The sequence below is a fragment of the Gavia stellata genome, chromosome 1 (genome assembly GCF_030936135.1).
Source record: "Gavia stellata isolate bGavSte3 chromosome 1, bGavSte3.hap2, whole genome shotgun sequence".
Lineage (NCBI taxonomy): Eukaryota > Metazoa > Chordata > Aves > Gaviiformes > Gaviidae > Gavia > Gavia stellata.
This window is the reverse complement of record NC_082594.1, coordinates 21203095-21486979: the sequence shown is the minus strand read 5'-3', so window position 1 is coordinate 21486979 and position 283885 is coordinate 21203095. Positions and strand designations below refer to the sequence as shown.

Sequence of the window (283885 nt, the reverse complement as noted above, 5' to 3'; positions counted from 1 at the left end):
GCTCATAGAGAGACAGCAGTCACGTGACCACACTTCTAGCTTCAAATATTTGCTCAGTTTTGCCCTTTATTTTCACTTTGTAGTTCAGAATTTTCCCCATTTAAATCAAACACCCTCAGTCTACCTCATAGATCTTACACCATTTCTCCTTCCTCTTCCCTTTTTTCTGTCAGTCTTAACCAGAATTGGCCGTCTTTCCCAATCTTTTTTTTCCCTGCTTGTAATCAAGAACAAACAGTACAAGTTTACTTACTTTTTTTAATCAGTGCGTCTTTTAAAATTGTTTTCTAAAATACTATTTTTATGCCAGAGCTTTGATTCAGTGGCTTATTAATTAAGGTATAAATTTGTATAAATGTAGTAGTCAAGATCCTCAGCTAATACTTGTAGTTTCCTGTGAGTTATATCAGTACAGACCTGCTAACAATACAAATCTACTTTCCCTGATTTGTCATGACTTTGGCATCTGGGAGCTCAGTTCAATAGTTCAAATGTAATATCCCATACTGCCTATATCAAATCCTATACTCCAAAGTACTCATACTGCAAACACAAATCCAAGTTTCTGTGCTGAGCAATTTCAGTTCCTTATGGAATGACTGCAAACTGTGAGTACTTATTCCCTCTTCAGTTAAGATCCTAAGAGCCTGAACTAAGTCACTCAAAATTTGATAGTAATCTTGAAAAGTGCAAAAGGGGTGGAGAGTTGAGGTTTCTTTAATTCCATCCCTATAGGAAAGTGTTTGTATGTCCATCTCTTTAAGCAGGAGACACTCAATAGGACTTAAGTATAAGCATATTTCTGAACTAGGGCCTAGCCCACATGTTATTTTTGGAGATTCAGGCATAAAGAGCCTTTCCTCAGACAATGATATAGTAACTGACTGGTAGAGCAGCATTAGTGTAATTTTTGGATGAGTTTCGCCTCCTAGAGAAAAGTAGATTTATTAAAAAAAATTAAAGACAAGAAGATGTACAGATTGTGACCACTCTTAAATAGGCAGCTTTGATAAATAGCGCTATCATTAAGAAGACATCTGAACAGTATCAGTGTCTCAGAAGAAATAGTAACTAGATCTAATCCCTAAGCAATTGTCTGCAGCCCAAGTTGCAATACATCATTTTTTCACATATTCTACTTTGAAAGAGTTGACAGACTAAATTATTTTTCTTTTTTTTTTCTTTTTCTGGTTATAGATGATAAACTATACTTTCCCTGTATGATGTGATAGCAGCTGCATCCTACTGTCTATAAGAAATCTTCCGTATTAGCTACAGCCATAAAAATGCCAAAAGAATAAGGAAAAAGATAAACAAAAGTGCATAAGTTATAAAAAGGATCCGGCTCAGTTGATACTTGCTGCCAGCTTTTTTAAAGCAGATGTTCTTCTTATGACATTCATCTGTTTTTAGTCTGGAGTTCTGTATCTAGTTTGACACACATTTCCTAGCTCATGATTTGTAAAGCTTTCATATATTTTCCCTGGATACTTGTTGCACTTTTCCTCACCTTCAATCACTTTATGCTCTTCTAAAAAACAAAAAGCTATGAAAAAAATAGTTTAAAACAACCTAAAAACAAGAGACTATAAAGACTAAATGAAGATGACTCACGAGAAGCAACCATGGGTTCTAATAATAACTTTAAAGTAATAATATAAGTGATGAGGGGACAGCTTTAAGATTTGGTTGGAAAGTGTTATGAAGGTATAACATCTTTTTAATCAGGAAAATACTGTGACAGCAGTTTATCTTAGGAAAGGTAACAAAAAAATTGTAGTCAAGATTGGTGACTATCACCTAATGCACATTAATTCCTTACTGAAATTCCACAGAAAAATCACTTCTTAGAAGCCTGTTTATTCTGTGGAATATGACCTTGCATGATGAAGTGTTTTATTTCTTGATTTAGTTTTGTGTGATGTGCTTGCTCTCTCTTAAAATGTTGAGCTATAGAAATGTGGCTCCGTTCTTTACATGATATAGTCCAGCTTCTGACCTATTCTATGTACTTTGGTGTTAAACACATACTTTTATGAAGGAATGAACTGAACTTTATAGAATGGCCAAAACCATCAGAAACATGATAAAGTCCCTATTGTTCTGCAACTTAACATCATGCTCTATGAAGCAATTCCTCCTTTTGTTTATTCTGGAACTGATGACTTGTTTCATTTGATACCTACAAGTTCTTTTATTAAAATAAATCGGAAATATTTGTTCCATACCTACATTTGGGATTTTATTTTAAGTTTTCAATAGTCTTTGCTTTTGCACCCTAGAAAATACTGTTATGAAACTACTGTCTCATTTGGCACTTAGTATTAATACCTAGCAATTGAAGGGCTCCATGGTCTATGAGGCACTGGATCCCTGGTATGTTCCACAAGATCAGAGCAAATGCCTGGACTAAGCCTTATGCCCCGTTGGACTCCTGCCCAATTGCATGTTCATGCAGCAATGCTGATCTGAAAGAAAATAATCTGGAAGCAACAGATATAGTTAGGTGTAAAAAAGTGGAGGTATCAAAGGGATGAGATTCAGAGGGGTCAGAGGCCTGTGAGGGAAGTGTCAGTGGGTCAAAGCTAGCAGCCTGGCAGCCTGCTGCAAAGGGGAAATCAGTTTTTTTGGGGGGCTGGAGATTTTGTAAGCAGGAACTGTGTGGAGATGCGGTCTACAAGAGGCTACAGAATGGGAAAGGATCTATGGGGTGATGAGATCTATGGGGTGATATACTGAGATCACCATAATATCTCAGTAGCAAGTGTTTTCAGGAATTTTAGGTGCCACTGCTATGACAGTGTAACTGTTTGCAGCAATCACAGTCATAGAATCATAGAATCATAGAATGGTTTGGGTTGGAAGGGACCTTAAAGATCACCTAGTTCCAACTCCCCTGCCGCGGGCAGGGACACCTTCCACTAGACCAGGTTGCTCAAAGCCCTGTCCAACCTGGTCTTGAATACTTCCAGCGTTGGGGCATCCACAACTTCTCTGGGCAACCTGTTCCAGTGCCTCACCACCCTCATGGTGAAGAATTTCTTCCTTATATCTAATCTCAGATTTTGTGTTCAGCTTCTCCTGACCCTGCAGCATCTGGCCCTGCACTGCCCCTGCCTTTCTCCTGCAACCCAGAACAGATGTTACTTGCACAGCCTCTGCTCCTTCTTCTGCTGGGGAAGGGAGGCATAGAATCATAGAAGCTCTCTGTGTTCTCACATCCTTTTCTCTGTCCTTTGAAACACCTGCTTCTTCTCAGAGCAGACTGGAGTATTCAGTAGGGAATCTGTATGTCCTAGAAGGGGAGAGGATGACAAAATGAGGTGCTGTGGGACAGGAGAGCCAAAGGAGGTGAACGTAGAGGAGACCTCAGTGCTCTGAGAACCACCTTGCTTTGCAGCATCCACTGTCAGAAGTTATTTTGAAGGAGCGGTCCTGGTTCCTTTATGAGAGCAAAGTGACTGCTCTGGAATGGCACTGACCATTTGTCCAAAAGATTTAGTAAGACTGAAACACTTAAGACTTCATTGTACTTACTTGGTACTGGTATCACTGACAGATTCAAAAAGTATCACTCATTACTACTACAGGAAAAACGTGTATGACGGTGTCTCTGAGAATGGTTTGCTCTTACTTCCTATTGATCTTTGCCATATTTATTTACTTAAAGTGAAGAAAGCCTGTTATTTCATCAGTTTCTATATGTCTGTCCCCAATACAGTGTTTGTTCAGATAAGGAGAACGAAATCAGTCAAACCAACTATAAGTACCTGCTCTGCACAGCTACGTCCTACTCACGTTCTGGTAGACTGCAGCTACACTGACTTCTGCAACCCCGGTTAGGCACTGGACTTCCTACAGCCATATCTTTTGGTCTGAAGTGTCAAACAAATTTGTGCCACTATTCAAATTTCTTCACAGAGCCTTATGGAAGAACCTGTTTGACCTTCCCTTTCACATGCTGGAAAGTGTTTGTAACATGCCACCATCATAAGTTAAATAAAGGATGTAAGGCTATGCCCAGTCTTACTTCACTCCATGACCCGAGTTACAGCCAGTGCCGAAGGGCAGCACTTTCTTGCAGCGTCTCTTTCAGCAGGAGGCAGAAGGGCCAGAAATGATGGTGAGAGCTTTGGCTTCCTCTCCGGAGGATGCAGTGAGTGGCTGATGGGAGAACATGCAGATTGTGTATGAACTTGGCATTATATCGACACCAGGTGCTGATTTTAATAGCTATGTTATCTCCTCTGCTAAACAGTAATCAGAAGCAGGTTTGCTGATACCGAGTTGTCAGACTGCATGCAGGCGGCTGTCAGTTCTGTCATGCAGAACAGGGCTGTCAAGCACTACCTGGAGATACTCTGGTTGGAGGAGGAAAATCTGTATTGCTGGGCATTTGTGAGGCAATTATTCCTGTGATTTATCCAACCTGTATGAGCAGTGCTGATGAATAAGCACCTGACTGGGACAAGGGAACAGCTAGAACAATCAATAATATATATGTGCTCTTTGTTTCCCTTCCTAGCTCTACTTCGTAAATATATATAAATAATTAAAAAAGAAAGAATGGTTATTCTTTCATTTTATACCTCTTCATCAGCCACAGAAAAGAATGAATGAACACTGGTAAGGATGCAATGATAGGACATCTGATATCTCTGAGATTCATATATCTGAGGGACAAGGAGGGATCTTACTACCTCCAGATGAATGTACAGGACAACTGTTCATTGTTAATTCAGAGAGCCCAACCTATTTTCTAGTGCCCTGCCTTACAAAGTGGTATGCTGTACCTGGCGGAAGATCTAATTACTCAAAGACTAGTTGCTTGATGGTGTTAGAATTTTGGCTGACTGAAAACAAAAAGGTTTTGTTCTGTAAACCCATCTGAATGGTGATGTGTCCAGTACTGTTCATGCTATTCATACTGTCGGGAAAAAGCTTTAACCACGAGTGAGTTCAAGATAGTACCTGATGACAGGTGTGGCTTCAGGAACCCTCAGGACACTACTACTACCTGGAGGAGTGGAAGGTGCTTTCTGTGAAGAAATAGAGGGGGACATGGGATGGAGGTATCAACTAGTAACTGAGACATTTTTACATGATTACAAATAAACTCTTGTTTCCTAGACCCTCTGTGTTGACGGGAGCGTGCAGACACAGGCCAAAAGCCATTACATAGAGAGTTTAGTTTCAAGAAAGCTATCTTTTCCAAATGATAGTCCTCATATTATTTTAAGAACGAATGCCAGTGGAAGATGTTAAATCGCTGGAGAAGACCTCTAGGACAGAGGAAGTCAGTGGGCAGAATGGCAGGTGAACACAAATGAAGATGTGTTGAAATGTGCATGAAGACGATGATAATCTGTAGTTAAGAGGTATAGGGTGGTATTTATGAAAATGCACAGAGGTTTACAAAGTAGTGCTACATTTTCATGCAAAATTTGCAGCAGAGCAACCTTGAAAAGTATCTATAAGACCTTGTACAGTGTTATTCAAAGAGACAATTACAAATAAGTGCTATAATAAATACTTTATCTTTGGAACATAAAATGAAATCTTCTGATGTTTCAAGAATCCCTCAAGATAGTGCTGTAAATAGCAGTGTATGTTATTGGTACTGTGATTTACTGCAACTTTTTCACACTGTGTTAAAAGCTTATATTTTAGGCAACTGTGGAAAAGTGACTTAATTTTCAGCAGTTCTGGGCTGTACTAACATGGCATGTAGATTAACTCTGCACATCTGCTGTTCCTTCAGCCTTGCTAGTTCAGCCCCAGTCAAAGCTCACTGTTGCCCGGCCAAGACCACACCAGAGGTTTTGTGGGGGTGCTGGCTCCTTTGCCAGGGAACAGCTTGCCTGCATGTTGTGCTCAGCAGGAGGGTCTTCATCCTTCCACACCAAGTCACAACCTGTGCAGGCTCCCTGAGGTCCTGCCCAGGTGTGCTGGTGTTGCCCCTCAGTTGTTGGGTCAGTGAGCATTGGCTGTCTTTGGTTTGGGCTGTCTGGTGGGCCAGTGGTCCCCACTGAGTCAAGGAGCAGATTCTGCCTTTCATCCTGTAAAAAGGCAATATGCAGAATATTACGTGCTGCTTGGTTCTTTCTGTCTAACACCCAGGGAGCAGTGTGTTACACCTCTTTGAACTGGACTGAATCAGTATAAATAATTGTACAATTTACTGACTCTTTAATTCTTTGAAAATCATGTAACACTGTACATATCTTGCTATTTTGATATTTACAGCTTTGACGTGCCTCTTCCTCAGCATACATGCTTTGAAAATGGAAATGAGTGTTGGAATAAGACTTTATAGTAGAAGGACAGTATAAGCTTAACATTTTGGGAACTGGTAACCTCTCTGGTTTAAAAGGCTTTGATAGCTACCTTTTAATTAAGGATCTGCAAACAGCTATTTTCATCTCTATTTCACAAGAAATACAGTTCTGTTCAAAGCTGTCCTTTTATGGCATGATCTGATTACCCCAGGTACTCTCTACAGCTAGACTCTTTCTCTTCTTGCTGAAATGATGCAGATACTCATTTTGAAAGACAAGGCATTGTGGATATGATTCACATTTGCCTGTCATTATGTCTATTTCATCTTCCTCTTTTATGAATAGCATTTTGTACTTCCAATAAGTGATTTAACTTAACCACTGCCTTCTGCAGAAGTTTAAAATTAAACTCTAAATGTTATTTACTTCCCTTTAGTTATAAAAATACATCAGGTTAGTTTGTAATTAAAGATCATGATAATGTTTGATACCTTGTGGGAAGAAATTTAAATATTCCATGACCAAGGAGGTGTAGAAAGGAGGGTAGCAAAGGTAGCAGAAGTTTCTTTTTTTCTCTTTCTCCTGGAATGGAAAACAAAGATAATAAACCCCCAGCAAATTCAGTATGTAAACCAAATGCAGAATGATGGTAGCAGTTGTAGATCCACTTCATGTAAGAGAAGAGAGGGAGCACTGAAAAGCACAGAGATGAGCTCATGGAGATTTTGAGGCCCACCTTCAGGAGGTCACCACCCCTACCTAACTGCTTGCGTCCTCCCGATGGAGACAGCAGAAAAGGGGCATCAGGGGCTTCAGGCCAGATCCACCAATTTAAGCTGCATGTAAAAATGGGTTATATGAAGATGCCGTAGTTGGCACAAAAGTGGCCAAGGCTTTGTTGCAGGTCTCCTTGAAGGACTCTTCTGTGCAGGAACTTCTTTCAAAGAGGTGGAAGAGACAGTTGGAGCTCCTAATTCTGTTAAGCCACCACAGCAATATACAGAAGTGCCTTGCTTAAGTAGAAGGGACCACTGCTGAATGACATCTTTGCATCCTCATGAGTGAAGTCAATATTATTATAGACAAATGTGTATATGTGAGGAGGATTGTTAATAAATTGGAGGTTTGTCAAGCTTGAATATCTCTTGAAGAGATTGTTTTATGTCTGATACTCAAGTATAATGAAACTTTTCTGTATCTTTGCTAATTATGTCTTCACAGAAGGGGAAGGAATGAAGCGAATGAGGGCCACTATAGTACAGGCTGGATCGATGGGCTGAGGCCAACCGGATGAAGTTCAATAAGGCCAAGTGCCGGGTTCTACACTTCGGCCACAACAACCCCAGGCAACGCTACAGGCTTGGGGATGAGTGGCTGGAAAGTTCCCCTGCAGAAAAGGACCTGGGGGTGTTGATCGACACCCGGCTGAATATGAGCCAGCAGTGTGCCCAGGTGGCCAAGAAGGCCAACGGCATCCTGGCTTGCATCAGAAATGGTGTGGCCAGCAGGAGCAGGGAGGTGATCATGCCTCTGTACTCGGCTCTGGTGAGGCCGCACCTCGAATACTGTGTTCAGTTTTGGGCCCCTCACTACAAGAAGGACATTGAGGTGCTGGAGCGTGTCCAGAGAAGGGCGACGAAGCTGGTGAGGGGTCTGGAACACAAGTCTTATGAGGAGCGGCTGAGAGAGCTGGGTTTGTTTAGCCTGGAGAAGAGGAGGCTGAGGGGAGACCTCATCGCTCTCTACAACTACCTGAAAGGGGGTTGCAGAGAGGTGGGTGTTGGTCTCTTCTCCCAAGTGAATAGTGACAGGACTAGAGGAAATGGCCTCAAGTTGCGACAGGGGAGGTTCAGGCTAGACATTAGGAAAAAGTTCTTCACTGAGAGAGTGGTGAAACACTGGAATAGGCTGCCCAGGGAGGTGGTAGAGTCACCCTCCCTGGAGGTATTCAAGGAGCGTGTGGATGTGGCATTGTGGGATGTAGCTTGATGGACATGGTGCTGTGTGGTGTTGGGTGGGTTGTGGCTTGTTATTGTTGTTGTGTGGCGTGGGTTTTGTGGTTGTGTTGTGGTTTTTTTTTTTTTTTTTTTTTGTTGGTTTTTTGATGTTGTGTGTTGTGGGGTTTTTGTTTTTTTTTTTTTTTTTTTTTTTTTTTTTTCTCCCCCCCCCCCTGCCCCCAGGTTGGACTCGATGATCTTACAGGTCTTTTCCAACCGTACTGATTCTGTGATTCTGTGATTCTGTGATTCAGTACTACTCATTCACAGCTAATTATCACTGTATTGAAAAGTCAGTATATCCCCCTACCATATAAGCGAAAAATGTACCTCAGACATTCCTGATTTTTCAAACCATGAATGCTCAGCAATGTAGCTAGCTTGTATATCCCTCAGGAGGTTTTAAATTCCAGTCCATAAAACACTGTGCATATGGATGACTTTCCTTCCCTAGCTAGTTAGAGGAGGATAAACCTGAACCGGCATTTTGAAGTTTGCTGCTATTTCATCTCCTTCCTGCTTCGTATGTGTATGTATTAGTAATAATCTTATGCAGGAGTTAATCCATCTTGATGGAGTTCTTTTTAAATTTGAAGTATGCTGACATATGTGGGAGGCAACACAAGAATGAGAGAAAAGAAGGTCTTTTACACAGCTGTAAAGAACGAATGAAAATCAGTCTGTTCTGGCTATGTGGGTTAAGTATGTCATTTGCTGAACTTGTGGGATATACTGAAGACTGGATAACTTTTGTTCAGTTTGAAAGACTCTATTATTTATTTTGTAAAAATACTGCTTTATGAGACATTGCAAATCTGTAAAAAATCTGTTACAGCATTTTTTTATCTACATATGTTAGCTATTTTAGAAGGCAATAAAGTTTACAGCTGAGATCACATTTAAACTCATATTTGTAATATTCTCTGCCTTGCTTTTTAAATATTTTTGACAGATGTGGCTGGTCCTTTGTGAATGCTTTCAGGTAGGGGAAGTGGGGCCATTAGCCATAATTACCTACATTCTTTAAGTTCCCTGAATACAAAGAACAAGAAAAGTACAATTGCATGCTGACTCTAGAGAGATTGGAGAGGGCAAAGGAACTCAAATAACACCTTATCTAAAAAGGTCAGATCCTGTCCTTTGATGTGGGTTTGCCCCAGCAGAATCAGCTAGAAATGCTTTTGGGGATTCCCATGAGGCTACGCTCTGCCATCTTCAGTACGGGAAAACTGCACAGTAAGTAATAAGAGCCCATGGACAGTCCCTTTACAAAATAAAAGGGTCTTTAATAATATAAGAAGTGAAGTTATGCATATGTTGCCATTGGGAGGTGTGACTGCAGTGACTGTGGCACTGGCTTTACACCAGGCTATGTGAAGATACATGAGTACTTGGTTTTCTAAATTTTTCTGAAGTCAGTGCTGCCACACCTTTATTGATGTTGCTCCCCAAACTGGAGAAATTAAAGCTATCCAGGCTCTGCTTATGTAGGCTATAATTGCACCTTGCTGCCTTGGAAGCGTACTTAACACCGCAAAAAGTAGTGAAGTTTTAAAAAGGGCGGAAATAAATAATCTTCATTCTGTGCGTAGCATAGCCACGAAAACACTTTTTAATATCTGTGTTGGCCTTAGATGATGCTATTATCCAGTGTTATCTGGCAGAAGACTTAAGCACAGACCCACCTCTTCTCTTTCTGGCAGCTGCAAAGAACCTTATGTGTATCTCAGTGAATTGTTGTAATGGACAGAAATGCCCTGAGAAATTTAGAGGACACAGCCCACAAAGGCTTTCCATGTATTTCCAGCTGAACCATTTCCACCCATAGAGTGGAGACTGCTGCAGGCGTTGCAGAGACCCATTTCCCCTTTATGCCATGTCAAGGGTAGGACCAGCTTTAATTGCCACAAAGTCTCCTGCGTAAAGTGCCAGTATTTGTATTTAATGCTTGTGGTGTGTCCTCCAAGTAATTACAAATCCCTTTGTAACTGTTAATCACATTTAATGTGTCAAATTGCTGCTGCTGCTGCAGTTTTATTTAACAGGGACAGCTAGAGTAACTGTAATGGGTTAAGTCTGTTTGAAGCGGGTGGCTTGGACATTTCTACTTATTACATTAACAGTTGAAACAGAATAATTTTCACTGTGCATGCTCCAAGATTACAGCATTATGACATACTTTGACTTGCATTATTTTGTTTTGTTGAAGTTTACATTTACAACGGGCATGAGCAGCTACCACAGCTCAGTGGAGACACAGCAACTTCTCTCACCTCTCAGCTCCTAGTGTAATGAGATCCTTCTTTTAAGATAAGCATAAAAGAAAAATAAACTTGTTTGGGTCAGCTACCTGAAAGAATAGGAAGCATCTTACAGACGTTCCTCAGTATGGAGAACACTGGGGATGTACAGGAGAGTGTATGTTTTGATGACAGGTACAATAGAATCACAGAATCACAGAATATCTCAAGTTGGAAGGGACCCATAAGGATCATCGAGTCCAACTCCCTGCTCCTTATAGGACTACCTAAAACTAAACCATATGACCAAGAGCATCGTCCAGATGCTCCTTGAACTCTGACAAACTTGGTGCCGTGACCATTTCCCTGGGGAGCCTGTTCCAGGGACTGACCACCCTCTCAGTGAAGAACGAAAAAAGAAAGACCAAAAAAGAAAGACTGAAGCAACTCTAAATAAGTAGCAGAAAGCCAGAACAGAAGAAAGCACACTGCAGTACAACACTGCAGACAAAGATGTGGTAAAAAGCTTTTGGGCTAAGGGCTAACTGGTGCAGGATTTGCAACTATACTTCCCATTGCTTGAATGATGTGTCAGGGAACCGAGACCTTGCCCATTTTTGGTATCAAAACACCCAGATCTGCTTAATAAATTCTTTACCAGAAAAAACTGGCCAACTGTCAAAACTAGCTGGTAAGTATAGCAATATAAAAATATTGTATGTTGATAATAATATGAAGTATATTCCTTTTTTCATATCTGGGAATCATTTTCAGCACAACAGGGAGAAAGGGAACAAAGGAGTCTCCTTGTATGATGACGATTTTGTTATTTTTATGAATAGCATAGAAGAAGTCATAGTGACTTATCTAAAGGATAATTAATTTAAAAAACTACTTCTTAAAGTTGCCTTACTGTCCTTTTTGTCCTTTTTACTTGAAAAAAAAATAAAGATTCTGACATGTGAAAACTCCATCTACTTGCAAAAATAAATACAAGTTCTGCAAAGTCTGGACTTGTTTGATTTTGCTGGAGGACTTGTTTTTTCCATATTTCTTAGCAAATTATGCTGTAAACTCTCCCACTGTACTCACAGGGATAGGACTACTGAGTTTTCTTCAAAGAGTTCCTTTCTCTGACTTCTAACTGTTCAGTGAGTGTAAACAGGTGATAACTAAAACAACCCCTCACCCCAAATTCTTTGTACTCTGACGCTTCCTTTCTCATGGAATTGGCCTTCATATACCCTGACGTATACAAGGTCCTACTGAGGTGGCACAGCCCGCTGCCTCCTGCCTGACATTAGCTGGGGTCAGATGCTTCAAAAGACAACATGAAACCCTGTAACAGCTCATGGTGGAAAAAACCCCGGCACATACAAATCCTCACAACAGTTCCTGAAAGCCACAAGTTCACTTGTGCTTGACATCCTAACAGTTTTGTAATTCATAGATAAAACAGTGAATTCTGTCTAATGCAGAATCTCTAGATATTTTCATTAAGTGCAGGGATTATGTCTGGGGGCTTCTTTTGTAAAAATATACTTGCTCAGACAGAAGATAACAGTATGTTGTAAATTCTAACTTAATTTTGATCCCTCAGTTTAACTTTTCTTTTTTTTCCCCAGAAATGTAATGAACGTAGAAATTCTTACTTGGATTAAATGCTCCTCTTCATAAATGAGAGCCAGTGAAGGACATCATCGACTGAAAACAAAACAAAATGAAGATGCTTATGTTTATTACTCAGGTGACAAAATGTTAACACTGAACAAGCAACACAGATGTTGGAAAATAAAATACATATTGTAAGTGTTTTAAATTTAATGACTTAAGACTCTTTCAAGTATTTAAGTTACAAAAGGTAGAAAACATAGGGAATTTTTAATTCTCATTTTTTTTGTTGCCACATACGCTGGTTGAAGTAAATAGAAGTATTCACTTTACTGGAAAGAAACTTTTTATTTACCTGCTTTAAATTGTAGATTTCCTAAAGTAAATTTTAACTTCAAAGTATTATGCGTGCAGTGTACTGAAGCACGTTTTCACTTGTTTCACAGTAAGTAACTACTCCTCTCAGTAGGAGGGCGAGATAGAAGATACCGTGAGCAGAATTAGAGGGCTCTTCAATAGTATGAACAATCAGGCCCGTTCCCATATTTTAAGTCTTGTACTTCCTGATGGATTTCAAAGTCTATTTTGTTCTGCCCACCCGTAGTGTAACTTGAGCTCTTACTAGTTAGAATTTCTGAATATTACAATTGATTTGTGTGATTTATGTTCTCTAAGTGCTGCTGTCTGTTAGCTGTCATTTGTCTGGCAGGAATTTGTAGCCACCTGTCATGGCGTAAATACATTTTTCTACAGTATCATAAGCTATGCAGCCTTATCTAAACTGAAGATGTGTCATGGTGCCATGTTTTATCTTTATATTTTAATTTACTATTCCAAGTCTCGTGCCAAAATCATTTCCTGAAACTTCGTCTATCTTGATGCAGACAATTGCAGTTCTCTCTTTTACATGTAGCCTCCCTCTTTTGCATGCATATATAATTTCATAGAAGGTGGAAGTGTGTATAATCTGATGTAGTTGTTCCACACATACACCTACCTTTTAAGAATATTTTATATGCACACGCAGATACCCTAAGCTCAGAAGTCTTAAGCAGGTTTTTCTGGGTTATCAAAATGCCCCAGGTTTCTCCTTCCCATGGTAGAACTTATGTGAGATATTCTTGGTTAGAAAATGTGTGTGAAAATCTAAAAAAGTCTGTGAAGGTGAAGAATACTTTGTTTGCCCTTCTGTTAGCTCGGAGACTCCCTCTCAAGCCAGGCAGATGTCCCATATCCTCCCTAGTTCATTGGGAATCACTTCAGCCCCTTCCATTTGTATTTATTCCGGGGTCCAACCGAGTGCTGACCCTGCAGTAAGTGCAGAAACGTGCCAGCTAACTCAGGTACTAGAAACAGTCTGAACATGCAGCCCGGTGCAGGGAGCAGGACAAATTAGCCTGGACTGAGCACCGTGCTGTCATCCTATGTTGCTATTGGGGTCCAAAGAAATTATCTGCAAGCAAGATGGGTTATCTTTATTTTACATGGCAGTCTGCAGTGCCGGTGCACCACTATCTGCTGAGACATAAGGGCATCCCGGCTCTGTGCAAAGGAGAACGACCTGCAGCTCTACTGCATCTTTTTGGGGGATGCTTCTTGGCCTGTGGAGGAAGCCCAGAGTGGTCCCTTAGGTGCTGACTCTTCTGTGTCAGCCCTGCCTTCTGCCACCTGCAACACGCTCCTAGGGGTCCCGGAGAGAGGGGTTAGTAGCAGAGATGCCCTCAAATGTTGCTTTTCCAGAGGAGGCAGCGAGTGCTTTGGGTGTGGAGTGACGAGGGCCACATGTGAGGAGTTCCCTGAAGGCACTGAGGTGGGCCAATAGTTTAAGCATTGTAGGAGATCATATTCATTTAATGAGATCTTGGCTAGTTTGATATTCATAGTGGTTTCATTTCTCTTGCCCTTTCCCACCCTACCAAGGGATAGTGATTAAGAACTATTTTTTGGTTGATTGCTTTTTAATTTTACTGCTTTAGGTGGTGAAACTGGATAAGATATATGAAATGCGTTATACCGCTTGCACTTTATGGCTACTCAGCTCTCTATAGAGTTGCATTAAAGCCAAAAGGATCAGGACCAAAAACGACATCTGCCCTTTGAAACCAGATTTGTTTAAACACCTCCATATATCTCGTAGCCTGGGGTGAGAAAGCTTGTAGCCTTTCAGCTGTGACTTGCAAGCAATTCAGATGCAGTTCTCATGCCAAGACTATAGCACACAGCTGTCAGCAGTGCTGTCCTGGCATGGGACAGCTGGATAATGTGGCCTCTGGCTGCAGAAGGAGGTGAACAAGCAGGAGATGGGTAGACCCAACATCAGCAGGAAATCTAACACCAACGTCTGTGCTCGGTGCTCCCCCAAATTATGGCGGGATAAATGAATTCTCATTGTGCTGTTACCACCTTCATTCTCTGAACTGTCCCTGGGGCTTCCCCTGCTCTACAGATCTCAGGGTATGTAGTATGTGTCATATGGCCTTTGATCCTGTGAAGATTTTAGATGCTTACAGGAAAAGGATAGCCACCCTGATGGCAAGTCCTTAAAATACATTTACATAAAGGAATAAAAGGCTATCTTGTCATGTCTTTTTTTAAATGCACCACCAACACTTTTTCCTTTTGACCATATTTTAATAACACCACATTTCACTTGTTTCACTGCTCCAAGTCATCCCCTGTGTAAATGATTTTCATTTGGTCCAGTGGTTGACTGAAATATCAAGTCTGTTCAAAGAAAAGTATTCTTGAGACAGTCTGTGCCTGCACAGCTTCTTTGAAACTAGCATTTGTCACTCTGGGATGAAAAAATGTCAAAATTGCCAGTGTATACACTGGCAAATGCACACGTGCACATACAGACATGTGCATGCTTGCAGACAAAAATACCATATGGCAGAATATTAGTATCATTTATTTCACTGCATACTTGTCACATTGTTCTGTTTATATACGTTTATGCCAATTTCAGAAAGAAAAAAGTTGTGTCTGATTTTTTTTTTTCATTAATCTGCTGAAAAGGCTTAGAAAAACATTAAGAATGAGAGCAGAAATTAATGTTATGATAGGTGAGCACACTGGGTGTGGGATGCAACCAGTTAACAGAAGACAGCTATACTATTTCCAAAGTAACAGAAGTGCTGAAAGGTAAAATAATTATCGTAGAACAAGAGCACACATCCCTATTGATATAAAAGTAGCAAAGAGAGCCAATTTGTTCTTACTGGCATGCAAACAGCAAATAGAACTTCCCAATTAAATACAAGAGTAATTATGATAATAATGCTTCGAATTGGTGAACCTTTTTAGGTAAGGATTCTCGGATAGTTTTACAAAGGAATAGGTCAGAATTATTATCGTAAGAACAACAAAGGAGGACAAAACGCCCTCATATCAAAAATATCCATTCAAAATCTGTTGGCAGATACTAAAAACAAGACCAGATGTGTAGATGTAGAGGAATTGCTGTATCCTTGCTGGGGTGGTAATTTATGGAGAGGATTTGTTGTGGAATTCACCCCTTGCTGCAGAATTGTTGTCTCCATTCCGAGGGTGTGTCCACACTTGTGAAGCTACTGGAATTTATTGAAATAATTATTCCAGAATAATTTGGTAAATTTCCAGAGAAGCTCCCAGCCCTGGTTTTAAAATGTTTCTGGCCCTGATGTTTGAGAAAAAATGTGGCTTTATTTGTATGGTTTTATGGAAATAGGGTTGTCTTCCTGAGGTCACAGAGAAAGCCAGAAATAATAATGTTGAGAGATGGGATCGGCCCTGTACCAGGCTTGTTTAAACTTAAAAAGGCAAGTCCACAGCGTAGCAAAGATGAAAAGTAGACTGAAAGATGAAATAAAACCAATTCATTATCAGATAGCACAGAAGCAGCATTATTGAATATAGACTTCATATTAAAACAGTAACCTGAATTTTAAGGCTCCATGAAGTTGTAGATTTCTGGCAATTTACACTCATGTACTGTAAAATTTGGGGTCCTTCCTGAAAAAAATAATACCCAGCTTTCTGCAGAGCATGTGAAGGCCCCAACAGAATCAACACATCAGGAGTTGCACTTCTTGAGGTCTCAGTAGGAAGATTATCTTAGTGGATAAAACTACACATGGTTTCAAACCCAAACTGCTGTAGATCTGTATAGAACCTTATACCCTACAAACAGTCACGTGTCAATAACTCTTGATAAAGGTGACATACTGATGCAGGGTCAGTTAGCTATGAGGATAAACATTGGTCAATTCAACAGAGCGCCTCAGGATGTAGAATTTATATTATATTGGCATCATGTAGTCTCCAGAAATATTAATAATTCCTCTTTCACTTCAGTGAATTGTTTGATTTTAAACATGCACATATGGGAGAAGTTATAAGAAAAAGTTGATGTATTGAGGTGGGCAATAGTGATTTACTAGCAGAATCGATTCTGATCTGTGGGATGGGGAATCTGCAGTCTCTAAGAGTATCCATCTCTTCTTTCTCACACCATGTTCTCTTTTATAAACTCTCTCATGTTCACTTTACTTGCTTCTATTTTAAAAATAATAGTCTTAATTTTTATAACATGCTTGATTTAGAATTTTTAATTCTGTCTCTAGGTTCATTCTTTTCTCCTCAACTTATATTTTTTTAGGTAGATAAGTAAAATATAATCCATCCCTCAAATACTATGTGTACCGTTGTTTTACCTAGGGGTATTCTACTTTATTCATTAAAAATCAGTGCTAGAATCTCTTAGTGTGTTTGATTTCTTCTATATATTGTGTATATATGGATCTCAAATGTGTCCAACACTGTCATGAAAACCTTTTTGTGTCATGAAAACCATTAAATTCACATCAAAATATATGAATATTCAAAAAGTGCTTTTTTTCCAAAGGACATTAGCTTGTACATACTGCAGGAATGCCATTTGTCCTCCTATTGCCAATTGTCTACCTTCAAATAGCTCCTTTCGAATGTTGGGGTATTCAGTTCTTGTTGGCAGGATTCATCTCACCTAACTTCAGCTATCCAAAGTTGGAGGCTAAAACAGTCATTTACACTTTCTTAGTAGCCCAAGGAGACAAAGAAGGGCTTTCAGGGAGGCTTCCTGCCTTCAACAAGATGCTCAAGACAGGTGGGATGACTCAGCCTCCAGTGGTACTGATCTTTGTTCACTGCCTGCATGTAGGGTGTAGGGATGACCAGTGTAGACACCTAAGACACCAAACTCCCAGATAGCTTTGATGAGGTGAAATCAGTATGTCCTGAGAGTCTAAAGCAGTCTAACAAGCTGTGTGCCTGCAACACCCTCAACAGCACATAGGTCTTAGTGCAGAACAGTGGGACTCTGCCTCCTGAAAATTATCTTTTCACTTTTTTTTTTTTTTTTTGCCATTTGCTTTCTGCAAATGCATATTGTATGGTTCATATGTGGTTGGTTTTTTTTTTTCTATTTTAATGACAACAATACCTACGTCAGACACCTTTCATGCCTTTGAAAGTACTGATACTTGAAAATAAGTCCTAGATAACCCAAACCCAATCCACTATAAATCAGAAACAGGGAGAAGGCAATCACATGTCTGAAGGGTATCACCAGGAAAAATACTCGCTCTGGAGTAAATTTTTCAAATACTGCTACTCTGCTTACAGAGAACCTAGCCATAAGCATACAGTACATATTTAACTATGTAGCCCTTTTTAATAACCTCTTATGAAAAATTTTAATGCTTCTGTTCTACTTGTTCTGTTCTGAAGAGTTCAATGAGATCATGGGCCACTATTTGTTTATTTACTTATTAATTTTCAGAGGAGCAGTTCTGATTTGGTTCTCCCAGTTTCACGAGAATTTTAAAATTCTCATGAAAGAAGTACTATTTTTATAATGACAGCTGCTAAGTGAACTTTTTGGCCTCTATTTGCTAAGCTCAGCTGTTCTGTTTTGGGCTTTTTTTTTTTTTTAAACTAACAACTTTTGATTATCAGGCAAAACAGCTAATTTGTACCACAGTGAATTATTTTCTTCACTCATTTTAAATTCTTTAAAAACCTGTGAATGAAACAATCCAGTCGTAGTTTTAAGGGACTGACTCAAAGACATTGAATTCAGAGGTAATCCTTTTGCTGATTTCAGCAGACTTCGTTTAAGAATATGTGATTAGCTTTTCTTCACTTGTTCCTGTCTAAAGTGTTTAAAAATCATGGAAGTAGCAGAAAGTTACTGCTGGGGATATTTATGTTCTTGTTTCTACATTTAAAATTGCTTTGATGTACAGATATAAAAGAATATAATCTAAAATATTCTACAGAGTACGTTATGAACCAGTGATATTTTTCAGTTTAAAACCCCATGATACAGTATTTTAAGACAGTTTTGATATATTTCAAATGTCAAAATTTTTAGAAGTTCCAAGGAGTTGTAGACAAATGTGATTTTTTTTACACCCATGATTATCTTAATAGATGAAGATAAAAGATTAAACACCTGTAACAGAGTCAGAAATATGTAAAACTCACTTCAGCTTTTTTTGAGGGAAAGAAAAACATTTAAAATAAAAAATTATCTTTAAATACTGAAACAATATTATACTTTTCTATGCTGTTGTCAGGCATATTTGAATATTTAGCATCAAGATAGTCTGTGTGAAAGATAATATAAAAATGATTCTCAGCACTCTTATATGAAACTTTGTTCTGATATTGACATGCCTGGGGAAGAAGTAAATTATGATAAGGACAGACTGTGAATGCAGGATCATCTGAATAATTTGGGAAATGTAATATAAGGAAATGTTTGGGCACGCTGAAATGTCCATGTGCTCAGAGGAGTATTCAGGCCATAATTATAGGTGAGGGGCCTGGGAAGGGGAGACTCTGGAGAAGACTTGATCATCATGACAGGATGTCATGAACATCTCTCCTGGGTGAGTTTGTGTGGGGTCTCTGCATGTGGATGCAGAAATAGTGACCCAAAACCAGCAGGCTGAAGAAAGAAAAATTATGTGCTGAGAAGTAGTGTGTGCAAGTCTGTCAGGAGCTGACAAGCTCTGGAGACTCCTGATCCTGGCAAATACGTAAGAACAGATAAACTCAGGCCACCAAGAGCCTGTGCAAGGCTATCAGCGCATCCTGACACCTGCAAGGTTGTACAACTCAGACCGTATTGAGGAAGGTGGTGGTTGCAACATGCAGTCTAATGAAGCTCGGGACCACGAGGGACTTGCTGAGCAGCCATCTGAAGCCCCCAGAGCTTCAGCATGACCCTCTGCTTCTGAGCAAACCACGGGGACTGGCCTCCCAACGGCTGCTCCGGCCAGGCAGCGAGGAGTGATCGCGAACATGGGTCTGAACACTTGAATGTACCATTATCTGCTATTAGTAATAACAGCTTGTTGCTACTAGTAGCAACAGTTAAATTCATAAATGGTGTCCTGATAGATGTTGGTTGTGATGTGTGTCTCCTTGTCTTGGTCCCCTATGCCGGAAGTTTTCGAGAGGATTATCATCTGAAAATGATGCTTTGGTGAAAAAGACAATTTCCATCTTCAGATGTGTGAATAGGGGAATATAGACTAAAAGTTTAGACTGAAATATTGGCTGTAGCTCCAGATGGTTGTGGAACCCAGAGAACAAAAAAGTGCCAGGGCCTCATATCTACATGTCAAGAAGGTGAAGGGCTGTGGGAATGACCAGAGTCCTTGAAAACTTGCCTCAGGGAGAGAGAGTCAACGAACGTGTAAGTACCTATATCAAAACCAGAAACTCGCTATGAAAAGGCTTTTTGAACTCTAAAATAAACTAGGCTTTAATAACATCCAGTTGGTGCAAGATGAAGCAGATAAATGTAAACTACAAATAAAGCACACATTTTTAATAGAGATGTTAATTAAACTCTGGAACAGTTTATCACGGGTTGTGGTAGATTTACCATCACTGGAATAACTTAAATCAAGTTCGCATGTGTTTCTAGAGGTCTCCTCAAATTGAAAGGGGAGTTAATTCAAGGCAGTCCTGTGGCCATTATTATCCAGAGAGTTAGGTTAGATGATCTCAGTAGTTTCTGGCCTGGTTAAATACGAATCTAACAAAAAACACTTTGTCTATGTAGAATGAGAAGAATTAGCTATAATCAGAAACAAATAATACATCACAAACTATTTCAAACAAAAGGTAGCCTCAGAGAGGGAGCAGGGGCTGGTCAGGTGGCTGGGGATCTTGCAAGACAAACAGTTAAAGATGTAAAAGGAACCAGGGATGTAAAATAGCCAATTAAATAGCATGAAAATGGAAAGCAGTAAAAACATTTATCTTCTGGAAAAACCCCATCATTTTTGACATGCTTATAAGGAATGATTGGAGGGAAGAGGATAAATGTACATACAAGGTACACGAACATAGCATGTTCAGAGATTATTTATGATATGTGGCAATGGGGAAAAAAATCAGCATATTAATCTCCAAAATCACACTCCCTCTGTCTGAGTAAAGTGAAAATTAGTTGCACTAGTGTTGAAACACATAGAGGACTAAATGATATATATTCGAGCGACAATGATCTTTTGCTCAGCGCAAGTCACTGATGTCTATAAACTACTGCAAATGGCATTTACAGAGGACTAAGAGATAACAATAACATTTTTTAAAAGCCGATAAAATTCCTGAATAGTTCCTTAACTGATCAACATATATAAGACTTTTTAGTGCATATGTACTTGGTTAGACTATAAGGTTATGCAACTCTTGAATTATCTTGTGTGCCATCCTTTTATTTTTAATGATGCGTTTTCCTAGGAATATATTTTAATACCTTTTTTTGCATCCCTCTATATTTATTAAGTGTAAATTGTAATGGCCTTGTTCTAATTTGGCAGGTTGCTTCCCAGTGATTGCCATTAACATAATAGTTATCAGTCACAAGGATACACAGAGCTGGCATAGCAATGAAATAAGGCAGCCTAATTTGGTTTTAAAGTGTCTGTAACCAAAGGGTCTGCAAAAATACTCCAAAATAATGCTCCAAAGTAGCGCAAAGGATCAAGTTTTCTATACAATTGGTTAATTGCACTGTTCTGTGAAAGAGCTGCTTAGGACCCTGGGCTATATTTGACACTCACGGAGGGGTGGGAGTAGCCCATCTCCCTGATTGTAGCCTGGTCGTGGCTTGGTGTTGTCCATCTGACGCCGCTTCTTCTGGGGGGAGGGGGGCATTCACTTGGGGAAATAATTTTCAGTCTGTATCCTGGGACATACTGAGGTGTCCCAAGGTAAAACGCTGATGAGGATATCCTATATTTGGAGGTTGCAAAGGGATCCTCCTCCAACCCCTGTGAAAGGAGGTCACAGCAACACAGCTGCAGAGCTTGGACATTGTATTTCTAAGAAAGATAGTTGTTGGGTCTTTAAATTAATTTATAGCAAAGTTTTAAATGTAGCACCACTTAGCAAATCTTCAAAGTTGGCTTTTAATCCAGGCTCTGGATCAAAGGCACTTCTACTTTGCAAAGGAGAGAGAATTATGTCTCTGCGTGACAGGCAGGCCGGTAAGTTGCACCCCGCTGTGACAGGAAACACAGCCCCAGGAGATGACCAGCCTGCCTGTTAAATGAGGAAGGGTAGCTTTTTTTGCCATGAGACTTGCATGCAGTTGCAGGGACTTGAGGTCTGAGAGTGGTCTGCGGTCCTGCAGCTGCGTCACCTCTGCGGGGAGGTGGCAGCCGGGGAGGGTTGTGGCTGTTTGTCACTGCCACTTCCCTCTTCACGCCCCAGCCGTGCTTTGCCTCGAGGCACGTGCAGTTTCTTTCTCCTAAAGAAATCAGATGGGAGCATAAGCGATGTAAGCCCAAATCACGTTTAATTCCTTCAGTCTTTACTTTAGCCTTTGTGCATTAGCAGGTAGCATGTGGTGCTCAAAAAAGAGCTACCTGGGGACCTCTGTAGCATGAAGAAGTGTGTGCCCCTCAGGGTGGGGGTCCCAAGGACACGGGACAGCCTGAGGGACACATGTCCTTGTGGTTTTGTTCTAACTCTGTAGAGTTAGACTTGCTCACATGTGAATCTGAGGGTTAATTTGGCCACCAAGAAGCCTGGGATAAAGGGACTGGAAAGTGGCTGATACCCATTTTCTACACCCATGTCTCCTCTGTACCAAATGTGAACATTGTACAGCCTAGTTTTATACACTTATTCACACACACACACTTGTCATCTCAAGATTGTACTTCAGTGAATGTTATGGGCCGAACCCATGAAACCGTCGTTTTTTTATAGTGCCCAGTTTTGCCTGCAGGTAATATCCCAATAATTTATTTTCTCCCAGAGATTGCATTTTTGGACACAGGCGTGCCAGTAACTCGGTGGTCATAACTTCTCTCAGTTATTCTTCTGGGACAGCAGCATAACTAGAAGCAAAACATGTGCAAAATGAGAGCACAGAGCTTTCACTTGCTGGCCAGCTGAGGAGAGGAGAATGTACTTGTCCCAAATGCATAACTTGGGAGGCAAGTAGGGCAAGTGCACAAAAAAAGTTGATTCCTTTAAAAATGTAGATTAAAGTTGACATCCAAAGGGTTAAGTATCTTACAGCCGATTAACTATTTCACTATTGCAGCTGCTTGTGTAAAAGCTTGTCAGAGAAAAAAAGATGTAATAAATGTTCATTTTAATACCTGTTTTCTTTATCCTTTGCCTCTGTGCTAGTTTTCAGGGCATAATGAAGATACCCTTTAAAGTCTGAGGTTTTAAAATTAAGTCATTTTAAAAATTATAAACACAAAAAGTCAGGCACTTTAAAACATGTGAAACCAGATGACATTTTTATTTGCATCTCACTCATTTTGATGGTTTTTCATCAGGTGGGGCTGGGAAAGAATCCTTGAAGACCTTTTCTGCATTCTGGCAACAAACAAGGAAAAAACAGACTGCATGGTGGTGGGTGCAGGGGAAGGGAGGGCTGAAAGAAAAAAAAAGAAGACTGAAAAGCTGAAAGAGGGAAACCTCCTTTCAGTGTGAACTTTGATTCTGCAAGTGTTGATGCAGATGCCAAGCTTCTTCTAATTCAAGGCTTCAGGATTGAGTCTTTTATAGATGCATTGCTAAGCTCTTAAGGAGGATTATTTTTTCCTACCTGGACTGCAGAGATGAAGTTAACATTCATTGTATTTTTCATTACACCTTATGTTTTTCTCATTACACTTCACAGATTCTTTATTAATCCCATCTTTCCTTTTGTTATGAGTGTTTATACATGGTGACAGGACTTGTATCTGTGGTAGTTGACTAAGATGTACCAAATCTACCTTCTTCAGTCCCTGACATTATATAAATCCGATCACTGAATAGCATAATTTGGATCAGTTTTCCAAAAGGAAGATGAAATAGTAGGAGAGCTTGATCTAAGAAGAGACAACATTAAGTTATGTAGAAAAATATAAACAAAAATTATGAAGGAATCTGGGAAATCCAAACTTCAAGTCTTTGTCCCACCATGGTCCAGATGTGGGACTCCTCTGGTGCATGGAGGAGCCACTTCAGTGGTGTTGTCCCTATGGCTGGAGCTGGTTTAGTCTGCTCCCTGCAGAAAGCTCCCTGTGTACCAAGAGGGAAGAGGGAATCATGTGGAAATGGTCTGTGAAGCCTGGAGAACAGGCTTTGTCAAGAAAAGGTGAAAACTGAGTGCTTTATGCACCACAGTCTGCTGCAGGTGACCTGCTTTCTGCAAAAGAAATCTGTGAGGGTTATAAAAAACATAATTGGATTTCTTTTCAGAAACTAGGCAACGCACGTTCCCTAGGAGAAATCTGTGTCAACACTGCAGTAGTTTATTCTTCCCTGGCCTGGGTTTTCTCTAGTTCTCACTGAGTTTGTCCTATAATATTATATCTATTATAATAATAATAGCTATGAAATTATCAAGAAATCTGGGGCATATTTCTTGGTTCTGTCAACTGTCAGCCTAATTTTGGTTAAAATAATTTATGCATTAATTTTGCACCACTTTCTGGCAAATGAACTTGTTTCCAGATGTCAAAGGCGGCTATTCTGCCCCACTATTTAATGCGCCCTTAAAATGATCAAGTTATTCATCTTTATTAAAACATATAACTGCCATTCTGGGAAAATATTCAGCTCCCTGTCACCACCTTGTTAACAAGTTATAAATGGTTTTGAGTGATAGCAGTACATGACAGGTTGGAGAGTGTCATATAACATAGAGAAACAGCCATGTATTCAAGATGGAGATTGAATTCAGCTCTCAGGAATTTTTGCTGCAGTTTCTATTCCAGTTCAAAACAGTGAAATAAGAGGCTAAGGGCTAAAGTTAGTCTTCCTAGTGTTTGTGCTTAGTACTGTTTATATTCTGTGTCCTAAAGCCTGCGAGATGCTTTGTAGTCAGAACTACAGCGTCTCATGTTAGAGTGGTACCTGAGTTCTCAAATGCATAAACTGCGGATTTATTTTTGTATCCTTTCATCCCACTCTTGACTGGCACCTGGTGGTGCAACCATAAAATGAGTAATATAGGAAAAAAGAAAAATGTGGAGAAAACAAACAAACAGAAAGATATTTCAGCATATTTTCTAGGTTTGGCTCCCATTGCTCCTTATGAGGCATGCATTGTCTCCATTTTCAATCCGTTTTAAGGCACGGTTTTAAGGTCTGCAGCATGGAAATCATGTGAAGATATCTGAGCTAGCTTTTTGTAGACATTACACTCAGTCTATAATTTATGTTTTTTCCTGCCCTAAAAGCAGAAGAGACATCCTTCCCCCACTTCACCTCTGCTCACCCATGAGACCAAAATTACACCTACTTGTGCCAGCATGGGCCAAGTGAGCCCTGGAGGGATTCACCTGAGTGCTTCTACTGCCTTCCCACCTTCGAAATTTCTGGATGAGTGGAGCAGCAGTTTCTGATGAAAACTCCTTAATATCCCTCCACTGAATAAAGAGTGGGGAAAGGGCTAAGGCTCTTGCTTTCCAGCCACCCCACTTATGCCCTCGTCATAGCCAGCCTTGCCATTGTAGAGGATCTCACGAGAGATGGTTGTTCTCTGGCAAGGGCGAGCCAGTCTCCAGGCCTCCCTAAGCAGGCTAAATTTAGGTAGAGAATCACAGAGCTGTAACTAGTTCCCCAAAGCCTCCTGCCCTGCTTCACTGGTAGTAGGCAAAGCAGCGAGTCTAGCCCAGTATGCCATTCCAGCTTTTAATCCTTTTGCTCGGAAGGTGGGATAATCTAATCCAATATTCTCATGAATTTCAAACTACTGATTTTTTTTGTGAAGGAGCATCCATATACATTTTTTGGTACTGATCATGGGAACACCTCACTCACCAGATGCGCAGTCTGGGGGTGAGGCTTTTCCTGCGAGATGAGTGTGTTCAAATGCCCTCGTATGGCGGAGACTGGGAAGATGGGTCTCACACCTGAGTGCAGCAGTAATTTTATTACATGATATAATACTGTACGAAATGGACATAATACCAGTATTTACATAGACCATAAACACATAAATACATAACAGCTTTATTTTGCACAAGCTGTGTATCATAACCTGTGAGGTTTTTTTGCTAAAGTCATTATTCTGCGTGAGACTCAAGTATGGTCTTCAGCAGGGGTGAACGCTTTCCTTCAAAGTCCTGCACTGTTGTAAGATAGTGCAATGGGGTGAGGGACATACTTAAATAATACCAGACAGAAAAAAGGAACTGAAAAGCTCTCGTACTTCCTGGAGGAGTGCTCTGGTATCCTGTTATTCTGCAGAAGGCTTCATTAGGGGGATTTTTTGGAGGTTTGACAGTGTTTTTGAGCCAGCACATCAAGGAGAGATTCAAGGCAGTGCTGGCTGGGTCTGAGTTGGAGCTGACTGCGAGCAGATCCCGCAGCGGGATGCTGTGCCCTCAGGCCCCCAGGGACGACACTGGGACGTTCTCTTCTCTCTTCTCTGCATTTCCTGCTGGTTCGTGTATTTGGCTATGCAGTGAGTGCACTGCCAAGTAAAGATCCCATTTGTAAATGCTTCATACTCCACCAGGTAGTGTGGACACTTCATCATCTCATTTTGAGTTATGAATTTTGATTTGTGCCCCAGCACCTAAATGTTTGTCTGGCATTGCTCCCTAGCAGTGCTCCAACATTTCATTCTTCTTCGGAGTTTGACATTGATGGGTATTAAAATGACATAGTCATGAAAGAAGAGCTGAAGATCCTAATCAAGTGTATTATAAACAGTCCTGCATAGCTGAGTTAATGTCCTTGACAATATGATTTTTCAGTTAAGTCAATTATTAATATTGCTTCGTGTTACATTGGACAAGTGTTCTTCTCACAATTGCGGGCTCCTTTTACCTCAAGTGCAGAGGCTGTGTATTAATCCCAGTAATAAAACCATAAACTGAGAAGCCTAATGCTGTCATTAGAGATATCATATTTGATTGTAGATTTTATTTTTCAAAGGAACTGTATTTACAATTTTTAAAGCCTGGGGGCTGAATCACAATATAGAGTATCTAGTTTCATACACCAGATAAGTGCTTAGAAAAGATTAAAATCAATTATGCTATTGTAAAGTTTTAAAGTTCAAAGGGTTTGAGATCTGTAAAAAATGTTTAGATATAATCTTAAGGCAAAGAATTAGGCACTTATGGCTTCATTTGGAAATGTGCTCCACAATCACAAGTTATTTCATTCTCTCTATCAGTCTTAACTTGGGACCCAGTACTGTAGTGTATTAACAATGAGAGATTGCCTGACATTAGTGTGTGGGGTTGTCTAAAAGGGATTTGATAAACCTCCTTAGTGCTGAATTGCAGGAACCTCATGGCTGAAGTGGCATTGCAGCAAACACCCTTTTTACTTCCATTTAGGAAGCTCAATCCATGTAGAGATTGACATATTCTATCATAAAAGCCCCTGATAACTGGTTTTTTGTCTTGCAGGCTTCCACTCCTGTGAGTGGTGTTACTGAAGTCCAAGGAACAATGTGTCAGGGAGCACATAGATTGCAAATATTCCTGCAGTAAGATTAGAGGTACAGCACAGAGAGTTTAGGAGAGAGCAGCCTGTGGTTTATCATTTGCAGACTTAGACCTTCACGTCTGCTGCTTCAGTCTGCCAGGGAAGCTGCGTAGCTGTGGGGATCCCTGGCTTCACAGAAACACGCACCCCAAAGGCCACTGCTTTGGGCTGTAGCGCTGTGCAGCAAGCTAAGCAGTGGAGCTGAGACCTTTCTAGTAAGTCTGTGAGCTGTTTTGAACACAAGATCCTGCAGCCCCTCTTCCTGCAATCTTTTCATCTAGTACAGGATGATATATACAGCCGTCTGTGCCAGAAATGAACTTCATCCATAAAGACTAGAGAAAGAAATAATGTTTTGCAGGTTTATATCCATATTCATCATGAGAGAATTTGTTTTAATGAAAAAGGCTAAGGCTTTATCTTAGAGCTAGCTATGTTAAATTCATTGAAAAAGTAGTTCTGAGAGACTGAGAAGGAATGTATCTACATATATATGGAGAATGGAAAAATACAGACCTTTATGCTGTGTCTATATGGGTAAGCGTGGGCACTTGAGTCTCTGAACTTGCAAGACAAGGGCCAGCTCAGGACTAACATTCATGCAAACATGCTAGCGTAGTACGAGCTACTTGATACTGCTTCCCAGAAAGATCTATTACCTTAAACTCAGAGCTCTGTTAATACAGCTTTATAGTTTGCCAGGCTTGGGCAATGGGTACAGCAGATGTGCAACCGGTGGTACCAAAGTACATAGACATGCTCACAAGCCTCTGCACAGCTGTAAGGAATAGTGGTGGACTCAGCTTCCTTTTGACTTTTTCATGGCTAAATTCTTTTATTATTATTATTTCATCCCTTTTATTATTATATCTCTATTCCTAGACCAGTGTGCATCTCAGAGGATGCTCCCAGCCCTGTGAGTGCCGGGAAGCACGGTGTCGAGAGGCAGAGAGAGCCTCAAGCAGCCAGCCAGCCAGGTTGCATGCATGGTTTGAGAGAGCTCAGAGGAGAGGTCCCTATGGCTGAGCACAGCGTGTGCTGCGAAGCCCAGCACCCTTTTATCTTTCCTTCCCCAGAACCAGCTGCAGGGAAGTCATAAGGAATAGAGTTTATCCTGGGAATGAAGGCAAAACTTCAAAAAGTTACAAATGAAACAGTAAACTTTGTTTTTTTCTTTTATAACCATTCTTAAAACCTGTTTGTTATAGCAGCCTTCCTCCCAATATTTTTAATCTCCACTCTTCTTTCCCACAGCAATTGCCTGGTTTCTTGTCTTGCTTGTGTTCTCTGATTTGGAGCGTAAGAAGAGCTCTTGCTGTTCTCTTCCTGAGGCTCCCAGTATTAGATGGTAAACTTGTTGGGGCATACTCAAAGTTGCTCATTTCATGTGAGTACGCTTTGCTTCTGTGTTTGCATAGTAGCACTTAAGAGAGTTTATTATTATTAACAGTAAATTATTCTACATTTTCTTATCAGATAATATGAGATCAAGTAGCTGTCAAGACATGTTGGGCAGATATCTACAAAAACAATAATATCTAAAGATCCACAACAAAAAGGAAAAATTTGGAAGGTCTTCAGTCAGCTCCTAGCAGCTGCAAATTTTGCTTTGGATGAAATAATGAACCCATCTAAGGGTCTCTGAAAACAGTCTCGCCGAGTTATACTTGTCAGAAGTTGTATTTGGCTTCTCACTTTGATATATTCCCAAAAAAGGAATTGGAACAAGCACCTAGAACTGGGTAAGTGAGCAAGACATCTAGGTAAGATGAGGGTGTATAAATAAAAAAAAAAAAAAAAAAAAGTGGCCTTATATCCATCTGATTTGCAAAAATAAGGCACTTGAGATGCTGCTGAAGTTGCTTTGGTATTACTTACCTAAATCTCTTGCTCATTATTTATATTCAAATTTTACACTATATAATATGATGTGCAAGATAAACCTCCAACCTAAAATCAGCCAATGCCCTTAAGGCCATGATACAAGTGCTTCTATTTGTATAGTATTTGATTAACTATTATATTCCTCTTGTTTCATAGTTTAGAGTTCTGTAATGAAAATGAGTGGCTGTACTGGCAATTAACAATACAGAAACTAGTTAGGAAAAAAAGGATTAGTGTAGTTGCAAACACAGTGAAACAGAAGCAAATTATTAGTACAGAATGTTTTATATTTGCCATTTGGATTCCTGTTCCTTTTTGTTTATTTGAGGATATTTTTGTGTATAAACAGAATTAATATTTTCTGCACAAATGCAACTATTTAAGAAAATATGTATTTAATTGCATAAAGATGGGATTGCCCTAATTATTATTTTCATTTTTATTTTTTGAGACAATAGTGTCATATTGTATGATGATGATTTTTTACTTGAAAATTGTAACAATTTGCTGAAAAAATCATTACACAGTGATGTAGCAATCATGATATTCTACTTCTCCACTGTTTTAAGAATGTAATTAATTATACTTTTGGGCAAAACTGATATTAATTTGGAAGTATGTATTTGTATACGTATTTACTTATTTTTGCCAAACTTACTTACTGGTTGAAGGTACATTCATCAGCCATAGATTAGGGACTTTAGCATAATATAGATGCCGTATGTTAGCTGAAGGAAATAACTATGGGCTGTTCATGTAGTAAAAGATGAAAAATTGCCCCACATCTTTGTGCATGTACCTGTGTGTGTGCATGCACATATGTGTGTGGTAAGCTGGTACCACACTTTGCATCTTTTATACGTGCCTCATTGCTTCAGTTGTAATAAAGCCTTTCTGAATGCAGAGCCAAATGGGCTTTATTAGGGCAGCAGATAAGGTGTTTCCCAAAGTTAAAGACTCTAATGCTGTATTTTGTGTATATTCCAAATCTTCTTTTATCATGAAAGGAGCTCATGCCCTGTATGCCCCTTACATATGGCAAGTGATCAAGGACATCTCATCTGGCCCTGGCCAGCACACAGTTCAGTTCTTGTTTGTTTGCTGAGAAAACAAATGACATATTGAGTATATGCTACAAGAGCCACCAAGTCAGAGAATTCACAGATGGAAATGACTTTATACTTTAGATGGCCACAGAGTCCTCCTATTTACAGCATTAAAACCCACAGCGTTTTGTTCTTTTTCTTTCTGGCCCAGTAAGTATTAAGCTTTGAAAATAATATTCACATATTAACTGGGAGGCTACTACCAGTTCAGTCAGGGCTCCTGTATTCAGAAGGGTGCTGAGATATGTTGTCTAAATGAATAAACATTAGTTCGCATTGTGGAATGGATGGCAGGCCAAGTTAATCAATAATTTGATTACCAGTGACCCGTTTTGCATACTTCCAGTTGAAAGGGAATCTTTGCATTCTTGCATAAGATATCATTTATTCAACTTCTCACAGATGGATTCAGATGATGCTTTTCCTGCCTGGAGGATGAGATGAATGATCCAATATTATAAATGCAAAACAGGTGTCCAGATACACATTCTTTGCCTCATAGCTTGCATTGTATTTATTTACCTAAATTAATTCCTGACTCAAAAATTGCTGCCAAAAGTTTAACTTACCTTCACTTAAGGTGAGCGTGGCTGTGCATGCGATCGCTGCAGCAACAGAAAATGAGTGTTAGCAATGTTTTTTTTATAGTTGCAAGCACTTGTGAGAAGGCCAATGTTCACATGTTGTAGTTATTATTCATTTTTATTGGGAAGGCAGCTGGCTGGAGCTCCAGAAATAGAACAGGTTTAAAGTGAAGCAGAAATTCTCATTTGTCTCTAAAAATAGGTCATCTTCCAGTATGGAATTTGAAACTGCTGGTTTTTATGCTTTTGAATTCCCAAAGTTATTCCTGTTGGATTTCTCTTCATACAATTTTAATATGAACCCTTTGAAATTGGACGCTGGCTTGAAAGTCTGCATTTCACTTGCAGTTGTTTTAGTTAAAAAAAGAAAAGAAGCTGGATGAGAGCAAGTGGTGCAACATAGGTTTTTTTATAAGCATTCTGGATTTATGTGGTGTGTGGCATCGTAGTCATCACCACAGTCAGGTGTGTAGCAGAGAAGCATGCATTACGTATCCTTGAGAGATTAAACTTTTATTTTATCTGCTCTTTTGATTTCTGAGAGTATGATATGCTCTATATAGATGCCCTAACACTTTGCAACAAATTATTGTGCATGTATTAATTATAATACTGGCTAGAGATCTAAACAGAAATCAGGATATTAATGTCTTAACTCTCAACAGGGAAGTCAGGAGACTGTTCTTATTCCAAACTGATAGCAAGTAACATGGACAGCACAATGGTAGCGTTAATATTTCCACTATGCAGATGAGAAACCTATGTGCAGGAAAACGTAAATTGTTGTCCCAGAAGCACTAAACCTATGTCTAGACACCGTAACCTGGGAAACATCTGAGTTTCCGTCTCAGGATGTGCACAAAGGCCATGTCTGGATCACATTTTGGGCTGAAACCCATGTGCATGCCAGCCATCTCTCCCCAGATCCCTGGTTTCCATAGGAAGGACACCTGAGGATGTGAGCCAGGCTGGAGTCACAGTGAACCCCAAGAGATGCCCAGCCTGGCTGCTCAGGGAGCTGGATGCAGATGATGGAGCACCTTGGCAGTTAGGTGTGCTTCAGGCAGAGCCACAAAAAATAAAAAAAACCCAAATTCCAACCTTTACAACGCTAACTCCAGTGTTCAAATGGTTCTCAGTGTGCGGGAATAGTTTTTAAATAGGGTGATGGGGAAACGGTTGGAATAGCTCCACTATTGTCTAGAGCCATTTGCTGGATCATGGGAAGAGCACTTCTGTGCAGCCCCCCCCCTTTCAATACGCAGAGGCACAGAGTAGATTCATTAGGCATTTTGTAATGTGCGATGTTTATTTTAAAAAATAAAATGTCTACTACGTCATGGGTAGGTTACTGATGAACTGCTAGATGTTTTAAAACTTCTTGAGTGTATTAAAGTAGAAAATGAAGGGACACTTCAAACTGAGAATCCTGCCTGTGGGCAGTGTCTTCTTTAGTGCTACAGTAGCAGCGACCATTTAAGGACATAAGCAAGATGATCTTACAGGTCTTTTCCAACCGTACTGATTCTGTGATTCTGTGAAGATAAAGTTTATGAACAGAGGTAATATGGTCTAAATTATCTAAATACGGTCTTTATTACCTCTTCCTACATATGTATTTATGAATTTATTTATTATCTGTACTACTTTTAGCATAATGGTCTGTAGCTTTTCCTAAAAGTTTTAATGATAAAACTACTACCCAATGTAGAATATTTTATGAAAAGTCTCATGAGCATTCGAAGCCAAAGCTTTACTGTTATTTGCACCTCAGACTTCAATATAGCTGTAGGATTTATGCCTACTCAACTAATCACATCTTCAGAGAGCACATTACTTTTTAATTTAAAAATGCGCCTTGAAATGTGTAAATTCACAGATGTTAATGATTACGCACATGTTTTCCCTTATTGCTTCAAAGCCAGTGAAGGCCAAATTCTGCTGTAATTTGTACTGCAGTGATGAGATTTGCATTAATATCAATGAAATGAAAAACCATATTCAGCGACTTGTTGCTTTTTGAGATAATGGGACATTTCTGGACATGTCTGTTTTGGAGAAGGAAGTCCTACACTTTAGGTGACAAGGCAACAGGAGGGTCACTCCCGAACATAAAGTCAAAGGTGTGCAGAAGGTGAAGAGAGAAGACAGAAGGCACCTTCTGTACCCCACGGCAGCACTCGGGTGTTGGAACCACTGTCTACATGTTATGGAAGAGAAGGGAAAAGAAGAGCAAATAAAATGGTGAGTGAAAAACACATTGATACCCAAATGCAACAGCAGTGGTGATGTTTGCATACTACACACATCCTGCTAGTGAGACTTCAGTCATGCCCTCTGTGTCTATTTACATAATTTCATGTGTTTCCATGCATGAATTTTTGCTGTTATGTACCTTTTAAACAATATAGTTTCCCCATGTCTATAGCAATTCTGGTACCAACCATCGTAAGGTAAGACACAGAAATATGAAAAAAATATGAAAAAAGCCCTCTACACAAATATGTGTGATCATAAATAGTTTAATAACAAGTAGAAATGTGTGCCCTATGAAGAAAGTTTTCATATGTTTTTCTTTCTTCAAAGCTGATGTAAACATACGCGTTTATTCAAGTTCTTTCTACATGATTGCTAAGATTTTTAGAAAAGGCTAGGCTTCAAAACCCCAATTTGTGGTTGTATACAAGCCTTCTGTTGCACTTTCCATTCATATTAGAAAGACCCACTAGACATTAGCAATTTTCAAAACTTTAAATTAAGTGTTTAAGTGCAAAGCAGCCAGACTCAAGGCATCTGCTTCTGAAATTTTTGCTCTAATCTCTGCAATAGCCCTTTTTAAGGGTCAGTTTCTATTTTCTGTAAGTGGAATTTAATGCGTGTAGGAATATGCATGCACACAAATATTTTTCCTGTCTCTTTGATATCAAAACAAAAAGCCGGTGCCATCGTTAAAGGCATTACTGCAAGGCATCAAACTGGCACTTCATACAGCTTATAACTTACTGCGTGACTGAGCTCCAACACGAGTCAGTGCAACCGGCATGCTAGTGCCTTTTGGGAAGGGCGCTCCTCACCCACTCCTCTGTGGTGACAGTTACATGACGAACATGACACCTGGCTCACCGCACGGTAGTTTTGCAGTGATGGCTACTGTCCAAATGCCTGATATACTTAGCATCAGAAAGTAATTCAAATTCTTTTAGTTCATGTCTTTGGTCTGGAAATTTATTCCCCTCTTCAGTCACTCTTTAATGAGAGGTTAACATTTTTCCCTTCTAATCAGCTACTTACAAGGTTATTTCATTTCCCCCCCTAGGTCATCTAGTGCTAAAGCATAAGCATTTATGACTAGCTGCATGCAAATACATGCACTCTGCTTTGTGTATTGCAGTGCATTGCTGAGGTATGTTACTGAGGCATCGTACATTATTCAGGCTAATTCAGCAGTTTCACTTGGTAACAATTCTATATACTTATAGAACATTTTCTATCTGGGAATTAAGCAAGATTTTTAGGAAGCTTAGGAGAACAAACATTTAAGTCTACTGGACTGAATTCTTACAGTGTCCTAATCAGAAGTCACTTAGAGAATTTTGGAGGCTGTAAGTAAACAGTGCATTTTGTCACTACAAGGCACTGCATAAGTTTGATGCAAGCTAAAGCTGTTCGCCTGATGCAGGAATGATCTTGAATCACCAGGCTGAGGTTGTTTTGCCATAGTTTGAGACTCGGTTTGATGGGGGAAGAATGCAACAGGCACCTGGATTCATCACTACCGCTGGTGCAAACAGGCTTTAAGAGGCTTGGGCTACAGAGACTCTTCATGGCTTTGACGTATGCTTAAGTGGAGCTCAGAGTAGGACTGGGCCCAAAATGACCTGCTTCTCATATTATGCAGTATCACTGCAGGCAAAGGAAGCTGAGGAACCAGATTTTCAGACACTACAAAGGGCACTATTGTGTGAACACTCTGAGAGTATTGAAGAGAGCCGTCCAATCCTGTACGGCATTTTTACAGGTGCTTAATTTCACACATGAGAATAACCATACTGATGTCAATGAATCACTTATGAACTTAAAATTAAACGCATGCTTTGTTGGATTAAGGCTAGGGCACAGTCTTAGCAAATTTAGCCCCTGGTTCTTTCTAACTGTATAACTAGGCCAACCTGTTCCTTGCCATTCCCTTCTGCAATGGTGATTAATTTGCAACGAGTTCATCTCTCATGACTTTTAACATTTAAAAAAAAAAAAAGTGTGACAACTGTTGAGATGCAGCATTGACCAAAACTAACAGGGTGGCTAATATGCTGCTACCTGCACCGGCCTTTTGTGTTGATGAATATTGCGCAGATATGTGTTGCTTTCAATACCACGAATCATTATTTGTATTAACAATCTGGCTGGAGCACACCCATGCCTGAAGTCATCTGGATGCCTACCAAAATGCAGCTCAGAATATGCTTCAGTGAAAGCATGTGGCAAGCACTGTGTGAAAAGAAGGTTTAATGTATGTCCGTTTGCTTGGGGCCCCCGCTGGCATCAGGACATTTGCACTGCCATTATAAGTTTAAAAGTAACTTTGGAGGGAAGTGACAATAATTGGGTTTATTTGCGGTCTCATCAGAGACAGAACATTTTTCTGAATTATTCTAAATATTTGGTGAATGCCATTTTTTCTAGTTCTACTTCTGTTAGTTTTTTCAACTTACTCTCTATTAAAAGAACAACATCTATAACTTCAGTCTTTGAAACACAGGGACATATAACTGCAAAGATGAGACTACGAGGAGGAATTTGCAAATACCATTATTTTAACTACCTTCTCATGTAAAAGAACTCCAAACACAATTACACACTTTGGTTGACAAGCTATGAGCAGACTCTGCTGTCTGCTGGATGTTATCCCACAGCCTGTTTTATTCCCAATGGGAATGCATTCGGGGCGGGGGGGGGCTGAAATCAAGTCTCATAGTTAGGTGCTTGATTTTGGACACCCAAGTTTGACTAAGCGGCTTGCTCAAGATCGCACAGGCCGCTGTGACTGATGTCTTGCCAGACCCAGGATGCAGCCCTGCCTTGGCTTGTGCGGGTGCGCCGGGAGAAGCCGTGCCCCGGGCGGGCAGCCCCGGTACAGCGCGACAGTCCCCGCTTGCGGGGCTGGGGGGACCTCTCGTGGTGGAGATCGAGGGAGCAACCCTTGGTCCTGCTCTCCCTGACGCGTACAGCAAAGCTCTGCCCACTGGTGAAGCCGAGGGGAAATAAAAAAGTGAATGCAAGTGCGAATTATCAGGAAGAAATTAAACAACGCCGTGACTATTACACTGTGCCAGTGCTGGTATAATCGTGGGTACCTGGCTATATTTTAAACATATATTGCATGAAAATTCATACCTTTCTGAGTAATTGGTGCCATTTTTCATTGTGTATATGTAATTTTCAGTCCTTTCAGTGACACACAGTCCCAACAGAAGAGATTTTCCATCCCAGTTTGAGGGACGTGCTCTTTCATCCTTCCTCAGGCAGTAATGCTGCAATTTCTTTATCTCTTCCTGTAATACCAGTTTTGTGGAGTTAAAAAAATAATGTGGTTTTATGCTTATGTAATGTAATATTTCTTGGTTTTGTCACTGCATTCTGGATTTTTTTTCCTCAAAAATACCTAAACTATGAGTTTGAAGAACAACACTTGAAGTACTTAGAATAGAATAGTTCAGTTGGAAGGGACATGCAACGATCATCTATTCCAACTGCCAACTACTTGATGCTAGTTTTTTTAAAAATTATGAACAATGCATTTGGTCTGGGAATAAAACTCCTTAGCCACGACCAGCACTATCGAGGCAATCTGAGAACAATATCACATACAAATGCACACTCACATATTACTCATCATAGAGTTTTTTTATTATCTTCTGAATACCTTATGGAAATGCACCGACATGTGAGTCTCGAAGGCAGACAGCCCAGATTCCCATTTAAGCTTCCTAATGGAGAGATAAAGGGGCTCTCATCAATCTTTTTTGACTTGTTTGCTTATGTGAAAGTAAGATAAAGGTGCAGTGGTTTTTTTGTTTTGTTTGTTTTTTTAATCAAGAACTACTCATAAGGAGGGATGAAGAAGCTTCGCCTACTCAGCTTCCAAAGGAAGATGTTTCAGCCATCTTGCCGAAGCACAGCTGCAGTGCTGATGTTGGACCGCAGGCAGGTATGAGGTACAGCAAGAGGTGGCTCTGCATGCATGGCGGGAGGGAAGTGGAGCCGTTGCTGTGATGTCTGTCCAGAATTTTAATGGACTGGAGGGACACATTTTCAAGAGGATAGAAAAGAGGATCATGGGATCACAAGCCTGCAGGATAATTTAAGCAGGGGGGACCACAGGAGGCCTCTGGTCTGACTTTCTCTCACAGCAGGGTCAGCTCTGAGGTCAGACTGGGCTGATCAGGGATCCATCCAGTCAGGGCTTGAAAACCTCCAAAGACCAAAGTGCATCACCTCTCTGGGCAACCTGTGCCTCTGCTTGGGTGTCCTCATGGGGAAAAAAACTTCTATCCAGTTGTCGTGGTTTAACCCCGGCTGGCAACTAAGCACCACACAGGCACTCACTCATTCCTCCCCAGTGGCATGGGGGGAAGAATCTGAAGGGTAAAAGTGAGAAAGAAACTTGTGGGTTGAGATAAAAACAGTTTAGAAATTAAAAAGATTTTAAAAAAAAATTGTAAGGAAAAAAACCCCACCAAAACAACAAAGAGAGAGGAAAATGAAACCCAAGAAATAACCCAAGCGATGCAAATGAAAACAATCACTCCCCACCAACCGACTGATGCCCAGCCAGTCCCCGAGTGGTGGCCTCCCTGCCAACCTCCATCTCCAGTTTTATTGCTGAGCAGGATGCCATATGGTTTAGGACATCCCTTCAATCAGTTGGGGTCAGCTGTCCCAGCTGTCCCCCCTCCCAGCTTCTTCTGCACCCCCAACCTACTTGCTGGCAGGGCAGCCTGAGGAGCAGAAAAGGCCTTGATGCTGTGTAAGCACTGCTCAGCAGTAACTAAAACATCCCTGTGTAATCAACACTATTTTCAGCACAAATCCAAAACTCAGCCCCATACAAGCTACTATGAAGAAATTTAGCTGTGTCCCAGCCAAAACCAGTACACCAGTTTTAACCTCTCTTCTTTCAACATATACCTACCCGGTGTTTCTCATCTTCTTTTCCTGCACCGCTGTGAAGAGCCCAGCTCCTTCTCCTCAGTGACCTCCCTGTCAGCACTGGGAGCTGCTGTTAGGTTCCCTGAAGCTATCTCTGCCCAGGCTGAACAAGCCCACTCCTCCAGCTCTCCTCATAGGGCCAGTGCTCCAGCCCTTACCCCCTTGGTGGCCTTTGCTGAACTCGATCCAGTTAGTCAATGTTTCTCCTGTATTCGGGGCCCCAAATTTGGATGCAGTAATCTAGACGTGGTCTAATGAGCGCTGAGTAGAAGGGGATAATCACTTCCCTCAGTCTCTGGCTCTGCCCCTGTTCACACAGCCCAACCTACTGTTGGCCTTCGTTGCTGCCAGGGTCACTGTTGGCTCATGCTCAGCTTGCTGCCCACCAACCCCCAGGGCCTTCTCCATAAATCTGCCCCCAGCCAGGCAGAATCAGCCTGTGCTGCTGCCAGACGCTCTTCCTTTCCACTAACAGGACTTTACATTTGTCCTTGAATTTCATAAGGTTGGACCCTTCCTCCAGCCTGTCTAGGTCCCTCTGAATGGCCTGCTCTCAAGCATATTCACCAATCCCCCCAAATCGGTGTCATCTGCAAAATCTAATTAGAAATAGATTCATGCATGTAGGCAATGAACATGGCTACATGATGTTTTGCAGACCAACAGGAGCTCACTTTTTCCCTGCTCCAAGTGTTTATGGGGCATCCAGCCTAAGCTAGTATACTTTGCCTCTCAGCAGAGCTTAATAGCTTGGGATCAGGATTGTGCTAATCACAGCTAAATAGCTTTTGGTTCAGAGCACAGGAAAATTGAACTGTGTCTGCTCCAACATCCTGTGTGAGTGTAATACCTAAGTCCACCAAAATGCATGTTCCATTAACTGTGGTGGAGCTGAATGAGGAACTGGCAAGACTGAAAGAGGCGGTGCTGTGATAAAGTGGATCCGAACCCAGTGGTGGCGATAAAACTGAAAGTGAGAGTATGAATTAACCTGAACTCACTTACAAGAACACTGAAAAGAAATTATCTATCATCAAAACTCATGACACGTTATCCTAGTTGTCTGATAGCACAGCATCACTGTGATTTCCAGCATGATTTCTGGCATATTGAATAATATGCCTTCCAGCCACCCAGCAATGACTCCCCTAGCTTTTGGCAGGCTTTGGGTTGCGTGAGTGCTTATGGGCATCCACAGAGCTGTGAACGAAAGAGCTTCCAAGTGCGCTGGCGTTGCAGCTGATGGCAGCCTTGCTTCAGGAAGGAATATGCCAAGGAAAGGCATGTCAGGCTCCTGATACCAGCCTGCGATAACCTAAACAGATGTTGGAAGTGCAGTGTTGGGAGTCAGACGTTACTCAGGGTGGAGAGAAGCTGAGGGTTGGGTGAATTCATACTCTTTAGAGAGATGCCTGTTGACTCCAGCTAGACCCAGAAAATTAGGGTGGCTAACAAAATGCGCAGACATGAAGGGAATCCGTAGACTTGTAGGTTGACGCTGTAACTTCTGCTCACCCTTACCTTGCAACCACAGCAGTTTATAATCAAGAGTGGGCATTACCAAAAAGTCAGTAGCTGATGTTGTAAACAGTCAAAAATCTAAACAAATAAAGCAAGCACCAGCCTTAAAGTTTCATATTCTTATGGAGTAGCTAGAAACGCACTGCAGTGCTGCTAAAGGAGACCTAGAAACAGCGCTGGTACAGACCTGTCAGGAAATCACGGCCTGAGAGACACAGGCGTGAGAAGTACCTTTGAAGGAAAGAAAATATCGGAGCACCTATTAGAGATGGCACCCCATGAAATCAGTATTTTCTCATACACCTGTCTTGACTAACAGAAAGGAAGCTTTTGGATCTGACATTTTTGGTGGGATGGGTCTGCTAGGCTCGCTTTGGGTCAAAACACAGGCTGTTAAGAAACATCATGAAGCAGCTGTAGAGTGCACCTGAGTACAGTGCTACCATTGAGCCTGAGGGCTGTGACAGCGTCAGAGGTAGGGGTGCTGCTACGGTCATTATTTCATTTATTGTTTTATTTATTGTTTTATTTATTAATTTATTAATTGTTGTATTATTTATTTATTTTATTTGATAACTCCATCTAAAATCTAATCCCTTAAGAGAGTCTACACTTCCTGGTAAATAAAAATATTCCTTGACAATGAGAAGGAGACAGATAGCATCACTGTAAGATTATAATGGAAAATGCTTCACTAATCAGAATCCTCCCATTTTGTCTGTGCGTGTTTTGACATGCGTTGTAGCCAGTTCCTGCCCGTTTGTGGATGCGTGCCTGGGTGCAGGCTGAAAGTGGTGTAGGTGCAGAGGCACCTGGGGCAGCTCCGTTTTGGGAGCAGCAGTACCATTGCCAGGCTGTGCTGGGCTCTGTATACTCCTGGCAGAGGTCAGCATGACTTCAGGGCTCTCTGTGGCCCATGGCCGTTGTGGCTATTGACCGTTCCTTTCTGTTTTGCCTCCTACGTGTTTGTGTAGCCAGGTGATACATAGAAGAAGAGAAAAAGCAAGGCCGGTTAGCAGCAAAATCCTAAGAGAAATCCTTCCTAGGGCTGAGACATTTCTGCAGATCATGGAGAAATCTGGTCTTCACCCCCTTGGGAATGACATCCTGAAATGATTGCTTTGGACCCTCTAACTGATTTCAGGGGAAGGAAGAAGGGGAGATGGAGGAGGAAAGGTGGGAGAAGAGCTCCATTTATACTCAACTAGTATGAAATAGTAGAGGTCAGAAATAAAAGGCCACTGACTTGTAGGTAGAGCCTAAACACAGTAAAACATGAGAGAAAGTAAAAAGTGACAGGGAGTAGCTCCTGAGCCAGACAAAAAGCAGATAAGGGAAGATGAACAAGATTTTCCCTGAGTGAGTTGTCTGATAGCAAGACCAATATACTGGTGCACGACAGAGATGAAATGGGAGGTAAAAGGCAAACCTGGTTATCAAGAATGTTGTGAAAACTGATTTAAGAAGGTTGTTTGAGAAGGAAATACTTCTTAACTTTATGCTCAAGGATCAATTTCTGCTAAAAAACATGAAAATGAAAAGTGGAATCGCCACACAAAAAAGGAAAAAATGCATGAAAAAATGAGTAGAGCATTTCTGAATAAGAAATTAATACTGTCCAGTAGGTTAAAAATATCTTCTGATTCCTGGCTATCCATGGGTATTGCTGATGATCAGTCATATTTTTTCTTCACCTTCCTTTGATAAATTAATCTCCCCTTTCAAGGTGAATGTTGTTTTCTAACTGTATTTCTAGGGCTTCTCTTAATCTGTTCTCTGTGTTTTCCCAGCATCCTGCTTCACCAGGATTAAATCAGAATCACGCAGAATCTTGCAAATAGCTCTCACTCAGTAATAACTTCCCATTTTCTGTCTCCTGTAGATCACACTTTCCTTCTTCATGGCTGTACCACACCAGCGGATAATGGTTATCAACAACCTTTATGATAAAGATTCTGATTATCAAATTATTTTATAGATTTTTGAAAGAAACATATTTATAAATAAAATGCATAAATCACATTTTATATATCAAATATATACATAATATATAATATATGCATGTTTTATATATTATTTATTATTTATTATTATAATAATTAATAATCTTTTCTCTGACTGCAGGGTGCAGGCTTGTTGACACTGGAGTCTAACTTATGCTACCAGTCTGTCTTCAGAACCCAGTTTAACACCCCTCATTTCACACAGCTGGCTCTTCTGTTCTGTCATGATCCCCGGTGAGCAGGTACAAGAGAAAGATGAGAGATCCCTGAAAGGTTTTCCATAGCTTTACTTACATCTGTTGAGGTGTCTGGAAATTGTTACATATGGGTCTTTTCATCTTTCTCTTCTGAGCGTATTTCTTTGGCATTTAAATCATGGCAAATAATGTGTTAAACATGACTCTGCTCTGACTGTTGAACATAATGATTAACACTAGCTCATACCTATCTTACACTCCGTGTGATATCATGTTTAAGAAGGTATTAGCTACCATTGCTTAGGTGAAACATCTTCTCATGTAGGAAAATATCCTTTCATAAGTAAACCAAGACTGGAAGCGACACAGCTCTGAGCTGATTACTGAGGAACAACCTGAAAAAGTACAAAGCTAATTCTACATAGTTTTTCAAACACTTCCCATAAAGCTCTTCCATGGTAAACAAATAAAATAAGCCCATAGCAGGAAAACCTGAATCAGTTATTTGCATCTATGTTCACCACAACAGAGTGCAGGGAAATCTCCATGCTGGCATCCTTCCAGATGGAAACTACACAGAGCAGCTGCCTTGAAGTGAAGTATGTGTAGAACAGTGGATAAAACGAAGAGTAACAAATTACGAGGGCCAGATGTTTCACCTAGACATCTTCAAAAAGAACTTCATTTAAGAACTCAGGAATTAAATACCTGAATGACTGTCCATGCTTGTAATTTTTGCTTCAAACCCCTTTGGTTCCCACAGGGCTGGAAAGCGACTGATGAGACGGTTTTTCAGAAAGGGTTCCACGAGGGAGATGAGGAACTACAGACTGGTATGTTCAGTATCTGTACAGGACACTTTCACAAGATTTCTAAGAATAAAATTAGAGGAAACATGAATAACTATGACATTGGGCAAAAGTCAGCATGAATTTTGTAAGTGCAAATCATACCTCACACACCTACTTGAATTGAGAAGATTAGCATATAGGGATATTGGAAATCCTGTTTACCAAGATTTCCAAAGGCATTTGAGTTCACTGCCAAAGGTTTTTAAGGAATTTTAAGTGTTCACAGGATAAGACCGCATGGATATCTGGATAGTTGGCTAAAAGGAAATAAAAAGTAGCAGTAAACAGTCAATATGCATATATGTATGTACACAATACATAGTGTATATATATATATATGTATATATATGAACTCTATACTGTTCCTAAGAAGCAGCGTAGATGCAATTCTGAGTTTTACAGTGACGGTCTGAGCGCCACAGCCCAACTACCTGCTGTGACATGGCTTCAGCCTCCTGTAAGTATCTGCTTCTACAAAGCTAGTTCTTCATGGTCCCACCTCGCTGGGGAGCCTGAGCTGAGGTCTCTGCTGGTGCATCTTCCACAGCTTTTTCGTCCTTAATGTAGAGTTTTGCCCCTCCATCAGTGTTGCCAGTATTAAGAACAGAAAAAACCCGTCTCCTGAATTTGAACCCTTGGTGTCAAAGCCAGCTCTTCACATCAGCTGTTCCTCACCTGCCTCAAAGAAGCAGAGAGGTCTGCAGTGCACTGCAGTAGTTAAAACATCTACTGCCCTGGGCAAATGGGGTCAGTCAGGCTGCACAGCTCTGGCTGGGCTGCGTGCCATGAACTGACAGAGCTGGCATTTACATTCTAGTTAGAGGGTGAATGCATCTCATCATTGTTTTAATTTCCCTGCTTGGAATTCTTACTTGATAATCCAGACTTCACAACTCCTCCTACCCAGACGATACGTTAAATTTTCCATTACCGTGGTGGTACAAATGCACCAAAACATATTTTTCTTATGATTCCATGAATATTTGGAATATGAATATATATATTGAAATAATGAAAAGTATAGTTAATGAAAAAGCAGCATGTCAAGCTAATCTGAGCCTAAATTAAATTCTCAAAGGACTATAAAGTTCCACACCATTGGTGGTGTTAACACTAATAGCCTGGACTGGCAACATACGAATCACTGGCTCTAGAAAACCAGGCTGGTCTTTTAATCACCCAAACACTAATAGCCTGGCCTTGCTGCCATTATAATTGTTATGGCACTAATAGCCTGGGCAAGACGGTATTTTAATTATCCTAGATCACAGCCTAGAAAAGTTAGTTTTTAACATTTCTGTCTTATTATCAAGGTTAACAAGAGGTCTACTGCAGATATGATCAATTACAAAATGCAGAAATCGCTATTTTAACTTAAAAAAGAATCATACTCAGGAGTCTTGGCATTCACAATACTGGACACTTTTCAGTTACATCACCTGTTTCCCATCTTTCTTCTTTTTTTTTAAACTTCTTTTCCCTGCAGCGCCTTTAAACCACATGTGAGTCACCTGGGACAGCTGGAGTGGGCTGTGCTGAAGTGTTTGCTGTTCTAAGTATTACAATGATCTTACTACAATATCCACCTAATGCAGTCCCAGATATTTAACCTCATACAATAAAACCCCTCTCACTATTGTTGATATTTTACGAAGTTAATTCAGATTGTCAACAATTTGACTTATGTCACTAATTAGTTTTCTGTTGAACATTCATTGACTTCAGAGAGCCCACTTAATCTTTGCTGTTACATAGTGCAGGTCACTAACAGATGGATTTTGCAGGAAGGTTTTATGGCCAAGCTTCATTTTTATCCCCTTTAATTTGAGGTTGGGAATGCTGGGGGCTGGGGAGATGGATTAAACAGGAAACTGGCAGTTTTCCTCCAACAGATGAGTAGTGTGATCCTGCAATGCCTGGAAAAATTAATCAAATTGTTGAGGAATTAGAGCTTTCTCTACGAAAATTAATTGTGGTTAAGATTTTGAATTTTATTTCATATTTCTCATAACATGGCTGATAGATAGAGCTCAGAGGATTGTGATTAGTGGCACAGAGTCTAGCTGGAGGTCTGTAACAAATGGTGTTCCCCAGGGGTCAGTACTGGGTCCAGTCCTGTTGAATATATTCATCAATGACCTGGATGAAGGGATAGAGTGTGCCCTCAGCAAGTTTGCTGATGACACAAAACTGGGAGGAGTGGCTGACACACCGGAAGGCTGCGCTGCCATTCAGTGTGACCTGGACAGGCTGGAGAGTTGGGCAGAGAGGAACCTTATGAAATTCCACAAAAGCAAGTGTAGGGTACTGCACCTGGGGAGGAATAACCCCATGCATCAGTACAGGTCAGGGGCTGACCTGCTGGAGAGCAGCTCTGTGGAAAGGGACCTGGGGGTCCTGGTGGACAACAGGGTGACCATGAGCCACCAGTGTGCCCTTGGGGCCAAGAAGGCCAATGGCATCCTGGGGTGCATCCAGAAGAGTGTGGCAAGCAGGTCGAGGGAGGTTATCCTCCCCCTCTACTCTGCCCTGGGGAGGCCGCATCTGGAGTGCTGTGACCAGGTCTGGGCTCCCCGCTTCAAGAAGGACAGGGAGCTGCTGGAGAGGGTACAGCAAAGGGCTACAAGGATGATTAGGGGACCGGGACATCTTTCTTATGAGGAAAGGCTGAGGCACTTGGGTCTTTTTAGTCGGGAGAAGAGAAGACTGAGGGGGGGATCTTATCAATGCTTCTAAATACTTAAGGGGTGGGTGCCAGGAGGATGGGGCCAGTCTTTTTTCAGTGGTGCCCAGTGACAGGATGGGAGATAGCGGGCACAAACTTGTTCATAGGAAGTTCCATCTAAACATGAGGCGGAACTTCTTGACTTTGAGGGTGGCAGAGCACTGGAACAAGCTGCCCAGAGAGGTTGTGGAGTCTCCTTCTCTGGAGATATTCAAAACTCACCTGGACGCATTCCTGTGCAATCTGCTCTGGGTGAACCTGCTCTGGCACAGGGGTTGGACTAGATGATCTCCAGACGTCCCTTTCAACCCCTATCATTCTGTGATTCTGTGATAACGGCTGGGTCACCTTTTCTGAGATTTTCCACAAAGTTAAAGCAGTCAAAGCTCCCTTAAAACTTCTGAACTGGGTCCATTACCCAAATGCAATACCTTGTCATTTGAAGAAGGTTTCAGCTCCCTTCATTATGGTGATGGCTGTGGGCTGCATGTGGATGATGAAACCGTTTGCTTGGCCTGGAGCACTGCTGTGGCACAGCTCATTGCGGGGTGAGTGACGGCACGTGTTTTTGGCTGCCCCCAGCCCAGCGCTGCCCAGTGGGAGCCCGGCTGTCCCCACCCTGCCACAGCCACTGTGCTGCACGGCAGTGAGTGCCCAAGGGGCGGCAGGGGATGTGGTTTTGTGCCTCTTCCTCCATGGGCATTGTGCAGAGGCTGCCGACACTGTGAGAGGAGGTGTCCCATTTGGGGAGGAGGAAGGTGAAATAAAAAAGGCAGAGAAGTAGGAATAATGGTTCTGGCCGAAGGAGGAGGCGGGTGAACTTAATAAGGCATCAGCCTCGTGGGTGACCCATTTGAGTAGCTGGCTGCACTTCACCCATGTCAGCACCAATAAAAGTCATACCAAACTCAGCAGCAGCAATGAGCCTTCTAATTTTACTTGATTTTCACAACTGGGATGGTGAATTCATCAATCAAATACTTATTTTTGCCTTTGTTTTAAAATGTCCCTGGAGGGGAAATTTGCCCTTCACCTGCTTCCGAAGTGGGAAGCCCAGCTGCTCTTTCAGGCTCAGTTTCCAGGCACAGGGCTGCCCTCAGCTGACATTATTCCGTAAGAAGATCGCTAATAATGCTAGCAGTTCCCAGTCTATTTTTTTCACTCTAGGAAGGGGATTTCAAAGGAGGACTCTTCATGCCTGCTGCTTAAAAAGGATTTGAACACTTTGTGAGGGAATACTTCTAAAGCATTCTCTTTTCAATGTCCTGTCCCCCATTGCCTCCTATCCTTGCGATGCTTCCCATGTCATTCGTGGCTTCATTTCCACACCCCTAAGTGGATTTTTTTCTGCTTTCAGGGTATGACATCGATAAGCAGGGCTGATGCCACCCTACTGACCTATGTGGCCAGCATGGCCCAGGGCAGTTGTGGCCGACACATGTGCCCTGTTCGGGAAGCGAGGCGTCATTCTCAGCGTGCCACCACGTTGGAGCCAATGCTTTTGGCAGCTAAACTTAGGAGCAACACGACAGCTGTGTGAGATCATTGTGCTGCAAGAGCTTATCCAGCGGGGCAATGTTTTGGAGACTGGCACTGCATGTTTTCCTGGCTAAACAGTCTGCTCTGCCTGGTTACAATGTCCTGTTGTTTACTTGAACTCAGAGAGGATTTCTTACTGTGTCCGTGGTGAACTTTCCTAAAGCTGAGATGTGATGACCAGAAAAATGTGTTTTCCCTGATCTCTGTGCTACAAAAAGCAATATTGTAGGGCCAGTTTTGTTGCTTACTTATGCTCAGTACCTCTTGACCTTTCATGATTAGGACTCTAAATACAAGGATGTTGGCCTCCTCTGGTAAATTCCTTGTGAAAACACAAGTAATTTCACTTACTATCAGATGTACTTTAACATGAAACAGGCTTCTTTTCTTTGGGAGATTAATATATCCTTTTATATAATGCTGCAGATGCCTCTCATTGTTTGCAGTGTGACTTTAACCTTCAACATGAGAGAAGTCAGCCTCAGCTCCTTGGCAGGAAAACAGGGTTTTTTTAACCAAAAGCAGCGGAGTCATAGTAAAGTCCAGGAGTTCTCTAAGGAGGAGTCCTCTGTCTGTATGAAGCTGCAATAGCACTGTGTTTTCTTCCTGTCAGTATTCGTTTTCTCTGCCTCTGCAGGCGATAACCTGTGGATAAGCTATTTCTAGTGCATCTTCTGTGCAGCCAAAGACTGCAGAGGGAAAAGACAGCTCCAGCCTCTGTTGAAATCCCTAATCTCATACTTTCAGCCAGTTCTGAAACTCTTGTGAAGTGCTGTTAGTATAGCATTTTAATTGAAGACTGACAAGGGTTGGAAGGACATGTTTCTGGCTGTGGGTTGCTGGACCATGGGGAGGAACAGCGCTCTGCACTGACACATGGAATTCAAAACAGTAGGACTGGCAAGATTAGAAGACCTCTCAAATGAAAGGTTTCCTGGTTTTCTTTGGAGGACAACCTGACAGGTTAACGTGGGTGACTAAGGTGAGAGAATGAAAAATCTTAGTAATGCCTTAAATGGTCCAATCTTTGTTTCTGTTAAAGGTTGTATCTGAGATCCCTGATTCTTTAGAGGTCTGCTTTATGCAGACTTGATCACATGAATAGGAATATGAATGTGAAGTACATAAGGAGCTAAATTTTAAAATGTATAAGTGCTAACAACTACCTGTGCCAACTTGAAAAAGAGAAACCAAACTCAGGATGCTACGGGTAGCACACGGACTTCTGAGTCTTGATGTAATCAGCACTGATGAAATTAATCTAAGGCAGTCCTAAAAAGTGCAAGCATAGCACACTGTTGGTAAAAGAGAGAGGCAGAAGCAGAACAGTAAGGGCATTTACTAAAGCTGCTATACAGACATAAATTTTCAGAGGGGACTTCTTCGAATTGTGAACTTTTTAAACGTAAACATTCTTTGACACAGCCCGATAGTTCAAGCATGAAACAAATAGGTAGAAAATATGTTATTTGTATTGTATAAGCTGAAGGAAATGCAAAAAGTGAAGAAATAATGCAGCAAAATGTCAGGAAGCAAATTTGAATTAAACAGAACAAACCACAAAGTTGGATGTGTTACAGGAAGTACTTACTTCAAATACATGGTATGCCTTGAGTAGCATCTCTTCAAAATGTGTTATTTTGGCCTTCTGTCTCAGTATCCTGCTCCATCTGACGACTACTCTGTGCCTGCAGTTTGTGTTATGCTCCTGAAACCTGAGGTTAGTCAGGACCGTATCTCTTTAAAAAAAAACCACACATAAAGAAAGAAAAAACCCATGCTGGGAAGGGGGAGCTAAAGCCTCTGCTGCATTGGGCTGTTTGGATACATTGTGCTGCAGCAGTGGTCACGCATCCCTCTGCAGCCTGCTGATTTTGCAAAAGAGGGGGAAAAGGATCGTTTTGCGGTCCAGATGCTGTCAAACACAAGCAACCAATGGAAGACATGGCACAATAAGCAGACAAGCATGTGGAAGCAGTTTATGAAGAAATAGTTAAATACCGAGCTTTGTCCCAGCCGATGCTGTAAGTACGAGCTCAATAGCAGATCCGGTGGTCACTGCAGTTGTTTGTGGGAGACATTTTATGGGTATCCCAATGCTTTTAGCACTCACAAGTGGAGAAAGCATTGACTGTGACACGTTTAAGAATGTATTTGGGCAAATAGCTGTATTGTCTGTGTCTCTACAGGATTTTTGGGTGACTCACGAGCTGCAGCGAGCTGGCAGCGTAGGTGAAGTATAGGACTTTGCACATGAGCTTATTCTCCTTTCCTGATGGCTTGTCTGGGCTCCGGTCTATAGATGTGCTAGCAGATTGCTGCAGTACCACCCTCCCTGTGCAAGGGCCTCTCTCTGAATTTCAGTCCTGCCTTCAAGCACTGGGATACACAATACATTTTTTCACGCTACAGTGGCTGACTTAATTTAAAAAAACCCTGGAATTACTTGTTACACAAACTTACTTCATGCCAAGTGCTCTATTCTCAATTTTTCTTATGCATGCAGTTCTAAAAAGCTTATGAAATTCCAATAGCTTTGTGTGTTACCATTGGGAGACTGGTTCTTAACATAGCTCTCCCAAAGAGAGTGCCAAGTGTGATTTATTACTCAAAGGAATGAACATTTTCCTATCATTGGTCTGTTTCTAGCTGAAGCAGATGTATGTATTTTTAAATGTAAACATTTGTTCTTGTGGAAATCCAGTGTCTTGTTCTTTGGCAAATGATTTGATGCTTTTTATTCTGCATATGCCCTAATGATCCAGTACAGCTTTAAAAACAAGTAAAAAAGCAGAATGAGAGCGAGTTTACTTCACTGTGTTTCTCGGCAATTTTTTTTTGGCAATCAGGCAAAATTTTTTATTGTATCTAAAACTATGTATGTCAGCAGAGTAAAAAACTAAGTAATGAGTATTTTCCTTATTATTTTATGAGAATATTAATTTTGCTTTCATCTGTCTAAGTACTGCATAAGGCCATGGTGATTTGCTTTAAACCAAATAATATAATCTATTTGATGGCCTCTGCAGTTGTACCTTGGTACTTACCCAGCTGCTGCAGAAACCACTGGGAGATCTCACTCCAGTAGCACGGGAGGTAACAGCAGGGTAGTTGTGATGAGCAGCCTGTGCTGGTGTGTTAAGGAGGATGAGTAGTTGATGCAAGGAGGAGTCTTCTTTTGTGTGTCTCTTTTAGGACCTGGCAGAACTGCAGCTCCTGATGCTGATGGCTGCAAGTAACTACACACTTCTGTCCCCATCATGCTGACCACCTCAGTGGGGACATAAGGCAGAGCCTCCCCCAGGCTGAGGAACCCACAGGGAAGTTTTTCCATCATTGCTTTTGGAGTTGCCCTCACTTTGTATTCTTAGAGGTGTTACAGCTCCATCAGCTATTTATCTGCAAAACAACTTTTATTGCTTGCTACCAGAAACTGAATTATAAGAGGCCCAATTTAGGCCTTAATGAGCTTATAACAAAATACTGTTCTCTAGGGAGTGCTCTAGCAGTGAATATGAATGCTGAGGTTGTTTTGCTGTGGTGTTGCCACATTCATTCTTGTCCCTTCCACTCCTGTGTCAGGATTGTCCCAACACCAAGCAGCATCTCTGGTTGGAAACAGGATTTCCAAAGATTGAGAGAGTAATAATTTGCATTGTCATGTGAGCGTTATAAGAATACAAAAAGAATACAAAAACGCAATCCCACATAGAGAATTTCTGTTCCCATACTGAAAATGTGCAGGACCATTACATAATTTAATTAGATAAAATCGTTTTATAGGCTGCTTACTGTCGTGTGAAGACAGTGGGAAAAGTTCAGCTCCTGTGTACTTCCATTGTTTTCAGCAGAATTACACTGGGATGAATTTGGCATTTTCAGGGCCAACTCAAAAACCTTTTCTTTCTCTGTCCCTCTTTCTTAATTGTTTTCCAATTTCTCAGACATGATTTTTTATGGCCTCCAGGGCAACAGGCCCAGATTCATAAAAAAATAATATGGAGGCTCTAAGATGCCCAAGTTAGGACCATGCTTGCCTGAGAGTCCCTGTAAAGTCGATGGAAACACAGGGACACTTCCAGGAAAACTGATATACCACATACCTAAAATTAGCCAGTAGCCATTGCGCTTCACAGTGTTGGGGGCTGCTTGGACCCTACTCTCAAAAGCACAGTTTCCAAAATACTGGATGAGTTTTTATGTTAAAATATACGAAGGTGTAGGTTTTTATAATCCAAAAGAGCATTTTCTTGTAGAGTTTAAATGGTGTCTACCTGCCCAGTTTGTATGAACCCTTGGAATAACACACAGAATTGAAAAAAATGCATGTCAGATTTTGAAGTATTTGATCTTTTGGATGATTTAATCTTTTTAGAAATAAGTGTTAATTAGTTAAGCAACATTTTTTGTTTTACACATAATTATTCAGCAATTATTTCTGCCTCAGCTAAGAAATATAACAAGTTGCACATTAATTTGTTACAGTAGGTTTTCTCTGTAGATCATATTCAGATTTTTCTTATAAGTCTGTATTTAATGGATGTATTTGCATTTTAACAGTCTTGAACTAAATCTTTAAATGGGGTGGTCTAGTTTATTAGCATTTTTCATCTTCTTTTTGATCAGCTCAATAGAAGACAGTCATTGTTTGGAATTTTTAGGAAGTATGTTGTTAGTTGTGATGAACGTACACCAGAGCTGTGTGAGGAAGGAAGGTTTCACACTGCCTGTGAAGACCTATATGTGTTTACGCACAAAGAAATGTGCAGCCATGAAGGTCAGACTAGAAATAAATGAGACTTAGTTGTCTTCCCTAAACGTACCTGTAGAAATTTTCTCCACTCAGGTGAAACCAAAATAAGACAGCATTTTTGATAGGCAATGATTACACTCAGGACACGATGGGGCAGATGTTTTGGGCTTCGCTGGTCACCTCTCAGGAGGGCATGAATGTGCCTCTTGGTGGTAAGGTTTGGCTGCTTTTTCTTACAGGAGAATGATACAGTTGGTTGCATATCCCAATCACCACCTATATGAGATAAGACAGCTGGTGGAAAGTAGTAAAGGTCAGAGCTTTAATGCTCTGATCTCCCATGAAGAATAAAATAACATTGTTAGTATTTAAATTACCAGTTTTAGTTAAAGCTTCAGTGAAGCAAAAGGAACAGCTTGTTTGTTGTTTTAGGACAGTCTAATTTACGTGGCTGTCTCTTCGTTAGTTATATATGGTACATTGTGGAGCTCTGCAGCATTAACAGCAAAATTATTGTCGGGTTTTGACTAATGTAAGCTGAGATCCTGAAGAACATGATAGTAGCTTCAGAGTGGTCTGATGTGCTTTACAAGCAGGCACCAGCTGTCGCCGAGCCCTGTTCCATAAAATCATTCAGACTATGAAAGAAATTGCTAATGTCAGGAGATGTCTGGAGACGCGTTGGGAGAGAAGGGCAATTGCAGCACCGTGCTCTCAATCCTTGCTTATGCTACCTGTGCTTTCCCCATAAACTGCCCCCTGTAAACCTTCCCCTTCCTTCTCAAATTTCTCCTTCTATATTGCTTTTTCTCCATCCCAGTCCAATTTCTATGTGAATTACCACTTCTGATCAGCTCTCGCGAGGTTTTGTGTAACAGCAGCGTCTCCGGCCTGCCCCAGACCTCCAGCAGCATCTCACATTTCTCCTACTCCCCAAGGGTGAATTTGGAGGCCCTGGCCGTATCTGCGCTGCTAAATGAGAGAGCTAGGGAAGAAAAATCTGCTCAGGTCCTGATCTGTCTCCTTTGTGCTCAGAGGTGCAGCCAAGCTCTTGCCTGCGTGGGACCAGCACAAGCATGTGCTCTCTGTCTAGAGCAGTCCACGGACGAGAGATGGAGCCAGCTGTGCACTGGAGGGTGATTTTTGCACTGTAGAGTCATGTGGAGTCTCTTTCCAGGTGCTAACAAGTAATTTTCACCTCATTACCTTCATGTTCATATTGGACTGGCGTTGGAAACACTTCCCTGGCTCCTGGTATAGGCCCGTGTTACCCTGGCATTCCTGTGCCATGCGGTATTTCAGCCTAACGGTGTTGATCCACCACAGCAAATTAGATTTAAGAGTTGAAGAACTTAAAGTACTTCTGGTTTGCTTTGGTTACTTCTGTCAATGCTAAACACATGTCTTTAAATCATATTTGTTGTTTGATGTTTACACAGTGTATGTATATGGACACGGCGACTTCCCCCAAACAGCAGTAGTGGTGTGGAAAGCTCATCGCTTTGGGACATACACAATAAATTATTTGGTTGCATATGCTAGAGAGCACTCCCCTACTGCAGAAAAATGGATCGTTAGACCTGAAAGCTTTTTCATCTCTTCTGTGATGCCACAAAAACTGATTCATTTCAGTTTCTCATTCGCTGTGACAAGGATGATGTCAGACAAGTTGTGCATGCCCAGTCTTATAAATAATAAATGGGAAGGACCGTGTCTCTTCTTTCTCTAATGGATCAACGATATAGCTGGAGGGAGGAGGCACCATCTTGCTTTATGGAACATAATGGAGTAACAAAATTGCTCAGACTCAGTTGAGTGCATTGATCCCAGGGGCTCCTGCTTGCCACTTTATCTTGATCTCTGGCATCTCTCTCATCATGTTGTAAAATACAACTTTGATTAAGAGGAATAACAATAACCTCTTAAAGTTTTATAAAAAACTAGAAATAATAGAACAAAGTGCATGTTCTTTTTGGTCAACCTAAACTCTATAATATAAAACTCTTCCACATACCCTTTCAGTGGAGCTTAATTTATTGATTATTAATTTGGCAACTCCAACCTGAAATGTGCTTCTCATTTCTTTCTTTCTTTCTATTGCAGTGCTTGCAGAGAGAGCTTGTTGTTATAAGCTTCTCATTAATCATAATTTTCACTAATAAGGTGCTGTTTAATCAAGCAGTTCAAAACACTCTGCAAACACTCATGAATGCAGCTTTATGATACCCCTGGTGCTTAATATAGCTGTTTGTCAATAGTGTTATTTCCATATTCAGTCCCTTGCTCATTTTCTTTCACAGTTAGGCCACCTTTTTAGCATTTTTAATTAGGAAAAAAAGAGCATTGAAATACCTGTTTAGAAAGTAATACCTAGAATTGGGTATGTTGTGAAGCAATAGAAGATAGAAGATGGCCTCTTCTCCCAAGTGGCGAGTGACAGGACAAGAGGAAATGGCCTCAAGTTGCGCCAGGGGAGGTTCAGGCTGGATATTAGGAAAAATTTCTTCACTGAGAGCGTGGTGAGACACTGGAATAAGCTGCCCAGGGAAGTGGTGGAGTCACCATCCCTGGAGGTGTTCAAGGAACGTGTGGACGAGGCATTGTGGGACATGGTTTAATGGGCATGGTGGTGTTGGTTGATGGTTGGACTTGATGATCTTACAGGTCTTTTCCAACCTTAATGATTCTGTGATTCTGTGAAGAAAAGGAAGACATGTCAAATCATTGGCACACCAAATCTTGGCAGAGTTCTTCTGAGAATATTTTTCAACAACAGTTGCTGTCATGAATGGCACCTGCTAAATAAACAGGTTACATTTCAGTGCTTTCACACTGGTTTGCAGCATCAGCAAAGGAATTAAGTATTCTCAACTTTTAAAAGATTTTCTCCCCACTGTCTTGGCATGCTGTATCGAGCCAAATCTCTGTGTTAATGTCCTTGCTTCTGCAACATTTGGCACTCCTAGATGAAAATTTTCAGCATAGTGTGTCCCAATTTAGAGACAAGCCCTCCTACTTATGAAGAAGAAATTCATGTAGACAAGTTGCCTGCTTAAAAGCATACTAGTCATAGACAGAAAAAGCCATACCATTTGTCATCAATTTTGGCTGACAAATGGCATAGAGATGAAAATACTTCTGGTCATGTCTGTCAAACTCTATCCATACTTGTATAAGTATGTAGTGGTCATAAGAGTCTCTTCCTACTGCTTTTATAAAAAAACTAGGCTTGGAGAAACAGAAGAGAAAAATAAAATGTATTTATTTTTTTATTAATATCAGTATCTCAAAATAAAATTTGGCCTTGCAACAAATACTTCAGAATATTTATCTGTTGGTCAGAACAAACCCCTTTGCCAGGTAGACAAACAGCACTCATCAGAGCTCGTCTCACTTTCGAGTCTGTTTCTGAAACAGCTCTCTATATTTTGCAGGAAAATTTGACTGACTGCTATGTGGAATTGTTCTGGAGAAAGAAGACAGTCTGCAAGATATTCCCCACTTCTTGCTTATGGACCTTCCTCTCTCCTTGATGTGAGTTATGGAGGCATGCAGGATTAAGTCTGTGATAGTGACTTTATGCTGTAAAAGTACCATTTTTACAGAACCTAACCATCATTATTTCAGGCCTTTTGACCTGAAATTAACCTTACTGTTTCCTCAAAACTCCCACAAATTGCCAAGACCACAGGGATGTCACATGGGACACAGAAACCTAGGAGCATGGGTACGCACTGTGTGTGTGGCACAGATCTAGCCTGATTCTGACCTTGAGCACATGTGAGTCGGTATGTATCCAAAATACCGGATTCTGCACCTAGGATGGAGTAATGCTGGGCACAAGTATAAACTGGGAGAGGAGTGGCTGGAGAGCAGCCCTGCAGAAAGGGATCTGGAGGTGCTGGCTGGCAGGAGGCTCAATGGTAGTCAGCAGTGTGCCCAGGCAGCCAAAAGGGAAACCGCACCCTGGAATGCATCAACCACAGCATAATCAGCTGGTCAAAAGAGGTGATTATCCCGCTGTATTCAGCGTTGGTGCGGCCTCACCTTAAGTACTGTGTGCAGTTCTGGGCTCCACAATTTAAGAAGGGTGTGAAGGTCCTTGAATGCATCCAGAGGTGGGCAACAAAGCTGGTGAAAGGGCTGGAAGAAGTGTCCTATGAGGAGCGGCTAAGGACTTCGGGCTTGTCTAGTTTGGAGAAAAGGAGACTGAAGGGCAACCTCATTGCTCTCCACAGCTTCCTGAGGAGGGGAAGTGGAGAGGGAGGTGCTGATCTCTTCTCCCTGATATCCAGTGATAGGACGCATGGGAATGGTTCAAACTGCAGCAGGGGAGGTTTAGACTTGACATTAGGAAGCATTTCTTTACCAAGAGGGTGGTCAAACCCTAGAACAGGCTTCCTAGAGATGTGGTTCATGCCCCAAGCCTGTCAGTGTTTAAAAGGCATTTGGACAATGCCCTTAACAACGTGCTGTAACTTTTGGTCAGCCCTGATGGGGTCAGGCAGTTGGACTAGATGATCGTTGTAGGTCCCTTACAACAAAAATAGTCTACTCGATTCTATTCTATTTAGACTGGGGATCAAATCCTGCTTTTGGGGCAGAGGGCTGTAGTAGTGTAGACACAGTCTAAGTGCTGTATATGTTTCCAAGATGGAAAGACAGACAGTGTCCAGCTGGCCTAAAGGCTATATACATTTCTGTAAATGTAAATGGTCTTTCATGGGGAGGATGGGAACTCTTCTTAACCCTTCTGCTCTGCCATATGGCTGCCTCTGACTTTATCTTGTTGCATAAACTGAATTTTCTGTCTGTCCTGCATCTTAAATACTACAGCCTCCTCTTCTGTGCTTTTGTAGTTACAGTCTTGCCCTGCTGATACTGACCCCAGATGCTGTTGTGCAAATAATTTTCCTGACTTGCCACTAGAGTAAGACTGCCCTGCTGTATGCTTTTCTCGATTCCTCTCTTTCCCTAAGCATCAAGCATGAGCTGCCTTCCTTACTTTCAAAGCCTTTGTAGCCCTCATGCATTCTCTTCTCCAGTACTATGAAGCTGACCTCCCTTTTTCATTGACTAATAATGACAATCTCTAATGTTCCCATGTTATTTTTTCAACGCAACTTCTCAGTATTTTCTCCCACAGAAGTTCAGAGGTTGCTACATGCTGATCTGAATCAAGCGAGGATGATGAGGAGGCATTGTGCAGCTTGTGTTTGAAACCACATGGCCTTATGTCCCTACCAGCTCGTGCTAATGGGAAGGAAGGAAATTGTAGTTGCCTTTATGTCCTCCCTGCCTTTCATTACTGTCCTCTTCCAAAAATATCTTAAAGAACTCTAGTTTGGTAATGAAATATTAAAAATGGAGAATCTTTCAGCTACTTCGGTGTTACAGCAACACCATGTCCCACTAACAGATACTGCAGGCTCTGTTTCTAGGACTGTGATTCTGGGGTTGGTACTGGGGTGTTGTGACTGTCATTATTAGTGGGTTGGGAACTGCTGTGAAGAGTTTTCTGAAACACCAGGAAGTCTCCACACTTCTAGCAAGCCATTTTTTACTCAAGTACTGTAACAACTAAACATCAAGTATTAATCACACATGCCAGTCAAGCCCTAGGTATGATACTGTAAATCTGATGCTGCCTGGTTGACCTTGATGGCCATAGTCTTTGATGGTTTAGTCTCTGAGGCTGAGATGGCCGGACTGGAGAGCTGTTCAAAGAGGGAAGCCGGAACTGGAGAGGGCTTCTGTCCTTCCCGAGTGCCACTAGGTATTGCAGGAGCTTATATACACTTTTCCACAGGTCAGGACCCGTCCGGTCCAAAGTCATACTTCCTCTTCTCTATTCTCACAGGTCTGGTCTCTTTATTCAGGTGGCTGTTATGTATCTGCAGGTTGGTTCCTGATCACATGATTCCTTCTAATAGGTGCAGATTGAGTACCTTTATTCTAGATTTAATACTATTATGCAACTATACCAAACAAACAGCTATTACAAAATATTTTGCTCCCTGCCCTAAATCAGACAGTCCTGTGGTATGTCTGGGTGCAAGGCAAAATGGATGTGTTTTGCTTTTCTACCTTAAAGTGGGCAGTCTTGTGGTATGCCTGGGTGCAAGCAAATAGAACAAAATCATCAAGATCAACATTGAAATTCCCTGCTGGCTGACTGAACAACAGAGTGAGCTTCTGTTTTAGGGAACTACACTAAAACAATTTTTGACTTAATGTATCTATTAATTTTTGGTTTAGAACCATACATGTAGCAAATCTCAGATGCATGAGTGAGCTTTCTTTAAAACACAAAAGTATTTCCAAACAATAAATACAAGATCATTTCATTCTATCCAGTACTGTTGGAGAAATTAGCAGTGAATACAGTGACCTGGTAACATGCCCCACAGGCCAGTGAACTCAGTTGCTCTCAGGTAAGAGGGTAGATGTGAATTTCAGAGTTGAGCGCTTCTCCCCACCCCTCCCCAGCTGCCATTTTCCAGACAGACAAATTTAGACACTGTCAGCTTAGATGTCCCAAGTGATTCCCAGGGCATGGCTGTGCACAGAGGAGTTCTGTGGGGTTGGAAGGGATCTCCTGGAAGAGAGCAGTGCTCTAACATCATAGGCTGTGAGAGCCTTTTTTGGAAGAAAGCTGATCAGTTTCCAAAACTTGACACTTTTCTCTGCTTGCATCTCATTTTGGAGGGCTGCCTGAGAACCTCATTGCTTTTATGATTCATTTTTCCCCACTCTAGGCTCAATTTATTCTGGGATAATTTAAACCTATATATTTTTGTGCCCACAGGATCTAATAGGTTAAATAGGATGACTTCTTTTCCTGTGCTCATTCATCTAATAGATTTACAAAGAATAATCTCACCTTCTCTTTGCTCTCTTTTCTTTCATTCTCCTTGGCTAAAAAGGCCAGTTTTTCTTAATCTCTGCTTAGAGGACAGGCTGTTGATTCCCTTGGCTGTCCCTGTTTCAAGTCATGTCTTTGGGGAACTCTCATTAGCTTCTTATTATCATCTGCCATAGAGCTTGTTCTGTCTACCGTTATTGTAACAATTTCCATCTTTTCCTGCTTAACTGAGAGTTTTCAATGTGGTCAGTGTTTCTAAACTTCATGAGATGAGATTTATGCCATTTCCTTTCCTTGGAAGGTATTTTTTCAACGGAACATATTAGGTTGACTACTTATTTTTTTGTATTTTAACTCATTTTGCATTTGTGTTCATGTCTTTAATTAGTCTTTCCTTTCTAAAGCTTTGCACACTGTTGATGTTGCACAAAGGATCTGTAGTTGCCCAGAAGACTTTTCCCAGTCACATAGTACTAACCTCTGTTTGATTTATTAAAAATATTTCCTATTAAAACTGCAATTTTGTGTTCCAGAGTTCTTGGACAGACATAATATAGTTTCTTCCAACTGGAGTGAGTTAACTTTTAACTCCTACCACAGTTATGGAATGTCAGTTTCTGCATGTTTTTTTCTACTAGCCATGTCATTTTGGTCCCCATATTGAACACTAAAAATAAATGGGAATGCTACTTGCCTCTGTTATATTGCCTCTGTTATAGGTTGCGCATGAGGCTTTCTAAGTAAGAAGACCGCATCTCAGATTGTGCCCAGAGATCATTTGGAAGCTGTTGCAGAGTAGGAGATGCATCATTTGGTGAAGTGGTACACTGCACACAATCTGCAGTCCAAAACTGCTTTGAAGGTCCCTGACATGATGAATCAGAGCTCAGTTTCGTCAGACATAGTTATGTCAGCAATACAGACTTGTCTCACCTGGAGATCCCTCAAACCAGGGCTGTCTGCATATGTCATACCTCCTGAATGAGAGAATGACTTGGCAGGCTCATGTTGTTATCAAGATTATCTCATCATAACCTTTTCAGTAATTCAGCATGGAAAAAGTTTCTTTGCAATAGTAATGGAGGACAGGATAAGTATTAGGAGAAGGCTTGGCTTCTTGAATGCTCCTTTGAGAGCTGCTGATATCTTCCCCTCCATGAAAATTTTGGGAATATTCTGTAACTGTAGACTTGAAATTTCCTTGTCAGGCTTTTGTCAGTCAAATGCAGATTTCTGAGTTGTAGATCTGAGAATTTCAATCTACCTCAAACCTTAAAGAAGGCAATACTGCAAAACACATTCATACGATAAATAAATACATCGTATTTATGTATATCTGATAAGGTTAGTGTTTTGTGGCTATCAATCTTGCCTGAATCCAAATACCTGTAAACAAAAGGGGGAACCTCCATATAATAATGAATCATTTAATGAAAGGGAAAAAAATGAATTCAGCACTTGAAAGAGCTTTGCTTCTCAGGACTTCCAAATTATTGTGATAAGCAATTGTTTCCAATCTTCATTGCAATCATAAGAATAATAATGACAAATCACAGAATCACAGAATCATAGAATCACTAAGGTTGGAAAAGACCTGTAAGATCATCAAGTCCAACAAAACCAAACCAAACCAAACCAAAACAAAACAAAACAACAACAACAACAAAAAAAAAACACCCCAAAAAACCCCCACAGAACACACCACAACCCACACCAAAACAACCCACCCACACCACACAGCACCATGCCCATCAAGCCACATCCCACAATGCCGTATCCACACGCTCCTTGAATACCTCCAGGGAGGGTGACTCTACCACCTCCCTGGGCAGCCTGTTCCAGTGTTTCACCACTCTCTCAGTAAAGAACTTTTTCCTAATATCCAGTCTGAATCTCCCCTGGTGCAACTTGAGGCCATTTCCTCTTGTCCTGTCACTAGTCATTTGGGAAAAGAGACCAACACCCACCTCTCTGCAACCCCCTTTCAGGTAGTTGTAGAGAGGGATAAGGTCTCCCCTCCGCCTCCTCTTCTCCAAACTGAACAACCCCAGTTCCCTCAGCCGCTCCTCATCAGACTTGTGCTCCAGACCCCTCACCAGCTTCGTCGCCCTTCTCTGGACACGCTCCAGCACCTCAATGTCTTTCTTGTAGTGAGGGGCCCAAAACTGAACACAGGATTCGAGGTGTGGCCTCACCAGTGCCGAGTACAGGGGCACGATCACCTCCCTGCTCCTGCTGGCCACACTGTTTCTGATACAGGCCAGGATGCTGTTGGCCTTCTTGGCCACCTGGGCACACTGCTGGCTCATATTCAGCCGGCTGTCAATCAACACCCCCAAGACCCTGAACTGTCCTTAGTTGACAGAAAGTCCAACTAGGAACACAACTGCTCCTAACAGCAGGCTAACATCCTTCCTTCCTGGCCATCTGTGCTGCAAGGTGATCAAAGAGGAAGATGCTAGGCCAGAGAAGGTAGCAAGGCCAGCTATTATATTGATAGCTGAGGTTACACAGTGTTCAGGGAATGATAATGCCTAAACCAAACATCAATTCATTTTACTGATTTAAGACTTTTTTTTTAAAGATCTGAACACATCTGCTCTTAATTTAAATGTTGAAGATCAGTAAGAAGATTTGAATATAGATAAACCCCTCACTTGAAGGTAAAATAACAATTGTGTGAAAGGATAACTTTCCATATATATGTATTACTTATGGTAATTATTTGGAGTTTGATTTACTTAATAGGTAAGAAATTTTCCGAAGTATATTTTTTTTCTGCTTTAGACCTTTGAACATAGACAAAGACAATTATTTGTGATCATCTGAAACAAATAACACAAGTTGTATTCTGATTCAGTATACTTAAGCCTGAACTGCCTGTTAGTAGTTTACAAGGTAGGAGGCAAAACAGATAAAAGAATTTAGATATCAAGATTAGGTATTCAGTATTTAGGGTATAACTGACTTTATGGTAAATAAATATTCTTCCTAAGTTCACCTTTAAAAGAAGTTAATTTCCTGTTTCATCTTAAGTGCATTTCTGCAAAGTGCACCTCAAGTGCACCCTTAGACTTCATGTGTCTGTTATAATGGTTAAGTGCCTTTATGTAACCATGAAGGGTATTTGGTTTTCCTTGTATTTCAGCTACTAGTAATGTTGCAAAACCATAATCAAAGTGAGAGTTTTCCAGGTTACTCTTGAAGAAAAGTGCTTGAGGGACATATTTTTGTAAATATTATGTATTAAATGTTTTGTAAATAATATGTATTAAATGTTTTGTAAAAATATTCTTGCTAAAAGAATTATTTTAGCAATCCCAACAAAATCTAATTAAAACAAAAACAAAGAGAAAGAAATCTGTAAAAGTACTCCCTCCCTCCTGGGGAATCATATTTTCAGAACACTTGACCAACTACTTTTCCTTCCAGGCCTGTATCACTTACACTGGCTTCAACAAAAACTACTGGTAGCATAATTGTTCTGAAATGTTAATATTTTCTGGACAAGCGCCCAGTTCCTATCCTGTCCTTCCCCTGGTTTCTCACTGGGGACTCGTGAGACTGACATCCCACTGTTAGAGAATTCATGAACTCTTGTATTGGCCAGTGTGTTGCTACTGTGGATGGTCCAGACTAGCTCAGATACTAGAAATTATATAGCTGCATTAGTGTTCAGCTCGGACTTAGTGTACCCTGCCTTAGAGGAAGCAGAGCTTATCAATTAAGCTGGGTATCTCTAAATGGCATTGTATTGTGCAGTCAACTCCTGCTATTTTTTTCTCTGCTTCATAGCCCCACTGTTCATATGTTTGTGACTGCAGAGCTCTTTAGGTTTCTGTATTATAGTTCATAGACAGCCTCAGTTTCCCGTTTCATTGGAAAACCCATGAAATGTTTCAGAACTAACTCTAAGCATTAATGGTTCTCCTTCTGCTGTCCTTTTGTGTGGCACCCACTGCTTTCAGTTTCAGAGGATGGGTGTTAAAATCTCCAAGTTTCTGGAGAACAGCAGTGAGGTTTTAACCACATGGCTCTTTCCCTCAGGGGTTTTTTTTTATTTATTTATTTTTTAAGCTTTTTTCTCCTGTTGCTATGTATTTTTAAGAAATCACTTTGAGACATTCTCATCTAAGTTTACTTCATCAGAATTTTATGAAAGGATTCTTTATGCATAATTCAACAGTGCAGTCCCAAATGATTAATGTAAGATCATTTGAATACCACAGAATCAAACTGTTAATTAGTCATATTATTACAAATAATTTTTAGAGCTTTCATATTGTTGCATGTAGTCATACTTCCTGAGTCACCTTTTCCGTAAGTGAAGCATTGAAAATCTTGTGTTAAGCACATTTACTTATTGAGAATTGGGTTTCCTTTGTTCCTTCGAGAAAGAAACAGATTAAGTTGGCACAGGATCTATTTTTTGGTTTCAAGTAATTTGGTCTTATTCTTGAGAATAAGTATTGTACTTTTTTTTGGCCCCTGAGACAAATTTCCTCTAATCCATGACTTAGGGTAGCGGTCATCTTAGCTGATGTATCCATGCAGCATTGAGCTGCAAGGAGATACTGGCTTCATCTTGAGAACCATAGGGCTGTCAGCTCTGCTTACTGCGGCGCTGGATTGTTACTGCTCTGCTGCTTCTGGTTTTGGAGCTAGCACTCCACCACCTCCCTGGGCAGCCTGTTCCAGTGCTTCACCATATTCGGTATCCATACCGAACCTACTACTTACCGTTATGGCCTAATTTCACTGTCTGCTGCTGAAGGCTGTCATCTCTCTTTTAATAATAAAGAAATTTTCACAATTAGTAAATTTCAGTGACTGTCAGATGACCACCACACTGTGAGGCAAAGAGCAGGAGAGGGGGTTCACTCAGCTTGAGGGAACTACGTAACCTTGCTGCAGATAACAGACCTTAACGTTGCTTTGAACTTGCCTTGGACTCTGGTGTGTGTTTTGATGAGTAATGTATCTGTGCTCTCACCCACACTCTTGCTGATGCAGCTTTTTTCTCTTCTAAGTTTTGTGGTTTGAGTAGGAGTTAAAACTGCCTAAATGTAAACCAGTTGCAATTAATTCCTAGAACACCTTCATAAATCAGACTTTTCTCAAATACCTGGTTGGGCACCTGATTCATGCAGTTAAGGTTAAATACAATCCCAGATTTGTGATTAGAGTAGAGTCTTAGATTAGGTAGAGTCTTCTGTGGTTTTTGGCCCCCTCAATCTCCATGTGGCACATAGTCATCAACTCAGGTTTAGCTGGGAATTTTCTTTATCAAACTTCCTGCTATTCTAGGAACCTATGGCAATTATGGAGTTGCTGGTCAGCGATTATACTATTCTACGGGATCTAAGAGGGATAATTGCTGCTCTTTCCATTGCTGGTGTGGCCTTGGAAGGGTTAGGCACAAACAACAATATTTGGTCCAAAAAAACCAGTGACTACAAAATTTGCCCCATTTTTCATCTGCTAAATGTTTTTATCCTTGCACAGACATTTGTCATGTTTCATCAAAAAGGAACAATGCCTCCCGTGCCAAATGCATCAAAATCATCACACTCTAGAAAAAGAATCACTTTTGTACAGCTACTATCAATCTGTCCTCTATATAAAAATCAACAAGAGTGCAGCATTTTTATTCATGATATTTATTGCATTAATAATATAGTATTCATAGTATTAATACTATCAATAGTACAAATAGTATTACAGTGTTGGCATTTTTGAAAGCTTTTAGTTGACTTTTAATCTTAAAATTGTATGTGATATTGTATGTGATAAAGCATGAAATCTCATGTCGTGCATAACAGTATAAATGCAGAGCCATATACTTCACTGACGACACTGATTTATATCTGCTGATGACCTGGACTACTCATTTCAGTTGAATTTGCTACACTAAAACTGTCTAGACAGTTTTAAACATAATAAACATATTAAGGACATATCTACTTTACTTCCAGCATTTCTAGCTTGCTGGCACATTATTATATTACACTGTATCAGGTCCATCTCAAATTTCTGCAGAAGAACAGCTGCCTCTGAGAAGCAACTCTGTACATTTGTGTGGTACCTGCAGTTGTGTGATAGCATTGAATTTAATTTAACCTTTGATAGAAATGCATTTTGAACCCAGCTAGTATACTTGTGCATTGACAGGAACAATTTGTACATAAGAGGTGTCTGTCTTCTCAAAATTTTGGTACCTGGACAGTCTTTTTTTCAAGGTTTAGCTGCTTCCTCTGGACTGTGCACCAGTCCTTGTTATATTTGTAGTGAGTGTGGTCTAGGCTTATTCAGACCTACTGCTGCTATTGCATGGAATGGAATTTTAATTATGAGAATTAAACCTGTGATATGCTCCTGCCTAATAAATACAGGAGAAAGCAGAATTTCATGAAACAGTGGAGCCATTCTGTGTTTATAATGGTATACAGGAGATTACAAATTAGCCCTGAGATGACCCCCATATTACTTGAGATCAGAGATTAGACCTCAGGCATATTTGGTTTCCAGCTTGTTCTGCCTCTCTTGGCACTCATTTGTTAGCCTTCAGTTTTGCCAGGTATTCTTGCCTTTTCCCTTTTAAAGGGATGTTTCACTCACGCTAAAAGGTTTAGAAGAATGCAAATTTTTAGTTTGTGTCACAAGGCGCATCTCCCTGTATTTGCCGGTAAAAACATTATTGGTAAAACCAAAATGATGTCATATGCATGAGATACGAGTGGTACATTTTCATTCAATTTACAGCTTACTAAGAAAGCATTTTGGGGGGAGAGTGAAATGTGCTAAAACAAAAAAGTGCTTTTCCCCCATCCATTTACACATGGACTGTTTGTGTCTGTGATATTGAAAGGAGCAATAATTACCATGAGGTGATTGTGTCATGGTGCATACTTGAACCTTGAAGACAAATGCTAGGTACAGCCAAGGTTACCCATGAATGCAGCAGATGGACAGGGTACCTTTGGCTGTGCACACCCCACTAGTGACCCAGCCATACTGCAGCTCTGGTCAGCTCAGCTTGCTCTTGTGCTATGCTGCTCACAGTTGCCCTCCTGCTTGAGGATATATACCTCCTATTGTTGTGGTCTTGTTTGTTCCAACCGAAGTCAGCATAAGCAATAATGGTTTTGTGATCAAACTGTGCTTTTAAACTGTATAAAACATAAATCAAGGATTACCTACTGCTGTGCTTTGTTCACAGATTTTCTCCTCTAAACTTTGGATTGTGTTCAGTAATTCTGATGGTTCTTGCGTGCTTCCCATGCTGCTTGATGGAGTATTAACAGTTTTGATTTGGTTGTTATTGTTGAGGAAAGAAACTCAGTCTATGTGTAGTTTAGACTGTACGTAGTAGAATGTGAAGTTTAGACTGATCCCAATATTAAAAGGATGGATGAGAGGTGAACAGATGGATAGTCAGATAACCACTCATGGTTTTCACACCAGAAATTTCTGGAACAGTGTTAATATATATGTATCTACCTGATTTGCAGGCAAAATTAGGTATTTGCATAACTATGCCTGTGGCTTCATATCCACAACTAATCACAAGCACCCACAAAACTAAAGATTGTTTTTACAGATTGACTACTAAACCTCCTCCACCAGAATTCAATTAAAGACAGACATAAAATCCTCCAGCAAAGGTGTTTCCTTTTAAAAACTAATAAATCCCACAGTAGAAATTTGGCATAGGCAATGGTTGTAACTGTTTTTTTCCCCAGAGACATTTGGTTATGTCTATACTAATAAATTGACAAGAATGTTCTCAGACGCTGCAGCTCAATATCATGTAAAGCTATAAGGTAACCTGTATGATCACCTCAGGCACTGAAGAAGTGTAAGGTCAGGAAGTTCGTGTGCCAGGGTCAGTCTGTATCTGGTATCTGGCAGCCAAGCTGTCTCTCTTTCTTACCATGGGAGATAACATAGAGATCACCATGTCAAAATCTTTCTAGGATTGTAATGTGATCTGGTATCAAACTGACAACACCATTTGGTCACAACCATGCCGGCAAGACCAAGATTCTTCGAGGACTATCAGAATGATTTGCCAGTGTAGAGATGTCACTTCATGCTGTGATATAATGTACTCTTCTGCTAAACAAACTATTTATTGAATTAATAGTTTTAGGCTGCTTTCAGGTACTTTGGACCTATCCATTTTCTGGACAAGGTGTCATTGTCAAAAATCCTAGAAGATATTTTTATTTTCCTAGAGTGTGTCAGTGCCAAGGGCAAGTAACATATCAATTCTTTTGAAATAAGGGGCTTTTCAGAAATACAGCAATTACTGACTTACTAAGATAATGGATTTAGCTAGAGTCTCATCAGCATGCAAGTCATGCACAGTCCTATGTGCGGAATCATGCACAAAATTGCAATGAGTCAAAAAGCTTCCCTACAGCAACACAATAAAGGCCAATCCTAGAAATAGAATGCAGTCTGAGAAAGTGTGTCACACTAATTATGGAAAGGCTGTCTCTTAAAGTCATAATTAGCTTTCTATTATAAACCTATTTTTTCTTTTTCCTTCCCCAAGACAATTGAAGCTGCTCAAATAACTTTAAACATTTTTCATGTGTGATTTTACTAATGATGTTTTAGGGGAAACAGTGTAAGCTGGCCTGGTCTTCCAACTATGGCTGCACTGCAGAGTGCCAGGACCCCCTTGAGCCTGGCTTTCCACTGCAGCCAAAATGCCTTTCCTCGGTGCTCCCCTCCCAGCTGCAACCCATTATACAGCAGGGCCACAACGGTTTTACTCTCTATGGAATCATTCATACCTGGGCAAATGAGGCTGGATTTGCGTGGCTGTTTGCTTAAGTCTGTATTACTGAATTATGACTTAAGTGTGGAACTTTTCTTTGGATTACATGCTAGATACACATCTCAGCATCTGTACAAAGAAAAATTTATATTGAATCCATTTAGTAACACATTATGCTAAGTTAAATTCTCTGTGATGCTTTTCACGGTAAACGTGCATTCAGAATTCATCTTCAGTCTATATACCTTGATATTTCATTTGCTAACAGAGTAGGTAAATTTCTGAGTATTAAAAAAAAATAATATTCGAGCCACAAATTCTACCCACCTTTCTTTCATACCATTTGTATTTCAGTATCATACTTACATGGTAAACTAATTCACCTTTTGCAATTTAGCCACAGTTGTTTCCCTTTCTGGGTCAGGAAAGAATGTCTCTGCATTACTGTTTGAAGAGGGACATACACAACTGCACATTATGAAAAGACTTGCCAACACTGTCAGAGGCCAGAGAAGGATTTACATTTGAACAGATGCAGAACAATAATGGAATACCACTGTCGTCCTCCCACCTCTCTCAAACTGTTCCTTGGGTAATAACTTCACATGTATATTGAAGGAAATGTTTTCTGCTGCTTGACAGCACATGCCTTGCCTCACTTATACATTATTCTGGTGCTACAAAAATTCTGTGTGTCAGCTTGAAGGAATAGTTCCCAAGGTATGTGCAGCATAGGGTAGATGTTGACCTATGTAGCTGGGAGTGGGAATTAGCTAGGAAGACTTTGAATCCTCCCTATGGAAAGTCATTGCAAGCTAGTTAATCTCTTCCCCTAGCTGCAAGCCATTTGAATAGAAGGGCAAAATCCTTCTCCATAAACCTTCTGCCCAGCCTGTTATTTTCTTTGATGGCATAATTTTATGTCAAGGCTGTAATATACATCCTAGAGCCTTTTTTTTTTTAAGCAGATACTGATGCAAAGGAAGAAACTGAAAACTTGCCCATTTATTCAGCATACTTAGAGCTACATGTGTTCATTATTGTACTGATTGTATGATATTGTACTGGAGGAGAAGCAGGAAACCTCACTGCTCTTTTTCAGTTCTCCATGTGCTTACAAGTACTGTAATACACAAGGCAGTTTATAATTAGTATCATGACTCACTTAATACTAGTAACTGCAACTATGCCCTCAGAGGAAATGACTTTTCCATACCCTTCAGTTCAATTCTGTTTTGTATTAACGGCCCACTCCTTTTCTCTTGTGTCTCTTCTTCCAGAACTCCTGAGTGGATGTTGAGAAGAGTCTTCTAGCAGGTGTGAGGGAGAAGACAAGTCAGACTTTGGCCCTCACAAATACTCTTCCAACTGTGCTGGCTACCAGAATAAAGAAAGACAAAGCAGAAACAGCAGATTCCAGAATTCCACTCCTTCTCCAGAAGATAAATATAAATCAATTGCACAAGAACATAGCCTGAATTCAGTTAAAGAAACTAAACAAGACCTCCTTGCTTTCTGAGACCTCTCCTATTAAGTCTGTTCCTGATTATAAGAGAATGAACTTCTGTGAACAATTAAGCAAGTGGCTTTAAGAGAAAACTGGAGAAGTAGCAGATGGTGAGACACACAGACATCTTTGGGAGTTCAGGGATAGTGTGAACACTGAGTTGAGTTTCACATGCTTGGGCTTTCTAGTGTCCACTGAAGAGATAATGAGCCACCAAGCAAAGAAGATTAAAAAATAATTTGCTAATTTATAAATCCAATATCTGCTTCATGTTCCTATCGGGAAGATATCAAAGAAAAAGAGACAATGGAGATCGAGGATAAGAACAGGTAAAAAAAAAAAAAAATTAACTCCTGAAAGAATTTTCTGTTAGGCTGACATGTTCTTGCTCAAATCCCCATCGTCAGTGAGTTAAAGAATGAGTTTGAAACTTGCCTAGTGTTTGTACAAAATTGCTACTTTTAAATGTGAAATCAATTTCTTACGTTAAAAAATCATCCATAGGTGCCAGGTTCTGCTGCATTTACTTATAAATTGTCTATGCGAAATTAATGAGAACTGCTTTAAAAAATTAATCACTCCTGTCAGTAGTGGATTCATAGTCTAACTTCCGTTTTACATGTACAGTCTACATTCACTATAGCATTTTTTGAAAACAAGTGAAAGAGAAAGTTTTCTTCCTGCACTTGCCTAACTTTGAATTCAACATATTGTTTTACTGGGAAGAATGTATAATCTCGCTAACAGCTAAAAAGCAAAGCAAGTTCCTTGTGTGAACAGTGTCTAAACAAATCTTATGAGATAAATGCTTATTTGGATGTTAAGTTGTAATTAGAAGTGTTCTTACTTGCTGTCAATGGGCCTGCAGGAAGACGGCAGCCTCCACCCTCAGCCTTGCAATCTGCAGAATCCCCACTGATGTGCAACTCTGTAACATACAGCCTCTTTTGTGTGCGTGTGTGTTAAGAAGATGGGCTTTGCATTGTGTTAGAAAGTTGCTGTTAGCAACAGCTATTGTTTCAGGGTCCACTGGCTTCCTGGGTAATTTTGTGAAAATTCATGGAAGTTTTGTATTTCTATTGCAAGGTGACTGTGGGCTAGAAAATTTGGGGGGTTGAATTTCTCTTTTTCGTCTAGACTAGTTAACTAGGCCCTTCTAATGCAAATTTTATACATCTGGAAATCTCTGAGTTTTAGACATTGCACAAATTATCCGTGCAGCAAGCTCTTCTATAACCCAGTAAGACATGAAGGCCTCTTGTAAAGACCTAGTCTGATGGTCAACTTGGTTGGCACGAAGGACTGAAGTGGGACCAGAGATGAAACTACAGAACTGCCAGGGACAAAAGCTGAAAAGTATGGTTTGTCCTAGATTGAGCTGTAGGGCCAATATTCAAGCTGGAGACTGCACTGGACAGAGGTGAGACTGAATAAATCAGGCTTCAAAGCTGTAGCCAGGGAGAGGCAAGCAGACTTAACTTGACACATTCTTGACTTGTGAATGGCTCAATCTGTTCTGCTAAAAGCAGATTACTTGCAGTGAGCATTATTCATGCTGCCAATAATTTAAAATTCTATATTTCAATATTGACATTCTTGGATGATGGGCTTTGTTCCACTAAGATCATAAATGACAAATATCCTGTCATGTCAGTTATGTAGTGATTTTTGCTCATTTGGTTCCATGCAGTTTATGTTTTTTATGCAAGTCTCAGTTAAATTGAGTTTCCATTAGACTATGTAGTGATATTTCAAAATCCCCATTGGCTTTTTTAATTTCAGTATCAGTCAATAATAAAAAATTACAGAGCTCAAAGATTTTGGTATAGTGTTGTACCTGAGCTTCAACTTTAATATTGATATCATACTTAGCTATTTTTAATGGTAGTCAAGTATCAATTTTCAAATTGGTGTGCAAAATTAGGGCTTCAGAAGCCTAACTTGAAGCTTAGCTTTAGCAGACCTTTGTGCCCTTGTGATGTTGCACCAAATTAGTTTGCTTCTGAAATTCTGGTGTATGCCCTTCCTCCAGCATGTCTTTAGTCCACTGCAAATAGATGGTTTTTGGGGCAGTGCCAAGGTTTTATGCTTTTGCTTTTTTTGTACAGTGTCTATAATAACAAGACTGTACTCCCAGTTGAAGCTTCATGGAGTTTGTGCAATATATATAAAGACAGTTGCTGAAGTACAGACTTGCAGTCCAGGTTTTGACTTTGAAGTTTTAGAACATTTATCTTCATTATATATATTTGGTACTATTATGTTAATTAAAGGTAATAGGGGTGCAATTCCCTTAACTTCCCATCCTCATTCCTCTTTCTATCAACACACAGATACAATAAAAATATTAAAAAAAAAGCTTTTCTAGCTAATTAAAAAGAAATTCTTTTCCAGAAAGGCTTCATTGATTATGTTGTAGATGGGGTTTGCTGCAATGTTAGTTTGTGTTAAGCACATGCTGCTGTTAATCTGGTTACCATGCAACCACAAAGATCTTTGGGTACTGAAGTGCTTTAAACTGGTCAATGACTGGAGGGAAGGAGTGAGTACACTGCAGCTCTTGCAGTGCTGATGCTCAGATGGGATACAGTCACACTACAGCTTTTGTTACCACAACCCATCAGCTGCTAATCCAGTCTTCACTGACTGTGAAACCCTTTACTGCTGCAATTTTTTTTTTTTCAGTGTGGCTACTTCTGTTCAAGATAGGCACAACCAGGCTAATTGGAGAGAAGTTAACACAGGCTTAGTTAACTTTGCACTTAAGTCATACCCATATTTCAACAGAGATTTTACATAGATTATAATAATAGACATATTGTATCTAATCAACTCTTTCCATAAGTGTGTATGTGTAAATATGAGTACATATGCATAATAAATAAGCATACACTCTGTTGTACATTTAAAAATCTGCTTTGTAGCCTCCATAGGTGTCCTGTTCCCCACCTCACTTCCCTTAACCTTTGGAGAAAACTCCCTTGACTTCTACATTTCCTGCTTCTCTTGTGCCTAAGTGTACAGAGGTATGCCAAGGGGCATACCGTATCTGTTCTGTCACACTGACAGAGATGTAAACAACAATGATGGCATTTTCAAAAGCACCCTGCCCCCAACTAGTGAAAGTTTTACCAAACACTGCACTGGAAGCAGTTAGGATGTCTTTATGTCTTATCCTTGCTGAAGCTACAAGCTAGCACACCCTCCATGCTGAAGATACCACAGCTGCCTTGTGCTTTGTGTCTCAGCTCCATCAAAATGAGCCAAATTAGCTCAAACAATTCTAATAGTAAGAATTTGTTAAATTGGGTAATACCATCTGAACCAGGGTAAGGGGCAATTATGTAAGAAGTTCCACCAGTAAATTGGAAAGAAGAGTGAAATGCAGTGGGGTTGTAGGAGGCTAGAAGTACTTAATGTCTTACCCCATGCTACTTTATGTAGAACAGGACATGGAAACACAGCCTCTGATTCCCAGTGAATGATTCTGCAACTCTTGTGTATGAGCTAGTGTTTGGAGCAGTATTTACTTGCAGCTATTACAGTTGTGTGACTGGACTTGTCACGTAACCCAGGAATCCCTTTCACTTCTTCTCTGTGTTTTCCCAGAAGAGGATGCCCTGTGTTGTTTCTTCCCCTTCTCCTCCCTTCCTCTCACTAGGCCTTACATATGGCTCATGTTTCTTCCTCTGTGCCACCCATCCTGTTGTGTGAAGGATAAATTGTTGCTTGTGTTTCTGTATGAAACCCTGTTATGAAGGAGACAGAACTGATACAAAGCTGGTAAAAAGCTAGCATTATCTGAAAGGATATTACTGGGTATCATCCACTACCTGATGTACAGATACTTGCAGAGGTGCTTGCAGTTGTGGCTTTTCATAATTTAAGAAAATTACATGACCTGTATTTCCTTCTATTTGATATTCTGATTTTTTCCATATATATAGGGCTCTGTTCACTGATGCCTAGAAAATATTATGAAGCTTTGGAGCATGATTAGATGCAGTATTCAGAAGCAATAAGGATGGAGAAATACTTCTTAAAATGTTTAATGCATGTGTAATCTGCGGCTACTGATCTCAGTGGATTTTCCTCACTTATATAGAAAGATAATAGCTTCATTAAGTACTCTGGAATGAAAATAAGAAAGATTCTTAAGGTAGTATGGCAAAAAAATACCTTTGATAAGCTGATTACCGTGTGTCCTAAATAGAGGCAAAAAACCTAGGCCTGGATTCATTACAGTATTTAGGAACCTACCTTAGGCACTGAAATCCATTTGCAAATTTAGGCTCTGCTTTTTTGATGTTTCAAGGTTAAAGTGGTTGTTCTAAATCTGGCCCTTTGATTGGCGCCAAAGGCTGTAAGAAAACACCACCAATAATTTAACATATTGCTTATTAAAAAATGTATGCCAACAGCAGTTATTGCAACACTGTAGTCCCTCCTAATGCAATTCTCTAAAGAGCAATTGAGGAGTTTATTTTTATCACTATTTTGGTTTAATCTTTTGCATAATTTGAAATGCCAGGCATTTTGTACTGGTATTTTGTTATTTGCACCATCTGGAACAGAAAACCCTGTGATACTAAGCAATTCAAATTTGTGGAGTAATGGTTACTGTACTATAGTTAAGAGTAAGGTTAGGTCCTCTCTTCAAGGACTTAATTAAAAGTAGTCTTTTCCTAGAGGTAGATCTAAGAGGAAATTTTACTTTGGCATTTGAGAAGATTTTGAAATTTTATCATTTATTTGTGCTTTCTTGCTCTGCTCTTTATTTGCAAAGAATAAACTGAAACAAGTTTTATAGGTCTTTTAAGTACTTTCCATTAGCATTTGCTAAGTGCCATCAAGGAACTGACTTGAACATTAAAGCAAATAACTGAGAGATCAAAATCATTAGATGGAAATAAATGGCTGTTCCTGGCCTCTTTGCCCTTGAATATTTTGTTTCTTTTTAGTAGTATTTCAAAAGTATCCTGTGCTTTTGATATTTGACATTTAGAAACACATCATCTTGCAAAAGGAATAAGATAATACTTTCCTCCAGTTCTTTAATATTTGACTAAGCCATGATCATACAAATATTTTGCTTAGAAGCTGCCTATAATGGTTTCACACAAAGAGGGCAGAGTAGCAGAATTGATTTAAGCTCACTACACCAATCTATAAAAAAATAGTTTCAGCAAATTACTTAAATTGTGTAACAAATTTTAGGGCAAAACTAGTTATTTTGTTTGAATGAAATGCTTCACAGGCCAGAGGGTTTTTTTAGTCATTTGTACTAGATAGGACTATAGCCATTTCAGTGATTTCTTTTAAGAAAAAAATTACTTGTTTTCTGTTAATGGAGCTATTCAAATAAAATAGAAAGTTTCCAGTAAGCGGTGGCTTTCCAATGAGTAGCACATGTGTCATCAGCAAATGGTAGGTTTATTCTCAAACTTCTTGAAAAGGCGTTAGTAAGCAAGGATAAAGCAAGCTCCTAGCAGTGACTACAGACCAATGCAAACTGTAATGTCCAGCTAACGTGAAATATATGCAATGTAATGTTTAAAACATCTGTTAGAAACACTTAAGGAGTTGATGTAAGAAGGAAGGTAAGTGCTTACTGTGTCGTAGAAAGTTTTGATTTTATGTTTGGCGTGCACTGTCTCAAACCTAGATGTAGATGTTGAGTCACTGCTACTTGCCTGCCAGCACTGCAGAATGTTATTTGCTGCACTGGAAGATACTGTACTGCAGCGGGTTTCCTCTTGCATTAGTGACCTAATCATGTTTGTTTCTTATCACACCACACACTCCTTTTGCAGACTCCATTCCATCTTTCTAAGCACAGTGATAAGGAAGGAAGTGGCTTGCATCCATCTCTTTCTGCTCCTGCACACTTATTTTAAATTATTGGAAATGTGAGATCATTCCGCAACATGGAATTTTCTGTTTTCAAGGAAATGTCACTCTGAAAATAGCTTTCATTTAATTTTTTAAAAATACTTCAATGTTGCAGAGACTTTCCATTTTTTTAATTGCATGCCCCTTCTTGTAGGCTTTATATGATCTCATTCTGAACCAAACAGAACTCTTGTTTATAGCCACAGGAGAATTTTCCATATGTATTTTTAAATCTAAATGCTGATCTGCTTGGAAAAGTGGTTATAAAAATGTTATCATAGGAATTTCTAGATGTAGTATTTAAAAATTCTCAAATCTGTGATTTTGTCAGTTTTTAAAAACGTTTTAAGTAGACTTCCCCACCAAATAGGTTGCAAAATAATTACAGTCCTCATAAGTACACCTTCCCTTTCATTAGGTCAAGAGTATCAAGATAAAGCTAATCATTTACATAATTTACATAATTTTCATAAGTGAAAATTCATCTATTAACCATTGCTGCTTACTAAGGACCAACATACTTTGAATCTTTTCCTTCCAGTAATAGAAAAGCACACCTTTAGTTGGTACACCACATTTACAAAAGCAAAACACACACAAAAAAATCCCAGACACTCAAATCAGTCCCAATCATTTTAGATTTAAAAGATATTTTTTCTAACTGCCATGGCTACAAAATTCCCACCTGGTCAGGTCAAATGGGTTTTTTTACTTTGTCATGTACAAACATTAATAGTAGTTCTGCATAACAAATATGTATGTGATACCTTTAACTTCACTAGGATTACACAGCTTCCATAGCTCTGTTTTCCAAAGGGATAAGCAAAATTAAAAATAAAAAAAGGTTGGGGTTTTTTTTGTTGTGAAAATCGGCAAAGTGGAACATGTACTCCTTTTCAGTCAGGCAATGTAATTTCTATATAGTCACTTTTCTAGGACATTTTTATTTAGATACCAGGAAAAAAAATAAAGTTTACAAACATCAGTGTCATAAGCTGTAAAAAAGACAGAGTTTGATAATGGATAACAGGATAGGTATAAATCACTTTGTAATAAAAGGGAGATTTATATTCTACATTCCTTGTCAGATGAATGGCCAGGATGTTGCTGATAGAAATCAGCATTATAATTAATGCTGTAGAAGTGGCTTTAAATTCCAGTTAAGTTTCTGCGAATAGGTTTCTACTGAAACTGTACTTGGAATAATTCTACTCTTTTCTTTGTTTTGTAGAGTTTGAGAAGAGCTCATTTCCCCCCATTCTTTGTATCTGGTATCAGAATCGGTATTAATTTTTCCTTGTCTTTGTTACTTAAATCAGTGCCTTCTCTTGTTAGGAGCCTATGCCATAAAATCAGTAATTTGATATTTTGGCATCACTGAATCTGGTGGGAGTCTTGCTTATTATCATCAATAGCAACATCTATCTAATAAACAAAAAGGGACAGTGCCCTCGAGAATGGGCCAGAACTCTTAAGGATAAGCGGCACAGCACAGCTCATGTCTAAAATACTCAACAGTCTTTGGCCCTAAAACCAACTGCCCTTGTCCATTCTGCCTGTGGGAAGTTGTCCTTGGTTTATGAACCGTGCCTGATCATCATCCTGAAGGCTGGTGATGGCTATGGGTCAAAATTGTGCCAAGAAGCATGCCAACAGTTAAACAGTGCGGATGATCAAAGGGCTGTACTGGAACACGTGCCCTAGCTATCTATTAATACAGATGTACTAAGAGGATGAACATCTTGCTTTTATCTGGATGGACAGAAAAAAAGAACCCAAAGGCAGAAACCATGAAAAGGGAAAAACATAGTAGAAAATACATGATAAAGGAGAGGCAAATGAAAGGTGTCCCACAGTAAATAGAAATGAGGGGAAAAGTGTCCTGCCAGTATGAAAAACAGTCTCCCCTGTAACAAGACAATCAGATTTATGAGGGGAACAGGTATGGCTAATTTCAAGGAGCTCAGGACTCCCCCCTCTTTGTCCAGGACTTTGCACCATTCCAGTTCTGTATCACTGGTTCTTCACAACTCCTCCCCCATTACTGCAGAGGTCGCATACTAGAGAGAATCTGTGGTACCTAGAAATTTTTCCTCCAGTACTAACGCTGAATCATCACAGGACATAATCTGGGAGTGTTGTCTTGTCATGTGATATGACATGGTTTGGGGAAGTTCAGCCATTTACTGACAGCAGGATTGTCTGTGCCCCTGAATGAGCCCCACCATTTGAGATGTTCATCACAGAGAGGTGGCTGTTAGTTGAGATAGCTGTGTTTCTCTCCAGAGTCCATGTCTCATAAAATGCTAAATCACTCCTGTGATCACAGCTGGAGAAGAGTTAGATTTTGCCAATGTGGCTTGGTGATTTAACTGGTCTGGAGACTGTTTAGTAGCCGATATGGATGGGACTGCACCAGATTTCACTCCTTCCATCTTGTCCAGTCATCCACATTTGTGGCCCCTCACACCACACCCTTCTGCAGGTAGTGTATTCCCTTGGTATCAAGACATAAAAAGGTAAACGTAAGAGATTGGAAGGCGGTCTTCTCATTCCTTTGGACATACTATGAAAAATTCCATGAGAGAAACTGTGAAGGGGGTGAAACAAAATGGAAAATTAAAAAGATGAAAGGAAAGAAAAATGAACAAAGACCTAAATTAAAAGCGAAGGGTTAGATTAATCTTGTTTAAGTTGAAATAGTTTTTTCTAAATAGTTTTTTATAGTTATTTATAGTCTGAAATCAGGATCAGACCCACAAAGTTTCTAACATTTTTTGATATAATCCTGTAGCATTCAATATACAAATATTGCTGATGAATGAAATAAGATGTTGCAGCACTAGCAAAGCTCTGTCTACCTAGATACTGTGTTGGATCCTGATCCACCTGACCTTTGTGGTTTTTAAGCTTTCTTCCATTTTATTGGGCTTACCTTTTCTTAGCTTGATCCATTTTCTGGAAATAGGTTCATTGTGTCTTTTCCCCCTTTCACAGAAACTCTGCTCTCTGTTGCTGCCAAATAGCAGTTTTAATTCTTTGTCACTGAGCAAAGTCATTAATGTTTTAGTTTTTATTCAAGGACTGGAATGGAGGACCTGTTGGGAGTGAAATGGAATTGTTGGCTGGAGATCTCTAGTCTATCTTCCTGCTCAGAGCAGGAGGATCACCAATACTGGATCAGGTCATTCATGGCTAAGCCTTAGTTAGATCAGTTTGGCTAAGCCTTGAAAATACCCCAATATGAAGACTGCCTCTTGACAACCCATGCCAGTACTGCACTACTCTCCTAGTGACCGTTTTTTCCTACTGTCCGGTGTGAACCTCCCAAGCTGCAGTTTGTTGCCACTGCCCCTAGTTACAGTCTTGCATACTTAGAAGAGTTTAGTTCCATTGCCTTTGTAACTGTCCTTCAGGTAGTTGCAGGATGTTACTATATTGCACCTTAGTCTCTTCTTCATCAGATTAAACAAGCCTAGCTCCCCCATCTTTTCCTTGTAGGTCACGTGCTTTGGGCCCCTGACTGTGCTAGTAGTTCTCTACTAGGATGTGGAAGTGAGGAAGCCCAAAACATCACGTTCTGGACACAATATCCAAAATCCAGCCTCATCAGCACTGAGCAGAGACTCACTTCCCCTGATCTGCTGGTCAACCTCCTTCTAGACAGAGCATGCTGTTGCCTTGTATTCAGCTTGGTATCCCCCAACTCCTTTGAAGTAGGGCTGCTACTCAGCCTGCCACTTTCCAGGCTATGCTGATGCACAGCCTATGGTCCCAGGTGCAGAACTTTGCACACAATGAACCTTGGGGGGTTTCCGTTGGCCCCCTCCAGAAGTTTCTTAAGGTCCCCTTAGCTCATTGGGATCACAGATAGGCTAAAGCCCTGGAGCTTGAAGATTGATTTGCTCAGAGAGCCTGCCAGTTTAATTGATGAGAACCACAGGGATCATTGAGCTGCACTATCCTTTACTGCATAAAAAACTATTCCAACTAATTATTGGTAATTTTATTGCTAATGTTATGGTTATATGCAAACAATATCTAACCTAATAATTACACCAATATACACATTCATATGAACACACACCAAGTTGGCTCGCTCATACACTAATTGAGCCACTGCTGCAGTACTGCCACCTTACTAGCCACCAGCAGCTGAACATGGCTATATGTGCCATGCTCCTATGTGCCACCCAACTGGTGACTGAGGGAGGGTACCCACACTTATGATGGGGGGCAACTATCACTGATGTATGGGTGCTACCACCAATCTGGACCAGCATTCACATGTGAGGCTTCTCTGTCTCAGATATGCAGCAAAGGCAGGGGCCTCCTCTTCTTTCTGATCAGCAGCTAGGTCCCCAAATGGGATAATTTCTGAGGTTTCAGAAGAGCTTTCCCAAGCTTGATTTGTCACAGCTTTTGCTTATATTGGTGAGCTCTCAGATATGCATCATATGGGTCACCCAATCAGATACTTCCTGATTCATCTTGCCATGATATTATCCAATCGTCATAAATCTTTAGCAGACCGTACCTTTCTACTGTTAGTTTTGACAAATCACCTTCAGGGACAATTAATTTACTTTTTTATTTTACTAATTGCCTTACAGCACAACAATTACTTCATTTCTGTACCAATCATATTAAAGCCTGTCTCTGATAGACTTCAGGCATCAAGAGAAAGCTCTTAGCACTTGTACACAAGTGCCTTCTGCAAATTTGCTTTGAGTGCTTTGTCATCATCTAGGTCACTGATGAAGATGTTGAATAGTATCAGGCCTACCCAACATGTGTGTTTAGAGTACTCTGTTTTTTGCCAGCTCAGTGTTGAACTACTTAATGCAACTTCTTGATTTCAGTGGTCCAATAAACTTTCAACCCACCTAACTTCCAGCCCATACTTTCTCACCTTCTGAATGTAATGCTGTAGGAGAAAGTGCCAAAAGCCATACTAAAAGTCAAGGTCTATTTCATCCAGTATGTTTCATTCATCTACATACTTGTAGATACTATATACTTCAGGTAGTTGTAGAGCGCGATAAGGTCTCCCCTCAGCCTCCTCTTCCACAGGCTAAACAACCCCAGCTCTCTCATAAGGCTTGTGCTCCAGACCCTTCACCAGCTTCGTTGCCCTTCTCTGGACACGCTCCAGCACCTCAGTGTCCTTCTTGTAGTGAGGGGCCCAAAACTGAACACAGGATTAGAGGTGAGGCCTCACCAGTGTCAAGTATGGGGGGACAATCACTTCCCTGCTCCTGCTGGCCACACTGTTTCTGATACAGGCCAGGATACCATTTGCCTTCTTGGCCACCTGGGCACACTGCTGGCTCATATTCAGCCGGCTGTCGACCAACACCCCCCGGGTCCTTTTCTGCTGGGCAGCTTTCCAGCCATTCATCCCCAAGCCTGTAGTGTTGCATGGGATTGTTGTGACCCAAGTGCAGGACCCGGCACTTGGCCTTGTTGAACCTCATACAATTGGCCTCAGCCCATCGATCCAGCCTGTCCAGATCCCTCTGCAGAGCCTTTCTACCCTTGAGCAGATCAACACACCCGCCCAACTTGGTGTCGTCTGCAAACGTACTGAGGGTGCACTCGATCCCCTCATCCAGATCACTGACAAAGATATTAAACTGAACTGCCCCCAGTACCGAGCCCTGGGGAACACCACTTGTGACCGGCCGCCAACTGGATTTAATTGCATTCACCACAACCCTTTAGGCCTGGCCATCCAGACAGTTGTTTTACGCAGCGAATAGTGCACCTGTCCAAGCCATGAACAGCCAGTTTCTCCAGGAGAGTGCCAGAGCTGTGTTGAATATGTACAGCTTCTCTGTCTAGCTCCTAATTGTTGCTCAGTTCTCATCCTTGGCTGCTCCTCTGCTTTTCAAAATGTGCCAGACAGTGGGAGCAGGCCTTGCCTTTGAAGACTAATGCATTGAGTACTTTAGTATTTTCCATACTGATGGTCATTAGGTTGTTTCCTCCATCCATCAGCATCCATTTCATAATTTTACAGAGCTTCCTTTTGCAACTAGCCTATTGGAAATCACTAAGCTTTTCTAGAGGCTGGGTTAGAACAATTGCAACCACTATGTCCTTTGCCTCTGACTAAACCTTGGGAGTTGGGAATAAGTTTTTCCTGCCTATTTTCAGGAGACAGAGCACCTTCCGTAAGTCTTGAATGGCATGAGGACTTACCATATGCCCTGTGAGATAAAGTAGAAGATCAATACCAATAAATATTCATGATCAATCAAGTGACTGACAATGAGCAGAAAAATGAGGTTTCCTTCTGCGTTCTGAGTCCTTGAGAAACACGAGGTTTTTCAGCTGTAACTTCGTGTGCTCCATGTGGTGGTGCCTGAATGCTGGGAATTAGGTGAAATGCCAGTGTGCTTCCCTGCCGGCCTGCCCTGCTGAAGGAGGAATTCGCATGCGGTAACGTCTCTGGATCTCAGCGTAAGGCTCTGGCAGCCTCTTGTCATACACGGACCGCTGGCCAGGCGAGGCTACGTCCTACGCCCGAGGCGACGGCCTCGCTCACCCGAGGGCCCTGGCAGGCTGCGGGAGCGATGAGCCCCACAAAGCGGGCGCAGGGCCGCGGGAAGCCTCCCCCAGCTCCGCGGAGCCGGGAAACGCCTTCTGCGGGGCCTCCGCGCCCGCAGGGAGAGCTGGGGACGGCGGCCGTCACCCGCCGCGGGGGAACCCGCTTGAGGGGCCGGGCCGGGCGCGCCTCACCCCCACCACCGCCGCTGCTGCTTTTAGGGCGGCTTCTTCGCCCGCTCCCCCCTCCCTTTTCCTCTCCTTCCTCTTCCTCCGCAGACCTCAGGGCGAGCCCCTCCCGTTCGCCGCTGTGCGCAGCCCCACCCCTTCCCCGTGTGGGGAGCGGCGGCGGCGGCCGCGGCAGCAGTTAACGGTCCTTTGTGTGCGGCGGCGGGCATGTGAGTGGCGGCGGGATGGGATGGGACAGGACGGGACGGACTGGGAGGGGAGGCCGCGGGCGTGCGGCGCTGCAGGAGCGGCTCCGCTCGCAGGCCCGGTGGCTCCTTCCCCCCCGGCGAGGGGGGCAGGCAACCGCCTGCCCATCCCTGTACTCTCGCGGGCTCCGGCGCCCGTCCCGGGCCTCCGGGGTGCCCGAGGGGGAGGGCGGGCAGGTGGCGGGTGGGCGCCGGGGCAGGGCGCTGCGTGTCTCTGCTCAGCTGGTGTCTGTCGTGTTGTCGCAGGCAGGCCCGGGTGACCGTCCTCCATGACTGCCTGGGCTGCAGGACCTTCGAGCTGCCGCCTTCCGCGGCTGTGGGGGACGTGAAGGCGCGGATTGACGCGGAAGCCGGCTTCCCCCCCGCCGAGCAGCGGCTGTGGCACCGTGGGAGAGAGGTGAGGGGGCACGGCGGGGCGGGCGGAGGTGGTGGCGGGGGCATCTCTGTTCTCTGGTGGCCTCTCATACCGCCGTGGTGCTGGAAGTCCCCACCCCGCTGCTTTTTGCATCTTGCCAGGTCTTCTGCTGCATGGGCAGCACAGTGTGTGCGTGCCCTTAGCAGTGGGTCTCCCATGGGAAGCAAGGAGGTCGTTTGGACAAGCAGCTAACCCTCGTACTTCTCTTGATGGTGCCAGCTTTTATCATTCGAGTTCTTGTGTCTATTTCTGCTGTAATCCATGTGCTTTATCCTTATTTCTTTAGGGGGGAGCAGAGGATTTGCCTGAGAGTGCCGATGTGCTTGTTCTGGCTTCCTTTGGATCTTTAATTGATTTTTCTACCTGCTTGCTAGCTTCAATGGCAGAGTTGACATCACTGTGACAGGAAGCTCTTACAAGTTAAAAACTGAGGTCTGGCTACAGGAGAGAGTGTCAAATGAATGAATGACCTTGTTTGGTTGAAGGCAACAGCCTGGGGTCACCGTTCCAGTACTGCTTGGCATGCTTCTAGCCACGGTCTTGGGAAACAGGAACCTGGAGATATTGGTGGGATGGGATGAGTAGAGGCAAGAAGGGGAGAGAGAGGAATTGGAAATTAGGGTTAAACAGGGCAAGGGGACTTGCAAATGCATAAAGGAGAAGAGAAGGCTCCAGGGAGACCTTATTGCGGCCTTTCAATGTATAAAGGGGGCTTATGAGAAAGATGGAGAGAGACTTTATACCAAGGCCTGTAGTGACAAGGGACAATGGTTTTAAACTGAAGAGGATAGGTTTAGATTGGACATAGGGAAGAAATATTTTATGATGAAGGTGGTGAGACACTGGAACAGGTTGCCCAGAGGAGTGGTAAATACCCTATCCCTGGAAACATTCAAGGTCAGTTTGGATGAAGCTTTGAGCGATCTGCTGTAGTGAAAGATGTCCCTGCCTGTGCAGGAGGGTTGGACTAGATGATCTTTAAAGGTCCCTTCTAACCCAAACCATTCTATGATGCTAGGAAAGAACTAGATGATAGTGGTTGTATTGCCTAAGAAGCTTTTAAGAACCTACATGGGGAACACAAGTAATCTTTGAACGCTCAGGTTTGAAACAAACTGCCCATGTAGTTTATCTTTTATTTTCTTTCCTGGTTTTGTGTGTCCTTGATTTTGTTCTCTCCAGGCCTTCCTGTTTTGGGAGGAAGGAGATCTGTATATCACTTACTAAAATTTGTTTGGAAGTGAAGATCTGAGCAGCACTGTGTCTGGCACAGAAAACTATCTTTTGGCAGGGAACAGTCAGTGCAGACTGTAATAGCTATTCTGATTTTTTTTTTATATATATTAAATACATAGGGGAATATTTGTACTGTAGCAATTCTGAAAACCCTTTATAAACTTTTGAACTCCTGTTTACTGGGATCAAATTATTTTTTAATTTACTGAGGTAGTAGAATATTCATCAGTAAATATTTTTTTTCCATTAAAGCTGCTATGTGCAATTTACAGATGATAAGTAAAATCCAGTATCTCTCTCATAGTTCCTTACAGTGTTAAACTATTAATTTGAATCTCTTAATTCTCCAAGTTTCTGCTGGTGTTTTGCTACAAAAATCCTACCTGAGAAAATTCAGTTATTCTATCCCTTTAATACTTGGTGATGGGTTACAGCATTCTGGGGATTCTTTTTTATTTTAGTGAGTCCCGAGTGGGTGGTACCCCAGTTTAAGCTATTTTACATCTTGAGACAAGATCATCTCAAGTATAACATTTCTGTAGGAAATTACAATAAATGCACTGTTGTTGTAAGTACTATTTAAAATTGGTTTAAGAAACAGAAGTCACTTTTTCCTAATATCAGTAAAGGGTTGTTTTTACCCATAGAAGTGAGGAAGTAGTCCTGAACTTTGCTATAAACTGAGACTAATATAATAATATAGTTTCACATAGTAAAATTTTAATATAGTTTACTATAAATGGAAACTAATTTGAATTGGTTAAGTTTCTAATTAGCACAGTGCAACTTCTAATTCTACATTTGTTATCGTGGTATGCTGGATAACATCATGTGATATGTGACTGTTTTAGCATCACATTGTATATGACTGCGACACACATATAATATGGAACTAGAATTGCAACAAAACCATTATGTGCTATGATTACTAAATAGCTTTCCCAATGGCTGCTAAGGAATTTGTTGCTTAGTTTGCCCCAGTTTCTCTGTGATGTGCCTGGTGAGTCCATAGGTCTGTATGTAGAGGTAGTGGGGAGATGAGGCTGTCAAATTCTTCTGGGGTGTTTCTGTGACACGCTTTTGTCTCTACACATTCTATATTACTAGCTGCTTTGAGCCGATATTGCTTAGTTTAAAACTCCTATGAAATTGGAGTACATAGACCATGTACTTCCTGTATATGTTTATTTTCTTTAAGGGCATGCACCTTAGAACAATAACTGCTTTAGTTGTATGCTTCCAGAAGTTTCCAGAACATAGAACTTTTCAAAAGTAAAAATGAGAGGCCATGGCTTGCTCTTAGTATGCTTCTGTAGGCATTTTTTCCACCTGATTTGTCTGCGGCCATTTTCTTGGTCCTGTTACTAACAAACTGATATTTCATCTGAGGAGCATCATTAGGCAAAGGAGGCCATCCTGGACCTCAGGGACTGAAAGTGCTGCTCAAACTGAATACTGGATGTTTCAGAGTATTTGTATACTTTTAGATAAAACCACGCTTCATAGAATAAATATGTAGGTAATCAAGCTACAGTAAATTACTTATACTGCAGAATGTTCTGATCAAGATCTGTCTTATTTTTTATTTCAGTTATCTGATGGTATCAAGATTGTGGATCTTCAGAAGTCTGAAAATCAAGTTTTTCTGAAGCTTCAGTCAAAAGGGTTGAAAGGAGGGGGTATGAAAAATACTTGTCTCTGTTTATAAACTGGAAGGTCAAAGCATTTTCTAATGCAATCTGGAATTAATTGAAATGATTCCCTTCTTTAAATGGGAAGCAATTATTTTTCTTGTAAGTGCTAGGTGTCCCTTCACTTGTTCTTTTCATTCTGCTTCAGGAAGATTAAACTTCTCTTTTTAAGTGCCTTGGTGTTTAATTTTTTCTTTGTAATTTCATGTGTAGAAATTTAGAATATTGCTGTCCTTTGGAATCAATAAAACTTGTCTTGCAGTAGCATTAATAGCTGCCTTGGCTCATATAAAATAAGCTGAATACTTGTAAGCAATTCAGATGCTGAAAGGGTATCTTTCTAGTAACCACTGTGTAGAAAACTATACCATTGGTAAAAAGTTTTGGATCTCTTCTTTTTTTGTTTGTTTTTTCTTTTGATTTCATATTGTAGTTACATTTATATTACAAAAATTGCAGGTATATTTGTTTGTATGGTATCTTGAATTAGATCATGATACCTGAATACCTTCAGATATTCTCTAATTAAAATCTGTAATGATTATGTTACTTGGTTGCTAGCATTAATATTCTTTTAAGAATAACTTTATTATAAGCGAATTAAATAAATGCTAATGGGATGGTAGGATGAAGAAGGAAACCCTGTTTTTCATGCAGATATTTTACTTGGTGTCACAAAATGTATTTCTTAGCCTACGTAACCCATGAGTGTACTGGATTATGGTTTTCTAGTGATAGAGGGAAGTGAAGCATTTGTATATTAGCCAGAAGTTCATGTTCACATTCTCTAGAACCTGCAATGGTTAGAAAACACCTATGAAAATGATCCCCATGGTTCTATGGCATCAAACGTTTTTATTTCTCTCATTCTTGACTGTTTGCTCTGATAATTTTTTGCTGTATGTAGGCTGTGATAGACTAAATAAAAAGAGGTTTTTTTCTTCTCTGAGCTGTTTTTTTGACATGCAAGTCTGTGGAGAAGATAGTGTAGTAGAAATCTTTCATGGGAAATAAAAACTGTTGCTGGTTTTTGTGCCTGGGAATGGAATATTTGGCTGTGAGATTCCCTTAGAGATATCACTCTAAGCAGTACATGTCTAGATAAGGCACTTAACTTTTTCTGGCCCAGAACTCTGATATAAGTCAATCTAAAAGATCTGCAGGCTTTAGTACCAGCCTTTTGTTTTCATTCAGGAGTCTTTCACTTCTGAGATTTTTCCTTACAGCAGATGAATCAAGGAAGGCCCTGAATTTCTAACTTCAGGAAGTACATGGTCAGTAGAGCCAAGCACATTGGTTGCTGAAGTACTCTGAAGATCACCCATGTCACCTCTGTGTTCATTCGTCACTGGTGTCTATTAAATAATGCATTATCTTTTCATATGACAACAGAATAATTCATGTTGGAAGGAACATCAGGGAGGTCTCTACTCCAGCCTTCTGCTCAAAGCAGGGTCAGCTCTGAGGTCAGGCCAGGTTGCTCAAGGGTTGATCTGGTCAAGTTTGGAAAGCCTCCAAGGATGGAGACTTGCACAGGCTCTCTGGGCTCCTGTTCCAATGCTTGACTGTCCTTATTGTGAAAAAAGTTTCTACTTCAGATTTGTGGAACCAGTTTTGTGTTAAATATGACCAGCTCTAATAGTCAAAAAAATCAGTTCAGCCTTTGACAGGATGCAGTAAGTCATGATGTCAAGATAGAGAGAGACATATATAAAGCAGCTCTGCTCTTAGATGTAAAGAGTTAGAATAATGTCTATCTTAAGTCCTGTCATTTAAAAGTTACTTGTCTGTTCTTGTGGTTCCCATTGTGAAATGTGTTGTTTAAACACTTCTGCCTGCCTGCCCAAGTTAGGCTTAGAGAAGATCAGTTTCTTGATTTTAGATAATTTCTCCCAAGAAAAGGAAACACCCAAACTTTCCTACTGTTGATCAGTTCACCATATTTGGGAAGTTTGCGTGTTGCATGTTCACTTTCGTATGCTTATATATACTGTAAAAATAATAACAAAAATTACAAAATACTTTCCACACTTTCAGCTGCGAATTGCAATTTCTTGGGGTTTTTTTCATTGATGCTTTTAAGTTACCTTAAATAAAGAGCGATACAAAAATTTCCTAAAGACAAGATGATGTTTGATGGTTTTACTTGATGTTTTCTTAGCAAATAGATCTCTCTTATCTATCCCCTTTTTTCCACATTGCTGAGGATTCTGTGGTTTGGGGTTTTTTTGTCTAATGTTTTGTTCCGTAGTACATATAATGTGTGCGTGTGTTTGAATTTGTGTGCTTCATAAATACACATATATGCAGATGGGGGAGAGAGAGAATAATTGCTTTATTAATAACTTTAAAGGGAAGTGATAAATGGGGCACCAGTAGAGTCTGTTTTCCTTGTGGAGATTGCATCGTTAATATTGTTTGAAGCACGTTTTAGATGTTTGGATTTAGGGAGCTGCTCTTTAGTCTCAGACTGGAGTTTGAAATGAAGAGTATTGATCCTTTCATTCTGTGATGGACTCTTTCTCTTAGAGCAGGGGCTAACCTTGGGGTTAGTGGAGTCTATGTCCACCAGAACTTCATAATGCTTGGTAGTACCTTTCTGAAACTCTCTTCCCTCCTGTGCTAAGCCCAGGTGACACCAAAGCTAGCACCAGGCTCAGCACCTGGTGCTCACAATGTGCCAGAACAGGAAGTGTACACTAGAGCCAAAAGATACTGTGCCTGTGTGTAGCTGTCAGTAGGGATCATCACTGGCTATAAAAAAGGTTAGAACCACTGCTGCCCTAGAATACTGTCCTGATACTTAAAAAGTAGTAGTCCTTTAGAAGTTGCTATATTTGAGCATCCAGTAGTTGGAGTTGGGTTATAACTGATGCAAAGACTTAGCCCCCAAATTTGTTTTATCCAGATATGAAACAGCATGTTGTCATTAACATCAAGACTGCTGTTTTAATTTTTTTAATAAAAAGATTTATAATGTAGTATTTTTACAGTTGATTTTGGAAATACAAGATTTTATGGTATCAGGCCTTGAGTTAATTTAATTTTTTTTTCTAAATTCCCAGTAATTGTTTAGTGAGTATTGTTTTTATTTTTTATTGGAAATTAAGTGCATAGTAGCATAATACACAGACTATTTTTTGTTTGTTTGTTTTTTAGGTCGTTTTGGACAAACAACTCCACCACTTGTTGATTTTCTTAAGGATATTTTAAGAAGATACCCAGAAGGAGGACAGATTCTTAAGGTATATAGCAAATGGTATTTTTAGCAGTCATTTAATATGCATGACATAATACCATTAGTTTATCACTTCCCAGCAAATCTTGCAGTTGTCATACCTCATGAGATATTAATTCTGCTACAGGAGATATATGTTTCCATTTCTGTGGACAAGGCAAAGTGAGTTGTGTGGCTTTTTTTGTTGATGTTTAATGTCTCTGAGTTTGCTTGTCAAAGATGCCGTTGTACTTTATAAAAAAATAGAGATAAAATGCAGATGTTACAATTAAATCAGATACTTCATGATGTACATTATGTGAGCAAGCTAAAATGTTTATTTTGCTTGTTACTTTATTGTTCATCCCTGCTATAAGCTGTGGTAATACCACATAATAGTATATACAATTTTTTGGGAGGGATTATCTTAGTATAAGATTGGGATAAGCTGGAGACTTTATAAGATTTTGCTATGGAATTTCTTGGTATCTAAATATATTTTCCTCAGTGATCTTTGACAGTGTCACAGAGTTTCATCATCAGATTAAGAGCACTTTTAAGATGGGAATCTTTGTGTGGCTTTTGGGAGACTTGCTCTAGAGTTGTAAGAGTAACAAACCCATCAGTTTTGTATGTGCTGAAAAACATTTTTTGTCTAGACATTGGTTCTCGTAACAAAAGAATGTCATAGGGTTTTCTGAACTGAGGTTAGTGTTTGTTATGGTGTTTTATCATTGGTCCAGGAGACTTCAAAGTATGTGATAGTAGGGCATGTTATGTTGTGATGCTCCACATTTGAATGTTGAATGTTACACGTACAGGCCTAACAATGGCAATGACAACACTGATTTAAGCACTAAATTTTTTTTCAGTAAATAGGATGCTGAACTGGTAGAGTGGAATTCACCTTATCTTACTTTAGACATGGCTGGAACACCTCTCCTGTGAAGAAGAGCTGAGAAAGTTGGGGTTGTACAGCCTGGAGAAGAGAAGGCTCTAGGGAAGCCTTACTGCAGCCTTTCAATACTTACAGGGGGCTTATGAGAAAGATGGAGAGAGACTTTATGCCAAGGCCTGTAGTGACAGGACAAGGGGCAGTGGTTTTAAACTAAAGAGGATAGGTTTAGATTGGACGTAATGAAATATTTTACTGTGAGGGTGGTGAGACACTGGAACATGTTCCCCAGGGAAGTTGTGGATGCCCCATCATTGGAAGTGTTCAAGGTCAAGTTGGACAGGGCTTTGAGCAACCTGAGCTAGTGAAAGATGTCCCTGTCCATCTTAAGGGTGTTGGACTAGACGATCTTTAAAGGTCCGTTCCAGCCCAAACTATTCTATGATTCTGTGATCTGAAAAAATACAGATCATTCTGAATTCACGTCCCACAAGAGGAAAGACAGGCACTTGTAGATGATTTGTCTGATTTATTGTAGCTTCCTATGCTAATGTCTGGAAGTGCCAGTGTGATTTTTCTGAAGAGCGTCTGGGGTGATTAGTTCATATTTGGATGTCAAACTTCTCACCCAGAATGCTTCATCACATGGATGTTAAGAGATTAATTTCCTTAGTGTATGGGAATACTAGGTTCTCACTAATGGGATTTTGTACAGAGACATATATATCTATCTGTATATATAAAACACACAAATACAAATGGTGACAGATGATGACAGTTCCTGCTGTCTTTTGGAGGGTTTTCTTTGCAACTGTGGAACTTGAAGTTGATTATTTTTAGTGTGAAAGCTTAAGATAAGTATATCTTAAATTGTTTTGGCAAACTGCATCCTGGATATGTTCTGAGCAGTGTCCGTTCATAGGATGGGTGCTTACATTTTTACCATCTCCCAGTACTGGTTGAATCTGTAAGATCTAAGATCCATTTGAACCATGAGGCATTCAGACCTTCTTAACAACTTAAACCCAATTTCTTATTCCAACAGGAAGAAATAAGATAATGTCCTTAGAAATCAGATAGGTAAATCTAAAAGTAGAAATGTTCCTGTTTTCATGGTTTACAATTTAAAGTTAACAGACTGTTAGGGAGGGATTATTACCAGGAATTTTGCTGATCTGTTTAAAATTTATTTCACTGCTTGGATTCTTCAAATACAATGCTGTTACAGCTGAATGTAGCAGATGCTCCGTGTGCCACAGCATGAATGCAAGTCTCTGACTACATGGTGGTTTCCATACTTATTATTTAATATTTCTAGAGGCTTTGGCTATCTTTCTATATCTTCTTGAATGATTGCCATAATTATTCTTTTAGAAGAAGAATTGCATGTTTTTTGTAATAAAATACCTCATGGAGATTCTTTAAAATGTATTATTTATGCTGAACTGTGGGTATATTTCTTGCTATCTCATCTTGCTTCAAAATTTCATAGAAGTAACACTGTAAACGATATATTTTGGTTACTTGTGTGATAAGCCTTATAGACTGAACATACTGTCACAAAGTGAAAAATCGAGGGGTTATAGTTTTGAAACCAGGTATTAGATAACAATGAGCTTATTTTACTGTCAACAGTGTATTAGAATGCAACCTAATTTGAAATATCTGCTGCTAGTTGATGCATTTTTTTACATAAAGATTGATCTTGCTAGCAATTCTTCTATTTTTATGCATAATTGAATGAAATTTATGTTGTATGAATACATTGGATGTGATGTACCTACATAGCTTTTCAATTCAGCTGAGACACTTCCTTATGCCAAACTTACATATACCCCCACAAACATACACACTTGTGTACGTGTGTGTATATGTATGTATGAGTGTGTGTCTCTGAAGCCCTGATACACTTTGATGATTCAGTGTAAATAGAGCATTGTGTGAAGCTCTAATCCTCTAGGTATTTATAATCATGCTTAGGTGTCTGCAGTGTGTAATGCTAATTAATTTATTTTGCCATCTTGCATTGTTTTGAGACTTGTACAACTCTGAATTGGGATAATGTCGTTATAGTAATAACAGTTTAGCAGCTTTAGGGTCTAGAGCACAAGTCTTATGAGGAGCAGCTGAGGGAACTAGGGTTGTTTTGCCCAGAGAAAAGGATGCTCAGGGGAGACCTTACTGCTCTCTACAACTATCTGAAAGGAGGTTGTAGAGAGGTGGGTGTTGGTCTCTTCTCCCAAGTGACAAGTGATAGGACAAGAGGAAATGGCCTCAAGTTGTGCCAGGGGAGCTTTAGATTGGATATTAGGAAAAACATCTTCTCTGAAAGAGTTGTCAGACACTGGAACAGGCTGCCTAGGAAGGTGGTGGAGTCACCATCTGTGGAGGTAATTAAAAGACGTGTGGATGTGGCATTTAGTGACATGGTTTAGCGATGGACTTGGCATTGTTAGGTTAATGGTTGGACTCAATGATCTTGCAGGTCTTTTCCAACCTAAATGATTCTATGATTCTATTCTATGATTTATTTCTAAATGGTATAAATACTGCTTGTGTGTGGTATTTGAGCTCTAAATTCTAATCACTTCTATAGTATTTGTCTGAATATTCCTTTTATAATGATTTCTATTTTCATTCAGGTAAACTGGTTAAAATTATTTTGGTTGAAAAGTATGAAAACAATTACACTTGAGGCAATTGCTTATTATTTTCTACTGTTTTAAGTTGGAAAGCCATTGCCAGAATATGTGCAACATTACTGCATTGTACTTTGGTTTTGTTTGGTTTTTTGCTGTCTCAGGAACTGATACAGAATGCAGAAGATGCTGGTGCTACAGAGGTTAGGTTTTTATATGATGAAACTCAGTATGGAACAGAAACTCTATGGTCAAAGGACATGGCACAATATCAGGGTAAATACAATTTTTATTAATTTTGGCCATTATTCTTCAATATGCATGTGGTTCTGTGTTTTCTCCTTGCTGTATGGAGATGAACATGTAGGGATGTAGGATGACTCCATTGCTACTTCCACCTTACTAGGTGCATATTTTGTCTATGTTCTAATGTTGATAGTTCTTTTCCAAAGCCAGTGTTTGGTATTGAAGGCCTTACCCTGTCATCTTGCAGGTTGTCAGTGACAGCTTTCCAACTGCTTCCAGTTAATGTTGTTTGAGAAAGAAAAGAATAAAGCAGAACATGAAGACTAAGTCACTTCTCCCAGGATGACTGTGTATCCTGTGGTTTATTTCCCTGGGTTCACTCGGTATCTCAAAATACAAGAAAGGATTTTTAGTAGAGCAAGTAAACAAGATTTAATAAGTAAGATGCAGGATAAAAGAATGCTTGGGGTATTAGACAATACTTTTCAGATTTTTTACATATTAACCTATACCTTTTAAAAGCTATCTCCAGTTCTTAATGTAAAGATGACCCTAGCCCCTTACATTTTAGCATTCTTCAGGCAGTTCTGTTTTCATCCCCAACTCTTATTCTCTCACCCTTATAGCAAACATTGCTCCATGCTGCCTGCATACTGCAAATGTAGTTTCTTGTAACTTTAAGGTTTTTACATCATCTAATACAGCTTTGTGTGATAGAGATCACTTTTATTTATTTATCAAACAAATTAGTTTGCATAATCATCCCAAAAAGCATTCAGTCGTGATGAATGATCCACTGCTTCTTGTTTCTAGCTTTTTTCAGTTGTTAATCAGCCTCGTTATGTCTTCTAATTTGAATTTGTCTGTCTTTCTTTCTAGATGCAGGCTATTGTTATATCTTGCCATGTATTCCCTTGTAGTGGAGGTATTAATAGACTGTGATTAGTACATCTTTCAAACATCTTTTTGATAGACTGAGCAGATTGAGTTTAAGCCTTGTGCCACAGGACACTACTTCTTTCAGAATTTTTTTTGTTTTCTGCTTTCTGTTCAGTTTTTCAGAATCATTCTTTTAAAATGTGGACACCAGAACTAGATACCACATCAGAATATAAATCTCTTAAGTACCATATATGGAGGTAAATCCATCTTCTTGCTTCTGTTTTTGCTGCTACTCTATACCTCCCTTTCATCACCAATCATACTTTGATGTCAGCTTGAGTCATAGCTTCCCCATTAAATTTGCACATGCATACTTTAAAGAAATACTTTCTCAGTTCTGTAAGTTCATTTCCTAGAAATTTTTAACCGTAAATAGTTTTCTTCTGTCATCTTTTTAACACTTGCCTATTTATTATAGGGCCAGCATTTTATGCATACAATGATGCAGTTTTCACCCCTGAGGACTGGCATGGTATACAGGAGATAGCAAGAAGCAGGAAGAAAGATGATCCCCTGAAAGTTGGAAGATTTGGAATTGGCTTTAATTCAGTTTATCATATAACAGGTACTCTCGGTAGATATTTTAAAATTAAAATGTTGAAGTTTTAAATTGTTTAAATATTTTAGATATTCATCAAACATTTAATATTTTCTTTGTAGTGCATTTTTAAATTAGATCCCTGGCTAAGTTTCCTTGAGAAGTGTTCATATTTTTATAAAACTATAAGGTATCCTTTGGATTTTGAAAGTTTTGGGAGGAGATTTGTTTTTCCTAGTAACATTGTTATGTACTTAGTCCTTTATATTGAAATGAACATTCCTTTGCACTGTTATTTCAGTTATGCACTACTGTTCATATTATAGAGGCCCATAATATTGGGTAGATGTGCAAGTAGAAGTGTAAAAGTTTAGACTAGACTGAAACTTTTATGCAGGTTCTTTGCACAATAATCAGTGATTTTTACTTCATGCTAGAAAGGATATTCTGTAATAGAGGTATGTGCACATTTACATTTGAGAGAGGTAGTACATAGTCTCTCACAAGCTGGTAGTATTCCATCTTGAAACCTATTATTCTGACAAAATGTTCTACTGATATACAGATAGGGTTGAGTGTTTATGGGTAAGAAGCAGAGGGAAGGCCAACAGGGCAGATATCATGGTGGGAGTCTGTTATAGACCACCCAACCAGGATGAAGAGGCAGGCGTAATATTCTATAAGCAGCTGGGAGAAGTCTCACAGTCGCTAGCCCTTGTTCTTGTGGAGAACTTCAACTTACCAGATGTCTGCTGGAAATACAATACAGTGGAAACAGTCTAGGAGGTTCCTGGGGTGTGTGGAAGATAACTTTCTGACACAGCTGGTGACTGAGCCAACTAGGGAAGGCACCCTGCTAGACCTGTTGTTTGTGAATGCAGAAGGACTTGTGGGGGGTGCGACAGTGGGAGGCTGTCTTGGGCATGGTGATCACAAAATGATAGAGTTCTTGATTCTTGGAGAAATAAGGAAGGGGGTCAGCAGAACTGCTACGTTGGACTTCCAAAGGGCAGACTGCCGCCTGTTTAGGAGCCTGGAGAACAGAGTCCCTTGGGAGGCAGTCCTAAAGGGCAAAGGAGTCCAGGAATGCTAGACAGTCTTCAAGAAGGAAGTCTTAAAAGGCACAGGAACAGGCTGTCCCCATGTGCTGAAAGACAAGCCAGCGGAGAAGAAGACCGGCTTGACTGAACAGAGAGCTTTAGCTGGAACTCTGAAAAAAAAGAGGGTTTATGACCTTTGGAAAAAGGGGCAGGCAACTCAGGAGGACTACAAGGATGTCGTGAGGTTTTGCAGGGAGCAAATTAGAAGGGCCAAAGCCCAACTAGAACTTAACCTGGCCTCTGCCGTAAAATACAATAAAAATGTTTCTATAAATATATCAGCAACAAAAGGAGGGTTAAGGAGGATCTTCATCCTTTCCTGGATGCAGGGGGAAAACATAGTGACAAAGGATGAGGAAGAGGCTGAGGTACTTAATGCCTTCTTTTGCCTCAGTCTTCAATAGTAAGACCAGTTGTTCTTCAGGTACCCAGGCCCCTGAGCTGGAAGACGGGGATGGGGAACAGAATGAAGCCCCCACAATCCGAGGGGAAATGGTTAGCAACCTGCTACATCACTTAGACACCCACAAGTCTATGGGATCCACCCAAGGGTACTGAGGGAGCTGGCAGAAGTGCTCACCAAGCCACTTCCCATCACATACCAGCAGTCCTGGCTGACCAGGGAGGTCCCAGTGGACTGGAGGTTAGCAAATGTGACACCCATCTACAAGACGGGTCGGAAGGAGGATCCGGGGAACTACAGACCTGTCAGCCTGACCTCGGTGCCGGGGAAGGTTATGGAGCAGATCATCCTGAGTGCCATCACACAGCACGTACAGACCAACCAGGTGATCAGACCCAATCAGCATGGGTTTATGAAAGGCAAGTCCTGCTTGACTAACCTGATCTCCTTCTATGACAAGGTGAGCCGCTTGGTGGACGAGGGAAAGGCTGTGGATATAGTCTACCTAGACTTTAGTAAAGCCTTTGACACCATTTCCTACAGCATTCTCCTGGAGAAACTGGCTGCTCATGGCTTGGATGGGTGTACTGAGGAAAAAAAAATGGCTTCATGGCCAGGCCCAAAGGGTCATGGTGAGTGGAATTAAATCCAGTTGGCGGCTGGTCACAAGTGGTGTTCCCCAGGGCTCAGCATTGGGGCCAGTTCTGTTTAATATCTTTGTCAATGATCTGGATGAGGGGATTGAGTGCACCCTCAGCAAGTTTGCAGATGACACCAAGTTGGGCAGGAGTGTTGATCTGCTTGAGGGTAGGAAGGGTCTGCAGAGGGATCTGGACAGGCTGGATCGATGGGCTGAGGCCAATTGTATGAGGTTCAACAAGGCCAAGTGCCGGGTCCTGCACTTGGGTCACAACAACCCCATGCAACACTACACGCTTGGGGACGAATGGCTGGAAAGCTGCCCAGCAGAGAAGGACCTGGGGGCTTTGGTCAACAGTCAGCTGAGTATTAAACAGCAGTGTGCTCAGGTGGCCAGGAAGGCCAATACCATCCTGGCCTGTATCAGAAACAGTGTGGCCAGCAGGACTAGGGAAGAGATTGTGCCCCTGTACTCGACACTGGTGAGGCCGCACCTCGAACCCTGTGTTCAGTTTTGGGCCCCTCACTACAAGAAGGACGCTGAGGTGCTGGAGTGTGTCCAGAGAAGGGCGATGAAGCTGGTGAGGGGTCTGGAGCACAAGTCTGATGAGGAGCGGCTGAGGGAACTGGGGTTGTTTAGCCTGTGGAAGAGGAGGCTGAGGGGAGACCTTATCGCTCTCTACAACTACCTGAAAGGAGGTTGCAGAGAGGAGGGTGTTGGTCTCTTCTCCCAAGTAACAAGCAATAGGACAAGAGGAAATGGCCTCAAGTTGTGCCCAGGGGAGGTTTAGATTGGATATTAGGAAAAATTTCTTCACTGAAAGGGATGTCAAGCATTGGAACAGGCTGCCCAGGGAGGTGGTTGAGTCACCATCTGTGGAGGTAATTAAAAGACCTGTGGATGTGGCATTTAGTGACATGGTTTAGTGATAGACTTGGCAGTGTTACATTAATGGTTGGAGTTGATCTTAAAGGTCCTTTCCAACCTAAATGATTCTATGATTCTAAGCATATAGCGTAAATAGTCCTTACAGTCTCCATAGTAATTATAATAGCACAGGATAAGAGGCAAATTTTTGCTGAAATAAGATTTTTAACTTGTGAAGTGAGTTTATAAGACGCAGGATTTTTTTTCACAATATTTTACCTAGTAGAGCATGAATAAAAGCTTAGTTAATACATTTAGTGTTTTGATAATTCTGGGAATTTATGCTTTTAAATGTACAAGATTACTGCTTGCAAGCGTTCAAGATCTGCAAAGTATGAATGTAATAGAATACAACTTCAGTAAATTAAATTGTTTTGTTTCTGAAATTATTGGAAAGATAAAAGTATAGAGTTGAAAAAAATTATACTTTTTGTTGCTTACTCTTCACTAAAATTCTAATAGTTAATAACTATTTATATATTTAATTGCAGAATAGGGGCGTGCTTGTTTCTTCCTGTCAATAAGCACTGAATAGTACGTCATCAGAATTATACTAGGTTCAGCGCAGTTTTATAACATCTGTTTTTCTTGCCCTTTTTAAATTTGTTTCTTAATACTGTATTTGAAAAGTATGTTGGTTTAGGATTATTAATAGTTTTTGTTTTTTATGTATACAGATGTCCCTAGCATTTTCAGTGGTGACCAGATTGGAATGCTTGATCCCCATCAAACCCTTTTTGGACCTCATGAATCAGGCCAGTGTTGGAATCTAAAAGAAGACAGCAAGGAAATCAATGAACTTACAGACCAGTTTGCACCATTCATTGGTGTATTTGGCAGCACGAAGGAAACCTTTAAGAATGGAAACTTTCCTGGTACCTTTTTTCGTTTCCCACTTCGTCTGCAGCCTTCCCAACTGAGCAGCAATGTTTATGACAAACAGAAGGTTTTGGAGCTGTTTGAATCCTTCAGAGCAGATGCAGACACAGTATTGCTCTTCTTGAAGAGTGTTCAGGATGTTTCATTGCATGTTAGGGAAGCTGATGGAACTGAGAAGCTAATTTTTAGAGTAACTGCTAGTGAGAACAAGGCCTTGAAATATGAAAGACCCAATTCCATCAAAATCTTAGGAACTGCAATAAATCAGTATTGTAAGGGAGTTCCAAGCAATAGCATAACATGTGTGACATACCATGTAAATATAGTTGTAGAAGATGAGAGTGTTAAGGATGCACAGAAAACATCTTGGTTAGTGTGTAATTGTGTAGGTGGTCGAGGAATGTGTACTGAACTGGATTGTTTAGCTGATGACTTGAAATTTGTTCCTACTATTGGAATAGCCATGTCTTTATCAACTAATGGGGAGGAAAAAGGAGCTGTAGCAGATTTTTCAGGAAGAGCATTTTGTTTTCTGCCTTTGCCTCCAGGTGAAGAAAGCAAAACTGGACTCCCAGTTCATGTTAGTGGTTTCTTTGGTCTCACAGACAATAGGAGGAGTATCAAATGGCGAGAGCTGGATCAATGGAGAGATCCAGCAGCTTTGTGGAATGATCTTGTTGTGGTAAACATAGTGCCAAAGGCATATACCACCCTTATTTTGGAAGCTGTCAAACGAATGGAGACTGAGAAGAATTCGGATTTTCCATTGTCAGCTGAAAGAATTTATAGGTTATGGCCTGATGAGAACAAAATCAGGGTACCCTGGAAACCAATTGTAGTACCTCTCTTTAAAGAGCTGCTCCAGCATACAGTTATTTACTCAGTGAGTAATCAGTGGATAAAGGTGGAACAGGTGCACTTTTCTGAAATGGATGAGAGTTTGGAGTACACACAGTCTGTTCTCAACTACCTCCAGAATTCAGGGAAGCAGATTGCCAAGGTACCAGCAAATATTGCTAGTGCAGTGCATCTTACTATTTCTACTGCTAAAGCTGTGAAAAAAGTTACTCCTGCTGTAGTACGGCAAGTACTAAGGAAATCTGGACACGATGGACCTGCTGAAGAAAAGCTTAATCTTTTAGAATTTGTGCTTTCTGATGGAGTCTACAGTGAACTGATTGGATTGGAGCTTTTGCCATTACAGAATGGAAATTTTATTCCTTTTTCCTCATCTGTGTCAGAACAGGATGTAGTTTACATAACCTCAGAAGAATATCCCAGGTATATTTAAAATATTAAATACTGGGTTTTTTTAATTTAAATGTTAAAACAGAGCTTATCAGCAAAGAAGATGATGTGCAGCAACCCGTAATGTAATGAAATAATGCATAGATAGAACTCAGTTTTCTGTATATATGTACATGTTTGTGTGATTATGTGTCATTTGAAAAGTATGACAGCTACTTGCCATTAAAACTTTATAAAGAATCATGTGATCTAGGCTTTAGGGGAATACCTCAGGATATATTTCAAATTAGCTTTCTTCTGAGAATTATAAATAGGAGGAGGTTAGAAACATGCTTACTAGGAAGTACATTAAATTAGGTAATGATAAAAGCTTTTTTTAAACTTAAAGCTTGAGATTACTTCTGGCTTTTTTTTTTTTTAGCACAACACTTACTTTCAGTGAAGGGCTTAATAGTAAACACTTACTGGTTTGAGGAAGTAAGCAGTTGCTACCATGGAAAGAAGTGAATTTGTCTTCTACATCTGCTCTGCCTTTGTTCTTTCCAGTCCTCTCCAATTAATTTGTTTTTCCATGCTTATTTCCCAGCTCCATGAATGTTCCAATTTGGCTCACATTCCATCTGCCAAAAAAGCTTGCACTGGCACTGGGGAGGGGATAGGAAAGAGCAGACTAGCTGGAGTAATTGCCCTTGGGGTCACTGGGGGGAAAGTATGACTGCTGCTTTTTATGTCTGTTACTGGATTATGCATGTTTAAAAGATTTGTTAAATCTGGACCCTTCTCCAAGTAATCTCCTAAGAGGTACTGCTTGAGGTCACTCAGACACACCAGATGTCTTACCTGTAGCTGCTGTTCTTACAAAGTGTTACCCATAGGTATGTTCACAACCACCCCTCCTTCTCCTTTCCCTCAGATTTCCACTAATTTTCAGATCCTCAGCTTGAGAGAATGTGACATTTGACATGTGCTTTGCTGCTTTTACTGCCCTATGAACTGTTTATATGGGAAGTAGAGGTGGGTTGGAAAGTGCCAATATAGATATTATTAAGGTTCTTATGTAAACTGTGGTTTGAATATATGTATAGACAGCACATCTTCAAGAAAAGCAGTTGAATGCAGGTAACTGGTCATATCATGTTGCTTGAGGGGAGTTTGCTTTTTTCAAGTCTGCTGCTGTTCTTTGTCTATTACATTCTCAAACCATGATCTTTCTTGTTCTAGACAATTATTGGTCAGGGAATTAATACTACTCAGAGGCTGTGATTCTAGTGTCTTCTTTTAAAAAATAATAATAATAAAAAAAAATCACTAGCATCTGTTGTAGATGATTTATCTTTTGCTATTCTTCCACTTTGTTTCTCCTTCCAGAAGTTAAGCCAGTATACTAGTACAGAGAACATTCCCATGATGAGACTAACAAATTTTACTTACAGTCCTGCTTCAGACTAGTTATAAGACACTTTTTCAGAAACTTAATGATACCACTATATCTTATTCAGTTTGTGTTCCGTTATTAATGGACTTAGTTTGGTTAGTCCATAAAAGCATGTTATACCAGGCATAAATCTACTTATTAGCTATGATAATACAAACATTTGAAATAGTAATGCTTTGTTTGCCCCTATTCTTGCCTACAGTAATGATTTTTAATTCTGATGTTATAAATATGGTAAATGACTTATGCTAGATGTTTTAAAACACTTTCAACTTAAGAGTTTGGCTCTTTGCGTATTCAAATTTGGAGCCTGCTTAAAAAGCTGAAATAAGCTCTTATGAATTTCTTTCTCTTAACACCTGTGGAAGAACAAGAAAGATTCTGTGTTAGTTTATGTACAATTGACGTATCTCTTGTCAGAATTAAACTGGATGGTTATTTTTTATTTCAGGAAGACCAAAGCCCTAAAAAGTACTTAGTTTTAAGTGCTAACATAAAGGAAGGGGAGAGAAGGGCAGGATGAGACTGACTCTTGGCTACAATAGTCTTAACCACTGTCTGCGGATCTTTTGGAATCCAGAGATCTGTGTGAAGTCCTAGAGTTACATGTTGTATTTTTTGTATGCTTTCAAATAGAATCTTTAAGAGACATAGAATAGTAGGTGCTATTTTACCTTTTTTGTCTTTTGTTAGAATACAAGTAGATGAAAATAATTTTCTAATCCCAGTTTTTCTATCAAGAGAAAAGTTTCTTAGACCTGCTTTGAAAAGAAGAGTAGTTGGAAAAATTAGTTTCTTCCTACTCTCTGCTTTTAAATGAATTATTTTCTTATTTGTAAGAAAATGCCCACTGAAAGGCCAATTCTGCATATGTAAGCGATTGCTTTGCATGCGACTGTCTTACCATGATGATTACCATGCTGGTAATTTCTGTGCAGCAACATAAATAAATCAGATGCTTTGCTGAAGTATGTTTTGGGTTTTTTTTTTTTTTTTTTTTTTTTTTTTTAATGGTGTGCTTAGATCACTCTTTCCTGGCCTGGAAGGAAGGTTACTTTCTGATGACCTGAAGCCTGAGGTTCTAGCTGCTTTGAAAGAAGCTGCCACAAGCCGAGGTAGTATGTCTTTTGTATTCTCATATAGTGAAACAGATTGCTAATGGTTGAACAGACTAATTCTAAACCCAAGTTTAAAGCAGTATCTTTTTTGAACTGGAGTTCACATAAATAAGTTGGTCATCTAAAAAAAATATTTAAGATACGATAGACTGTGTTGTTTGAATTGGAAATGACACAAATGAAAATTATAAATGAAAAGGTAAGGGAAGAAGGATGAAAATTTACAATAAAAGAATAGATATTCACTTAGTAAAGCATGTATTCAAGGTTCAATAATTCTGTGCAAATAGTATTCCTTCACTTAAGACAGTCTGGATTCTATTTCACATCAGTATCTGCATATGCAGTAGCTATGTCATAGTTTTGGTATTGTGGATCATCTCTTATCTCACAATTGCAAGTGATCACATCAGTGCATTTTTTTTTAAAACCAGATGAAACTAGCTTAAGCATCTAGCTTCAAGCATACTGTAGACCATATAATTTCATCAAGTCTTCCCTGAGTCTTAATTCACAGCTTATGGTTGTGTCAGTGTGGACCTACTGAAGTACTTCCAGTCATGATCAAAAGACTTGGTGAAGAAGTTTGCTTCATCCGTAGATAAGATCCTTCTATGATTATTTGCCTTCACAATTAAATTTTTTTGCCTCTTTTTCTACTCAGACTTTGTCTATATTTACCTTTCCACCCTTGCATTTCATTATGCATTTGATTGGTAGATTTGAAGTCTGAGTCTCAACTCATTTAATGTAAACACAATTTGCAAACAAGTCACTCTTCAGCTTATTTTTAAATAGTGTGAGTATATAGTGAGCTATTTTACTCTTCAATGTCTCAAAAAATGTGCTTTTCAGGAAAAGATCCTTGTCTCTCCCTTTTTTTTTTAAATTGCTAAATTTATTAGAATTCTTTTTTAGACTGAAGACATTAGAACCAGACATATAATACTATAAATCACTGTCTTGATTTGCTTTTTTTGATACCCTTTATGATGGTCTTCAGTCATTCAGTCACAGTCTATATTTCTTCAGTTTGTGTTCTGACCTTTTTTCCCCTTCAGTCCTTTATATCTTCTCTGTTTATTATTCTTCCTGTTCAGTTGGAAACCTACTCCTTTCTCCATGGTTTGATCATTGCTGAGGCTAAGATGATAAATTTTTAAAGTATGGCAAAGCATCTATGAAAAGATTGAAAGAATTGGGAGTGACTTATTGCACAGAGTAAACAGTGTAAATATTTAAAATAATATAAATTGTATAGAAGATAGGAAATCAGTGCTGGGTCTTTCATTGAATATGAAGAGTCTGAAACTAGTATAAAGCAAGACTGTTCTGAAAAGCAGAATTGTCAAAGCCTTATGGGCAAGTTAGGTGATGAGTCTTCAGTCTATTGTTGCAGTAGAATATGCTTGTTTTAATTTTTTTTACTATTAATTTCCCTCAGTACTGTTTGTAATTTTTTTTGTTTTGTTTTAATACAGGCTACAAACTGTTGAAAGTAGCAACTACTTTAATTTGTGTATCCAAACAGTGAATATTCCTCATCTGGGATAGAACCATAAAGAACTACTGTTTGCTGTAGTAGTGATTGCTGTGACTTTAAAAGAACAGAAATATATAGGGATCAAGACAGCCACAGTGAGACTAGATAGATGAAAAATTGTATGGAAGACAGGAATGTTACATTTGAAAAATGTCAGTTCTTTGTGATGATACCTTAAATTGACTTTTGAGATGTATTGTCCTAGACAAATTCCTCCAAGTGAATGTCACAAAGCAGTCCAAAACCATGCTTAAATGGAAAAACAGAGCAAAACAACCAAAGCAAAATACAGGTTTGATAGACTATATGCTTGAATACATCTTAAACAGAAAAAGCAGAGGTGACTAAAATGAAAAAACCCTATATATTCATAAAGCAATCCCTTGCTGAGTTCTAGGACGTTCCTTCACTTCCAGGCTTGGTCTCTGAGTTGCAACAAAGTCTATCTAGTCTTTTTAGTTCCTGGGAAGATTTTTGGTCACATTTAAGGTGTTGCTTCTGTCTCTCTCTTCTTCCTCTGGCAGTTTCTTTGAACGACATTTTTCTAGGGACTTGTTCTTGGTTGGTAGTATGCCTCTCATTGATTAGAAGAACATATTTTTGTAAATGAATGTGACAAGTATAATTCTTCTAAATCTTCTAGAAATGACTAAGGACTTTTAGATAATCCTTTGCAAGATTGTAGTGCCTACTTTTCTCTTCATTCTACCCCCTCCTAAATTATTCTTCATTCTAAGATTTTGCATAATTGTGAATTACAACTGCAGTACCATAAAAGTTGTATGCTATTATAAATAATAAGTATTAGAGGGGTTTGGGGCAGGTTTTGAAACCTTACCTGTCAAGAATTTTACGTATATTGCTGTAGAAATTATATCAGAGAGATTCCTGATACAGTTGCAGAAATAGAAACTTTCTTGTATTACGTCTTTGAGAAAATGGGATGCAATTTTTTTTGTGTTGTACAAAGACAACCAGATCTTATTTTTTCTCTCCTAAAATGTGTACTGTATTTTTCTAGTTAATTGTAACTGTATTTTTCTAGTTAATGTGTAACTCAAAAGCTGTTTTCTAAAAATGGATTTGATTATATTCTAGCCCAACAGCTTCTCTGGGGATTTTCAGGTATGGTTATTAACTGAAGATGTATTGGTTTGGATTGAAGCTTGATATTTGTGTGAATTTGGTGATTAGCTATTCTCATTACCCCAGCTTTCTTGTAAACAAAACTTGCCAAATAGAGCTGCCAAAAGATAGCTACCAAAGATAATTATGAAATGACTTCTAAATACAGTTGAGGGGAAATGCATATTGATGAAGAAAACCTTGTAGTTACGTTACGTAGAAATGATCAATATTTTCATCAGTGTATTTATATATTTTTTTTAATGAATTCCCATGCAGGAAGATTTCCAATATTTTATGATCACATGTATAGATTTTAAAACTATTTCTAAAGATCTGTGCTCAAATAATGCGATTTAGGCTTAGCCTTTAAGTAGATTCTTATTTTGCTGGCCCACTGCTGCAAGTATTTCTCACTTTCACAAGGCTGCTGTGTTTACCTGTGTTTTCTGTTCAGTAGAACTAACAGAATGCATAGCTCTGTAGACATGAAATGAAAGGAAAAAGACATTTTTCTGAAGGATGTCTTACTACTGGTTTCCAGCAGAGCAGGGACAGTAGATATCTTCATTTGGACTGTTGCTTTTGAGGAAATGGCAGTGCTATCTAGATGGAAGAAAGATCTGAAATTCAAATAGATGCCTTGCTTCCATTTCTGTCATTGTTTTTGATGTTGTTGGGAAGTAGTGGTATTTTTATATTCTGTACTATTTTCTTACCCTCAGACATTCTGTAATTTATAAGTATAAGCTGCCTTAATGATAATTAAGACATGGGTGTTAACATATATTTCTTTTAGTGAGGGCTTTGATAATAAGAATGAAAGCATATACATCTAAACTTAGTTTCAGCACTCCTTCCACAACTGAGTTTTGTTGCTTGTCAGTTTTAGTGTAAGATCATCTGCACCTGAGCTGCTCTTTGCTTTATCTAATAAATAACCTTTCAAATCTATTTGAATCTTTGCAATTATAGACAAACAAATAATGGATTAGATTCTTACTTACCGCTAGCCAAATAAATAGTGTAAAGAATCAACCAAATAAAAAAATACGGTTGAAGCTTCTACTTTGGTTGTAAATCCGTTGTTGCTATGTATGCCTGAGAACTCTTGTGTCAGACTAACAAATGTGATAACATATTGATCGTTTTCAATTGGTTTTACTTTTATACTAATATGGAATGTATTCGCTTTTAATTAACTCCTAAAAGCAAGGGGAGCTGATAGCTGCAGTTCTATTTAACAAACAGTTCCACAAAATGTGAAGGCAGGGCACAAGTTAGATTCTGTTTGTTTGTTTATTTATTTTTATTTTTTGTTTGCCCCCTAACAACCAAAAGCACTTTGCTATGTAATGCTGCTCTGTGATTTTCATGGCTTTGCCCTTTTACTATAATTTCAGGAAGGCCATGCACTCAGCTGCAGCTTCTGAACGCAGAAAGATTTGCCCGGCTCATTAAAGAAGTTATGAATAGCGTGTGGCCTGGCAGAGACATGGTGGTACAGTGGCATCCAGGTTTGGAAGACAAAAATCACCCATCAGTTTCCTGGCTTAAGATGGTTTGGAAAAACCTATATATACATTTTTCTGATGACTTGAGTGTGTTTGATGACATGCCGCTTATTCCCAAGACACTGCTGGAGGAAAACCAAACATCAGTGGAACTGGTCAGATTTAGGAATCCATCACCTATCATTCTGGAAGATGAATCTGAGACTCAGCTTCCAGAATACGTAGCTGATATTATTCAGAAAGTTGGTGGAGTTGTACTTAAGAAGCTGGATATTTCTATCCAACATCCACTTATAAAAAAATACGTGCATCCACCATTACCAAGTGCTGTTTTACAAATAATGGAAAAAATGTCCCTACAGAAACTATGCAGTCAGGTTGCATCATTCCCGTCAACACATAAAGATGCTCTTAGGGCATTCTTAGCTAGTTTAACTGATGCAAGTGAAAAAGAGAGAAGAATTATTCAGGAATTGCTAATATTTAAAAAGATCGAAAAGTCTGATGACAGTGTCCCTGTTTTTACTGGGCTAAAAGGTAGTAAGGTATTACACCACACTGCCAAAATTCCTCCTGGTCTAAGATTTTCTATTCCAATAATTGACAGCAGTGATGAAGCTACTATTCGCTTAGCTAACCTGCTGAAAATAGAACAGCTAAGGAGTACAGATTGCTTGAAGTTTGTTATACAAGACATTAGAAGTGATTTTTATTCATATGATGAAACAACACAGATAATGCAATGGATTCTTGAAAATCTGACTTTTCTGAAAAATGAGAATACAGATGTAATAGATTGGCTGACATCACTAAAGTTTATTAAGATTTCACAGGAAAAGATAATGTCAGCAAATGAACTCTTTGATCCTGAAGTAGAACTTCTGCAAAATTTGTTTTATGCTGAGGAGGAAATTTGCTTCCCCCCTGTTATTTTTACATCTTCAGATATTCTTCATTCTCTGAGACAAATAGGCTTAAAAAATGAGGCCAATCTTGAGGAAAGTGATATTGTGAGAGTGGCAAATAAAATTGAAATTTTGCATGCTAACTCTAACACCAATCATGATTTACTGTTACGAAAAGCTAGAACTCTCTTGACGATTTTGAACAAAAACCATGCACTGCTTCACTCATCTGAAACAAAAGCTATGCTGAAAAAAATAAAGTGGATTCCCGCATGCAAAGAAAGACCTCCAAATTATCCAGGATCCTTAGTTTGGAAAGGAGATCATTGTAATCTGTGTTCTCCACCAGAAATGTGTGATATATCTCATGCAATTTTAGTTGGTTCCTCAGTTCCTCTTGTGGAAAATATGCTGTTGGATATAGAAAAAGCACTTGGCTTGCCCACGAAGCCCAGCATAAAAGCAGTCTTAAAGCATTTCAAGGTGGTGGTTGATTGGCACAGTTCTAAAACCTTCAGTGATGAGGACTATTACCAATTTCAGCACATCTTGCTTGAGATTTATGGATTTATGCATGATCATTTAGAAGAAGGCAAAGAAGCTTTTAAAGCCCTGAAATTTCCCTGGGTTTGGACAGGTAAAACATTTTGTTCCCTCACACAAGCAGTAATAAAGTCAGTACCTGATCTTGATCTCCAGCCTTATCTACATTATGTACCAAAAACTATGGCAAAGTTTCACCAGTTGTTTAAATGTTGTGGCTCAATTGAGCAGTTAACACCAGACCATGTTTCTATGGTAATTCAGAAAATCTATCTAAAAAGTGAGCAGTCTCTCTCAGAACAAGAAAGTAAACAAAATCTTCACATTATGTTGAGCATCATAAGATGGCTGTACAGCAATCAGATTCCTGCAAGTCTGCATACACCCATGCCACTATACAGTGGCAAACTTCCTTATAAACTTGCAATGAGACCAATTCATGAGTGCTGTTATTGTGATATCAAAGTTGATGACTTAAACGATTTGCTTGAAGATTCTGTTGAGCCAATAATTTTGGTGCATGAAGACATACCAATGAAAACTGCTGAGTGGTTGAATGTCCCATGCCTTAGCACAAGATTGATTAATCCAGAAAATATGGGATTTGAGCAATCTGGGCAAAGAGAGCCTCTGACTGTAAGAATTAAAAACATTTTGGAAGAATACCCTTCTATTTCAGATATCTTTAAAGAGCTTCTTCAAAATGCTGATGATGCTAATGCAACGGAATGCAATTTCCTGATTGACATGAGAAGAAATATGGATATAAGAGAGAATCTTCTGGATCCAGGAATGGCAGCATGTCATGGTCCAGCTTTGTGGTCATTCAATAATTCTGAATTTTCCGACTCTGATTTCCTAAATATAACTCGATTAGGAGAGTCTTTAAAAAGGAGTGAAGTTGACAAAGTAGGAAAATTTGGACTGGGATTCAATTCTGTTTATCATATCACTGATGTTCCTATTATTTTGAGCCGGGAGTTCATGATTATGTTTGATCCAAATGTTAACCATATCAGTAAGCATATTAGAGATAAGTCTAACCCTGGGATCAAAATCAACTGGAGTAAACAACAGAAGAGGCTGCGAAAATTTCCCAATCAGTTTAAGCCATTTATAGGAGTTTTTGGTTGCCAGCTACCACTGACTGTAGAATCTCCTTACAGCTACAAAGGAACGCTTTTCAGGCTGTCCTTTAGAACTCAGCAGGAAGCTAAAGTGAGTGAAGTCAGCAGTGCATGTTACAATACAGCAGACATTTACTCTCTTGTGGATGAGTTTAGCATTTGTGGTCATAGACTGATAATATTTGCTCAGAGTGTAAATTCAATGGTTTTGAAATACTTGAAAATTGAGGCAGATGATCCTGGGATGGCACAAGATGTTGTCACTATCAAAAAAAATCTGTGTTCTTCCAAAGCCTTGACTGCACCAAATGTAAGCGTGTTAAAGGAAGCGGCTAAACTCATGAAGGTCTGCAGCAGCAGTAATAAAAAGCTTCCCACTGAAACACCAAAGTCCTCATGTATCTTGCAGATAGTAGTAGAAGAATTTCACCATGTGTTTAGGCGGATCGCTGATTTACAGTCTCCACTTTTCAGAGGTACGGAAGATGATCCAGCTTCTTTCTTTGAAATGGCTAAATCAGGACAGATAAAAAGATCAGCTGATGAATTGCCACAGAAAACAGTAGACTCAACAACATGGCTTATATGTTCTTGCATGGACACTGGAGATGCTTTAAAATTTTCATTACATGAAAGTGGACGAAGACTAGGTCTTGTTCCCTGTGGTGGAGTAGGAGTGTTGCTGTCTGAAACCCAGGATCAAAAATGGATTGTGAAACCTAATTGTAACAACATAGGTGAAGTATTCTGCTATTTACCTCTACGAATAAAAACAGGCTTACCTCTTCATATAAATGGCTGCTTTGCAGTTACTTCAAATCGGAAAGAGATCTGGAAAACAGACACGAAAGGAAGATGGAATACAGTATTCATGAGGCACGTTATTGTAAAAGCCTACATAGAAGCACTTTGTATTCTACGTGACATGGCAATCAATGGTGAGCTAGTTGACTACAGTTACTGTGCAGTGTGGCCAGATCCTGATTCAGTTCACGATGATTTTTCTGTTATTTGTCAAGGGTTTTATGAAGACATAGCTCATATGAAAAGCAAAGAAGGGATCAAAGTGTTTTCTGATGGTTTCTCTTGGGTTTCCATGAAGAATGTAAGGTTTTTAGATGACTCTATACTGAAACGACCAGATGTTGGACCGTCAGCCTTTAAGATCTTTCTGAAGTACCTTAAAAAAACTGGTTCAAAAAATCTGTGTGCTGTAGATCTCCCCTCCTGGGTAAAGACAGGATTTGAAGAAGCAGGATGCAAATACATATTATTGGAGAACACTTTCTCTGAGAAACAGTTCTTTTCTGAGGTGTTTTTCCCTAACGTTCAGGAGATTGATGCAGAGCTGCGTGATCCTTTGATGCGTTATGTTCTCAGTGAAAAAGTTGAGGAGTTCTCAGCAATTCTTCGTGTTACTCCATGTATTCCCTGTTCATTTGATGGACATCCATTAGTTACGCCATCAAGACTGATCCATCCTGAAGGAAGAGTTGCGAAGTTATATGACGCTGAAGATGGAAGATTTCCTTACGGCACCACTCAGGATTATCTTAACCCAGTTATTTTGGTTAAACTTGTTCAGTTGGGAATGGCTAAAGACGATGTTTTATGGGAAGATCTGATAGAACGTGCAGAGTCAGTAGCTGAAATTAACAAGATTGATCATGCTGCAGCTTGTCTCAGAAGCAGTATTATATTGAGTCTTATTGATGAAAAACTAAAATCTAGGGACCCTAGAGCTAAAGAATTTGCTTCAAAATGTCAAACCATCTCTTTCCTTCCTTTTCTTGGCAAACCAGCAGGCTTCTCACTGCACTGGAAAGGCAGTGATTTTCTGCCTGAAGCAATGTTTTCAGCAACTGATCTTTTCACTGCTGATCATCAAGATATAGTTTGCCTAATACAACCAATTCTTAATGAAAATTCCCACTCCTTTAAAGGTTGCGGTACTTTGTCATTAGCTGTCAAAGAATTTTTGGGTTTACTGAAGAAACCAGCTGTTAATTTGGTCATAAATCAGTTAGAAGAAGTTGCGAAGTCATTTGATGGAATCACGTTATATCAAGAAAATATCACTAATGCTTGTTACAAATACCTACATGAAGAGATGTTACAGAATGAATCAACAAAAGCTATGATAACTGAACAACTGACAAACTGTAGTTTTATTCTGGTTGAGAATGTGTATGTTGATGCAACAAAAGTGTCTTTTCATTTGAATTTTGAAGCAGCACCCTATCTCTATCAGTTGCCTAATAAATATAAAAATAGTTTCCGTGAGCTATTTGAAAGTGTGGGTGTAAGACAGGCTTTTACAGTTGAAGATTTTGCTGTAGTTCTGGAATTAATAAATCAGGAAAGAGGGACCAAACAGCTAACAGAAGACAACTTCCAGCTTTGCAGGAGGATAATTAGCGAAGGAATATGGGGCCTCATTAGAGAGAAGAAGCAGGAATTTTGTGAGAAAAAGTATGGCGAGATTTTGTTACCTGATACTCGTCTTGCACTTCTGCCTGCAAAATCTTTGTGTTACAATGACTGTCCATGGATTAAAGTTAAAGACACAACTGTTAAATATTGTCATGGTGATATTCCAAGAGAAGTCGCAGTAAAGCTTGGAGCAATACCAAAACGCCATAAAGCTTTAGAAAGATATGCATCCAATATCTGTTTTACTACCCTTGGAACAGAATTTGGCCAGAAAGAAAAATTGACAAGTAGAATTAAAAGCATTCTTAATGCCTACCCTTCAGAAAAAGAAATGCTGAAAGAGCTCCTTCAGAATGCAGATGATGCAAAAGCTACAGAGATCTGTTTTGTGTTTGATCCTAGACAGCATCCAGCCGATAGAATATTTGATGAGAAATGGGCACCACTTCAAGGACCAGCACTGTGTGTTTACAACAATCAGCCTTTTACAGAAGATGATATTCGAGGAATACAGAACCTTGGAAAAGGTACAAAAGTAGGAAATCCCTGTAAAACTGGACAATATGGTATAGGTTTTAATTCTGTTTATCACATTACTGATTGCCCTTCTTTCATATCTGGCAATGATATACTTTGCATTTTTGATCCTCATGCTAGATATGCACCAGGTTCAACATCAACAAGTCCTGGCCGCATGTTTAGAGATTTAGATGCAGATTTCAGAACACAGTTCTCAGATGTACTGGACCTCTACTTAGGAAATCACTTTAAACTGGATAATTGCACAATGTTTAGATTTCCTCTTAGAAATGGAGAAATGGCGAAAGTGTCAGAAATTTCCTCAGTTCCGTGCTCAGATAGAATGGTCCAAAATCTTTTAGATAAGTTGCGTACAGATGGAGCAGAACTCTTAATGTTTTTGAACCATATGGAAAAAATTTCTATTTGTGAGATAGAAAAAACAACAGGAGCACTGAATGTGTTGTATTCTGTACAAGGCAAAATCACTGATGGAGACAGACTGAAACGAAAGCAATTCCATGCATCTGTAATTGACAGTGTAAGTAAAAAAAAGCAGCTAAGTGAAATACCTGTGCAACAGATTACTTACACAATGGATACTGAAGACTCGGAAGGAAATCTTACAACTTGGTTAATTTGTAACAGGTCAGGCTTTTCTGCCATGGACAAGGTATCCAAAAGTGTGGTTTCAGCCCACAAGAATGAGGACATTACTCTTTTTCCACGTGGTGGGGTAGCAGCTTGCATTACTCATAATTACAAAAAACCCCACAGAGCGTTCTGTTTCTTACCATTATCTTTAGAAACTGGGTTACCTTTTCATGTGAATGGACACTTTGCTCTGGATTCTGCAAGAAGAAATCTATGGCGTGATGATAATGGTGTTGGAGTAAGAAGTGACTGGAATAGTAGCCTAATGACAGCGCTGATAGCACCAGCCTATGTTGAACTGCTGATTCAGCTGAAGAAACGGTATTTTCCAGGCACTGATCCTACAGTATCAGTGCTGCAAAACACACCCATTCATGTTGTGAAAGACACTTTAAAAAAATTTTTATCCTTTTTTCCAGTTAATAGACTTGATATTCAGCCAGATTGGTATTGTTTAGTGAAAGCAGTTTACAGTTGCATTTATGAAGATTTGAAGCGTCTTTTACCTGTTATGCGAGCTCCAAATATTGATGGTTCTGATTTGCATTCTGCTGTTATCATCACATGGGTTAACATGTCTACTGTGAACAAAGGCAGGCCATTCTTTGACAATTTACTACAAGATGAATTGCAACATCTCAAGAATACAGAATACAACATCACAACACGGAAGACAGTGGCTGAAAATGTTTACAGACTCAAGCATTTACTCTTAGAAATTGGATTTAATTTGGTATATAACTGTGATGAAACTGCAAATCTTTACCACTGTTTGGTAGATGCAGATATTCCTGTCACCTACGTGACACCTGCTGATGTCCGATTATTTTTGATGACTTTTTGTTTTCCAGACTCTAATTGCCACATTGGAAAGTTACCCTGTCGCCTTCAGCAGACAAATTTGAAACTCTTTCATAGTCTCAAACTTCTGGTTGACTATTGTTTTAAAGATGCAGAAGAAAATGAAATCCAAATTGAGGGCTTGCCACTCCTTATTACTCTTGACAATGTTTTGCAAATTTTTGATTCAAAGCGACCAAAGTTCTTAACAACATACCATGAACTGATTCCATCTCGCAAGGATCTTTTCATGAACACGTTGTATTTGAGATACAACAATATTTTACTTAGCAGTGAAGTAGCGAAAGTCTTTGATATCAAAAGTTTTGCTGAATTGTTATCATCTGTGTTGCCTAGAGAATATAAAACTAGAAATTGTATGAAATGGAAGGAAAACTTTGCAAGTGAATCTTGGCTTAAAAATGCTTGGCATTTTATTAGTGAGTCTATAAATATTAAGGAAGAGCAAGAAGATATGCAAGCAAAATTTGATGATGTTCTTGAAACTTTGAAGGACTGGACTTTGCTACCAGGTGTAAGGTTTACTGTCTCAGCTAATCATCTTGTTGTGCCAGAGTGTGATGTTTTGCTGCCCCTCAGCATTATGCATATAGCTGTTTTTCCAAATGCTCAGAGTGATAAAGTCTTTCATGCTTTAATGAAAACAGGCTGTATTCAGCTGGCATTGAACAAAATTTGCTCCAAAGACAGTGCTTTAGTGCCTTTGTTGTCAGGATGTACAGCAAATATAGATAATCCTTCAAGCATTCTGAAAGCCATACAGTATATGGTACAGACATCAACTTTTAGGACGGAAAAGTTAGCAGAAAGTGACTTTGAGGCTCTCTTAATGTACTTCAATTGCAATTTATGTCACTTGACGTCTCAGGATGACATTAAAATTTTAAAATCTCTTCCATGTTATAAATCGATTAGCGGCCGATACATCAGCATTTCAAAATATGGGACGTGTTATGTCCTCACGAAAAGCATCCCATCAGTAGAAGTAGACAGATGGACACAGTCGACTTCATCAGCTTTTCTTGAAGAGAAGGTTCATTTGAAAGATTTGTATACTGTGCTTGGCTGTGTCTCTGTGGATGATCTTGAAGTGTACTTGAAACATCTTTTGCCAAAAATTGAAACTCTGTCTTACGATGCAAAATTAGAACACTTGATCTACTTAAAGAATAGGCTAACTAGCATTGAAGAAACTTCAGAAATGAAAGAACAGCTGTTTGAAAAGCTTGAAAGCATTTTGATCATTCATGATGCAAGCAATAGATTAAAACCTGCAAAATATTTCTATGACAGGACTGTCAAAGTCTTTGAAGTTATGCTTCCTGAAAAATTCTTTATACCTCAAGATTTCTTTAAGAAACTAGAGCAACTTACAAAACCAAAAAATCAAGCTGCATTCCTTCCATCATGGGTAACTTTTCTACGATATATTGGATTGAAATTCATCATTTCACAGCAACAGTTACTACAGTTTGCTAAGGAGATCAGCATGCGAGCGAATACAGAAAACTGGTCTAAAGAAACACTACAGAATACTGTCGATGTCCTCCTTCATCACATATTTCAAGAAAGAACTGACCTTTTGTCAGGAAATTTTCTGAAAGAATTGTCATTAATTCCTTTTCTGTGCCCTGAACGAGCTCCAGCAGAATTTGTTAGATTTCATCCTCAGTATCAAGAAGTTAATGGGACGCTTCCTCTTATACGATTCAATGGGGCACAGGTGAATCCTAAATTCAAACAGACAGATGTGTTGCAGTTGCTGTGGACTTCATGTCCCATTCTTCCTGAGAAGGCAACACCTTTAAGCATCAAAGAGCAAGAGGGAAGTAGTCTTGGTGCACAAGAACAACTTGAGCAAGTTTTAATGATGCTGAATGTTAATTTGGACCCTCCCCTGGACAAAGTCATCAATAACTGCAGGAACATATGCAATATAACAACTTTGGATGAGGACATGGTGAAAACTAGGGCCAAGGTCCTAAGAAGCGTTTATGAATTTCTTAGTACAGAAAAAAGGGAATTCCGCTTTCAGCTTCGAGGAGTTTCTTTTGTAATGGTGGAAGAAGGTTGGAAGCTCCTTAAGCCTGAAGAGGTAGTAATAAATCTTGAGTATGAATCTGATTTTAAACCTTATCTTTACAAACTTCCTTTAGAACTTGGTACTTTCCATCAGTTATTTAAACATTTGGGTACTGAAGATATTATTTCAACAAAGCAGTATGTTGAAGTTCTAGGTCGCATATTCAAGAACTCGGAAGGAAAGCAATTGGATCCTAATGAAATGCGCACAGTTAAAAGAGTAGTTTCTGGCCTGTTCAAAAGTCTTCAGAATGATTCTGTCAAGGTTAGGAATGAACTTGAGAATATGAGGGATTTTGCCCTTTACCTTCCCAGTCAAGATGGTAGGCTGGTAAAGTCTAGTATCTTAGTTTTTGATGATGCACCCCACTACAAAAGCAGAATCCAAGGTAACATTGGTGTGCAAATGCTTGTTGATCTTAGCCAGTGTTACTTAGGCAAAGACCATGGTTTTCATACTAAATTGATAATGTTATTCCCTCAGAAATTGAGGCCTCGCTTACTTAGCAGTATTCTTGAAGAACAGTTGGATGAAGAGTCTCCCAAAATTTGTCAGTTTGGAGCATTATGTTCTTTGCAGGGAAGATTACAGTTACTGTTGTCTTCAGAACAATTCATCACAGGACTCATTAGGATTATGAAGCACGAAAATGACAATGCTTTTTTAGCTAATGAAGAAAAAGCAGTAAGACTTTGTAAAGCTTTGCGAGAAGGTTTGAAAGTTTCCTGTTTTGAGAAGTTGCAAACAACATTGAGAGTTAAAGGTTTTGCTCCTATTCCCCACAGCAAAAGTGAAACATTTGCTTTCCTGAAGAGATATGGAAATGCAGTAATACTGCTTTACATACAGCATTCTGACAGCAAAGACATAAATTTTCTGTTAGCATTAGCAATGACCTTAAAATCTGCAACTGACAACCTGATTTCTGATACCTCGTATTTAATTGCCATGCTGGGTTGTAATGATATTTACCGGATCAGTGAGAAGCTTGACAGTTTAGGAGTGAAGTATGACTCTTCTGAGCCATCAAAACTTGAACTGCCAACACCTGGCACTCCTATACCAGCTGAAATTCACTATACACTTCTTATGGATCCAATGAATGTATTTTATCCTGGTGAATATGTTGGTTACCTTGTTGACGCTGAAGGTGGTGATATATATGGATCATATCAACCAACTTATACCTATGCAATCATTGTACAAGAAGTAGAAAGAGAAGATGATGAAAGTCCCAGTTTTCTAGGGAAGATTTACCAGATTGATATTGGATATAGTGAATATAAAATAGTGAGCTCTCTTGACTTGTACAAATTTTCAAGACCGGAGGAAAGTTCTCAAAGCAGGGATAGCACACCTTCTACCCCAACCAGTCCTACAGAATTTCCAGCACATGGACCGAGGACAATTCCACCTCTCTTCACTGGTAGAGAGAGCCACAAAACAATGCCCACAAAACATCACTCCCCAAAAAAGATAAAGTCAAACTTGTTGCCAGAAATATTAAGGGAAGTGACATCTGTGATTGAACAGGCTTGGAAGCTTCCAGAATCTGAAAGAAAAAAGATTATTAGGAGGCTTTATCTTAAATGGCATCCAGATAAAAATGCAGAGAATCTTGATATAGCTAATGAAGTTTTCAAACATTTACAGAATGAGATTAACAGGCTAGAAAAACAGGCCTTTATGGATCAAAATATGGACAGAGCCTCAAGAAGACCATTTTCATCCTCTGCTTCTAGGTTTCAGTCAGATAAATTTTCATTTCAGAGATTTTATACTTCATGGAATCAAGAAGCAACAAGCCACAAATCTGAAAGGCAGCAGTATAAAGAAAAGTGTCCATCTTCCACGGGGCCATCTTACTCACAACGCTTTTTCGTCCCACCTACATTCAGGTCTGTTGGCAATCCTGTAGAGGCACGTCGATGGCTTAGGCAGGCCCGAGCTAACTTTTCAGCTGCAAGAAATGACCTTCATAAAAATGCCAATGAATGGGTATGCTTTAAATGCTACCTTTCTACTAAACTAGCTTTGATTGCAGCTGACTATGCTGTGAAGGGCAAATCAGACAAAGACGTAAAACCAGCAGCCCTTGCACAAAAAATAGAGGAATATAGTCAGCAACTTGAAGGGCTTACAAATGATGTTCAGACATTGGAAGCTTATGGAGTAGATAGCTTAAAAACTAGGTATCCTGACTTACTTCCTTTTCCACAGATTCCCAATGATAGGTTTACTTCAGAAGTTGCTATGAGAGTGATGGAATGTACTGCTTGTATCATAATAAAACTTGAAAACTTTATACAACAAAAAGTATAAGAGATTAGGGAACTGTTTTGTCAAGAGCTTAGGTATTTCCTGTGATGGGATACAAATGTGATTGTGCAGATTACCGAACATCCAAGAGGTTACACATTACCAAGCAGTTCAGAAGCGTAGTGCGCGAAAGTGGATGGTACTGAAGTACTTAGAATTGAAATTTATTTAAACAGGACTTTTTTTTTAACTGAGCCTGCTGTATAAGCAAACTGTAAAACATGAATATTTTTTAAAATTTGCAAGGAAACTGAGCTGCAAAAATTAGCTGTATGTACAATATTGTGATTAGTTGGCATATTATTGAACTGCACTTTATGTAACCAAAGCTTAGCTTTCTGTTATATGAAGCCTGTAATTATAACTCCATATTAGATTTTATTTCATTTAATATAATGTTTCCAAAACAGTAATGTCAGTTTTCAATGTACTGATCTTAAGACTGGACATACTATGAAATGGGAGGTGGGATGGAAATGAATTTTGGAGGTATCGCTCCAAAGCATTTCTGTATTCTTTTGTGTTCTGTGGACATTCGTGTCACTCATAGTAATACTCTTATCAGCTGGATCTGATTATAAATTTGCTGCAGCATCACATTGTGAACATTTAAAGGATAGTTTAGTACCTGTGAACTGGTACAGTTATTTTAATGCTGAATAATGATACTTGAGTTAACATGCAACTTCATGTCATGCATTGATTGCATTTACCTTACTATAAAATAACTAAGTATTTAATTTACTTTTTTTTCTAGAGCCTGTCATCTTTTGTTTAATGAAAAATGCATGTGGATGATATAAAATTGGTGAACATTATTATACAGTGTTTTATAATTATTTTTTTTGAACACCAAAACTCAGTTTTCAGATGTCTAAATGCTTGAGTTTCTTTTTTTTTTCTGCGTGTGTGCCTTTGTGTGTGTACACATATATATATATATATTTTTCCACAAACAAACATTGATAATAGTACAATTCAGTAACCCATTTTTGGTGTACACTGAGCACTGGTTTTTGTTACATGTTTAAAGGTGCTGCAATGTAATGCTTTTCTTATTTTGTTGTTCACTACATCCCTAGAGAAGTCTGATTTTTAGTTCACACTCTTTCTTTTATAGTTTGTATTACTTTTGGTAATGTCATGCAATATGTTCAATGTTAGCTATTTGTAAAAAAAAAATAAAAAAAATAAAAAATATGGAATGCTAAATGGAAGGATTTTTCTTTGCTGGATCAGCCACATTTAACATAAACGTTAAAATATTTTCCAGTGACATGCTATTACAATTGTTTACTTGACAGCACAGTGAAACTGTAATTTAACTTACAGAATAGAAATGAAAATAAACATCAGTGAGCTGGTAGGGCTGACACAGCTGCAATAGTGTTGTAATCCAAAAATAAATCATCATGAAGGCTTCTTCAGTTTTGTGCAAATTATAGAGGGCTTGTTCTCTTCTGAAAAATCTTGCAAATTGTAGCGGGAAGAAATGTGATGTTTGGAAAATGATACTGCTTCTGATTGTGAAGCCCTATTATTATTTCTGCTATTAAATATTAAGTGCCATAATTTTAATAAAGAAAAATGCAAACATATGTTTCAGTCTGATGTGTTTTGGTTTTATAAAGTAGACTAAATGTACCTATTATTTCAAGCTTTCTTTTATATAGTTAAATGCATAGTCTCTTTTCGATTCATTCAATATAATTGTACAAATATTAAAATACTATTAAAATGGAAAAATGCTTTTTTCTTGCAATGACAAATGTTTGCAGTTTTCTCAAAAAATTGTACATTTTGCTAATTTTTTGCAATAAATAGCATGTAAGTAAAACACAAACCCTGGTGTGCCATGAAATAAATCAGTTTAGTTAATTCCCTGTTTTTTAAACAGATTCTGTTGTGGCTCTTACTTACTTTGTGCATTAAGTCAGATGAATAGTATTCAGGGTAAGCAAAATACTAACAAAAGGAAACAGTTCTCATATTTTTCAGTTTAAATGCAGCTAAAACACAAGGTAGCACGGTAGCATGAAAACGAGTAACAGAGAAGCAACATGAACACTTTCCCATTTTTAGATGAGACCTTGAAGGAATTTTTTTAAGCACATAACTGTGTTTTGTAAGCAACTTGCATTGCCTTCCCAGTATTATTATGAACAATTAAAATGCCTGTGCAGAACTCTGAAACTATTTTGTTATGTTTTTATTTTGGTTATTTTGTATATATAGTTGAGTGCTGACACTGTGACAAAGAAAATGGTCCCAGTTCTTAGGAAGCTAATGGTCTGAAATAATTTTAAATATTGAACCAAAGTGAGCAAGAAAACCTGAATGACACAGAAAAATTCATTTATTCTATTATTCCTTGGTTGATACCATCAATCAATTGCAACAAAATGTACATGTGGATGCAGAGAGATAGGTAAGAGTTGGTGTCTCAATTGGAAGTTTCTTTCTTTTTTTTATTTGCTTAACTCACTGTAACAGGTAGCTTAAATAAAGAGGCCTTATGAGGTCAGGAAACCATATTGTGATAGAAACTGATTTCATAAGTGCCATTTAATCCCTGTTTAAAAATAAAAATTAAAATGCTTAATTCATGCTTCCTTTTGGCTCAGCTGGGAGCCTTGGGAAATGCAGAATAACATATTTGTTCTTAATTTTGGCATGGAAGCTCAGAACAGTTAGTATGTGATGATTCCTTAGTGAGTGTTGGTAGAAGTAAATGTTAGCATGTAAGTGCCACAAAAATACATTTTGCGAGTAATTCTGCATATTACACATGTTCATATGAGAGAAGAGGTCTTTTCAGCCAGGTATATGTCCTAGTTATCTTCCACGGGTAGCAGTAATGTGTCTAAGAAAAGGATCTTCAGTAGTCTTGTCTCCCAGGACTATAATGGTGAGGTCTAGCAAAGATCAGTAGTACAGGAAACTGATTTAACTGTACATTTACTAGCCTAAATCTAAGGATCTGCAGTTGTAACAAGCCTTGGCAGGTTTGTTACTATTTATCTTCTTGTGGGAGCTTTAAAAGTTTTTCTCTCAAACAATGGCATTAGCACCTATTCTAAAAAGCACAGGTCACTTGCTGCAGCAATTAGTGATCAGTAAAACTTTTTTTTTTTAAGTAAATAGATTTTTGTGTATCCAACTGCCAAAAGAAAAATAAAAGATCTGTTGTCTAAAGAAATGCAGTTTTGCAATATTTGTACTCAAATCATCATCAAAATAAAGTTACTATTGTGATTTGAAAACTAGGAATTAAGAACTATTAGTACAAGGATTGCATTCACTTGGTACTTCAATTGCTTTAGGCGACGCTTTAATAAAATCTATTGTAATTGCTCCAATTAAAGTAAAGGAGGGTAGTACCAACTTTGAGATTTCCTGTTGCTGGATCTGAACACTTTTAAGGATGGCTGGATTGGCATTGTGGAACACAGGCAGAAGAAGTAATAGTTCAAGAATATTTAAACTTGACAGCCAAAGTAGACGCTTTAATTTGAAGAAGACACACATTTTTGTCACATGGAGGTGTTTGTCAATAAGTTTTTCATCAAAATTGTTTATCTTTTCTTGCTTTGCTTTCTGGATGATTAATTCAGTAGCAGTGGCATAATTTTTTCCTTACTGTCATTTACTACAGATGAAGACAAAGGAATTCTAGACGTCCAATGAAACCTAATTGTAAAGCATTTTTTAAATTCTGGAAAGTAAATTTTTAGTTGGGGCCAAGATTTTTGTTCATATTTTTACATAATGTACATTTCACATTCTTAGAGTCTTGGGAAGATAATCTTTTAAAAACAAAAACATTCATTTAAGCTGTGTTTCATTTGAACACAAAAGGAGAAGCAGACTTTTAAAAATGTATAAAGTTTATTTAAGAACTCAGTTTTCAGTTAATTCTTCCGATTTCCTTTTGCATAAAGCTATGTAAAGATAGACAAATGTCAGTACTAAAGGACTGTGAAATGGAAACAAAGAGGGTTGTGTATGGGCAATCACCAATAAAATTCTACTACCATTTTGATATTTTTACTTTTCCACTGTGTAACAATCCCAACCAGTTACAAGAAACTGCTGTAAATAATTCTTTTTGAGGGGAAAAAATGCAAACAATACAGTTCACTATGCTGGGTAGTGTTGTTTTGGTTTTTTCTCCACTTGGATAACATTTTTGAAAATAAACTGGAGAAGTGCATACTCTCACTTTCCTGTGCCATAATTTTCTGTTAATCTGTAACTATTTACTGAAGTTTGATTCAATTAGAAACAATGATCTTGAAGTATTAAGAGAGATGGAAAGACATCCACATGGAGGTATCATAAATTATAATTTAGTGATGTATGAACCATACTGAGATTAACAATTCATGTTATTGCATCAGTTGATTACACTGTGGTAATTTTTAGCATAAACTTTGTTTCTCCACTAACCACAACTAAAAGAAAAAATCCCCCAAAAGTTCTTCAGCGACAAGAAGTTGCCATCCATGCTTTAAAAAAACCTGCAGAACTTACATAATGCAACTATATGTTCAATGTTAATTTTGTAGCATAATGAAAAAAAGCATGAAGTTTAAACAATGAAGAGGGGCAAGTTGGTTATTTGGATGATAGCAGAGCTGGGAATACAGCAGACGTGTTTAGTTTTCTGTACTACTCAGAATTCACCTGTGAACTGGGGCAAGTCCAAAAGGATTGTCTCCACAAGAAAGGCAGTAGTTATTGCAATGTATAACTGAGGTGCCATAATGCTTAGCAGCATTACTGGCCAGGGAACTGCACCCTGATTTTGCTAGCTGTATACCACAGCTTTGTAAAAATGTTAACTAAAACAGAGCAACTTCAATGCAAGAAGTTGCAACAGAAGTGGCTTCCAAATACCCGGTAGTTTAGGGGTTAGGTTACTCTTGTGATACATGGAAAGCCTGGATTCAACCCCTTGCTCTGTATTAACTGGCAAATATTAACTGGCACATTTGAAAATGTGCCTCCAAAAGAAAATCTTAAAATGCGTAACTTAAAATGCTACGTTTCCATTGCCAGCAGAAGAGGCAGACTGTAACTAATGTACTTATTTACAGTATCTGGCTGTAATCTAATCTAGGGATTAGATTAGGTGAATGAGTAGTTTGGTACCACATGGAGGTGGGCTTATGTTCCCTGATGTCAGAAACATAGGTATGGTAACAATTCAAATGCCTTTGAAGCTAGATAGTGGCTGAATTCTCTAAGGACTGCATGTCCCAGTTTTGCTGTTGTACTACATCTATAAAAGACTGTAGACATTATAGCCCTCCAGGTTACTTGTAGCAGCAGTTTTTAGGTAACTATCTGGCACATGCAATCGAATTTGCTGTCCTTTATTTTAACACTCATACTTTCTATCCAATGAATAAGCTAAGTCTGCTCATAATTTGGTTTCCAAACCTTGCACATGGAGCTGGAGTCACCTAAACTGACTTTAAAGGAATGCTGAAGACAGCTTTTTGTTAAAGCTTGCCTCAGCTGAGGGCTTAGTTGTAGAGATATAGTTGAGAGATACAGAGAGATATAGTTGAGCGATATAGTTGTAGAATAGAGATATTTATTCTTCTCTTTAGGGCCAACAGGCCTGGACTCACTCCTGAAGGTAGATGTCTAAGCCCAGGAAAAGGGAATTTCAGAAATGGAAGCTGTGTGGCTTCCTACTTCTCCCTTAGGCAATATGTTAGCAATCTGAGCACTCTCCAAATAATATGGGAGACCTTGATTCACTTGCCTCCTTTGCCTGAAGCTCAGCTTAAGCACGTCTCCTACTTTTCCTATTGAAGCTTTTCTGGTTTGCATTAATTGCTGAGGGCTCCACCCTGCTAATGAAGGGCAATTTCAGTATTGTACATTAGACTCCTTGGATAAATTACAAAGGCAGCCCTTGAGGCAGGGACTACCCAGGGCTTTACCACAATAATAGTGGACTCTGTTAACTGGGTGCTCTTTCTCAACTCAGTCTTTTGTGGGTATCTGGGATCATAACTGTGTGGGGTTTCTTCACTTGTGTACCAGAGCTGAAGTAGCAAGTTTAAAAAAAGGCACAGTCTTAGTCATTCCTTTGTTCTGATTCTGCTGCTTTAAGGATGATGATTCTTTAAAGGATGGACATTCTGTGGTTTAATAACAATTATGGGTTAAAATCTTTCTGTAAATAGACACCAAGGCACTATGTGATAGCAGCTCCTACCTGGGTAATAATATCAAGTATATACGAAAGAGCATCAAAGGAGTTAAAAACCCATGAGGTGTAAACAACAGACTATTAAATACAAATCCTGCTACCCAGAGGTGTGCAAACAATTTATTTGTGTTCAGTGCAACACTGTACAGTGGAACAGGTCTGCAGTTGTGTTTCTCTACAACATCAATAAATGGTTTGTCAACTCTGGTGAGCATTTACTTTGTATACAAAGTCCTAATGTAAAAAAAAAAAAAAAAAGAGTAGTTTTACTCTCTGTGTTTGTGATGGAGTCCCACTCTGACAGGATCAGAAATATCAGTCAACAGCTGCAGACAGAAATTAAATAGTCCTCTTAATTGAATCCTGTGGGCTGCAAAAAAAGGATTTTTTTTTTCCCCACTGCCCAAACAATTCCTTGTGTCAGACAATCTGGAGCCACATTAAGGATTTTTTCCTTTTTACTAGTCCAGCTGGCAGAGCAAATTGCCTTGTTGAATTAGCAAGTCCTAAAATATAAAAGGGTTTAAATGAATACAATGGTACAGGCAGTACAACAAACTATTGCTATTATAAAATATACTAACAAACTTCTCTGTTGTATAGTGAACAGATTTGAGACATAGGGAGGAGGTGTAAATGACTCCTGGAGCTTTTTCTATTAGTTATTTTTATATGAAACTCAGTAATAAGCAAATCAGCATATATGTTGCCAAATTAAAGAAGAAAGCTATTAGCAAATTAACACCTTTTACATAGAACTTACTTATACAAATACCACATTTTTCATATCTTGTGTTATTGCAAGAACAAAATTGCATAGAGCATTTGCTGGCACTTTCTGAATTCCCCAAATAATGCTTTGTCTTAGCAAATAGTTCAAGTAGTTCCCTCAATTTAATTTCACCCACTAATGCAGTGTTTACACGTAGTGAGAGAAAAAAACCACGGAGCTCAAAAATATTAACAATGACATAATCATCTGACTGAATAATAGTTCAGCAAGGAAACACATTCCTTTTATTTTTTTTATGCTCTCTGTAAGGCAGTTTTCAAAGTGTTACTGACAGAACATATAATTTGATTCAAGTCATTCTTCTGAAGTTGAAATGTCATTTGTGCTCTTCTTCCCCTTTCACCCTGTAGTCCAGAATTGTAGATACAGATTTGTTTCCTAAACTGAAGTAGTTTGTTTTTAAAATTCTGAAAATTCTGCTTTCAGTAATGCTCTTTAGCAACAATATAAAATTGAGATTAGCAAGGGGGGGTGTGGCCTTTTCTGGTGCCTCACTGGCAGACACGACTGTATTCTTGGCAAGTGGAGCCCATGCCGGCCACTGACAAGTAGAGCTTTCCATCCGGACACACGCAGATTTCGTAAAGCCCCTGAGAAATACCGGATCCACCCCTTGTACCCTCAGGCAATTTGGGGAGTCGTACAGTTTCAGCATCAAGCAAAAGCTGCATGGAAGAAAGGACAAATGGGCTTGTTAGAGATAATACTGCAATAGCGTGGCATAAAGCAACTTGACTTTATCTCGGTAGTGGTTTAAGAACAGCCTTCTACCCAGCCTTGTTATATACAAAGCTGCTCTGAGGCCTAGGCTCATGGCAGACACCGAAACATGGGACAGGCATAAGCTGGTGCCCATCCTTTTCCTTAGCAGAGAACACATGAAGTTCAACAAGGCCAAGTGCAAGGTCCTGCACCTGCGTCTGGGCAATCCCAAACATGGATATAGGCTGGGCAATGAGTTGATTGAGAGCAGCCTTGCAGAGAAGGACTTGGGGGGGTACGGGTGAATGAAAAACTGAGTATGTGCCGGCAATGTGCATTAGCAGCCCAGAAAGCCAATCGCATCCTGGGCTGCATCAAAAGAAGCATGACCAGCAGGTTGAGGGAGGTGATTCTCCCCCTTTACTCCGCTCCTGTGAGACAGAATCACAGAATCACAGAATCAGTACGGTTGGAAAAGACCTGTAAGATCATCGAGTCCAACCTGTCCACCTGCAGTATTGTGTTCAGCTCTGGGGGCCCCAGCATAAGAGAGACATGGACTTGCTTGAGTGAGTCCAGGCTGAGAGAGTTGGGGTTACTCAGCCTGGAGAGGAGAAGGCTCTGGGGAGACCTTATAGCAGCGTTTCAGTACTTAAATGGGGCCTACAGGAAAGATGGGGAGGGACTCTATCAGGGAGTACAGTAATAGGACGAGGGTTAATGGTTTTAAACTAAAAGGGGTAAGATTTAGATCAGATATTAGGGAGAAATTCTTCACCATGAGGGTGGTGAGACACTGGAACAGGTTGCCCAGAGAAGCTGTGGATGCCCCATGCCTGGAAGTATTCAAGACCAGGTTGGACGGGGCTTTGAGCAACCTGGTCTAGTGGAAGGTGTCCCTGCCCATGGCAGGGGGGTTGGAACTAGGTGATCTTTAAGGTCCCTTCCAACCCAAACCATTCTATGATTCTACGATTGTATGATTCTATGATTGGAGGCAGGGCCCCTGCCCATACACTGAATAGCGGGGCACGGGCACTGCTGCTGGCACTGGACCCAGGTCTGTCCTGGCCTGAGTGCTGAAGCCTCACAGCCATGCCAGCTGGTTAAGGATAGACATACAGGTTGGTCTGGAGCTCCTCTGTGGAAGAACTGGCACTGTACAGCCTCACAGAGGCGATAAATAGGCTGCTGCATGTCACATGCTGTTGCTGATGGGGCAGCTGTTAATGATGTCTGCAGAGCTTCACCCCTTAATTTAGCAATTCTGGGTCTGAGTGTCTACCTCTGGGCCAAGGACCCTGCTGGGGTGCCTGGGGATCACTGTCCTAGTGGGGAGCTGAGTGCTATCCGAGTTTTATTAGAAAGCATTTCGCTAAGCTAATACAACATTATGTCAATTGGTAGTATTATTTAATCTGACCCATAAATAAAAGTCTTATTATTAGCAACATTAATTTTAATATCCTGTTTCCTAAAATCTGAGGAATTAAATTAACAGAGCTTCAAAAAAACCTTGAAGTTATTAGTTATAGCCAGACAGCAAGATGACCATAGTTATGGAAACAGAAGGGCTTGTACTCACCACACCATCACTGCTATGTAGTTTGATATCCATCTGGGAAAGAGCTTCAATATTCCCAGCTTGCGCTTTGATATTAATTCCTCGTGGTGCATCCATGCTCAAAGATCGAGTCGGTGATTCCAGCCTGAAAGCAGGAGCAGGAAGTCTGACAGTAGCACATTCTCATATGTTCTTTTATTTTTGAAAAATAAGAAAACTTTGAACAAGCACTTGAAGTATCTTGCCTGAAGTCATATAAAAGATGCAGCTTCTTTTTAATTTAGGCAGATTTGAAAAAGGAGTTAGCAATTTAGAAACACTAGAGTATCCCAAATGAAAAATATAAATGAATTCATAATAAAAATGCAAGGTATTATTTCAGAGGCAACATCAGATTATTTCAGTATAACGGTAATTTATTCTTTAAAACTGAAATCCATTTTTCCATTCTTTAGTTTGAATTTATTTTCATTTTTGACATAATAAGATACTGAAATTAATACAATTAGTGCAGTCCGGAAGTTTTTTAACCAACAAGAGTTTTGACATTGCTATTGATCGGACCAAGATTTCACTCAGTGTGCATGCGTGTTGTTTAACTAGATGGCATTTGAAACTTAAAAACCCGTAACTTTGAAATAAAAATTATGCAATATAACAGAAAGTTGCAAACCCTACAGTGCCACAAGATGGCAGGAAGGTACTGTATTAGCTGAGTGATCACCTCATCGGGTCAGCTGTGCAGGATTAATGATTTTTATTTTCCAAAGAGATAAGGCTTTGTTTCTTCAGAATTTTGGTATCATTTCCACAGTAAGTAGCAGGGATAGAAGTACTAATTAAAAATCATGAGAAGGAAAGAAAAAGCCCAAGCTCAGCAACAAGCTAGTGATCTTTTGACCATTACCTAGAACTGCTTCGTCAGGAGGCACTGGGAACACCACAGGATAAGAGTTGATACCTACTGAGTTTTGTTCCGGAATATTGGCTCACCCTTCCTAATGACACCAGCCTGAATTTTACACTATCAGCCAACATTAAACAGGTGGATATTAAGGCTAGATAAAATGAATCAACCAGTGGTCCCAGTTTACTTTACATCCATGTTAACCTTCTCTGTTCTGCATGTTCCTTGGACACATATAAAATAATATGGCCTTCCTCCATAATGCAGAACTCAGACATGCGTCCCTGTTCCCAGGTCTGCATGTGCTCACCCACTGTGTCTTCTGGAAATGTAGAAGGGTGTGTGGGGGGGGTGTGTGTGTGTGTGTGCATGCTGTGTTGGCTCCATGCGTGCTCCACAGCCACCAATCTGGATGAGTGGAAGACTGTGCCCCAGCAGGTCCTCCACTAGGTATGTGTCAGATAGTGAGTCTAGATGCTGACTGCCAATCATATGCTAAAGGAATGAAACGACTTCATATATAATCCTGATGTAGCTGTCTGATGGGTTTCATTTACTCAGGCTGCTTCAATTCTTCCTTTTTTTGCAGTTACTTCATTAAAACTAGAATTTAAAAGCAGTCAGCTTGTGTTTGTGAGAAACTTCAGTTGTATCTTAGAGTTCTGAAGAAGCTAAATCCAGCTGATATCTTAAAACCTAAACCCATGATGCATGAGCACAGTCGAGTACAGTCAAGCACAGTCACTGAAACTTCTTTTTTTATCCCCAAATCTGAAAATAACTCAGGCAATATTGAGTTATCACTGCTGGCCAGAGGTAACAGGAAATTCTACCTTCTTTGATCTTCAAAGGTCCCTTCCAACTCAAACCATGCTATGACTCTTTGTTTCTATGATCTGCCTCTCCCTGACATCTCCTGGGTTAGTCACCTTCAATTAGTTTAAACTCCAGATTGATAATTTAAATTCCTAACAACATAACTGCATCATGGTTGCATATTAGGACCATATCCATAAAATAGTTTGATGCCTTATCCCATGACTTTGAGATGGCACAAACTTCTGTCATGATCATGCTGAGTGCAAGGGCATGAGTACAAGTCTGTTCTGCATCAGCCATCTAACATAGTATTAGTATTCTATTAAGAAGTGTTTGTGATTTAACAACTTTTCTATGCCTTTTTGGTTTAGATCCTTAGATTTACACTTTTATGAAATTGGAAATCAGTTTTTCCCTGAGTGATATACATGGGAGGTCTGCTTCATGGGACTATTTTCCAATGCATATTTGTATGCATTATATAATGAAAAATTAATCAAAGTTTGTATTTTTAATATTTAAAGTTTAATATATTTTATATTTAATATATTAAGTCAGTGTCAAGGTAGTTGAATACAACTGTTGCCTTAGTTTGTTTTAGCAAAAAGCTATAAACATTGAAATAGCTCATGTTATTCTGTAAAGTATTTCACCTATGTAAGTAATCTATACGTAGGCATAAATTTTTATTTTTAACCTCTACTGAATATTACAAGAAGGCAGACTGGGACAGATTTTTGGAAAGCATATCAGACCTGGAGTTTGAAAAGCAAACACTGGAGAAATATTTATTTTCTACGAAAAGCTGGCAAGAAGCCTACAGACTTCGGAAGCATTTAGAGATTTATGATATGACTTACATATAATTTAAATTACATGGCAGAATTACATTTGCTACATTAATCACAATCCTAAATTTCTGCTGTTCATACAGGTCCTATTTCTAGATTAACTAAGGGTAGATTTACCTAATTAAAAGTCATTGGAGCTTCCTGGCAATGGAAGCTTCAGTGAAGCTTAAGCAGTGATTTTAAAACCTTCTGGAACTATTATGTGTGAGATTTTAGCAAAGACAACATTCAGCAACACTAATGATATATTTCTTCATACAGCATTCAAAGGTTGAGTGTCTCAAATCCAGATGTAATAAAAGGGAAACAGGTACCTACTATAGAAATGACACGACTGAGTTGAACCTTGACTTTGAATGTCCCTTCTCAATCCCCACTTGGTCCTGAAGACACGTGACTTCCTCAGCCCCTTAGACATTGACCTTAAAGTCACCTAAAATTCTTCAGTGGTCCTGGCCCTGAGACACTTCCAGTTTGTCACTGTTGGGCAGGTTTGAATTTCTGCTGTATGCTTAAGGATCTGGGGACCACAGAACTGCCCTAGCAGAAGAGCTGACTGATGGAGATACTTGCATGAACTCAGGGTGTCTCAGAAAGATATAAATAGAGCACTGCAATTATTAATGCTGGTGGTGTTTTAAATACACATTAATAAAGCAAAATGTGCTCTTTTTTTTTTGTATCAGTGAACAGATGATGGGAGGAAGTTGCACTGCACTGTGAATAATTTGGTCAGGCACGAAGAAGATGATACACGACTGCGTGCAGATAATGGCTGATAAGAAAGTTTCAAGATCTATTCCATAGGCAATAAAAGGAGGAAGAGAGTAGGCTGGGCTGAGCAAAATGTTGGTGTGCAACCCTCAAAAGCCTTGGCAAACAAGAATTCCATTTGCTTGCAAATGCTGGAGGGTGCATGGACACTCAGAGGACAGAAGTTGATTGTCTTAGAGTTTTTGGTCCTTTTTTAGTGTTTGTTTGAATTCAGGCAGTAGAATGATGAGGGAATATATTGTTACCAGTCACTTTATCTTGTTTTAAAATTACAGGCATATAAATTACATTTAACAGAATGGAGTGAGGATTTTTATTATCTAGAGGATTAATCTATGTAATATGCTGTCCTAAATGAGACATCTGTCGCAGCCTGTATCTCATTTGGGAAGATGGATTCTGTACTTATGAGTAGCTTCTAGGTACTGTGGTAGCTATGTCAGGGGTCTATTAGCAAGTGGTATGGTGCAAGAGGAATTGATCAGGATGGCACAACATTTGATGCCAAGGACCTGACACCTGCATTATAAGTGTTCGAGGAGCACTCTAGACTAGCTATTGCCTGACCCCAAAGACTGGATGTCCAGAAAGGTTGGAACATGTTAGGCATTCTCCAGGAGAGCATAGCTTTCAGGTTAATTTAATCCAAATGTAATCCTGTTCACATGCCCCAAACAGTGCCATAATGAGAACCAAGATTTAGGGAGCTCAGGCAGCTGGGAGATTTCCCTCAAAAGCACATTCCTAATTTTAAATTAAAACACTCATGTAGACATATCCACAGAACGTGAAGCAATGGAAACCATACCTAGGCCCACTTGTAGAGTAGGTATTTTGCCTTTCTCTGCTTCACCCTGATCCCTGGAGGTTTGTCGGCAAAGTGCAGGGCAACTGTACTGTCTCGGCTAATGAAGGGCAGGGAAAGGTGGGGGAGTAAGTGGTCCCTGCTAATATTTCATAGCTCTGTCATCTGCTGGATATTGGTCCTCCAGCAGTCCATTGCAACTAAAGCAACTGATTAGAAGAAAGATAATATTTTTATCGCTGTCTTCTTCCTTGTTGGCAAGATCCAGAAATCGACTATCCTGTCTTGTCTGGCTGCCAAGGAAATTTGGTGCTGAGGTGTGCAGAATAATTTATGAAGGACTGTGTGAAAGTCTTCTGAGGGAATCTGGACAGTATCCAGGCTCTGGATCTGAAACCGTCCCAACAACCTATAGGCTTGGAGATTCCCACCCTTTCCTATAAGCATGTTGCTAACTCGTGGAGATAGCAGATCACCAGAAATTGCTCAGTTGGCTGTGTTTAGGGAGAAGATATGAGAGGAGTGACAACCTGCTGTGGTTGTGATAAAGAAGCAGCTGAGTGGAACCCTGACTTTGAATGTCCCTTCTCAGCCAGTGCATGCTGCAGGAATATCGATCTCTTCTTTCATCCTGTTTTGGCAGGAGATGGAAGGACACCTTGCTGATCTTACAATTACCACAATGCATTAGAAAGCTGGTTTTAGTACTGCAGAAAGAGTACCACAGTCTTCTGGAGCCCAAGTTTCCTACTGCAACGTGGGATTGCTTGACTCTTGATATATTGAGCAGGACAGAGGAACCAGCTTGCTCTTGTGAATTTGGGGAACAGTTTATTCCTTCCTTCTGGCCACTTTTTGTCCTTTCCATTTTATGAGTCAGCATCTCCCCTGGATTCAATGGGGACAGAATTCCTGGTTATGACTTTAGATAGAAGTTCCCCAAATGTATGCATTCCTCCCAGCACCTACCTGAGGAAGACCAGGGTTACTGTAAGTGGACTGGACAGGTAGATGGACACTGCCTCTAAAATTGTGGTGCACCCAGTAACTGCTGTGCCAGGTAGATGGACACTGCCTCTAAAATTGTGGTGCACCCAATAACTGCTGTGCCCATATATACATACAGCTAACTCCTTTTTTTTTTCCCCTTGCTTTTTGGTTAAAATAGCCTGATCAGTTTTACCATACAGAGATTTTATGAAATGTAAACCTGGCACTAAAGTGTTAAAGGTATGGTAAAGAATTTAGCAGTGTATAGTGTATTCAATATTTGAGCTAAATATGTTCTTGTATCAGTAAAAGAGAAACACCTATGTATTTTAGCCCTGACTCAGCTTTAATGAAAAAAAAAAAAAAAGGGCCCAGGAGAAAACAGAATGTCAAATATACTGGACTTGATTTATTTTACTTTATATCAGATTATTTCACAGCAGTATGTTTGTTTAGATGATTAATAAGATACCGGTCTGATGTTTGCCTATATGGTTGGTTTTATTTTTGTGAAGCCCTTTTAAACACTCAAAGAACACGAGGTGGGTCCAGGCAGAACCTAAATGCTAGCTAGTTCATAATGCCTTTTCATTACAATTTTTTCCCAAAGCTTTCTGGTATTTTTATGAGAGTTGATAAAACATACTAATCCACCACTTCCACTTCTCAAATACGCTCAGTCTTCCTCCCATAGTGCTTTAGTATAATTAAAATAAAAGGATCCATGCAAAAGGTCCAAATAAATATCTATATCAAGGTTTAATTTAAGAAGAAAGTCATATAAGGGAGCAGAAGACAGTGAAAGATCCCATGCCCCTTTCTTCGTGCCATTTAGTCTTTGTAGGACTGAAGATGCTGCTTCACACTTGTTCCTAGACATTGATATAGGAGCATGCATTGGAAAGACAGTATTAGAGAAAAGATTGAAGAATACGAAGAAAAAAGAGGAGATATAGGAAATGTAACTCAGAAGAACTGGAGCTGGAATAATGGTACTTTCTCCACTGGTGTGTATTTGCATATTGTTCTTGTTTCCTTTGAACTTTCATGAAGATGCTAAAATCAAACCTGATAAGGATGTCTCCCACTCTTGTGGGCCAAATAGAACCATTACAGTGAGTTCAATAAGGTTGCCAGTTACGGCACTGAAGATCTAATCCTGCAAGCCTGCATTCCTGTGAATTAAGCACTGTGCAACTCTGCCTGTGCATGTGTACTTCCAAGACTAGGCTCATCTTTTTCTGAGATTTTGAATATATATAACTTTTCATTCCTTCTTTATTTCTTTGAGTTAGGAGAGCAATGGTTGCAGGTCTTATTACGGTCTATAAAGATGCAGAAGCACTGAGGTTGCGTAGGGGACAGGCTGCGAAAATGGGACATAGAGCATCAGAAGCTGTTGGCAAAAAAAAAAAGCCAAAACAGCTTTTTCACATTGTTAAGTAAGGAAGAAAACCTCATATGCCTCTGGTGTGCAGAAAGGAGTCTTGCGATGAATGTCTGCCCTTGAGTTCAGGTCTGACTTTGGAAAGGTGAAAGGGGAACAGAAATTAAATTAGGCAGTGATTGAAGGTCGTGGAGGAGAGGAAGAATAGAAAAGGTAAGAAATGAAGAAAAAAAAACCATCAAGAAAAAAAGGGGAAAAGGACCATCTTTAACCTGTCAAGGAACTAATGTCTTGAAAGTCAAAAAAACAACCTAGAGGATTCTGTGGGCTTAATTGGCCTTGGTGTCTGCTTTCAGCTCTGCTCTTTGAATGCATGTTAACCTTTAAAAGGCAATAGGAGTACATTGGCTTTTTGATTAGTCTGAAAGCAGTCTAATTCACTGGCAATGCAGGTAGACATTTTAAGAGAGTAAACCATAGCCAGAGCATGCACTAGTTGCACAGGAAAAAGATACTATCAGCATTTATTTATGGTCCAATATACGGATTTTCAAATCATATTCTCCTTTTATGAGGAAGCTGGATTCCTGTTGACACGAGCTGAGCGAAACTAAGCTGGAGTTGTAGAGGTGGATAGCGAGCAGCAGGCACACACTAATGCTGGCTGCCGATTCCCACCCACATTCACTTATCTCCCAGCAGGTTGCTGTTTTGAGGTCAGGCAAGTGGGGAGGGTGATCAGGATGTAGCAAGGAGAATATGATTACCCAAAGCTATGGATCTTGGTGTTCTGCTTTGTGGCTTTTGGTTGTTTGCCAGCAGGTCCAAAGGCAAGAAAGGACAAAACAACAGGACTGAGATCTCAGTCTCAGTATATGCCTCATTTCTGTTTTGTTTTGTAAAATAATTTTCTTTGGAATGGCTCCTAAAATTACATCTTCTTGCAAACAGGAAAGATGACTTTTACAGCATGTTCCAACAACCGTGTATATCTTAAGGACATGGAACTATTAGTATTCAGCAGTAAACTCTAATAGCTCTTACTGAATGTCAAAAAATACAAAATACTAACGACTCATTAAATCTTCTTCCCTGATCAGTTTCTGCACAGTAATGGCAACACAGCCGTTACTTAGTCAAGCCTTGGCACAAAATTCTGATTTGACATAACTACTGTAAATTTTCCAAATGCTTACTGATCTTTCTTTCTAAAATGTCCCATTTTGCATCACACATACTGAGTTTCTTCATTTAAAGGTGGAATAAGTGCTTCCTACCTGGATGATGCTGTATTCCATATTTCTTCCATTCACTTTGATACTCTAAGTCTGAGCTTCACTGAGTTAAACTAAATGTACTATAATGAAAAAAATTTGACTGAAAAACAGCATCCATTTTTCCCCTGTCAAGTCCATTAGTTGGCCAACAGTTATATAACATTATCCCAATTTTTGTAGCTTAGTTCAGAGAAACCATTTTCCAAGGGTCATTGCTCCTGGCAGTTGCCTGCATTAGGACACATATTCTGTTTCAGTGAGACTAATATCAGTATCTACAGCTCCCTTACACTGAATCCCAAGTTAGTTTATTATTTATGCCACAATAAAATGTAATATGCAAATGAGTACATTTTTAATGAATCAAAATTAAATAACAATTATTTAAAATGAAAAAAGAACTTTTCTGCAGTTTCTTCCAAATGCATCTGGCTATTTCATTGCAGACAAATTTACATGAAAATTTATAGTAGCACAAGATACAGCTTAATATTAGAACTGTACTTTCCATTTAAGTATGCCAAGGCTAATATCTTTCCAAAATAAATTTACTGTGCCAATAATAAAAAAGATCACCAGCATCTTGTGAAAATACAGAAAAGTTGTCCGACAATATCAGAAGAAAATAAATAGGGTACAGCTGAATTCAGAGAAACATACTATGAGTGTGTCTGTTTAGAGGCAAGTGTACATACATAGGAACTGCATTAAAGAAAAATTATTTGGCTGGAATGAAGCAGCTGTACATAAAGCACCTCATTTTTCTAGTAATTCTGAAGCTTTTTTTAAAAACTTCAGTGGCACTGTGTTGCAATTTAAAGACTATAAAACAATGGAGCAATTTGTTGAAATTTGATTTTAAAAGTCGCTTTTTTCTTGACTCACTTCTGCTTATTGCTTAAACGAATTAATGAAAATGTCATTTTGGAAGGTCTATCATCTTGTCTCCAATCACTTGGGAAAGTCTCAAAATGTGCTGGGCTTTGCTGGCAGTCTGTAACATCTCTGACCTCTAAAAAATAGACACAAATGCACATTGTAATGCACTGAAACATCCCAAATACTTCAATAACAGCGAAGCTACTCAGAAATGATTACACAAGGATGCTTTTTCTGGTAGCCTTCTTTTTTGGGACAATAACATTCCTGACATTTACATACCTACATATACTGACAGTCTTAATGTGTGAAGCACTAGCAGTTGTTACAAGAGGGCTTCAATAGCAGTACAGGACTTTTGTATGGCATGTATAATATTGCTGCAGGATTTTCTTTTAAACAAAAAATTGCTTTTGGAAAACAAAATTACGATTAAGTCAATTATTTTTGTTTGATATCAACAAGGTGTAAAAGTGTTCATAATGTATGGCTACTGAGCTTAAAAAATAAACTCTCAAATCTGTAATGGATTCTGTATGATCAAGGAAATATCTTTTAAAAAGCTGCTGTTACCTTTATAAGCTAGATTTTCTGGAGGGCACAAAGTTTATTAGATTCCCCTCCGAGACTTCTGTGTTGGTAAGGGCTAGGAGCACTTCATTACTCGACAGGGTTGAGTTCTCAACTCTGGAGGGGGAAAAAAAAGACCATTGAACCAATTCCATATTTCCCTTTCTGCCAACTCTCAGGAAGGAGCTGTCGTCATACATGACACAGCTGGGCTTATTGTGCTTGACTGGAATGAAGGGGAGCCACAGTGAAATGACAAAAACCCATCAATACCAATGGAGTCAATATTTCATGAAAAGCCACTTGGTGGTGGAATGGAGAAACCAAGAAGTCAGATCACAAATACTCACTAGGGTCAACTAAGCATAGCTCACCTATAGGGAATGCATTTTCTAAAGCTAAAGCAATCTTATAATGACCTTATAGAATCTTGAGCCACTGCAGTAATGGATTCTTAGACTCTGTGTGTTTTATATTAGACAATCATTGGATAGAACTAAAATCATAATTAGTCAGATTCTATGGATAAATTGATTTGTCCATAGATAAATTTATCCATTTATCCATGTATCTATATATAAATGATTTTGTCCATGGACTTACTACAGTCTTACAACTCAAACAGCTTGGATATGGAGTAAAGTCTGTTACTTGCTCTACTGCTGAATCAGGGTGCCTACATTTTAAGTATTACAACATCAGAGATGAAGGACTCAAGAAACCAAAGTGGACTGTGTTCCTCTAATGACATCTTTGTTAAGAACTCCATGAAAGTAAAGTGCAAACAATATAAGGTTTTAATTCTCTCTTGTGCTTCAGGCTATGGACAATCTGATGATCCAAGACATTGTAAGAAGAAAAGAGAGACTGTGCTGTTTTCCTGATACAAATTTGCAGATCTGTCAGCTTTAAGAAAGAAGTAAATTACAGGAAGACATTGGAGATGAGCGGTGCAGAGCAGTACAGAAAATCAGGACAACCCTCAGAACAAGAATTGCTGGAGTCAATGGAACAGCTGTGTAAGATAATAAATATACACGTAAATACAAGCATGGGAGGCTGACACACAATTATTAAGATTAGTATAAAAAAGAAGTCTGAATTTGATGCGGAAGATATGCAGAAGGTTTTGAAGAAAGAAATTCAGAAAATTGATAGCACTGACAACATTAAGAGTGTATTTTGAAATTCTCAAAGTCTTTAGTGAGTATAAGACAACTATGGACTTTTACCAACTTAGAAAGAAAAGACACTTCTTTTAGGTAAATATGATTGTGTCATGACTTTCCTGAAAAGATAAAGTTCTAGCATGGCCAGGGCCTCCAAGCTAATTATTAGCTTGGAAGGACTCATTACCTCGTGCCTGATATCAAACAAGAGCCAGTAATTGGCAGCATTTGCTAATCCTAGTTACAAGGTTATATAAACGATGATTAACAATTTAGATTAATTTATGGAATATAGGGTTACAAGTGGAAGAGCTTTGCTCTGGGATTTGAACATTTCCCAGCACAGTGCATGGCCTTGTTTCTCATGATGAATTTTCATTTCTTCAGAGCTTAACCAAACATGGCATAGTCAATAAGTGCGCAATTCCTCTAAACAAATGTAGTTGCCTGCAGTAAGGAGTATAGGTGATCCCCTGTGCACCCTTCGAAATGAATATAGAGAAACAGGCACTGCTAGGGCACAATTAATCTTACCTATTTTAGGTGTCTCTGTTAGGATGAAATGTAACATGCCTTAACAGTACCTGTTGCCTTCCACCAAGAGGTGATGAGTTCTGATGTAGATAGCTACACTCTAAATGAGTTGAGAGCAATTCCACCTGAACTATCTGGCCGAGGAGCTGTAAACCCCTGGGGCCATGCTTCAGGTATATTACTGTCGTGGTTTAACCCCAGCTGGCAACCAAGCACCACACAGCCGCTTGCTCGCTCTCCCCAGGTGGGATGGGGGAGAGAATTGGAAGAGTAAAAGTGAGAAAACTCGTGGGTTGAGATAAAGACAGTTTAATAGGTAAAGCAAAAGCCGCACACGCAAGCAAAGCAAAACAAGGAATTCATTCACCACTTCCCATCGGCAGGCAGGTGTTCAGCCATGTCCAGGAAAGCAGGGCTCCATCACGCGTAACGGTTACTTGGGAAGACAAACGCCATTACTCCAAATGTCCCCCCCTTCCTTCTTCTTCCCCAGCTTTATATGCTGAGCATGATGTCATATGGTATGGGATATCCCTTTGGTCAGTTGGGGTCAGCTGTCCCGGCTGTGTCCCCTCCCAACTTCTTGTGCACCCCCAGCCTACGCGCTGGTGGTGAGAAGCAGAAAAGGCCTTGACTCTGTGTAAGCACTGCTCAGCAGCAACAAAAACATCCCTGCTTTATCAACACTGTTTCCAGCACAAATCCAAAACACAGCCCCATACTAGCTGCTATGAAGAAAGTTAACTCTACCCCAGCCAAAACCAGCACAATTAGTCTCTCTGAAAATGCATCTGTGTGGGCGGTTTGTGGGAGGATCCCTTCCCACTTCATGAATGAATGAATGAATGATCTGCTTGCAGAGAGAGGGCAGTTCTAAATCTGGATGAGCATCTGAGATGCATCTGCTTATTCTGGGTGCACAGAGGTCCTAGGTTTGGACTCTGTTGTATGAACGCAGCCTGAATACCTAAGAGCTGAATGGTAACCAGACGTGTCTGCTGAATTATCAGCTGAATCACACACATGAACAATGAATAAATAATTTAGGCTCAGCCAAAGTGTTAGGCAGATACAGAAGAGGGTTTTTTTGTTTTTTTTTTTTTTTTTTTTGACCCTACTCCATATGAATAAGAAGTGTGGTTGATTTTTAAATAAATAAGTCTATTGGGTTTTTTTTTAGCTTGACTTGTCTTATGCTAAAAATGATCAAGGATAAAGGGCAGATCCCTGAGGCACTCCAGTCCTTTTGGGTGGCATTCTTAAATGATGGGAGTATTTGGTGTTCCTGAAGATGTCAGCTGGTATGCTCTTCAGCATATTTTCCCTTCCTTTAATTTAAATTAAAAAAAAAATCATATTTTTATTTCTTGAATCACAGAATCACAGAATGACTAAGGTTGGAAAAGACCTATAAGATCATCAAGTCCAACCATCAACCCAACACCACCATGCCCATTAAACCATGTCCCACAATGCCTCGTCCACACGTTCCTTGAACACCTCCAGTGATGGTGACTCCACCACTTCCCTGGGCAGCTTATTCCAGTGTCTCACCACTCTCTCAGTAAAGAACTTTTTCCTAATATCCAGCCTGAACCTCCCCTGGCGCAACTTGAGGCCATTTCCTCTCATTCTATCACTTGTCCCCTGGGAGAAGAGACCAACACCCACCTCTCTCCAACCCCCTTTGAGGTAGTTGTAGAGAGTGATAAGGTCTCCCCTCAGCCTCCTCTTCTCCAGACTGAACAACCCCAGTTCCCTCAGCCGCTCCTCATCAGACTTGTGCTCCAGACCCCTCACCAGCTTTGTCCCCCTTCTCTGGACACGCTCCAGCACCTCAGTGTCCTTCTTGTAGTGAGGGGCCCAAAACTGAACACAGGATTCGAGGTGCGGCCTCACCAGCGCTGAGTACAGGGGCACGATCACCTCCCTACTCCTGCTGGCCACACTGTTTCTGATACAGGCCAGGATGCCGTTGGCCTTCTTGGCCACCTGGGCACACTGCTGGCTCATATTCAGCTGGCTGTCAAACAAAGCCCCCAGGTCCTTTTCCACCAGGCAGCTTTCCAGGCACTCATCCCCAAGCCTGTAGCATTGCATGGGGTTGTTGTGACCCAAGTGCAGGACCCGGCACTTGGCCTTATTGAACCTCATACAATTGGCCTCAGCCCATCGATCCAGCCTGTCCAGATCCCTCTGTAGAGCCTTCCTACCACCAAGTAGATCAACACTCCCGCCCAACTTGGTGTCATCTGCAAACTTGCTGAGGGAGCACTCAATCCCCTCATCCAGGTCATCGATAAATATATTAAACAAGACCAGCCCCAAAACTGAGCCCTGGGGGACTCCGCTTGTGACCGGCTGCCAACTGGATTTCACTCCATTCACCACGACTCTCTGGGCTCAGCCATCCAGCCAGTTTTTCACCCAGCAAAGAGTGCACCTGTCTGAGCCATGAGCCGCCAGCTTCTCCAGGAGAATACTGTGGGAGACAGTGTCGAAGGCTTTACTAAAGTCCAGGTAGACAACATCCACAGCCTTTCCCTCATCCACTAGGTGGGTCAGTCTGTGTTCCAAATTTATTCCATATTTAGGTTCTAAATCTGAAATGAGTGGCAACAGATGATTCCAGTAGAGCTCAGTTACGAGATTCTGGATTCAAGGGAATTGTTCAGCATAAGCACAGCAGGCACCAACACTGCCTATGGCTTAGGGGTGATCTCTGTACACAAGTACAATTACAAAGCCAGATTTGAATAACAGATGTTTCCAGTTCCCAAGGTTTTGGTTAACAAAAAGTATTTTATGTAAGCAATATAACAGAAATGTTCGAAGTTCCAGGACAAATGCATTTACGTGTTCTCTTAAAAAGAGGATAAAACAGTGCCCAGTTTTAATGGTACTTTGAAAAGACTGTTAAAGCAATTTAAACCAACAATTATAAACTATTAAAAAACATAGCAGATATGATTATTACAGTGTAGTTATTTGTTTACTAGTTCTCCATCCATCTTAAATATTGAGGCATTTTTGCCTCTTTGTCCACTGTCACTCAATGTAAAGTTGTTGAAGGAATGAAGACTAAAGATCAGAACTGAGATATGATTAAAATAGAAGCTTCTCTCAAGACTGCAGTTGTGATAAAGAGTGGTAAGCAGAGCTAATTCAAAAGAGGTCTCTGTGATGACCTCAATTTTATGATGTGCTGACTCTCCAGGTAATTAAAAATGGTTAAGGCCCCAGTGAATGTGATTGAATCTGGCACATCACAGATGTTTCCAGCTTTTTCCAGTTTTTTCACATGACTTTAATGATATTATAAAACAACTTAGTGTATTATAAAATTTTGCTCTTATATAATAACACTTTTTGCATCACTGTTGTAAAAAACTGTTTAGTGTTTTCATTATGAGTCTTTATTTTCATAAAATTATCTTCCAGGTTGAAATTTGCCATGCCTTTCTTTTATATACCTCAAGCAAATTTTTCTTTAATATGCAGAATCATAGAAAGATTCCAAGTAACTGGACTTCTTCAATACATGCTGTTCATATTGTCCACTTGTTCTGCATGAGAATAAACACTCAGGTGAAGAGGTCTTTGCTGACAAGCAGGTCATACCCTTCCTCTCTGTGATTCATTAGTACAGTGGCTGAATATGCCACATTCTCATAATTTTCCACACAACTGAAGTATCACAACTGCACGGACAGGCTGAGGGAGAGGGGAAAGGGTGCGAGTAGTGACTGTGCACATGTACAACATATCTTGGAAGAATTACTGTTATTAGGAAATGCTTCCCTTTCTTCTTCCAGTGTTTGCCACTTGCATGTCCTTATGGTGGGTGACTCCTGTTCCACGCCTCCCCGCCAGCTCCCTTGCTATATGTGCAGACAGGTATGTAAGTGAAAGATAATGTAAAGGATGCTCTACCCAGCTCAACATTATGTCTTAGACGAGTGACAGCACAATCATAGACTTACAAATAGAGCTCCAGGTGGTCATCTGCAAGGTGTCTATAACTGTGACAATCATTAATGAAATTTTCACGGTAGCGTGCGCTCTGGTGGAGTATGCTGCAATCACTGATGACAAGTTCACTTTAGCAATCTCACCGAGCAGTCTGACATTGTCAGGTACCCAGTTCAACAGTGTAGGTGTAGAAATCATTACACCTTTGTACTACTGACATAAGCAGCTATGGAAAACAGGTAAATGGCTTTGTCCCATACAAGTGGCAGAAACAACTCTTACTGATTTTAATGTGTTAAGTGACATCTCTGAAAAACTGAGGCTTTAGGAAGAACATGAGCCACCTGACTGGCTTAAAGGAAAGTCACTTATGACAGTGAGCAGAAACCTGGCATGTGTTCTCAGGGAGACCTTACCTGGCAAAAAAGCCACTAACTGGTGCATGGATTTCCTCTCCTGATGTTACTGAGATATCTTGTCTATCACTCACTGGTTTCAGAGGCTGGCAGTCCTTTGAAACAGGAAACATGTTGTAGGTGCTCAGGAGCGCAGTTCTGAATGCCAGCACATCTGACTGCCAACACAGGCTCACTAGGAGACCTGAGGCTCCGTTCCCACGGGTCACCAAACGTCCCTCCTACCTCAGGAGGGAAACATCTTCTGTGAGAGCAGGACAGAATCCCTCTGCAGACTCAGAATTAGAGAAGGGAGGATCATCTAATCAGCGGAGGTAAGTCTGTCTCCTAAGGTCATATGGTCCATACATACAATGATATTTAAGCCCTGCAGGTGAAGCACTGTAGTTTGTAAACTAAGTTGCAATGAACAAGATTTTGCAAGAACATGAGTGCACACCAATAGCTAGTAACAGAAGACAGAGAAAACATATTGTACTTCGAAAATTCTTTCACTTTAAAATTAATGTTTTCAAGAAAAATCCCTGCTTAAAAGAAGACTAGAGGTGAAATAGTGCCCAAGCCTTTGCTAATAAGGTATTTTTAAATATATGAGTCAGAAATGTTTCTGGAAAGTTGATAAACGTGATGTCCTGTACCATCTGATCCTTTTAAACTATGCCTTTTCACAGATTTGAGTCCATCAGATGAATGGAAAGAAATTCTTTAAGCTTCCAAAAGAAGTATTTGATGGTGTTCTTAGTTAACCTGAATGCAATAAAGTATATGAATGCAAATTTATATCTAGCAAATTAATGCCAAGGCTCATAAAATTACATTACAGTAGAAATATCTCACTAGTCAGGGAACAGAGATGCTTTACAAATACTGGCTCATAACTGTAGACTTACTTTTCTGTTACGTAATTCATTCTCCTCTGACTGACTGGGCTTTTGATTCGCGTAATGAATGCAAATGAAAGTCACTGTACTTCAATTAGTCAGATGGTATTTTAAAGGAATTAGCATGTAAGCATTAGTATTACAAACATGATCAAGCAATGATTTAGCAAATGTTTTCACCCTGGTTGGCTTCTATACATTTCTTTCTGGATTTCCTTCATAAGTCTCATTTGTATGCCCATAAAACCCCACAACTTCAGTTTCCAGCCTTTCTCTCTGTCTTATTATATAGTTTACCCTAGCAAATCTATACTTTGAGTGTAAAAGGAAATCATATTATGAATGGGGAATGGAAAGGATAAAAGTAAGTCTTCATAAAGAGTCAGAGAGAAGTAGAAGCCATAAGAAAAGTGGAGCGATTGGATGCCACAAAACAAAAGTAAAATTAAAGGGGACCTATTTATTCTGAATATATAGATAGGGAGGTCTACCAGCAACCCATCAGTACAGTATTTTACTTTAAGCAAATACCTAGACAGTGTATAATTAGGCCCTCAAACTATCAATATTGCATAACAGGTAAGTCACAAGCTAGTAAATATATATTTCGATGCTTTTCAGTGTTGGACATAGGTATTTAATTAAAATATGAAGCAATGCTTCTTAAATGATATATTTAAAGTTTTGGTCAATGCCAATATTATGCATGTGTTTAAAATATATCTGTGTCCCTGGGAAATACTGAAATATTTTCAGAATATACCCATAAGCTGTTAAATAATATGTTAAATGATAACATTATAATATATTTATAATCATAGTCTGACAAAATTTGACTGTTTGGAACAGTGACATCATTCCTGCTATAGTGCTGTTCAAATGCAAGAACGGTGGAATGATGTGGGTCACTTTTGAACCTGGATGTAAACCCTCAGTTGAAGAACTGGCAAAATACCACAAACTGACTGTACTGAAAGTGATTTCCCATGGGATTTGTGCTCAGAAGGCACAGTTGCTGGCTGTCGAACATCCGTTTATGGCAAATACAAGAACAAAGCTAGTACTCACCTATGAGCATTATATTCATTATGCGTAGTATACGGTTAGTTAATAAATGGAAAGATGCCACTTTTGTAAGCACATTGCCACTAGTTTGGGAAATACAAGTGCTCAGTTCAGAAACACTGTTTTGAGATTTACACAGCTTTGCTGATCCATTGTTTTCCCTTAGAAAACTGCAAGACGTGTAGATCACAAGAAGTGAACAGTATCAAAATGACAAAACCATGTATGAGCTATGTGTTATTCAAGGATAAGAAATATAGGAGGAATAGAATAATATGCTAAATAATATTCTAAAGTGCTATAAATGATCAGAAAAATATGTTAGCATCAGACTGGAAAAATGTCTAAACTGAGACACTAGTTTTTCACAAAGAGATTGTTATTTGCTAACTGGGGGTAAAAGGGTATGTGTGCTGGCATGACACTCTGGATAATATTAGAAGAGGCTACTTCCAGTACCTAACATGGAACCTGGGGAGAAGCTGGCTTTTAGGGAATTGCTAAAAATGTGTCTATCATCTACAGCAGCTAGTTCCATTAGTTGTTGTTATACATTTCCCACCTACATTCTGGGTCACAAGTTACATGTCTGAACATGGGCTTCTATAATTCTGTTTAAATTCCTTCTTTTGGAAAGCAAGGTACCTGGTTTGCATTAGAACTTTGCTGTGATCCAGTTAGAGGTGGCAGCTAAAGTCCATCGAAGCCCCCAGGAGACCTGACTGAGGTAAGTTCTCAACGTGCCAAATACACACCAAAGCATAAGGGTTGCTTTCCATGAAAGGGCCACTTCCATGGAAAACCATGGAAGAGGTAACACTTTCCATCTTTTTATAATATTCTAAATAATATATAAAATATATATTATTATATATATAATGTTATATTACATGTAATACAGTCTTATTGATTTTGCTACTCAGCAAGGAATTATGAAACATCAGTTCAATTCCCTCATCTTGAGGGGAAGGAAACCTGTATCTGTTACCTCTATTTACCAGCCCACAGAACAGATTGGTGGGAGTAAAGAATTGGATTATAGCCATCCTTGGTTTGAATGTCAGTTTTTGCACAACCAAGTAATCCAGCAAGAAACAGAGCAAATAAAGAGGAGATAACCTAGTGGTCAGGACATTCATCTGGTTCTTCTTCCAGGATTACTTTTTAAATCCTAACTGCAAACCCCTGGTCTCCTCCTGTTCTTGGCTGAATGTCCTAAACACAAGACTAACTTGTTCTTCCACTTGCTTGCTCTCCTGTGGTCCCATGAGCATACAGTAGAACATGTTCAGCCATAGGAAAGGAGATATGTCCCATTAGATAGGTGCTTGCTGTCAAAGAAGCACTCCTGCACCTGGAAGCTGTGTAGGCACTTGACTATACCAGGCAATTGAATTGCAGAGAGAAGTAGGAGTCCAGACATATTCACTAATTACAATTGGCTAATTTTAACCAGGTACCTCCTCAGTGGTGTTTGTCTGGGAAGGGTATTTCCTGGATATATCCAAATCTTCTCATTGACTGTAACCGTGCCATTGAGATGTTTGCTGGACACTTCTTGCACATGAGACCCTGTTTTTAGGTCTCCACTACGTCCTAAAGCGTTAACAAATTTTGTAAATGGAAACTGGGTATCTTATGTAGAGATAAGAACTCCAGGAAAGGAATTCAAAAGTAGGCAATGCTATTTTAAACCTAGGAATGCTTCAATTTTGAAATGTAGATTCTGTTACTATAATTCTTCCTACCAGTTGGAAGTAAGAGCAAGCACATCTCTTTTCCTTTATGGGTGAGTCATGAATTCAATCTATTAGACTGAAAAGGAATCTGTATGTTTCCTTCAAATTACGGGATGAAAAGACAGTTACTGACCACAGTATAATTGCATTGCTCTGTCTCTGTTACTTAGCTGTATAAAGGTATGCTCTAACACACTTATCTCTTTGTTTCCAGAAAAGCAGTCTATCTTGAAATTCAGCATTTGGACAGGAAAGCCAGCAGAATGTGTAATTCAGAAGGCCATTTGTGTCAGCTTTGTTTGTGACACTGCCCTAAATCTGAATGACAGAGAAAGAATGTGGCCTCCGTTCATATGACACAAGCTGAAAAGTGATAAGCATTAACAGCTTTCCAGTCAGCTCCTTGGAACATGCAACTACATTTGAAGAGTATGGGTTTTCTTGAAGTGGTATTCCCTATATTTAATGCTGCATAACGTGGCACTTTATATCACATTCACACAGCATATCACATTCACATGGCACAGCACATCCACTGAAAGAAAAATAGAGGAAAAATAGCAGAAGATTAAGAGATGGTGAAAGTGTGGAGATAAGGCTTGAGGTGAACAAATAGGTTATATTACCTATAACTTGATACTCACTACCTTAATCTGGAAAGGTAGCATATTTAAATTCAAAATAGAAAAGTATTACTTAAAATTGCATTTTAAATTCTCATATTGAAGTGCTTTTCAGTAGGTAGCTTCCTATATTTAACAGTGTGGAATGAAACAGAATATTTACAAAGCATTACAAAATTGCCATTCATTGGTAAATTTGTCTCAGCTCCTTCACAACAGAATGCATGAATTTTGTTTACACTGATGTTTAAGGTTACCCTTGAAAATAACCTTTTTCCAGCACGAGCCTTGTAAATTGCTCTCCTCTGTCTACATCTTAACTTAGCATCCGCACTGCAGACAAACACATTTGCTTCTTGATCCTCCCCAGAAGCCCTCCATGGAATCATTGCCATCTCTGCTCTCAGACTTGACACTGATTACAGCTGGTAAAGACAGCAAGAAAAATAATTAGAGGAATGAGGCATTTTGAACAGCTCTGGGTGAGCTTCAGGTCTTCAGGGCCAGCCAGGACATGAGTGAGTGCTGTATTCATTGCACGTCTTCATGCCCTGATATTCAGCATTTTTCTTAGGGTTAAGCTGACACGGTTTATAGCACAGCTCTTTAGCAGCTCTGGATTTATGTCAGATATTAATGTCAGTCGCAACTGTCAGTGTTGATGTGGCCACATAGGTACTTCCCTGACATTATAATAATTATTAGCATAACTTTTGTAAATTCTGGAAGAATCTGTACTTCCCACTATTTTAAGTTAATTGAAGACAGAACTGAATGGGATTTTAACTATTACACTTGAGCTCTGCTAACACATAGCAACATTCTAGATTAAAACATGTGCTTATAGTTGACATGGTAAAAATCGCTAAAGAGATAAGCCATGAAGTAAACTCATCCATGCAGGAGAACTTTGCAAACACTTTGAATTAATCTCAATGTCTTCCTTCAAATGATATCCTATTTCAAAAACAGATAAAAAACTTGTAATAACAATAGTTGTATGTAGTCTGAAACAGTGTAATTTTTTTTAAACGAAGTGTAGATAAGAACTTAAAATGTAACATAGCATAATGGCTGTAGGATAAAACTATTAGCTTTAAGCCTATTAAAATATTATTAATTGATGGTGCATTTGAAGCAAAGTAACAACCACAGAAAATAATTGATATATATCCAATTAAAATTTGCAGAGACCTTCTTGGCTTTGTAATTACAAAATTCGATGTCCTACTTTATCAAAATCGAGATAATGACAGGAAATGACAAATGTACAACGTAATGTATCCACTCCCTCCAAAACCATACAATGTTCACTACAATGCAGAATCCTACATCCAAATTCTACCATAGTAAAAGAAGCACATTTTTCAAAGTGGAGATCAACATGTAAAAACTAATGTCTTTAGCTCATTCTGTCTTCAAATGCAAGCACAAGGTATCTTACTGTAAGCAAATCTTAAATACAAAGGAGAAAATGAAAAGAAGTATCTTAATAGTCTCCCTCTCATTTGCCATTCTCAATTTGAAAATTCAGTCACCAAGATACAGACAGTGTTCTTGAAAGCTTTAATCATCTTCTGCTACTCTCTAATAGTTTTCCCTATTGGAAAAGAAATACTAAGAAGAGAAATTATGACAGAAAGTAGCAGACTGCCAAGGTATGAAAGGACAGAAGTATAATTGTTAAAGAGATCCTCTTTCATTTCAAATCTTTCTTTGAACTGTCTTATAAAATGAAACATAACATGTTCATGAACAGAATGTAAATTGAGTTTATTACCTCATCATAACCAACATATTATAAACTAATTTGGGATACTCAGAATTACATAGAACAATGCACAAAGAAATGCTAACCCAGAGCTAAGGAGCTCTAAAACAAACAAGGTACTGTATAATGATTTTCTCATCCCAAACTGCTCTTTAGTTATACAGAGCTTTGCACATTTCCAATTTTTTCTTATTAGTCTGTTTCCTCAGATTGATACTAGTTTCTAAAAATCTTGACTAATTATAGGTTGATGACCTACTGCAGACAAGCAACTTCTATTGTAGAAAAAGTCATACTTAATTGTTTCGAAATTGAAAAACAGAAGTTTACAGAAGAACTTTCCACAGTATTTTATGTGGCTTTAAATATTCACCATCAGCAATAAATCATTCATAATATATTTCAAAATTGCAGAGCAATGTATAATTTTCCTTCAAAACAATAATTTGCCACTTAAAAAAGAAAAAAAAATAGTAGTATTGTAAATGCTGTTGAAAAGCCCTTGTTCAGAAAAAAGTGAGTATCTATAGCAAACAACGTTTACTTATTAGATTTATGTTTTTATGTATAAATTCTTACCTAAGCTGTTTAAAAGCTTCTGCCTTCACAAGTGGTGTTTCTACAGAGTGTTCAAAAAGTGCTCCTTCAGGCCCTGAAAAAAAAAAAGAAAAACAATATATTGTAAAAGTTCAAATGTAAAAAAAATAGCAGCAGTGATTTATATGGCCATTTTTATATTAGAAAATAAGATATGAAAACATATATTAACAATTTATGAGACAACTAAAATATAGATACAGTCCTATTATTACAGTATCGATTGGAACAACACTATACACAAGTAATGTGAAAATACAGGTGTAAATTCTATTTTCTATGAAATCTAAAAAATCTGAAGATGGAGCAATTTTAAACTACTTGGGACAACAAAATAAGTAAATAAGATTTTTACAATGTAACTTCCATTTGAGTTAATAGAGATAATTAAAAGCCCGCAAAAACTGCAAATGTTACAGACTTAAATAATCATATTTATTTTAGACTATTCTATACATAGCACAAATTCTGGCATGTAGCTTCATCAAAGATTTCCCCCTATTTTTAGGCAGACTTGCTGAATATAAAATGGTATTTATGCACGTAAAATTGTAATGACCGTGGGATCAGATAGTTCCCCTCCTGAAATATGAGTAGTTTCATCCCAACAGGGAAGAAACAGTGATTACCGCTATGTGGTTGTACATGCGTAGGTAGCGGTGGTACAGGTGTAGGTGGTGTAGGTGGGGCAAAGCAAGTCATCGGTATGAAAGGATTATTTGCGTTGTGCGGCTGCAGGCAAATGCATCTTAAAGCCCAGGCATCCAGAACCCAGATGAAGTTCGTGGCTGCAGATTCTTGAACTGTTCATCAGATCCTTCCTGTAAAGGGGCTACTATGTAGCCTCATCACCTTAATATCAATACCCTCCTGAAAATCAGAGTCCATGGTTTTGTTGTCACAAATAATTATTTTAATATTTTTTGTAGCCCACCTAGTTTTAACCTTTCTCTTTCTTCTTTGCATCTAATGCAATGTACTCTTGCAATGTACTTTGTGGTTCTAAGTTAATTTGTGCTAGAAATGCTATGATTACTGCTAAAGACAGTAAATTTCAAGACTGGAATTCATAGCACAAAGTGCAGCATGCAATGGATGCTGGTCCTCCTCTGAGAATTTATAGTGTGAAATAGAAGTAAGATTGAATGCTTAGAGGATAAACCCAAATAAGGACTTACATGAATTTTAGGTCCTGGACATTTAACTTATTTAGGAATTCTGGTTGCCTGTAACAGCACAACAGTCAATTTTCAACCTAGGTCCAAGGTGCTGAGGTTCAAGAGAGCAATTCAGATTGTAAAAAAATCGTGGTCAGGCAGTTAATGAAGTGCCTAAATATTGCATGTTCACATTGCCAGTTTCCACACAGTAACACCCTCCAGTTCCCCTCCACACATAGCTGCTGGCAGAAGAGAAGGAGGTAGCAGTATCTAAGTCTTGCAAAATAATGTGATGATGATTAAGTATCTGGCTAGAAGGCAGAAAACGTGGTTTGCAAGCCCTCTTCATCAGTGTGAATATTGACTTGATAAATGCATCTACTGCACTGAACCAGGCAACAGACCAGGTAAATTGTTGGTGTAACATTTCTCCCTCCTTCAGATCCTCCTTGTTCAGTGTGTGTGGAGCAGCTTTACAGAGGGGCCTCATGCCTCTGCAGGCAGGCCTCATGTAAGTGCATGCCCTACTCTGTATCTTTCTATTTTCAGCACTAGAGATATGTCCTACCAAAAGAACTTGCCCAAAACTGCAAGGTCCAAACTGTCCCCACAATAGGCAGGCACCCAACCTCAGTGGGAGCCTCCCTGTTGGACCTGGCAATTCTCCAAACACCTCCATTTAGGTTGTTCTGAGGACTAGCATCATTGCAGTATCACCAGCTCAGTGATCATCTCCTGCCTAAGCTTCACTGTGATCAGGGGACTAGCTGAAGCAGTACAAAAGCCCCTCAGTTTGAACCATCTTCTTGAGATGGCCCGAAAAAGCAGCTAAACACCACCAGCTGCAGCAAGGGTAGAGTCTCTCACCTTCCGTTCATTGGCTTTGTGAAGGCACTCATCCAAAATTTGGGAGGCCTTAGGGTGAGTGATCTTCTCCAGCTTAGAGGATTCACATATCTAAGCGCTTTTTGTGTAAATATGTAGCAAGGCAATATATTTTAATAGCTCGGATATTACTTAACATGGCTTTTCTGGCTGCTCTTTGAATTACACCAGAATACAGTTACCTCAGGAAAGAATTCGGGGCTGTAGAAAGCCCTAAGTCAGGGCTTTGGACTCCATCTAGAGAAACAAACTCTTAAGACCCCTCTTGAACTGCAGGATGGTCAGTATGCATGCATGCATGTGCATGCTTATTTAAACATTAATATTATCATAGTTAACATATTAAATGCAAATATATGTGCAAACAAAAGAAAACTGTTTTTTTATGTTTTCTGTCTGGAAGACCTGATGAGATTGGGATGAAAAAGTGAAAGTACATGTAGAATCAGGCAGAGGGAAGGAAAGACAAGGGGAAATGCATGATTAGAAAGTATGGTGTAGATGGTATAGATGTAGTATTAGATGGTATTAGATGTGGTATAAAGGGAAAAGGATAATAAAAATTAGTGGGGGCAACGACAGAGAACATGGTAAAAGGAAAAAAAGTGAAATCAAGGGATACCATTAAAAATTAGCACATTGCTGAGCCAACTGATAGGGAGACTGTCACTTCATGAGGGCTGGGGGAAAGTTCTCAGGATGTCCTAAGAATGCATGAAACGTGCTGCTTTTTGAGAAGAGCTCTAGCTGAAATCATGATTCTTTAGCATGGAATCTCCTTAGCTTAGATGGAAGAGAAGTGCACAAAATAAAAGAATTACCATACTGAATCACTTCACCACTTCAAGGAAGCATGGATTTCTAAGCTTCTATTTAAATTTTATTTGGTTGTTGATATCCTCCTCATCAATTTAAATAGATGAGTCTTTCTGGAGTCTGCTAACTGGCATGAATACAACACTGGAAAATATAAAATCCATTAATCCAGACAGGACTTCAACCCTTCTTCATTAGCATTAATATTATTTTGCAAGATGAAACCTAAAGGCTGGCCAGACATAGTTAATTATTCTCCTGTTCTTGTATTTGTGCTGGTGGGGTGTTACAAGGTGGCAACCTTACCCATTGGGGATGATGAAAAAAAAACCCTAAGGAATTAAATAAGTTTGTCAGAAAAAGCTGATTTGGTACAACTAAGATATTTTGCAAGGATGCGCTGATCTGTCAAAACTTCTGACTTAGTTTACTTGCCAGCTAGAGGTGGCAATGAATTCAAGTTTTTCTTTGAGCAGAGACTGCCTCAAATGTGATTCTTCTGACACTGTGGTCCTTTGAGAATATGTCATGATACTTCACTGTCCTTCATTCCACTACGTCCTACCCAACAATTCTTAGCAAAGCAAGCATTTCACTGTTTTCCTCGCTCAGATTTTCATCTTGGATTACAGTGAATGGGTTGTCATTTTAGTGAAATATATACTGCCACAATAGTATCTGTGCTAATAAAAGACTTATCTTGTCAGTAACTTTGAATGGTCTCCAAACACATGATTTATCAGGGGAGATAGCTTGATCTTAATGTCTTCCAATTGTAGTTCTGGGAAGTCTTCAGGTATATCTACGTTAGGAGGTAATGTGACAGGAAAATGGTGGATTTATAGAGAGATACACTTCATGGTAAAGGCCTGCTGCTCATACTATACAGATTTAGGGGATTTTACTTTGGACCAACTCTAGTCTCATCCTGTGGATTTAAAACATATTTGCAATTTTGATGAAGTAAATGCATTCTTGGAGCCCATTTCTCAGTTCTGTTTCATCCAAAAGGAATCCACTGTATTCAGTCCCTGATTCCTCCATGGTATAAATCAGAAGGATGGGAGAACTGCAGAACATCAGATCTGCAGTAAAAGTGCAGTCCTGACTGAACAAAATGCTGTTGCGGATGCATATTTTGCCTTGATGACCTTGGAAGGCATTTTAAAATTTCCTTTATTTTCCCCATCCTTTTTCTTACACATGCATGCATCGACTGTACCAACATACGTTCTACGGTGTGCTCTTCCACTTGGGTATGGTTTTCCTTTTCCATTAGACAGTTCCTTTTCCATTAGACAGTTGTTAAAATTTTTCAGCAATTTTCAGTACCAGGTTAGCTATACTGTGTCATAGGATGAGGTATATCCGTCCTGAGGCTGAGCACCATGCCTTCCTGCTACTCTCGCACATACAGGGCGACTCTCCTTTCACCCTTCCAGCCTGTCCTTCTTGAGGAGCTTCTATTCCAGTGAAGTATTTTGAGTGGCACATTTATAAAGCACCTTAATTGTTTGCATGTTATAGTATGTCATTACTGTAGATACAATCCTCCGATTGAAAGCACTGAAATGGCCAGTGCATACTGGAGCAGCTCCATGGAATGGACACCAGTCTGACACCGGTTTACTGCTATTAAAAATCTAGTCTTATATTTGCATTTTCATAAATTTTCCTGCTATGTCTGTGTGTAAAAAACCAATTTTTTATTTAGCCCACTTGCTATAAACCATATAGTTTCAATTATTAGAAAGATTAGGGAAGGAAATCATTGCTTCCATTAATATTTTGCAAAAGTAATGTTAATGTAATGTTAACAGCTATTCACAGAATCATGACATGGCATATCTAGCCATCAGAGTAATAATCAGAATAAAAGGTAAGCGGAGCCTAGTAGTTTAACTACATGAACACAGTCTATTATCTTCTACCTCTGACAAAATAATAAATAATGACTTCAAAAGGTAAAGATGTGTGTCTCAAACTCAGCTGGTGAGTCTTGTCTCCACATTAGACATCACCAGCATGGGCAGACTCTGAAAAGCTCTACTCTGTGCTCTGCCTGATTTTCATGTAATTCCTCTGTCATCTTTAGAAATCCATACAATCACTTATAATTATCAATTTGTAGTTCCAAAATGGATTAAAAGTGGAATTAAAGGTCGTAAGTATTTGTACCAGTGGCTTCACGGAAAACCACAAGAAATTCAGTTGCACTTTTTCTCACAGACACCCCGGTGAAAGTCAAGAAACTGAGGTACCGGAGTATAAAAGGCAAGCACAAAATACTAAGGTCCTTTAGCAGATTAATTAAACACCATCTTCTGTACTTCTCGCACCTTTTTGTATGCAGTATAACACTGGGTATGAAATTATTAAATACATTTATATCTTTGAATTGTGAACGAGATGACAAGCTTGGCTGATAAAGGTAATAGTATGGGTGTAATAAACTTCCATAGGCATTTACTTTGATGACACATCACATCTTGATTAAGAGATTAGAGCAACACAAATCAGCCTGGAATGCATTATGTGGATTAAAATTGACTGATAGGTCATAAAACATAATTGCAAACAGAGAACGATGAGTGAGGGGATGTTACTAGTGGGGCCAAATGTGATGTAACAGTTTATCATGGACTTGGAAGAAAAAGAGTAATTACTGATGATAGGAATACTGATGATAGGAAATGGCCTCAAGTTGTGCCAGGGGAGATTCAGACTGGATATTAGGAAAAATTTCTTTACTGAGAGAGTGGCAACACAATGGAATAGACTGCCCAGGGAGGTGGTGGAGTCACCCTCCCTGGAGGTATTCAAGGAGCATGTTGACGTGGCATCGTGGGACGTGGCTTGATGGGCATGGTGTGGTTTGTTTTTGTTTGTGTGGTGTTGTGTGGTGTGGTGTGTTTGTTTTTTTGGGGTTTTTTTTGGTTTTTTTTTAATGGTTGGACTTGATGATCTTACAGGTCTTTTCCAACCTTAGTGATTCTGTGATTCTGTGATTTCAGATGACACAGACACTGGGAAAGAGGTGATAGGAATGTAAAGGACAAGTCACTAATAAAAGGATCTCTCAATTATTTTGCAAATATGACTTTATCAGGTCATTTAGGTTTAGGCTTACCTCTCTATACATGAGCTCGCTTCTCAATTATTTAAACTCAGACTAACTTGTCTAGTAATATTTTCTGATCCTGAATGCTTTGCTTTGACAACATTCCTAAACTTTATTACTCACAAATCTACTGCTCTTTGTAATTAAAATTCAGAATGCCCCGCTGAGTCTTGAGGTCACTTTTAAAGCCATCCTCAAAACTAGATCTGCAGCCTGCTCATGAGTGGGCTGACAGGCTGCTGGGGACACCTTGCAGCAGGCATGGGATGCCACATGCCAAAGGTGCCCTCACGATGTCTTGCTATGGGACGTGCAGAGCTGCAAGGCACAAGGAAGGAAGAGCTCATGGCAGTGGAGGGACCTCTTCTGTCTCGCAGGCTTTCCTAATTTCACTCTGGGACCTGTTTATATACAGCTTTTTGTATTTCTCCTACAGCACCTTTTAGAAATAAGTTCACATTTGGTGATATAAAAATGAATAGTGTTTGTTTGCATTTGAGATATAGCTTGGTAAGATTATAAAAGAAATTATATGACCTGCTTGTCTGTCTATGAAAGGGATGTGAGCTGACAAATCAGATGCCTCTTCTGGTCTAACTTCTACATTCCTATCAAGGTTTGGACTTTTTGCATTAAAGATGACCAGATGCACACAGAGAGACATCAGCAAGAGGAGCCTGGCAAAATGGATTGGAGGAGAGGAACGAACAACTATACAAAGAGAGATTTGTGAGGCCTCAGTACAACAATCATGGCTCCTGAAGCCGTGTTTGAAATAAGCCAGATCCTTGTTTTAGGGATCTGCTCCTGTCTCTTGATCCGGGATGGCAGGTCTCTTGGTCTAAGCACTACTGTGGCTCAGAAACAAAGCAGAGAGAGCAGAGAGAGAACAGAGAGACCAAACTCCCCAGAGGAGACCAGCTGTATTGCTGGTTCTCAGACTGTGCAAACCAAGAGCATTGGAGTCAACACAAAAACCCAGCAATTACAGCATTTTAATTAAACATAATGTTTCCGAATGCCTTTATAAAACAGCACTGTCATTGGAGCATTCCCTCCTCACTGGCAGAGATTGAAGCCCATACTTAGCAGTGAACAACTCTGGGGATCTCACCCTCTGCTTTGCTTTTCGAAGGTGAACCATGAAAGAGGAAGAAACGAGGGAGCATGTAGCCAGAGGCAGAGCTTCACTTTGCTGGCAGACATCAAGAGTGCTCGCTCCCAGCTGTCCTCTCATGCTGGGCACCTAACACTTTGTATGTCAGTACTGAGCACTGTTCTGGGAGGTGGGACTGCAGGATTGGAGACTCCTGGGCCAAGGAGGGAATTCAGCCTCAGTCTTCCACTTCCTAAAATGGGACACCCTGCTCTGAAAGACAGGTACGTGCTATCACTTGCATGGAAATACAGGAAACATCAGTGTTAATGCTCCAGAGAGAGGGGGGGTGGTGGTGTAAGACGAAATGAAAAGGCTTATTTACATATTCTAGAGCTGTCACCCCTAAGCAAGAGTAAAACCTTGCCTTCATGTGAGAAAAATTTCTTCATCAAACAGCATTAAGTTTGAACAGCATGACATTAAAAAAAAAACACACCTCAGGACAAATTTTTTTGGAAAATGGACCTAAATTGATTTCTTTTCTTCCTGACCTACTTTATCTTTTAAACTGTAAAGAAATAACATTAATTATGATATGAATATTACTATATTTACTATTTTATATACTACTGTTTATGAATATAATATAATTTAATCCTAAAATACACACGATCAAGATACTAATTTTCTTAACGAGAGGACTGAAGTCAGCAAGTTTCATTAACACCCCTCACACACTATCAAGCAAGGACTATCTGGTTCTTCAAAGTCTAACAGAATGTTTATTCATACTCTCAGATTGTCTCCTACTTAACTTACCTTCTGAGCGTAAGCGTTTAAATTAAACACACATCTCATTGCAGTTCAGCATTAGCTACTCAAACTGAAAACCTTTCCATAGAACAGAGCACTAGAAAATCACCAGTAATACTCAGCAAATACTTTTAAGAGATTATGAAAGACAAGCAAGCAGAAGGACAAATAGTAAACTGGAGAAAGGGTGATATAATACACTTCTCTACAAAGATACTGATCACCTCTGCCTTGCCAGCTTTTCTTCAAGAACAGTGGAGGGTAAGCAACTACCTTCTATGAATTTCTTATGTACTCATCACCAAAATATTACCCTATACAACCATCAGTATATATATGAATTATTATTTGTACATTTTGCGCAGTAGTTGAGACCATTTTAGAACTGCTGAACGTTAATTATTTTTCTATTGTATATAATTTTATTTACTTGGGCCTATTTTCTCCCTCCTATGGACAGTCTTCTACTTGGCAAGTTTGCAGAGCAGGCAAGGGAGTGGAAAAACAGGACTCCTATAGTCACAGACTCCAGCCATTTGTGCAGAAGAACTTTGTTTCCAGCCAGTGCTGTGACTTCACTCCTTCTACCACGTCAGTATTGCTAGTTACAAAGCAGTCGGCTCTTCACCAGCCAATACACTGTTACAAGGTGAGTTTTGCTCTTACCAATGCCAACTGACTGTATAAAACCCTACCAGAACAAAACGATAATGTTCGATACCTCTGTAGCTGCATAATAAATGTCTGCAAGAGATGCATCACTTGTTTTTCTTGTGGTTTATTTATCTTTCTTTTTGTTATTTTCCTTTTCATTACAATATTATTATTATTATTATTATTATTATTTTATTTCAGTTATTAAACCATTCTTATCTCAACCCATGAGTTTTCTCACTTTTACTCTTCTGATTCTCTCTCCCATCCCACCGGGGTGGGGGGAAGTGAGCGAGCAGCTGTGTGGTGCTTAGTTGCTGGCTAGGGTTAAACCATGACCTGTCATCTAAAATACGCTTGTACATCCTGCCTGGCCTCCAGCTGCCACGATCAAAGAAGTGTCTCCTGTAGGTGCAGCGATACCATGTGGTGTCTCACATACCCTAAGGTGTTTCAAACACTGCCAGATGCTTATGTTTAAGAGTCTGAACTCAGCCGCTACATTCAAGGGAGCAGAGCGAGCCATTGAGCTCATCCTAAAGTAGACAACCGCATTTGATTGGCAGAAGAGCTCTCCACATGCCAGGACTAGGTGTCTCCTTCAAGGTGAGATGAATCATGCTCAATCTGCATTAACTGGGAGTTCAATTCAGTTGTCTAAACATGGGCATCTAGACTCGTCTGTGACCCTGTGGGGTATGTGAGACACTTTGCTGATCATGGTTTTCCGCTGGCATTTGCTCTTCTAAGGAGAACAGAGAGAGTCTGACGCTATTTTGTTCTACCACATGGGCCAGAAAATGTCTGAACTGCAACAGTATGAGGTCAAACATAATAAATTGTTGGAAAATGACAATTCCTGAGGTGTTGGGTTGGATTAGCTTATTCTTAGGCTTTTTCATTTTTCCTGAAATACCATAAATCTCAGACATTTGCATTCTGCTGTATTATATTTTAGTTAGAAACTGTCGGGTTTTCTTACAAATTGTTACTGAGCTTTTCATAATTCACACAAATAAGGAGAAGTAAAATCAAATAGTTCACTATATTGTACATAAAAAACTGCAAAATGTTCTTTGTGTATTTTAAGCCTGAGATAGTCTGTTTCTTATGGTGTGAACTTTTCAAAATTTATTTCACATTGATCTTGTTCTCTGTCTAAAATGTTTAAAAAATTATCTCAGTATGCAAAGTATTACTAATTTATCCTTCATGCTAATAGTATAATTTAAATCACAATTTTAATAAATTAATTTGATGCAAAGTAGGAATGAAACTCCTCTTACTTACATTAATTTTACACTGAAACAACCTCAATGACTTTAATGGATTTGCTTTTGAATTGTACTACAGCGTAAAAAAGAAACAGGCAATGTGTCTTTCCACAATATCTGCTAAAGTAAACAATTACCCTTGCAGTGTAAAGATTAATATTGGGCAAGTCAAAATACATGTTTTAGCATAACACTTTCAACTCATGTATGAATGATTTTTACTTACTTTGAGCAGAGATAGACCTTTTCCAAATCAGTTAACAATTATGCAGTTTTTCATATCTTTGTTAAACATGCTTTTCTATTAAAGTTTAGCTTCCCTTGGGCAAACAATAATTATTTGATATGGTTTCCTGGATAAACAAAGTTGTAATTTCAATTAGGTTAAAAAGTAAAAAACTTAAGATAAGACCCTCAGGCATAAACAAAATTTATTAACACAGTTGTTATAACTTTGGCTTTGAAACACTAATTGTATAGTTACTACTACATTTATAATTTTGCACAGTAAAATAATACGAATATATTCATTCAAATTAAGACCTCAAGATTTCAGAGGACCAATAATTAGCAAAAGTTAAACATGATAGTTGCAATCAGGTTAAAAATATTAAAAATGTAATTGAAAAGTTACAGGATAATTTCAGTATTTCCTTTGATGGACTCTTCCGCTTAAAGAGAAATCACACCTTGATGTATCTGTTTTAATGCAACCTTACTCCTGGAAAATGAAGGTTGACTTTATCAGGTCATATGAAAGGAAATAGCTTTTCATGTGATAACTGCGACATCTTACTTTTCGTAAATGAGTACTTTGGTGATTTGCAGAAATAGCCTAAGACAAACGTCTTTTCACAGATGACATTTTAAATATACTACAAATACCATCCTGTGACATATGTGCTGTACACAGAGCAGAAATACAGTGGCTTTCACTTTGAAAGATAAAACCACATAAAAATGTGTGAGAGAGCCTAAAAAGTTTTCAGAAATAAAGCTCAGTACAACTCAAACTGGAATATCTAGATTTTTTTCAGCCTCAGTTAACAGTGTGCACTGGAAATGTTAAATAATTCAGAAAAAAAACGCACTAGTACACTTTCAATCACTAATGGCTTTAAAATAAAATACACACATACAGAGATAGATACATATTTATATATACGTATTATTATTTTGCTGTTAAAACTTTTTACTGATTATTTATTGAAAAAGGTAAGAATATCTTCAGATTTCTATTTCCTAATGAGGTAAAACCAGAACTTGTCTTCACACACAATGATGTATTTAAAAATGCCATTTTTATTGTGCTTTTCTTGTGGCTATTATTTGGGCATTTCTTAAACTGTTACAAACCTGTGACTCGAAGTTTATCTGTGCCAATTACAACCTCATTTTCATCCACTGTAAAAAGTGGCTTGCCGTCCTTTGAGTTGATCTGAAATTGCTGACCGTGGAATTCTACCATTTTAGGACCTGCAAAGCACAGTAGAATAATGGAATAATTAGATCAGATTTTTCAATTTTCTATGTAAGTTGCTAATAATTTGAATTGTGGTCTTAATAATTTAGTGACTTATTCAAGTACATTAAGGATCATGAAACACCCAGATATTCAAAGGATAGTGGCCCTGTAAGAACTGAAATTAGAGAAGTCTATTTACATGATCTAATTTGTTGTTCAAACTGTGTTCAACTGTACCTGAAGTCATGCTTTCAAGTTGGGTTTCCAGATAACTTAGGAAATCCCTCACGAATTGATCAAGACAAACAATCATGTTCTTGGTGTTGAAACTGCTAAGATTCTTTGATCAATCTATCATCTTTTTTTTTTTAAAAAACATAGAAACTATTTATCAAAGTCTTTGCAGCATCATCCCTTTTGAATAGGGAGACTCAAATGGTTTAAAATGACAAACATCCCACGTCAGGGCAGGACCCTCAGCTCTTCATAACAAATGCCAGTTTAGCTCCACATATCTAAGAAATATTATGGATCATGTTCTTAGAAGAGTTTCAAAAGGCTGCGACAGTATTTGAAATTGGATCTGGAACTCCAAAAATTAAAATTATTGTGTGCAAGAGAGTCTTTACATATTACCAGATCCTAAACTCAGTAAAACATTCTGTTCTACAGTGTTGGCTTGGTAAGTGGATATAAATCAAACCCTTAATATTCCCCTTTCTAACAACCCAATCAATTGAAAATTCACATCACATATGTTTGAATGTCTATTTCACAGAATCATAGAATTGTTTGGGTTGGAAAAGACGTTTACGATCATTGAGTCCAACCATTAACCTAGCACTGCCAAGTCCACCACTAAACCATGTCCCTAAGGGCCACATCCACATGTCTTCTAAATAACCTCCAGGGATGGTGACTCAACCACCTCCCTGGGCAGCCTGTTCCAATGCTTGATAACCCTTTTGGTGAAGAATTTTTTCCTACTATCCAATCTAAACCTCCCCTGGGCACAACTTGAGGCCATTTCCTCTTGTCCTATTGCTTGTCACTTGGGAGAAGAAGAGACCGATGCCCACCTTGCTACAACCCCCTTTCAGGTAACTGTAGAGAGCGATAAGGTCTCCCCTCAGCCTCCTCTTCCACAGGCTAAACAACCCCAGTTCCCTCAGCCGCTCCTCATCAGACTTGTGTTCCAGACCCCTCACCAGCTTCGTCGCCCTTCTCTGGACACGCTCCAGCACCTCAATGTCCTTCTTGTAGTGAGAGGCCCAAAACTGAACACAGGATTCGAGGTGTGGCCTCATCAGTGCCGAGTACAGGGGCATGATCACCTCCCTGCTCCTGCTGGCCACAGTTTCTGATACAGGCCAGGATGCTGTTGGCCTTCTTGGCCACCTGGGCACACTGCTGGCTCATATTCAGCCGGCTGTCCATCAACACCCTGAGGTCCTTTTCTGTGGGGGAGCTTTCCAGCCACTTGTCCCCAAGCCTGTAGCGTTGCATGGGGTTGTTGTGACCCAAGTGCAGGACCCGGCACTTGGCCTCGTTGAACCACATACAACTGGCCTCAGCCCATCAATCCCGCCTGTCCAGATCCCTCTGCAGAGCCTTCCTACCCTCAAGCACATCAACACTCCTGCCCAACTTGGTGTCGTCTGCAAACTTACTGAGGGAGCACTCGATTCCCTCATCCAGATCATTGACAAAGATATTAAACTGAACTGGCCCCAATGCTGATCCCTGGGGAACACCACTTGTGACCGGCCGCCAACTGGATTTAACTCCATTCACCACAACCCTTTGGGCCTGGCTGGCCAGACAGTTTTTTAGCCAGCAAAGAGTATACCCGTCTAAGCCATGAGCAGTCAGTTTCTCCAGGAGAATGCTGTGGGAAATGGTGTCAAAGGCTTTACTAAAGTCTAGGTAGACAACAGCCTTTCTCTCATCCACTAAGTGGTCACCTGGTCATAGAAGGAGATCAGGTTGGTCAAGCAGGACCTGCCTTTCATAAACCCGTGCTGACTGGGCCTGATTGCCTGGTTGTCCTGTGTGTGCCATGTGATGGCACATGGCATTTGATACAGTCATCACCTAAATCTATGTTCATAATTAGAATTACAGAGAATGATCAAAGCAGTTAAGACCCCTTTTCAGCAATTTTTAATAAAAGTAATTCACAGACCATCCACGGGGCCGAGAGGCATTGAGCTGTTTTTTTCCCACTAAGAACCTGTCTTACCATGCCTACTCCCATAAACGTTAAATATCTTCCAGGCAGTAATTGTCAAAGGAAATAGGACTTTTTGTTAGATCTTACATTAAAATGGCATTAGGTGACGGATGATTGATACTGCCAAGAAATACATTCAAGTATTTCCTAAAATCTGCAAGGTAGCTGACACAAGAGATGCATACCATAAGGTCCTATACAAATGCTTATTGCTTCACTCAGCAGATGCGAACTGTTGCTTTTAGTTGCCCACCAAGCATGGAAAGGGCTACAGAAGCCATAATGTCCTAAACTAGGGCAACAACTTTAAGGCATAAAACCCAGTACTGATTGTACTTGAAAATGGTCAGGATAGAGGGCTGAACTCTGCAGTACATTGCTGGACATGTGCACCCAGGCACAGTCTTACTGATCTCAGTTTGGCTCTTCTCTAAAGCCCCTCTGAAGCACATGGCTTTATTTCTGAGAAGTGTATTGCAAAAAGGGAGCTCAGAAAATATCTTCATTCAGTGAAAAGGCGTTAAACGGTCTTTTTTTTTTTACGGCAAAAGAAGCAGTTCTGGGTAAGTGAAGCAAGGATGGATCCCTGTCAATGCTTTCCTAGAAAATCTTGGTTAAGGTGTTTTATTGTTCCTGTTTCTGTCCAGCAGCAGTAATGAAACTGCCCATTTATGTAGCGTAGGTAGATCCTTGTTTATTCAAACAAACCAAAGGCCTAAGTAAACTGGCTGTTATCAACTTTTTACTGGTGCTGCAGGGGCCAGTTCCTCATCCTTCCCATTTATCCAACATCATGATTACAGTGCTCAGCACGAGTGTGGCAAACACAAACTAAAGCCTCTGCTGTCTGACATGGTACACGTCGACTGATTCAGGCACACTGAGGGTACCACGTTTTTGCTGGAAGGAATTTAGGAGTGATTCTCGGTCTCTTCTGTCGAACATGTTTTACACTGTATAGAAAAGGAAGGTACTATTTGGAGCCTTTATTTCCGCCACAGGAAGGGAACTCAAGTATCCAGCTTCCACGGTCAATACACTGCCTGTAGGACTCCTGAAGAAAAGTTGCACTACCATCTTTTCTTCTCCTGATGCTTCCCATTGTCAGACCTTATTCTAAAAAGCATGCAATTAAAATACCTGCTGGATTAGACCCAGTAGATGAGATAGAAATGAGAATGCTTACTCTGTAGGCTCTGACAGGGTTAGGTATTTTTCTTTTCAGTGCTGTCAATATTTTAGTAGGTCTAGCATGCCAGATGTAAATATTTTTATATAGCCCTAGAATATTTATTGATTAAAAGAATTAATAACTGAGTGAGGATCCTGAGGGCTTACATTTTAGGTATATGCACTTCAAAGTAAAGTAGGTGCCCAAGAACTTCCACAGACTCAGTTCTAAGCTGTGAGTTTTTATAGTATGGGTAATCTTTAAAATACTAAATAGAAACTGCTGTAAGTGCATTTGTGCAAGCCTGCAAACAATATGCAGCAATATCTCTGAAAGACAACTCAGAAATATATACTGTTAGTTTATATATAATTGCTAATTATTTACACATGATCACAGAAAAATACTTTAATATGCTGAAGATACTGTATGTTTAGAGGGAATGCCGTCTACTCATTTCCTTGGCACAAAGGCAGTCAGCTTTGAAAGTAAATTGCTGGGCCTGAATAGTAGCACATCTGTTCTTTCCTTCTCAGCACCTTGGTAGACACAGAAGTTTTCATTGAGTATAAAGCATTGGAAAAAACAATGGATTTGAAAGAACTGGAGAAGCGTGACATGATTTGCACAAGGCCTAACTTGGTTTTGTCTAGGAGTACATTTATGTTCTTGATTTGCCAATTTGCTGAATCTATTTTACAAGCAATCTTGTCAAAGAAAGATTTTTCATGTTACTCATAGTAAGAACAGAAAAGAACTACCTCAAACAGCATGAATCGATTAATTTAATTTGTACATCTGCATATTGCCAGAAAATTGACAAGGTTTTGTTAATTGGATTGTTATGGAATGTAGATTAATTCACAGAGAGATGTCACAAAAGAAAATAGTTGTAAGATATAGGAGCTGCTTTGAATGTTTGAATTTAGGATCAATATATACACACACAATAGCATTTACATACCTTGGACCAAATTATTTTTCTCTCACCTAACCAAAGTAAACAAACGGATGTTGTGCAGAGTGACTTTCTCAGATGTCCTCTCTCATGCAAATTTCAGGCATGGTGTCCATACAGAACATCATACTGATACAACTGGAGATGCAATATATACTAGTTTAATTAAACTGGTCCATATATGGACTGACCGTATTCTCACAGTGATTGGAACAAGGCTGGGATTCAGCCTTTCCACTCCCAGCTAATTGTTTTTAACATTAGACCACATAAGCCCATTCTTGGTCTCTCCTCTTTTCTTCCACTTAATTAGTATCTCATTATTCCAGGCAAGGCAGAACGCCTTTAACAGGAGAAATTGAGGGAGTCCTACCCTAAAATAATGAGATAGGGGAAAAACAGAGAAAAATCTCCTTAGATAGAAGAAGAACAAGAGGTATAACAGGATTTGTAGAAAAGTGTTCATCCTGGCTGAGCAGTAAGTTTTAGCAAGCTAATGAATACATCTATACTAATAAATTAGAGAAAGTCAAGTCAGAGGAGACACAAGCACTGCCAATTTCTGCTAATCTGGTAGCATGCTCCTTGGCACCGTCTTGACCTGTGCCATACAGTGACCTCCCAGACAATGCCCCCGACCAGGGACTATTCCTCGCAGACATGATGGATAAAGCTCTCCAGCTCTGGAGGGAAGTGGGCTTAGCTGTGTAATGAGAGTTGTGCCATGCCATCTGCCCCTGGGGCAGACTGTGGGTCCTGGCCTGGGTTGGTTGCTAATGTAGACATAGTCTATTCCTACCTGCTGAACACTTTCCTACTTCAGATGTTTCTGGTCATGCACTGAGGTATTTAGAGATTTTTATTGCTTAAGAAAAGTTTGGTTCCTATTACTCTTAACTTTTTTCTGCGCAAGAGTTAGGAGAACCTAAACATTGAATTTGAGCATGTAGAGGGGCAGTTAGGCAGGATCTAAGACAGATGCATTGTGAACTATGCTTATTATAATTTAAAGCTAGACTTAAATAAGAAAAAACACTACAAGCACTGAGACCATTCACTGCACATTATATACTTTCCAAAGGAGTCTTAACTGGTGACTCTTTGAAACTACATCTCATGGCCTTGCCCATGCTGGATTTGCATCCAGATTTCTCTCCTGTTTGATCCTGGTCCTTACAGGCTTAAATAAATCTTTAACAAGAATCTTTAGGTCCATAGTTTTCTCAACACAAATGCCCCAGTAAAGTGGGACAAGGATAGTCCTATAGATAATCCTCATTATCAAAGAATGGTATGGATGATAAATGATGCATTTTAAATCTTTAGAGGGAATGCTAGGGTAAACCAAATTCAAGCATATGTTTTATTCATGCTAGAAATGAGACATCAGTATATGTGGAACAACTTCCAAAAAGCAAAAATAGGCTTCTAAAGAAATGCAGATAAATTTATGTAACCAAAAGTAGCCATTAATTTCTCTTAGTTGTATTTCACAATACACATGCCCTAGCTGTATTGCAATAAAATTAATTGTATTGTGATCCCAGTAAGATTAATTTTCAGCTCATAAACAGCAGCCAGATTCAATATCTGAAACTTTAATCTCCTAATTCCTAAATGCATTTTGTTTCCAACCCTAGTATATTAACTACATGTAAGTCAACTAATATTATATAATCATACTTGTTGATAAAATCCTACAATTAAAAATGTAACATAACTGAATGCAGGTTATAGAAAGCATTTGAACTGTTTCCCCATTGCTGCCAGAGGCATCACAGGAATTCCCAGGTCAATCAGTTACCCTTGCTAATCAGGCTGACCAATAATTGTGCATTGTTTCTTTACACTTCCTGCTTTAACACATGCAGTTCTAATATAGACCTCGTATGTGATCATCACATCACATCACATCACATCACATCACATCACATCACATCACATCACATCACATCACATCACATCACATACCATTTGACACTGTGGATGCCACTTTAAATGATGAAAAATTGTTCCAAAACCAATTGATCTATTGCCTGCAAAAGAGCACACTGCTAAACAGCATTCCTTTTTGTTTCTCCTCCTCACTCTTGATGCCCCTAGGTGGTTTTCCAGGGAAGGAAAGTCTTTTGTTTAGTGAGTCCATTCCAGTGCGAAAGTATTTAAATATATTCCCTTCTACTGCTACCCAACCTTTGAATTCCAGGCCAATACAAACGTAGAAGGATAAGACAGCAAAGAATCTTCTATCAAAAATAGGGCCTCCCATAAAATACATATCCACAAAGACTTAACATCAATGAAATTGGTAACATGTAGGCAGACTCTTCAAATCAAGTTAGTTCTGTCAAGTCCTAAGCACTTTTAGTATGTCTCTAGATCTTTCAGAAGAAAAGGCTTTCCAACACTGAATTTATTTATTTAATTTCAGATCTTTTCCTTTCTTACTCTCTTCTGCTATCCATTATTTTTGGTAACCTATGGCTGTCACCTACTCTGTATTCTTCACTCTTCTCCTACCACCTAGAATCATTGAAGTGTTGCATATAAACCAAAATCCTGAGTTTGGGGTATTGCCATGCAATTTCATTTTTTAGTTAATTTTTATTATATTAAAGCACCTTACTTAAAATAAGATCTCATTAAAATTGTATTAAAAATGTAATACTCCTACAGATTCAGTTCCAATTCCATTAGAAATACCATACCAATAAATGTAAAGTCATTACTTTCAGAAGCATAAAATTAGTCAGATTTTCATATGGAATAGCATGGAAGTACTTGCTGGTCTTTTAGTAGAATAAGCACGTTATTACAGAGAATATGCAGCACATTGCATATATACATTTAATGGCATATCACATGTCTCACATCACCTTTAAAAACATCTCTAATATATTAATAGAACACTTGCTGCTCCTGTTTCCTCTTTTTCTCTCAATTCTCCTTTTACATAATGGATGCAACAATTATGCCCTCTCAGATCAAAGTAAGGATGCCTTACTGTCAGCACTTCTTATACTTTGTTGTTCTCTACGGTTGAAGACAAGTCTAGAGATCTTTAAAAAATTGCTTCTGAATGATCAATGCAGACACTGATTGTGCAGACACTGATCATGCAAACAGTGGCAATCCAACCTAGTGTTAGGTATTTAGGTGGTAGTACTTTGCCCTCTCAGAGTGATTTAGGTAACTAAACGTCTTTATTCATCTAGGCATCATCCTTATAAAATACTCTATTTAAATATAAAAAAATAAACCCACGAAATATTGCATTGTAGAATGGATTATTGTGTGTAGAAACCATGGCAGGAGTAGGAGATCATGTTTCTCACACAGTAAGACACACAGTCCTCAGACAGGTAAGGTAAAAAGGAAAGTACTAAAGGAGACAAGGCATGATAATTTGAAACCCTGTATGCAGAGAGGACAGCTGATCTGAGTCTCTCATCCCGGAGCGAATACTTTAATCACTCTATCTTCTGTATAATGGATAATTCTTCTTCCTCCAATTATTTTTTTTTTTAAAAAGAAAGCCATGAGTATATTTTCATAAGGTCAACTCCAGCACTGTGTTTCAGGGGTATTCTATGCATGCCTACTGGATCTGGACAGAGGACAATGTGAGACGACCAATTAAACAGATGGGGCATGACTTAGTTGCCAACATAGCTATCTAGTGCCATTATATGTACTTTGGTGTTCCCTGCCTGGCCTTCAGCTTATTGTAGATGCCCTAGAGTATTTAAGACTTCTACATTGGGCTAGAAGGTCTGACCTGGGGTCTGCAAGGGACCCGAGCCCTTCCAAAGTGTCAGCTTAAGACTGGGCAAGATGAAATCACAAAAGAATGCAAGTCAGAGGTCACCTCTGGAGGTGACCTAGTTCTACCACCTACTCACAGCAGGGTCAGCTTGGTTGGAAGTTAGATGAAGGTGCTCAGGGTCTTGTCCAGGTGGAATTTTAATACCTCTGAGGCAGGGGAGTCAACAGCCTCCCTGGGCAACCTGTTCCCATGCTTAACCATTCTAACAGTTGTATTTTCCCCCCTGCTTCTATTCAGTTACATTTTGTCTCACCACAACCTATGACCGTTGGCTCCTGCCCTTTTGCTGTGCACCTCTGAGAAGAGCCCAGCTTCACCTTGTCTCTAAGGTCCCCTAGAAGCAGGCAGAAATCAGAAGCCCCCTTTAAGCCCTCTTTTCTGCAGGTTAAACAAACACAACTTCTTCAGCCTCTTATACTTCATGTGCTCCCACTCCCTGACCATCTTAATGGCTCCCTGTGGGAGTCTACCCACTTTGCTCATTGCTCTGTCATACTGGAGGGGGCTTAACACAGTATTGTGTGATGCAGTCTTCCAGGGGTGGAATAATGCAGCCCAGTATGCTATTAGCCCTCATTGACACAAGGGTACGCTACAGGTACATGTTCAAGTAGTTCACCAGGGTGAGGGGTGCGTCTTCTTCTGCAGACCTGCTGCAAAGATATGGATCTAGCTCCTTTTTTGGCCACTAACTGCCATCGGGAGTCTTGTTAGCTTTAAGAGGAAAGTACTGTTACACTTGAAATGACTAGGATTTTAGACATACTTAGTTATCTAAATTCTGTAATAGATTATAGTCACAATAAATTTCAGCTATTTTAAGCTAACCTTTACAAATTCATCTGGCATTAACCAATGCCAATAATTCAATTTTCATAATACTTTAAAGGAAGGAAGTATAGAAACTGTCCTCACCTTTAGCAAGAACTATTAGCTTCAAATGATCATCCAATGACTTACGTTAATGCTTACTATAACATATAAACCAAAATATGTTGTTTGGGATTGTAAATTTACTGAAAACTGTGAAAGTCAAGAAGGTTATAAAGTATTTAATAATTCCCCCTTTTTTTTACTCATTTTGAATTCCTTACTCCCATTGAAATAAAGAGAGAATGGGGCTACTCAGATGAGTAATTGCTCTCTGATGAGAGATAGGTATCCACTCCTCCTTTTTCCAAATAAAAAATGATTTCCCAAACATCAGCCTTTTTTTCAGAGCTAAGCTCTGTAGACTTATATGTATATTGCTTTTCTCTTTTTCTAGACACAATTAGAAGAGAAGTGACAGCATAGGATTCAAATCCCCTTGGCCATGTTAAATTTCCCCTTAACTGTGATGCTGGTGTATTTAAGCAAGTTAGCAATGCACGTAACTACCTGATTAACTTCCAGAGGATGTTTAAAGTCTGGCTTAAGTCAGCATTGCTGATCCTGAACATTATCACATATTTCTTCATAAAGATTATCATATTTGGGGACAGGGTGTGTAAATCTTGCTATGGGAAGCACCTTACTATACATGGTACATAGACATCAATGGTATTTTTTTTTGCAGAAGAGGATACTGTTTATTTGAGTCTAAATATTAAACTGTAGCTGTAATGACTAAATTACTTTTATCATAAATAAGTTTTCATGGCGATATGCTTAGCTAGCTTTAACTTAAAAGTATATTAGAATTGTAGAATCATAGAATCATTTAGGTTGGAAAAGACCTTTAAGATCATCAAGTCCAACCATTAACCTAACCCTGCTGAGTCCACCACTAAACCATGTTCATTACTACTTACTTTTTTCTGCTATTTGTTTTAATTCTTTTCAACATTATATCCATTTAAATACACAATGATCTCACAAAAGACTAACAGCATATGCATTTAATATAGAACAGAAACACATCTGCCATGGATTAAAACAGGAAATTAGAAAAGAGGATCAGTTAAAAAGTCCGTAGGATGTTTTAGCAGCCACCTGTCATTCTCTAAATTTTGCCTGATCTGAGTCAACCAAATTTTACTTTGAAATAAAACTAGCATGTATGTCTTGATATGATCAGATTCATTGGTAGCTAAAATTTTTATACTTCTGGAAGTAAAAAACCCTACTTTAATCCCCTTGGAACAAATATTGTAAGTTCTTGATCACAGGAAGACTTAATCACCTCAAAAATACTTCAATGAAGTTTGCAATTTATCGTTCTATTAATTACTCCTATGTTGTATCTTTCCTTCTTATAACCCAGCTGGACAGCAATTAAAGTTGTGCAAATAATAATCTTCCTGCAGCACAAAGATCTCCAAGAAATATGTTCTGGCTTTTATCTTAAAGATAAGAAAGAACTTATTTGTACAAAAATGGAGTTTTTAATGAAAGCCTTCTGGGAAAAATGAAGGAAAAGCTAAATGATTTTACAATGTCATTAATTAAGTCAAGTTTATGAAACTGGCTTCAGGGTTTTCGCTGTAAAAACACCATCAAACTCTTCTTACATACATCATGCTTCATTAACATTGTTTTCTTCCTATTATGTCCCTGATGAAAAAATACCGTCACTTGAAAATGAAATATCAAAATGCTGATAAGAAAACCAGAAATTATTTGACATTAGAAAGTAGCAGTTTATAGGTGGCAATTAATGCTAATGAAGCAATATATTAGGTACTGACACTTATCTGTTTCCTTAGAATGTTGTTGCTGTTTGAAAAAAGAGGGATGGGATAGCACAAATGCTCTCACTGGAACAGCTGTTCAGATTAATGTGACGGACATGAAAATAGTCTCTAGGCAGAATTTTGACTGTGATTCTGTTTTCAGACTGCATAAACCATTTTGGTTTTTACCATATTCCCATGCTTTCTGAGTGGTGCTGACTTCACGTTTCAAAGTGCAGAACAGCTTCATAATACAGTTATCTAAATAATTTCCCTCTAACTTTAAATACTTTAAACTGAACTCCTGACCTGAAGCTACCGATGTTACTGTTCCTTGGTGTAAATGCTTGAACTAGGAGGAGGACGAGCAGTCCGCTGTACTGGAACCTGTTCTCACAGACCTTGCATGACTTTGGAAGCACCTTTCCTTTCTGTTTTTTTTCTCCTGAAAAAGACATATTACAAGCAGAACTTAGGGTCTTCTGTAGGTTGAAGCCTCCTTATATGATCCTTGAAAAATAGATCTTTTCAAAAACTGGCCCTACTTTTCAGTAAAGATAGTTGGAAACATGCTGCTTTTCATCCACTTTCTTAATATTTGGCACCAGAACACCACTGCAAAATCTGACTCTATTATATTCATCTGCTGGTATGCTGTATATGTAAGCATACGTTTACTTAGGTGAAGCATCATTTACTGTTTGGTACCAATATTGCTCTTCAATATTTGATAATTGACTATATAGTCTATATGTTTCTTTTATATGTATTATTTATTTATTATCATTCATTATTGAAAAAGTTTGATAATTTTTTATACTAAATTGCATTGTTATGGCTCAGGGTATAAATCAAAGGTGCTACATTTCTTTTTCATTCTAGGGTTGAATAAGGCTTTGAAGTGGTAAGAACAGGAGTCTTTGAGATGATGGTTAGCAGCTTTCTTCAACTGCTTTCTTGGATTATCAAAGGAAGTTCTAGATATTTCAGTTTTGAAGGTTGATGAGCAAGCTGTGATAATGACATCTGAATGTTATTAATGATTTTAAAGTCAGGAGCTATTCTAATGAAAATAGTTACCATATGTTGTGTAGACGCCCTTGACTTGCCTATAGGCATCTGTCTCCACAGCTTTCTTAATTCCCTCTGACTCTCAATCCTGCACCTTCCCACATCTGTGCCTGGCTTAGATTCCTTCCTGTCTGGTGGCCAGCATTCTTTCTTTAAGTCCCATTTCTCCCAGAAATATTCCCAAAGCAATCACATCCCCATAATCCCTTAGCTAAATGTCCCATTTCCTTTTTTGCTTTAAATTATTATTTTTTAAATTATTTACTTGGTTTTAATATGAGTTTCTTTTGTCATTTATGAGTTTTAAATAATTTTAAGGAGTAACTAACTAATTCAAACAAAATGGGTATCTTTGTCATCCAGAGGGATACTGAAGTCAAAAAAGAGTAAAGCACAGAATTGGTTTGGTTTTTTAGTTATGATCCCTATTATTTTGAAAGTATTTTCTTCCTGGCAAGCAGTTAAATGTATTTGCATTCAGTGAGGCTTCTGAAAGCAGCGTAATTATGGAACACAGTCCAAAACACAAGTTCTACAGCATTTTTAAAGAGCTACAATGTCCAGATAACTCCTGCAAGAGGTATGTCATGCAGGTAAACTGAGGAGCATATAGAAACTTTAAAACAAGAGTGCTCATGGTGGAAGTTGCTTGCATTTGATGTCATTTTAGTATATCTGTGATTCATGAGGGAAACCTTTGTCATTCTTGCATAATCTGTGCCTGTTATCCTCATGTGAGGAATTTCACAGAAACTCCTCAAGTAAAGATTTGTTTCACATCTCTCTTGTCTCCATTGAAGACTGGGTATTTAAATCACTCTTAGTAACTTATTAAAATATTTTAACGGATCATTTGAATCACAGTTTTCTATGAGTTAAAAGGTATTTTTTGATGATCTTATGAGTGATACTATACTATATTGCCATCTTTAGAATGATCCCAAACTTATGTATACAGCTCCTTCTCAATTGCAACTACTCATATTTATAAGATGAATAGAGTATTAAGACATAATTCCAGCATGCTGGCAACTGTGGAGGCATTAATACTTTAGCAAAGGCTTCTGCATATGAAGTAAATCAGCCACACACCTATTTTTCATACTTCTTATAAGGAAACATCATCTTACATGCATGCATTTTATGACTGGCTAAGGACAATGGCTAAAAATATCAAGCTAGGTATAGATGGTCATTTACTTTAACGGACTGTCACTTACCTCAGTCAGTGTTGTTTGACCATATCTTTAGTTATTAACACAGTTCTTTATAATATTAAGTTTTTACTGCTCTTTCAACACTTTTCTATCAGTCTAAAATTAGTATGATTTAATATAAGTAATACTTCTTGTTAGTATTCACAACAGCACCAACTACACCAGACAGGCCGTAACACCAATGAATTAATGAATTTAATAAATGGAATTGCCAGTCAAAAAGAGATTACTTAAACATCAAATATTTCAAATAATATGCAAATGGACTTTAGCACTTCCTTTTGACGTAGTTTTGATTTTCCCAGGCTCAATTCGTTATTTCACTCTCTTACCTAAGTATTTCTTGTAGTAGATCTGAAAAGAGCAAGCCAAAGTGCTGTCAGAACTTCCCTGCTTTAGTGTTGAATTTAAATTGCTTTTATACTCTGACCACTTTTAAAATATTTGAGATGCAGGTCTTCTAGTCTAAACTTTGCTCCTTCCTACTGGTTTCCTCATACATTGCCTAAGCCAGATAGAGCCTCTCTGCACAGCCAGACAACTTTTCGTTTGGACAACACCAAGTGTTGGGCTTTCCCTTAGGAAAAGGTTAAAGAGCTGTGAGATCACAAGGTACAATAACACTGAACTGCACATTACCAGGAATAGGGCCACAAGAGCCAGGTGACGAAAAGCAGAGAATCACAGAATCGCACAGAATCACTAAGGTTGGATGGTAAGGTAAGGTCATCAAGTCCAACCATCAACCAACACCACCATGCCCGTTAAACCATGTCCCACAATGCCACATTCACACGTTCCTTGAACACCTCCAGTGATGGTGACTCCACCACTTCCCTGGGCAGCTTATTCCAGTGTCTCACCACGCTCTCAGTAAAGAAATTTTTCCTAATATCCAGCCTGAACCTCCCCTGGAGCAACTTGAGGCCATTTCCTCTTGTCCTGTCGCTAGTGACCTGGGAGAAGAGACCAACACCCACCTCTCTGCCACCCCCTTTCAGGTAGTTGTAGAGAGCAATGGGGTCTCCCGTCAGCCTCCTCTTCTCCAGGCTAAACAACCCCAGTTCCCTCAGCCGCTCCTCATAAGACTTGTGCTCCAGACCCCTCACCAGGAAAATGGATGGTACTTGCTGTAAATGAGTCACTACTGACAAGACAGTTCCCATCCAGCAGAACTCTCCCCCCTAAACACCACAGTCCATATCCCACAACATGGGTTTGTATTGACCCTTCTCTGTATATCAGGTCTTCAGTTTACAAGTTTTTTTCAATCTAGATGTCTCTAGCCCTACAGAGCAGACTTTTTTAACTTTCTCTTTATTTAAGGCAGCACATTCCATCTCACTTTCTGTACTGCTCATTGTTAACGCTCTCAGAAGAAGAGGAAGAGGTAACTGGGAAAGGGAAAAAGAAAAGAAAAGATGGTCTGAGATTTGTTATTATTTTTGCCATGCTTCATTTTTCTATGGTAAGATCTATACCCTTTGTCTGGCACAACAACTAAAATATCTTTCATTTCAGCAAAATATATCCTTTACACTGCTTTCAGCACTGAAGCTCTCATTGTTAACAAGGAAGATACACTATGGGTGAGTATCTCAGACTGCTCATTTACGGACCTCAGTTACAGTACAGGTGCCAAAGTCCAAACAAGCAATTCATCTGTATCACATTTCAGTGCTGACATTTCTTCCCCAGCAAAGCTTCTTAATTGTTCATGCAGAAACATTGTCTGAGAAGCAATGCACCTTCCACCTGCCAAAGGTATGCCATGTTTCCAGCTTGAAATATGGAGGTGCCTTATTTCCATAGGGACACAGTCTCCTAACTGCATCATGATTATATTAAAATATGATGACAGAACTGAGTTCAGCAGAAATCAGAGCAGCTTTTTTCACTTTCATGCAAAAGCACCTATTAATGATGGGGTCACTCATCTGACAAACTCAACCTAAACTCAATACAGGACCAATATTCATGAACATCTTTATAGCACACCTTTCCTATTAGCAGCTCTAGTTCATGCAGCCTGGACATAGCCTGTCAAACAATTCATCAGGCCTTTGGGCTACTGTCTGACATGATTTTACCTGTGAGTTTCTCAGACTTTGGCAGGGATCAGGTTGGACAAATTAGTGTCGTGGTCAGTGATCTGCTCTGCACTCTACCCTTCCCAAAGGACCTCGTGACAACTTCTTCTCATCAGACAGGATGAGGACATGACCACAGTGCAGGTACAAATCTGGTCCCATGACAGGTATCCACAAACAGTACAGAGCAGACAGAATCAACAGTATATGTGCCATGTCACAGAAATTTTGACCATGTTTTGCCTTCATTTTTGGTCATGTGGTCACTGTATAGTTAATTACTGCAAACTAGTTTAATAACTGTACTAATAATATGAAACTAGAAGTACTGTAGATTTCATACCCTTAATTATTATCAAAATGAGATATTAATGCTACTATCATGTTTTGATAAATATTTAGGGGCATTTTTGTAAGAGGAATAATTCAGGTCTTTATAAATAGCTTGAATTAAAAAAAAGAGATTTGAAAACATTTAAAGGCTAAATTGTGATTAATTGTATAATTATACATTTTAAGGGGAATAGCAGGCTCCTTTATAAGTTATAAATTCTATTTTTTATTTGAAGTTTGTTTGAAAACAGTGAAGCTTGCAAAATGTTCAATGAATTGATATGATAATTCTTCAAACAGGAATTGTCACGGAAGTTACAGTCTCATCAGCATGGAAGAGTTGCTCATCAATGCTCATCTGGGTCCCAATCTAGTAAACTACTTAAGCATATCAGGTTAGTCTTACAGTTAAATAAGTAGGAATTTATGCTTTGCTGCATGAGGGTCTTAGAAGAAACAAATTAATAAATTGTTACATTTTTCTCCAAAGTCAAACAAATGTTGAAAAATATTAACAAAACTAAGAAAAAATCTGTTGTATCTGATACATATTGTTGCCATTCTTGCCTTAAAAATAAGATTTAAAGAGTAAGGTCTGCTTATTCTTGCTGCCAAGATCTATCACCTACATCTGTCTAGATCTATTGATTTCACTCAGTAAACCAATGTATCTTACTGCTACCAAATACAGTAAACCATACAGACTTCCGAGTTGTGAACTGGCATTTTTTTCAGGACATCTGCTTAAATGTTTTAGTCACTGGAATACTAGGAAATGAAGAGAGACATACAGACCTCTCTAGCCATGTTCTCCTGTTGCATTTTCTTAGAAAATGATTTGCAACTGTCAATAGATACTTACACAAGAAAAAGAGTAACTTCTTCAGTGACCTTTCTTGCATAACTCTGCAATAAAGAAGTGCTTCAAATATTTACAGAATTAATGCTTAACTGAGAAATTGAAAATATACTGTTGGTACTTATTGAGTGGCAGCTGGACTATTCAAATATGGCCATACCAGTAAAAAAAAAAATCACGTGTTTAGTGCTTTATATCCTCTAAGCTCCTTGCAAATATTCATTACAATGTTTCCAAAACAGTGAACAAGGAAAAATCACTTAAGACTTACCCACATTTAATCTGCCTGTGACTTCGCCATTTGAATTGCGAGCATTCACAGTCACATTGTGAGTAGACTGGAGAAGCAGTGATGAGTCCTGAAGTACGGAGGAAAAAAAAAGGTAGATACAGCAAAATAATTAGAATTGTTAACAATTTTCAAAATTTAGTCTAGTGTTTATATTAACTCAGTCACTGAAAGAGCTTTGCAGCTACAAAACCATCCACAGATGTCATCAAATAATTTGGGCAGATACTTTTGACTACTTCAACTAGATCAGATTTAAAATAAGGAAAAAATTACAGAGAATAGTTCAGGTGAACAAAATCTGTGTTACTGGCCCAATGAACATGGTTGCTAACATTTTATCTTTTGGAAAAAATGCTTAAGTACTAGATTTACTACATTTCAATACATAATTGAGACTCCTAGATGATAGCCATTTAATTGAAGTGTGAGTATGCCACTTTGTGAATTTATACTGTCATATTAACTTGGTGAGAAACATGCAGGTGCATTCTGCTTCCTCAATGGTCCATGCAGCCTGTATGCTTTGGCTTGATTTTGGCACCTGGCACTGACTCTCCTGGCAAGGGAAGTCAGACAGTGGGTAATGGAGAAAGCAGCAGGTTGACTAGCTCAAAGCTGACTTTAATAGATGACAGTACAAATAAGACTGTCAGTCTAAATGATTTGCACCATGATTTGACCCTAATACACCCTGTGCTGTTCCACATCTGGTGTCCCAGTATACAAAATCACATCTGAAGGTCACAAAGCAATGGCTCTCATATTCAACTTAACACTCCTCACAGGCTGCATCACAGCTGGGACATTTACAGAGCAATCAGACCATCATGCCTACCTATCATTCTGTGCTACTTATGGAAGCCAGGGCACGCCGAGCAGGTGTAATTGGTATCTTCATCTGTCGCTACCAACCTCACCACAATCCAGACTAGCTATGGCAGACAATTCAAAATTTCATGTAATTCTTAGACTGCAGCCAGATGGAATTACTTCACCAAAATCAAAACATCCCCTTGTGTTAACTCATGGCTTGGTGTTGTGCTTGTTGAACTCCTCCCAGGTGATGTAATTTCCATTACTTATTCCCAGACCTTCCACTCAAACTCTCTGTACTTCAGGCTCATTGCAGCCTCCCCAAGCTTCTCCTTGTCTTGAAGAGCAGATGAGTAACTGTTTTGAAAGACCTAGCTGCCCACTCTGCTCCATCAGACTAGATATACGGACAGTAATGAAACAGGTTCATGGCAAGAGACCTGCAGGGGTCATTTGGAAGTGTCCTAAAACTTTGTGAGAAAGGCATTGAGTGGGTTCTTATGTTTTTCTTCAAAAACATAAAGACACCTGAATTGTCTTTAAATGCAGCTGATTTTCAGGAAGATCATACTGGCCACTGTCTTTACTTGATGTTAAGTATCAGAAAATTATCTGGGGACAAAAAGTCTGACCATGCTCATTTGGATCAGCAAATTGTAGCCACACCGGTAGACTTAAGAGGGGAGGAAGTACAGTGCAGTACAGGTGCTTTCATACTAAAGCATACTTTGTATCTGAAGGACAGGAACCTAGTAACTGATAAGAGTGCCTAAGCATATATCAGTTGCCAAAGCATCAGGGAATACGTGATATGAAGAGGTTATAGGTAGCTGACTGCTTGTGACCTCAGAGGTGATACTCATTCCTAGATAAATAAGTGAGTTTCTAACTACTGGAATATTGTTAAAGATCAGTCTCTTTCACATATACAACTTCTGGTACTTTTTCTGAACTCAAGAGAGACTATGCAGCACCTTGAAGAGCTAACCCCTGAAAATTACTCCCAAGTCATGTTCCCATCGTAATTTAATGCTTAAGAGTATGAGGTAACCTGAGAATTTTGAACACATTTTACGTGAAGAATTTGACACTTACCTAATAACAGTAGTAAGAGCAATACACAGTTTGGAGTCCAACTTACACTTAAGTAGGAAGATAGGCTATCTCAAAAGAAGTCACTAAGTGAGCAAAATAAATGAATCTGATATTGTAAATTATATCAGGGAAAAGTGAAAGCTAACAAAATTAATACAAATAATGAAAAGTCTTAGAAAAAAGTAAGCAGTGTGTTAGAATGAACATTAATGGTAACAAGTTAGTATGAAGTGGAAAAGGAAGGTCAACAAAGATCAGGTAAATGTATTACATTTAAGTACATGTGCTAAATGACTCACAAATCTGGGCATCTTTATTACACTTATTCGACTCCCACTGGTTGATTTTAAAAATAAGTTAGTAATTTGTAATATCAAATGTAAAAGCGAATAAACTGAATTCTAGACCTGCAGCTTCCACACCTGTTGTTGACTAATTAAAATCTAGTAACATATTTATAAATGCTCATCTCTTATCTTGCCATGAATATGTATTAGCTAAGATGCAATGGTGTTGCCCACAACTCTGTGCTGGACTTATAATGAAGGCATAAACTTGTAATAGGCTCCAGAGATGATGCACAGCAAGTAGATCTTCTGCTACATATTTTCTTAGCACTTTGGAGACCTCACTAGGTGAGAAAAGCTGTTAGGAGACTGCAAGGAGAAAACTATTAAGACAAGGGAGAAAGCTGCTATGATAGCTGTGAGTGGCCCAACTCTAACAGACAAACTTAGAAAAAGAAATCACAACAAATAAGCAACTTTATGAGAATAAATATATAGATAGCACTCAGGAGATCAAGCTACAGGCAATTAAGCCTCTAGAGACTTCAAATATTTTAAAAAGCAAGCAAACAAACAAAGAAAAAACCTCTGATGAATTATCACTTCATAGGGGGCAGAGACATGCAGTAGCCTGAAGGCTCTAGTTAATGCATGCTACTAATGATCACGATGGGTCATTAGACAGCTAAGCTTATACTAGATGCCGCCACACCTCTTTCTTCCTCTATTGTACTAAATGCATTAAGAGCTGGAAGGAATACTAAAAGAGCACAAATGGTAGCTTAACATTGCATAACGATTTTTTGGGGCAGAGGGAGTTCTTAAGTATTAGCTATGCTGGTCTTAAAAAGTTACATGTCTTATTGGATAAACAACCTCAAGGGAAATTCATTTAAGGATGTAAATAGTTTTCCCACTGCCTATGAGGCAGAAAAGAATACAGCATAAGAATCGAAATGGAAATACAGATTTAGCAATGGAATTTCACCATCTAAGTAAGAGCTGTTCCTGCTACTGGAAATACTTGTTGCAGAAAGAGAGAAAAAGAAAGGCTTAACAGACATAAAATATGTTGGCATTGCTTAAATTTTAGTAATTGAGAATTTTAACTACCTCATCCTAAATCCTACATTAACCAAGTTTTCTGATAAATGTATTTACATTTCCTCTTGCTATAGCAATACAAGCACTAACTTTTCCCTAGTTTCAGAAAAGTCTCATAGCTGGCTATTTCTTCTAATGACTTGGTGAGCATGATTACATGTTTGAAGTAATGAAAGAGCCATATTCATCTTTTACTCTCACTGAATAGTACTTTATTCAATGAAATGTCCCATGGGTTGATGACACTGTTCATAAAACATAGCTTTATTATGTGAGAGTTTAGATTACAGACAATAGTTCTGAAAAATATTCATTTTGTTGGCCAGAAACAGATACCGCTCTACAAAAAATTCACCTGAATAAGTTTCAGAGTTCACGTGGATAATTAAAAACCAATTCAGATTCTCCCTTTCTTCCTTTAAACTCAGTATTTCAATAAAAGTCTTTCATACCATACCTATTCTCAGTGCCATTTTAAAGTTAATCTGCTTAATAAATATTTTCTTTGACCAAGTACATTATTCCTTTTTTACCTCAATAATAATAAAATTTTCTGTCTATGTAAACAAGATTAAATCCTAAATCTTCCCATTTAGTCTTGTAGATTTTATATACATAAATATATAAAGATATCATACATTTAATATTGTTGTCCTAGAAGTGACAAAAACTGAACTTATTAGATAAATTGTAACTTATCCAATAAGATCCATTAATTTTATAGATATTTAAACTATTCGGTAATGGATGAATAAACAAAAGAAGCAGTTTCACAGGGAAGCCTGCATTAAAAAATAAACTCAGTAAAAATAATGAACGACTTTCTACACACTCTTAAAATTTTAGCATTACTTATATACAATGACTTTTACAATTCCTTTTTGAGCTATTTCTTATCACATGCCTAGGAGAAAAATGTTAATTCTACCATAGTATCAGAACATTGACCTAATGATCATGCTTGTAAAGTATGCAAAAATATGTGCGTATACACATACACACACATATATTTCCATGACAGGTGCCTGGACGTTGCCTAAATTCAACTGTTCATAAATGCATTAATTTTATTTTAGCGTTACTGAAGGATTATCTGCTTACCACTCGAGAATGGATTTCTTTGGCATAAAGAGGGAATAAGAATTCTGATTCTCCTTCCAGACGAAGACCTTCTTTTGTAACACGCAGGTGTCCCATTCCAGTCTGACGAGAAGATACAAGAATTATGCACATTTTATTATTGTTGCTGTATTTATTTTTTGTTCTTTTCATAAGCTGGAAATTTCCAGAGCTGCCTGCCTCCAGCCTATTGATAAAGCTACCCATACTAATGCACCTAAAATTTTGAGAATCCTTCATTTCTTCCAGGAGTATTTTTCTATAAGAAATTGTCACTTTCAAGAAAAAGATATTAGAAGTTGGGACTTTTTTTTTTGAGGAAAAAATCCAGTATTACAGTCATTAACTTAAAAGGAAGTGCATTTGTATTGTCTGTGCTGAAATACTCTTTGCATTTGCTTATTGTCATGAACAATAAACTTTTACACATGAGTACTCACATAAAACAAACCTTATGTTAACATCTCCAGGTTTATTCTATCAATAATGTATTTTATGAGGAATGCAATACTTCTAAGCCTATTAAAGAGACAAATAGGGTTTTTTATTTGCTTCCATTGTCAGTAATTTTTTCTTTCTTTTTAATTAATTTTTCATTCCTTGGTTTATTTTTTTTCTCCTCTAATTTTAGGTCAAGGCTCTCTCTCTCACACTATCACCTTCATTTCTCTCTGTCACCTGCTTGTCAGTTTTTGTACCTTCCTTATTCTCTCTTAGTCACTTCCTCCCAATTTTAGCCCAGTTGTGCTTTCCAGCCCATGTCTTATTTCATTCTTTTTACTTTCTTTCATCATTATCATAGAATTGATAATGTCAAAAATGAGTGAGGAATTACTTCAGTAACTACATCTGAAGACTTGCAGGCTTCAGCTGCAAGGTATTTCACAGGTATTTAGATAATTTATAAAGGATTCACCCCTCCCCCTGCCATAAAAAGTGAGAGAAAACTTGGCAAAAAATTTGCAGCCTTACAGCTCAGCCACGCACACAAATATTTCAAGTCAACTGCTGCAAAGTACAAGGAGTAGGTGGGAGGGCTAAATAATAAACAATAAATCCAAAAAGTATTTCCACTCCAAATATTTTTCAGGTTGTTTTGCATGTAAGCAGAGAAGAAGAGAGACATGACAGGCCACTGATGATACATCAATAACCTGTTCATCTAATGAATGATGACTACTGCTGGAAAAAGTTGTAACTTTAAGAGACTAATTATTTTCAAATATGGTATATTCTTGACAATAAGATTATATATATTTATATATATATACACAAATAATGCTGAATAACATGTTTAACCAGCCTTCAATGAAAAACAGTAGCTATTTTGTTTTAACAGACTTGAAAAGAGATAAAGAGAGAAACAAGCTTTGCTTAAATTGATAAGAAATATTCATGTCAGCAGTTCACTCCACTGGAGAGTACAACCGTGATTCTTCCTCAGCAAGGATTTATTTCAGGGAAGAGGCTTTTGCAATAGACATTTATGGAATCTGTTATTCAGTGTCAAATATTTTACTGCTTTGAAATACCTAATGTACTGACTTTTCTCATTGGAAGAAGATACAATTTCTAAATTCTAGACCATTGCAAAGCTTTTAAAAAGTACCTAGTATATACTGATACATCTCATGAGGCAAAACTAAAATAATACCTATGATGAGCCTCCTATGGCTTTCATAATCACAATTCCTAGGCAACACTGAGTGATTTAGAAATATGTTTTTCTAGTGAAGACTATGGACAGTTTTTTCTAACTTGTAACACAAAACAGAGATGACTTAAACACCATAAAACCACGAAGGATTTAAGACAAACACTTTTGAAAAATATGACATGAAATATCAAGATATTCTAAGGAAATACCACTAACAAATGGCTCTCATTTAATTAACTAAATTTAGTATCTCATTATTGCTCTGATCTCATGCCTTTTCTCATCCAGTGAAAGTAGATTATATTAACCATCAGGTTTAAACACAGCTTGCATATTTTTCCTGGAATATAAGGAACTAAATAAACAGTATATTATAGAGTAGGTATAAAAATGACATTGAAATTTAAGAAGGCAGAGAAAGAAGTAGCAATTAATTCTTGCTCTGAAGCAGATCAGGGAAAATTAACAAACTCCTGGGTGGCAATCTCTATCTTGCCTTTGGCTTTGCCAGGAGAAAATTTTTAGTAGAGACAAAAAACCTATAAATTATGTTGAAAAATAAGATTATGCAATTTACTCAGCACACTTTTTCTAATGGATTCATATTTTTCAGCAACGATTATTCTAAAAATGCTATATAGACAAAGGAATGTCTTTGACATCAAGAATAATATGCCATGTGACAAAAACTTAGTGCTTTAACTTACATATAAGTTCTTATTTTTCAGTAAAACCAGTCATATCACTCAGGATTACTTTGTTTAAGTCTGTCCTCAAGTATGTACTATTTTTGTCATCAGATATTTCATTTAAGCATTGCCACAAAGCTCTCATTCTCACATATTTGAATAAGAGCCTCATTATTCATTCTCACTGACAACTCGGGAAGTGCAAAACCATAGAAATTTAGATTTGGATTACCTGCACAAATGACCATCTGTGGTGACGAACAGATAAACTCTGTAACACGCATAAGAACAACAAAAATGTGGATTTCATATAATGATCCTCACTTCTATTACCATTGTGACTGTAAACAATTATTAATTCCCTAGTACCATGATATTTGAGCATCTCAAGATGTAAAAGTACTGAGTTATGCAGTACTGCGAGACAGAGAAATTCTATTATCCCCCTTTTATAATTGGCGAATTGAAGTTACATGGAATGTAAAAGAGAGGGATTTAGGATAAACAACCACCCTAATGCACTGAGATCCAATGATAAGTTCCATAAAAAGGAGGAGTATAATAGTTACACATAATGTTCTCTCAACAACCACTCTGCTTCTTACATTACCATTTAGGAGAAGCCAATTATTATTTACTGAATATTGTGACTTCCTCAGTGATGAACAACCTTGATGCTTTCAGTTTAATTATGTTCCTATTCAAATAATTGAATAAAAAATATTTTTATTGACTTGAGAAAAGGGTCCAAATTTCAGTTAGATGCAGACTTTGATGCAGTTATACAATAAGCTGTTGATTAGTTGGTTTCCAGGTTGGACTCGATGATCTTACAGGTCTTTTCCAACCGTACTGATTCTGTGATTCTGTGATTCTGTGTGATTCTGTGATTAGGGGAAAAAAGTGCTTCATTAAACATAGTGGATGTATGGCAAGTCTGCACTCCTGCTATCCTGATGTTGGTGACTTGTCACTGTGTGAGTGTGCTGGCCCTGAGTTGTAACACATTGCTGTGCATATAATCCTGAGGCTCATGTTTTCTAATTCATCAAAGCCCCCAGCGAGACAGGGACTGAGCTGTACAGAAGAGGAGGATGAAATGGTGTCTCTGTAGACACTGAGTAGATTTTGCTATGCTGCAAGGAGTTGACTGGTGTGGGAACTCCTGGCAGCTGCCAAACCCTTATGCACCAAAGATGCGATTTAGCATTAGTGTTCACAAATGTGTAACCAGTTTTACTTTCAAAACTGCAAGGCAGTTTCTAATTGGAGTAACAGAATGTCTTCAACAGCAGTTGAAGAATTTTTTATCAGTTGAAAATGCTCTCAAGGAGGTAAAGTGTTTGCAGAAACAGAGCCAAGGCCTTCTACAAGAAATTCAAGCTCTGAGTGTGTTCAAGCCTCATAAAAGTTCAACAAAAGGCTCTTTGATTCAGAAATCATGGTCTAAAGGCTATTTGACAGATATTCAGCAGATTGTCTACATTAAGATACTCTAAACTACCTGAAATGAGTAGCCACCACTACTAGAATCCTAGGTAAGATTCATTGTTCTATGGAGCATCTGGACGGGAGGACCATCATAGATGGGTTATCGCTCTCTTAGACTCCAGACACAACAAATGTAAAATATTTTTCCTCCAACATAATGGGAAGCAGTTCCATTCCCCACAAAGCCAGTAGAGAAGTGCACTATGTCCACAAGCTGTGGAAAGGCCTTTAAGTTTCTTTCAGAGGACCACAGAAGGACTGAGTCCTTCATCAGGATCAAAAAGTTCCAAAAGTCATACTGATGGTCTGATGGTATGACCGCTGCCTTCTGGCTGTAAGTATCTGTGTTGAGGAAAATATAGACATGACTGGATAAAGCAAGTTTGACAGTGTTGGTATGGCTAGTGCTAAAGGCCTGTCTTGTTAAAACAGGATGCAAGAACTTTCCCTGTTTCATCTGTTGTCATAGTGGAACCTGCTAATCTGGCTCATGACCAAGAAAGTCACATGGAAAGAGTTGCACATGGCACATTGCTGTAGGACTACTAGGAGTGGAAGCAAGCAGCTGTAGCTCTAGGGCTCTTGCACTCAGTGACTTGCTCTCAGGCAGCTGAGCCTCATGCTGACTGTGTCTTACGTAGTCAAAAGAGCATCAGATGAAATATTTGGGATTTATCTCCCAAGCCAATATAATAATGTAGAGCTCTGCTGCTGTAGGCATGTGGACCTTAAAAATGAGAATGAGGCATGAGGAACATTCATTCAGTTTATGGTGAGTATTTCTAGTCACCTAAATTCAATCAATTAATTGTAACTTGCATTTTCCTTTTAACATAGAAATTGATACACATGGGGCTCACGGTATCAGGTCAACCACTCTTCTTATATCATCACTGTTTCTGCACCTTCTCAGTATTAGACTAAATTGCAGTCCTCAGGCTCCTCTAAACAATGGAAATTAAACTTTGGTCTTTGTATCAGCTAATAGCTGCACAGGTAGATGTTTATTTTCCTCTTTTGGGGAGAGATCAAATACTGGAAAGACAGGCGTATCCATATGTTACAGTGGTTACAACAATAAAATCTCTAAGTTGATCCAAACATTAGCTTTAACATGCACTCAATTCAAATTAAAGTAGCTCCTGTCTCAGAAGTTAATACCATGTTTGATTTGTAATACCTGCTCCCTGAATATTCAAATCTTCCAAATATTAGAAGTCCACACATGCTGTAGCTGCTGATTGGAACTGATAATGATATTAACTTCAGAGCAGGGAGGATGCAGCACTTCCATTCAGATAACACCTTTTCTTACTTATAGGATACTTACATCCTACTTTTAGGGGAGCCCAGGGAAAGACCTTGGCAAGTTCAGACCAAGCCATCATTTGTTGTGCCCCAAAGCTAGTTCAATTAATGGCTTTATAGATCCAGCTTTCACTGCAGTACTTCTTGCAGCAATTACTATTTAGAGAAGTTGCTTTGCAAACAAGAGCGTACTGTTTCATTGAGATAATAGGGCTGTGGGTAGAGATTGTTAAAGAGCAATCAGCAAAACAGGATTGCTAATGAATCTGATGAAACTCTCTGTTTGACTTACAATATCTATTTTGGAGCTAAGTACGTGCTTGGTATAATAACATTACTGATGCCTCATCTCATTTTCTGTTGCAAAGACTCTTATTTCCTGTGCTCAGACAGAGAAGGTTATCTGACTCCTCTTCTTAGATGACAGTGGAGTCTTTTCTGTCAAAGACATTGGTCAAATCAGAGCCCTTAGCAACAGCAAGCACTCATGGTATAGAAGTTAGTCTCACCTGGCTTAGGGCTGGATACAGACTAAAACACCCTTGCAGATATGGCTAGAAAATGGGTAGGTCATATTCCATGACCTAGAAAAGTAGATGGCCACTATGAACTCAACAGTTTTGTAAGGAAATGGCTACGGAAGATGCAAATTCATCATACCATTGACATTTGCTTAGTTTTGATAAGATTCTTTCATAAAACAGAATTAATATTTAAGATGCATACTTTCAAGATATTTTCAGATACTCTTTGTCCTGATACATAGAATAACAGACTTTCTTACATAAAGAAAGGTATTAATTACAACAGGTATTACTCAAGAGGAAAAAACAGCTTCTCAAAACAGATTCATTTCCAGCTTCATTTCCTTGTTTGGCAAGGACCAAATTCTGCCTCTGGTTCTGTACTGCACACACATTTCAAAGCTGGGTAATACTCAACTAATAAAAATGCCATTACATCTGGCATTACATCTCCTGTGGCCGATTTACTCAACATTAGAAAAACAGACTGCTACTCCCACTGCTACATATATTTATTTAGGAATTGAGTTTTTGTAAGTTGGGTAATTTATTTTATTATATTAACATTTGTATTTATGCAACTTAGCTAAAGAAATGGAATTAAATCTTTTCCTTTGATTCGTAAATGTTGTCAAAAGGATTTTCCTCACAACAACAGTGCATGATGTTTATTTCTTTAATTCCTCTGAGGAATCAGGGATATTTGCATGGTGTGTATGATTACACAGCCTATGTATTGATTCAATATTGTAAATCCTATAATTTGTACTAGGGGACATTTCATCTTATGGTCTCAGTGCTCTACGCCTTGTGTAAGCACACAGTGACAAGCATCTCCACCCTGACAAAATTTGCTGTCTAAATAGTCAAGATGACAAAAATGTGAGATGAAAAAAGGACAAAGAGATGTTGCTTTCCTCACAATGTTGAGGAAGTCTACAGCTCTGTGTGAAAGAACAGAATGAAATATTTTATCTTATGTATTGTCTTGCAGCTATCATGCAAATTTATTTTTAAATGATATTATCATATTAAATAGCAACCACTGCAGTATATCGCAATTAAACCCAGATCATCTCCAATAAGAACACAACCTCATTTTGAATTACCCAGCCTTCCCCTCATCTCAGTATTACTGATTAAATAAAGTTTAAGAGCAGAGTTTTGGTTACCTTTGCTAAATGCCATTATGACGATTTTTTTATTAATGGTACAAAAATTTAGTGACCACAGAGATTTTACACATAAAAATATAATCACCTACTATGATGCTTCTCTAATGACATTACTGATAGGTGCATTTTTGTAACTTTTATCGAGCAAAATGGAAAACAAATCTTTTCCATTTTCCCTACAGTGCATCACAGCAAGCTCTACTCTAGCAATGACAATAATAACATCTTTAAAACAATGGCATAAATATATGCTATACATCAATAAAATGGTAGCTTAACATGTATTTGCATTAATTAATCATAAAATATACCTAAAAAATAACAGTTACAACAAAGAAATTAAATATAAATTTGGAAAGGGTGAGTGCTTTTTGCAGTTCCTGTTGGATTACATTTAGAATTTTTGGCAATTTCCAAACCATGCCCTACTCCATAGCTAGGACCTCATCATACACTTTCACATTTTTTGTTTGGTTAAAGATGAAACAAGAAAATTTTGAAAAACAAAACAAAACTGTTTTGCTCTCAGGAAACAAATTTTTCAACATAAGAAGTCAGGAGAAAGTTTTAGGGCAATTGATGTATTTCCCAGCACAGGTAATGAGGAGTTTTTAATTCAATTAAATTTTCATTTTGTATTATTTAATTATTATTACACTTCATTCAACTACATTTTCCCCACAACTTTATGTATACAGAAATGTATATTTGGAAAAGTTTAGTAAGGAGTCGTACAGCTATGTATTAGGCAATTTAAGTATGGAGAAACATGAATTCTCATAATTTTTTTATCTGAGCAGACATGAAGGCACAGACAAGGCTGTTAACTGTAAGTTATTTTAAAAGCCAAAAAAAGAAATACTTTAAAATATATCAGACTGTTGCAAGATGTACACAGAATATATATGGAGATGTCACTTGGACACTCACTGAAAAGAAAGTAGGACAACTATTAGAGCAAAAAATGAATGGACAAAACAGGTGATGGAGGTTATGGGACATTAAGAAAGTAAAGGTGTGAAGATCTGGTACAGACCTGGGGAAGGCCTTTGAGGAACCAAGAATATAAGGACTTTACATTTAGTTCTGTAGACAGGGCAGGTAGGTTTCTTAAATTGAAGGACTGAAAATGGGAAAACATATGCTAGATAAAAAGTAATGGAAGAAATTGTAGGAGTGGTCACGTGCTTCTAGAACTTACAGGCTCAGTGATTTGTAAAAACAGTAGTAAGGCTACTAGTAAGATGTTTATTACATATCTGAAAGTCTTCAAAGACCTGCAAAGAATCACAGAAACCATTGGATGTCTTGTTAATTCACACTAAGGGAAACAAAATTGGCATACAGCTTAGCCACAGGCTATTGTATGATTCTTCTGAAGAATGATATATCCAGTTCTGACTCTGTCTTCTACATAAACCTGTATGGAAACAGTTTCTGTGGGGGGTAAGAGGGAGAATCAATAAAACAGCAGAACACCAAAGGTATAATTCAATATTTATACTCCCGAAATTGTCTGGCAGCCAGATCTCTACATTTTAGGAGAACGGACTTTTAAGTTTGGATTAATCTTATCAAAACTCGTATCTGTTTAATGGGAAACTGCTTGTTACATAATACTTATTGTCCTTTCCTATTGTCATGCTCACAGGTCCCAATCTGGATGGAGCCCCTGTTGTGCTAGACATTGCAGAAACACACAGAAGGTATTTATTATCTGCAAGACAGACAACACATGAACTGGAACATGACATATAAACTATTTAATTAAATAGTCTTAGGGAGCCTTTATCTGAGAACAGCAGTTACTTTTCTGTCTCACTGATTTCTTCCGGAGCTCGGCAGGCTCAGGTCATTTTAGTGTCAGTCTCAAAACTGACACATCCTAAGAGTCCCACACGGAAAAACAGCAGTTGAGGAACTCTGCACAGTGAATGTGTCTGATCAGATGGCTGGATTTCATACATGAATGTATAAGCAATTATTTGTATATGGAGTACAGAAATAGGAATCAAACCCAAGTTGTTATTTTCTCCACATCATGGTTATTTCAGTGGGCTGGGCGTGACTTTGTGTACTAAACTGCAGAGTAGATGCACGCTGCAGTGTGTCCCCCATCACCTGGGTGAGTACCCCTTTGGGAAAGTGGATTTTGAGCAGGAGATGGCCTGCAGGCATCAATCCTGTAAGCACCTGGACACCTGAAATCAGGGGTGGAGCTCACATGCAGGCAAGGCGCAATCAGGGTGTGCACTTGGATCCAGGCACTGGGAAGTCCCTGGGTCCCACATTTTGGAAATGCTATTTGTTTTCATCAGTGTCCTCAACCTCAACCATTCTGTGTCAACTTACGTTATTCTAAGAAATGTTACAGTAAATTTTCACTGAGTATGTGAATCTAATAGTATGATTGAGTAAATGATGATCTAAAAATATATAAAAAGTCTTTAGGAAGATTTAAACTCTTCTATGAAGTCAGCTGATAGCACTAGAAAAACCAGACTAATTTTCATGGACAGAGAGACCTTTTTCAGGTCACACTTGAGCTACACAAACTGTAAATTTCACCAGCTCTATCATTCATCGTTCCTATTTCCTACATTAGAACAGCTCTGCTTGCTCCTGGGAGCAAAAATACGTGCCAAAAACCCAGGAAAATGTGCAGTTGAACACTACTGATTGTGTCTGGTCTCAGAAAAGATGGTGATACACCAGACCATGAGATCAGAACGTCTGGTTTTCCTTTGGGTTTATGGGTTTGCCAAGAGCAGCTTCATTTAAGTTCCCCATACAACTTACAACTAGCAAAGCAGAACCAGAAGCTGCAGTCAAGCTCTTATGAGCTCATCTGTACACAGTTCTTAAACTTGCATTTTAAACTGTCATCTCACTGCACTCAGATTTTTTAAAACTCTTTATCAATATTAAAAATTATTCCAACAGTGAACTTACATTTTTTTATTTAAACAAGTGTTCTTTTTCACTCTTTTACATACACATGATTTGATTCATAATATAATTCAGATCAATCAAATGCTTTAAGAAAATACATTTTATATATGTAAGTATATATCACACTACTGAGAAGTCTTACTTTCTTTGACAACAGCTTTTCTGCAGTAAGTATCTCAGTATCTTTCTTTTCAGCTGTTACTCTTTGCATAAAGTATTTAAATATTCACCATCTGACAGAGACAATGGGAATCACTGTGGCCTGGCTGGAAGCAAATTATATTTAACTTAACGGAAAAATAGCAAAATACAGCTGTTCAGGATTATTCAGAGTAGAAGCTATGGAATATTGGTGTTCTGACATGAAAATATTTTAGTGAAAATTAGGATGAGAATTTGTGAATAATTAAATAAATATTTTATTTCATTTGAGTATTAAAAAATGAAACATTCTCAAAATGGCAACTAATTCCACGGAGCATACACTGTTAATCATAAAACACATGGAAAGGCTGTACAAGTTCATTAGTGTATGTCTTTGCAGTGAAGGAGAACTCTTGCTGTGAATGAGTTTACCATACCTTTTATTGCTGTCTAGTCTGGTTTTAAATGTTCCACGAGTGGGCATCTCCAATTTAATAAGGCATGCTATTACACTGTCAGAAAGTGTTACTTGATTTTCAGCTAAAATTTTGCTTTCTTTATTCATCACATTCCTAGCTTTGTATTTTTCATATTTCCTTAAGTAATTCCTGCCATCTTTGGTGCCTGAATTTGTCAAGTGCTTAAATAGTTGTTTACACAAGTGTTTGATTATATAATCAGTTAATTTCTTTCAAAATACATACAATGTTTATAGATCTAGACCAGTATCATTATCAGCCAACTAATGTGTATATATAGTAAGATTACATATAGTTAGCTTTTCAACATTTTCTTATACAATTAAATATAAATAAATTGATATCGCCTTACAGAAAACTTCGAAAAACAATTTAAAAATCTTTTTAATTCTTTGTCTATATTCATTATTAATTGCCCATGAGAACCCAAGATGATTAGCAGAGTGGTATGTCTGTGATAAAAGTTTCTGGGAACACGTATATGGGTAGAGCACTCACTAATTACAAGTAAGCCAAAAGAAGACAATACCTGTGAGTAATATTTGGAAAACCCTGTATTTGTTTGTCTAACTGTAGCAATTGTCCTATTTATTACAGTGCCAGAAATACATGTACATAAAAGAGAAACTGGAAGTAAAGACCACACTGTAGTCTAAATGTGCAGAGACCTTCCCAGTTGTCATTGCCTATGTGTCTATGTCTGGCTGAAGTGCAGGCATGAGAGCAGGCTAAACCTTTGTCCTGTTCTTAGGAAGAACCATGCTTAGAATACACATTGATGGACTGGACACTGTGTGCTTCCCCCTCCCTATACCAAGTTCATTCCTGTCATGATAGGATGATCCATAGGTTGTTCTAAGGCTTACTATTAGGGTTTGACTTTCCTTTTGTTAGTGACTCTTACGATTGAGTGCAGATTCGAATCACATTTGACTGACAGTGCATCTAAAACTATAAAGTTTTAGTTGCTTTCTAGCAAGAGTTGCCTCTCTTACTCACACTGTGCTTAAAATTTTTGTCAGAGAAAAACCTGTGCCACATGCCAAACTCCACAGTGGAGAAAGGCAACTAGTTATCCTGGGAAACACTCCTGTTTCATGACTGTCTGTCCTTATCAACATGAAATACAGCACAATTGCCTTGACCTTTCTTATTCCAGGAGACTGTGGTAGCTGTGGCATCCACTAAACCCCATGGAAACATGGGTTTCTCCACCAGAGGCTAAAAAAAGTTAGGAATAATCTTTGGCACATGACTGTTCCTGGCGTTATGATAATGTAGCATAACCTAGATGATATCATAACTGAATTAATGTGGGGTTACTGAACAAGATTTGCTAGTGCATCAGAAATGGTAATGATCTAATCAGGTGCATTTTTCACACCTGAGTTTTAGAGTACTAGCATGACGATCTATGTGACCTAAATGACAATGTGTGACCTAGCATGACAACAGTGACCTAAAAATTTTCGTCCAAGTCTTCACTGATTACAGTGTTGACACAATGGATCAGTAGAAATTCTCTATTGATAGCAGGGTAGGACAGCTAAAGATTGTTATATTCAGGACAAAATGTGAAATCAGTCTCATGAAGTTAGTTTTCTCTAAGGAATATAAAAATAATGGAAAAGTAAAAATGCAAAAAAGAAAAAAACCACCCCTCAGAAATCACTGAGGCAGCAATGCAAGCAAACGATTATAGTTGTGAAATTGTATCAGTTATGTAACAAACTGAGAAGCCAAATACCTCTTGTTAATGCTGCCTACTGAGCAGCTGATCTCCATAAAGCTTTCAGATGCTCAGTGTTGTATAAAACATTGTTATACAGATTAGCTCAACACTGTCCAAGTTGTCCAAATTGTTTGCCAGTCATGCAGCCTTCTAGTCATGTCAATATGGAATTTATAAGTTGGACAATTAGTATGGAAGATACTTAAACAATTTAAGGATCAAATTCCAAAAAATAGATCCTCAAAAGTCCTGCTCACTTGTCCCAGAGATCTAGGCATACTAATATTCTTGCAGTTAAATTATCTGATCACCACTGGACATGAACACAATCAAAATCTCGTAAGTGCCTGCCTTATGACTAAAGTCTACAAGGATAACGAGGGACCCCATGAAGAGGTATTGATGTCCTTTTAGTTAAGAACAAGTGGTTGCAGGACTCAACTGGGTTGTTGCACTCCCAGATTAAAATTCCTCCTTTCCATGGGAAAATCTGATCTTGTATCTTCTTCATTCTCTAACCAACAGATTATAGTACATTTGATGTTGGGAATCTTTTACTCTCTTTTTTTCTAGTTGGTTCTACATCATATACATTCATTAAATATTAATTGGAGCAGAAGCTACAACAGAAGCTTCTGTCTGCAAGGTAAGCGCCATGATCATCTGACAGCTAAAGCATGTGTTACCTCCAGCCCATATAAATCAAAACAGTTTCAATTAGAAAGACTGAGAAATGTCCAATTCTGTAGTCTATGCCACAATAAGGATTTGGAAAAAAACCAACGAGAGTAAGGAGCATTCTTGCATTCCATATATTCAGTATTTCTCTAGTTAAATATTTTAGGATCTGATAGTGTCTAGAAGGATGAATTTTCATCTCATATGATAGTGTCTAGTCTAGTACAACTGATGGCTTTGAAATTTAAATGTTATAAGCCACGAGTCAGTGGACCATTTTAAAATTACGCAGTCATTTTGATCAATTAAGACAACAAGGTAAAAGAGGAATACATTTTTCCTGTGAAGCATTTATCTTCTCTTTGTCAGAAGCATAAGAAAGATTAATAATGAGTTTTTCAGAGGAAATCATCAGTGTAACATTATTCACAGAAAAAAAAGGTATTCTGTCTTGGGAACATCAGACGGCCAACCACAAGGCAAAACTTACAAACAGAAATGATGCTAAAGTTTGTCAATACCTCTCTTCTGTTGGGAGGCTCAAAACTGGAGGCTGTATTATATGCATGCTCTAATGAATGCTGTGTAAAGGGAGAGAATCACTTCCCGTGGTCTCTGCCTCTGCCCTTGTTCACACAGCCCAGGAAGCTCTTGGCCTTGGTTGCTGCCAGGATCACTGTTGGCTCATGCTCAGCTTGCTGCCCACCAACCCCCAGGGCCTTCTCCACAGAGCTGCACCCAGACAGGCAAAATCAGCCTGTGCTGGTGCCAGGGGCTCTTCCTTTCCAGGAGCAGGACTTTGCATTTGTGCTTCTTGAATTTCATAAGGTTGGACCATTCCTCCAGCCTACCTAGGCTCCTCTGAATGTCAGCCTAAGCCTTTAAAGTACAGAATGGTACCTCCAAATTGGTATCATCTGCAAACTCAGTGAGCAAGCATTCTGCCACCTCTTCTAAGTCATTGATGAAGTTGTTAAAAAGGACCGGTCCCAGAACAGACCCCCTGCACTAGTAAGTGTGGCCTCCACGTAGGGTACAACACATTAGTAACTACCTTTGGAGCCTGACCATCCAGCCAATTTTTTTTTTTTACTTATCTGGTTGTCCACCCTTCATGGCTGTAATGTCCTAACTAGGGTACAAGAATATTATGGGAGAGTGTCAAAAGCCTTGCTAAAGTGGGGTAAATGACATCTTGTGCCCTCCCATTGTCTATAATTCCAGACATTTTATCATAGAAGGTAATCACATTGATCAGGCATTATTCACCCTTGGTAAATCCATGCTGACTGTTGCCCATTACCTTATTCTCCTTCACGGGCCTTGAAATGTCTTCCAAGCTGACTTGCTCCATCATTTTCCCAGGGACTGAAGTGAGGCTGAGCAGCCCATAATTCACCAGACTGTCCCTTTGGCCTCTTTTTTTGAAGACAAGTGCAACACTTGCATTCCCCCAGTCACTGAGGATCTCCCCAGTCTCCATAACCTTTCAAACATGGCAGAGGGTGACACTGCAAGAGAATCAGACAGTTCTCTCTGCTCCTATGGATACAGTCCATCTTGTTGTCCTTTGTCCCTTGTAAGTCTTAACTAAAGCTGAGCTTTGGCTTTCCTGACACAGGAAGCCTTACACACTTCCTGGCTTAGACAATGTTTCTAAATTTCTTCTTTGTAGCCTGTCCTTGCTTCCAATTCTTCTATACTGCTTTTTGCATTGGAGCTCCGTCACAAGTAACCTGTCTAGCAAGCCAGGCTACCTATCTTCCTGAGTATCAGGATAGATCACTCCTGCATTTGGAGGATACTGTCCTTAAACACCAGCAAGCTTTCCTGAGTTACTTTACCCTTCAGATCTAGCTCCCATGGGTTCCCATGAGTAGCAGATGGAGCTGTGTCCCACCCTTAGTTGTCCTATCCACAAGTTATCCCTGACACTCTCTAGAAATTCTCACTGCTTCCATCCTGCCATGTTTGTCCTTTCAGCAGATGTCAGGGACATTAAAGTTCCCCTCTTTCAGACCTATGGGACCCTTCAGAATTGTTCACAGGACTTCTGACATCCTCACCGTCGCAGCCCTAAATCGCTTAAGTTCTTAGTTTCTAAACTCTTAGGACTAGCAGTCCTCTTTAGTTCTCAGAAAGCCTCAGTATGTTAAAAACAAAATCTGGAATTTCCATTTCATGCAAAATTTTGATATGTCCAGGGGAAAAAACCCAACCTCCAGTTTTTTCAAACTTTCTAATTTTAATGCAAAACTAATTCTAGTTTTTAAATTACTCTATTTCACCTTATTCACTAAGCTCAAGGCATAATTATTTGATTCTGTCTTCTCTAAAACAGCTGAATATAATGAATCCACAGCTTTCTTCTCTCACCCCCACAAAAAATTTGAGACCCTGTCCCCCCAAACTCCAGGAGAGAAAAAGAAAAAAAAGAATGAGCCATATCTGATACCTGTGAATCAATCAGCACAACTTGGGGATGCTCATATGTTATGTATGACAAAAAGAATACATTCTCTTTTCAGGTTGTTCCCTTTTAGTCTAGATTTTTATGAAATGAAGTGAAATGAAATTCTGTTCAATTTAGTCATGTTCATTTAATGCTGAAGGCCTCTCAAGCAACGGAGTTTAGAAAAGTCTCCGTCTTTCATCATCCTTCCAAATTTCTACAAGATTAAAATCTATTCATCTTGCAGCATATCTATGTGTCGTTCACATTCTCCTTTATCAGCTTAGCTTGTTTGCTAGTATTTATCACACTGTCTGGTTTTTTGGGTTGAGACAGGAGATGTGTGCTGTGCCAGAACTTGTCAAAGCTCTGTTCATAATTATTTTAATCTGGATCTATGAACAGACATAGCGTGTGATTTTTGTATACTGCAGGTTATTATTTAATGAAAGATTTAAGGATGCTTTACAGAAAAAGAAAACAATTTTTATCCTATAAAAGAAACTTTGATGTCTAAATAACAATTTTGTCAACTTTGAGTGGGCTCATGAAAAGGCTGCGCTATAGAACTATGCCAATCAATCACTAAAGCACCAACATCCCTATGCACTATACTGCAAAACTGGTTTCCTAATAAAACTACATACTACAACCATGTTATGTTTAAAGTGTTCTTTGAGCATAACCTCTCTTCAGAACTGTACTATAAAAATACGTTTTAAAATGTTTATCATGTTTTTTCAAAATATGTTTATCAACCTGTCCTGGTTTCAGCTGGGATAGAGTTAATTTTCTTCCTAGTACCTGGTATAGTACTGTGTTTTGGATTTAGGATGAGAATAAAGTTGATGTTTTAGTTGTTGCTGAGCGGTGCTTGCACTAAGTCAAGGACTTTTCAGCTTCTCACACTGCCCTGCCAGTGAGGAGGCTGAAGGTGCACAAGAAGCTGGGAGGGGACACAGCCAGGACAGCTGACCCAAACTGGCCAAGGGATATTCCATACCATATGACATCATGCTGAACAAAAAAAACCCAACCTGGTGAGAGCTGGCCTGGGGGGGAGCGGCCACTGCTTGGGAACTGGCTGGGCATCGGTCAGCGGGTCGTGAGCAATTACATTGTGCATCACTTGTTCTATGTATTCTTTCATAATTATTATTATTATTTTCTTCTTTTTCTGTCCTATTAAATTGTTTTTATCTCTATCCACAAGTTTTACCTTTTCTCTGATTCTCTCCCCTGTCCCACTGCGGGGGAGTGAGCAAGCGGCTGTGTGGTGCTTAGCTGCTGGCTGAGGTTAAGCCATGACACAACATTAGTAAGAACACAACTTGTTTCTTGTATTATTTTACAGAGAGACGGTTGTTAATATTTTATTAGCTATTAATATTCTAATATTGTTAACAGGGATAACATTTTAATGTATTTTTTAAAACTAGGACTGAATACTTTTAAAGTATTAGCTAAAAATACAAAACCTATTATTAATATTAAACATAGTAAGTGGTGTTTTCTCTACATAATATACCTAGGACACACAAAGTGTCATCACAGCTGACAGACTAATATTTGCCAAATAACTGATGACTGCCTAGGATAATATTTCACAATTACTTTTAAACTCTTCCCAATAATGGGAATGTTTAACTGGATAAATAGTATATATATGAATCAACTGATTTCCTAAACAGCAAATACTTGTTGAGCTTGGAACTCAAGAACCATAGAAATCTATTTCTGAGAATGTATTGTTACCACTCTTTTTCAAACAATAATCAAAAACTTGGGAGGCATAAATGCTTAATTCCATTAGGAAAAGGGTTTGATGACAGTGTTGGTAATTTCTATGACTGTTACACTCATTCTTTATAAATGATATTTCCTTGGATACAGGAAAGGACTGTGATGCTTCAATTATACTTCCAGACTTTGAACATGCAGTTAATGCCTATACTCTTCCTTAGACTTTTCTTAGAGGCTAGCAGCGCTTCTCTGGATATTTCTGGTATCTTCAGAGTTGCTTCTTGTCTTGACAGATATACTCTATTAAAACAATACTGAGCAAAAAAAGTTCTCCATTCTTAATGACCTCACACATACTTTTGCTGAGGATTGTAACATACATGTGTATTTTGCACAACTGTACTTACAACTGATGTTTAGTAGAAATACAGGTATTTCCCTAAAATTATCCCAAATGAATGAAGGCATTACAGTTAAAGTCACTATTTAACCAGTTATGCCAGGAATACAGATTCTTTAACAGAGAATTAAGAAAACCCTTATAACTGTGGCGTTCATCATCCAGCCTGTGAAAGAATGTAAGCCTGCTCTACTTGAGCTGTTATTCCACTGCTCTTGTTGCCAAGGCAGAAAGGCACTGTCCCTCAGCAGATCAAAGCATTTGGTGCCTTCCTCACAGATAAATAGTAGGAGATAGGAGCTCCCAGAAGTGGAGTTTCTGATGCTATTTTTTTAATCCTAACTGATATTAGAGAAGAAATACCCAGTTTCATACAAAGAAACCAAACGAAGTGAAAATAATTTTTAAAACTCCTTAAAAATATAAACGTGAGCCATGCAGAAAACAATTTTAAGTTATTCATGTTCTCTGTGATTCATGAAATGCAGTCACTAAGTGCACATCTTCCATGGGAACTGCATAACAGAAAAATTATATGTTATCTGAGATGTTTTGCATTGTAATCTGTATGACAGTAAAAGTGTTGAAAAGGATTCATGTGGGGGAAAAAACATGGCGGGAATTCAAGCACTAGTAACTATATTAGTAAGTAGGACTTAAAATTAACCTATTTTCTTTATAGTAAGAGAAAGTGTATAGAAATGCTTCTATGAAGATAAAATGGCCTTCATTTAGTGACAGAGGCATAGTAACAATAGATAATGGGAACTTTAATATAACACTTTCTTCAGTAGCAGGAGCAGAGCTGTAGGAATTTACTACTATTGTTTTTCTTGTAACAAGTCTATTCAAATCATCTGTGTATCCTGACTGCATGTTAGGAACAAATTAGCTTAGCTTCAATATTCACTGATGCGTTTTATTGCATTCTGACTAAAGCTACATCTTGCAGACTTCTGAAAGCTACCCTTTAATCTACTATGTGCAAAATTACATTATAAATATTAAAATATATATGACAGTGGAAAGTTATTAAATTTATTCCTGAGTAATATAGCTGCGTAGCCTCAAGCATGAAGTAGTAATAATTACCTCTGAGCTGTAATTAATTGGGCAAATAAATTGTTAAATTTTAGATGCTGATAAACAGGAGAAGGAAGCTAAGAAAAACCAGCAACTGTCAGCAATATTTTAACACTAATGAATTCTGTATGAGATAAAATTACAGCAAACACCTTTATAAAACATAAACTAATCAGAGACCGTGAGATAACAGTAAAATACATTCTCTTAGAATGGTTAGAATTCACCTCAATATAAGGTATCAACAACCTCAGTTTTTTAGAGATTATTACCAATACAGAAATCGTAGATCAGGAAGTATATTCAAAGATAGATATTTCTAATATACTTTCAACCAAAGTACAAATTACAGTTGAGAAGGAAGAAAAAAGAACTATCTGTTACATACAAAGAAGCTGATGTACATACAAAATAAGTGAAGTGGTGAGGCAAGGAAGAGAAGAGAATATGTAAAGAATGGAAACTTCAAGAGGATACTTACTGGGGAAAACCACATCACTTTAAGAATCCAAATTGTCAAAGAAAAATTCACAACTAGGATGATAAGCAGGAGGAGAACAAACAAGTAGAGGCATCGCTTTCTCCAGCCATAAATTCCAATTTTGTAGACATATTCATTCTTCGGCCTCTCTAGGCTAGTGCCTGGTGTTGTTGTAGTGTATTGTTCACGTACCATCTGCTATGTAAAGAAAAAATAGGAACTGCTTAGTTGTTTGAGCTAAATTAAAAATATTTATATAAAACCCCAAGGAAAATATGAAGATATGATTGTAACAGCAAGTTACTACATACTAGAAACTCTTACAAAGTTTTACCAGGAAAGCACTTTCAACATGTCCCATTCAAATTACACTTACATCTTACTTTTTGGTACACACGATGTGATGTTTTAATATATGAACTACATCAACTGCCATTTTCAGGAGGTTTTAATTTATTTTATGCTATAGAGAATGGCAACACTTTCTTCCCATTTTTCATAATATTCTAATTCTCCCATCAGGAAATATTTCATAGGATCATATCATAATCTGTGGCTCACGGAACATTATTATTTTGCTGTAAAAATAGTTACAAGTGGTAACGGTACCTTGTAAGCACAGGTTTAAACACACTTCTACATATTCTTTCCTCAATTCAGTAATAAAATGCATTCTTTGTGTTGCAAAACTTAACTGTGTATCACTGGAATGCCAAAATATGCTACGCTTCAGAATCAGTATAGGAAGAAATGAAACAGTTCTTAATAATGTAAAGAAAATAATGATTTCTCAATTTGTCAGATATTTATATTTAAAGATATATTAGCAATAAAAACATTACTTACTGGGTTTAAACAACTTCCTTTGCTTTAGATTATAGTTCTTAAAGAAGCGTTCTTTGAATTTAAAGAAATTTATCAGATTGCACTTCCTTAAAACATGAGGCTATTCACTAACTTCCACCTTCACAGCACAGAGATCACTAACAATTCAAACCATTCATTAAAGCTTACAATTTCAGCCAAAAGAATAAAATCTCAGCAGCTGAAGCTGCTTATGTAGAACAACAGTGGGCAACATCTGTCTCATTTCCACTGATATAAAATTAAAAAAAAACCCCAGCCATGGACGTCAAAAAGAAAATAGGTATTGTAAGTTCAAGCACTTCCCATGAGCCAGGTATATCCACAGGCATCTTACATCCAAAAACTGGTCAACTTTCCTACAATATAATGTTCCCAAATGAGAGTGCCTTCAGACAGGTTTCACACAAGGTCTCCTCTCAATTCTGAATTTACTCCTGGGAATGAGATTGCTGTGCTCTGCTCACACAACTTTCAAAATGTAATTAAATTACATCTTTGCCCAGCTGCTGAATTACTCTAAGTCATTGAAGAAACTCTTTTCAAGTCTCCTGCAGATCCACCCTGTGTCTGTAACAAGCTTGTGGCTCTCAGTTCTAACCCTCATCTTTAGAAAGATGTCATCTGTTGTTCCTGTAGCTTCCTCTTGAGCTACAAGACAGAGAACACAATATAAGTTTACAACTGAACAGAAGTTCATGTGTTATCTCTTCGCATATATGCAGTGTTCATCTTATTTCTGCAATTCCATTCAGAAATCTTTTAATTTGTTGTTTATTTATATTAAAAAATGAGATTTGATCATCAGCAGTTCATAATTTAACTGTGCTACAGCTGTTATGAGACAATATTCTAATTAATTTTTTGCTGCTATCAGTCTCAGTTGCTCATGATACTGTGTATATAAATCTTTTCATCTGCTGAAAATACTCAAAATAGTATAATGGTTCATACAGATTTCTCCTGAACACTGTAACTTACAGGATAGGACGCAGTAACTGTTATCTGGTGACACCAACAGATATACTTTGAGAAATAACCTGTGCAGTTCTTGCTCAGGTATAGTACAACTATCTAATACCCTAACATAGGGTATCGTCTGAGTTTCTTACTGTTTCCTTCATTACGCATACTTATTAAGTGTCAGTAGAACAAGAAAGAAGATAGATGTCAGCTACAGAAATTTTCATGGTAATAGAAGCCCCTTTCACAAGACAGACTGGGTTTTTTTGAGGAGATAGATAAATAAAATCCACTTCTAAGAACACTTAAAAGGTTATTTCAATAGGGCTGTGAGAAAATGGACCATTATTCAGAAACTGCACAATCTCATGAAGTTAGCTGAGCCTTTGACAACAAATCTCTAAGCTTTGCCTGTTACTTGTGTTGCTATTCACTACATCTTCATGGTAAATTTTGCAGTAGAAACACCATTTGATAAAGAGTAAATTAATTCTCAGATCTTTACGTTTTTATGTCAGCCTCATCGCAGTGGTCACTGAGGTTGGGATTCATCTCACAATGTTAGATACCAACAATTTAGCCTTCGATATCTGAGTCAGTCAACCTGGACTCCCTTTATGGTCAATGGAGATAAACCTATCCCTGCTGGGAATTACTGATCTGACTTATTTTAGAAGTATATTTTAGACATCCAATGGACTGCACCTTAGATGTGTTTAACTTCTCTCCATAAAAAGAGAAATAAAGAGAGCCTGGGATTACTTTTTCATATGTACATACATGTTTTAGACATAAGCATTTGGTCAAATTAATTCCAACTAGAAAGATTTCCAGAAGCACGTAATTTAACAGGAAGATAGGATTCTTTTCTTTTGATTCCTGCCCTCCTCTGTTCCATTTTTACCCTGTTATAAATGTTTATTGGGTGAGTTGAGGGTTTTATATATAATGTATTATGTATTGCTGTTTAATGAGGCGAGGTCAAAATCCATTATGCATTTCACGAAAAAGACTATGAGTTTTGTGATTGTTTTCAGCCCTTCAGAAATTCCACAAGGGACATCTCCCAGCACAGCATTGTTCACTGCACAAATTACTTTTTCCTGACAGAAAACAGTTCTGTTGTTCCTGAGCATTATTAATAGTGCCAAAAATTGCTTTCATCCTAGCAAATGGGTAATGCTGGTCTAGACAACAGACTGCTTTGAAAAGGATTACATTTTTCTACTTTACATAATATTTAATGATTTTTAAGATAATTAGTGACCCAGTACCAAGTAATTACAGGGGAAATCCTTTAAGAATTTATACTGTTGGACTGTTTCTTCTGCAAGAATCAACTTTCCATATTCCTGACTTATATGTTCACAAGCTGAAATCACATAGGAAAATAATCTCGGACCTGTCTGGAGAATCACAGAATCACAGAATCATTAAGGTTGGAAAAGACCTGTAAGATCACCAAGTCCAACCATCAACCCAACACCATCATGCCCACTAAACCATGTCCCACATTGCCACGCCTACACGTTTTTTGAACACCTCCAGTGATGGTGACTTCACCACCTCCCTGGGCAGCCTGTTCCAATGCTTGACCACTCTCTCAGTAAAGAAATTTTTCCTAATACCCAGCCTAAACCTCCCCTGGTGCAACTTGAGGCCATTTCCTCTTGTCCTATCGCTTGTCACTTGGGAAAAGAGGCCAATGCCCACCTCTCTGTAACCTCCTTTCAGGTAATTGTAGACAGTGATAAGGTCTCCCCTCAGCCTCCTCTTCTGCAGACTGAAAAAACCCAGTTACCTCAGCTGCTCCTCAAAAGACTTGTTCTCCGGACCCCTCACCAGCTTCGTTGTCCTTCTCTGGACACGCTCCAGCACCTCAGTGTCCTTCTTGTAGTTAGAGGCCCAGAGAAATTCTTTTATAGGTTTGGGCTGTTTTAGGAAGCTGGGCAGAAAGGAAAGCCTTTGACAGGCAGATCTCATAGTTGGCTGGTGAAGTCTGCCAGGATTCAAGAGAGACTCTTAGAAGGATATTTAGTACTATGATGAAAAATGTGATTTGTAAATGGAATAACGATGAAACTGTAAGTTGGCTGTGTAGGAGCGTACTAAACAGACACCAAGAAGGAAGTGGTTACTTAGACACCTGAGTGTACACAAGTTAGTTGGAGAAGCAAGAAGTCCGCACAATGAACAATGACTTCGGTAACTGTTATCTTTATATTCTTTTACAAGGAGGCAGCACACAGTGACGAACTACAGAATAACTACAAAACTGTAAGAACAGTCCTGACAACATATAGTGCAGATAAAATGGTAATTTAGATGCAGAATGAAAATTCTGACATCATTCAAATGGGCCATGAAAACATGTATTATTTGGATCATGTCAGCAGTACCATAATAAAAATCTTCTACTTAATTGGAAGCGGAATTTCTTGGTGTTCCTACTCAAGGCCCCACACAATCAGAAGTCAAATAGGATTAAGGTCAACTACTTGTGTATTCCTTATGGATTTTTGTATATGTGGCCATAATTCATGGGATTGAGCTCTATTATGGTAGATTGCTATTTGAAAGTATTTTCCAATTGTCACGATCTGTTTTACTGGGATCCATTTTTATTTAATTACTTCTTACCCATTTGCTTATTTAAAACAGATACTAAATGCTAATTAGCTGTCAAAAGATTTGCCACAGATTTTAAATGACAGATATAACTTCTGAATTACTTGTACACTGCGGACATTTTGACCATGTGAGATTTTTCTCATGTGTTCACGCATTACTTGTAAGTGTTGCACATAATGCATGAAGTCCATGCATATAGCAATACACACATGAGCTGTAGATGAAAGAGCTGTATGTTCTTTACATTGTGTTACTAAAGCTGCCCTCTAAAAATACGTAGTCATGACAGAACATTTCCTTGGTTCTATTCCACCTTTTTCCATGCAAGACTTGGAGACTGGCCTCTGTGATTTGCATGATTCAGAGGTCCAGGAGATTTTTATATTAATACCTAGATATTGAAAAATTGTCCATCAATAATGTTACTGTTGGATTTAGGTTAGTTTGGGCATCAAGTTCAAAAAGCTATTCTGATAGCTCTGGAATATTCAGTTAAGACAGCTGTGTTTTGAAGAAGGAATTTGCAGAATTATCAGTAAGCCTGCTTGGGAAAGCAAGCCTGAGTAGAAGCTTGTTAATTGTATTATTTTCAGGAATTATTTATCTGTAGGAATTACTGAAGACAGAATACTATTTCAATTAAAATAAGCAATCTCAGTTTATTTCAATTGTAAAAATATGTTTTCACTGTTTTTGTTAATAAACGGTTATGTTATTTTCTTGAACGTAAATAAAATTCTCCTTAATGCACAGTTCAGAACTGTATTACTCAAGTACTGTGTCATGTTGTCATAAAGCAACTAATAATAATAAACTGTTAGAAAGCGTAACTTAAATATAAAACTACTTAGTTGGTTAATACTAATAACCAATATAATTCCATTAATAATTATATAATTATTAGGATTTTATATTCTTGGACTGTTTCCAACTGTGTTGGGATTTTCAGCAAAGAGACAAAAAGCTTAGCACTCAAGAGAACCTTTTCAAATCAGAGTTAAGAAGAACTGGTGAGGTTTCATGAAGAAATTTGCACCACTCATACCATGCTCATACTATACACGTTCTTTTGAAAGGGAACTTCAGTCATCAGTGCTTCTACTCTTCTCTCTTTACATGAAGTATATTCATTCACATGCAAGAAAATTCACAGTATGTGTGGGGATGAAAGAGGTGATAGTGCTAAACTAAAGCAGTTCAGTAGAAAGACCATCTTAATCATTTAAACTAAATTCTTGTGCATTATAAACAAGCTGTAAACTGAAATGAAACAACCTGTCAACTCCAACAAGTGAGAACTACTTTTACTATCTGCATACAGTACCTTCACGGAACATTATGTTCATTAATGTTGTTTTTATATAATGCATTGGGCTAGACGGGTATTATTATATAGTATGAACACCAGAAGTACATTAAGACTTCACACTTTGGTGGCATTCAGGTATGCACACTTTAGTCTTTGTGGAGGACAGAAGCAGTCCACTGATTAACCAACAGGAAATAGGTGCAGCTGGAGTATTTTCTTGACAGAGGAAAAACAGTTGAGGCAAATCTCAAAGAAAAAAAATAGAAAAGAAGGGAAACTTTTGGAATCCCTATGGAAAAGCTTTCATGACAAAATCAGAAAGGCAAGGAAAATTCAAACTCTCATGACGAGACGAAAATTTTCTAATTTCTTTCAACCCTCCCTTGTTCCAACATATTGTACTTAATCTTGCCCAACCTTGCTTTGCTGACATTTATGTATTATATAGATTATTACAGTTTGAATTGTAAACTAGTGTCATCAGCTAAAACGATCTGGATCCCTGCAGCGTAATTTGTGGAAACTGTGGCCATTCATATGGCCATTCATATGGCCTAGTTAACTGTTTGCATACCCCGCAGTGCAAATTTACATAATAACTATGAGATGGTCACAATTAACAGCTTTGCACATTTTAAGTACCACTGCAATAGCTGAAAAGTAGTCACTGACAGCATAGGATGAAGATTATTTGTCTAATATCTGTGTACTTTTGAATCTCATTTACAGTAGAAATGTTTTCAAAACTTTGTTTTCAATCTTTCAACTTGATTTATTTTTCCTCCTTTAACAAGCTCCCAAAACATTAATCGGATCAGAAGAAAGTAATCTCCATGACACTTCCTTCAGAATGAAAAGGCCAAGCAAAAATACTATACAGATTTTTTTAAAATTAGTTTTAATTTTTGTGTGCCTTACTAACATTTTAAGATGTAGCTAGTTTCTGATATGAAAAAATCACATCTTTCACGTAAAATGCCTTAAAATGCTTTAATTAAAAAAACAAAAGTGAACCTTCTCTCTCTGAATTTCAGACGCTGTTACAGCTAAGTTTCCTTGAGCGACCTTGAGTACTGTAATGTGGAAAAAGAATTTTAAATCTCACAATTACTTACTTTTCTGAGATTTCCAACATATATGTTACTCTGTCTTAGTAGACAACAAAAATCTTTTCAAGAACACAAAGAACTTAGAATAACTGATATAGAAATGCTTGGATGATGATGTGGGTGAGACACCCACATCTAGATAAGTGTCTATTCCACAAGTCTACTGGCTAGACCTCATGGAGCTCTCATTACTAGTACAGATTTTAGAAGTGTTTCAGAAGAGAAAAAAGAGCAGTCTGTACAGCCATTGTTTTCACCTGACAATAAAAGACTGAGATCCAATAATGGTGTCAACATCATTTAAGTGTTTACACACAGGACTGAAAGTCCACCAGGAGAACGGAAGATACATAATGCATTGCAGTCAATATCAGAACAGAAATTATTGCAGGCTCTTCTGGCTGTGAGGTTTCTCTCTCTCTCTCTTCACTGGACTTAAAAATACTTTACATGTGAAGCAGAAGCCAGAATAGATTCATTCCACTAGATTCCTCTTTTTCTTTAATCGTGCATGTAACAAGATGTTTATAATTAAGCTAGGTACAAATTAAATGACTCAAATTATGAGTCATTAAAATTCTTAGTTAACGCTTTCAACTAATACAAACAGACAAAGTAGAAGGAGACTGCTTAATCTGCTTTTTTGTCCTCTACAGTATGACAGAAGACAAGAGTTTGTTATGGAACGATGGTATACCTGTGTTACTGTGTTCAATTCTTCATGAAGTGATGAGAGGTAGTCTTTATTATGTAACAGTTTTCCCAGAACAGGATCATAGAATCACAAAATGTGAAAGTTGGAAGAGACCTCTGGAGATCATCTAGTCCTATTCCTGCTCAAAGCAGGGTTAACTTTGACATCAGAATTGGTTACTTGTTGGGAAAAAAGATACAACCATACATTATCAGGAATCTATTTTCTTCAATAGCCTTAACATCTGAATAGTCCTGCTAAACTTTGATTGTCTAGAGTCTCTGCGGCAGCCTCACATGCAATTTGAAAAAATATTTATGTTTTTTTTCCAAGTTCTTAAATACTACTTGGACTCCTCTACTGTGTTGTTACACTTAGCCTGTTGGAGTTTTGATCCTTTTTACCCCATTTGATACAACTAACATGTTTTTATGAATACCTTCCTGCTTCTAACAACTTCTCTTGTCCTGCTTTTTAACTATACTGGTTTAGCCATGTTTTTTAAATATGTATTTACCCTGAGCATCTGATATGATATTTTGAAATAGTCACATGCAAAAATTTGTTTCCTTTTCACAGGCTGCTTCCTTTTTACATAGTGCCCTTTTTTAAGTTAAGAACAATGACTAAGGTTCTTCGGCTCTTGTTAGTCCATCAAAGATACTGATTCTAACATCAACATGGCCGATGTTACAATACACTCTGTGACAACAGCATAAAAGAGACTTTGTGCGCCGCTCAGAATGAAGTCAGGAAGTTACTCTGCTTCCTGAGAAACTGCTCCCAAAACCAGTCATTTATGGGATATAAAAAAGTGGTCTGAATGTTGGACCTAATTATGACATTTATACTACAAAGGTAAAAGAAAAAATACAGTTTCCTCTCATAGTGTTTCTGATCCACTACAGCAAGTTCCAGTCATTGTAATCACCCTGGTCAGGTCATTGGCAATATAGTCTTTAATATTATCAATCATTATTTATATTGTTAATATTATTATTATTATTACACTTAGAGTGCACATTTCAGTCCATGAGCATGTTGATATAACTGCTGAGTTGTTGATACAACTGCTTTATCAACCTGTCTTTACAGTAAACTTCTGTTAACACATGGCGCCACTTGCATGTCCTATTCTGTCTCCCGTATGCTTTTAACTTGGTGTTACCCACTGACTGTTTTCCTTCTGTTACATTTTCAACATGACTATTCAGGTTCATTTAGTTTCTTAGCTTCCTTCAAGCTAAGTATTTTAATTTTCCTATCTTATTTTGAGGCTATAGAAACATGTGTAATTTTGCTTTATTTCCCAGTCTTCTATCTCCAATTTAAGTGAGACTTTGTTTGTTCATCATATCCTACCACCAGGTTTCTTTTTTTGTATGGTTTTTATGACTTCTCTCTTCATATTCCAAATGTGCTCCGTAGCACCATTCAGCTTTCCCTCAACCTGAAGTTTTAAAAGCTCTAATCTTTTTACAGTGTCAGGTCCCTGGTTCCATTTCTGTTAAAATGAAGATGTCATTCCTATTATCGGTTCCCTCTAGTTCAAAAATATTCCCAGCTCCTAATGGATTTGAACCCCTTTTCTTATTCATGTTCTTTCCACGTAGTCTTGCATGCGGTAGTAAAAATATTTCAAAGATTGTTACCATGGAGGTCCTGGTCTTCGGTTACCCATATCTCAGTCTAAGCTTTGCCTTCAGAACCTCTTTGCTAGTTTTCTAGACTCTCAGTAGCTTTAGTGGTTCCTCAATTTGTAGGTTGCAGACTTGCATCCTCTCCTGGGTCTAGTTGACTGAATCAGCAATTTTCCACAAAAAAAAATGCTGCTGCCTTTCTTTACCTATCAGCCAAATAGATACTAAATATAAATTATCACTAATGTTAGTCAACTTAAATCCAAGTTACTTGCTGAACAGCAGGTGCAACTACTTCTGATACAGGTTCCCCTGCCTTGCATACAGTGCTGGAATTACTGGTGCTTTAACTGCATTCAGACTCAAGAAATGTGCTGCTTTCTTCCATCTTTGTTAAAATACTAGATACATGGCTTCTGCAGCTCTGAAATCCAGCTGAAGGAGCCAGATTTGGTAAGAAAGGAAGGAAAAAAGATAAATTAGCCAGCTATGTATGGAGCAGAGTTTAAAATGTGGTTCTGTTGCAGACATAGAGGGATATTTTATTCCCATTCACTTGACTAAGACTCTATGCTTAATGAGAAGTTCTGCTTCCAGCATAAAAATATACATTTCTTGGACCTGCAGAAAATTTCATTCTACTTAAATGTTACTAACATATTTACAGATGAGAAAATGGTGATCTTCAGTTTAGTATACCAACTTAAATTTTCTTCAACATAACCTTCACTCTCCTAAAATTTTCCTTCCTTCCCCCTTTTCCTCCCCACTCCTGCCCAACTTCAGGACTGTACTAATGAAGTTTGTTCTTTATCCCAAGATGCTGCTTAGTTTAACTACCGTATTTAATGATATTCTTGCCAAAGTTGCCTTTTTGCAAGGTTGCGACTCATTTCTTTGAACACTGACCCTAGTAGCTGCCTGTCTAGGAAATTAAGAGTTTAGAAAAATGAATGAATCAGCCAAGACAACAGATGCAGAACTTCCCTGACATCTTCCTCTTTCTTCCTCCCCTCCTAATAAGGGACTATTTTAATTTAAGGTGCTTCTATTGTCTTGCAAATTGAGCTGGGATGAGATTAAATCATTCCAGCTCTCAATAACATTTAAGCATGCATACCGTGGGGACTGTGGTATAAGTAATATGTGTTAAGCCTTGCCGGACTCCTTAGTATAACTTTCACTTCCTCTTAAATGTAGGAGGAGGAAAACAGGGATCTACACTTGTTCACTTCCCAACTACAGCACATGCTATACATGGGCACTACCTCCCAGTCAGGAATTCTCTACCTGTGCAGCTTCCAGGGATTTATGCTCTTTTGCAAGCTGTCTGCTACTCTATGATTCCTTTTAATAACATTTTAGGGAAATATTGCTTCTAGTTCACCACCTGAAAGAAGGTCAAGCTAGATGTCATCAGTGGAGCAAATTGTAGAAAACTGAAATTAAGAATTCTTGTCTTAAAGTTTTTTATTGGGATGGGAGAAACCCAAGGGACCCTAGTGTACTCCATTGAGACAACGCGAGACAAATTCAGGATAACAGTCAAGCTCCTTAGCTCAGGATCCAGCAACAGCTCAACTGAAAGTGTGAATTCCAGTGAATTCCCAAGCTTGAAATTGCTTTCAGATTTTCTAGTTTAGGGTAGTTACATATAATGGGTTCAGAAGTCATGCAAATAATTATAGTGGTGAGCACACAAAGACTCAATTCCACTGCTGTAACTTTCATCCTTCACTCCCTGGCTTGGTGCATTTTCTCCTCTCCCTTACCCATAATGATGAACAAGTCAAAAAGGAAAGAATTAAGATTTCTGCTGAAGAAGAAGAAAGGACATTGCGAGGATGGTGAGACACAGCTTGCAGGATAAGAGGGAAAAGGCAAAAAGAAAGAGGGAAAAGGCAAAAAGAAAGAGGGAAAAGGCAAAAAGAAAGAGGGAAAAGGCAAAAAGAAAGAGGGAAAAGGCAACTCCCGTTGCTCATGCTGGGAAGGGATGCCTGAAGCACAGTGAAGACATTCCCTTTGTCACTACCTCAGGAATACCTGCTCCACAAACTGAGGCCTCGAAGTTAAACATAGCAATTCACATACATTTATTATTTTAGCTGATAAGAATTGTACAGTTCTGCACCTTAGCAGTGCCTTCTAAATACTGGAATGAATCACAGAGGGATGATTATCCATTCCTTTTTCATTCTTTTTTCTCATGTATGAGCGGAAATAAGAATGAGGGGAAATAAGAATGAAATATGAATGCAGAAAATGCTACTGTTTAAAAAATATTTCTTGGTATTGCTAATAAAACTTCTTTCTGTAATTAAGACCTCAAAAATATACCTGAATGACAAATAATACATCATAGACTCTTAAAAAATCCCACACTAATAAATACCCTTCTTAACCAATAAACAAAGTATTTTGACATAGAAGTTACAAAATAAAAACAATGAAAGAAAACTAAACGCACTGTAAGAATAAGGGAGTAACACCATAGTGAAATCCAACCCTAATGTTAAGAGGAACTGTTTAACTGCCTGTGTTTATATGGACAAGTCTTTAAATTTTTAGCTTGAGCTCTGCAGCACCTGTCTTGAGACAGGTGGAAGAAAGGAACAATTTTAGGCAAGGAAGGCTGAGAGCTATCTTGTCCTTATGGAAAGGCTAGCAGAATTGCCCTTCTTCCTTTCCTTAAGATTTAATAAAAATCCTGTCTTTAGGGAAAATAAAAACAGTGCACATTTTAGTCTATCGTGTAAAGGGGTTTCTCACTAAAAAGGACAAAACAAAATTAAACACACAGGGATGACTTGAGGATCTAATATGTTTTCCATCTATAAATTATAAGGTTATAGTCTTTACAGGATTATAAATTACAATGAGAGCTGAATACTGCATCCGCTCTTATTCTGATCATTCAATCCTTCCAGTTATCAAAGGGCTTTTCTTCAGGTGAAAGTGGAAGGTTTCCTTTTGGGTTGTCATTCTTTGCAAGTAATATAGCTTTACAATGCAATCTAGGCATTATCTGACACTCCAAGAAGAGAAATGCAGAGACGACGGCTGGCAAATTTACGGAACTTTTACTATAATCTACCAGAGGTAGTTTTTGTTCACTAGGATTTTAGTTCTTTTATTCGGTGACAGCTAAATGATCCCCTTATTCAGAACAGACATGCACATTACATTGGATGCAGATAAGGCCTTTCTATTCAGTCCTTTTTATAGTAATTTACTGAAAAAGTCTGGCATTGAATTCTTAAGGTAGTTTGCAAGTAACTTGACGGACAAAGTTCTGAACAAAATATCAAATTATAGAATTTCATATAATTTTGGATATGAAAAAATCAAACAATTGGTTTAGTTACCCAACAAGACTGTGATAGTTACCATCTACAGTACATAAATTATGTTCTTACGATCTGTGATCCCAGATATGTAATCTAAAATTATTTAAGAAAAAGAATTAAATCAGGCAACACAAGAATCAGTTGAAATCAGAAGTTAGACATGACAATTAAAAACAGATATTTAGTCAAACCAAGATTTAGCAACATATTGCTGTATATCTAACTACCCAAGTCAGCCAATAATGCAAATTAGTAACAGTACCAGCAGCTGTCAACACAACTTGATATAAAAAGTTGATTAATTTCAGTGCTTAGTAACATCTTTGAAAGTATGCTGAATTTTTAATAATTATAGGGATTAAAATTCAAGGAAAATATTTTTAATTGGTTAACATTCATGACAATAGAGGAAGAAAAAGGAGAAACAAGAGAACAGTCTTTTTTCTGTTCATCTGTCCCAGAAACTGGATCATCTCTTCCCGTATAAAACTATCCTTATCTCTGTTCTTTGTTTTCCCCTTCTCCATGCAGTAAAGTCTCATTTTTTAACTTATTTTAGTCAGACCTAGCCTCCTTGCCTATCAGCTGCACTTCTCCCAGGTTTTGTTTAAGCTTTCTCCTTCCCTACTTTCTTACATCTCAGTATCTTTCTTTCACCCCTTATACAATCTCAGCCTTCTTTCTCAACTCTTCTTTGCCACCTTCCCTCTGCTCCAATTTTCTGACTCCTTCTCTCAACATAGTTATCCCAGCTACTTCATGTTTTCACTTATATCTTAAAATGTATCCTCTCCTTTAACCTTCACATTTATTGCTAGCTCCAGTCTCTTTGCCACATCTACCCCTAGCATTTCTTCTGAATCCAACACTCTTGGCTGACCAGGCTCAGTTCCAGTTTCTCTGGAGGACCATCCCCCTGTCTCTATCTACTTCTTTCCTCTCCTTGTTTGGCTTTTGTTCCCTCTGCTTTAAAATCAATTCTTCCTCCACCTCCCTTGCAGACACCAGGAAAACGTCTCACTGAGAGCAGAGATTCTTACAGGAGATGGGATCTCATCTCTAATTTCCAATTTCCAGACCCAAACCTATTGCAGGGAAAATTGTGCTTCATCTCTACATTCCTGACAGTAATATAACGAGTCATTCTGTGGTGATGGCACATTAATCTGGTCTGGAGAAAAGCTGTAAGAAACTAAGGTATGAGCAGAAACTTGTAAGACTGACTGAAACATTTCTCTCAGGGATGCCAAAATAACTGTGATTTTTAGGATTTAAAAATTACTTGTGTTTGGACAGATTTTTACAGTCATAAAATGCATACTTTGTCTGGTACATACCATCCTTGATTTGCTGACCTACGCCATTTTTGAGCTAAGAATTTTCCTACCTTACTTCTAAAATAGTAAACTAAGCAGGGTCAAGGCATGTGCTGTGAATATCTGCTGTTTCACTGACAGCATGCATCCTGGAATAGCTTGGCCTATACCACCTGGCACTCTGCCAGACATGGCCACAGCCACTTTATGGTCTGGAGATAGTATAGAGGAGGGATCCCAAAAGGGCACTCCGTTTTGCCGGGGATGAGAATTAGTTATACAGATGCAAGCTGTGTCTTGTCATTTGCTGAAGATTAGCCTTTGCTAGCACATATGTGGCTTACTCAAAATAATAAAAAGAAAAAAAAAAAAAAGAAAAAAAGACTCAGCTCTGTTCAAGTGAACATTATCCCATTATCCTGATTTTTCACTTAAGCAAGCTATTTGTCCTCCATTGTTTTTTGTTAATAAGAGCTTGTGAAACCATTTAAGTGGTCTTAAATATATTGAACAGAATAGTAACGAGCTCTAAAATAGTAAGCCACAATAATTTTCCTATATAGATTAAATTTAATGGACATTTCACTAACTTTCTTTTGAGGAGATTACCAAGATTATAAAATCCCTGTGTGGTGAACAAGAATGCCATCTGTTACACAGCTTCAAACCTACTTCTCAAAAAATGTTCTTGCTTTTATAAAGGGGAATAATTCCTCATTTGAAATAGAAAAAGTTTTATCAGCTTGTGACAGTCCAGAGGAAGTTAACTGTTTTGCATCATGTGGTAGCTCCATTGGGCTATATAATATACCTAAAATTTGCATTTTTACTTAAATTTGCATGTAGGCACAAAAGATTTCATTGTAACTGACAAGAATTCTGCAATATGGTCTGATATTTATAGATTAATTTTTCTTTCTTCCCTGCTACAGCCTTTTCAATAACTACTCCAAATTGTAAATTATTTTAAAATTCTACCAAAGGTAAAACATACTTGTGCTCTTTGAAGATATATTTCTGTTTTATATTAGAAATTGGAAGCCTGTCAAACAATTTGACATTTCAGACATTACAGCACTTGTGAGACAACTACAGAAAATATGTATTTTTAAGACATTGCCATTGTTCTTTAAGTAAAACTGTTTCATACTGCATTACAATGGACTAGGAAGATGTCCAAAATACCTTTGGAAGTCTATGCTTATGGGACACTATCCTATTCAAGGGTTGTAACTTAAAACATTCTTCCCCAAATGCTTGCAAACATCTGATGGTCTCTGCTTGCCTACTTTATGTTTTACTTATTCATAAGAGACTCTTCCTTTAAAATCCCTTCATAACCATTTATAAACAGAATGAAGGTCACATTTTGGTTTAAACTGACATTTATTGCACTTTTATTTGTTCAAAATATCAAGATAGGGATAATCTGCCTGTGGGTATTCCACCCACTCAGACAATGCTGAAATTCTCCTGTTTGCATACAAAAATTAATAGGAATTGCATAATATTTGAAGATTTATTTGTGCTTCTCATCACTATTCTACTCTGTACTCCAGCTCTTGGAAGAATGGACAGTGGCAGTATATTGTTGAAGCAAAGCTAGAATCACATAGTCAGCAATACCTAAGTATATCGGAAGCTCTTGGGGCAGAAAATTAAGATGAAACCATGTTTGATACTATCTTGCTGCTTTTACCAGAAAGGCACACAAAGAACTTTTTTCCTTCTGAACATGAGTGAATACCATCTGGTCCTGGTGACAGAATAATTATTAATTTTACTGATTTGTCCCAAAATATCTTCTACTGATATTTTCATTTGGGACATTTCTTCAGAGTCATTCTCCAGAAAGAAGGAGCACATACTGACATTTCCCAGACCTCCTCAATGGGGAACATTGGTGTTAACTCCTTTAGGATTTTCTTTTTGATATCTCTGTTCAGGCACATAAAATATAAAACTTCAGTGTATATCAAGCACCTAAATGTATATTATTAATATACGTAAATTAATAGAAGTCAATAGAAAAAAAACACAAAGGAACTGAACGCATACTGTGGACTGTATGAGCACACCTCAAAATGCTCCTGTAAAGTATCAGGTTAGCTACTTGCAGCATCAATCACCAAAAAATATTATCCCCAGTATTTGATAATTTTTAACATCAATGATAACTGATTGTTAGAAAGTATCTAACCCTGCACATCTTCTGCTGAAGAAGCTATTCAGGCCTTCCTTCACTGGCCATTTTTCCTAAAAAGCATGGAGGGGAAAAAAAAAAAAAAAAAAATCACTGTCAAGACAGTGATTCAGGTATGGCAAGGTACATAGAAAGTCATTTAGGAAGTACCGCAAAGCAGAGTTTCTGTCTCTGTGTCACCTACCAAAGCTGACTTGTGATAACCCAGAGTGATCCAACACAGGAATTCTTAGACGTTACAAACAGCCACAAGACATGAAGGACTGGCCCTCACTACCTCTGATCATGAAGCAGTTAAGACATGGTATTTAAATAGACAGTACATCTTTTATGATCACAGCAATAATATTCTGAAACAAAATCAGAATTTGTGTCAGCAGGTAAGTGTTTCATCTAGGAGGAGTGTTGGGAAAAAGCAAACTAGGAAGTCCAGTTTATGCTTACCACTTACATCAGCAGCAAAGATGGAACTGAAATTAGTGACAGTGTACAAAGGGAACAAAAAGAGAATAAATCCTTTAAAAACAGCAAAGAAACAGTGAAAGCTTAATTAACGATTGTACTATAAACAAAAGAAGTAATGAGGCTTAGTTGAATACAAATTTGTACCTTTTGTTTGTCAAGTATCCACATCAATGCAGTAACTTTGTTATTTTTTCTCTCTCCAAGTCCTTTATAAAATTTTCCTGCGCAAAAGATAATATATCCCAGTACTAGCTACCTTGAATTGTGTGTTCTGACCCAATAGATACTATTCACACGCCAACGGAATGTACCAGGACAGAGTTTCCCTTTAATTAGGGCATTACCTCACAATAAACTTTCACTAAACTTGGAAAAACTTCATTACCCTGAAAACCTCTATGCCTTCATTTTATCACACTCAAATTCAGCTGCAAAGTCAAAAAAGATAGGGGGGGTAGCAACTTCGAGGTGAACAAACAGTAAGTAGGGTTCCAGCAGCTTAATTTATTAAAAGAAAAAGAAAATTAAAACAGAATGAAATACTGATACACAGAAACAATTAGCAGGGTAATATTTTACTTAACTTTTACAAACAGGTTTTATTTTAAAAAACATACCTTTCCTACAAGAGCAGAACATGTGATAAATAATAAAACAAAATAAAATATTCAGAAAATATTAGGAAACCTAATGACTGATGTAATTAAAATAAATTTTCAGAAATATTTTTTTCAGTTTTGCTTCAGCTGCTTTGTGTTACTATATCCTATTCCAGCAGTAGATCCCATTTGATAACAACAAATTGACCTACACAAATAATCAAAAGAACATTCTTTATGTTTATTATCTTATCTATGAGTTTAAAACCATAAAAGGGGCTATACTGGAGTAGACCAAAGTCTGTTTAGCTCAATAGCCTCTCTCTGATGGTGACTAAAAGATGATACTGATGAAAGAATGGAAACCTTCTTACAGATCTCCATCATATCGTTCTCTCTGACCCTGGTAATTTCTTTTCTAGGTTGTGTTGTCCTCCTTGTATGAAAGCAGCACTATTCCTCTGGTTGTACTTATTACCTTCCTCTTAACTTACTCAGTGCAGACATGGAGGAGGAACAAAAACGGCACACAATTCAAAAGGCAGGTAGATTATGGACCTGTACAATGTACTCTCGTTTGATCTCCACCATGAATTCCAGATGTTTCATTTTCTGACAACTAGCGGGCACTGAACTGGTGTTGTCAATGAATCATCCATCACAACCCCAGGATCTCACTATGAAGTTGCAATAGTTCAGATACCATCACTTTGCATTTGAAGGCCTTTTTTTTCCCCCCATGTGCAAAACTTCACATCTACCTTAACTGAATTTTATCTGCCATTTTCATTTCCAATCATTCAGTCTTGAAATGCCCTTCAGTGAAGTAAAGAAAGATGGAGAGGGGCAACCTGCATAGGCAACTGGTAGGTGATAGTCATTGGAGACTTCCTTTAGTAGGAGACAGAGGCACCCACCCGCTGACCTAACTTTGATGTCTTGGGATTCTGCTGCTTGCTCAGTGATCAGACACAGGATATTGCAGAGACTTCTGAGGCTCATCCAGCCCTTGCTGCTCATCACATGGGCAGAAATGATACTCCTAAGGGTGAACACATGAAGAGTGACTATGGAGCTCTGGGGGAGGGGTAAAGGGTATAAAGGCCAGCTGGTTTTCTCCTCAATCCTTCCAGTGAAAGAGAAAGGTTCATATAGAAGTGGACATATCCGGCATGTTAACACCTTACTACTTAGCTGGTGTCAGAGGAAGAGCTTTGGCTTTTATGACCACAGGAGCCTCTTTAGGGAGTGAGAACTATTGAGAAGAAATTGGATCCATCTGACCAAGTTGGGCAAGAGCATCTTCACTAACTTAGCAAGGAAAGCTTTAAACGAGGTACATCAGGAGAGGGTTGCTACAGCCTTAAGAGAAGTGAATGCATGGGAGGCACCAAAAAATCATCGAGGGGACAGCATGATGGAGAAGGATCTTTCCCTTTCCTTATAGAAGCAGCATGACTGAGGTCCATCTCCAGTGTCTGTACATGAATGGACACAGCATAGGAAACAAACAAGAGCAATTCAGACACAGCTGCAGAGCACTGATCCCACTGGAATTACAGAAATACACTGGATAGCCCGTGTGACTGGAATGCTGCAATGGATGCATACAAGCACTCAGACAAGAAAGGCTGAGAAGGCAAGGAGGAAGAGGGTTGCACTGTGTGCAAAGGGCTGAGTCAAATGCATACAGTTTTGCTTTGAAACAGAAAAGGAGACTTTCAGGGGGTTATGAGAAAGATCAAAGGACAAGTGATGTTCTGCTAAAAGTCTGCTACAGACTCCCTGATCAAGTAGAGCAGAAGGATGGTCTAGATGATTTCCAGAGGCCTCTTCCAATCTAAATTAATCTAGGATTCTGCAGTCTTTAGAGCTGCCCTTTTATCACCATTAGTAGTTCACTTATTTTATTCTTGACTTTTTCCAGAGGTCTTTGGTGAATATCTTCTGATTCTGAATATTACTACATATTTTATCTACATGTCCCCTATAGATAAGCTTTTTCTATAGTCCTTTTATACTGAAATAGATCCTTTGATGAGTACCCCATAAAGTGGGGTTCTAGCATAGAAAGTGCTCCAGTGTCTTCCACAATTAACAGAAACACAAATAATTAATTTTGTGTACTTCTTATATTCTTCACTTCTCTGACCACTCTTTTTAGAGTCTGATCATCTATTTACCATGCAAACTACCTAGCAGGTGTTGGTGGTTGTCATGTTTGAAGAAAGATTATAGTCACTTATGATCACAGAATCACAGAATCACTAAGGTTGGAAAAGACCTGTAAGATCAAGTCCAACCATCAAACCAACACCACCATGCCCACTAAACCATGTCCCACAATGCCACATCCACATGTTCATTGCTCCTTAAACATTTTTGCCCAGCTGTATTGTTTTTAGATTTAACCTGTCAGAGTTCATGATCTTTTCTATTTTGCTCATTTGCACACAACTTCAGATTTGGGAAATATGACTTCTTGCTTCTAATTATTTCCCTTAATCTGCTAATTTGCCATGCTGAGTTACTTTGCCCTTTCTCAAACTTTTTTTAATAGAGAGTATATATCCAAACTGTCCTTTCAATATAATGCTATTAAATATTTTCTGGTGTGCTTTCAGCTTACTTTTTGGCAAGCACCTTCATCCTTATGTACTTATTTTTGAAGCTGGGCACAAGTCGGCTGTGGATTTTTGACTTGAAATGTACACAATGAGTACATTTTACATATTTGATATGCATAATGAAATATCTTATTCTGTGTTGGAAAGAGGGTGAACCTAGATTAAGTTTTGCCAATATAAAATATTGATAATTTTGTATTGCAATAACACCTTTCCATGAAGAATAGGTAATCTGCATTATGTGTAATTTCACAAAAATTATTTTGCCTATAAAGTTGAGTTTACTTATTTGTCCAAAAGACAAACAGAATTTGCTATGTGTTTTTGACTGCAATTTAAAGTGTTTCAAAAGAGCAAACCTGTTTCTAATATGCACCATTGCACCAAGTATTTCTGATAGAAGTTAAAACCCCCTGTCTTCTCTGGATAAACATAGTAAAGTCATAATAATTTGAATTGAAATAATATTCCTTCATAAAAAGAGAAGTAAGAACAATGTCACAATTTTAAGAAACAGGAAATCTGGATGAACAGTTCAAAGAATAATCTTACTACACTTCTTTTGCACTACAAGGTATACCGTTTTTTATTTATTTCAAGAGTATTTATTTAGCATACTGCTTATTTAGAAAGAACATCTAAGAACTCCCCTTAAGTCATCACATTCAAACTTTTATTATATCAGGTCAGCAGTAATACTCCTAACTTGGGTGATTAAATAGAATTCTGGCTACTTTATAGAGTGGTTTGTATGTCTCTGGGTATCATGGACATTAAGAGAAATAGTTTATTTAAGTAGTTGACAAAATGGATACATCCCATGCTGTTTGTATTGCTATTTAAATGGCTGCTCTCAATTACTTTTTTTTTTTTAACTGTATTGCTTGGATGCTCACAATTATTTTCAATTCCTCCTTTAACATCAATGTACAGTATCTCAAGAAAAGAAACACCACAAAGTTTCACTTTAACACATAGTAAAGTTAGACTTTGCAGACAGGATCTGGTAGTTTGTCACTTCGAGTTGCAGTGAAGATTAGGTTTCTGTGTACAAAATTTCATTTCTTAAGGATCATTAAATGCAAATAAGAATTGGTTTTGTGGCCTTCAATTTTCCTTCACTGGAGACAACACCAGGAACCTCAAAACACTGGTAGGCTTAAACTTTTTAAAAACTTTCTTATTTGTCGTGCTTTTTCTGGTTATTTATATACTTAGGGGAAGTGTGACAGATGTGCCAGAATTGCAGAGCTAACTCAAGGGGACAAATGGGGAAATAATTTTCATTTGGGTTGTTGAATGTACTGAAAGGCTTGAAGTTCTTTATAAACGTGAAGAAAATGAAAGCAATCCCTCTGATGGAGACAAATCATGAAAGAATCTCTGTTATCATAATCTTGTGTGGATGTTTACCAGTCAAAGAATGATTTTAGATACTTTAAAAAAATACTTTTTAAAAAAGCAATTACATATTTTTCTATTTAAAAATACTTTTTTTAAAAAAAGGTATATTTTTATGTTCTAGGTGTGTGATAGCAGATCCTTTCTACCATACAACAACGATTAGCAGCAAGGCTAAAATGTATCTTGTAGAAATACTGTTCCTAATGCAAGTCCTGCTTGGACAGACCTTTTAGCAAAAGTCGTTTAACATTACCCTCAATGTTGTTCTCAGGAAAAGTATTTTAACGTCCTCAGTGCTGGGAAAAGGTACTCTCTGTCAGAGCAAAAAGAAACAGCTCTATTTAAATGCATAAAGACATATGCATTGGCATAAACTTTTGTTTTTCCTGTTCTTGCTGCTGCTTTTATGAAAGTGCTACTTTCACGTAGCATACTGTTATCTCTTTAAAGGCACACTTTCAGTTCATACAGTAGACTTCAGCACAAAACAGATAACTCCTTTCATGGTGCTTTCCTATGTTGGTTGAGGACCTTGAAAAGCTGTTTATTTAGCCTTGCTAAATGATTTCACATAGTAAATGGAGTTATACTGCTATTCTGTGAAGCTTTTTTGGAATAGTGAAGTGAAAATACACCAAAGAAACAAGGAATGGAACTAGATGCAGAGGCTACAGACGGAAACTAATCCTCATGTCTTCCCTCCCTAATTCAAGTGATTGATCACAGATATGTTATAAAAATATGAAAGAATAATAATTTGACCTTGCATCTAGAAAGTCACAATTGCACCTTTTTTGAAAAGTCACATGAAACTAAACTAAAAATTCAAAATTCACTTTCCTTTTCAGTAGCAAGGGAAGCAAAATGCTTTCCTATGTATACTGTATCTCATTATATATTTTAAATCTCTGCTCTTTTCTGATGAATTTTAAGTGTCAATGAACACAAACTGATGTGCTTCTGTTGCACTGCAGTCCTGGTCATAACAGGCTTTATTAATCATTTTTACTTACACAGGGGAAAACTAGATTAATTTAAACGTGTATTAGACACATAAGGAAATCATCAAAAGACATGTACTACAGAAGCCTTTTTTGGTGATGTTGACTTCAACTGTTTAGGCAGCAACTGACTCTTAAATTTCTTCAGCAACTGTGACAAAGCAATAATGCAATGCAAGAAACACAGAAGATGAAGAACACAGCAAAATGTATAAATACTGTTTTCGGTCAGTATGCCACTTCTTGGATTAAAACCAATAGGAAAGACATAGCTGATCTTTCAGTTAGCTGTCAAAACAAATAAAGCATAAACAAAACCCAGAAGTACATGTTAAGTATGTATAAATAAACTGAGAGCAAACTCTCTCATTCGACATAACATAAATACTCCTTGTATCTCAAAGTAGAATTTTTCAAAGAAAGTATTTAATCTGAAATGGAAACAAGCAGTTATTACTAAAATTCTTAACTTTAATTGAAAGTTGATTTACCAATGTAAATCAAGTACCGTAATCTGAAAAATAAGACTTTTTTTTGGCACATTTCTTCATTTTAAAGATCCTAATTTGCGTAACTGGAAAACAATTCCTATTTGGATCAAATAACAAGCACATTACCTTCTCCAGGAAGTATGTCTGTAGTTTCTAAAGTTACTCTTTAAATAGTAGGAAAGACATTCATAGAGCACAAGTATAACTTGCCTTTTTTAGCTCAAATTAGACACTGTTTGCTCATCAAATATAGACAATAGTGCCTGACACGTCAATCAGTTTTTGTAGTCTGAGATCTTACCAAAGAACCCACCCAGAACATAAAAAAAACCCCGGAATATTGTAACAGGGAAGTCTAATAACAATATCAGTATGCTATTTGCTACCTATGCATCCAGTGCAGTATTATCTGCAGTTTTGACCATAAATAATGAGCAACAGACTCCAGAGCTTAGAAATTTTTAACCATAGTTTGTGAGAACAGAATTAAAGGTGTTAAGACCAATTCCCTGAACTGTTCCTTGTAGGTCCGAAGAAAACTGCAGCTCATGCTGAAGTACTGGTTCTGATACGCAGTTAAGAAAAATTCTTTGTGGCTTTTGTGCATGCTCAGATTGCTTACTGCCTGCACTGTAGGCTGGATTAGACCACTACTTCAAGAGAACAACTTACTTCACTGTGTAGGGATCACTAATCCTGAAACCCACTTCACAGTCTAGCAAAGCCTTTACTTGGAAAAACAAGCTCCAAAACAGCGTAAATACGAGGTTCCACATACATTCAAAAACATCCTCATCTGATATGTTTGGCAAATAAGCTCCATTGGGAGTCAGAGGCAGGCAGCAAAGCATTTATATTTTGATTAAAGCCTTCTGATAATTGTCCTTACAATAAATGAACATTTCACTAATCCCAGAACAGTGGTGGTTACTTCTCATGTAAGCATTTCTCCAGGAAGAGAAAAAGCTGCAAATTAGGCTTTCCTAAACTCAAATTCTGGAAAACTATGCAAGTTTCTAGTGGCAAAATAAAGATAAATGATGCTAGATCTTAGTTTCTGCAGGTTCACCTAGTCCAGGTTTACAGGTGGTTTGAACTGTTCTCTACCATCTGGGCAACTAAACTCTGCCTAGGATAGATTTTAATTCCTTAATTGGCAGTTGAAGAACAACCTTACACATACTTCTGGAAGGTAATCATGCATCAGAAAGGCTTTAGTTCAATATAAGGAAAACTGAGAGATTTTTGTTAGCCTCTAGTGCACGAAAGTAAAGAGTGTCCTGATGGCTTTAAAATCTATTACTTCAATCTAAAAGAAAAAGCTGCATAAAATTCAGCTGAAATTTAAAATCATCTACCACAATGTTGAAATCTATTTCAGGATGGGAAAATTGTCTTGTAAATGTTCTCATTTCTTTTTAGCTGTAAGTTACCAAAATATGAAATCAGACATGTATAATTTAAGTACAGTAAATTAAATACTCTGAGTATACACTTGGGGGTAAGAGAAAAAGGTTAAGTAGTGGGTATGCTCAGGAAATGAACATGACAGACATAAGTGGAAAATGTAAAACATGGGGAGAAAGTGCCCAGGGAATGCTGAAGAAAGTCACAAAGAGAAGGGAAAGGTAGCAAAAAATGGAATCTTCTGATAAAGCAAGGGAAGATAGAAGAATTTTGCTTTCCGCTGCCTTTGTTTTCCTTATTTTACATTCTAACCATTTCTATGCTTCTCTTACTAAACAATCCTAAATCAAAGCTTACTTCTAGATAATTTTTTGAATGCTAGTTTTGATTTTTTTCCTGAGTTAAAGTCATAGGTTACTAGGTACCTGAGGATTTCTGATACAGGAAGATAGTAATTATAATGTTCTTAATTTAAATAGCATTTTAGATGTTTTCAATATGGCTACGGGGATATGGCTTTGTCTTCCATAAACATGACTAAAATCAGTTAAATCACCAAGTGTGAATCACAACACTATCAGAAAACAAATCACCAAGTGTGAATCACAACACTATCAGTTCAATAGATGTTTAACTAAAAGCAAAATTAATGAAATATATGAATCAAAATGTAAAAAAGAAAGTACTCTCACAGATCGTGAAAGTTGTTACTAACAGATTTTCAATGAAATACACAATTCAAAAAGAATGCGGGGTAGTCAGATAAACACAAACAGTGGTTTTATCAAATATAGCTTATAAACAGTTTCTGTTATGACAATACATTAATAGTCTTAGACAACTTCACGAATATAAGAACTGCATTTCTGTTTGAAAGCATTATCTTCACACATGCATTGAACATAATTATTAAATGACTCATGAAACCATGCAGAATGAAATATACTATTTCATACTGCAGTTCTGTGTTTAAGCAAGATAACAGTTTTCAGAAGCCTTCTTCAGTATTTTCATTAAATGGAAAATACCTACCACAACACAACAAAACTAAAAGTATAATATTACAGGGAAGAAAAGTCTTGCAGCTAAAAGAAATATCTTTTACTATAGCAAACAGTAGGACTGAAAAAGTAGACAAGTTTTTTGGCATACAGGCCCTTCCTCAGGTCTATTTGAGCATTTGAGACCAGAAAAATAGCCTGAAAAGTAGCATGGGCAGCATTGGACTACCATCTCCCATCCTGGTCTTGCTGCCCATCCTACAGAAAGATTGGCTCCATCTACATAAAACTCTATACTACATCCACCCATACTACATAGAACTTGGCTCTGGGTCCCCTCTGGGTAAATGTTCACCTCTTTAGCCCTCAAAAATGAATGTCTTTTTGTAGAACCAGAATATATGCTAGAAGCCTTGGGGTGTAATAACGGTACAAAGCTTATCAGGATACTATTACAGGAATGTGGAGCAAACCAAACCTGATGCAGCCTCATCTGCCTCATGCATGATGACTTTTGGGAGTGTTCACCATGCTCTCCCTCTCTTGTTTGGCACTCAGGCCAAACCCCATTCAACCTCTTCCTCCTCCACATACTGAAATCTATCTTATAATTTTCTTATCCCTACTATGAAAACTTTCACTCAGGCAAATAAAAACTACAACCTTTTCTGCCAGTCTCCCAAATATCTTCCTGTGACTTTTCAGCTCACAGGGAATGCTGATATTAAAATAATCCTCACTGGCTTTAAAATCTGAATCCATCCATTTTCTTCCTTGTATTTCCATGTAAAATTCAAGTCCAGTATTACAGTCAGTTCTTACTGATTTATAGGAACTGTACGTGGGCCCAACAGGGACTTGAGAATACTGCTAGCTACCAATCTCCCACGACATACCTTATTTTGTAAACTGTGATGCCCTCCTGGTACTGGAAGTAGACATGAAAACTGGAACATTGCAGATTGGCTCAGCTAGTAATCAAGATCAGTAGGTAAATAATAATAAGAAAGGGAATATTCAGGAAAATCTTTCTGAACAAATTCTGAGAATCCCAGAAAAAAAATCAGGCCGCAGTGGACCTCTGCAGGTCATCTATTCCAGTTCAGTGCTGGAATGGAACAGACCTTTGGATGCAGCTTGCCACCTACAGCCTCTCTAATGCAGCCCAGTCTGCAGTTAGGGTCCATTGCCATAGCTGTGCTCCGCTGACTCAGCTTCCTTCCAGAGCATTTATTTTTTAAGAACCACTTCCATTTTATTCTGCTTTCAGCAGTCTGGAGTCACCATAACATGTTTTTTATTTACTTATTACTGCCCCTCACTTCAATCTTCTTTTCCTCAAAACTGTGGAAACTGGCTGCAAGTGGAACTTTGCAGAGATGTCTCCTTCCACCAGCAGCCATCACTGACAGAGGCTGCATGCTTCTCATAGCCAGGTCTATCAGCTTTGAAATTCAAAGTAGGTCCTCCATGAAACTTTAACTGAAACAGAGGCTGATGTACACTACACAGCCAGTCTTTTCTGAAATCCAATAGTATCCAGAACTGATAAGCCAATGTCTGTATAAAATTTAGTATCTGCCACCTGCACTACTGGAAAAAGCTAAGGCAAAGAAAAGGAACTAAGGCTTCTTTTGTTCCTCAGAGTACTGACCACACAGCAAATAAACAAGGAGAAACTGAAGAGCAGACATTACTACAAGATGATTCCAGCTCTACATCCCATTCTTGAAAATACATATACACGTGATACTTACTGACAACCTTCAGAATATACATATGCACACACATGCATAAAATGTATGTCTTAGTGAAAATGATGTCTTTTATGGCTAATATCAGCAATATAATAATATTTAGCACATACCACACTCCATTTTTAAAAATACTGACGTACTTTAGTTTTTATTTCTCTTCACATTCTTATACAGAAGTAGTACTTCATCCACCACAGAAACGCAGACCAACCATGGCATGAAATGCAGTAGCTGTTTAACAGTTTTTGGCAGATATACAGAAAGGTTTAATGAGAAGACTGGCCCAGGTAGCCAGAGTTACAGATTAATTAAATAGTGAGACTATTGTTACCCAAGCTGAAAATTTGACCAGGATATTGAATTAACTTGTTATCCATACTGCTATGATGCTTTTAGCCTGGTTTAATAAATAAAAAACCAACCACACTCTATGTTACTGTCTAAATCATCTGTCTCCCATTCATTTCCCTCCCTCTTACAATAGCTTTTGAGCTTCTTGGCCAATATTAACCAAATTCAACAGACAAGTAGAGGTCTCAAAAATACTACAGTCCTACAAACTTTCTGAAAATGAGACAGAAGAGAGAAGAAGAAACCCCATTTATGTCTCCACTGAGAGATTGCAATGGGCAAGAAGACCTTACTAGATATCAGAAAACCTGTATGAGAGAAAGACCTTGTAAATGTCTATGTTATGGAAAATCTTCAGTCACTGCTCGTTAAACATCTAAGACAATCAACTCTGAGAAATAAGTCCACCAGAAATCCAGCTTACTTAATTCCAAGTAATGAAAATAATTAAAAACCGTAAGAGGTCAGGACCTGGGATTTGTATCTCATGTAAAAGGCATTATTTTCACAGGAAGGAATAAATCTCACAAGGCTATTCAAGCAAAAGGGTCTTGCCCAGGCAACTTTTCTGTGCCTTTTGACAGAGGCTTGGCTTTGTATGATACAATATACCCACTTCTTCCTCCAACTGTTCCTCCAAAACTCTTTTCTCTTACCTTAAAACACACATTTTTGCATGAGTATTCTTAACACTAGGTATAGTCACACATATCTGTACAATTACAAACCTATTACAGTAAGGATGAATATTGTATCTTCATATTGTTACTACAGTCTTACGATTATGAATAAAACCTAAAATACAACCTGCTTTTAAACACCGAGTTTTCAACCAGGAAAAAGTTGCATGTTATTAGCAAAAGTGTAAAGGTTTAGAAAAGAGATTTTCACAGAATCACAGAATCATTAAGGTTGGAAAAGACCTGTAAGATCATCCAGTCCAACCATCAACCCAACACCACCATGGCCACTAAACCATGTCCCATATTGCCACGTCCACATGTTCCTTGAACACCTCCAGTGATGGTGACTCCACCACCTCCCTGGGCAGCCTGTTCCAATGCTTGGCGACTCTCTCAGTAAAGAAATTTTTCCTAATATCCAGCCTGAACCTCCCCTGGCGCAACTTGAGGCCATTTCCTCTTGTCCTGTCGCTAGTCACTGGGGAGAAGAGACCAACACCCACCTCTCTGCAACCTCCTTTCAGGTAACTGTAGACAGCGATAAGGTCTCCTCTGAGCCTCCTCTTCTGCAGGCTAAACAACCCCAGTTCCCTCAGCTGCTCCTCATAAGACACGTGCTCCAGACCCCTCACCAGCTTCGTCGCCCTTCTCTGGACACATTCCAGCACCTCAGTGTCCTTCTTGTAGTGAGGGGCCCAAAACTGAACACAGGATTCAAGGTGTGGCCTCACCAGTGCTGAGTACAGGGCACGATCACTTCCCTACTCCTGCTGGTCACACTATTTCTGATACAGACCAGGATGCTGTTGGCCTTCTTGGCCACCTGGGCCATTTTAAATGGTTCCCTCTAATGCTGGGCTTAATTTAGATCCTTTTATTTTTAATTTAACTCCATGCAGTTGTTCTTACCCTTTGGTGGTAGTCTAGGACCATTTGTTCTTCATCACATAATGGAAAGGAAGTCTGTATCTAATACGTGAACAGCACATTTGTTTAGACGATAAATGGACATTCATCTCAGCCAAAGTGGTGTCAGTTATGACTACGCATCACAACTAAAACTTCCAAAATCTTGACTGCAAACTTTCAGAACTCTATGGCACACAGATACTGTAGTTCACTCACGTGGATTACTCATTTGGATGTGGCTATGCAGGCCAGAATTCATCTCACCAAACACAGGTAACATCAACCATAGTTACCTAGACCCCCTCCACAGACAATGAAGAGAGGCAGACGCTTCTAGGACATGATTCATCTCCTCCTCAAGCAGGAGGAGATTTAAGATAGATATGGCGAAACCACCCATATCTCTATAAAAGAAGCCTAGTTGACTGGTGTTCATGCAGTCAAATCACATTCCTACACTTTGGCAATATCCTGTTTTAGGAACTTATGCGCTCATGCTGATGCACAATTAAATATGCAGTGCCAGCACCTGTTGGTGGAGAGACACCAAGTATCGTCCAATAAATCATTTGATAACGAGTCAGTAACCCACTGATACCTAGTTAGTAATTTTCTTTCACTCAGTGAAATTATCCAAGAGAAAATGTATTTGAATTCAAGGAGACTACAAACTTCTAAAAGGAGTTCTGAATACACAGTTGGATGCTTCATATTAATTCAAGTACACTTCAAAGTAGTTTTGGTAACAGTTCCTCAGATGGAAGGTTATTATCACACTGTCAAGCCAAAAAGAAGTGTTCAGAAGCATGGATCCATTCTCGACTAAATTTAACTTTCAGTATGTGATAGATAAACTGATAAAAATTTAGAGCTACAAACATCAGAGGTTTAGTACTGCAAATCAGTATTTATATAAGTATAGTAGTACTGTCTCTGTATAGTCCTATGATATTGTAAAAGATTTTAAAAGTACTAAAAGTTAGCTTCTTAATATTACACAAGTGCAAGTTTAATCTATGCAACTTAATACTGCATTTAATTATAGAAAAAACCATATTTAAACTAGCAGAATCTAAAATACTAATTGTATATAAAAATGAATATTCAGGTCCTAAAATAAATCACATAAGCAGCAACATGATCCTTAAATGAGGACAGAATGAGCCTGAAATGTTGCACAGAAAATCAGATGGGGGAGAAGCTCAATACATCCATCTAAAAAGTAAAGAGCAAACAAAAACCAACTCAATTATTAATATGCTAATATTTTAATACAGATATAAAAAGAAATTTAAAAAATTGTTACTTACCTTAGAGATCTGAAACAATGTGGACTTCTGAATAAACTACAATCAGTTTCTTCCCAAAAGAGAACTGTCTAACTTTTCCACTACTTTCAAATCTGGAGTGGAAGATATTTTAGGCCTGACCAAATATCACTGGAAGAAAATTCGTTCAAATGTTTGGCTGTGTTTTGCATTCCATCCTGTTGCTCTGGCATACAGACACAGCTAATTATAATCTGTGACATAAGCAGCTAATTCTACTGCTAAAATGGTTGTGTACTGACTCCAGAAATGAACTGCCCCACTGTAGGACATAACCAATCCATAATGCATACTAAAATGGCCCAACCTGTCACATCATGCCAACTGCTTTATTAAAATCTGAGCATACACAGCACTTCACAGAATCTCTTGTAAAAACTACTAACATAGTTAGCTGCTAACAGCACACAATGCAAAATTAGAAACAAAAAAGACTTCTGGCTTCTTTTCTGAATCCATATGTAACATCCAACTGAATTTTAATAGTCATTTTTCTGAAAACTTTTAATCTTAATGCTAAAATTATTCTAACTATAATCTATACTGGCTGGTATATAAAGTCTCTTTATAAAAAGAAAATACATATATTATAATATACCTACAATAGCACACATGACTTTTATACACTAACAATTACCAACCTTTCCAAAAAGTTAAGCCATTCTTGGTATTTAAGAAAGATACATATAAATACCAAGAGCTATAAAAAAAAAAGTTGCATATATACATATTTTAAGATGATATAGAAATTATGAGACATCTTTTTTCAGTGCCATTCAAGCTTTGATTTCTCAAATGCAGAAACAGTAATTCCAGCCCAATACTGCTTACATTAGACTGACTATACAAACAATGACCAACAGACTTTCTGTTCAACCTACAATATTTTAGAATCTGTGCTGGTAGCTGTCTGGAATTTAAAAAGCATTAAAACATACATTTGTAAGATTTACAGAATATATGTTTTGGGCTATGTGAAGCATTGCAATCATCATCCATATGGACAATTTTACTTCTCAAAGCATGTTTCCTTTTTTCTAGCCATGCACTCACACTGTTATCATACTTTAGAAGATGAAGCTCCTATCAGACATTTAACAGCTGCAGATCATAAATTTCGTACTGACACAAATCCAGCTGATCACAGGCTTAGAAGATACTTTTTTCCCTTTATGAATTCTGTGGCCATTAATCCTTTATCAGACTCTGTTTACATATACAAATAGAGAAGTTCTTTTCTATACAAAGGAATTAATTCACAGGTATCTGACAAAAATGACAAATATTTTTCATAATAAAATATTTATCAGTATCTGTAAAACAACTTTTATATTTAATATCATGGATTTATTAAAGATAAACTGGGATGAAAGCATTTGTATATTGTGTTAACACCAAACCTTTTCTTTAATTGAAATTCCCTGTAAGTATTAGAGGAATAAACCTATAAATGCCAGATAGTTTTGAAGGGCTCATTATTTAGTTATTAATTAGGTGTACGGTATTCGTGTCCAGGGATTTCCTGCAAAATTTTTTGTCCATTCTTGGAGAACAGCAACATTTTAACTTTAATATGCTTCCTTTTGGCATATTTGTAATTATCTGATTTCTCAATTTATAAAAAAAGATTGACTAACATAGTGCCCAGTTATAGAAAGAGATTAGATTAGATTAGATTAGATCAGATCAGAGCATTGGGCTATGATTAATGGGATGAAATTTAACAAGTTGAAATGGTGTGTTCTGCACCTAGGATGGAGTAATGCCAGGCACAAGTATAAACTGGAAAAGGAGTGGCTGGAGAGCAGCCCTGCAGAAAGGGATCTGGGGGTGCTGGTCGACAGCAGCTTCAATAGGAGTCAGCAGTGTGCCCAGGCAGCCAAGAGGGCAAACCACATTTTGGGGTGCATCAAACACAGCATAATCAGCCGGTCAAAAGAGGTGATTATCCCGCTGTATTCAGCATTGGTGGAGTTCTGGGCCCCACAATTTAACAAGGATGTGAAGGTCCTTGAATGCATCCAGAGGAGGGCCACAAAGCTGGTGAAAGGGCTGGAAGGAATGTCCTACGAGGAATGGCTAAGGAATTTGGGCTTGTCTAGTTTGGAGAAAAGGAGGCTGAAGGGCAACCTCATTGCTCTCCACAGCTTCCTGAGGAGGGGAAGTGGAGAGGGAGGTGCTGATCTCTTCTCCCTGGTATCCAGTGATAGGACGCGTGGGAATGGTTCAAACTGCAGCAGGGGAGGTTTAGACTGGACATTAGGAAGCATTTCTTTACTGAGAGGCTGGTCAGACCCTGGAACAGGCTTCCTAGAGAGGTGGTCGATGCCCCAAGCCTGTCAGTGTTTAAGAGGCATTTGGACAATGCCCTTAATAACATGCTTTAACTTTTGGTCAGCCCTGGTCAGGCAGTTGGACTAGATGATCATTGTAGGTCCCTTCCAACTGAAATAGTCTTATTCTGTTCTATTCACACAGCAGCTCTCTTTATGGACAGAACTTCTGTGTTATCGTCCACGTATGATTACTCTTCTGGGTCTGGATTCATGATGTCTTTAGTCTGCTCTTCTACTGATCTAATATTTGAAATTCTAAAAATGAAAAGAACAAATAAATACCTCAGTTAGTATCTTCTGAAGTTCTCATGAAGTAGGACTGAAGCAAGAGCAACTGTCAGTGAGTTCTGTATCATCTGAAGGCAGCTGTCTTCCTATTTCAATGCAAAGAATGGAAAGAGAAAGGAAACATTTTCATGAGTATGGGGAAAGAACAAGATATATTCCTGAATTGCCCTCCTGACTACTTTAACTGACAACATCTTACAAGTAATGGACCAAAATCCACTGAGATTAAAATTGTGGAATACAAATGAAACACTGGACACGCAACGTCTGTTTGGACTGCAAATGTTCATGACAGCACAATTTACGGTAAGTGAGAAATAAACATTAACCCAAAATCTACGTGAAAAATAATAAAAAAAAATTCTGTTGCAATGCTAAAACTCCATCTAGCATTAGAATGCATTAGTATAATGAACAATGATGTCAATTATGGGCTTTCATGCATCTGTATAAAAACTAAGTCTTTCTCTCAGTCAAGTAATTATCTTCACAGTTCAAGAATGCTGATGGCCCGTTCCTCACCAAGAACTGCCAACCTCCTTTTCATTTGGATTTTGAAAGTCAATGACTGATGACTTAGTCCTGGAAAAGTAACTAAGTAAACATCTTTATCTTCCACATTGAGTATGAGTCCACTCATACCAGCATTTGACTAACTAGAAGTACTTGCAAACTTATGCCATGCAAAAAAAAATGGAAAAAGATAGGTAAATTGTCGTTGAATATTCTGCCATTAAAAGTTGTCACTTTTTTTTTTAGAACAAAAAATTAGAATTTTGACAAAAATTCTGTGTATACCTACAAGATTTCAAGAACATCTGCTTTTCCTTTAAAGTACAAGACAACACAATGGTGGAGAAGACAATGACTATCACTTATCAGTTTAACTAATTAATCTAACTAAAACAGACATAGAAGCCATTTGGTCCCATCTGTATCAACTTCTAACTTATTCAGGTAATTTTCAAGTCTGCAGCATGTTTAAAGAGTGTCATAAGGGTTTGTTAAGCAAAGGGCATTTAGGGCAAAAGGATATTCTAGTCTCTATGGAAAACAGAGTTTCTCTTAAAGTACTACACAAGAATTTTACACTTAATAATAATAAAAAATTTTAGCTTTATTTTAATTCTCCATGTTAGATTTTAACTGATTATTTGTCAAACGGCAATATGTGTCCATAGAGGCTTATATACTGTAGTCAGGAAATAGACTGTCAGATCATCTTGCAGTCAAAAGAATATCTGGCTAGTACTGGCATGCTCTTACTTCATTTGCAGTATTGTTCTCTTTGTGGCCCAAAATTAGCGTCAGTCACACTCCTTCCTCAGAAAAAAACAAGATACGCCAAGCCTCTTGTATCCCCAAAATTGCATTGCAAGAGATAGTTAACAACAAAGTTAACTAAGAATAGAAGTCCTCTACCACTGAAAAGTGTAATTATGTGACAAACAGTAAATACAGATAAAATTAGGATCTATAACTCCAGATGAAACAGATAAAGGTTCAGAAAGGTCAAATAGTACAGCAAAAGCAATTTACGTTAATGATAAAATGGCACATACTTTGGAAAAAAAGTAAAATTCACATTAGAATTACCAAATGCAAAAAAAAAAAAAAAAAAAAAATAAATCACATGCAAATATTTATCTATTAGTATCACTGAATGCAAAAACCAAAACCAACCAAATTCTCAAGCAATTAAAGTAGGGGGCAATTTTATTAATGGTCAGAAAATATAAAAAGCAATTAGTTACTAGACATGTCTGGACTTCCAAGAACTGAGGGAAAATGTCCCAGTCTTCTCAGTTCTTGTTGCTGTGCATGTTAGTCACTTGTGAGCTTGAATAATCATACAACAGAAAAATCACCTTTTCAAAAAAAGATTTTTTCCAGTTCTCCTGACTTCTCACTGCTGTTAGAGGCTCTAACATGATATGAAACAAGAACTGTTGGAAACAATTTTTTCTAGTGTTACCTTCCAAAGCATTTTGAGTTGGCTATGTTTAATGTGCTTTCTAAATTGTAAGGGATAGGACAGCAGGCCATTTATTGATAGATTGAGACCTTGCCCCTTCCTAAGAACAGAGTTATGGTGAATATCTAGAAAGGGATGTCATGTTCTAAACCTGAGCAAAAGAGTGAGCCCAAAGGAGGACTTAATCTTTCACATACAAATAGAATGAAACATTTGGAAGTTACTGTTGAGCCTATTAAAGCTATAAAAACGTAATTGTTTTAAATAATAGTTACTTCAACAAAGTGGAAAATATTCCAATAGGAACCTTTCGGAATATAAACACAGGACCAGCAAATATACAAGGCTTTAAGGGAGATCTGCCTAGACTGTTTCATTATCATTACATGATATCATTACATGATACCTATCAGGAGGTTCAAAACAGCTTTGAAACTCAGAATATTTATGTTTTATTACAGTATGAACAAGAATAAACTAAAAGAGAAAACTCTGAAAATCACTACACAAAACAAGATAAAAATAAAAGGACTGATAAATAAGTACCCAACTGCCCAGCATGTCAGTGTACAGCAAGTCCTTGTGTCTGGTTTCTAGGAATTTTTTCCATCTGTGAGCACGAACAGCTGGCTGTGGGTCTATTGCCTGATCATCCTAGCAGTATTTCAATCTCTGCTTCAGCTGTTATCTCCCAGTTCCTTGCTGCCACACTCCTCTTCCCCATCCCTTTTTTTGCCACATTCTGTCACCTGGACTCTCCTCCCCAGCACGTTCAGTGGCTCCAGAACAGGAATCTTTTTCATCTCCTGTTCACTTGCTCTGCTCACTCTCTTTTCGAATTGATGTAGACACAAAATGAATTTATATAAAACAAATTCAAACTGTCACAGAGGGCTAGTTGTTTTTTTTGTTTTTTTTTTTTTTTTTGGGTGTGTTAAATGGTATCTTCTGCTTGAATTGCATCTTCACACAATTTGATTAAAAACTATTTCATTTCTGTGGGTTTAATTCTGTATGATCCTTTAAAGAGGTTAAGTAGTGAGGCAGTAAGTGAAAAGCTGCATGTATACTTTGTGCTCACTGCTGTACTCTCTGCGAAGATAAGCCTGACAGGTGAACTGGAATAGATATATGATTGCTTTTCTCTGAGCAAGTAAGCAAGCTCAGGATTGTAGACTCTTTCAAAGAGTCAAGTTGAGGAGGGAAAGATTAATTTGGAGTCTGCGGCTTGTGTGCAGACTGGAAGACACAATAGGAAGACCTTGCTATAGTAGTGTCTTAAAGGCAGAAGATGTTGCCTAACTTAATACTGGGGAGAAAAAAACCTGCCAAACGTTAAACGTCCAAGCAGATTTGGAATGATTTTGTTCTATTGCATGGTTGGTACAATTCAAGCATTCTCCGAAGTATGAAATTCAACTGGCTTGAGGAAGGAAGTTAATTGTTAGCTTTCTCTCAGAAACAGAGACCAGAAATGTGTATTTTGGTTTACATGAAACTACAATATTCTGGACAGGAGAGTGGAGTAAAGCACTTTTTAATAGGTTCATTATTTTGTGCATTTTTAGGATATGATTCACTGCACACCTACTCACAGCTCCATCTGCAAGCACTCTGTGACAGGCAGAATGGGATATTTACAGTTGTATTCTGTACAGTATGTCAAATCACTTCTACAACAGATGTCAACAGCACTCATATTCAGCCGCCTGTCGATCATGGTAGAATAGGTTTAATAGGTCTCGGAACCTCTGCATCTGTACTCCTATTTTCATACTGTATAAAGTTTTGTACAGATACAAACCCTAAAGAATATGATGAGTTTACTACTCTCTTTTTCTTTCTTCCTATTTCTTTTATCTCCTTTCACTTTTCTTGTTTCCCTCCCTACTCACAGATATATCAGAAGTATAGCTGATCGAGAGATATAAAAGCCCCATAAGCCCCATTTTCTTTTATCATTAAATGTTATTTTTCAGTAATATAATATGTATTTAATTCTGACATAATAAAGCAGGTGTATCTAATCTGCATTTGAAATGAAAGCATATAAAAGCATCTAAAACTGTTTAAATCCTGTGTTTCAGTGTCTACTTCAATAGTTAGAATAGCTTTTTCATTCAGTACTAGCATACAACTTCCCACAAAGAAAGGAAGCATGAAAGCAAAAAGAAAAGAGTTAAGGCATACAAGAAAACTGTTTCCTGTTCCAGAAGATTTAGAAGATGATAAGTGAAAATTTGAAAATTTCAGTGCCAGGACACTATAATGGGAACCATGGTCCCAGAGCTCATTCCCTGACAAACTCAATGCCCAGAAAAATTTAGTGGATTGCAATTTTATATTTGGAACAACTGACTATTGAATTACTTCCATAGGAGGAACCTGCATTAGTTCAATTTTCTTAAAACTGCAGTTATCAATAACAATGATAAGAAGATGGAACACTAGTTAAATACTTAAGGGAAAAGATACAGTGTTAATACAGTGCTTCTTCCCTGTTAAACAACTGGAAAAAGTTATTGTGGGCTGGTCATACTACAGACCAGCATGTATGCTCAAAGAGAGAGAATGAGTAAGACTGGCTGTTTAGCTAGTATAAATTAAATGAATACATTCTTAATAATTTGTTATGAGTCCTAAAGAGAACTTCCTTAATTTCTTTTGTTGCACAGGTTCAGCTTTCAAAATCTCAGAAGTAGTTCTAAAAAATAAACTAAAATTTAAAAGCTAACAGAAGAAAACAGAAGAAAATGAATAAAATTTAAGGAGGACTTAACCCAAAGGTATGTTTTAGGTAGTATGAGAAATGAGGATGTTAGTATAAATCAATGAGTAAGCAAAACAAGTATATACAGAATCTGTATCCTAAATTTTATGTAGCAATAATCTAGAGAGAAAGAAGTTTAAAATATTTTCATTTTACATGATTGTTTGTGTTCACATGTTCTGATGAATATTCGGTGTAAAAAACAGGAATAATGAAGGCTTCAGCTGTATAAGAAAGTTACATGAGTTTACATGATCTATTTCTAAACAAGTTGTCTTTATATTTACACGTATAAAACAGAACTTTGAAGTGGATCTGCTTAAAACTTTCCCTTACAGTAAGCTCCTCAAAGTAAACCAGAAGTTTTTTAATCTCTATTACACTATAAAATATAACTTTTTCTTTCTTTTTTTTTTTTTTTTTTTTTAAATAGAGAACCTGGAAGCAGCCAGGTAAGGCAGAATGTAAACAGAAGACAGCTTATAAACAAGCAATTTCCTGCCCATTTCTCCTTGTTCAAAGAGAATCCTTGCTTTCAGATCTGATGTCTGTCCCCTCAGTAATTTTGTAAGTTGCAGAAAACTCTGAAGTTTCCTCCAGAATCAAGGAGGTTTCCATTTTATCACCTGTGAAATCTGACTTGCAGCTCTGTGGCTTTTGCAGCAATTTCTCCTCTTGACTGTTCCTCTGGAGCTGCAGGCTCCTAGACCTTTGCTGTGCTTCCCTCTGCCTTTTTACTCCTTTTTACTCCTTGGTAAACTTGTGTTTTCTGAAAGCATCTTTTCTGGAGTATTTTTCAATGTCCTTAAGCAATGAACAACCTTCTCTGCTTCCATGAGGTCTTACCTGATTCAGTCACTCTTATTAATGGAGCACAGCAAGTAAGAAGAACAAAGAGCCTCCAAATTAGGCAATCTGCCATACCCATCTATGTTTACATTAGCATCATATACAGTAGGATGAATTAGCTAATGGACAAAAGGATACACTTTTCTTCAACAGTTTGAACAGTATACACCATGTTATAACCAAATTATGTGCTCTCTGAAATCAGACATACTTCTACTGTTACTGAATGAAATAATTTCTTGCAGACAGTGTAGGAAAAGCTTTTATCCAATACTGATTATCTCCTGTGGGTTTTTTTTGGTAGCCAAGACAAGCCATGTTCCCAAAGCATTTTACTTCTCCTTTAAAACTACGTGATAAAACACTGAATGATATAACGATTTTCCGTTTTATAAGTTGCCATTGTAAAACTCTTCTGAAATAGATTAATCTTAATTTTGCACTCAAAATCATACTACACCCCTGACTAAAAGAATGTCAGGGAAAAAAGCCTTAGCATTTTAAAATACCAAAAATGGCGGGGAGGGTGAGAAAAGGCACAATAAAAAGCATTTTTAGTGTTATAAAATAAAGCAGCCTAAAACACATACACATCAGCTATTATTTTGGAAACTAGAAGTGCACAGTATTTTGCAATGTTTGCATTTTCACTCTGGAACTGAGTCCGAGTCCCTCACTTCTAAACGGCTAAGGTCAGTTTAGACCTGTACCATACAGGTACAGAGTCAACCCAGAAAAACAGTTCACAGAAATAATTCCTCACCTTGAAGGCAGTCTTTGGTTAACAAAATGCAGCTACATTTAAAAATACAATTTGATTGATGATTTCCTGAGATCACTCCAGGAAAATCCAGAGTCTTACTTCCTGAGACTCTGTACTGAATTAAGAATGCCAGACCCATGTACTTGACCCAGAGTCACTTTTCTGGATCAAGATGATCAGGCACACAATGGAAGCTCAGCGTTTAGCTGAGATCCTCAGGAGTTTTTACCCCTTCTGATGTTCTAGGAAGACAAAAAGAAGGCCAATGGAAAGGAAGCAGAAAGATGACAAACAACTTTTCTCACCAACCACCATAATAAAATAGCAATTTGGTCTCTGACCTTCTGTGGAAGGAACTCAAACAGCCTTTAAAGAGCAAGAGTAGAAATGTACAGCAAATAATTTTTAAGAATCTGGTTTCAAGTTCTCAACTTGTATAGCAGTAGAGCCTTAGTACCAAAGGTTAAGTCACAGCCCTTGATCCATCAGATCTTCTCTGAGCTACCATTCACTACAAAGACCGTAAAAATAACAATTATTAATGTTAATAATATACCCCAACAATCTGTTGGCCCTACTGAGATTTTAGCTTTGCCAGAATGCAAGCAGAAAAATTAGGCACATGAGAAGTGTATTTAATTAGGAACTTGCCATCTGGCAAAAGCAAGTAAATTATAAGTGTAGCCTTTTAATATAGAGGAAGCTATAATTAACCAGGGAATAGACCATAAGCTATTTCTTGTTTGATTGAAATGTGTAAATTAGGTATGGGAATAGTGTAATTACCTAGAACTTTGAAGCGTTATCCATGAGGCTGAGCTGTGGGCAACCACAGCAAGCAGAGTAACCACAGTAAAACCATTGACTTAAAATTGACTGATATAAATCAGTAATTTTGGCAGTCTTTAAGAATCTGACACTCTACCTTACTAAGCAAAGTTAGAATATACTTGGAACATAAAAAAATTCCAGAAATTCACTGAAATTTTCACAGAAATTTTCCTAAGGCAAAGGTTTCTGACAGCCTCTGACCTACTCTGTTACATTTTTTTAATCCCTCAGAGCAGATAAGCACCAAAATCAGTGTAAAAGTGTGTTGTCCTGGTCAGCTACTGTACAAACCAGAATGGACCCTTTTATTCACAGTATAATTACCTGCATACCTAGTTTAACCATGAGATACAGCTACCTGTACTGTTTGTAGCATTTTCTAAGGAAGTATCCTTGATGGATGTTTGATTGATAGGAAGAGGCCCTAACGGCTGACCAGTGACAAACAAGTAGTCAGTGCCAAGCCTTTCTGATTTTCAGAATGTGCACATATCTTTGGGCCTTTTTTTCTTTAATAGTAATTGTTAGACTTTATAATTAACTGATTTTACCTGTCTCATAGGATCCTTAAAATTTGATTCTGGCCTTGGCAAAAAACATCAATACCAGACCACTTAATTTTTATATTCTCAAACAAGCTCTAACAGATACTTAATGTACTTCTCTTTCCTCATTAACTGTGCTTGATTTTAAGCTTTTTCTAAAGTCAAGGACATATGGGTCTACTGTTAATAGCTAGTAGTTCTTATTTCTTGTACAATTTAATACTCCTTGGCTGCCTTCTATATAATAGCCCCAAAACAAGAAAAAAAATGAATGAAGCTGCATTTTAAAAACAGACATATAGCCCAATACATACCTGGGTGCATGTGACAATATCTATAGATATCTCCCAAAATTCCCCCACAAGTCTCTACCGGTTACCACAGGACAGAGGAAACAAAAACGATGGTGGTTTTTTAGGCTACTGAAACAGTTCAGGAAGAAAACTTCTGGCCAACACTATATTCAGATTTTCTCCAGAGAATGGTACAGGAAGAAAAACAGTACTTTTGGATCCTTGTGCTCTCCTTAAATTTTTAAGACTGAATCAAGGAGGGACTGGCACTTTGACACCCAGGGCTAGAAGAGAAGTTGTCTCCAGCCATACTAATTTCCATGATGGGGTCCCTGAATATGTCGTTAGCTGAAAACTGGGAAGTCGGAAGACAGAAACTGAGTGTTGCATTTGTGATATTCAGCATCCAGCAGCACATCATAGGAACATTCTTCCTGCAGCGACATGGATGGCCAAGTGACTGTCAAAAAGTGAAGACAATGACTCACCTTCAGATTACGTATTCAGAAACTGTTTGGAAGGAGGTGAATGAAAATGTGTTTGGACTGTTGCTGGGGAAGTTGTTCAATCCTTGGGGCAGAATGTAACGATGCTTCATGTGAAGGCCATACATTGAGAGACCGGGACAAGAGCAGGTGGTAAAGTACAGTAGGAAAATTTGACCTTATTCTGAGATCAACTAATGGAGGTAATCTCACTGCCATAAGAGACAGACCCTGAACAAAGAAGGAGCATTCTGAGGCTGCTGTTTCTGTAGCCAAACTGCTATAGGCAGATACCACTTCTGCTCTTGATGCTTAACATGGAAGTTACAGGTTAAGGAGAATGGCCTTTAAGATTTGGAAGACTACCACTGTGAGCAACAAATCTGTACACACTGAACATTTTCCAGTAACACGTTCCCCAAGATGATACAGGAGATTAGTACACCCATTTAATCATACAATGTAACCTCTACAGGAGAGGCCCATAGAATTAAATGCAGAAGAATCTCTTTTTATCTATCTCTTTGCTCAAGCAGCATTTTATATCCTCATATATTGTAAGGATCTTGTATCTTTCCCCTGACTTTCACTGCAACAGTGGAAATTTAATACACCTCTCATTGCCAGTCAGTGGTTCTCTGGTGTCTTCTCTTAATGAAATTGGTGGTGGTAATGGTGTTTCTTCACTCATGTTCAAATAATCTGAGATAACTATGTGGCATTCTTGGGTAGATACTTGGTTAATCCTCGAACCACGGCTCAGAATGGACAAAACATGCAAGGATCTATATATTACATTATATATTTTAATCAAACAGACATGGATTGGGATACAGAGATATATATGAAATGGTCTGCACTACGCATTATATGTAGGCATTGTGATATGGACTTTAAAGAAATATGCAATCAATTTCTGATTAGCTAGGCTATGTTCCCTTTGCTTCAACAAAAAGAATGAAATAAACAAAACATCTAATTTATGTTAATGCCCTCTAAAATTTGAAGTATTCCGTTAGATTTTTCTAAATAACATAAACAAGTCTGTCTATCCATACTGCACGTTGGTACTTCACACTCTAGGCCAGACAAAACACCATAGATCATATGCCTTAAATTTTAAACAGTTTTAACATTCACAGATGCATTAAATTATTTTAAAAATAACTAGAAATCTTTAGTTACACTGTGTTACTCCAAATTACAGTGACAAAATTGGTTCCTCAAGCCACAGTCTTGCAGAGATATGCACATTAATTAGACTATATATTTTTTGTACTTCCTAGACTAAAGTAGGAACACTGGCAATTGTAAGTGTAAGCATAAATTTAAATTTTCACATAACTGCAGTCCATTTAATTATCTGGTCCATATCTGGCAAGATCTTTTAAAAAAGATACACCAAATATATTAGTATAATTTCATGGATTACATCAGTGAGTTTTGTTTGTTTATTATTTCTACTTGTGGCATATTCTTAAAGTAAGCCTATACCTTAGATAGCTTGCTTTCTTTTCAAGTAATCATCAACATCTGGAACAATGATTTGCATACGGTCTATACATTCTCAAATAGCTCCACTTTAAATCTTCTTATACTAGTAAAGATAAGCAGGTAATTTGCATTTGTTAATTATTTTATGGTTTACCAAAAAATATGGAGGAAATATGTCAACATAATTAATATTTACTTACAGCATGAGTGTTATATACCCATTTATAATAAAAAAAAATCAACATAATTAAAAGAGAATATTTTGGGCTATATAAAATTTTTAAATGGGTTATTAAGAAAATAAATATGACAAGCAAAGACAGATTCAAAATCCCACTTCCATGCTCCGTAAACATGCTTACTTATATTCCTCTATGAAAATACAAGTAGCTTAAAGTAATTTTTTCAAATGCTCTTACTGGAAATGCCACAAAATCAACTGCTTATTAACTGGGTGTAGGCCCATGGAATAGATCCAGAGGAGGGCAAAGGACTCAATTAGCAAGATGAGCTAAAAAATAGCAAGACAAACAGATGGACACATATGGCAGCTGGTAGTGTGTTAATTTCTTATGAACCAAAGTTAAAATAAAAAAACCCTTATACCTATTTTGCATTCCCAAAAGATAACTAAACATAAATGAGCTGTGGGTATTTTTTTTTTTTTTTGGTCTTATTGAAATAGTAATTTTCAATTATCAACACAGTGAAGGTTCTGTGTCACTCCCTCAGAACCAATAATAATTTCAAACTTTGAGAGATATATTTAATTTGTTTGGTGCAGAGAACCACTACTGATAACGGGCTACCTCTGAAGGACGCTTCCCTGTATTCAGTAGATTGCAATGCATCATCTGTAACAATGTCAAGTAATAACAAATCTCACACCTCATTCCTAAGCCAATCCTATGCAATTAATTACAGTTCTTGGTTTCACCTGCTTTAGTAAGATCCATAAATATCATCCTTGTAACAAAACATTCAATTCCCCAAATTAATGCTTTCCTGAATGTGAATAGTGTAAGTTTTTCAGGGAGCTGGGTCCATCTCAATTATCACAGACCTGATGACCTGCCTTTGGAGAGATCTGTAACTTTTCTTTTATTATAGACAGATGCCTTACTCATCTTGCTTCGTTTTAGCCACTGTGAAACCAACGTTCAACCTTAAAAGAAAGGACGGAGGTTGAATATAAGGCAGAATGTTCGCAGTCATTAGAAAATCCTGACTTCTACAGAACTGTTAAGATAATTCTTATCACAAATAACTCTAATAATAAAAATGTAAAGTGTAATTTTGTGAGTGAAATCACCAAAAGCCTGCGTAGTGCATTTGTGTTAGTCCAGGCAAGTAATCAGAAATAACAGTCCTTTGTATAAGCTATGTAAAAATCTCTATGCTTCAATTAATAAATTAAATAATAATTAAAAGAAGGAGGATATTGATTTTATAAGGAAGGAAGCTTATGAAGCCACTGAAAATTTACACTAATAAATCTCCAAAAGAAAGTTTTACGAATTAGCATGCTTTGAAAAATTTACACATTTCAAAGCAGTTAAAGCTAAAAATTTTCATAAATTACTCAAACTATTGCAATGCAGAAAATTTGGCTGCAATAGACCATTTGCCACATGTTTTCCATTTTCTTTATAGCACTTATGAAATCAAGATGAAAGCAGAAAATTATTTTATGACTGTAAGGCAGTCACAGAATCTCATACCAACAGCCCTAAAGAAACAGAAAGGGCCTGAACAGAGAAAACTGTAGATGTGCCAGGTGTTCCTCCTGGAAAGAGGAACTGCAATCAACCTATAAAGTAGAAGCAGGTAACTTCAGGAGTCCCAGACAAGTTTAAGGCAAAAAATTAAGTCCTGGTGTACCACACCAATCCTCCTCCCAGAGTTATCTCACTGTCTTAATAGCTATTCAACATGCGGCTAGAATCTAGGTCCTAATAAAGAAACGATTAAAGAAACACCAAGACCCTACATAGCTACAATATGACATCAACCTTTTTTTCTTTTTAAATAATCAGAAAACAAGCAGTCTCCTTAGAAAGATATTTAAGTTCTTAGAAAAGCTTTTTTAAAAAGTGAGTTCATTGAAGTTTCCCAAATTGTAAATAGTATATTATCTTCCACTGTCTATAAACTAAATTTTACTTTCTACGTTGAAATCTGATTTGATGAGTAGCTATTGAACTCCATTTGAGATAAAATTTGTTCATGTCATATTTGTTTTTCAACTGCTTCAACTAATTTACATAAATATGCAAAAAATGTAGCATAAACCCAAAATATTTACTATCCACCATGCATCCATTGCTAAAGTAGATAATTTTACAGCGTTTTACCATAGGGCTTAATTCAAGACACAAAAGTGAATTCTCTTTTCATCAAGCTCCTGTCTGTGAAACTCTAATTCAGCACTACACATGGGAATTCTCCTATCTGTATTCATAAACACAGCATATTGTAGCTAGGCAGAGAAACAAAGCTTATCTTCAATGTGTTTTTTACCCTCAACCGACATCTTCCATTGCTTCTCAACTCAAAGGGCTTTTATATCGCCAATCCCTTCTTTACCTTGATATTCTTGCTTAGTTGCATTTTTGAAGCTCCTTCTCATGATTGTAGCTTTCAAAACCCAGGGGGAAAATTCTCCTTACCAATAATGGTGTTCCTTCCTTGGATAGTTCACAAGTGCATTTTAACAAAGGGTGTATTTATCCTAATCACAAAAGCCTGAAGTCTTCCCTTGCAGTGTCCACAGAAGAAATGCTCTAATCTGTGCCCCACTAACATTGCATGAGACAGAACATACCCACTGCCATTTTTGTACCACTGCCACCTTCAGTCAGTTCCTTTCAGATGCAGAGACATACGCAGAAAAGACTTGCCTTTTCTATCTAACATATGTATAGACTAGAAACCACTTTCTTTGAGGGGCTCACGTAAGTATTCTAAGATGGCATGCACTACTCAATGATCAATTAAACATCAGTGGTTTGAAAAGTTCCATTATAAAAGTGACTGTAGACTTTGGGAATGGCACAGTGCTTGACATGTGACTTTACGGCAAGATGTCTGAGGTGAGATGTTAAAGAACACAGCTACTGAGGTCATGCAAGTACCAGTAAAATGCTGGTATCATAACAGGTCCAAACACAACAATATATATGTTAGGACAAATTGCTAACCTGAAACAACAGAACCCACTTCCAACAGTGGAAATGAAGAGTTTGGGAAACTTTCTGTAAGGCTTACACACGCAAAGGTGAAGAATGAACACCTTTTTGATGTTGACCATTTAACAATACAGAGCTAACTCAAGAAGTGTAAGGCCAACAAAGAACACCAGGAATCTCCTAGATAAATTTAATGGTATTTTGATGCAATGAAGAAAGCATCAAGGAAACATACCAAGAGACTTTCTGTCTTTCAAAAGGTCAACATGGCAGTTGGACTAGATGATCGCTGAAGGTCTCTTCCAACTGAACTATTCTGTTCTATTCTAACATACCTTACATTTCTGTAACCTGCATTTCATTTGCCATTCTACTGTCTCATCACTCAGCATCAGAAGGTCCTTCTGAAGGTATTCAATTGCTCCTAATTCTTACTTATTTTGAAATATCAGACCTCCAAACCCCTGCACAGCCCTTTTCCAGGTCTTCTGTATGATAGTACAAGTCATGTGCATTGTGCAAGACCTGTGTTATGTGAAAAGGTCTCAGCACAGACTGTTGCAGATCTCCAAAGGGAATGTTCCTCCACTGCAAAAATTTAGCATATATTCCTACTCTCTGTTTCTTAAGTTTTAGCCATCTATTTATCCTTTCAGTACCCTACTACTTGTGCCATGGCTGCTTAGTTTCTTAAACTTCTGGTTAGGGAATCTCTTGAAAGCTTTCTGGAAATTTGAGGAACCTATAATCAACAAGATCATTTTTACTGATGTCATTTTCCATGTGCAGGGACACATGATATCGTACACCTAGAATGAAACTTAAACTGGAATTGCTCAAAAGGCTGGTAGACCAAGTTTGAAAGCAAAAACTTCTAGCCAGATTCCAAGTCAAAAGTGTAAAATCATTTGCTTTATCTGGTTCTTTTCATGGCTGCTTTGCCTCCATGACACATACTTCAGAAACTTAGGAATTTATCTCATTTTTTACTTCTCAGGGTACAACAACAACAAAATCAATGTCAAAAAGCTGCATCTAAAACTTTCAGATGCATCAGAGAACAGAAATTACACATGACAATGCTAAAGACTGACAGAATGCAAAGAAGCTTTTATTTTAGCATCCCATTTTCTGTGATTTAAAGAACAAGTATCAAAGTGGTAGCAGTATTAAAATGAAGGTTGAAACCTGTCAACTTTTCATAGGAAGATCATTTTTAAAGTGTTAGAAACTAGTCAGATGTTCCTAAGTCAAATGAGAGCAAATTAACAGCTTAAATGTTCAGGTTTACATGGGATAGGTACACACTAAAATACAAAGAGAAAAGTCTTTAAAAAGAGGCAGCTTACAGTTTACAGAAGAGCAGAAGAGGCTATTATACCAAACAAAATTATAATAGAAGCTATTTTAATTCTACAGAATTAGAATTATTAACGTAAACGAACATGCTACTTTATTCAGGTAGAGTTAATTTACCTATTTAATGAGCCAGTGCAGGAAATTCTGAAATCTACTTTGGCAACCTATGCATGGTGATTTAGGCACTCATCGTTCTTTTAGCAAACAGCCTTGTGGATGATATGCATGGCTTTACATTGTGGAGACAAAAGACTACAACTAACCAAACATCTAGATTATGTAATACAACTTTGGTTTCAAGGGAAAACAAAGGAAAGACAAAAGAGAAAGAAAAACACAGCTTCATGAGGGTTCTGGGTAGTTCTACTGAAAATGACAGTACTCTCAGAATTATTTAGAAGTTCTGATACAGAAAAATGGAAGGAAACTATAAAGATGTATTTCAAGATGTAAAACAGCTTCTAAATATTCCTGAAAAGAGAGACTGTATGTTTTTATCAAGGAAATATATCAGGTAGTTAAAACTGTAGGCTCTTAATTTGTTGGCTATACCTTTTAACTAATCTTTCCTATCTTTCAGAGTACATTTTTTTCTTATGAAGCTTTTTTACCTACTGTTCAGAATTTCTTGTACAAATAATGAAAGAAATATTACTCACATGTATATTTCTTTGAAACGGGATGCTTTACTCACATTCATACTGTGTGCACACTTCCTGTGTGTTGGTGTCTGCATACAGATACAGGTGAAGCAGCATTTCATCTGGATGCCTTTTGCATTAGCAGAAATATGCATCACCTTACCTTATGCCATGAAATGCGAAACAAAAAAAAAGAAAAAAAAAAGGCAGTGATGGTCATTGTATTCTCAATTCCTTCTAACCCCACATCTCCTACTAGGAGAAATTCTGAAGGAGAAGTAAAGGAAGGCTAGTGAATGTGCATTTAAGCAATACATACATATAGAGGAACTTTGTCCACTTCTTTTAGGTACTTTCTAGATGTATATTCACAATGTGAGCAAGCTCGCAAAGCTCTGCCATACTCACTAAGTAAGTGGAAGTTGATTTTAAAACCCTCTGAGGAAATCTGCTCTGTCAAACAAATGCAGCATCAGACCTGTATGCCTCTGCAATACAAACTGGTTACTAAAAATGTGAATGGAATTAACAATAGCCATTCTACAAATACTTAGGTTTTATATCTTTTTTAACAATTCTGCTAATGTGGTTTGAACACAGCATAGACTCAAACTGACAGAACCACTTGGGAACCTTTTAACCATTCGGACAGCCTCTGAACAGACATGGTGATGCCCTTTTGATTTCCTGGTAACAGAAACTGCTGTGGAAAATCATCAGAAGGGTCAAGTAATCCTATCCTCCTTTTTTTTGTAAAACCCAGACAAATACTGTATGAGGAACTGTTTTCCCACTTTCCCCCCAAAAAACCCCAACCAAACCACAAAACCATAAACAACCCAAACCAGTGAGGTTTGGGTGAGAAAACATACATATTAACATCTTGATTCCAATTCCATCCTGGAACTCCAATGCAGCTTTGGAACTTTGAAAGGATTCTGAGAAAATCCTGGCCAGGAAAAACTACTGAATACAAAGGATGAGGCATGAGAGACCTCTACATACCTCTAACTCATCCTGATACAGATGATAACTGTAGCTAAAACAGACACCTGTGACACCCAGAAATTTTAACTGTTCTAATCAGGGTATAATTATTATTCGTTTGTCTTGAACCCAAATGCATACTAAAACTACTGTAAACAAAAGCATAAAGTAAGTGTACTGCAAAAAGTGTACTAAGACACTGTAATCAAAACCAGTACGTGGGTATTTTGCAGCACTGTGATGACACAGCCAGATACAATGCAGAAACATTTTATGTAAGTATGTGAGCAACATGACCACCAAACAGACAAATGAAGATAAGTGTAGATGCAGCAGGCCTCCAAGTAACAACAAATTGCCGAAGAACAAAATAAGCACAAGGTATTAACAAGATAGAGGACTGCAAATAGGCAGAACAACTTGTCAAATACACAAGAAGGACAACTGGAAAGACAAAATAAGTAAGTTAAGCAGTATCAGGAGACAGTAAGACACCTCTTCCCCCTTTTTGGGGGAGAGGGGCAAAGAGGATAAAAACATGAAGAGGAAATACAGAAGAAAAAACAAGCCTGCTTCAGTTCTGGCTTCTCTCATCAAAGGGCTCTCAAATCTGATCACCTTGATCTCAATGACTGAAAGAAAAGACCATAGTCATCAGTGCTAATTGTATGGCACCATCCCTGTGGTTTCATATATTCACAGCTAACGTGGAATATGATTGTTAAAGACTCATATTTTTGCATATGTAGTGATAATGATGTAAGTACTAACAATTAGCACAAACTGTGTTGTTAATGAATGAATCTGGCAAAGTTTTTCTTTAAATTTTAAAATTGGCCTGATTTGTCAGTCTTCCAAACACCCCCTTCCGTTACAGCAATCTGCAATTCCCTGACTTTATATAAGCTTGTACATACATACATCTACATACACACACACACGTATGTATATCCATGATCATACACATACACCCATTCAGCTGAAATAATAAGGATGACATATTCTCATAGTGGTGGAATTAGTAAGTGTGAACCTGAAGTATTCTTAACCAAGTTTCAGTTGGTCATGGGATTCCTGATAGGTGGAAAAATTTAAGCAATTGTTTACACAACTGTAGCTATAGTATCACTCAGTTCACTCCTTTCCTGCTTTACAAGGCTGCCATAGCTCATGAAGGAGGTCCTGAATACATGGGATTGTAGACGTAGGGGTTGCAGGGGAATATCAAACTAGATTTGCCATTCACCATAATTCTAGAAGCCATGTAATTCACAGCAAATAAAGCTCAGGTTTTGCAAAAACTGACATCTTCCACTCCAACAAATGATGGAGAAAGAACAGACAGACAATGAAGCAACACAGAAAGGTGGTCAACAGTCTACCTTTTTGTTGCAGACTGTGGTAGTCTATATCTTTATAGAAGAACTTCACAGGTGGAAAGAGTTACCATCATGGAATAGCCAAAGATGTACACTGATAAGATGTTCATACACAAATCGTTAAGGTGGGTTGATGGTGAGTGGGTGTACTGGTTTTGTCTGGGATGGAGTTAATTTTCTTCATAGCTGCTCTTATGGTGCTACACTTTGAATTTGAGACCAAAACAGTGTTTTGGTCTGTGTTTCAACTATTGCTTAACAGTGTCATGGCCTTCTATGTTTCTCACACTGCCTCGCCAGTGAATGGGCTGGCGGTGCACAAAAATTGGGAGGGAACACAGCCAGGACAGCTGACTCCAACTAACCAAAGGGATATTCCAGACTATATGATGTTGTGCTAAGGAATAACAGGTTGGGGAAAGGAGGAAAAGGGGGGGCATTTGGAGTTATGGCATTTGTCTTCCCAAGCAACTGTAACACTTGCCCTGCTTTCCTGGAAATTACTAAACAACCACCTATCAATGAGATGTAGTGAATGAATTCCTCATTTTGCTTTGTTTGCGTGCACAGCTTTTGCTTTACCTATAAAACTGTCTTTATCTCAACTCACAAGTTTTCCCGCTTCCATCCTTCTGATTCTCTTCCCCATCCCACTGGGGAGAGGGAGCGAGCAGCTGTGTGGTGCTTAGTTGCCTGCCAGGGCTAACACACAATGGTGGGAAAAACTGTAACTCCTGGATGTGATGGCTACTCTGGACTATTTAGGGACACATGGTTTTCTTTTTAGTAATCACAGCAGTACCCCTCTGTTCTGTACATGCTCTGCCTTGTGGCTAGCAGTATTGCTCTTCCAGTAGATACTGGGGTAGTGAAGTCCCCCGTAAGTAACAGGTGGTGTGATCATATGGCTTCCTCCAGCTGTTTAAACTATGTAGAAATATAAAATAATACCCATATCTCTTTCTAGCTATTGTAACTATTTGTCTGATCTTTGGATTGCAAGAATACATTACTTATCTTTACATCACTAATTGTCTACTATACTTCAGCTGTTAATTCTGAATTGTCAGGCAAATGAAACAGTATTTCATATCCACAGATGTGAAAATACATAAAAAGATAGCAATGCCCCAAACTTCACAATACAAGAGTATCGAAGTGAGAAGACTCAAGAACAAGAGGCAAAGGCATGTAAGCTGGCCCTCAAAAAATATCTACTCACATTTCTATGCTCTGGTAACGTTCCCAGAGTCAGTCCCCTTTCCAGGCATGACCTGGTCCAGGGACTGTAAGTTCACACCGTTGGCACAACTGGCATTTTAGAACAAGGTGAAGGACTTTTCTGTTTAGCAAAGAGGAATGGCATTCTGCTGCTGATCTCAAGGGCCTAACCTGTTTTCCAAAGACATCTAAAACAGCATAACTTTTTGATTTACTCAAGGTAGACTACAAAACCACAAACGGCTGTTAGACCAGTGCCTCTCAGGCAGCAGACACAAACCAGTTCTCTCCTTCTCTTTTCTTCCTTCACCTGCAGAGTTTCAGAAAAAAAACCTCACCTAAAATGGACTTCTGCCATCACTCTCAGGATCACAGATGGTCATTTCTCTCAGGATCATAGATGGTCATTTACCACCAGCTGGCATGCAGTCCTAGTCAAAGCAATGTCCAAATTATTTATATATGTGATCTGCAATGGAATGACTCCAGCCTAGATAGCCACATAGAAGAAAAGGACTGGGCCTGACTTCCTTCACTGTTTTCATAGGGACTTCCTGCAGTATGAAACTAGTGAAAACATGCCACAGTACAGTATCATTTCAGAGCAAAGAGTAGGCACATCAAATGCACTGATGCCTCTAGACAGTCCATATGCTAAGAATTTAGCCAGATTGAAAAAGGAAGGTGGAAAAATTCCTGGAAGAGAAATCTGTCTAAAACTCACATACAAAGGCATGGCATCCAGCGCTGATCATTCTTGAAATATGCATAGAATGCAGGAGAATATTCTGGGGAATATCACTAAAAGCTTGATGTTTCCTGGCCTTATATTCTTTCCTAGGCACTTGTAAGCCACTGTCAAAGACAGACTACTGGGCAAGGTGGAGCTGTGGTATTTCCAAAATTTTTCATAAATACAGCACTGGAGATCCTGGCATCCCACACACCTCTCTGAGTCCTCTGTTTTACGTTAAGGTGAGCAAAGGCATAATTCATTTCTACCTGCAAGAGTTTAAGACTGTACTGCCTTCAGTTGTCAAGGAACAGCTGTCACCTCTAGCAGGGATCAGGGCATGAGTGGCACCCATCACAATGTAGACTAGCATTCTGAGACTGATAAAGATGACATCTCAGGAATGGCAAAGAATGCTATCCTGTCTATGCTGGAAGGTATCCAAGTCATTAAAAGAAGTCCTACCTATATAACGTACATTCAGCTGATAGAACCAGTCAGGGAATCCACAAAAGTCTTCCTTGGCAGTCCACAAATCTCTGTAGAGAGCTATGCACTGCAATTGCCACAGTTATAAACATTATGTAAAGAAAGCCATATAAACAGACCCCATCTACTACCCCAAGACAGATGGGAACTCCCCTTGAACATATCCCCTGTAAGCTTGGTTGGTTTCAGTATGGATGATCTGTGGATATATTTTCTACAATTGACTATGAAAAGACTCATATTTGACTCACTTAGGCTGAAGCCATTCCTCAGGTACAAGCTGGGGGTTGGCACACTCCAAAGAAAATTATCATTCTTCTATTCAATAGGGACAAGTGCCCAGAAAACGGAAAAGCAGGTGTCAGATATCCTAGGCTTCTACACAGTAAAATTCTAGACCCCATCCTCATCTCACCTCAATAGGACAACCTAGTTCAATTTTCTCAACCAGCATTCTGTGCAGAGGGCTGGCACTTGATGAAAGCAAACAGGCAAAGAGAATCATCCTTGACAAGACAGCCATCTCCTCCAAACTTTGCAGTGCAACATGATCACAGAGGTCATATTAGAACATTTCACGTTAGCTCATGCTGCTGTATCCCATAAAACAGGATAACCCTAAATAAACACTCTGGCATCACAGCTTCACCAACAGTGACAGTTACAGCAACATCATGTCTAGGCAATTACCACAAACCAATGGCTTGTATAAATGTACTGATGCCATCACGAGGCATTCAAGAGGTAAGCAGTTCAAGAACAAAGAAGCCTATGTTGTGAAAGTCCAAAGTGTTCTGAAGTAGCTGCTACACCATACTACACTCTTGCTTATATGCAGCAGGGATGCAACTTATCTCTCTAAAGAGTCTTGGGCTTGAGAAGAATGGACATGAGCCAGTCCCCACTAATTGTCTTAAGGAACAGGTGTAGTCAGGGAACATATTTCTCTCTGAAGTCCTTTTCTGATTATGCTACAATGTTATGTTCCTTGTTACTTATTCTCTGTTATATCTAAATCTTTTATTCTTTGCTGCACAATAACGCAGCATGAACAGACTGGCTTGCGAGTGAACCTATCTAATATTAATCTACAGTTTGGCTCTTAGGGCATTCTCTTGGAAGATGAAGTAGTATGGTCCAGTAGCTAGTAACTTTCTGAATTTGGATTCCCACTTCCCCAACCCTTTCTCTAGCCTATGATCAAAAAGGTGGATAGCTCATCAACGATACCTTTTTCCAAGGTATATTAAATAAAATTCAGTACTCTCCGGTGTAAAATAACTCCTTTGCTTCAGTTCTGGAGAAAGAATTTTTGACTTTTGAAAGTCATAGCCACTGCACTATATATGCCTATTTTACATTAACTGTATGTGCATTATACACCATGTCATAAATTATTTTAAAGACCTGTTGAACTATGCACAGTAGGTCATGTCCAGCACATGCAAATGGCTCCCAAAATATTCCCAATCAGAAGTACCCTTGAAAAAGGGCTACCTTGCTAGTCACTGTGAAAAGAAAAGCCCTCATTATGAGACTGTATTTGGTTTTTGGATATTTTATAAGTTTGTATACAAAAAGTTCAATGTTACACATAGTATTTCCTTTCTTATAATCTAAAAGGAATTAGATTATATTTAGCTTGCTTTTACTTAGCTTGCAGCAGGTAAATTGCAATTCTTCATGGTACTCACATTTAAATCTTTCAAGAACTTTAAGAAACATAGCCTACAAATACAACTTAAATTCTTAAGATAAAATCCTGAAAACAGTCTGTCAAACCACATCAGTATGAAGAAATTTACATTCATTTGGTTGTGACCTATAATTTTTCAGGATGACAGCTTGGGCATGTGATGTATTTGCAAAGATCATGTATCGCCCTCTCAGAAGGACAATTTCCATAGCATTTAACCTGTCCTTGACATCTGCTAAAGACAATTATGTCCATTATTACCTATGTATGTATCCTGTATCAACTATTTCTCATAATACTTTAAACAGGTGTGATATATTTTAAGAATATCAATAGTCCAAACATCTAATATTTACGAATACAGAAGATTTGTTACAAGACTGTGACTTTCAGTGAACTCAACAGAATAGAATTTGTCCTTTTACCTATGCAATGTATGTGAGAAATCCGCTTCTACAATTTCTTGTAAAGGGTGCTTGCTCATTAGCAGTGCACAAGTATAATTCACTTGATACTTAGCTTTCTCTCAGCTACCCTCTCTTCCAGAGAACTTTCTGTGTCAGGCTATAGGATGAACTAACTGTATCAGCAATAGCAGGCCAATCCACTTCTGGTGCTTTCTTTTCTCAGGATCCTTGGGACAGAAACCAAGGAACAAGCACTGCACTGAACAAGCCCTTCTGGTGGCAGCACATTTTCAGTGGGCTGATTTTCAAAGGACCAAAGAGCCCACTTTCTGTAACAATAGCAAATGCCATCTCATGCCAAAGGGAAGTTCGTAAGTTTTCAGAAACAGATAGCGGCTAGAACTAGACAGCCATCACATAATGATCCACAGCCTTTTCTCTGTATTGTCCCACAAAGATTTTTGGGAAGAGTTCAGGAGTAGAGCTAATCAATTGTTTTTGATGGCAGCAGCTCACTCCAAACTACCTGGAGTAGCACATATGGAAGTCTACAGTGAATACAGAGTAAGTCTAATATTTCTGGAGTGGGGAAAAATATTTTTTAAAAATTACTCTAACATTTTATTTTCAGCTTTACAGCAATATAAGGGAAAAGTTTAGGCCTGAGAAGTTGGTAAATGTTCTCCCCTTAGCTAGTTACTGTGACCTTGTTTGTTACTTATAAAGGAAAACAAAGATATGGTATTTTTGTTCAGTTGAACTATTTGAACTGTCTGCTAGGATTGCTTTTGATTAGTAATTACATGCAAGGTCAAGCTGCTTTGACACCATGCAGTTTTGATAAGGTCCTTCCATGGTTAAGCTACAAAAACACTGTGACCTTAATGTTACTATCAACTCTAGTTTGACGTAAATGTGAAAAAGTTATTTGTGTAGCTGGGAAATACTGCATACCAAAATGTATCAGCAAGTCTAGCTGAGAAATAAATACGTAAACAAAATATAAAAAAGTGTATGTGGGTGTTTTTAAGGATATATTAAAAATATTTTTTATATATACACATAACAAAAAGGGGGTTGTTCCTTGAAGCTTCTTCTGAGGTAGTGTTTACTATATTACAGGATTCCATTCTATCATACCTTGCTAAAGGTAAACAAGATAATAGGAAGGACTTGTGATAAAACACAACAGCTTTTATTCCAGTTATAAAAATGTTCATTCTGCCATCTATCTGCTGAAGTAAGCCTGTGAATTCTCATTACAATTTCAGCATGGCTGGTCATAAAATAAAAGAATAGGAAAAGTTAAAAAAAGATGATTGGATTCTTACGTGATTGCAATATAGTCTGACACTTCTAAGCAACACCATACCTTCTGCCAGAGAACAAAAGTTTACATGGCATGGGAGGTGTTCCCTGTCACTAAATAAGTTATGAGATTTACCCACTTGGAAAGCTGGGCCCTATTTAGTCTGTTATTCATGGAAGTTAGAACTATTTAGTCTGTTATTTATGGAAGTTAGAACATTATGATTTTATTATAAAATTAGACACATAACCAGAGTTCAACTTCTCAGTAACATATTAATAAGTATTCTCTGTATTTACATCAAATCTATGTTAGATTTGCTATTAAAATGTAAGGCCAATTTTCTGAGAGACACGAGGCACTTCTAACGGCATGAAATGGTGTCATGTCTTACTTAAGTATTTACTTCTATAGACAGAAGTGAACTATTCAAGACCAGTAAGTCACCGGAACCACAGCTTTCATTATATTTGTTTAATTCTGGAAAGAAGCACTAGTGAGTAGAATGTTCTCTGGCCTGTAAACAGACATTTCTGTAACGGAAAAAGTCCAAAGGTCTCTTAGTGGATCAGAGCACCATTCAATAATGATGATGGAGAAAACTTATGCAAAATTTAGAACTATCAAATGCATTGAAACAAACCTCATGGTTTCTTATGACAGCTGTGATGAAAAAGACTATGTGTTAATTTCCTAGAGTCCACTAACTACATTATAGACCCTTCAGTAAGTCAAAGCTCAAGAAAGCTCATATAACAAAATGTTTTACCGCTGTCTTACTTAGAACTAATCTGCGATGACTTCCTGAAACTGCTTAATGAGCAGTCTTCCTCCAGCCTAAGCAAAACTTCCTCTGCAGTTTCTCCTTCTAGTTATTGGAGCTTACTATGGAATTTTGCTATGAAATGAGGCCAGACAGCTTTTCACTGGGCCTTTAAAATTCAGTTGGCTTATGGTCAGGCAATGAATAGAAAGAAAAAGTTATCTATACTAAAAAGAAGCGATAAGATTGCTTTATAAGAGGTAAGAGACATGAAGACAGGGGAACAACATGCAAAAGAGAAACCAAGAAATAGGATGAGAGAAGCAAACAAAAGGAAGGGAATGAGAAAGGGTGGAGAAGATGGAAACAATCTGCAGCAGTAAAGCACACTGGCAAGGAACAACTGCAGATAATTAAATAGGACAATATACGGAGAAATACATAGAAATATAAAAAAAAGGAAGATGAAACAGCTAGGTGGAAAGGCACATTCCCACACACAATCTGAAATTCCACTCAAAATTCTCAAATCTTTAAGTGTTTTGTAGAATAGCTGACTGCCAGTAAATCCACTGAAAATTACGTGTCAATGGCCTAGTAATAACATACATAGTGGAGAGGAGAACCTGCTAATGCCATCAGTATCTCCATTTACTGGAGTAATATAGGGCTGTGTTGCATAGGTATGGATCATTACTGATGATAACTCACATGACAAGACAATATAATAACATTTAGTTTTTAGAATCTCTTACTAAATTTTTCATAATAACCCAAGCATTTCTCAGTACAAGGCAGTTCTTGAATTTAAAGCAGTTATCAGCACAGATAGCGAATATCTAACATAAAAGTTTAAAGTATAGTGGCAAATACATATGTTCAGAAATACAGAACTTTATTGTAGTTATTTAATTAATTTTGTGATTTTTATAAACTGTTTCAAGAGTCCTCTTCAAATAATGTCACGTTTAATAGTGTACTGGTGTAGCATGTTAAAACTATGCCAGTAACAATAAGTAAAGATACTGCACACATCTTCCCATGGCATTGTTCTTGCTGCATCTAACAGACTTATATTGGCAGCAAAGTCACAGCAATTTCCACAATAGTTGCTGAAACTCAAACACCTGCATATATCTGCACATACCTCTATGCAGATAGATATACCTAACTTCTAATATGATTATCTCCAATGATATATAGGCTACTGTATGATCCCATACTCTTTTGGGACATACTGTCCATTTAGTAGAGATACAAAGACATCCCTTCCATGTTAAAGGAAGAGTATACCATTTCCGTAAGAGTATACCATTTCCCAGAACTGTTATCAGAAAATTATTATGATTTTAATACCCATTATGAGTAGATAAATGAAATTGCTTTGATTATCTTCCAGACATTTTTACATACAAGTGTTGTGTTCTTCCTATTATCAACACATGGTTTCAGTTTAAGATTCTCATTTGTTCCTGTCAACTGATTCTAGAGAATAATGATATAGTGTAAGACTGTTTTACAAGAAAAAGAGATAATCTTTTCTTTCCATTAGAATCACTGTTTCCTTAATCATCTGTGACTATTGAAGATATCACCAGTTGTCCCTGCTTCTCATGCAGTACCAATTGCTTTCTTCTGACAAAAGCCTGAAGCATTTCAATTTTATCTCATGATTTTTTTTTTCCTCATTAAAGACCTAGATTGTGAAAAAGCGTAATTCATGTACTTAATGCCAGACGAGTTTACATCTAAAACTAACAGGAGGAAAAGACATGCCAGCATCTCCTTTAGAATAATGTCTGCATTAATAAGCTATTCAAAAGAACGAACAGAAAGGATGAATTAATTTTCCAGAGTTACTCAGAGAAAGTCATGGCAGTCTTCCCAAATGTTATCAGGATCAGGCCACTTGTATGTGATATCTGTTGCAGTTGATTGCAGAGATAGCTTGTTACTACAACCTACTTCAGTCAGTCCACTTATTGTCTGGTATGCATTCTCTTCTTTTTTCACATGACTGCAGATAAAATAATAAAAATATTCTCAATGATAGTTTTAGTTCACTTATTGCTTTCATATAGTCACTGCCTTTGGAGAATACTATAGAATGGAACAGAATTAAGAAATAAATGGTTTCTTATTGCTTATGTACTTTTTTTTTATTGCCATACATACAAATTTTCCATTTTTACCATTCACATTTTTATGCACCACAAAAAGACAACCTAGTAATTTTGAATCAACAGGGTCAACTGGGGCAGCATAGGTATTTCATGCATTTCCAGAACCTGGAGGACTTTACAGAGTAAAACCACATTGAATAATTTCCTTTATCAATAAATTCCTGATGAACTCAGATTCCAAACTTACAAGACTACAGGTAGAAAAAAGGGGAAGAGAGGCCAAGACATGGAATATATTTCTGTTTATACACATAAATACCTTTTTACAATGCAGTGCCCAAAATCATGGCTCTGATTTATAGTAACAACAATTTCTTACTCATTAAACTAATGTACAGATGCATATTTCGCTGCTGAAAATTTTCAAGAAGTATCACTTCAGGAAATCAGAGTGCAATTCACATCAAGACTGGAAAAAAAAAATAACAACATCTACATGGAGGTGTCTTCCTGTCAGCAAAGCTGTACTCTGTCAAGGGAGGACTTTTTCAATTGCCTAAAAAAATGTAGTTTAGGTGCTTTCAAGTATCTGAGGCATCTACGTGGAGCTACCAAATATGGGAGACTCCTGTCCTTCTACAGCAAGAACTACTCACCAGATAGGACATCATAGGGCCCAGATGCCCATCTTCAGTCAACTGAATTGTGCCCTAACTGTGTATTTTAAAAGTAATCTCAGAACTCTTTTCCTAATGTTTTTATCAGCTACAAACACAAACACAGTATTTATCAAATATGCATACTGCCAATTATGCTGTTCCTCCGGTAAGTAAGAAGAAAGCTGACAGGAAGATTATTTCTCAGAAAGAACACTAATGCAGATCAAGCCTGAAGACAGTGTGTGCTAGTCTTTGAATCTTTCCAAAGTTTTAGCAGGTCTCAATAGGTTAAAGTTGGATTCAAAATTCCTTCAGAGCAAGTTAACAATTCACAGGAAGGACGTGCAGACAGTTTTACTGGTTGAGAGATACCTTGATATTTGAGATGAAGTTTCAGCAGGATCTTTATCTCTATGAAAAATCTGCATATGGGAGACATGTCAAAAATATTTGTAGCTTCCTTAGCCCCTGTAAATAATATCAGTTTGATTGTTGCAACTTGTAAGTAAGAGACAGAAAAACCACACAGTAGCTCAACCTGCCAAGACAAATTCAGGTTCTAAGGACTAGTCTTCTGCTAACTAATAAATCTGTATTATCTTTTTAGAACATTTTGCCACATGAATAAAAACATAACTGCCAGGAGAAATGAATGAATCGTAGACATAGCTGTGAGGTAAGCTTGTAGTGAACTCATCCAAAGCTGTATTCCTAGAGCTCAACCAGGTATTCCAAAACCTCATGGAGGTGCAATTAAAATTAAAACAGGATTTTGTATGCAGCCATAAAAATTATTTTAGTTTAGTCACTTCTGCTGTTAATTAGGATTTTCTGCACACTATGCAAAAAGACTCTGAGTCCATGCTCAGCATTTACACAGTGAGCTGGAAGCTGCAGTATTCATGGTAAAGAGGCTGACCCTGAGTCACAGATAAAACCTGAAAATGACAGTACAATCAATAAACCCTAATGATGGATAGATGAGAAGCAGATTTCACAGATGGCTTCATGTCTTGGATATCTGCATGAGGAGCTAATTTCTGGATAGGCATGGATCTTGAAATAAGCCTGCCAGCCAAGAGTGGATGCAGCAAATGTCTGCTGGAAACATGGGCAGGAAAAATGAGAAGAATTTTCTGCACTTGTTCACCAGCTTGATGATAGGACTAAAGAAAACACATGAATCAGCATGCATGTCCAAAAATTATTATCTGGCAATATAAGGTCTCCAATCAGTTTTGCATTCATCACAGACAAAAGTCTGACATGCTTAAAGACATATGTGCAGGTGCCAAGTATATAAGCAACCTGAGACAAGAATTCACTGGCATGCTTAGGCACACTTGCATTTTTTGTTGGAATGGGGGACTTAATGGATTTGTTATTAGCATATTTTTGGACTCAACTGAGTCTTGGATTACTGACTGAACGGTCTGCAAGTTAACCCATCATTCAGACACCAAAAAAAAATCCTGAATACAGATCCAGACAAAAATTGCCATAATTTACACGTACTTCAAAATATTCCAAAGAATTCAGTAAGTGTTGTGTAAGAGACATTATATAATGGCAGTAACAATTCCAAGAAAAACTGTTACATACCTGCTGCATCTTAGATTACCACAAGAAAAAATAATCCCCAAACTGAGAACAGTTCAGCAATCACTAGGTTTAACCAGAATAGAGATATACAGCACCATACTTAAGGCAGGGGAGGGAGAGGAATGTTTTCTTTTAGTATGGGTATTTCATTTGTCTCAGATTTAAGAGTAACATTCACTTACGGGAATAAGAAAGCAATGAGAGTGAAAATTCCCTTATCATCTATACATACTTCCTTTATTGCTCAAAGGCTAGTGTTTCAAAAAATACAATCTATTCCTATTCTCATGAAAAGAGTCTCTAAGTAGGGATTAGAAAGGTAGTTGCAAGCTGGACAAAGAGCAGAATCATGCATCTATCATAATTATACAGTATTAAGAACCCAATAACCCATGTTGATAGGTCACCGCAGACACTTAAGAAGAAGTATAATGACTTCCCCTAAAAAGGCAGGTCTGATGAGACTGCTATTTTGCTCTCAGCCATCAGTCAAATTCGCTGTTAAGAAGACAGCATACTCTAACAAAAGGGTATTAAAGAAGAGAAAAAAGACTTTTTCCCATAAATGTGTATGTTTTCCTTGAAGCCCTGTTATTTTAGTTGGGGGGCGGGAGGGGCAGAAAGTTTCACTGCTGGTCTGGGTAAAGTTGACTTTGCCTTTCTTTTGAGAAGTTAGAATTCAAGACTTCAGTAGCCTCAAGTTTGCTATAATCCTGAAGATTGAATGTTCGATATTAACAGGAAACCAACTATGCTCCTTGAAATGTAGTATCTTTAACTGCATTTTCAATTCCTTAATGTATGCCCTTGCATTAGAATCAATAAAGACCTGTACAATATTAGTATTGTCACAGATTTCAAAGCAACGTTCAGTTGCATCAAGAACTGAAGCATGTCTACAGTGCTTAACATTAAATAATCTTTTGGAACAGGGAAAGTCCTTATTGATATCTTGGGTAAATTCTTTGCAAAACTTGACTGAAATGTCCTGGTAATTCCATCCTTGAAAAATAAATGATGAGGGAGTCTACTTAATCCCCAAGCCACAGCTTTTTTTTTCACCTTTTTTAGCAGTATTTTAACCAACCAGTATGACAACTTAGCGTCATGACTATTAATGATGATTTAGTTCAAAAGAGTAATAAGTGATTCAGACCATCTAAATTTTGTGCTGTAAATTTCTGTACACAGAGTGAACAAGAAGAAAGCATTGAATGTTCTTGAATTAAAACACTACATTTGACAAGATAATTTAATTAAACTCTAGTAGAAGGCTATCTGAACACATTGAGACAGATGTCCATTTGCAGCTGAACACAGCATCCATAGCATACAGCTGAACATAAGAGTGGCCAAATTTTGTATATCAAGTTACTATCATGTTTCTGATAAAAAGGACGCTTATGAAAAAAAATAGAAGAAACAGGTTAAGGACCAACACTTCGATCATTGGCATGTTCTTCTACCTCTGTGCACTTGAGACTAAGAGAACTCCTAGCCCAGAAACTGCCTCTGGACCATCTCCACCTGATGGCTACCAGTGAACTCACAGTCCACCAATATGAATACTCTGCTTTGAGGTCCTTGATATGTGTGCCCTCTATAACATCCTGTGGCAATGAGTTTGACATCTTAATTACTTAATAATTAGTTTTATTTTATTGCTGAGTGATAATTTCACTGAATGTTATCACACAATGAGAAATGGTGTACAATGAGCCCATCTTCACCTTTTTTCATGCCACTCAAGGTTATTGACTTCTACCACATTACCTTTTAGCTCCTCTTTTACAAGCTGAAGACCTGTAATGTTTGATCATCTGTTGACAAAGGTATAGCATCTCCTTGACATGTTTTCTGCCTTTCCCTGAATTATTTATAAACTCGTATCTTTTTTTGAGATAGAATACCTATAACTGCCTATGGTAATTTAAATTAACAGAAACATATCCATTTTTTCCATTATAATTTTTTTTTTTTTATTGCCCTTGGTTCCTATTCTACTAATTCATAATACTCCATTCACTTTTCTGATCATCACTGAGCCATGAAAACTTACTTAGCATCTACCCAGAATGAAAGTTACATGCCCAGGAAATAATGCTGCTGGTTTAGTAGCAACTACCTTGATTAATTCACTATTATTCAGCTAAAGCTCTCACCTTCCTACCAGCTTTCTTCTTCAAATAATTTATGAGTTCACTGAACAGCTTATGTTCCAGTATCTCTTATCCCAACACTTCACTGGTAACCTGTCTCATCTGGGGAAAAAATAGCCGTTTGTTCCCACGCTCTCTTCCCAGGTGTTTAAGTAACTATTTGCCTTTGAGAGAATCTTCTCTCCTACAAGTCAGGCTCTTTGAGAGTTTTTGGTAATAAATATTTTAATAACTTTGAGCAAATTCATTGATACTTCTCTTGCATGTGTTCTTTATTTATGTCAGGAGATAAAACCCAAACAATTATCTCCTACAACACTATTCCAGAACTGTTTATGTCATATCAGACATCAAGGAATAGGTGGGTATGCTCAAGTTTTTGACAAATAGATTAGGTATATACATAAGTACCCTCTCATTGCTAGCAAAGGGAGACCTCAATCAGATTTGGTACAAGCAACTTGGAAAGCCTGCTCCTTTAAATTTTAAAGCAGCTCTTCAAAAGCATACACTGATTGTAGATATGTGAGGGAGGAGGAGGAAAGCAGCAACAATAACCAAAAACACCCTTTGTAGAATAGAACTTTAAACACAGAAAGTGGAAGCAATAGATGACAACATGACAAAGGGCTTCTGTAGGGAATTTGTGTCTACAAACGGTGTGTTGTTAGAATGAAATGATCCTCCAAAGTGATCAAACCACAGCATGGAAAAAAAATGTGCAAAGTCCAGAACACCAAAAGATCTGAATTTTCACGATCAGTAGAGGATCGGGTAGGAGCTGCTAAGATTCATCTTTCATTGGGATTCAAGAGGTTTTCGGAGTGTCTCCTGCTTTTTTTATTTTTAACATCCATTTTTCCTGTCTATTATAGAATAACTGGAACAAAGATGCTCATCATCCTTCCTGCTGATGCTGGTAACAATGTAAAGCAGAAAGTGAGCTTCATAAAACCAGCAAATTATTCATAAATACATATGAGGTAGTTCTGCTCTGTCAGTTAAAAGTGGAACCTCCCTTAGAGCATGTATTTTTCACTTGAAAATATATCATTTATTAAAAACATTAAACAGTCTTGAAAGTAAAGAAAAGAACTCTCCCTCCCCTGCAGAATGCCAGAATTGCTCTTCATAACTCTTCAATTGTTTGGGAAACTGGGTGCTGAAGCCAAAGCATCAAGTGCTGTGCTAAAACCAGACATATATATTTTTATGACTGCAATGATAAAGTTAGTTGCTACACACATCATATGAAGTGATCCATATTGCTTGCACCGTTCTTCCAGGTAAGAACAGAAATTATATTATTTCTCACCTTTCTTTCTCCAAACTAAGGTTTTACGGTAAACTATCCTTTCCCTAAAGCAAAATTGTGAAAACATGGAAAGTAAGTAAATCATTTTTGCCTGGGACAAACTGCTAAAGAAATTAACCTTTATTTTCTTCTAGAAAAATCTTAAACTATATTTTGAATATAGTAATACTTTTTTCAAAACAACAAATTCAAATGATCTATGGTCTTTCTTTATAATACTTCTTGGGATGGAGGAAAATTTCCACAATTTTCATTAGCTCATTCCACTTGCAAACATACAATTATTTGCTTTTTGAAAAGCTGTTGCATGCTCAACAACAAAATTAATTTCAATTTTTCTAGCTTTTTCAATTAAAATTTTTCTTTAAAATTTTAGAATCTCCTTTTTAAATAATTAGCCTTACTGTAGACATCTCGCTCTAAATATTTCCAGACTGGCTGATCTCCAATTCCTTCTATGGACTGAGTACCCAATATATGTGACAAAATATAATTTTTCCAGTTTGGCAAAAACAGTAGGAGGAAATAAAATCCTGCGAGGAAAAAAGCCTTAACCAAAATAAGGTAGTTTCAAGAGAGACATGATTATAAAAAAGAAAAAAACAAAGCAAAAAACCAAACAAACTCAAAATCCTGTTGAATTCATCTGTAAGAGTTTAAGGAACAAGGTAAGCTAACTGATAGAAAGTTAATTTCACTGGTGATATAACATATCCAAAACATCATGTCCTGACAAAAGAGACCCAGTTCCTCTTGCTTTTTGGTTTACATAGTACACAGTACTATCAAGAGCTGTCAGTTCTCATCAGCAATTCCTGAAGTTGATGTAAGAATAATGTGCATACGTTTTGGACTTCCTGAAACTCAAAATGCTGAAACTAAGCAACTGCTTCTCTGAACACCATTGATCTTGATTCAGACAAGTCCCAATCTATGCAGTAAGCATCCATATTTTCACTGACTGGGAAAAGTGAAGAAGTATACTGTCATGAGTTTGGTTAAGTTGCCAGAAAAGGGAAGCCCTGATGTCTGAAGGAATAATTACTCAATGCTCAAGCAGCTGACATGCAAGTCAATTTACTATAAAATGTTAGTTGGAGAATATGAATTACCAGGAATATGTATGTAACCAACCATAAAGTTTTTTCCCACCAATGCCCACTGGTTTCAGGCCACTACAATGAACTTGGTGGAATCACAATATGGGTGTCTGTAATTGCCTCAAAGAATTTTATAGACTGATAGGAACAGGAGAGCATTCTTCACACTGAAAAGACCATTAAGGTTGTTCAATTTGACTTTTCTTGCACTGACCAAAGCAATTAAAGAACTTCCTGGGATGACCTTGCATTAGCCAGCCAGTGAACCCAGGGAAGAAGGAGATCCCACTTTCTACAAGGCTTAGTGACCTCACCACATGCCTGAAAAGATCCTAAGACCTCTAATCATGTAGATAACTGGGCTTACTTCCTTCCAGGTCCATGAAGAACACAGGTCATACAAAGATGGATGTCCCAAGAGAAGTAATATGACTTTGCACTTCAGACAAAAAGATGGCTTTTGCCAGTGCCAAGACACAGTAAATGGTTTTCTAAAAACTAAACTTTCTTTCTAAAGAGTAGAAGGCTTCAGAACACATTGTCAGCTCAAATAAGGACGAGGAGGTGGCAGGCCATCTCTGGACTTCCACAATGGCTGATACCACATTCTTTTGGAGACTGATTACAACCTTCTTTCTCAAATGGTTTTCGGGAGTTTGTTTTTGAGAGTGGAGTGTGAGATTCCAGAAAAAAAGATTTAATCAGCCAGATCTTTCCATTTCAATTCTCTTTTCTTGGTGTTTGATTCAAACACTTCCAGGTTTTGAAAGTGGCACCAGGAAAAGACTGAGTACTTTCTATTTATGTGCATGTGCACCTCTGTGAAAAATATATATAAAAAAGGGATGTCTTCAAATCTCCTAGCAAAAATTTTCATGCAAAACTTCATACCTTGTAGAAGTGTTATGTCTAAAGAAATGAAGCCAGGGAAACAGTATTATGCTACGATTTTTCAGATATTACGTTTTTCACAAATAACATTGCAAATTAGTTTACAATTCCTCATTAACAAAGAAGCTTTATTTTGGAAAAACTGCTAGATATTTATGTAAAGAATTTCTTTGTTTCTGAAATCAAATAAATTGGTGGGTTTAGCATAAACTTATATTTATGCTACTTTGTCTTTTTTTTTTTTTTTTTTACAATGCATGTTTTTGTTTTGTACACATTGTACACTTTGTACATTTTCTTGAATCTTGAAACTTCTTCACAGAATCACAGAATGATAGGGGTTGGAAGGGACCTCTGGAGATCATCTAGTCCACCACCACCACCACCACCACCCCCAGAGCAGGTTCACCTAGAGCAGATTGCACAGCAATGCATCCAGGTGAGTTTTGAATATCTCCAGAGAAGGAGACTCCACAACCTCTTCGGGCAGCTTGTTTCAGTGCTCTGCCACCCTCAAAGTAAAGAAGTTCCGCCTCATGTTTAGATGGAACTTCCTATGACCACGTTTGTGCCTGCTACCTCTTGTCCTGTCACTGGGCACCACTGAAAAAAGACTGGCCCCATCCTCCTGGCACCCACCCCTTAAGTATTTAGAAGCATTAAGAAGATCCCCCCTCAGTCATCTCTTCTCCCAACTAAAAAGACCCAAGTCCCTCAGCCTTTCCTCATAAGAAAGATGTTCCTGTCCCCTAATCATCCTTGTAGCCCTTTGCTGTACCCTCTCCAGCAGCTCCCTGTCCTTCTTGAAGCGGGGAGCCCAGAACTGGACACAGCACTCCAGATGCGGCCTCCCCAGGGCAGAGTAGAGGGGGAGGATAACCTCCCTCGACCTGCTTGCCACACTCTTCTGGATGCACCCCAGGATGCCATTGGCCTTCTTGGCCCCAAGGGCACACTGATGGCTCATGGTCACCCTGTTGTCCACCAGGACCCCCAGGTCCCTTTCCACAGAGCTGCTCTCCAGCAGGTCAGCCCCTAACCTGTACTGATGCATGGGGTTATTCCTCCCCAGGTGCAGTGCCCTACACTTGCCTTTGTGGAATTTCATAAGGTTCCTCTCTGCCCAACTCTCCAGCCTGTCCAGGTCACACTGAATGGCAGCGCAGCCTGCCGGTGTGTCAGCCACTCCTCCCGGTTTTGTGTCATCAGCAAACTTGCTGAGGGCACACTCTATCCCTTCATCCAGGTCACTGATGAATATATTCAACAGGACTGGACCCAGTACTGACCCCTGGGGAACACCACTTGTTACAGACCTCCAGCTAGACTCTGTGCCACTAATCACAACCCTCTGAGCTCCATCTGTCAGACAGTTTTCAATCCACACCACTGTCCGTTCATCTAACCCACACTTCCTAAGCTTGCCTAGGAGGATGATGTGGGAGACAGTGTCAAAAGCTTTGCTGAAGTCAAGGTAGGCAACATCCACTGCCCTCCCCTCATCTATCCATCCAGTCATGCCATTGTAGAAGGCTATCAGATTGGTCAGGCATGACTTCCCCTCGGTGAATCCATGCTGACTACTTCTGATAATCTTCTTTCCCTCTAGATGCTTTGAGATGATGCCCAGAACGAGCTGTTCCATCATCTTTCCTGGGACTGAGGTGAGGCTGACTGGCCTGTAGTTTCCTGAGTTCCTCAAAACTGTCCTATTCTAAAAGCTACCTACTTCTTTACAGCACAGAGAAACATGTTTTTAGCAGTAATTTTTTATGATAATAAAGAATAATGGTGTTGACTATTCAAAATCCAAATTCCATAGATCGACTTTTAGGAAACAAATAGAAGCTGTCTCTCCAGGTTTATACAGACATGATATTATGAAGTTTTCAGAATTGTTTATAACAAATGTTTATCTTCAGAAGTAGTGAATGCTTAATGCACAACCACAAGTGAGTAATTTATTTGGGTATTTTTGTATGATTTGCATACGTTGCAGTTTACAAAACTAATTCTTCAATTTCAGAGGCTGATAGGTGTTATGTGACTAAAATCAACAGCAATATTGACAAAATATTAATTTGGAATACCATGGTGAGTCTCTCTGCTGAAGTGGAAAAAAACATAATTAGATGTTCAGTATCACTCTGCTAAATCTAATCCTCCACGTATTAGCAGAAAGCAGGTAAATTTAACATCTAATTTAATATAATGACAATTTGTTAAGAGACTTTAGATTGCTAAGATTTTCAGGCACATACACCCCTAACAGCAAATCAATTTTTTTTAATATTATATGTAGTTCTCCTCTGTTTTCATAAATGTGTATAAATGTTGACCTTGCATGACCTTTAGAAATTATCTAAAACATAGTAATTAATCAAACAGCTCAGTACTTTGAAATATTATTCCCCATTATTTGCTGACTAAACTCACTTAGCATGAATAATTGTCAGAAACTAAAAAGTAAAACTAGCCCTTGTATTATCTCAGTAATTTTCACAAGGTTTGTAGACTGCTTTTTAATTACAAACAGTATACATGATATGATTGCAAGGTACATTGCTCAGGAGTATTTTGACCTGACATTCAGGAAAAGCTATTTGGTTGCTCAGTGAAAACTCTAGTATTAAAAAGAATTTCTAAACTAGAAGCCTCAAAAGCACTTTCTTTCCTTGAAAGCTGTGATGTTTTGTGGCAAAACCTTTATAACAGAAATACATACTACTTCTGCTTTGGGCTTTATAGTAACTGATAACAGATAATAATACCCATATTTATGCACTCATTTAGTACCTACAGACTGAAACCTGTTGCACTGATTTTATTTTAAAAATAGGTTACAATACCATATTCAGAGAATCATTATTACCAATTCATTGACAAACTGGAAGACTTTCTTAAGAGGGGCTCCTCCAGTCTATCCTGATAGGTAATATTTGTCGCTTTATTAATAACTTAAATGACAGAGTATACTTCTTAAATCTGAGCATGACATTAGCCCAAGGAGACCTAGAAGCCATAGCTAAAAGTCCTAGTATACAGGACTAAAATTCAGAATAATCACGCTGAACTGAAGACATGATCTAGAAGAAAATTAAGATGCAATTCAAGAAGGTAAATAGTTTAGCTAAGAATAATCAACTGAGAAAATACAGGATGAGGACAAATAACATGTAGCTATTTTGCAAAATGGTATTTTGGTGGTTAGAGTTACCAAGAGCTAAAAGTGATCATCAACAGAATATTCTTGCATAAAAGACAACACACTGCCTTGAAGTGTAAACTAATCTTTAAAGTATACTTGTTGGTAAGGCTACAGCTTTTATTTTTTAGAGGGTACTCTACCTAAGGAATACAGAAGAACTAAAAGGAATTCAGCAGAAAATATTAACTATCAGAGGTCTAGAAAAAGTGACATAAAAGAAAAAATTAAAGAATTAGGAGTCTCAGTTGAGAGGAGACTGAGTGGAGATGTAACAGAAGACAGGGAAAACCACCCAGAATGGGCATGCAAAGTGAAAGCTCAGTCTGCTCATTCTGAAGGAATACTACTTGTTTGTGGCCACCAGAAAGAATCCTTCCCCAAAAGCTAGCCCTCACTTTCTACAGATTTATAGTATGCACTCCTCAGTGCCTGGGTGTTGAACTTGTAACTAAGATGGAATTTTCTTTAGTCAGTATTCCATTTTGTATCAGTCTCCCGCTTCTACAGAAACACTACACTCAGTTAACTACTTCTACCATGATTTCAACTAGTCCAACCACACCAGACAGGTTTAACAATGAAGTAACAAATTTTCATGGTTCAAGAGAAGCCTTCAAGAGAAGGCTTTAAAGTATAGCAGTACAGGGTTTGCAAACAGAACTACAAGAAAAATGCTGTATATGCAACCATAGTTTTCAGGTAAAAGCAAATACCTCAACTATTCATCCAGGTATACCTTTACCCCAAATCCTCCAGGTGTGCATTATCTTCAAACGATGGTAAGTTAGTTTTCACAGCAAAAGTTCATGTCCAAAAAACTCCTTCTCTTTTTTTTCCCCTTTTACCAAACTTCCCACATTTCCATACCTTAATGGCATTTTATATGCCTCCCTTGCTTCACCTGGCCATTTTCATTGCTTAAGATTTCACAGGCTGTAAAAGAACATTGGTTCAACATACATCTATATTTAAGCTCCTGACTTCTAACACGAGCTCAGCTTTCAATAGCAATGGCTACATACAATTTGGACATGTTATCAGAACAGAAACCTTTTAGCAAACAAAGCATTTTGCTTCAGTTATGTTATAAAAAGGCAAAATTCCACACTCCACCTCTCCATAGCTTAAGCACTGCTGCATCAACAGTAGTTCTGTGAGTTTAATTGAGATGCCAATATGAAGAAAATTAACTCACATACCTGTTTACAGAACTAAGCACAAAATCCGCAGGCATCCAAACATTAAATACGTACTCAAAATCTTAAATTGGACCCTACATCACTACATTAATTCCTTCTTACCTCTTAGTTACACCCTAGCAGTCATTTTACAAGCGATACATTCACTTTCACAAAAACACGTTGAAAAGTTAGTCAATGACAGTTTAGAATGACACCTTCTTTTAATGCACTACACATTCTCGCTCCTATGCAAACCAAGTCTTAACTGTCACGCTGTCAAGAAAAATGGTAATTCCGTAGTCATATCTATCTTTTTAAGGAAGTAAGAACTACAGAACATTTTACAGTAGAAAATTTTTTCATGTGTTTAATAAAATCTGCTACTTGCATGAAAGCCCAGAAAGATGTTACATTTGAAGCTGACAATAAAAAAACCCCACCCCCCACCAAAGAACAAAACACACAAAAGCGGGAAGCATTGCAAATTTTACACATGCCTATACTTCTCTTTCCTCAACCCTCTCTCAGCTTAATACAATATAAAAGTCCATTAATAAAAAACTGAGCATAGATAAAGCAGTCTCCAAGCTGCATTGGGTCATTAACGGTGATGGACCTTCTTAGGGAATATAACTGCATGTTTATTAAGAAAAGTCCCAATCTGAAAATCACCAGAAGTATAGTGCCTTATAAACGTCCAATGAACATTCATAGACATTACCTGCAGAAACAGATGTATGCTGCTCAATCTAGTCTGCTCTTGAATGCTCCCCTAAATTTGGTTCCAAATTTGTTATATTAGTAAAAAACCCCAAACCCAAAAAGCTCTACAGGCTTTTCTGATCTAATGAAATTAAGCTTGTTGCATTTAAATTTTTCGTTTGGATTTTGCAACAAAAATTGTGGAATTACCTTGGCTCTTGAAAATTTGGAAGTAAAACAGAACTGCAGCTGATAATTGTAAAAGTAGATTCTTTCTGATTTAACCAAGGGAGTTAGTGCAGAACATTCTCTATGAAAAGGACCTTGCCTTATGAAAAGGACCTTGCCTTATTTAAAATTACTGAAGTCTTTTCACTCTCGGGGCAGTTTGCAATGTACAGTTCTTCATCTGGGCTGGTACGGAAGAGGGCTTTTGAAGGTATAGAATTTTTTTTGTTTTTCTTTAAGTTGGTTCAATGTTGGTTTTTCACTTTGTAGCAAAGGTACCTAGAACCTCTCTAGGGCACTCTGTTCACTTTTTATTCCTTAAATGATTTTAGAAGAACTAAACAAAAAATACGAATCTGACTTATTCTCCTTTATATAAACTATGAGCAAAGGGGAAAAAAATAATTGTGAAACATTTAAAGCGGGATTTAATCTCCAATAGTGTTAATGATAATCCACGTATTTTATTAGAAGTTCATACTTGATCCACAAATGTTCACTTTAAAAAGCCCCAAAGTGTGATTCAAAAAGAACAGCAGTGCATTTACAGTTATGTCATACAACACAACACATATACTGAAGTCTCAGGTGTACTGCTATGCATTTTTTTCTGGTAAGATTTTGTTGTTTGTTTTCTTTTCCTCAACATATCTAAGCTGACACAAGGAGGTAAGCAAATTTCACAGAAAACTAAAAATGTGACTATTAAAGCTGCCAGCATTATACCTCTATGGATACTTAATCCTATCTCTCTGTAACAAATGTCAACTTGAGGACCCAAGAGTGAAACAAGTTCAGTGAATTGCTGGCAGCACCACTCCTGCCACGCGGAACGAAGCCGCAGCACCCACCGTCCGCTGGCAAAAGCACTGTTTACCTCCCAACAAAACCCTGCACCCCCTCCCCACGCTCACCTCCTGCGGCGATCCTCTCCGGCTTCCCTCCGCCCCTCACCCCCGCTGGAAACTTTCTGCCGGCCGCAGCACCGCCACTTGACACCACGGCCGAACCGCAGGCGCTGAGGCAAGGGGAGCCCAGCGGCACAAACGCTATGCTTCTCAGCCCTCCCCTACCTCAGCCCCAGCGGGGAAAGCATAGCCTCAGGGACCCGACTGAGCTTCCAGAGCACGAAGCGGATCTTACTGAGGTCTGTGTCAAAGCGATGTGCAACCCTACACCGCGCACTGCCTCCTCGCCTTCCTCTTCGGCCCTTCGCCCCTCGGCAAGCGGTGGGAGGATAACTTTTCAGATGACACTTGCCCTCTCCCGGCACTTGAGGCGGGCCGGGACGGGGGCGAAGCGCGCACGGCTGAGGGGGAAGGCGCGCGGGGCTGTTACCTGATGTCCCCGCTCGGCTCCAGGGCAGGGCAGAGTCCCCGCGGTCCCCTTCATGCCCGAGGGTCTTGCCAACCCGCCCTGAGGCACAAGTCTTCATCCAGCTTCCTCCCCACAGGCAGCGCCTCTTTCCCTCCTCCTGGCGGGGCGTGAGCCCCGGGCGCTGGGCTGGCGCCGCTCCTGCAGCCTCTCCGGTGCGGCGGGCAGGGAGGGAGGACCAGGGGGAGGGAGGAGAAGAGGCCGAGCAGGGGGCGGGAAACGAGCTATGCCCTCCCTCCCCCTCTCCCCCTCTCGCCGCCGCGCGGACACGCAGCGGCCGGGGAGAAGCCCGTCTTCCCGCGCCGCCGACTTCCTCCGCGCCCGGCCGCCGAGAGGGAGGCGGAACCCCCTCCCCCAGCGGCCACACGGCGGCGGATGAGGAGCCGCGCGCGTCCCGCAGAAGCGCCCGCCCTCCCCGTCGCAACAGGCGCCCGGCGCGGCCCCACCGGCAGCAGCTGCCAGGCTCGGCCCCGGGAGGTAGAGAAGGCTCCCTCCGAGCGCCGCTGCCCCGCCGCCGCCTTCACCAAGCTCTGTCTCCCCGTCTTTCGCGGGCGGAGGGTCCCTGGGGCCCGTCGCCGCCGGCAGGGAGGGCAGGGCAGGGCAGGGCAGGGAGCAGCCGGTGCCTGTGGAGGGCGCTCCCGCCCGGCTGGGCGCTCCGCAGAGTGCGCCTGCGCGGGGGCCAATGGCTGGGCAGGGGCGTGAGTTCGGGGTCGCGGTGGGGCAGGGCACGTCCGGGGTTAGTCTGGGAGGTACAAGTTTGGGGGCGGTTTTCCCGGGAGGCTCTGAGATGTGTGGTAGGAGCAGGGGCAGGACTGAGGTTGTGGAGGGCACAAAAGGAGCAGGGGGTGGACATTGGGTTTAGTGGGCATGGTGGTGTTGGGCTGATGGTTGGACTTGATGATCTTACAGGTCTTTTCCAACCTTAGTGGTTCTGTGTTTCTGTTGGAGGAGGTTGGGGGAATATGGGATTGGGAAATCTGGGAGAAGAAAATGGGATCTGGGAGGTAAAGAGGGAAATTGCCCATTACAGAGAAGAAGAGTGACTTCCAGATTGGGAAGATAAATGATAAATATAATTTTTTCTGACAAGTTTTACAACAAGGGTTTTCAGAAAGCAGAGAGAAGTGAATACCAATGGGATTACTGAGAAGGAGAAAGCAGTAGGAAAAGGTTGTCAGGCAACAAAGGAGAAAATGTGTTATGTAAGTGGACAAAGGCAGGGTTTTAGAAGGTGAAGAGAATGATGAGATAAGAGGTTTGGGGAAGCCAAAATTTGACGCAACTTGGGAGGAAATGCATGTGCAACAGATGATGTGTATGGTGGAGAAGTTTGGCTGCCTTGTCATGGAGGTTAGAAGATGAGCCATTGAGGAAAGGATTTTCATTTATAAAGGATTTTAATTAGGAGAAATATGCATGAGTGGAAGCACTGGAAAGTAGGAAATAAGGGAAGCACTGCAGGAATTGTTGAACAAGAAGGGACTTGGATGTCAAAAGAACAAAGTCGCAGCTTGAAAGAGCTAGCAAATCCAAGCAGAACACATGGAAGTATTTGATTGAAAGGAGTGGGAGTATTGGTTGTATATGGAATAGAAATTACACTACCCATAAACATTTACTGTAAGAATTGTGCAGTGTATCTTGCCATTTTCTGCTAAATCATCCCATCCCACGTGGGTAGTTGAGAGTTGGATTCCAGCTCTCCAAACTGAACTTGCCTTTACAACCAGAGTAGCAAAATGGATCCTAAACATCCAGGAGTATCAGTAAAGGCAGTATTTCCTACAGACTTGATGTCATCCTAGCCCTTGGCGAACTGAATTGAGTTTTAACTTTTAGCCATCACAATCTGAAGCACATATGGACATGTAGATTCATTGCTTCTAATGTTTGCTGATGGCAAGGGAAGGTCATGCTGCTGCACTGAACTGCTGATGGCAGTTCATGAATGGCTACTGTCCTTCAAATGGAAAAAGACTGAGATATGAGATGGGATACACACTGGGATTAATGAAACTGGGGTAGGGATTACCGGTTTTACACTGAAGTGTGTCATTGAAGTATTTACTGTAGAAATGAGAGGAGGAAATGCTGAACATCAAATTCATCTCTTCATCCAGATTATCATTTTTGGGTGGAATAACCTCTTCCTCCATTGACTTCCTGCAATGTTTTTAGCATGACCTACAACACTTCAAACTGTTTCTCCATTTCAGTCAGTCTCATTCTGATCTCTTCCAACCCCTTGTATCTCAGCTGTTCCAGGACAGCTGTAGTGAACTGTAGTGAACTTGTGTCTGGCACAAGACTTGTGCTGTATGAGTGATTTATGATAATCAAGGTATTGTAGGCACAGACTAGCCAGGGTAGACATTGGATAAATAAAAAAAGAAGAGGTAACCTGCTTTAGTGTAGGACTATGTAATCCATATCTTTCCCTTTGGTTTTCTCTCTTCATTAGTCTTCCTGCCCTCTGTTGTGCAGAATCTTCCTTCTTGTTGTGGCTCATCAATCCTATCGCTGTGCCAATGTCTAAAAATAATTTAAAATATTTTGTATGTATAGATATTTTTACAAAAGTTGTTACCAGAGATCTAGAGGATGATACTTTAGTAGCCGCCTCTTGCATAAAAATAGTGTGCCAGTCTGGACTTCCAAGTGCTGTTGTAGTATTGGTGAAAATAATTATGGTTAATAATAAATGATTACCTGGTTGTTCATAGCAGTTGGAAGGTCCCTGGGAGTTACCTGTGGAGCTGCTACTCAGGACTGGTGAAAATTCTGTATGTATGAAAGAAGGAGAGATCAGCATTTTCAAGTTATTGCTGAGATTTGTTGTCCCTGTTTTTTGGGTGGTCATTATGAAGCAACCAAGATCTGTAGGTAATTCTGAAATCTTTTGGGAAAGGCCCCACTCAGAGGTGCTGTTTGCTACCAGTTTGTATTGTGTGTAACGAATTTCTTCTGCTCCCTTGAACTGCTATGTGTCTGAATTTGAGATAATGTACTGCAAATTATTTTCCTGGATACACTAGTGAGTTAAATCAAACTCAGTGGAAAATTCAGTCATTTTCTTAAAGAAAAAAAAAACAAAACTAAGAAAATACCTGCTTTATGTAATAAAAAAGTGGCTAGTGATCAAATTAAACCTTTCTTGCAGAAAAAAATGTACAGAACAAAATGACATGTTGGTAAGTGAAACTAGTTTAAGAACATTCAACTTGCTAGAACATTGCAGGTTTTGCATATATATATTTACTGTATACTTTCAGGTAAATATACCTTCATAAACTATAGTTTCTCATAGTTATACACAAGCATATTTTTCTATCAGAAGCAAGTAATACTTCATTTGCTCTAGCTTGTTTCAAAAACTATGTATCTGCTAACATATCATAATATACCTGGATTTGTACATCCAAAATATGATTTTAAAAATCATTCACAGAATCACAGAATCATTAAGGTTGGAAAGACCTGTAAGATCATCAAGTCCAACCATCAACCAATGCCACCATGCCCATTAAACCATGTCCCACAATGCCTTGTCCACACATTCCTTGAACACCTCCAGTGATGGTGACTCCACCACCTCCCTGGGCAGCTTATTCCAGTGTCTCACCACTCTCTCAGTAAAGAAATTTTTCCTAATATCCAGCCTGAACCTCCCCTGGCGCCACTTGAGGCCATTTCCTGTCACTAGTCATTTGGGAAAAGAGACCAACACCCACCTCTGTGCCACCCCCTTTCAGGTAATTGTAGAGAGCGATGAGGTCTCCCCTCAGCCTCCTCTTCTCCAGACTGAACAACCCCAGTTCCCTCAGCCGCTCCTCATCAGACTTGTGCTCCAGACCCCTCACCAGCTTCGTCACCCTTCTCTGGACTCACTCCAGCACCTCAGTGTCCTTCTTGTAGTGAGGGGCCCAAAACTGAACACAGGATTCGGGGTGTGGCCTCACCAGCGCCAAGTACAGAGGCATGATCACCTCCCTGCTCCTGCTGCCCACACCATTTCTGATACAGGCCAGGATGCCGTTGGCCTTCTTGGCCACCTGGGCACACTGCTGGCTCATATTCAGCCGGCTGTCCATCAACACCCCCAGGTCCTTTTCTGCGGGGGAGCTTTCCAGTCACTCGTCCCCAAGCCTGTAGCATTGCATGGGGTTGTTGCAACCGAAGCGCAGGACGCGGCACTTGGCCTTGTTGAACCTCATACAATTGGCCTCGGCTCATCGATCCAGCCTGTCCAGATCCCTCTGCATTGGTGCAAGTAAAATATTCACAATATGTTTTAATCACTGGGACAGCAGTAGAATTTGATGTGTTGTTCACCTAGATTTTAAGGTAGTAATAACTTGCTGTCATGTTTTAACCCCAGCCAGCAACTAAGCACCACACAGCCACTCGCTCACTCCTCCCCAGCAGGATGGGGGAGGAAATTGGAAGGGTGAAAATGAGAAAACTTGTGGGTTGAGATAAAAACAGTTTAATAGGTAAAGCAAAAGCTGCTCATGCAAGAAAAGCAAAACGAGGAATTCATTCACTACTTCCCATGGGCAGGCAGGTGTTCAGCCATCTCCAGGAAAGGAGGGCCCCATCATGCGTATTGGTTACTTGGGAAGACAAATGCCAGCACTCTGAACGTCCCCCACCTTCCTTCTTCTTCTCCCAGCTTTATATGCTGAGCATGACATCATATGGTATGGAATATCCCTTTGGCCAGTTGGGGTCAGCTGTCCCGGCTGTGTCCCCTTGACCAACCTGATCTCCTTCTATGACCAGGTGAGCCGCTTGGTGGATGAGGGAAAAGCTGTCGATGTTGTCTACTTGGACTTTAGTAAAGCCTTCGACATTTTCTCCCACAGTATTCTCCTGGAGAAACTGACTGCTTATGGCTTGGATGGGCATACTCTTTGCTGGGTAAAAAACTGGCTGGATGGCCAGGCCCAAAGAGTTGTGGTGAATGGAGTTAAATCCAGTTAGCGGCCGGTCACAAGTGGTGTCACTAGCTACTGTGAAGAAAATTAACTCTATCCCAGCCAAAACCAGCACACTTGAGCATAAGAATCTGTTCCATAGAAAATAAAATGTCATATTATTGATAGCAACTATAAAATACCTGAAGAAAACTCATTTATTTTGAGTGACTGTGTATTCACTTGTTTTCAAAGACAGATTGCTTTTACCATGGAATAAGCAATGGGTGAGGTATGCATGTAAAGACATTCGGTTTTGTAATGAACTGGCTAACATGTTGATCGGTTAGGTTTTGCAGCATCTATACCATCATGTAAACAGTTGAGTTCACTTTCTCCTTCCTCACCTGTCCCCATCCCCCATCCATCGGCCATGTTCATTATGTCTTTTTTTGGATTCCTGCTCAGCTGTAACAGAAGCTAAATGACTTTCCCAATAAAGGAACTCAAGGTCAGAGTTGGAAATAGCTCATACTGACAGCATGGATCCACCTGTACTCAGCTGGCTCATAGCAGCTTAGTCATCGTTCTCCAAAGATAACAGCCTTTGGGTAATTGCATGACGTTTCACTGTGCCATCGTGCGCCATGCTGCCATTAAGCCTCAAACATAGCCCTGCCCTGAGCGCCCAACTTGAAAAGTATGTATACTGGACTGAAATAGCCGTGTTGTTTCTGGGAAATCTGTCTGGCTCATGCTACATATCCAGGTTGAGCACTTAAAAAAATAAAAAAAAAGGCAAACAGGGTTCTTAATGTTTTGAGGGATTATGCCTGAGTGATCAGCTTACCTCTGAGAAAAATCTTAGGTAGTTTTATGAGGCCATCGGCCTGGGCACCATCCAAACTGTGTAAGTTCAAGGTCCAAAAAATTCAAGGTGGTCTACCTCAGGACTAGAGGATGCAACAACTGTCCTGAGGCTATGTATCTTCACCTGCTTCTTCTGTGAGGACCTATACAATATATAAAGCAAGTGCATTCTAGCAAGCCCTTGGCAGCATATCATTCTCTCCAAGAAAGACAGAGCTTTATCTACGCTCCATGATTAGGTATCAGTAATAGCTCTCCTCTTGAAATTAGAGGATAGGATGACAAGGTGTTTCTTCACATTCAGACCCAGTATCCATGAAAAGCACCCAGCCTAGGTATGAGCTCCAGTGGACTGAAGCCCTTGGGGGACCTTTAGAAGTACACTGACTTCTATTATAACGCAGTAGCAATGAGTATATTACTGTGGAGGTTGGCTTTCTCCACGGGTACTATGAAGGCACAAATATGTGTAGGCTCTGGCAATGGGAACTCTTTTGTAATTAGATAGTAGTTGGTTTCTGGATCTGGCAGAGGTTGTAGGAGCTGTGGTGAAACATTTCTCAACAACTTGGTTGGTTGAACATTTTTAATTAATCACCCTTTGGACACTTGGAGTCCACACAATTGTACTTGTGTTCCCATATTTATCTGTAGGGTCTTTAGTTTCTCTCCCTCGCTTCTGCTGTTGTACTTAGGTGATAAGTTCTTAAGGACAAAAACTACCCTTTTGCTCTTTGTACAGTGTCTAGCACAAAGTGGTTCTGGTTTCTGCCTAGGACTCACAGTAACTATGGTAATAAAATGATAATACTGATATTAGTGACAATGATAGCAGTATTTATACCACTAGAAAATTATACAGAAAGCTAGAAGATACACAACTATTATCGTTCAAAGTTCTGTGACAAAAAAATGATAGTTTTTACTCATACTAGCAACTTGTTGCACACACATTTGTATATTGTGATCTCTTCTAATAATTAAAAGGGTGAGCATCTGAATTTTTAACAAAAACATCCTTTCTTTTCCAAGCATCAGTTTGGTTTTGCAGCTCAGTAGTTATTGACAAAAACAAAGAAACAGCAAATGTCTTTCAGCTTTTATTCTTTATTGTACTTGATGTCACAAATAAACAAGTTATCATGGAGTCTTTCATGTAAAATTTTAAGCTGTAACTTTAAAACACTAGATCCGTCCATGTTCAGCACACTTTTTGTCTAAAGAAATCAGTTTTTCATCTTAGAAAAGCAGAAGGGAGCAAAATTTTCTCATTTGTTCCATGGTTTACATTCAAACTGTAATCACGTAAGCTACAAAAAAACTGGTATCACCTCTGAAGACGTCTCATCATTCTAAATCCTCAGTGGACACATGCCTAAGGCTCAGCCCTGAAGCAGGCACCTGAGCTCCTGAGGCATGTAGAAATTCAGACATACTCCTCTTCAGTTTTTCTGTTGCCCATTGTATTCCTCATGCAGCATCTGGAATCCATGATTTTCTCTCAAAGTTGTTTAAGCTCTTTATATAGAATACAGAAAGCTAAGTGTATCACTTGAGCATTCTGGAGAATGCTTTTGGAGATTCCTGCCTACACCTGTTGAATCTACAGGAGCTTAGGCAATAATTTGAGGACTCATTTGTAAGTAACTGAGGTTTGCAGGTTTTCTGGCACCTTCTGCACTGAGAGGCCCCAATGTGTAGGTACTGGTTCAGTCCTAGGCTCCTTTCCGTGCAAACCTACTAGGTCCAACCAAGAGGAAACCCAGACAGGATAGTTTCCATGGTGTTCATTCCTTGCAGGCAGTATGGATGAGGGCCATTCCAAATTGCATTCCTTTTGTCTAGCAAAGTTCTTCCAAATTATCCCTTCAGACTTTGCATGCCTTCCTTCCTCCCTTTTTTCCTTCATTCCTCTTGCTTTTTTTCCCTCTTATTTTTGAATGTACACTTTCAAAAATTCCCTGCTTCAATGGGATTTTACTATAATTAATTCATACTACATATTTTGCTTGTCTTTTTATACCTTTTCTATCTGACCAATATGAATGCACTGTTAGTGGAGCATACACAGTTCTCATTTCTACCAGTTCTGTACCAGTTTATATTGTATTATTTTCTTCTCAATTGCTATTTTATTTTTTTTTTCCTCTATCTGCGGAGAAAGGGACAAACTAATTTGATTTTAAATGCCATATTGTAGGTCTAAATAAGGAATTATTCATTAATAAACTTTTATTATGACACATCTTGTTACAGTACGGCACACATTGACTAAGTTGAATTTTTAATTTTTTAAATTTTATTTATTTATTTATTTATTTATTTATTTATTTATTCTATCAGCTTAAACAAAATCCGTCAGTGATACAGTATGGTTGGATAAGTGTTTTGGTAGTATCATGGTAAAGGTGGTTCAGAAGCATGAAAGTGTTATTGTAAAGCAATTGTAGTAGGGTGGCAATTGTTTGAAAAAGTAATTGTTTCACAATGATATATGTTAAATAAAGAATTATATTTAAACTGGTTAAATACAACAACTAAGACTTACTTGCATTTTTTTTGAAAAAATGGATTTATCTCCTGTATTTATTAGAATCTTTATTTCTGTAGTTGTACACAGAAGATAAATCTCTGTTACAGCTATTCTAGCAATGGTTGTAAACAAGCTTTTTAATGTCCTTCTGAAAACTGGGTTTACAACATTGTTAACAAGGTTTTTTGTTTGTTTATTTTTTCTATCTAAATTGTACTCTCTCTCTTGCCAAATTGCTATGAGCATGCATGTAGCGTAATAATTTTATTTTCAAGTCTTTTAATGTCAGCCTAACAATGTCCTTCCAGGACACTATATAGGGAAATGTGAATTCCTTGGGGTCTTTATAGTGGTAATCAGTACTTTTGAAATTTCTTTTGCGCCGTTATTCAGACTTTACCAAGAACATCATGCAGGCCTGAAGAATAATAATTTTGTTTTGTTAACTCATGCATGCCCACTGTATGTCTTTTAAATGTACCAAGTAATGGGTAAAAGTAATGGTAATAATAAATCTAGTGCTTCAGCTATGTTACTACATTGAAATGTTATTTTACATCATTCTTTTACTGTGCAGTATTTGTGCTGGAATTACTTCTGCTGTCATGTGTTATATCTGTCATAAAATTTTAAATTTAATTTATATTGTTATGTGCATCTATGTTTCACTTACTTTTTACTTCTAAGAATATAGATAACATTTGTCCCTGTAAGTAGCACAAGGAAAGTAAATAAAAGTAAACCAAATATTGTTCCTTACAACAATCAATACAGAGACAAATTAATACATAGTAGTCCTAGCATGAACATGTCCTGAATTCTACCCTATTTGTAGGCTGTTATGAATATACAACTCACTTCAGCTGTTGTACTGAATCTATTCAGTTATATACATGGTTAAATGTTTACAGAGTGGACCATTAGTTTATGTACAGTAATGCATAGAGTTCCTTGATAGTACCTAAAGGTAAAACCATTTAGAATAGTTCATGAGAATCAGCATAGGATTCATTACAAGTGCATCAGGTCTTATGCCGCAATCTCACATGTGGAATAGTGATGTGCCATCTGTCCTGTGCCATTGTTTATGTCCTGACTAAAACAAGAAAAAAATTGGACTCTTATGAAATCCTCATACAGTTTGGAGTCTTTCAGAATTGCTTATACCTATTTAAAACAACTTTCACCTTTAATCTAGAGGCTACATGGATATTCAGAGGTGTATTCTTCCATGAGAGGTGAGTGATGCAGTACACACTGAATTTTCCCTTAGGTGCTCATAGAAGAATTTCTACTGTATGTTCTTACAGAAGTTCAGATAGACTCCAGTGTGACAGATCACTTGTAAGAAAAAATATTAGCTTGTGAGAGCCCTCAGTTTTGGGTTTCTGCTGTTCTGAAACACAATAAAGAGGCAGACAGACGTCTTTTCTCACTGAAAAAGAAGGAATTGTAGCAAAAGACAGCCTCTGCAGCTACCTCTGCAAAATTAAAGCCCAGTTTCCAGGAAAACAGAAGAATTTTCAGTAACAGTAATTGAGGTGAAATAGTCATGAAGAAAGCCACTATTAAATCACAGAATTCTTTAACGTATTTTTATGTTAAAAAAAAAAGAATCTCAGCCTTTAATATTAAACATACATAACTCTTCTTAAACAAAAGACAGTTGTGACATTGAAAAGGACAACCAAATAGGTTTTGCTTCTGTATAACTAGTGCAGCATATAAAGTTTCTTTGCAAAATATAAATTCATTTAGGATGAATGTAATAAAAATATATAAGAAACCTTCACGCAAATGCCCATATATATCTAACTGTAAACTAAGGGTTTAAGCTTCCGTTATCATCAGTGGGGATCTGGGACTTGATTCATTGGCTTGCACAACTAGGTGAGCATGGTGTGGTCAAGCATATCCAAGACAGCCATGGGATCTAACAGGTGTGAGATAGGATTTGTGGGACACCACTGTCCTTTTGGGGCAGCAGCTGGAGGCCAGTTAAAACCCTACAGGATCTCAAATTGCAGTAACTGTTTCCTGGCTAGTTGAAAACTTGTTACATGCTTGTTTCTTTCTTCGCTTTGGGATATATCATGGAAACTTTTTCCCCTTTCTGCTGCTTCTACTTCACTGTGCAGTAGTATGTCACCCTGCTGTCACCATTCAATTATCACTTAATTGAAAATTGGCTTGATTATGAATTGCATGCTTTATTAAAATCAATTTAAACATAAAATTGCAGTTCAATAACATACTTCGATGTCATTCAATGTTATTAGCAAAGATGCTATGCTTTTTCCATACTTCACTGCTGCTGATTTCAAACCAATAAATAAATATTTCATTAAATATTCTATAAAAATGTAATGAAAATTACAACTCCTTCTTTATACCCAGTTTTTGTAGTACATGAAATGTGCTTTGCAGACTTTTTCTCCAGTTTTGTTACATGCAGTTACTTCTTGTTTTCCTATCTTCTTTGAGTCATGTTTCTTTGAAGTTGCAAATACATATGTATAATGCATCTACTTTATATATATAGCCATACATTTCTCTTTCGCAGTGTATACAACAATGAATCATCTCATTAAGTAATTTGAGGGGTATATAATGAGCATCTTTGGGATATAAACTTTATTGTATATATGAGCTGAAGTCTTCATAACTATCCTTGAAAGTCTT

At 38.5% G+C, this 283885-nt stretch overlaps 2 protein-coding genes across 2 annotated transcripts; one reads left to right on the top strand and one right to left on the bottom strand.

Annotated features, from left to right (window-relative positions):
- The first annotated feature begins 81464 nt into the window (after window positions 1-81464).
- On the top strand, window positions 81465-118370 carry SACS (sacsin molecular chaperone). Its single transcript, XM_059825889.1, has 9 exons — window positions 81465-81500; window positions 81783-81933; window positions 84779-84866; window positions 88038-88123; window positions 91794-91905; window positions 93236-93382; window positions 97103-98585; window positions 101011-101102; window positions 105177-118370. Coding segments are annotated over exons 1-9 (13719 nt in total). The 5' UTR covers window positions 81465-81498; the 3' UTR covers window positions 116735-118370.
- A 5320-nt stretch (window positions 118371-123690) lies between these two features.
- SGCG (sarcoglycan gamma) lies at window positions 123691-229620 on the bottom strand. Its single transcript, XM_059825241.1, has 8 exons — window positions 229524-229620; window positions 199443-199640; window positions 180437-180538; window positions 176016-176103; window positions 159224-159343; window positions 148028-148100; window positions 126041-126164; window positions 123691-124418 (listed from the first exon to the last, which is right to left on the bottom strand). The coding sequence occupies exons 2-8, from the start codon at window positions 199635-199637 to the stop codon at window positions 124245-124247; spliced, it is 876 nt and encodes a 291-aa protein (XP_059681224.1). The 5' UTR covers window positions 199638-199640; window positions 229524-229620; the 3' UTR covers window positions 123691-124244.
- Window positions 229621-283885: the final 54265 nt, after the last annotated feature.

Coding starts and splice junctions, on each gene's coding strand:
- SACS (XM_059825889.1), top strand. Junction 81,934..84,778: donor TGTGGCACCGTGGGAGAGAG/GTGAGGGGGCAC, acceptor TTTTTATTTCAG/TTATCTGATGGTATCAAGAT. Junction 84,867..88,037: donor AAAAGGGTTGAAAGGAGGGG/GTATGAAAAATA, acceptor TTTGTTTTTTAG/GTCGTTTTGGACAAACAACT.
- SGCG (XM_059825241.1), bottom strand. CDS start 199,637: ATGGTACGTGAACAATACACTACAACAACACCAGGCACTAGCCTAGAG. Junction 176,104..180,436: donor AAGAAATCCATTCTCGAGTG/GTAAGCAGATAA, acceptor TCCGTACTTCAG/GACTCATCACTGCTTCTCCA. Junction 126,165..148,027: donor GAAGCTTTTAAACAGCTTAG/GTAAGAATTTAT, acceptor TCCTGCTTTCAG/GCTGGAATCACCGACTCGAT.